The sequence below is a fragment of the Carassius auratus genome, chromosome 44, assembly GCF_003368295.1.
Source record: "Carassius auratus strain Wakin chromosome 44, ASM336829v1, whole genome shotgun sequence".
NCBI lineage: Eukaryota > Metazoa > Chordata > Actinopteri > Cypriniformes > Cyprinidae > Carassius > Carassius auratus.
Genome location: NC_039286.1, coordinates 1,479,100 through 1,767,457, shown reverse-complemented (window position 1 = coordinate 1,767,457; position 288,358 = coordinate 1,479,100). Strand labels below are relative to the sequence as shown.

General features: G+C 37.4%; 11 protein-coding genes and 1 long non-coding RNA gene across 20 annotated transcripts in view; 5 read left to right on the top strand and 7 right to left on the bottom strand.

Moving 5' to 3' along the window:
* LOC113062071 (triple functional domain protein-like) overlaps positions 1–81,437 on the top strand; it is an 88,808-nt gene extending 7,371 nt beyond the window's left edge. The window contains exons 2-59 of one of the 7 annotated variants that reach the window (XM_026231609.1): positions 10,587–10,640; positions 28,439–28,513; positions 30,884–30,998; positions 33,228–33,420; positions 39,278–39,820; positions 40,442–40,564; positions 41,511–41,702; positions 43,115–43,246; positions 43,476–43,706; positions 44,972–45,094; positions 45,507–45,698; positions 46,091–46,260; positions 50,021–50,195; positions 50,719–50,914; positions 51,520–51,686; positions 51,826–51,945; positions 53,798–53,989; positions 54,129–54,278; positions 54,736–54,850; positions 56,743–56,858; positions 57,437–57,559; positions 57,650–57,844; positions 58,389–58,504; positions 58,618–58,684; positions 58,862–58,971; positions 59,116–59,185; positions 59,268–59,357; positions 59,483–59,575; positions 59,657–59,768; positions 59,848–60,038; positions 60,114–60,215; positions 61,135–61,164; positions 61,281–61,432; positions 61,616–61,715; positions 62,546–62,789; positions 62,884–63,179; positions 63,317–63,487; positions 65,874–65,969; positions 66,242–66,390; positions 66,478–66,544; positions 66,634–66,737; positions 66,879–66,948; positions 67,040–67,129; positions 67,370–67,462; positions 67,571–67,621; positions 68,563–68,640; positions 68,745–68,936; positions 69,045–69,225; positions 72,620–73,365; positions 75,165–75,412; positions 75,541–75,667; positions 75,770–75,797; positions 75,900–76,062; positions 76,335–76,456; positions 76,549–76,627; positions 76,731–76,931; positions 77,022–77,160; positions 78,872–81,437. In XM_026231609.1, the coding sequence (XP_026087394.1) occupies positions 10,587–10,640; positions 28,439–28,513; positions 30,884–30,998; positions 33,228–33,420; positions 39,278–39,820; positions 40,442–40,564; positions 41,511–41,702; positions 43,115–43,246; positions 43,476–43,706; positions 44,972–45,094; positions 45,507–45,698; positions 46,091–46,260; positions 50,021–50,195; positions 50,719–50,914; positions 51,520–51,686; positions 51,826–51,945; positions 53,798–53,989; positions 54,129–54,278; positions 54,736–54,850; positions 56,743–56,858; positions 57,437–57,559; positions 57,650–57,844; positions 58,389–58,504; positions 58,618–58,684; positions 58,862–58,971; positions 59,116–59,185; positions 59,268–59,357; positions 59,483–59,575; positions 59,657–59,768; positions 59,848–60,038; positions 60,114–60,215; positions 61,135–61,164; positions 61,281–61,432; positions 61,616–61,715; positions 62,546–62,789; positions 62,884–63,179; positions 63,317–63,487; positions 65,874–65,969; positions 66,242–66,390; positions 66,478–66,544; positions 66,634–66,737; positions 66,879–66,948; positions 67,040–67,129; positions 67,370–67,462; positions 67,571–67,621; positions 68,563–68,640; positions 68,745–68,936; positions 69,045–69,225; positions 72,620–73,365; positions 75,165–75,412; positions 75,541–75,667; positions 75,770–75,797; positions 75,900–76,062; positions 76,335–76,456; positions 76,549–76,627; positions 76,731–76,931; positions 77,022–77,160; positions 78,872–79,417 (9,206 nt within the window). In that variant the 3' untranslated portion in view covers positions 79,418–81,437. Of the gene's footprint in view, positions 1–10,586; positions 10,641–28,438; positions 28,514–30,883; positions 30,999–33,227; positions 33,421–39,277; positions 39,821–40,441; positions 40,565–41,510; positions 41,703–43,114; positions 43,247–43,475; positions 43,707–44,971; positions 45,095–45,506; positions 45,699–46,090; positions 46,261–50,020; positions 50,196–50,718; positions 50,915–51,519; positions 51,687–51,825; positions 51,946–53,797; positions 53,990–54,128; positions 54,279–54,735; positions 54,851–56,742; positions 56,859–57,436; positions 57,560–57,649; positions 57,845–58,388; positions 58,505–58,617; positions 58,685–58,861; positions 58,972–59,115; positions 59,186–59,267; positions 59,358–59,482; positions 59,576–59,656; positions 59,769–59,847; positions 60,039–60,113; positions 60,216–61,134; positions 61,165–61,280; positions 61,433–61,615; positions 61,716–62,545; positions 62,790–62,883; positions 63,180–63,316; positions 63,488–65,873; positions 65,970–66,241; positions 66,391–66,477; positions 66,545–66,633; positions 66,738–66,878; positions 66,949–67,039; positions 67,130–67,369; positions 67,463–67,570; positions 67,622–68,562; positions 68,641–68,744; positions 68,937–69,044; positions 69,226–72,619; positions 73,366–75,164; positions 75,413–75,537; positions 75,680–75,769; positions 75,798–75,899; positions 76,063–76,334; positions 76,457–76,548; positions 76,628–76,730; positions 76,932–77,021; positions 77,161–78,871 lie in introns of those variants that run through there. The other 6 variants (XM_026231607.1, XM_026231608.1, XM_026231606.1 and 3 more) reach the window with 6 other exon arrangements.
* A 1,724-nt stretch (positions 81,438–83,161) lies between these two features.
* Positions 83,162–104,091, bottom strand: LOC113062072 (tubulointerstitial nephritis antigen-like). Of its 2 annotated transcripts, XM_026231614.1 has the most exons (12): positions 103,936–104,091; positions 99,973–100,289; positions 95,966–96,032; positions 92,609–92,701; positions 92,380–92,494; positions 89,320–89,443; positions 89,045–89,195; positions 88,676–88,862; positions 87,969–88,014; positions 86,851–86,974; positions 85,391–85,436; positions 85,131–85,295 (listed from the first exon to the last, which is right to left on the bottom strand). In XM_026231614.1, exons 2-12 carry the CDS (start codon positions 100,280–100,282, stop codon positions 85,131–85,133), a joined length of 1,428 nt encoding a protein of 475 aa, XP_026087399.1. In that variant the 5' UTR covers positions 100,283–100,289; positions 103,936–104,091. The 2 variants fall into 2 exon arrangements, with proteins under 2 accessions (XP_026087400.1, XP_026087399.1); XM_026231615.1 differs by lacking the exon at positions 103,936–104,091 and having other exon boundaries at positions 83,162–85,295; positions 99,973–100,282.
* A 16,136-nt stretch (positions 104,092–120,227) lies between these two features.
* Positions 120,228–159,437, bottom strand: LOC113062070 (transcriptional repressor p66-beta-like). The gene is made up of 11 exons (XM_026231605.1): positions 158,757–159,437; positions 135,104–135,463; positions 131,986–132,115; positions 131,741–131,872; positions 129,472–129,600; positions 128,941–129,111; positions 127,456–127,810; positions 126,951–127,153; positions 125,931–126,041; positions 125,553–125,754; positions 120,228–124,405 (listed from the first exon to the last, which is right to left on the bottom strand). The coding sequence occupies exons 2-11, from the start codon at positions 135,460–135,462 to the stop codon at positions 124,269–124,271; spliced, it is 1,929 nt and encodes a 642-aa protein (XP_026087390.1). The 5' UTR covers position 135,463; positions 158,757–159,437; the 3' UTR covers positions 120,228–124,268.
* Positions 159,438–169,383: 9,946 nt separating this feature from the next.
* Positions 169,384–180,244, top strand: gnrhr1 (gonadotropin releasing hormone receptor 1). Its single transcript, XM_026231603.1, has 4 exons — positions 169,384–169,889; positions 173,464–173,992; positions 178,352–178,559; positions 179,146–180,244. The coding sequence occupies exons 2-4, from the start codon at positions 173,465–173,467 to the stop codon at positions 179,550–179,552; spliced, it is 1,143 nt and encodes a 380-aa protein (XP_026087388.1). The 5' UTR covers positions 169,384–169,889; position 173,464; the 3' UTR covers positions 179,553–180,244.
* Positions 180,245–195,954: 15,710 nt separating this feature from the next.
* On the bottom strand, positions 195,955–218,542 carry LOC113062068 (immunoglobulin superfamily DCC subclass member 3-like). Its single transcript, XM_026231602.1, has 14 exons — positions 218,255–218,542; positions 211,374–211,685; positions 210,289–210,433; positions 210,060–210,190; positions 209,712–209,849; positions 209,460–209,618; positions 203,401–203,566; positions 202,756–203,006; positions 202,496–202,660; positions 201,992–202,180; positions 200,676–200,792; positions 200,461–200,587; positions 200,118–200,253; positions 195,955–199,749 (listed from the first exon to the last, which is right to left on the bottom strand). The coding sequence occupies exons 1-14, from the start codon at positions 218,298–218,300 to the stop codon at positions 199,669–199,671; spliced, it is 2,163 nt and encodes a 720-aa protein (XP_026087387.1). The 5' UTR covers positions 218,301–218,542; the 3' UTR covers positions 195,955–199,668.
* A 2,435-nt stretch (positions 218,543–220,977) lies between these two features.
* crtc2 (CREB regulated transcription coactivator 2) lies at positions 220,978–229,938 on the bottom strand. Its single transcript, XM_026231601.1, has 14 exons — positions 229,609–229,938; positions 228,369–228,470; positions 228,145–228,237; positions 227,712–227,773; positions 227,500–227,568; positions 227,239–227,339; positions 226,934–227,004; positions 226,792–226,835; positions 226,510–226,712; positions 225,348–225,799; positions 224,011–224,727; positions 223,875–223,931; positions 223,609–223,753; positions 220,978–221,910 (listed from the first exon to the last, which is right to left on the bottom strand). The coding sequence occupies exons 1-14, from the start codon at positions 229,786–229,788 to the stop codon at positions 221,807–221,809; spliced, it is 2,400 nt and encodes a 799-aa protein (XP_026087386.1). The 5' UTR covers positions 229,789–229,938; the 3' UTR covers positions 220,978–221,806.
* Positions 229,939–230,430: 492 nt separating this feature from the next.
* On the top strand, positions 230,431–231,813 carry chrac1 (chromatin accessibility complex subunit 1). The gene is made up of 3 exons (XM_026231600.1): positions 230,431–230,649; positions 230,906–231,032; positions 231,120–231,813. Exons 1-3 carry the CDS (start codon positions 230,497–230,499, stop codon positions 231,197–231,199), a joined length of 360 nt encoding a protein of 119 aa, XP_026087385.1. The 5' UTR covers positions 230,431–230,496; the 3' UTR covers positions 231,200–231,813.
* Positions 231,814–232,277: 464 nt separating this feature from the next.
* Positions 232,278–236,316, bottom strand: LOC113062064 (uncharacterized). Its single transcript, XM_026231599.1, has 3 exons — positions 235,940–236,316; positions 234,337–234,846; positions 232,278–232,731 (listed from the first exon to the last, which is right to left on the bottom strand). Exons 2-3 carry the CDS (start codon positions 234,843–234,845, stop codon positions 232,590–232,592), a joined length of 651 nt encoding a protein of 216 aa, XP_026087384.1. The 5' UTR covers position 234,846; positions 235,940–236,316; the 3' UTR covers positions 232,278–232,589.
* A 2,987-nt stretch (positions 236,317–239,303) lies between these two features.
* On the bottom strand, positions 239,304–256,640 carry ago2 (argonaute RISC catalytic component 2). 2 transcript variants are annotated; one of them, XM_026231597.1, is made up of 20 exons: positions 256,344–256,640; positions 254,699–254,746; positions 253,706–253,886; positions 253,506–253,626; positions 253,157–253,338; positions 252,915–253,051; positions 252,693–252,827; positions 252,522–252,609; positions 252,253–252,400; positions 252,050–252,169; positions 251,848–251,970; positions 251,605–251,738; positions 251,326–251,510; positions 251,077–251,236; positions 250,823–250,913; positions 247,961–248,155; positions 247,732–247,887; positions 247,526–247,627; positions 247,116–247,315; positions 239,304–246,832 (listed from the first exon to the last, which is right to left on the bottom strand). In XM_026231597.1, the coding sequence occupies exons 1-20, from the start codon at positions 256,366–256,368 to the stop codon at positions 246,724–246,726; spliced, it is 2,640 nt and encodes an 879-aa protein (XP_026087382.1). In that variant the 5' UTR covers positions 256,369–256,640; the 3' UTR covers positions 239,304–246,723. The 2 variants fall into 2 exon arrangements, with proteins under 2 accessions (XP_026087382.1, XP_026087383.1); XM_026231598.1 differs by having other exon boundaries at positions 247,732–247,866; positions 256,344–256,637.
* A 1,607-nt stretch (positions 256,641–258,247) lies between these two features.
* On the top strand, positions 258,248–260,562 carry dlx5a (distal-less homeobox 5a). Its single transcript, XM_026231596.1, has 3 exons — positions 258,248–258,782; positions 259,296–259,480; positions 259,769–260,562. Exons 1-3 carry the CDS (start codon positions 258,428–258,430, stop codon positions 260,078–260,080), a joined length of 852 nt encoding a protein of 283 aa, XP_026087381.1. The 5' UTR covers positions 258,248–258,427; the 3' UTR covers positions 260,081–260,562.
* Positions 260,563–262,931: 2,369 nt separating this feature from the next.
* LOC113062061 (uncharacterized) lies at positions 262,932–283,827 on the top strand. Its single transcript, XR_003278501.1, has 3 exons — positions 262,932–263,195; positions 278,705–278,827; positions 283,621–283,827. It is a non-coding gene; the product is annotated as an uncharacterized LOC113062061 (long non-coding RNA).
* dlx6a (distal-less homeobox 6a) lies at positions 263,416–270,118 on the bottom strand. The gene is made up of 3 exons (XM_026231595.1): positions 264,991–270,118; positions 264,342–264,535; positions 263,416–264,122 (listed from the first exon to the last, which is right to left on the bottom strand). The coding sequence occupies exons 1-3, from the start codon at positions 265,298–265,300 to the stop codon at positions 263,883–263,885; spliced, it is 744 nt and encodes a 247-aa protein (XP_026087380.1). The 5' UTR covers positions 265,301–270,118; the 3' UTR covers positions 263,416–263,882.
* Positions 283,828–288,358: the final 4,531 nt, after the last annotated feature.

Sequence of the window (288,358 nt, the reverse complement as noted above, 5' to 3'; positions counted from 1 at the left end):
TTTTTCCATATTTATCTTAGTTGCTTAAAACTGGTGTGTGTGATCTAATCTTTCTCAAGATTAAAATATTTCTCATTAGGTTAATGTGCAGAGACAACTACACGTCAGTCATTGGTAGGTTGATTTCCTGAGAAGTGTAAACACTTTTTTCATGTTTTTTTACATGAAAACTCTGTTTGTTTGAGCAGATTCACACAACAATGTTAGCTAAACCAATGGGTGTGTGCTTGGGGCGGGACTATTTGTATGGCTGAACAGTGGAAAAACAGGTGGGGATTCCTGTTTGGAAATTATTTTATCAAAATTTTTGCAGTACCATTTGGGACTGGTAGTGGTGCAGAAATGACACACTGCAGCTTTAAGCAGTTTAACTCTTCATGTTCTTTGTATTTTCACAAAGATGGAGAATGTCACCATGCGTCATGCCGTCTGTCTCCTAGCAGAACATATTTACTGCAGCTCTCCAGACCTCTGGATGCTGCTCCATGGAGACCTCCAGAATTAGTTCTGTGACGAACATCTGATTCAAGGGGGCCTGACCAGTTTTATTTGTGCAGTTTGTTGATTGATTGTTTCATTTGAGTGTTTTTTTTTTGTGAATGATTTTTAGTTTGATAGCCTCTGTTAGCCTATTAAATAACATTTAATAGTCTATTAAATAACATAACATTTCACATAGTATTTCATATTTCATTGTTTGTTTATTAACTCTTTTTTTGGTAAATTATTGATGAGTAGAAGTTATTTCAACCATAGCCGTTAGAGTTCCATAGAGCAAGTCTAAGATCAGTTGACCTATAACAAAGACAAATAATTCTTGATGAGCAATTCCGGCACATTTGATGTATACTAAACCATTATTTATACTATTTTAGGTCATATTATAGAAGAGAAATAAGATCCTCTGATGTATCTTAGTCCTTCATATACTGTCATTGACCAAAACTATATATTTTCATAATCGTGTAGTCGGTGAGTCATCTAAATGACTCTTCGGCTAAGCACTGATGGATGTGTTTCTTAGAGGGCATTCACATACGCCCCTTTCATACTGCGATTTAGGAAAATACACGGGTAATGTGTCCCAGCAATTGTTCCCGGGTCGCTAGGTTTCGCTAGAATCACTTTCACACTGCCAGTGATTACCTGGAATATGTGCATGCATTCACACACAACCCGTAAAGTAGGGATGTCCAGATCCGATCACGGGATCGGAAATCGGGCCCGATCACGTGATTTCAGACAAGATCGGAATCGGACGTTACCTCCCGATCAGGACTCGGATGTATATAATAAAGGTGTGAATAAATATAGATTTAAACTCAAAGAAACAGTGTAGTCTCTGCGCATGATCTGGTGTTTTATTCGGACCCAGAATAAGGCGAGATGTACATCACGGAGCGCTAAACACTCCTGCAGTGTGCGTTTCATTCATACTCGACACCAGAGGGTGCTCTCGCACGCAGAAAGTCATATCAGGAAATTCCTAATATGGACAAAAGCATACAGCTATCGCTTTATGAAAAGAGTTATTTTCACAGAAAACAGAAACTTTTGGAAACACTAAGACGATAACGACAATATATGTTTTTTCAATTCATCTACAGCAGGTGATAAATAAAGTATATGAACAATGCTGTGCTGATTGACATAGCAATATTTTTACTAGCCTATTTAATAGAGCCCGACCGATATATCGGCCGGCCGATATTATCGGCCGATATGAGCTTATTGCATTTAAATCGGCATCGGCGTTTATAACGGCCGATGGAACATGAGAAACGGAGTCTCATGCTTTACTCATGTTATGAGTGTTGCATAGTTTACCCACCAGAGGGAGCTCTGCAGCTCCAGAGTTGACAACAGCGCCAGAAATCCACTAGCGAAGAAAGCGATCAGCCAAGCCAGCCACGGAGATTTTTTTTCTGTTTTGAGTCGGTGAGTCTGTCGTTCTTCATGTGAAATGATTTAGTTCATACACTGTATATACAATGATGTGGTAGTTCTAGCTAACGGTCCTATCATTATCACTTATAAATATTCTGTAACATCACTTACAGCCGCTTAATGCATTGCTATATTAGAATCTATATATTAGATTAGCCACGGAGCTAATACCATGTTTATCAGTGGAAGAGTGCGAACGTTAATAAGATGTCAAACTATAACGTTATCGTTTAACTTATTCTAAATATATCTGCAGTGTTTCCCACATAATGACCGGGTAACTGTGGCAGGGGGGCAATGACTAGAAGTTATGTACAGCGTGCCTCGAAAAAACAACAGCTGTTATGTTATTGAATGAATTCATTAAAAATAGGTCATTGCACTTACATCAAATCACGATATTGACGAATATCTGTAAGTATTAAGACGGAATAGTCTGTTTAAATATGAATCCTGCATGTTCTGCGTGTCTCTGTTAATGAATGGTGCAGAAGCGCCTCTTCATTCATTAAACACACGTAAGCGCGCATTAAGCTCGCGGTGAATTCAGCGTCCGCTGTCTCACTAAATAATCACGTGAACACATGAACAACATCTCCAGAACTGCTCTGACAGTCACTTCATGAGCATTTGACCGTTTGATTTAAGTAAAAGCAGCATCACATCACACACACAGAACTGTAAATGTACGCCAACCCGTCAAAATAAAAGTCCAGTTAAAGGCTGTTGTTCAGCAGAATGTACAAAAGCCTATCATAGACTCGATTACTAAAATATTCGATATTTACAGCCTTATGTTATTCTAACGCTTATATAGCTTCCTTTTTAGCAGGCCCCTTAAATGCTTGCTATTAACGTGATTGAAGGTGGTTCTTCTCAAAATTGACAGCGGTGTGTTCATGACACTAACGTTAACCATTCAACTTCGAGTAGGTGGGTCAGAAATGATTAACCAGAGGGGACATGTAAATAAATGTGAGCTGAACAAGCGCTTTTTTTATTTTATTTATTTTTATTTTTTACAGATTGTTTCAAAGCAGCTTTAAAGACATAACAGGAAAATGTTGTAATATTGTTAAATAGAAGTAGGTAATAGGTAATACCTATTGGTTGACAAATAAAAAATATATATATTTCTCATTTTTGCCTATGTAGGAGATCCCTGTTTATTATAATTCTAATTCTAATGATGACACGAGTAATGATACATGGTGATATTATTAATACACATGCTTATTCTTTCTCTGTCTCTTTCTGCCCTACAGATGGCTGAAAAAGGTGAATGCTGTAGCAGCAAAGTGTCGGACTACTTCTGCAAATACTTTAACTTATTTACAGAACACACACAGACTGTTAAAACCAGCTTCAACTGGAAGAAAGTAAAAGTGTTAAATGTTTAAAATCAGACTGTTTTTTTGACCATTAAAAAATATATACTTTTGATGTGCAATTGTTTAGTCATTGAGACTATAATCTATTCTTTTTTACATAATCTCTTCTGGAAAATGGTTTATACAGCCCACATACATAGAACAGGCAGATATTTTGCTATTGAATGTTGTGTAAGTGCAGTATATAGGAAATGGGTCTAATATCCAGTTTATTTTCAAAATCAAAATATCGGCTTATAAATCGGCTCTTTTCGAGTTAATATCGGCATCGGCATCGGCCCCCAAAAATCCATATCGGTCGGGCTCTACTATTTAAAATAGTTGTTTTCTATTTGAATACACTTCAAAATGTAATTTATTGAAAATCCTGGATCTGTTTTTCGCTCTTTATTCTTTTTTAATGTATTATAGAAGTATCGGATCGGGACTCTGTATCGGTAGATACTCTATATCTAATGACTGGGACTCGGACTCGAGGGCAAAAATAACCTGATCAGGACATCCCTAATGTAAAGGTCCCGTAAAGACATGTGACATGAGGATGTGACGTGTAATGTACGAGTTGAAAACGCTAGGCATGTTAACTTTTACTTAAGCTGGCGAACGATCCCAGCTTCAGCGCAGATAGTGAGGAGCTAACTGATCTTTGCTCCATTACAGTTTGCACATATTTTTTTCGTCGCGCACGTTGATCTGCCTTCAAAACTCTTGGTAAAAGAAGTCGCGCGATAATGTAGGTCATCTCTACGACGCCCGGCAATGTTCCGACAATTTTCCGTGTTCAACATGCAGTGTGGAAGGGGCTATAGCATTCAAAAACATTTTTTTTAAGCAAATATATGGATGAATCTATTACTACAGTCTCCTATTACTACAGTCTCTCTACAGTAGTTTGATTATAGTAGTCATTATTCCATCTCATTTATGATGAAACATGATGTTTTTAAGTTGTTTATAAGTTGACCTGTTAAACATTTAAAAAAGGAAAAAATTACATTTGAATCTGTCAAATGTTCTGAAAAAATATAATCAAGTTATTATTTGCTGCTCAGCCCTTCAGAGCACCAACAAAAAGTTGTGGCAGGCTCAGGCCTAGCAGCCTAACTTTCAAAATATCTAGCGTCAACACATGAAAGCGCCTCAGATTTGGCGGTTGAGCTTAATCTAATTGCACCATGGGGAAATACCTCTTTTGTTGTGTGATAGGGATCAGAACGCTCTCTCTTGTGTTGGGATTGGCTCTGAACTGCTTTCCGTACAGCTCGGGAGTAAAAGCTCTGAAGCAGACTCATATATAGGACTTCTGCCTCAGCTTTGTTACACCCGATTAGGCCTGTATGAGCCAGATAGCAAGCATGTGGCAATGAGAGGTCCCTTTTCCTCAAACACATGATTCACGTATGAGTCTGATCGATGACTGTCTGCCTGCTGCTCTACAAAAGGAGGGTCTGATCACAATGACTGGGCTTGTGTGGTAAGAAATTGGCAGGGTCGTAGACACATGGGCTTGAATCACAGCAGCCCTCTCTGCTTTTGTTCTTGTTTGGCCTTGAGTGGAGGGGCTTTTGGATCTGACTAAAGTTGTAGACATGTAACAAACACATCTGACCTTATATCTTTGTATTGTGAGTCTCTTTATGTCACTAGCTCGTTTCCTGTCTGGTCAAACCAAAAGGAAAAGAGTGACCTCACAACAACCCTGTTATATGTGTATTGTTTTATTGTTGGCGTATGTTTTGCGGTTGTGTGAAATTCAAGTCTTAAAATCACTCTCAGCAACATGCAATGGGTCTTTTCTCTTCTGTGAGCTACTGAATAGTTTGTGGTTGCTGCCTGCAAATAAACGGCTCTTTGCTTTAATTTTTTCTCCCCAGGAGTGGACTTGAACCAGGCCTTTTCCACTGTCCGCTTAGCCTGTGTTTCCTTATTTGGACTGGAATAGTACACTTGATCTTATAACCGGCTGCCTTCAACGGTTTACTTTTGAGCACCGGGCTGTGCATGTTTGTGTGATTTTTGGCAAGTTTTTGTGTTTAATGAAATGAACAGTTCATCTTTACCACCTCATGATAAATCACCCATTCTTCTAGTCTGCTTTGCATTAAATGTCTTGGGCGTAAACATACTTGTCTGTAACATTTTTGAGAAGCGTTTTTGATTTACTGAAGGCTATGTTGTGTGGTCTCAGTACACATGTTAGAGAGGTGCATGTTAAGTGTCGCAGTTGTGAATAACTGTGTCAGGCATGCGCTTGGAATTGCAAGTATGTCTCACGTGTTTATATTTGGTCTCCGGTCTCGATTCATCTTCACTTTGATGTTCTACCCTACAGAAGGAAAACATCGCAAGTGGAGTTTGTAGAAAATGGAGTTATGATTTCTACCACATTTTGCTAACAAAAGTACCAGAAAGCACCTTAGTTGACTAGTGTTGTCTGTAGACTTTTTTGCGCACATACAAAAAAAAAGACTGGAGTAACGGCTGCTGAAAATGTAGCTTTTCCATCACTGGAATACACTTATATAATAAATATATATATTTTTGTGAATGTTTATATTTAACTACATGGTGTTACATTTACATACAGTGAGTCAGATGTCATTTCAGTAACTCAGTAATTTATTAGTCTGATTCATAACAGAGATGGCAGTCTAGAGGTTGTGAGTCGTTTTTCATGGAAAAGAACTGATTCACTTGTTCATGAATCAGACTAAACTGGTTGGGCTGTATGTTTTTGAATGTGGCCAGCAAAGATAATTTATGAACTACTTATTGTCTATTTATTATTATATATCTTGTATTTCTACTTTTTTGTATTACTATTCTCTATAAGCTCAAACTTAATTTATTTTGCCTGTGGAGCTGTATATACAGCAGTGCAGTGCTTAATTTGTAAATTACAAGGTCCTGGAACAAAGTGGGGTAACGGATCCGGCACACGATTACAGAAGTGAGAGGTAACAGAGCACTTGCGCAGTCACATGGGTGGAACAGTTTAAGTGATTAATAGCATGCAACAGTTGCTTTTAGGGTCTGTACGGTCATGAATTAAACCGCAATTATCAGGTCTGAAAATTTTTGAAAATGTTGTGTGATTTTATGTTATAAATCTCTATATATAGAGTTATATCTAATCAGGTCCGTGACTGTACTGAAACGCCGCCCCTGGAGATGGGGGATCTGCCAAAATGAGGTGCCGGATCGGATTTCGGAGGTGCCGGATCCGTTCTGGCTTGTTCTGACACAAATTAAGCCCTGCAGCAGTGGTATATAGGGTTTACCATTACCAATACCATTGTATTCTTTGAGAAGCTAATAATACCATGTTATACTTGAAAATACCATCAACCATGAGTTTGATACCATGACTATGCATGTGCCATATAATAAGTGTGTGGCCTTTAAGTAACACTTTTATCAGCTCAGTGTCTCACAGTAACACTCTGTGACATCAGAGAGATGCAGGTGGGATGTTGTGGTGTTTCTGATATAGAAAGAGGATCTGAGAGGAAGGGGGGGGGGGGTGTACTGTGCGTCGGATCCTGTGTCTGATTAGAGAGACCATTTTCTGTCAGCAAAGGGCCTTTTGCACCATGGGAACCTTTTTTATAGTAAAACCAATTGTGGAACTACCCACTTTTTGGTGTTTTCGCACTGGGTGCAATTTTAGTACCGGACTGGCTTTTTCAAGAAAAATCGGCTCCTACTCCAGAGCAGGGCCTAACCAGCACAACTGGTACAACCTGTGATGTTAAGTATACATTGATTGGCCCGAGGCGTTTGAAAACACCCTCACCCGCCATGATTTAAAACGCCATGTAAACATACTGTAAACATTGTCAACTTATTTCCCAAGTATGATGAACCGCGATAGATTGAAGGACACTGAAGTGCAGCCACTTGTAGCAAATGTAGCACTGTCAGTTGTCATTGGAGATTCTTAGTCCTTCTTTCCATTCTTTCAATCGCTTTACGTACATGTCGACATTCCATGTCCATTATTGTGAAACCCACTAGACACAACAAAAACACAGCTCTGATCATAGCATCCTCCATCCTCCTGTTGTTAATGTTGTTCTTCTTTAACGTTGATGAACACTGTGCACAAATGACACTGCTGTCGACCGGCTTACATCACTTCCTAGTTCACACTGTTCTGGAACTAAAGCCAGTGTTGCCAACTTCTTTCAATGGAAAGTAGCTAAACCCTGCCTGAAAAGTCGCTAAATGTCGCTAGATGACGTAATATGCTAATTAGCATATTCATGACGTAAGTGCGTCATATTATCTTGCCCTTTCTGTGCTCATGTACTGCATTTTAAGGCAGCCAAAATTCTCAATAAAAGTTTTATTATTATATTTGAATGTTTCTGCTGTTCAACAACTGAATTAATATTATAATGACTGAAACGCGCCTATTAAGAATACATAACCAGCTCTCAAAGATGTTAATCTCTGCACTAAAATCCTATTTACGACATTGTCTAATGAAATCACATACACATAAGACTAAGACTAAGACAATGGTTGTCCTGTGATTTCGGCTATACTTGTATGTAAAATAGACTTAGAAGCAACAGAATATATTTTTTTAACTGAAAGTGCTGCTCCTCTCTGCTCGTTGAACATAGCAGATGCAGAGAGAGTGAGGCGTGTGCGCACGCTGGGAGAAATAGAGAGAGAGAGCTCGTGCGGCAGTACCGGAGAGTCTCAGAGACTAAATAAGGTCTGTCAAAAAAAGTCGCTAGATTTGTCGCTAGTCGCTTTTTTGGAAAAAAGTCGCTATGGGGGTCTGAAAAGTCGCTAAATCTAGCGACAAAGTCGCTAAGTTGGCAACACTGACTAAAGCGGTGCGAAAGGCCCTCAAAAGTCTCTTGCTTTTCCCCTCCCCCAACCTGCCGGCCAGCCCAACACACCACACCTAAAGCACAGACCAACACACAACACACAAAGACTTTTCCAGGAAGAGCATGCTTAACATACCTGCTGAGAAATGTACTGGGAAGTCATATGTCCTCTGTGTAACGTTGCATGTAATTGCAGACAGTGTTAATTTGTGGTATGCTGTTCTTGTCACGTGACATGGCCTGACTGCAGTCGTATGATTGAATAATTTAATTTAAAAAAAAAAAATAATAATTTAGAATAATTTTTAAAAATGTGGAAAATCTGATTGGCTGCATATAACGTAAAAATAAACCAATATTTTGATGGTGTTGTTATTCATTAAATAAAATTAAAACTATACCTGTTTTCCATAATTGTTATAAAAAACTATTAGATGAAAAAGAGAAATTGTAGAAATGATAACTGAAAATATAAAAACTAATTCAAAATATTAATCGGTACCATATTACATAAATACTGCTAAAATAGTATTTGAGCTCAGTTTAGTGGAATTTGACACATCCTATTTTTCAACTTTTAATTACACGATAAATGTAATCATTCAAAAGTAGCTGCTTGTCAGGTGGCCATTTGTAATGCCTGTGCCAAAATATATCACATTATTACAATCTATATAAACAAAATAGTTTAGTTATCATTTTGTAGCAGTGGTAGCTCTACTACTAATTCAATTAGTATTTTTTCTAAATGCATCTTAATTATCATATTATAAATTACTTATCCATGATAAATCCATTTTTTATTCTTTTTTTTTTTGTTTTGTTAACATGTAATTTTTATGAACTTGTAATAACCTGACTTGTCTCTTGTGATATATGCAAGCTGCCTGACTTCACTTTTAAGCTGTGATGTAAGCAGCAGTAAATGACTGCTGCTGCTAAGAAAGCCAAGTCTGGCCTGAAGAAAGTACAGCATTTGCTTTTGAATCTTTTTGCACAAACTCCTCTTTCGTCCTGCCTCATATGCTCCATATTTTGCCCTTAAGCATGTGACTACATGCAACATGTGCCAGTAACTCTGCTTTTTGCATCTTTATAAAACAGAAGCTCCCATGATTCCCCACTGTGAGGCAGTTTATGTATGATTATAGAGGTCAGTACCTCTGCTGGATTAGTCCACTGACTGGTGCCCAGACTCAAAGCTTAACCTCAGTGCCAACATCAGCACATTTTAGGGTCACTGGGGCAGGTCAGCATGAAGCAAAGACAGTTTTTATGTTTCCAGAGGGTGTAGTGTTAATTCGCAAGTAAAGGAGAAGTTAAGCACATGGAGTTAAAACTGATGTTTGTCAAATCTCCTTCTTACCTGTAGGAGAATGAAAAAAAAATATCCACAGGCACCACAAGCACTGGAGATCTTAAAAGGCTTGAAGATGTAATTGAAGTTGTGTAAGTCAATAAGTTACATAGGCATCTGACTTTTGTGGCATCATCAGCTAACTATCATGAAACCTCAACTGAAAGTTTGTTCTTAGCATGTTGCTAAGCTAATAATAGCAGTGACACACAACACCCTCTTAAATATTGGGTAATATATTTATTTATTTATTTATTTTTAAATTGCATTACATAATTGTATTGAATTTTTTTTTTTTAATAATGAATGACATAAGTTCATAATCAGCATTTCTCTTGCTTCACCATCTTGATCCATCTTGTAATAGTATTGGTTTATATATTTATTTTTTTATAAAAAGAAAAAAAATCCTTATGAGTTGGGGTGGGTGATATACTGGTACATATTTTGGTCTGTCGTCCCTATCGCTGTTACATGCTTACGTGACGTTGCTTTGCTATGTGGTCATGAAAACGTATAGTTTGCATGTATTTTTAAGCATTGCGGTTTGAAAACAAGTGATTTTAAGCCTTTGAAGTGCAATCAGCAGCGAAAGAAAACTCATTTCGCTATATGCGTGCACTGTCTGAGTTGTTCTGAGATACATTTTCCGCTTTATATGCCTTGAACAGTAAAACACACATTTAATGCGTCAAAAATTCCTGTCAAACTAGTATCCTTGTTAACAGTAATTTAGGTCTTAAGTGAACAGCAGAGAAATAAAATGTGTAAAAGTATATTGGATTCGGGCAGCTCTTAAAGTGATAGCAGTGTCTGTTATTCATGTTAATAAATCAACAAAAGATCTAAAATCTCCCACTTCTCTTTACTAAATCAGTTTTGTAACTTTAATAATAAGAAATTAATAAATGTAATTTACACTGTGAAGTATATGCAGATTGTTTTTATACATTCTATTACTTTATACAATGTATAATGAAGCTGGTGTTTTACAGACTATCTTTAGATGCTCTAACTCATCTATTTTTGTTTTTTCCTCCATAGATTGTGTGCTTTCAAAATGTGAGCCCAAAGCCGACGTCTCCAATCAAATAACAGGTAAAGAACTTTAAAACCATTGATAGTTTATGTACCTGCTATATTCTCGAGTCTAATTGGCCAATAAACCTCAAGCTTCAACGCAACCTAAATAAACATCCAATTTTGCTATTTACTTTCACCTGGGTTTTTCTGCTCAGGAGTTTTTTTTTTTTTTTTTTGTACATTATCATGAAAGGAAAGACGTGTTTGAGGTGTCCGATGTTTTGACTGGATGTCTCTTTCTGCAAAGGAAGCACTGCAAAAATCATGTCTGCTGGATAAACATCAAACAACAGAAAGTGTTTGATGTTTTGTACACAGACAACCAATGAGTAGAATGAGGGAGGAAAGAGAACAGTTGTTTTATCCGCAACTTGAACCCTGACTCTGATCAGCCATTCGTCCATTAGTATAAACTTTTTTCCTTGTCCGTATCACTGTGAGCTGCGAACGGCTCGCTGGCCATGATCAGGAGCATATGTTGTGAATGATACACATTCTTTACATCTTTGACATGACTGCGTCAGGAAATCGCTGCTCCCAGAGCCACAGAAATGTTGACAGTTCACACTTGCAGGGTTAAAACGAACCACATGTGCGCACTAGGGAGGGATCTGTCAGTGTTTTCAGAGGGAGATGTCCAGCAGTTCTGTCATGAACAATTTTATGGCCTGTGCTTGCTGTGAGGAAGGTTTTGCTACCCGAAATTGTGCTTCTCCAAATAACCAGTCCATACTACGATAAAAGTAATAGTATCCAGCATTGGGGAAGTGAAACTGTAGCTTGCCAAGCTTCTCATATTTTAAAGTAGCTTAGATGGTCAAGCTAATCATTTGATAAAGTAGTTGGCTGATTTTAAAAAGTAGCTTCTATAATGCTATTTATCTTTTTAAATACATGACAATCAGATGAAATAATTTATTAACTATCAGAGCAATAATTATCTGGCACAATGACAGTTTCTAGTAGTGAGGATTTTGATTCACCTTAGCAGCTTGAATCTTTTGATTTTGTTTAACAACAACAAAGTTTTATTTTACACTTTATTTTACACTTTATTTTTTGTCCATTTTTATTTGACGTAAAACATACTCTTTTTGTGTGATTTAACAGCAGTGTTTAACTCAATATTTCTCTATGACAAGGGCTCAAAATAATTGGTGAATTGTTTTTGAACCGTTTGTGACTTTTGAGTGTTGAATTCAGTTGAATTGAGAGTATGATTATGATGAACCTGTTGCTATAAAAAAAACAATCACTGATATCATATTGCTATCAGTAGCATTTTTTTTTAAATATCATGAGATGGAATTTTATTAGTGCTGTGAAAACAAAGCTGAGAGTCTGATATGAATTTGCTCTATATAGAGTGTAACAAGATGCATAATTCACCCACCATCTGTTGCATTATTTCCTGCAAACATTTCTAAGCAACTAAAAATTTTCCATTCATTCTTTTTGTTTGAATACTTGTACAGTTCCTCAGCGCAAACTTGCAAATAGCACCTGAAAACAGCTGTGTTTGTGCCTTTGGCTATGTTTGAAATGGAATAGGTTATGTGAAACAGTATGCAATGACAAATATATCGCTGATAAAATGGATATTTCTTGTTCCGTTTCTTTCATCATATGCACTGTTCACATGGTCATTTGGGTATTTCGTGGCATGCATACAAAACATTGGCACACTGCACACAGTACTTACTGCGGAAATTGTAATATTATAGATTATATCTGCAGTTTAGCTCTAACCCCTGTCAAACACACCTGAACATGCTAGTCAATGTCTTCAGGATCATTAGATAATCACAGGTAGGTGAGTTTAATCAGGGTTGGAGCTAAACTTTGCAGTGCATTGGTCTGAAGGTTCCATATCCCTGCTGACCTCTGCTTGCTGCTGATTGGCTAATGGAGCACCTGTCTTTTTTATTATTGGGTGAAGCAGCAAGACTCAGCTGCTGTAATTTCTCACATTCTCACCTCGTTCTGTCAGCCAGTTTCTGAACATGAGCCCCCTGCAGGAAGCATTCATGACTCCGTGCCAAAGAATAACTGCTGTCACTAAATATTTAATCCAAAATGGCTTCCACTGAGAGACTGAACCTCTTGCAGCTCTTTTACCACAGTACAAAATACAGCTTTAGACAAACCCATATCATATCAGGCAATGCAATGTTATAAATGGAATATTTATTGCACAATATAGGCTACACATTCTCTCTCAAACATCCTGACACAGAAAAGTTGCTTGGGTCCCGCAGCTGTGCTTTCTATAAATAAATACCATGACCCACCCCATCAAAGACTCTTTGGCCCCTCTCAGTACCCACAAAGCACATGACCAACGGATACACAAACATGTGCTCAGAGGCAGTTCTGACATCACAGTCACAGGAGATCGCTGTCCAAACAAGATAGGCCTGGATCAGAACGTTAAAGTGCTCTATTGAGTCTGAATGTAGACTTACATCTCCACAACATTCACCAAAATTAAGCTAATTTTTTTAATTTTAACATTTCAATTTTTTTTAAAGCTACAAAATGAAATATCATATATTTGTGTAGTGCTTGTAACATTGGGGCAAACCAGGTTTGCACAAATGAAAATAAACACATTGCATAAGAATGCACACTTAAAGTGAAAAGTGGTTCTTTTGAGTATCTTGTTCGTTTACAAGATTTGAAGTTGTGTGTTGTCTGTCTTTTAAATTAAGAAAAGATGGTGGAAAGGAAGTGGGATAGTGAAGCAGAAGTATGTGAAATGGGTGGTCTAGAGAAGTAGAGCTGCAGCTCAGGTCCTGATCAGCTTTTGTGTTGTAGGTCAGGACCTCAAATTGCTCAGGTGGGCACATGGTTAAGATTGATGGACTTCTGAAACAAAAAGTGCTGCTCTGAGGGCCAGAAAAAGAATGAACCTGTAGCTAGTGAAATAACTGATATCGTTATTAATAAAACTGATAATTACATTTTTTGTTCCAGTGGTTAGAGATGTGCAAAACAAAACTGCACAGTTTCAAAAAGCAGCTAGTCTGTGGGTTGCCTGAATGTATGATCAATCAGATCAATCTTAAATGGATAGTTCCCCCAAAAATGAAAATTCATCATTTACTCAACCTCCAGTTTCTTTCTTCTGTTGAATGCAGAAGAAGATATTCTGAAGAATGCTGGGAACCAAGCAGTTGATGGTAGCCATTGACTTCTATAGTGTGGAAGAAAAAAATACTGTGGAAGTGAGTAGATGATGACAGACTTTTCATTTTTGGGTGAACTATCACTCCAAATAGATACCTGTCAGATATCTGTCAGAAAACACAAAGATAGTTGAGGGACATCTGCTGGCTCTCATGAGATGTTGAGGAAGAGATGTCTAATATTATTTCCCCCCACTCACAAGCACAGTGTCATTATTAGAAACATTTGTTTTGAATTATGACTGTATATTTCCAGTCTGTATTTTTGCTTTTTCAGTCTCTCCCTTTCAGAAAGATCTTCTGTGTGTTGCGTGAGCTTCTGGTTTTCTCTACCCTGTTATTAGGGGGCCTGACCTCGGAAAAGCTGGCAGGGAGCAGACAGATGAAAGAGCAACACCAAATGCTTTCTGGCAGTGAGAATGCACATGGTAAAAATAAGATGGATATGAAATGTAAAGATGTTTGCCCTCTTAAATGCACAGATATTAATGTGCACAACATTTGCAGTTGTACGTCTCAAGCAGGTTGTCCTACAAATACAAATTATGCTTCTCATTGGGTTGAAAATGTTCCATCGTGCTCTAATTTTATCCGTGAGTGAAAATTTTAAAATCTTTTATTAGTTCTCACAGTGTGAAGAAGGCAGTTATACATGTTTAGTGATCCGGTGACTCAATTTAATGAACATTATTGAACTGATGAATTATTCTGGAGGGCTGATTGGAATCTCTCATTTCTCCCCAAATCCTCAGTCACGTTTCTGGCTTTTTTTGCAGGGGTGCTTTAAAATGCAATTTTCTTATCTTTTTTTTTTTTACTTTTAATCCAGATGATCTTCCTTTAAAAGTAGATTTTTTTCTGAAGTAGCAGAAATACTTACTATATACTTTAATATTTTTTAAATTTGGAGGATGACTAATGAATGGTGGATAACTGACAATATCATGAGAAAATGAGAAAACGACAACAAACATATCAAATGAAGGAATTTGAGAAGAGCAAGATATCTAAGACGTGTGGGGAAGTGCTCATCATTTAGAAGAATCAGGTATGTCAAGCAAGCAGTAAACAGAGCACTGAAGTGAGAAAGAACAGACACATTTGAGTGAGAGTGAAAGATTGCAGGTAGTTTCTGAGGCCTGAAGGTCTGTCAGTGTCACGAATGTGATGGGCATCGGTGACAGCTGCATTCATCACTGTCAACTCACTGTCACCAGATGCTGGGCGATGATGTTTGTTTCTCGCTCTACCTGTCCATTACTGTGTCTCGGGTTCTACAGTCACATTAATTTTCATTTTTAACTTAATTGTCTTTTCAAACAAGGTCTTTTTTTTTCTTTTTTTACAGGTTTTGCTAGAATCACATAACATTTTTCTTTCACTATCTGATGTATTTATGAGTAAAACAGAACTATTCATTAAAGGGGACAATAGCACACACACCGTTTCAGCCAAGCACATGTTAATCTTGAGTACATTTATAGTAGTGTTGCATCCTACATATCACCAAAGAGTCTTTAGTTTTATCAGATTTATAAAAGAGAGATACAGCTTTACTATTCTGTCCAAAAACAGCTGAGCTCCTGGAGGCATGCTGTAGGAGAAGCAAGAGTTGCACACCAGTGACGATTGCAAACAAAACAAAGAATTTTGATGCAGTTTTACTTACTGCCTGCAGTTCCGACTCATGACCGACTATCCATCGAGATACTCATAACTGGTAGCTCAGACTCCGAGCTCCCCTCAGAAACATAACTGTGAGGTCGTTTTTTATGTTCTCACTGTCCAGCCACTTTTTGCATATTTTGCCGCGATGGCTCCCACATATACTTTGGTTATAAAAGGTTAACATGGGCAAGCAAGTGTTGGGCCATTCGTGGGACAGGGCATCTCACTGTTTCAAAAAGTAAATAGGGCAGTGAAAGTTGTCTACCTCTGCTTTCGCAAAGACAGGCCAAATCATCTGAACCATTCTGAGATGTAGTGAACATGAACTGCCCTTTTAAGGCCAGTAGAAAGGCTTTCAGGTCTAGAAAAACTGCCTTCATCTTGAGGCAGTTGATGTGCAAGCATTGCTCCAGGTTTGACCTGGAGCCGAAAACCAGTCAGCTCTGGTATAGTACTCCCCAACCCGAGTTGGCTGCATCTTTCATGACTACCTTCCTTCTAGAGGTCAGTCCAAACATTTTTTTTTTTTTTGGATAAACTATTTCATTTCCAACATAATCTCTCTTAAATACCTTATAGGGTTATGATAATCAAAACAGTCCTGAGCTAGATTCTCTGCAAACCAAACTATCACTTTAATGAAATATCGTTTTTCCCACTAATAAAAATATTTTATTATTAGCTAGCTCCACACTGGAGAGCTGCTTTATAATAGAAAGACCAGAGTTTTGGTTTTTCATGTCTAATACTGTAAAGCAGCCTGATTTAAGGTTATCTATTACCTAAAGTACTATATAAATAAAGGTGACGCGACTGGACTTTAGCTTGTGCAAACATCCACATCGCTGTAATTAGATGTGTTCTTAACTGCTGCTTTCTCACCGCTGTCAGTTGTTGTTATTTCGTTACTGCGTTTACTTTGAACTGATACACTGTGTCATCTTCTCTTGAATTGCATCCAGGAGGGCTGAATTACTGTCTTGCGGTACTAGGGCTGGGTACCGAACTTCGATTTCTGAAGATACTCGCAGTCGCACAACACAAGTGTAGTTGTTTTTTCTCAAAACATTTCCGTTTTACAATGTCAAAGAGGTCTAAAGTGTGGCTACACTTTATAAAAGTGAATACTGAGTCAGTAAAGTGCAACATATGCAATAAGAGTATTGCAACCAAAGCCGGCAATACAACAAATTTAATGAAGCATTTGTTTGGATGAGTGTTTTGCCCTCCCTCCCTGTTTAGTTTGGTCTACTCTATTGCGTATCTTGAAACACGCCCCCTTTCACGTCGTCTAAAAAAACAGAGAGAGAGAGAGATTTATCCGGTACAGCGAATTTCTGTAAGCAGCAGGCCACTGTATACGTTCACTTAAAACATAACCAACTGTGTAACAAGAATACTTGCAGAGAACATAATTTTGATATAATTGTGTGTGTATGTGTTCATTCAGAAGTTACGATACGCGAAAGATGAATTCATTCTCTTTACGCGCATTGTCTGAAATGCTGCTCGTAGCGCGTGCTTTGAATGAGTGAGCGCAAGCTCCGTACGCACGCAAATTGTTTAAAATGCTTGAAGAGGCAGTCACACTAGCCTTTGAACATGCAAAATTATTTCGGACGCCGCTGCGAATATGGGCGGGAGCAAGATATAACTGTTTTCCCTCAGTTATCACAACATGGATTAATCTGTTCTTTTACTGTGTCTTTTGCGACTGTGTCTGTGTCTAACGCTGCCTTCACACTGGCAGTTGAAATCAGCCCCGATACGGCTACGAAACGACCGGAAGTCATTCATTTCCTATGGAGATTCGCAGACCGCATGTGAATGGCTACGAACCGGGTCTGAACGAGTGCGGTGCGAAAAAAATCGTGTCTGTTGGTCATCCGGATGCGTTAAAAAATTTGAACTCTTGCGAAAGGCTACGGACGGTTCCTAGCCCTATACACCACTATATCACATTTAGCTGACCTGATATTCACATTCAGATACGGACAATATCAATCGTTCTAATCTCTCCGCCATTTTTGTTCTACTGGCTTCCGAAGCTTTCCGAGGCTTTTCGGCGGTGTAGTACGACGTCCAGTGGGGAGTATTGTGTATCACGGAGCGGATTTCAACTGCCAGTGTGAAGGCGGCGTAAAGAGTCTTATTATATTGTACTGTCTCTCTCTCTCTATAAATATATACACACTAAACAATAAAAAAATTATATAACGTGTCCTCATTCAAATTTACCATCTGCTCCTGTTTCCATTGACATTATTTGACATTTATTATCTTTTAAATATGTATTATATAAAATAGGATGCTGCGCTACATCTAAAATTAGCACTTCCTTCATTTTTTTATTTCTGTACAGAGAGGTCACGCAGTGATGTATCGATCATCTACTGATCACACGACTTCACGTGATGCGAATGAACTTTTGAACATAGCAAAATGCGAAATTTTTAATTCGCATGCGTATGAATGGAAGTCAATGGAACGAAAAGTGCAGTGTGACCGCCCCTTGAATCAGCAATATTTAGAAACAAGTGCAAACGATCAGCTACGGTCCGTTTCACCCCTTCAAGTGAGTGAACAATGCAAATCAAGTTAGGAGTTTTACATTACCATACACGATAGCCCATCGGACTGGAAAACAAAATAGCCCCGTGACGTGGGGCTAAGGATTTTACAAGCCTTGCACCTCAGATCTATCCAGTTTGTGAAACACTGATTTTCACACTGGTTTAGTTAAACAAAATAAATTATTATTTTAAAAGATTGACTCAAAAGAATCATCGGTTCACTAATCCGATCATGAACTTTTAATGTTTAACTTAAGCTTGAGGCTATTTTAAAGTCCCAGTGAATGGATGAACTGTGGTGCACTGTGCTCACCGCTGCTTCCTAAAGCAAGTGATTCATCAGAGATCTGAAGAAATTCTCACACTTCCTTTTCCTGAAATATCCCAGGAATGTAGTGTACAAGCCTATCACCATGGAAACAGAAGTGATTGCGTGTGTGTGTGTGTGTGTGTGGTCAGGATGAACAGTAATACAGCATGTGAGCATATGGGAGATCTGTGATTTTTATTTTGCTAGGTTTGAGCACAGTAAAAGAATACAACTAGAGTTGTTTTACGAGGTGATGATGTGTGTTGACAGATGCGGTTTTACAAGGAAAGGTGACATGTCCCAACAAATACATCCCATTTCTTTGTACATTATATTTTCTTTGTGTGTGGTTTTGCGGTACTTTGTGGAATGTAAACACAGAACTTTTGTTTTATTTGGACCTTTCTTGAATACTGTAACTGTATACTGCATAACAATTTATTTAATACTAAATATCTTTATTATTTTGAAAATAAATCTTGTCAGATTAGTGCTTTGACATACATTCCTTCCCAAATGGGTTCTGTTATACCTCATCTTTTTTTATCCAAGTTAATTTTTTCTGTCATGCAGGACAGAGATATAGGTCACTGTGCAAACATGATGCATTTGGCAGATATAAGTGGTTCATGTTGTTGTGACTCTGAAACTTTCAGCTCGTGTTGGGTACGGATGAGGGATTTCATTGAGATAAAACACAGTCACACACCAGGCGATGTTTAACCTCTTAATTTGCTTTAAAAGTCCAGTTTGTGTGCGAGCTCTGAACTGCTCCAGATAATTTCTTGAAGCAGAAGTGGACTTTGTGCTTTAAAGCCAGTGGTGTTCTCTCATATTCAATGGGTTCATTTCAGGATGAAGCATGCTCTAAAGCAGCAGTTCTCAAATCCAGTCCTTGCTGGTCCAAAGTGAGGTAAACTTCAACAGATTTCCCCTGCTCAGGGAGGAGCAATGAACACTGCCTAGGGACCATGTCAATGGGAACACAGTTCATGCACAGAGCTCACTTCTAAAGAGCTGATTATCTGAATTAGGTGCGTTAACAAAGAGAAAAAATAAATATATGCAGAAAAAATATTTAGAGATATTTTTACAAAATATGCAGAGCTGGGGGATGCGAGGACTGGAATTGAGAACCGCTGCTCTAAAGCAATGACCAGGGCACAGTGAGTCATGTTTCTCCCTGACACACACCCTTCTTGATGTCCAACTAAACTCATCTCAGCTCTTTTAGTTAAAGTCTGGAAGATTTAATTGTGTTGGGTGTTTTAATTAAATGGAAGTAGACATGGAAAACCTGATACGTTTGTTTAACAAGAAGAGACGTGCATGTAATACAAGTCACATTGTTCCTCTCTTTGTTTCTTCATGCTGGATGATAATGTTCTGCAATGGGCCTCAATGAGCTTCCTAATACAAGTCCTAGAAAATGTCATGCAAACATACATTTTTATTGATTTATTTAAATGGCTTTAAAGAATTGGGACTCTTTGTATAGTAGACACCTTGAAAGTATTTTGTTTAGCAGATTTGGTTAAGTGTATGTATGTTGTGTTTTTTTTTTCTCTCTCTGCAAGACGAACAGGCTGTTCTTGAATTCGACGACTTGCTTTCTCCACTTCCTCTATTTAATTTCAGAACTAGACTACACCCTTTACAATGCAGAATCAACACAATGAATCATTCATCATGCTGTTTTTTTTCTTTTACTGTATAGTGCTGTGATGCCTAAATTCACTTGCACCATTTAAAACAACTATTTTTGTTGTTGTTGTTTTTTTTTTTTTTTATATAAATAAATAATTTTGTATTTTTTTAATATAGAATTTTAATATTTAGTGATTATTGTCCACATCAGGCTTATCATTATCAGATAATATTGGTACATTTATATTTGTGTTGCAGTTTTAACCCTCAATCCTATAAATATTTGTTTGTGCAGTTTAATTAGTCGAATGTCATACATTATAACAGTTTTCACTGTCCAATAGTGTAGGTCTCTTCATTTATAATGGCCTTCTGTTGTCTGTTGTGGCCAGGCTTGAGGGAGGAGGCCTGAGGCGAGACTCGATCTAATCACTTTCTAAGCTGCTTCTGTGTAATCCTCTAGTGCGAGCAATCGTTTCAGCTCCATCAACAGATTCTGCGATTTCTTCATTTGTTTCACAATGAATTTTTTAGATTTATTATTCCTTAAGTTTTCTCTTTGTGTTTTTTTTTTCTCTTTCTAAACCATGTGTAGTTTCTGAATCAGAAAGAGAGTGTTTCTTTAGAGCCATGATTCAAATACTTTAAACATTGGAGTTGAGTGGTTATAGATTTTTGTGTTTTCAGTTTGTAGAAAGTCCTGCTGTGGTTTAAAAATGCTAAATGAATTTTTTGGGATATGTCAGCCCACACCTCTCCGTTCAGACTCACTCTGTTGAGTATTAAGATTAGTAACAGTCTTGGACAAAGCCTGTTCTCCTCTAAATCCAGGAGAGACAACTCTTAGCAGGGGCATACATACGCAGAGCGAAACTACCGCAAACTACATCTTGAGAGAGCATTTAGAGTTCGAAGAGGCTGAAGTTTTAGTCATGTACCTGCACTGTGGTGTTGTTGAGGATACGGATTCGCTGTCCGGCTGGTGGAACGGGAATGTGGTGTCACTTTTGGACAACCACAGGTGGCAGTACGCACAGACGGGCAACACGCTGATTCAGCTGCCAGGTAAAGCTTTGACACTCATGGGCACATCTAATACCAGCCCACCATCTGTGGATAACACCCTTCACTGGTGAAATAAGGGGTGTGACTTGGTTAAAACAGCTCATGTTAATAGCCTAACAGAATGACTAGCTGTTTTTATTGAGTTGCAGATTGGCTGTGACTTGTTTTGCAGGGCATATAGGAACAAAAAATTTAAAACTCTTTGATACAAATGTTATGCAAGTTTTTATTATTGAATTATTATTTATTATTATAAAATATTAAATTTTATTCAGTATTTTGATCATTCAAGAAACTTTTCAATTATGATACGTTATGTTGATGTTCCGGATTGTTTGGTTTATTTATTTGGAAAATCCTTGTACTGTATATAGTAATATAATATAATCTTAAATTATATTAATATTTAAAATCTGTGTTCATATTTATAATTGTATTGTTTTTTAAATACTAACTGAATAATAAATAGTATTTTTATACAATATATTTATATATTTTATGTAATATATATTTAATATATTGTAAAATAAGTTAGAAGTGATAATTCTGTGACCCTGCTTGATATAAAGATGGGCTTTATCTGTACATGACAGTCTTCATGTGTTATTACTATCTGTTTGTATCAAGGTATTGATTATTAGTATCGATACAGAGGTACCAGTGTATTAAAGCCAAAGTTTTGGGATTAAGCCAGCCTTTAATAACAGACACCCTGGTGTATAAAATCATATTTTGTCGGCAATATTTGTGGCAGGTCTAAAATTATTTTACATGTAAAGATTATATCGTCACAGTTCATACAGGTGTATATAGAGGTATTTTCATACTTCTGCTCTGTGCCAGTTATGGGATGCTACTTCTGTTCTAATATTTAAACTATATAGGGACCATTTAGACAAAAATGCCTGATTGATGAAGAATAATGGCATCTTTACTCCTCCACGTTGAGGTCGATCTTCTGTGTAGTCTCTAAATAGTCCTGCAGTGATTTGAACTGCTCCGCTTTTTATTTTTATCCTAATTGTTCTCTGTCTTTCTCATCTAAATATCACCTTTTGTTGTTCTAATCTCAGTACGGAGGGAGAGAAGCTGTCATCTCCTTTCTCAATTAGTTATCCAACAGCCAACTAGTCCATTGGGCCATTTCTGGGCCACATTTTGATTGATCACACACATTTGTCTGGATCAGTGAAGTGTTTTCTGATTATTTTTTTCTTCCTAAATGTGCACATGTGTGTCAATGTTTGCTATTGCATGTTCCTGCACTTGCATTTGCGATGACCTTTGCGTGTGGTTTCAGTGATCAGATCACAAAACTAAAAACATATTACTTTTTATTTTATTTAGAAAAGTAATCCGCAAGATCTATGATTTGAGGCATTATTCATATCCATAGCACAAACAGTGCAGGAATAACACAATGCTTGCCTTTTATTCTAAGCTTGCTGTATATAGAGAATAGGAAGTTCATACATCACAAGTTGAAAAAAAGAGATTGAAAAGGTGTGAGATGTGCAGACAGTCTTTGGAAAATGAGGGGAGGAGAGTAAAAAGGGCAGACAGACTGATGGAGAGGGAGGACGGAAATAGAAAGGCTGTGTCTTGAGGGTGCGACTCCCCTCTGTTTCGGTTTCTTTGTTGAAGTGGAGAGAGCAGGGCACCACACTGGACCTCTGTGGGATCCTACTAAATTAAGGCAGACCAAAAACAGACAACACAGGAACAATCAAGTATAATGCTAGTCAGAAGTTTGGATTAATATATATAACCACACACATACTTCGTATGTGCAGGTCGTACATTGTCACATACAAAAGCAAAGTATACTTTGAGTTAAACTGTAAAATAATATTACAATTTGAAAATATTTAATAAGTGTTATTATACTCTGCTGTTCAGTCTGAGTGAAGGTGTGTGTGTCTCAGTCTGCGGCATGGCATTTTCTCTTATACCAGTCTGCTGTGCTTCACTGTCCTGGGGAACAGAGGCGGGAAGTGCTCCTCACTCTTGATCGCATTACAGTTGGAAAAACAGGTTGTGTGTTCACGCTAACAGAATCTCTCTTTATGCATCACTCACAGTATTGACTGTAATGCAGCAGGCTGAATTGACCTTTTCATTCAGTTTGTCAACTGTAAGTACACTTCAGTCCTGCACGGTTCATGTTACCCTGTTTGGTAACATGCTTCATGACGTAAACCGTGTCAACATGATTGGCCAAATGAGAAGAGCTTGAGCTCTGTGAGCTGTGGATGTACATGAAAAATTAAAATACATTTAAGATGCATATAATATGAGATCCCATAAAATCAGAATTGGAGTTTGGTGGCTTTTAGTTCTGTTTTATTCATTTCAAAGCCGCCTGCCTGATGTTGTGCTCCTAGAACTAGACACAATTTGTTAACAGGTGTACATACATGTTTAAAATATACAGTCTTTCTCGTCCATTAAAATGTACCCTAAAACGTTGTCCAATCAGATGCTCTTTAAAAACATATACCTCCTACTTCTGATGAGCAATGCCAAGTTAATCATGGTTTCAGACTGATAATTAAACTAAACATTAAAAAACTGCATGTCTTCCGATTGAGCAGTAGACGTTTTGTTTTTCAGGTGTAGTCATTTTATTTTTATGAATTTTTTTTTTTTACCCCTAGTGTACCTTGGTCCTCTGCCTTTGAATCCCTGACATTCCCAGTGCTCCACCGGTGGTCTGTATGTAATATATTCACCAGCTCAAGTGTTGAGGTGGTGAATGGGTCAGGTCACGTGGGTCATCTTCTTGATATCTCGATCCTCTGGAGCACCTTAGGTTAATGGGCTAATTGCTTCGATTCAGATGCCAGCTAGACCCCAATAAGAAGCCAAGTCGACGGAAATGATTTGATCTGACCCAACTCTTGTGAGGTTACAGACTACAGGATTGAAAATGTAAAACCTTTTCGGATTCCTATATATGTCTGCCTTAAACATGACTGCATACATGCAGTTCCTATAGTTTGTGCTTTAAGGTTAACATCAAGCAAAACTATTAAATGATTTAATAGCTACCTTCATTTTTTTGTTCTTTCAGTGATGGATGTTATACACTGCAACAGGCTCAAATGGATTATTACCGAACGAATAGAAGCAAAATAATTTAACATCGGCTCAGTCCACTACAGCCGGAGATTCATTTGTCTTCTGTTCATTCAGCAGGACCAGTCGGAAATGAACGAATGAGTGGACTCATTAGTTGTGTGAGGCTGGTGTGGGACGGGGTGTGTTTGGGGGGGGGGGGGTCATTAATGTGCTCAGTAATGTGGCCGGCAGGATGAGTGATGCGATTAGCGGCTGCTACACACACGGGCACATACTCGTTTAACCTTTGACCCTTGTTTGCTTCAGTTTGAACGACAGTGAGGAAGTGTGATGGAGGAGGGGATATTTGAGAGCAGTCTGCACCCTCGTATGCTTGTATTTAATACATTCATGTATTTGTTCATAATTTAACTTGTAGTTATGAATGTACAATAGCACATTGCTGTGTATTGTTAATGAGTAATACATATATCTTGACAGGATATATATTTAGCTGATGTTTGGGTGAATTTCACTAATATATAAACATTTCAATCGAGAGTTAAAATAAATAATTATTAGGGTTGTAAGTAATTGTATTTTGAGATAAAGCTATTTTAGGGCAATTTTAGCATTTTGACATTTTCATGCAATCGGGCACATTTGAACGAAATTATCATTGTCATAATCGGCAATATAAGTTTATTATCATTGTAATTATCACTATAATCATTTAGAATTATTGTATATTAATTTATGCTTTAATGTTTGGGGTTGAGTTGTGTGTGTGTGTGTGTGTGTGTTTGGTCAAAAATACAATAAAAACTGTAATATAGCGAAATAATGGTACAATTTAAAATAACCGTTTTCTGTATAAAAAGCAGTAAAATAAGTACCTTGATAAGTATCTTGATGTTTAAATACTTTACATTACAAGCCATATAAGAGTGTCTTTCTTGGTCTTTCTTTCTCTTTCTTGTTAAAAAAAACCCAATCTCTTCTCATCCTCAATCCTTTCTTCCCTCTACATCCGTTACATCTCTCTTGTTCTCATCTCATCACTGTAGTGTTGATCCGTGTGGCCGCTCTGCTGCCATCTACCAGAAATCTGCTGCTGTGCTGTGTTTAGATGAAGAGAAAACTGTTGCCAGTAAATGTGAAGCGATGGCGGTTTCAGATCGTCTGAAGTTGCTGTTGTTATCTTAGGTCATTACTACTTCAGTATGGGGAAGATCAGGAACATATTACCTGGAAACAGTGAGGCTATGTTTTCAGACATGTTTTGCTCTCTGTTCTCTTCTGATACCTGATAAGCCCTGGAGAATAATCATCTGTGAGAGAGAGAAAGAAGGTTAGGCTTGGAGGAACCTGCTGATGCTCTGATACAGATTGATTCCATGGCTGTGTACATTCTTTCTACCTTTTAATCATTTGTTTTGAGTGACCTTAAAACTCACCCACGATTCACCTTCCTGTCACTAAAGAGCAGTCCATTGGTACCACAGTGTCCTTTTGAAGTGTCCCTTCTGCTCATGTTATTTATTCCCCCGATTCCTTAGTTCTTTTTCCACAGACTGTGAATTCCCAACCACATTAAGAGCTCTTCCAGCTCTGGGAGAAGAATAGCTGTCTGATTTTCTCCAAGCGTAATGTCTCTATTTGTTGAAGTGGTTTGTTGTATTTCTGTGGTTTGGATGCTGAAATGATAGGTTTTAAACGTTAGTGAAATATCCAGAGCTTGAAGGACAGTGGCACGGCTGTGAAATGAGACTCATTTTGGTGAGACGTTGGGAACGGTGATTGTCATCTGATGGACGAAGCACTTCAGATGCGAGATGGAGGTCAGTTCTTTGTCCTCTGTCATTGGTGAGGAAATGAGTAGATTAATGTAAAATCTTTATGCGATAATTGAAATTGTATGCCTTGCAGAAACCCCAATTTAAACCTAGAATGATTAGTTTTGTGCAGGTTGTAACCTTGTGTGTGTTATAAGATAGATATATATTAAGATATAGTTTAATCTAGAAGCTGAGATTTTTCAAATGAGGACACTCTGTTATTATTATTGTTAAATATACATTTTATTCTTAATATAAAAAATATATAGGATTTTAGAATGTGGGTTATAAATAAATGTATAATAAAAGTATAACATGTTTTCATTTAGCATGTTGTGTGTGTGTGTGTGTGTGTGTGTATTTTGTTTCTATGGACTACAAGGGAAGCGCATCTGTGTTTTCAGATGACTTCTGTCATTGGAGTCATATTGTGAACAGTTATTAAATGATTTCTCTCCTGTTTGACTGCAGTGGAGCTCACTTACACACACACACACACACACACACCATTACATCATCCAGCTGCAGAAGTGAGAACCTCATTTGCCCTACCACACTGCGACCCGTCTCTCTCAGACCCTGAGGGAAGAGTGTGGGCTCTCTTCCTCTCACACTAATGCATGCAAACAGATACCCAGATACGGAAGAGAACTTAAACCCTGGTCTTCCCAGTTGCTCAGCGGGGTTTAGAGAAAACCGCGCTGTTACTGAAACTCATCCCTTCTGACCGGTAGCACTGGCAGTTATTCTCCCAGCCTCCACATTTAACCATTACTGATAATTCTGTTTGGTTATCTTAACTGTTCTGTCCTGGAGAAAACTGCTCACAATTGCCTTGTCCTGTCTATTTTTCCACAGTATATTGCAAATTTTCCTATTGCAGTTGTTTTATTCCTGCAGTATTTAAAAAATAATAATAATATTTATTTAAATATAATTTTTAAAATAGGAATAAAATTCAATATTATATTATCATATAAATGTTTCCCTTTTTTGCATTATTTTGTTTAAACATTATTTTGTATGTTATGACTCTTATATGTAATTAATTAACTTATATGTAAATTATAAATGCTAACAAATTACTTATAAATTATTTATATATATATAAACATTGTGACAAATGTAAATATTAATTGTGATATAATATTACAACATAATGTTCATCTCTAACTCTATATAATCCCATATTACTACAAAAGAGGTTTAGGAGAACGTCTGTGCTGCTCTTTTCCATAAAATAAAAGTGGTTTGGGACTAGTGATTTTAAATGCATCATTAAAGTGGTCCACACAATTTATGCTTTGTATTCTAATACTTTTGAAGCCATTTGATAGATTTGTTAGTAACAGGTTTAAAAAAAATAAAAAATTGTTAATTGAAAACTTTTCTTAAATGTGAGCAGCTTGGACATTCTGCTGTAAATAACTAAATAAAGGTTTCAAAAGACATAAGATTGAATAATATGACATCTTATACATTTTTGGATGAGATATTCCTGTAATAATCTGCAGGAGCTTCCATATTTTCATTAGATCACATGGTCTGAAAAAACAAAGCTTCCAGAGGGATGTATGGAGAGGAAAAAAAAGAGAAGGGGAGGTGAAGAGGCAGAGTCACATAGAGAAAGGTGTTCATTTGTACAGCGAGTGGCGCTGAGACACCACAGGGAAGCATTGCAGGAAAATGGATAAATGACATCATCTCTATCTCTCAGCTGTGTGTGTCCGTGTAGGAGGGATCGGCTCCATCAACCATAGTTCATGCTTAATTAGCACCACTGGGATGCGTGGAATTAAAGACAGCGTGTCTCAGCTCAAGCATCCATGTCCGTAATGCTTTACTAGCAAGAAGTGTACCATACCTGAGGTTTCCAGCATTTGTCTTGCTCTGAAATGGATACTCGTAGAACACAAACTAATACCATATTTTCTATTTACCATATTTCTCCTGTATTTACACGATTTCCTTCAGTTACCCCAGGCAAGAAATGAGAGGGGAAAGGGTAAATTATGTAATCCAAGCTAAGTTATGTTTTCGAGATTGTGAGTCTAGGCGCTCCGAGAGACCAAAGTCAGTCTGGCTTTGCATGACTAACTCGCCAAACCTAGTCAACTAAAACCTGTGAATCATAAAAACAAGCGAACAGAAGTGATGCTTCATCCAGGTTGCTGCTGATCTCATACAAAGCGCTTGAACGAGGTCCAGTGCTCGAGGCTATATCTGCTCATGCCAAGAACAGAAGAACAAATGATGATGTTTCTGGACTGTCTTTACCTTCACTTAAATACATCTGAAAAGGAGAATGTGAACTTGATATTCATGGGACTTAAATGAATCGGCTGCAAACTCAAATTTCCCATTTGAGCACTTGAGCTCCCAGTATGCTGACCGCTAGACCGCAGCTCTGATGATCATATGCTTGCATGGACTCTAACTTCTGTTCTGTTGTTTTGTTCTTCAGGATTTCGCAGAAATGAAGAGATGAAGGCGATGGAAGTTTTGCCCATTCTAAAAGAAAAAGTGGCCTTCTTGTCAGGTGGGTTGTCCATTTGATTGTCTAGTATCATATCATATCATATCATATCATACTTTCTCAGATGGAAGTACTGTACATATGGTCAAAAGTTTGTAATGTTATGTGGTTTTGTCATTTGTTTTTAATACTTCTATTAAGCTTAATTTATTAATATTTTAGTTTGATAAATATTAGTCCTTCAATTTTATTAATTATTTTATTTCAGTTAGTTGCCAAAGCAACATTTATAATTTTAGTTTTTGTTAAGGTCAAGTTCTAAGTTATTATTTCAAATTATAACAACCCTTTATCACAAGACCATGTCCTTTTGACCCAAAATAACACTTACTGAATATTACTGTAACTTCCTAAAATATTTTTAGTTGGTGTGTCATCGTGGCCTGACAGAGACCATAAATTGACTTCGACTGAAAAGTCTCCTGAGCTTCTGTTTGGCTCTTTTCGTCGTAAGACTAACAGACCAGCACTTAAATGACTCAGAAACATAGGTTGTGTCTCCATTGGGATGAGTAACCATCACACACACGTCCCAAGATACAAGCAGCACAATCAACAGACATGAGATTGTGCTTAAAGCTGAAGAACTGAACCTGCAGAGAGCCCTAAAGTGTATTTATATTCCTGAACATCAGAGAGTAAGAAGGATTATCCTAATACAAACACACTCTGTTAGAGAGTTTCGGCACATTCGCTGGAGAAAATCCTCATGGATATCCCAGCCGCTCAGTGAGTTTGTTGTGCTGAAGTTGAAGCATTTTGACTTGAGATCACAACCTGGAGCCATGAGCGGAGCAGTGGGAGCAACACATTGATCACTTATTTCTCAATGCTAATGAACTTAGGTGTATCACTGTGACCTGGGTGATTCAAGGAATTGTTACTGGTAAAAGCATTGGATGAAGTTGAATTGTTATGTATGTAATGTCTACATTGTCTTTACTGTTGGTCCACAGTTGTTGTAAGAGTTACGATCCAATAATAAACAGTAAAGATAATGTAGATCTCCACAAATACATCAGAATACAATTTTAACCACTGCTTGTACCAATAAAAGTTCCTTGGATCTCCCAAGTCTTTGTCATTCACCAAATCTGAGTTCATTAGCGTTGAGCAATGACAAATGAGCACAGTCGCTTGAGAAATTAAGCCGGGCAGCACATTTATTTTATTGCGCACAACTTTCATAGTCCTCACAAGTGGTGTTTGATCAGCTTCAAAGGGCTAGTTCACACACACACACAAAAAATAAATTCTGTCATCATTTACTAACCTGTATGACTTTTTTCTTCTGTGGAACATAAAATCATTTTTGAAGATGATTTTTATTTTTTTATCCCTGCAATGAAAGTCAGTGGGGTTCAAAGTTGTTTGGACCTTGTTGATTTTCAATGTTTGGTCAAAATCTATTAAAAATATTTTATCCTGTTTTCCACAGATGAAATAAAAAACATAAATTTGAAATGATGTGAGTAAATGCAGGCAGTTTAATTAATTAAATTAATAACTGATTAGAAAAACAAACCTAGGTAAGCTAGTCAGCCTCACTAGTCTGCGGGTTGATCATGGCTGACTGCTAACCCACTGATCCCGACTCATTTGGATAAAACTAAATTGTACGTAAATGTAAAGATTTCTGAACTTAAATGTATATTTATTCAGTCCATTTTTTCCCTTAGCACTTTTACAAACTCAACACAAAAAAGTTCTTTCAGAGAGACTTATTTCAAGGTCTTATTTCACTTGAAAAGTGAACAGCAGCTGAGTCATTCAGAGAGATTTACAGAGCTGGTAAGTTATGATTTCAAATCATGACTCTCAAGGGTTAAATCATCTCACAGTTACAGTTACTGTCATTCAGTATTCTCTGAAGATACTGCGCTGAAGAACATTGACTTGATTTAACGGTGATGAGATTATTTTCGGGAATGAATGATTGCCAAGTGTCAACAAGCAGGCTTTGAATCTGACTCTCCAGTCTCTGCTTTTTACAGCGCCAGTAGTTTTCAGCCAGGGTCTTTTTTTTCTGGACTATAGGCTTTAGTCATTAGATGTAATGTAGAATGAAAACAAGGCTGTGTACAACATATTGAATGAACAGTACTTCCTGCCCTTTTAGATTAGTTTTTGTTTGTGCTATATGCTGTTTTGTATGCCGTCTTCTCTGACTAGAGTCTGATAATGACATAAAACACCAAATTGCCTATGTGACAGGTAAATGTGCACCAAAATACAAAGTGTGATTTGATGCAAAGCCTTTGATGTTGGGATTATGGGATGTAAGAAGCATTTTCATAAAGAAAAGCCTATTTGTTTTTCAGCCTGCTGATTTAATGTTTTTGTATTTTCCTTTCTGCAATGTTATTTCTCCAGGGGGCAGGGACAAGCGTGGCGGTCCAGTTTTAACATTCCCATCACGAACCAACCATGACCGAATACGACACGAGGATCTCCGCAGACTCATCGCCTACCTCGCCGGCATCCCTAGGTATTGACACACTTACTCAGCTAAAACGAGCTCTGCCCTCCGGGATCATATGAATGCCTTCAGTATGGCTTAAAAAAACATCCCAGAATACACCTGCTGGGCATTTGTTGACTGCGTTTCCTTCACTATCCGTTCAGACACATTTCCTTGAAAAGAACAGAATCAACTCGATTAGATCCGGTGAATTGTGCCAACTGTCCTGCTGCTTCCTGACATGTTTTTTCTTTTCCTCATAGTCGGGGAATTTGATCTGTGATTGACCTGTGAACTAGGGATGCTGTGTCTCTTCATATGTGATGTTTTTTTGTGCTTATAAAAAATTGAACTAGGCAGACCAAGTCTGCATATCAGTGCTCTATAAACATGTTTGTTTACGGAGCTTTCAACATTTATTAGTCAGAGTATGAGAATGGTAACTCTGGTACAGTGCAGCTACAGAGAGCAGAGCACACTGGGACCTTAATGGTTTCTTCAAGTGCTGGCACTTGTATTCATTGGGTTGATTTTTATTAATTTTATTTATTTTATATATAAGAAGTTTTTTTGTTAAATGAGGGTCACACTAAAACATTTGATAATTCCTTCATTTATTTTTGATAAATGCCTTGTACCTGTCAATTTTATTGTTTCACTCTTTTCCCAGAGCCAGATTGGAAATTAGAAAAAGCATACCTATCATATTAAAATATACCCTTTAAAAAAAAAGTTATATCCCCAAGTCAATATAAACATTTAAATATTTATTGTGTGAAAAACAATATTTATGATTTTGTGATCATTTCCACCATGATTAACAATTTTGTACCTAATATATATATATATATTAAAGATAGTGAACATTAAAGCTTTAGAAGATTTAGTGTACTTTGTTACCGAGCAGACATCCGTGGATCAGTGTTAAGTATTATTTATATACTATTGCAGTGTTTCGTAATATATTAGTTAGCTTTAATTTTATATATATATATATTTGTATTTTTTAGTTATTTTATGTAGATTTGTCATTTTAGTTTTTTTCTTATTTCTATTTAGCTTGAGTTTAGTTTTAGTAATTGTAGTACTTTAACTTATTTTTACATTTTATTTAAATTAGTTGCCAGTGCATTATTTCTCATTTTCATTTAAGTTTTTCCATCTAAGTTTAAATTATATTTGATTTCAGCTTTATTTCAATAAAAAGATATATTTTTTTTTCTTAACAATAGTTTTAGCCATTTATACTGCAATGAATTTAGTCGCTCAATACTTTTAACTGGTGGGAGGGGGATAGAAACCGAGATTTAGAGGGGGCACAATGGGAAGAGTGGTTGGTGGGAAAGGCAGCGTGGGCACCATCAAAAACCTGCCGCAGTTCAGCCACTGCCAACAGCTCTTCCTCCTCCTCATCATCCTCGCTCACAAACTCTGTCCCCTGCACCCACACAGTCACACCAGAGAAAGCAAAAGAGTGATTACTGTTACAAAGCAAATCCCCTGGAGATAAAAAAGAGAGACACACAGAAAGATGGGAAGTGATGTATCATGATAAAGAGGGAGAGAGAGAGAGAGAGAGAGAGAGAAGGAGCAGTCATCTTTAGAGATGGAGAGCGGGCGAGTGTGCAGTGAAAAAAATGGTAGGGCGAGCAAACCAGTGATCAAGAGAGGGAGGGAGAAAGAGAGAGAGAGAGAGAGAGGAAAACAGTGTCGCAGTCGCACACGGCTGTGTGCGCGTCTGCAGCTCCTCATTACCAACAGCTCCTCGATTAGACACTTTCTGATGTGAATTCGGCCAGGCAGATGTTTGACTAACAGCTGCGTGAGACACGCTCTGGATTTCAGAGTAATGGACTGATGCGGTCAGCAGTGCAGGTGGTGTCACAGAGCTTTTAAGACCGCTAGAACCCTGACAGATTGAGTACTGAAGGCCTGTCTGAAAGCAGGTTTTGCGCTCATTTGATAAATATTTTGCAGCTGTGCTTAATGGGTAAGCTCTGTCATGCATCTCTCTCTCCATGTATGTGCCTCCTGTTGTATGTGCATTGATGTATTTATTTATTTATTTATTTATTTATTTTTGATAAGGGAAATCATTTTCCCCCCTTTATGTTCAGTTCCTCCAGTTGCATTCGTGCAGCAGTTGCGTTTGTTTCTTTAACTAGGAGGATGCACCATAGATTATGTAACTCAAAGAGGATCAAAGCTCATATTTTGTTCTCTCTCCTCTCTTTTTTTTTTCCCCCCGTCATCCAGCGAGGACGTGTGCAAACATGGCTTCACGGTCATCGTGGACATGCGTGGCTCAAAATGGGATTCCATCAAGCCTCTGCTGAAGATCCTGCAGGAATCGTTTCCCTGCTGCATCCACGTCGCCCTCATCATCAAACCAGACAACTTCTGGCAAAAACAGAGGACCAACTTTGGCAGCTCCAAGTTTGAGTTTGAGGTATGGTCATCATTCAGTCTCTTACTTGTCAGGCTGTGTTGAGAGGCGTAGCTGGAGGTGGATGTTGTTGCTGTTAGAGCTCACTGTCCATCACTGCATTTTCACATTTTGAGAAACGTGTTGTTGTTGTTTTTTCTTTTGCTTTAATATACTATGATTAGTGTTGTTGTTTTTAACCTGGAAGATGAATATGAGCAGTGCTGCTTTTGGGATGTGGTCATGATTTTAATTTTGAAAGAGTTTAAGGCATTTCAGTGTTTGCAGATTAGTAATATTGTAGATAATTCCTGCAATCCTCTGAAATACCAGGTGAAATGGCTTCTCTGCTGCATTTTTTCATCTTATTAATTTATAATCTGTGGGTTTGTCTGTGATAACGGATCTGTGTTGGTGTGAGCGTGTGAAGGCAGCTCTGGTCATGTGGGAGTGTGTGGGTGTTGATGTTCTGTCGGTGTGTGTGTGTGTGTGTGGGTTGACTAGATGAATGTAAATGTGGATGCAGCAGAAATGCTTTTACAGCGTATTTCTCTGCATTTGTTCTATATTGAGCTGGCTCGATAGCATATTGGTGCAGCTTTGTTTTCACTCACAGATCCGTGGAAAGCTTTGTTTTTTTTGAGTGCAGTGGATTTTGTTTTTATTGGAGTAGAAGCTTTTGTGTGTTTGTTTATGTGTGCATGCATTCAGTTTGACAGTGAAAGAGCACATGTGGAAAACAATTGATGGCTTATGTTTCCTATGGCAAATTTCCTATGCAAGAGAATAATGTTTTAGATCCAAAGATAATTAGTTTCTCAAACCACCATGAATAAAACATGATAATGCATATATTTGATAAAGACCAGTCAGGATTTGGTATGTTACATGGACCACCTAATTCTGACATGCCATTAGGTGGTATGTCAGAATTACAGTGTAAAAAAAACAAAACACGTGAGATTCTGCTCTGAGCTTCACGTCACGTCTTTGGACTCAGAATTTGTTTCTATGGCAACGTTCATAACTCCAAAAAGATCAATGTGCGGCTGTGATGTGAATAACAGTAGATTCTTCACTACATCAGTTTTCTCATGTGAAATATTGAAGAAAAATAAAGGGCACCAGGTAACAGTGTCTGTAACAGTGTTTTTGTAACAGAAATAAGAAGAGTTAGCCAAGTAAATAGCTTTTAGGGTTTTACATGACTCCACAGCAGTCAGATGGGAGAAGTCAGAGCTTTCCAGTAAAGGAAAGTAGAATATTTTTGACATTTATATGAATTCAAAAAGCCCTGTTCCCTGTTCTCCATTTTATTTCTGCCGGAGAGAATGTTTGTATGTACACTTCATTATTTAATGAACAAGCTCTGCTATCTTCACTCGTACTGGTAGCCACCACTCGCCACATCACATTTGCATAAAGGTAAACTTTTCTCAGCAATCATTTTTAAATGTTATTATTATTGCATGAAAAACTGCAATAAAAGTGGGGTTGGCTCAGTGGATAAGACACATGCCTTTGGTGTGAGAGACCCGGGTTCGAATCCACTGTGAGACACCAATGTGTCCCTGAGCAAGACACAAGACACAAGACACAGTCGCTTTGGATAAAAGCATCAGCTAAATGAATAAATGTAAATAAATCTAAATGGAAATATTTTTTTAAGAATTACAATTAAATGACAAAACCACAGTTACAATTCAAATTAAAGCTGCAAGCAGCATTTTACCGGGGTTCAAGCAAATTAAGGCCTCTGAGGTGGTCAGAGCCAACCTGGATGCATGAATGACATTTAAACACATCCAAAATGGAGAACAGGCTAACAGACAGACACACACACTGAAAGTAAATGATTAGACTAATATATGTATACTCTATAAGCATATGCACACACACACACACACACATTTTGTTGCAGATATAGGTATTTGAAATAAGTGATAGGTGACAGTAAACTTAGTCTTCTCTTTTTTAGAGTTTAGATGTCATTTTCAGGTTAAACTTTAATCATAATGTGGCAAAATTGTTAAAACTGATACATCTGTATGAACAAAATGGAAAACATCAATTCAATGAGATTTAAAATGTTATAACAGTTAATTTATTAATGTTGTGGCATGAATTCATAAAAACAGTACTAGCTGAATGACCCCATTAGTGGTCTTCTGCTGCCATCTAGTGGTTATAAATTGCATTTACTCAAACAACACTGTGTTTTTAAACATAACTGTTATAGTGTTGTTATTTTTCTTTTGCCCAATCTCTCTTAAATGTTGCATGCTTGTTTAGAATGAAATTATGCATTATTTTACACAGTTTTGATAATTTGTGGGCTTTCTGATTGTATTAATAGGCCTTTGTGTGCACTATGAAAAGAACATATTATTGCAATTGTTCAACATGTTTTTGATAATTATTGACCTTCAGAGTCTAGAGAATTGTACTTCAGTGGTTTTATTGATTTTCATCTTAAACTGTATCACAAGTATGCCAAAGTAACTTTTTTAAATAATCTTGAATATTTAATTAACAGCTTTATTGACAACATTGGTCCCAGAGGCAAAGTTGTTCAGAATGAGGAGATCTATCATATGATATGAAGATTTAGTGTTTTTGAGTGAATATATGTGCATTTTCAAACAATTTGAGGCCATTTACCATATAAATCTTGTGTTTTGAGACATTTTCTACTGTTATAGCGCCACCTATGGTCCGATCTTCATGAAACTTTGCATGCTTGTTAAGAGTCACCTATTACATATTTTCACCGAGTTTCATAAAGTTTTGAGTTTTCGTTTAGGTTTTATAGGCTTTGGGGTATGTTTGGCCACACCCCTTTTCTAAATTACCCCTTTAAAGCTAACCAAAGTACAAAATTCAACATTTTTTTGATAATTATTGATCTAGAGAGTCCACAGAATATTACTGCAGTGGTTTGGTTCCGATCGGGCAAAATACCTAGGACTAGTTCGCAAAAGTAGGTTTTAAACATATTTGTGAATAACAATTGAACGATTTGATTGACAGCAATGGTTCTTGAGGCAAAGTTGTGCATTATGAGGAGATCTATCAAATGATATGCATATTTCGTTGATATGTGAAACACCACGTGATTACAGAGCCATAAAACTCGTTAGCGCCAACTAGTGGCCGATTTCTTTCAAAATTCTTACAGACCTTAAGGTTCATGAGTTGAACGTACCCAGCGAGTTTTGTTCCGATCAACATCCGTTAACCCTTTCAAATAGGTGCTTAAAATTGTTTGGCCAATGGCGACCATGTTTTTTTGAGATATGCAAATGTCCTCATAGGTACTTGTGCCGCTTCAGACCAAGACACTGCATACCAATTTTCAAGTCGATCGAGCCAACGGTTGCCTAGTTATAGCCATTTATGTGTTTTTTCTATCTTATAGCGCCCCCAAGTGGCAGAGATGCGCAATTTTTTTTGTTTGACCAAAGATTGAGCTCATACATATGTGTACCAAGTTTGGTGAAGATATCTCATTCCGTTCAAGAGTTATAAATAAAATAGCATTTGGCTAACGTTAGCATAGACGCTTTTTGGTGTACTGTTTCGCGTAAGAATTGAAATTTCAACTTTTTTTTGATAATTATTGATATTGAGTGTCCAGGGAATATTTCTGAAGTGGTTTGATTCCGATTGGTTAAAAATCCTAAGACTAGTTCGCAAAAGTATGTTTCGGATATAGCTCGATTTTGCGAGAAAACGGTGCGTCGTAGAGCAAAAAATGCAGCTGTGCACTTTTGTTCGGGCTAACCCAAGGATTGCAACGATGCCTTGTTTTTGAGTCTACGGCTAACGGTTTACGATCTGCGGCCAAAAATGTCCAAAATTTTAGTTTTTTGCGCTGTAGCGCCCCCGTTAGGCCGATTGGGCTAAGACTTTGATAAGTTCTCCCCAAAATGAGCTCTACGATCTGTCCAAATTTCAGCTCTCTAGGCCTTACGGTTTGGGCTGCACGTTCAGTTCTAGGGCGGAAGAATAATAATAATAATAAAAATCCTAACAATTACAAGAGGGTTTCAGCACTGCGTGCTTGAACCCCTAATAAAAACGTAAAATATAAAAATAAAAGCTAATTCTAAATATTAATATATATTATAAGAGTATAAATATAATACGAACATAACATTGTATTAGAAAGTCTTGAAGGATGTGAGGTGTTCCTATGATTCTGCTTTTTGGATACTTTGGCCAATCACAGTTCAGCATACCGGTGTCAGTTGCATATCTTCCCTTATTTGGCCTATTTGGCCGCTTTTGTGTGATATTGTGCCTGAATTACAGTGGGAGGATCTAAAGCACTCCCTGCCATCTGGTGGTCCGTGTAAGTCCAAACAAGTGTTGAGCAGAACACATGATGAAATGTTTCTGGTGGGCTGGGTCAAGGAATTTGTCATAGGAACGGCTGCATGCTCTCATCTCGCCCACTGCTCATGACATGCCACATTTCTCATAATCACCGAACAACAAATGAGCAGAAGGCAAAAGAAAGCAAATGCAGTCCATCACTCACATTATCCTCATTGCAGTTAATGGACTAATGGGCAGCGTGCTCATGTTGACGTGTGTCTGTGAAAGGCTGCAGATGCCTGTATGGCAGCAGGACTTGAATTGATGAATAGGTTTAGACTGCATTTAACTTGAATTCACAAGAGAGACCCACACCTCCGCTCTTTCCTCCTATTTCACGGCTTTGATGGAGCCCACTCGTGCACATTAGTTTTGTTTTTTCTGTCCTCCCATCTATTCATCTGTAGAACGAATAACACTATTTTTTTGTCCACTTAGAGCAGACTAACAAAATGTGTTCAAAAATAAATGAATGGAAGAGTGGAACTTTTCCCTCTTAATTTTGTTACCGAGTGAATTGATACACACTTGTGCTCACATCAGTATTATTAGCTAACTCTTAAATATAAAAAATATTGCTGAAATAAAATGTTTAAGCTACCTTCTCCATGTTTATTCTGTTGTTTTCTTTTTCAGTTATCGATGCAAATGCTGAAAACATTAACAGGCTGATGACAGAGCATTTTACAGATTGTTTCTGATCCCTTTTTTCACAAAGGACGGAGTAAACCGTATCGTAGTATTCTCTTACAGAACGTTTTTCTCAGCTGACGGACAATGAAAACATTTACAGCCAATCAGAATCCACTCGACTTTAAAGAGTTTCAGCAATTAATGTGGATGATGATGTAACTACAGCATGTGCTTTTAATAAAACAAAATGTTATTGTGTAATGATGTGGACCAGCATGTAATCTGATTGGTCAAAAAAACGTTAAACATCAGATATGTTCTGATTGGAAGTAGATGATTTGCCACAGTTTCACGTTCAGCATGAATTTGTTGCTAGACACTCAATGCATGCTTGGAGCATCGCGTAAGCCAAAGTTGATTATTTTAACAGTTTTACCAATTTTGTATATGCATATACATTTGTATACAGATTTACATACAACCCGAGGCTGTTTCCTGCTTTGGGTGGTTCAGAGCTGGTTTGTGTTACTGCAGTGCTGGTGGTGATGATATCTCCCTATTTGACGCCCTCAGGCTTCATGCTGGGAGTCTGTCTGTCTCTAGGTAGTTTGGACCTTAGGCAGTCCCAGAGTGCCTGTATGAAATTAGATTTGTGCCCCCGGTTAAAAATATCACTCCCGTCTTGCTGGTCATTAACAGATCCTGAAACGGCTGCATCAATCCACAATAGGAATTAGGGAATTGGAAGTCATATTGTGCATTCTAGTACTGTACATAATTGATTTTCAAATTTCATCCATCTTTTTTCCTCTCTACCCTTGCTGTCCTTTTTCTGTTCCTTCCATTCCTCCATCACGCCCACCTTCAGACCACCATGGTTTCCCTGGAGGGCTTATCGAAGATGGTGGACCCATCCCAGTTGACCCCCGACTTTGAGGGCAGCCTGGACTACAACCATGAAGAGTGGATCGAGATCCGCGTGGCCTTCGAAGACTTCACGGGCAATGCACGGCACCTGCTCGCTCGCCTGGAGGAGATGCAAGAAACGGTCACGCGTAAAGACTTCCCACAGGACTTAGAGGGAGCCCGGCGCATGATAGAGGAGCATGCAGCGCTGAAGAAGAGGGTGATGAAGGCTCCCGTGGAGGAGGTGGACAATGAGGGCCAAAGGCTGCTGCAAAGGATTCAAAGCAGCGAGAGCTACGCTAACAGAACTGTGCCAGTGCCGCCAGGGCAGAGGGAAGGGCAGGGCCAACCCAATGCTGACACCCAGGGCCTGGTGCCCCGTATTTCAGCCCTTCTGGAGAAACTGCACAGCACCAGGCAGAACCTGCACCAGGCATGGCACGTCCGCAAGCTGCAGTTGGATCAGTGTTTCCAACTCAGGCTTTTCGAGCAGGACGCGGAAAAGGTAGGATCCACACATGCTTACCCAAGAAACATAAAGCTGTTACGCTTTGCTTGTTAAGAATTATATATTGTATATTGTCAGGTTTCACTGTGTGTGCATTTTTACTGTATTTATGGAACAATGTTTTCCACCAGAAAAAAAATCTTGACTTTATCTTTCTTTTAGCATTTGAATTTAAATTATCTTAATTTATTAACTATTTATTATTTTGAATACATAATAATTCAAATAATTCAAATTCATTATTTTGAATACAAGTCATCCTGTGGCCCCCTTGGAAGTTTGTTGAGGCTCCCTAGTGGGCCACTGTCCCCCTGATTTGAGAACCACTGCTCTAAATTGAAGCAAACCCTGTGTTTCTCACTAATTCGTCTCAATGTTTTTCATAGCGGGTGGAAGATTTGCATGTTGCTAGGAAACCAGCAGCTATTCTTTGCTCTTGAAAAACGGGTCATTTTTATGATTTTCTATTTATATCCATTTCAGCTGTATTCATTACAATGCACATGCTGAAGCATGCTCCCCAAGGGATATCTTGCATTACAAGCACACACATGCATGCACTTAACCTGCTTCCAGTCAAATGCGTGCCTGATGTGTGTGATTGCTGTCTCTCTGCAGATGTTTGATTGGATCATGCACAACAAAGGGCTGTTTCTGGCTGGATACACTGAGATCGGCAACAACCACCCTCACGCCATGGAGCTGCAGACCCAGCACAACCACTTTGCCATGAACTGCATGGTAAGAAGATTTCAATTGAATTTTCACAAACAAGTACAAAAGTCACTACCTACATCCTGTTTCCTGTAATGCCCCCACAGCATAAAGCTAAGCGCACACATCCATTTCTTTTACTGACTGACTAGACTAGGATTTTTCTTCCATTTAAGCTGTGTAATGCCGTAATGGTTTTCATTTTTTCAATGCAAGAGCGGATTATTTAGTAATGGTGACTCATCATATAATCAGAGATGGAGCATAGAGGATGGTCCACCTAAGTGCTTCCTGTTTGGGTGGCTGCCCACCAGCTGTGGGCCCTGTTGGGGTGTTCTTTAAAAAGCCCCATTACTGTACAGAGAAGTATTGATCACTTCCTGTTTAAAGAGGCAGAAAGTGGGATGTAGGCAATTCTTCAGAAGTTTAATGGTAGCATTAATTTACTTTTTATGTTATAAGCCAATGTACGGTATTTTCCAGAACTATGTGGTTAAAGGGATCATATGATGCTTCTTCAAAATATCATTATTTGGTGTAACAGAATATGTTGACATGCTTAAATGTTCAAAAAACACATTCGTTGTAAAATATTGTACATTATTGTAGGTCCTCTATGCCCCGCCTCTCTTAAACGTGTCGTTTTCTACAAAGTCCCTCCTTCCGACAAGGGCAGTCTGCTCTGATTGGCCAACTGACCCAGTGATTTGTGATTGGCCGAACACCACAAGCACTCATCGGAAACAGTCTGTTCGAAAGCAGTTATTCAAAATGGGATATTGCGAAAGGACATACGTTTGAAATAATGTTGCATTTATAATAAAACTCTGGTTGATACCATGTAGCTGATAATTAGTTTTATGTTATAGACAACTCATTTCTACACTAGCTGTCTGAATAAATGAAAAATAAAACACTAGAAGCTTAATGATCAATCATTTTGTGTTTTTGTATTTTTTTCCGTCTCCCGCAGAATGTTTATGTAAATATAAACCGCATCATGACGGTGGGGAACCGTCTGCTGGAGGCGGGCCACTATGCGTCCCAGCAGATCAAACAGATCTCAGGTCAGCTGGAGCAGGAGTGGAAAGCCTTTGCTGCTGCGCTGGACGAGAGGAGCGCCCTGCTGGAGATGTCTGCGACTTTCCACCAGAAATGCGACCAGGTAAGAGCTAACACTTGCAATATCTTCTCATAATGATAACTGACACCAACAAGGACTCCGCAGAGAAATCACTGTATGTGTGATTTTTCCTAATTACTTCTGGTGCGAGAGAAAAGAGGAATGAATTTCACATGCTGTTAAAAGTGAGTGATTATCAGACTTTGGCTTTGATTTATTTAGAATACCAGATAAAGCATCAGCAAGAAATTCAAAGACCAGTCATAAGACGTAGTGGACTGCCTTCTAAGTTCATGAAACCTCATGAGTGGAAACTCGTAAGGCTTTAAATAGATGACAGCATCACATGCAAACTTGCAAAGCACTCTACACAGAATGGGTAATTGGTTTGAATGGAGTTTGACGGTAGCATGTTGCTAAGCTAACAGCACAATACTCGAATACTCATAAAATGCATAGAGTACATAAATATTGAGTGACGCAATTATAGTAAGCATATTATGTAAGGAAATTTAATAAGAGGTTGTTTTTAATCAATCCTTTTATTTGGATTGTCAATATTCACGGTGTCCTGAAAGTGAAATTACATTCTTTTGAAAATGTGGGAAACGCACGATATTTGAGAGACCGCAGTAAAGAGGACTGGTGAGGCTTTCTTTCCCTGATAAAATATTCCTCTCACACATGCAGTGTTTTCATTGAGATGCTATATCAACAACGATCTCTCTTCCAGAGATTTCTATTCCTTTAAGCATCATCACAACTGCCAATCACAAGGCAGTCTGGTTTCGGCTGTCCTCATGCATGAGATTCTGTTTGAGGAAGTTAAGAAACCAGACCCCATTGTGCTCTTCATCTGTGAGGAAGAGTGAGATGAGATGAGATGAAAGACGATTTGATTTGAATTGACATTGAGTGCGGCATATGAAGCTCCTCTCTCACCATGTCCTGCATTTGCCCTTATAATATTGAATTCATTCCATTTCTTTTGTCAGAGCTCTATATGGGCATAATATATTGGAATGTTCAATCAGATATGCAGAGATTGTACAAAATTGTGATGAGAGTTATGAGTAAATAACTTGCCTTTATTTTAAAGTGAATTTTTAAAGTGCATTCTGTTTTAAGGTCTCGGAATGAATTTTAAAGAATATTTGGGGGGAAATCTTGTTCTGAGGAGAAACTGATGTCAAGAAAACACTTTGTATGTCTAAGTACACTTTAGATTGAGAAAACAATCTTCCTCAGAGCTAGTGTAGAATGGTTACATAGCAAAGCTTTGAAAATTAAACCAAATAAGTAGGATTGGGTATTTTCTTAAAGTAGATGCGCGATCGTGGATTTGGATGTTCCCACTGGTCTTTACAGAGCTGATATTATTATTATTAAGAGATGATATTATTGTAATGTGTAAATATGTGTGTGTGTGTGTGTGTGTGTGTGTCTTTCTACAGTATATGAGTAATGTGGACTCGTGGTGTAAAGCCTGCGGGGAGGTGGATCTGCCCTCTGAGCTACAGGACCTGGAAGACGCCATCCATCATCACCAAGGCTTGTATGAGCAGATCACCGCTGCCTACTCTGAGGTACAGAATTATGCATCTCGAAATTACTAAATTGAAAAACCGTTTAAGGGAACTGATCTCAAAGTAAATGGCACTAGCACATTATAGCAATTACAGGCACAGCTAAAGTGGCAATTTTAGGTTATTATAAAATATAGTGCTATTAAGAGTGTAGTGCATATAACAGTACAACTTAATTTAGTCTAATAGGTTTGTGCAATTTTTTTCTCATCATCCCGCTCGTTTCCAGGTGAGCCAAGATGGAAAAGGCTTATTGGACAAACTTCAGCGCCCCTTGACCCCTGGCAGCACTGATTCGCTGACGGCTTCCGCCAATTACTCCAAGGCGGTGCACCATGTTTTGGACATTATCCATGAGGTTCTGCATCACCAGAGGCAGCTGGAGAACATCTGGCAGCACCGTAAGGTCCGGCTGCACCAACGTCTGCAGCTGTGTGTATTCCAGCAAGACGTTCAGCAGGTAAAAGGCACACACGTACACACATAGTACACATTCTCATTTACCTGAAAATACCCCACTAGATCCACGTGTGTGCTGGTGTGGTAGTGAGAACTGCACGTGGCTTTTCATAACACCCTTGGGGGATGATTTAAAAAGCATCAAGATGATACAGTGGGAGGAAATGATATGAGAGGGGACGACAAAAGAAAGGAAGTAGATTCTGCATGAATAGATGAAAAGACACCAAAGTAATTGTCTCTAACATAACATTTCAGTAGTTAATATCAGTGAGATTTCCAGATTTTTGAAATTATTTTCATTATCATTTTGGTAATGCTTACAAAGTGATTTTTTTTACTTTATATTAAATAAATGAATTATAATGGCATGTATCCTCAAGTTTTTTACAAAAGTAATAAAGATTTCCCATGTAATTATTCAGTAATTTAAAAAAAAATAATAATTCAAATCTCATAATAAAAATACATTCATTTTTCGAAAATAAAAATAATATAAAGATATAAAATACAAATATATATTTTTTAATTATATTAAAAAATATACTAAAATAAATATCAATAATTAAAAGAAATGAATTGATAAACAGTGAACAACAGGAAGACTAGTATAGTTCTTTCAATACTGACTTGGTACAGAAGTACTAGTACTTTTTATATCCCTCAGTGCACTGCAGTGTGCAGACTTTTTCTTTTTGAGATTTTCAAATTCATACTTCTGGGCAGGCTTTAGATTAGCATGTAATTACTGTTACCACTGCCTTTAATACAGGAGAGAAGACACCGCCGCAACATCTTGACTTCAATTCTCTGGGATTATAATTGTTTACACACAAACAGAAATAGTCATGCATAATTTAAAGTCAAGGATAAGCCGCTGCCATAATGTTAGACTAGGAATCTCTCTATTGTACAATGTGTTCAGAGGTTTAGGGCCAGTTTATTGGTGCAGAGATTGTGGTTTTCGACCGAGAGAATGCAGAACGGCTAATTCTGTGGCTGAGGGAGAGTGTTGCCATGGAAACCACTATTCAGGTGCTGGGGATGTGAAGAGAGGCAGAGAAGGGAGAGCTAGACTGTGAACGACACCTTGATGCAGATTCTTTTCTGTCTTGGACCCTGCAGTATCACCTGTCATTGTACCTCGATTTGACTCCCATTACTGTAAAAGTGATCTGACAGGACACATTCTCACCTAGAGCAGGGCTTTGTTCCACAAATTAATAAAAAAAAAATTCCCATTGTGTGCATTGTGTGTGTGAGTAGGTTCTTGACTGGATTGAAAACCACGGTGAGGCGTTTCTCAGCAAACACACAGGAGTGGGGAAATCTCTGCACCGCGCTCGAGCCCTGCAGAAACGCCATGAAGACTTTGAGGAAGTCGCACAGGTTCACCACCTCTAAAATCTCCCCTTCCCCTCACGTTTTATTTGAGCAAGCTTCTCTGTATTCTTCCATGCATAAATAAGTCTAAAGCATAATTGAAAACTGTGAAAACTGTGAACATAAATGATTAATATATTAAATAATTTTTTTTTTAGGTCATGATCATGTAAAGTATAAAAATAATTTTTGGAATCAGATTAAATAACGCAAATAGCATAAAATTAGTAAAACAGTGATATAACTAATCGCTGCTAGTAGTCTAGTCGACAGGATATTTTTAACCTTGTAAATGAATTTATTCAATTTTTTTCTGATTATGACTGGTACTTTTGGCAGAACTATTGTATTGAACTATAGGCAACTAGTCAGTGCCTATCATCAAAGTCATTGACCATATGTGTCTCCTCTTTATCAGAACACATACACAAATGCTGATAAATTGCTTGAAGCTGCGGAGCAGTTGGCTCAGACAGGCGAGTGTGACCCAGAGGAGATCTATCAGGCCGCCCATCAGCTGGAGGACCGCATCCAGGACTTTGTAAGGCGTGTGGAGCAGCGAAAAGTCTTGCTAGACATGTCAGTGGCTTTCCACACTCATGTTAAGGAGGTAAGTACTAGGGATGGTTAAGTAGTTTAGTCTAAAAACATTAAAAAATAGTAGTTGCATTTAGGGTTGAATCTAAATGCAACCTCTCGGGACAGTTTCAGCATATGTTAAACTGTCCGCATAGTAAAATCCTCTCAGAAAAGCTGAATTCTTTTTCAAATTCATGTCTTCAAAACACTTCTGGAGAGCATCTTCCCATCATCCATCAAAGCACCGCTTCAGTTACAAATAGTTTTCGTCTTTACGCAAGAACCGGATACATTAACACTCAATATCAGATCATTAGAAACTAAATTAAATATGAGATGAATGTGCAAATGAGCTATAGAGAATTATCTAGAGCTTTCTGAGCAAAGTATAAAGTGATTAAAGCATGTGTCTGTTGCAAATAGCTGTGGACGTGGCTGGAGGAGTTGCAGAAGGAGTTGTTGGACGATGTGTATGCCGAGTCGGTGGAGGCCGTTCAGGACCTGATCAAGCGTTTCGGGCAGCAGCAGCAGACCACACTGCAGTTCACTGTAAATGTCATTAAAGAGGGAGAGGATCTCATTCAACAACTCAGGTGCACAATCTTCTCATCTGTCCTTCCCTTTCATGTCTCCTCCTGCAACGAATCCTTGAAATTGCTTTCTTGTTTCGGCGTGTTTGATTCCAGTGAAGTGTCGGATTAGTGTGAAACCCGTCTTTTTTAATCTTAGCACACCACTAGGAAGCCTAGAGTAAAAGACCGGGTTCCACCAAATAATACACAGACAATAAATTAACTCTTTCTGTTGCGGCATCTTCAGCAGTTCCAGTGTAGCTCCACTTAGAAACAAATCAGTCAAAAATGCCCAGATATCAGTCAAACAACTAATTTCTTGAAGGACTTTCATTGTAAATATTAAAGCTACACATTTAGGACATTGTTTTTGTTGTAATAATGTTACTTCATTACCAAAATATTTGTTTAGATATATTTACGACCAATTAGTCTTTAAGTAATAGAATAATCCTTAATGGAATTGCTAAGTGGAATCAGAATTCTGTTCAGCAGTGTTTTTCTACTCGAGCAAACCATTAGCCGTTCTCACTTGAGCAAACCTTTGGATGGTTCAAGCACACATTTGTCCCCATCCATCTGCCAGCATCCACTTTGCATTTGGAGAGCTGTACTCTCTTTACATTACTGTAACTCGTTGAGTGACTGTGCAGCTGTGCTTGTGTTAACAGTCGGTCACATGTATAATCTGCATGTGGGAACGGCTGCAGCAGCAGAGGAACGTGAAGGATGAGTTTCAGTAAAGACAGATGCTTCAACAGAGAGTTAAGCAGGCGAAGGAGAAGGAGAGAGCACCAGAGGCTGTTTGGAGTGGAGTCTCTCAGCCCCCTCAGGGCAAACTGACTGCTCCGCTTCCAGTCCATCTCACGTGTTCAGCTCTGCCACATTTCATCAGTACAACTCTGAATCCCTGACTACCAGCACTACTGCAGTGGGCTACTGCACAACACTGCAGAATAACAAGATATTCAGGGCTTATGGAATGATTTGATGCATCCCATATGACTTATCTTTATTACATAATACGTGTAATTTTATAATTATGGATTTAGAGTTTTGAGGAAACCTTTAACATGTTTGGACATGTTAAAGGTGGTTTAAACATTGGACACCAAAAAGAAAAGATGTTTATATAATTTTATATTTCATTAATTATATTAAATCAAATGTACATTTTATTAAATATTCTATTTTTATCGTATATATGGAATTATATGAATTACTACTAATTTCATATAAAAACTGGTGCAATCAGTTGATCATAAAAAATTATAATTAAGTAATATTCTGACAAATAAACATTATTTTTTTAATGCAATTGCAATTATTTCAGATTATCAACATGTCACTTAATTAGATTTAATTTCAATGATTGAAATACACCAGTTATTAAAATAATAATGTATAATAAAAAATAATAATTTTACATATATGTGTGTGTGTGTGTGTGTGTATATTTGTGTGTGTGTATATATGTTTATAAATATATATATATATATATATATATATATATATATATATATATATATATATATATATATATATATATATATATATGTATATATATATATATATATGTATATATATATATATGTATATATATGTATATATATATATATATATATGTATATATATATATATATATATATGTATATATATATATATATATATATATATATATATATATATATAAACGTATAATAGTATTATGAAATATAATTTACAATGTAATAGCAATAGTATAATTTATATTATATGAATTATAATTAATATTATTATAATTTTGTATAAAACAGAATAAAGGAATATTTACAAAATATGATGTTTAACTTATAACTTATAAACCTGTAAGCATTGAAAAGGGGCTAATTGCAATTAATTGTATATATTGTATTGTTTTACGTTTTATATATGAAATTATAACACATTGCATATATTCAGTTGTTTTGTTTTTTGTATAATAACTGGTGCAGGATTTATTTTTTTGAGAGGAAAGCAGATTATGACATGGCTTAATTCTCTTCCTCCTCCGCTTGCAAATTGGTCTCTCTACGCATTTGAGTTTGAGGATGGCTATCCCTGCATGTGCACTTTCTCTCTCTCTCTCTCTCGCTCTATTATTCTCTCTTCCTCTAGTGTCTTACATAATCCTGCTTTCATAACCGCCCAGTTAATTATGCAGAGGTAATACTTAAACCCCTAGAGCCCAGAGGTACAAACAGAAAGGTCCCGAGCTCACACCAACACAGAATGCCCACACCGCAGAGACATTACGCACTAACACAAGCTCTTCCACTCACACACAGGAGATATCAGGATCTCAGCCTCGCACTCAGTTACTCACATTACAGACGGAAGACTGTCATCATAGTATCTCCGTCTAATCTAATCTCCAAACTCTTGTTGTGTTGAGGTTGTGGCTCGGTGATGAAAGTGTTAATTATTCTGTTATTCCGTATGAAGTCCAAGCCTTGCAGTATGATAAAAGCACATCACCATGGGAACAGACTCTCCGCAGCAAGCCAGCATTGTAGCATCAATTAAAGCAAGGGCCTTTATTACCCCGATAACTGTGATTTTACTTTATTATGCCATTAGTTTTTAATAAAGTTTAGTCAGAGTTAACCCGCTTGTAACCTTTGTGATGGGTCTTTCTTCTGTCCCTTATTACAGACTAATTGAAACTGGTTTTCTTACCCCAGCCTCCACTCTTTTGTACAATTCTTACTAAAGCTCTTCCTTATAATTAACCTTTTTAATGAAATAGGATAATGTTGCATATTTCACATGATATCTTTCCAATGGGCTTGTAATCCTCTCTCCCATTCGCACATAATGCTTTTAGGACCATATAATTTCACATTTTTAATGAATTTTTAATCTCATTAGTGCTGGCTTTTTATTTTATTACATTTATATTTCAAGCCTAAAGTCACAGCCTCTTTCAGGCCCCAATAGTGTCCGTTTTTTTTATTTGTTTTAGGTTCAGTATTCTGCTGATCATTTTCTTCTATTCCTCGGAGGTTAGAGCTGCACAATGAAACAAAAGTTGGCTTTTAAACCCCATTAGCCTCTTCTCCACCAGCAGTGTGCCAGAATCCATTCCACAAAATGCTAAAAATTGATTGTGGATGTGACAGAAAATAACTATTTACTGTAATTTGCATTATATTTGCCATTTGGAAACTTTTTAGTAAATCAGCAAAACAGTTGCATGAAACGTTTTCTCTATTCACTGAATATGATTTCATGTGCTAAAATAGTCTGAATTGGTAGCTGTGAAGTTTGGCTGATACTGAACCAAATGAGTTCACATGATGAAATAGCATCTCAAACGGTATAAATTTGCAGAAGTATAATCGAATCTAATGGATAATCTTCTTTTTTAATAAATCAGTCAAACAGATGAATCAGTGTTAATGCTCGTGAGGTATAACAACTGAAATCATGAGTACGCTGCAGGTCATTTTTGATCCTTCCCGATTCCTTGTTTTGATACCACTCAATCTATAAAAGAGTTCAGGGTCGGGAAATCCAAATAAATGCATTGTGTTTGTGTGCAAAAAGTACAAATAGAGAAAACAACAACAAATTCCTCAAATTCCATAAGACTTGGGCTTGAAAATTCCTAAAATTCCTTAAATGATACTATTTTTATTACAGCGTTGACTTTCCCAAAGGACATTATTGTAAGCAGTAAACATGTTTGTTCCTGTAGCTCGTGCACACGCCGGAACAAATGAACCTTTAGTGTAACGGCTCTTGCTCTGTCTTCCTGCAGAGATTCGGCCATCTCCAGCAATAAGACCCCTCACAACAGCTCCATCAACCACATCGAGAGCGTCCTGCAGCAGCTGGACGAGGCTCAGGCTCAGATGGAGGAGCTCTTCCAGGAGAGGAAGATCAAACTGGAGCTTTTCCTGCAGCTCAGGATCTTTGAGAGGGATGCCATTGATGTGAGTTCACTGTGTCCTTGAGCAGGTCTCTGTGGGGGGCAGTGTGAGTTTTATGAAAATAATTAAATGTAAATTCTGTCATCATTTACTCACCCCCTTGTCATTCCATATGATTTTCTTTCGTGGATGTTTAAATCCCTATTCATTTTTTCTGGTTCACAGAAGAAAAAGTCTTATGGGTTTGGAAATAATGAGAGTAAATAAATGCAGAGTCCTCATTTTGAGTGTACTGTGCTTTAAACTAGGGCAATATTCCCATCAGCACACAGTTTGCGACTCCCTGATGTATAATAGGATTTACTAGCAATTAATAAGAAGAAGGGTGATCTGCACCCAAAAGTGATTACTCCCTCTTTCCTGTTTGCACACTTACAGAAGCACACACAGTTTAGAAAGTGATGGAGGAAGTTACACACACATTGCCCTTAACATATAAGAGCAAGTCAGGACAGGTCACTTTGTTTCTTATCTTCAGTAACAATGACTCTCAGACTGCGCTCATATGTTGTATCTTATTTTCCAGATTATCTCAGATCTCGACTCCTGGAATGAGGAGCTGTCACAGCAGATGAATGACTTCGACACAGAAGATCTGACGCTAGCTGAACAGAGACTGCAGCACCACGCTGATAAAGCCCTGACCATGAACAACCTGGCCTTCCACGTCATCCACCAGGGCCAGGAACTGCTGCAGTACGTCAACGAGGTGCAGGCGTCTGGTGAGTCAAACATGCCACTAGAGGCTTTTTAGAATATATACATAAGAGCTGTTTGCACTTCAGGTACAAATTTGGGTTACTAAATCTTTTCTTTGAAAAGAAATTAATACTTTAATTCAGCAAGGACATGTAACATTTATTGAAGGCATTTATAATGTTACAAAACATTTTAATTTCATATAAATGGTGTTCTTTTGAACTTTACATTCATTAAAGAATCATGAAAAGAATGTTTCACATTTTCCACAAAATATTCAGCAGCACGACTTGATATTGATATTAATAGGAAATGTAGCTTGAACACAAAATCATTATGTTAGAATGATTTCTGAAGGATCATGTGACACTGAAGACTGGGGTAATGGTGACTAAAAAAATCTGCTTTACCATCACAGGAATAAATTACAGTTTAAAATATATTCAAATAAAAAAGTGATTTTTATATTGTAATAATATTTAGCAATATTACTCTTTATATACTTTTTTTTTTTACTTTTACAGTTTTGATTAGATTCAGCAACTTCTTTTAACTTCAGCTGTCCTATAACAAGACTTTTCATTTTGGAATAACTTGAGAGCTGAAATTTTTTTCCCATGTTTCCCAGGTGTCGAGTTGCTGTGTGACCGTGATGTGGACATGGCCACCCGTGTACATGATCTGCTGGAGTTTCTACACGAGAAACAACAAGAGCTGGATGTGGCCGCAGAGCAGCACCGCAGACACCTGGAGCAGTGTGTGCAACTGCGCCACCTGCAGGCAGAGGTCAAACAGGTAATGCACAAGCTAGTTCAGGAAGGAATACTAGCTTACTGCATACTGCTGAGTATATACTTTATACTGCCGGCTGTTTTTGCATATGTTATATTACACTGCACTGATTTGGGTTTGCTGATCTCTTCACTTGGTGTAGGTTCTGGGTTGGATCCGTAATGGCGAGTCAATGCTGAATGCAGGTCTGATTACGGCCAGTTCACTTCAAGAAGCCGAGCAGCTGCAGAGAGAGCATGAGCAGTTCCAGCATGCTATCGAGGTTAGTGCTCCTCATATTCAGGTTCAGACCTATTCATTCTTAAACTTTTCACCTCCCATTTTCCTCTTTTTCACCATTTCCTTGACTGTTTCTTACAATGGACTCATTACTGTAATTGTAATAGCAAAAACCATTATCGTCAACATGTATTAGCGCTCAAATGCCCCCACATATTCATACAGATGTTTCTTCATCTAAGGGCACTTTTTGACCTGTGGGCTGCAAACGAAAACTCAGTTTTCACTCCATTACTCTACATTACTTTATAATTTGTCCACTAATAATGGCCAACAATTTCTGTTTTTCTACACCAACACGTCATTACCACCACGCGACAATGTATGTACAGTATTATTTAACAGCATTCTTTGGTATAAATATTTTACACATTTCTGAAATAAAAGGACTGACTCTTGCTAAGGCTAATTTCATCCCTAGCATTTATACAATTAAAATATATTAAAAAAATTTTTTTTATAATTTGACAAAATTGTGGCTTGATTGGAAGTTAAACATGACAAAGAGATTCTGTGATATTTTAAGTGATTTTAACGTTTTTCTTTTTCTTTTTCTTTTTCTTTCACTGCTTTCACTCATACTATTGTGTCTTCATAAGTCCACAAACTCTTTTTCTTAGGTATATTATATGTCATTGTACACCACAAATGAGGGATGGTTGTAAATTATGTAAAATAAATAAATTGTTTATTTCACTCTTTGTTTGGATTGTCATATTTTGTAACATATATATATATATATATATATATATATATATTACTACTTTCTATAATTTTCATAGTTTTCATTTTTTTGGGGGGGTCTGGAACAATAGTTAAACAAAATCTATACACTATCCTTCAAAAGTTTGCCAATGGTATGATTTTTTTTTTTGAAAGAAATGAATATGTTTATGCAACAAGGACACATTAAAGTCAATAAAAATTTGAGTAGAAAATTTCTATTTCAAATAAATGCTTTTGAACTTTATATTCACTAGAGAATCCTGAAAAAAAGTATCATGGTTTCCATAAAAATATCAAGCAGCTGTTTTCATCATGTGACACTGAAGAATGGAGCAATGGCTGCTGAAAATCCAGCTTTGCCATCACAGTAATAAATTACATTTTAACATATAATAAAATAGAAACATTTTCAAATGTTTTTGCTTTATTTTTTATTTAAAAAATGTAGCCATTTTTAAAAGGCCTACTGACCCCATGCTTTTATAAATCGTAATAATAACTGCCAAGTTTCCATGAGAGATTTAATGTGACCTTAATATACAACGTTAAATCTTATTTAAGTAAAATCAGCCACATGAACCTAAAGTTGTAGTAGAAGAAACACACGCACACAGCAACATGAAACCTCATAATGTCTGAACATATTGATTGACGCTTTAGTCGGCCGTTTATCTGCATCGGGAGCTCACAGATGATCCTGACATGCCCTGAGCTCCTGCACACACAGTCTCTTTGCTCTCCACTTCCCCTCCTTTAATGAAGAACCAGGATAACATCAGATCCTCCGTCACTGTATCGCTTTTGGGAAACCAGAAGGCACAAAACTGCCTATCAAAGGAGCATTCTCATTTCCTCCTACCTTTAGACTCCCGTTCTTGCGCTTTCAGTACTGAATACTGAGGGATGCTCTGTTTCTCGAGATAGCATCTGTAAACCACACTTAGTGGACGAATAATGAACTATCAGTCGTATCTCACTGTCTGTTGTCTGAAGTCATCTGACTCCTGCCCCTCTATCTTTCTTTAATCTTCATTCATTCATTCAGGCCTGCCGTTTCAGTCCTTGTCTTTGTGTGTTTCATCTGACATGTTTTCTCTTTCTCTCAATAGAAAACCCATCAGAGCGCCCTACAGGTCCAGCAGAAAGCCGAGGCCCTGCTGCAGGCTAATCACTACGACATGGACATGATCCGAGACTGCGCCGAGAACGTGGCCTCCCACTGGCAGCAGCTCATGCTGAAGATGGAAGACCGGCTCAAGCTGGTCAACGCATCCGTGGCCTTCTACAAGACCTCCGAACAGGTCTGTAGAAGGGTTTGTGTGACTGATAATCTGTGCATTTGAGCATAGATTGAACATCATTCATTGACCAGTCCGCATCCAGGTCTTTTATAATTCATACTGTAATTGACGGCTCATCTCTCTGTCTATGCTGCTGTAGGTGTGCAGTGTGTTGGAGAGTCTGGAGCAGGAGTACAAGCGTGAGGAGGACTGGTGCGGTGGAGTAGACAAACTTGGGCCCAACTGTGAAACCGACCACGTCAGTCCCATGATCAGCAAGCATCTGGAGCAGAAAGAGGCCTTCCTCAAGGTAACTTATCCAAAACCAAAGGCCACATCCTTCTTTTGGGGCCAGATCAATTCAAATTCATTCTGACTGAAGTCAGGCAGTCAGTAAAACAAACAGAAGGTATCAAGATACTTAACACAGAATGCAAAAAGCACTGAATGAAGTAGATATTCACCTACGAAGAGAAGGCTACTTTTTCAGAGGTAACTTTGAGAAGATTCGGCTGCAGCTGTGTCATGTGAATAAGGCATTTTTCAGGCGTTTTCCCATGCAAGTTATTTTGTCGCTGTTTAAAACGTAAAAAAAAAAAAAAGGTAGTTTGGACTAAAGGATCTGAAGTCTTACAGAACTGTGTAATGTTTACATGGAAGTTAGACATACTCTAGCAAAATTCAAACTTCTCTTTTTAGCACATATTGAAATGAAGCGGTGTTTTGACAGTGTTTGGTTAATTCCTCTGTTGCACTCTGTGTTTCAGGCATGCACCTTGGCTAGACGGAATGCCGACGTGTTCCTAAAATACATGCACAGAAACAGTGTCAACATGCCGGGGATGCTGAGTCACGTCAAAGCACCAGAGCAGCAGGTCAAAAGTGAGTTGTGGCCCACCATTCTGTCAAAACAGATAATCCATCCGAAATACTGCATAAAGGTTAATGTACAGTCTGACTCTGTATTATCCTGCTTATGAATCAGCTATGTACTGAATATATTACCGTAATAAATGGACAGGATATATTGATTTTGTTCACTTATTTTGTGAGAAGTTCGAGGCCGTGAAGTGAAGAGACATCACTGGATAGCTGTCAGTTATACAGTTTACCAGACATTATGCAAAAATGTATGAACTGTAGAATACCACAGCTGACCATTCAGAATCGATCCTTCCAGAGAGACGTATAATAAACACATGGTGCGCCTCATATGTCCCTGTAGTATTTCAAATCCTGTTCCACTTTTCAAACCACAAGGCTACAGATGCTGCCTCTCTGCATGTTTTCCTCTTATTTACCAGTCTTCCCTCCGCTGGCTCTCTGGGGATATGACAAATCACAGCCTGTCTTCCCCATAGGGGTTGAGATCCAGTGCTTGTTGATTTTTTTTGTTTTGTTTTTTCTTTCCGTGAGCCATCTAAACTAGCCCTGGTCTGCCATCTAATGGCAGTGGAGTGTGCTGCACCCTCACTTGAGTTTTTAGCGGCTGGCCCACTTTGGCCCACTTTAGCCCAGTTTAGAATGCGTGCAGTGTTAATGTGGCCCTGTTCTGTTCTGAGTGTGCTTACAATGACTCAGATAAGGAAACCGTAAATGGGTCAGGCCTCCGCTGTACAGAGAGGGAAGCTTACTGCAAAATGGTAACAGCATTACTCCACTGGGGCTTGTCACTTTACCTTCATGCTTCACACACACACACACACACAAATCAATGTAAAGTACATGTGCTTGTATAACTGCTTTATCTTTAGTGCTGTTTATTTAACATTAGTTTAGTCAAATGAATTAATGTTTAATTTTGTACATGTAATTATCAAATAATAACATATCATAATAAAAATACTACTGTTAACAACGGATTTTCCATAGGACTGTCAAATTCAAATAAAGAAAAGTTTGTGTTTATGTAATTTATGTTTGTATTCAAATATATATGTATATATGAATACAGGCATAAATATGCATAAATGTGTATAACAAATGTATTAAACATATACATGCATGTCTTATACAAACACATTATTATTTTGGATGCAATTGATTGCGATTAATCGGTTTGACAGCCCAAATTTTCCTACATTTAGAAAGATTTGATCATTTATTACACATTTAATTGAAATGAATTACCTTTAAATTAACATTAATCTAAAATGATGCATTAATTTAATTATGCATTATTTTTATTAAATAATAGTAATAAGTTATTTCCTATCATCAAATCAATTCAAGCAAAAGCCATTCAAGCTTCAATGAACCATTCATTATTACATTTGATAAATTAAGTTTTATGTAAACGTATTTTACTAATAGATCGAATTAAATTTTATATAATACAATAATAATATTTTTATATAATAACTGGTCAATATATTGTTTATTTCTCTACTTATTTTTATTGCTTGAAATGCACGGATGGTAGAATAATAATAATGATGATAGTATTGTTTTTTTATCTTGCCATCAGTGCAATTTAAGCAATAAACAATATAATTCAAGAAATAAACAATAAAAAATAACTTATAAAACAACTTTTGTGATGTATAATAAGTGATTTGCACATGTGCCATAATTTTCTTTGAATTATCTTAATCTTGTTGTGTGTATCCACTCATTTCCAATGATTGAGAGCACTAGTTAAAATACATATATTGAATATGATTAGCATGATTTCAGTGGCTTACCCTAGTGGGTAAAGATCTGGGCTGGTGTTTAAATGTTATTTCAGAACTGCGTTGTACATCATGGTTAAGAATGATTGTGTAATTTTCTAGATATCCTGAATGAGTTGCTGCAAAGGGAGAACCGGGTCCTGCATTTCTGGACCATGAGGAAGAGACGGCTGGACCAGTGTCAGCAGTATGTGGTGTTTGAACGCAGTGCCAAACAGGTTTGATGTCCCTCTCTTCCTCCATCTGTTCCTTTGATGACTGATTATTCACTTTTTCTTGGCCCAAGGCTGAGACTGACAGACTCATGACTCACTGCCATGGCTCTAATTAAACCGCACAGAGACATTATAATTAAGTCATTTACCTTTTGCATCCTCTGTTTTTATGAGGAAGTGCGAGTCTTCATATGCCATAGCTTGTCTTCTCAGTCATGAGAATGTTGTTTAAAAACAATGTTTCTCATCTAGGTTTCATTTAGGAGCTGGATTATACATCTAGACATCAAATAAACTGACACAAGTGGAAAAAGTCAAGCAAAACGAAACATTGAAATTAATCAGTATTTCTTTATACTGCATAGGGAAACTGAAATCTTTTTTTTTTTTTTTTTTTTTACGTGAGTGTTTTGTTTTGGACATTTGTGCAATAGAGCTATAGAGTTTGCTTAGAGAATGGCATTAATAATTAATATATGGAAAAGGCCTATTGATTAAAATACCACACCCATGCACATGTATATGTTCAGTTGTGTTTTGCACTATCACACTATTTTAAAGTGTTTCTTCTCTCTGTCCAGGCTCTGGAGTGGATCCATGACACCGGTGAGTTCTATCTGTCCACACACACCTCCACTGGCTCCAGCATCCACCACACACAGGAGCTTCTGAAGGAGCACGAGGACTTCCACATCACAGCCAGGGTACAACTGCACCACAGCCCAGACAATCACCCGGACTGCACCTTTTCACTCTGCAGTTCCCTAAAGCTCTTTCTCTTCCTGTGTCCCCAGCAAACCAAAGAGCGGGTGAAGCTGCTGATACAGTTAGCGGATGGTTTCTGTGATAAGGGTCACGCCCATGCCGCAGAGATTAAGAAATGGGTCACGGCCGTGGACAAACGCTATCGAGACTTCTCCCTCCGCATGGACAAGTATCGCACGTCTCTAGAGAAAGCCCTCGGCATCTCCACAGACTCAAACAAAGCAGTATGTGTTTTCTTGCTCATAACAGTGTGATATCTGATCATTCCAGCGTTTCTCATGAGTTCACGTGGTTTAGAGTCATATTCTGTACAAACAGTTTGTGCTTTTGCCAGCAGGCTGTCAGCAGATTATATAAGATGAATATTTACAAAATGCATTAGCATCAATCGTTTTTACATACTCTTAATATTTCAAGTAAGTCTTCTCAAAGGGTTGTTCTACAAGATTTACAGCTATAAGAATATTCCTGTATGTAATCAGCATATTCAGAATACATTAAAACTTATTTCCTCTCTTCTATTGTCTTCTAGAAACACTTGAGGTGCAAGTTTTTGCTCTTGTTTTAATTGCAGCTGTACACAATAAATGAATAAACCATTATCGTTCTTGTCCATAACAATGACGCAAAAGTACGCAATTAATAGCAGATTATTATTAGTTTTATTTCTGCTATCAGAATATTTTTGTGCATGTAATCATAATCAGTGGGAAGAGTCCTGGAAAAGTTAGCAGTCTGCGAGAATAACAAGTTGTTTTTAACTTCCAGAGTAAAGACCTGCAGTTGGACATCATCCCAGCCAGTGCTCCAGGGTCAGAGGTCAAACTCCGAGATGCTGCCCACGAGCTTAACGAAGAGAAGCGCAAGTCTGCCCGCAGGAAGGAGTATGTCTTATTTACTGTTACTCATTGACTAAAGGGTCACTGAAATATTCAAACTAATTCTTGGTCTTTTAGACTTTTCTGATATAATGATTTTGTCTTTTCCATTTTTATAGATTCATCATGGCTGAGCTGATCCAGACCGAAAAAGCGTATGTACGAGACTTGAGAGAGTGCATGGATGTGAGTATTTTATTTTATATTATTGATGCGTTTTGGCTCAGTCATTAAAAAAAAAGGTTTTATTTGGATCTTTCGTCCGGAATTATGGAAGGTTCAAAGCAAATCACGATAAAATCCCCTTACTTAAGACTATAATGTAAATAAATCTATCAATTTGAATCTTTTCCTCTCATCCAGACATATCTGTGGGAGATGACCAGTGGCGTGGAGGAAATCCCGCCAGGGATCGTTAATAAAGAGCATATCATTTTTGGTAACATGCAGGACCTCTACGAGTTCCATCACAAGTGAGTTCATGCTAATGCTTTAAGCCTCGTCTCTTTTTTTTAAGAATAAATCCTCCCATCCAACATCCAATGAATTAGTTTCATGTTCTCTGTAAGTGACTCATATATATCACTCTCTCTTTTTTTTTCTCTGTGCATCATCAGTATATTCCTCAAAGAGCTGGAGAAGTATGAGCAGCTTCCTGAAGATGTGGGCCACTGTTTTGTGACTTGGGTGAGCGGAGTTAACAGTGTTTGAATACTAATCTGCTTCTTTCCGAATAAGGTTATTTAATGCGTCTCTCATCTTTCTGCAGGCCGACAAGTTCCAGATGTATGTGAACTACTGCAAGAACAAACCAGACTCCACTCAACTTATACTTGAGCATGCCGGAGGATATTTTGACGTGAGTTGAATGTCTCTGTTATGATTTAAGTGTTTCATTCAGTTTGAAGTTTCATCATGTCTGCCTGTCAGTGGTGAATTTGAAGCTCAGTGGTCAAAGTTGGTATATTGATATTGCTGGTACAGGAAATCCAACAGAGGCACCGCCTGGCCAACTCCATCTCATCATACCTCATCAAACCTGTTCAGAGAATAACCAAGTACCAGCTGCTCCTCAAGGTAAAAACATCTTGGATTCATCCTCAAACTTACAGACAGGTTTGTTTGAGAGTGCAGTGGTAAGTCGGTTTGCATTTGTAGGAGCTCCTGACTTGTTGCGAGGAAGGCAAAGGTGAAATCAAAGACGGCCTGGAGGTTATGCTCAGTGTTCCCAAGAGAGCCAACGACGCCATGCACTTGAGCATGCTGGAAGGTGAGCGGACGCACGCAGACACACAAAGACACACACGGGCTCAGATCAAACCGTTTCTGATGGCAGTGAATGTCTCCAGGGTTTGACGAGAACATTGAGTCCCAGGGAGAACTGATCCTGCAGGAGGCGTTCCAGGTGTGGGATCCCAAGACCCTGATCCGTAAAGGACGGGAACGGCACCTGTTCCTCTTTGAAATGTCACTGATCTTCAGCAAGGAGGTTAAAGATTCCAATGGCAGGAGCAAGTACATCTACAAGAGCAAGCTTTTTGTACGTTTCACAGCAAGGTTAAAAACTGAAAGCTCTTTATATGCAGTAGATCTGATTGCTTTGTTCTGACTGCAGACCTCTGAACTGGGTGTTACTGAGCATGTGGAAGGAGATCCGTGTAAATTTGCTCTCTGGATTGGCCGGACCCCAACTTCAGATAACAAGATTGTCCTCAAGGTAACCCTCTCTTTTACTCTCTCTATTGAAAAGCATGGCACTGTTTTGCTCCAGCTTTCTACGTTGCATCTCTGTGTAGCTTGTCTCGTCTGCACTTTAGCAAGTAAAAGCTTGAGTATTTTTAATAAAATCTACATATTTAGTGTGAAGACTCACATTTTTCACTTGTTTTTATAAACTAGTGGGATGAAATGTCAGTTGATTTCTGTAGTATTTTGATACGGAATATTACTTGGAAATAAAATACCTCAGGTTGATCCTAAAGACACTGTTAACAAAAACGTAACTTTTGTAAACAAAGAAACTAATTGGTATCAAATTGTGACATTGATTATATAGGAAGATATGAATACTTGCATCTTTAGTTCTGACTGCATGTTAATAAACTGCTCTGTTCAAAACTTTCTTCAGTCAAATGTGTCAAAATTATATCGTTATTTACTGTCCGTTTATACTGTATGTGGTTTACCTGTGCATCATATGAGCCAAAGAAAAATTATCTGCTTAAATCATTCAGTGTCATGTATCTTGTGTCAAAAAATACACACACACACACACACACACACACACCCAAATATGTATTTTATAGTTTATATATACTGTATATCTTTTTTAACAAAAACAAAATAAAATATATGTGAATTTACATGAAGACTGCAGTTTTATACACTTTAAGAAATAGTAAAAAAAGAACTGTGGAACACTTAATGATTAGAATTGAATTATTTACATCTTTAAATGACAGTGACTAATGTATAAACCATATATCTCAACACTTTGACAGATTTAGCTTTAAATTATCACAAAATATGTTTATTAATGTTGTCCCTATGTCTTACCGGCCACTGTCTCATGCAGTATGATATATGCCGTATTATAAAGCAGTAAAATCTTGTATATTTCTATATTTCGAATGAAGCTAAGTCAGGGATGCAAACATGGATCCATGGTGAGTACGGCCACACAGATAACTCACCCTTAGTTAACCATTGAACAGGAAATCAGTGTGTACTCTTACTCAACATCGCGCATTTCTGTTTTCTTTCTTCACACACACAAATGCAGGCGTCTAGTATTGAGAACAAGCAGGACTGGATTAAGCACATCCGTGAAGTGATTCAAGAGCGGACTGTGCATCTGAAGGGGGCTCTGAAGGAGCCCATTCACATCCCCAAACCTTCCACAGCCAAACACAAGGGTCGCAGATACACCCCCAGGCCAGTGAAACATCCTCTATTCTTACTTGAATATACTTACTTTTTCTTTTAGTTTTATTTTATTTATTTTTACCCTTCAGTTTCATTTTGCCGTTGCTGGATTTGTTCTTCCTTCAATTCTCTTAGTATGTGGAACCATGCTAAGACGAGGAGTTCATTTCTTGTGTGTGTTTATGTGTGCAGGGATGGAGAGGATCTGGACAGTCAGGGTGACGGCAGCAGTCAGCCGGACACCATCTCGCTGGCCTCCAGGACCTCACAGAACACACTGGACAGCGACAAGGTCTGTCAGTCAAATTACTGATGAAAATGTTCGCGGCATTATTTTAGTATTATTCATATGCTGTTATAGTATTATTATTATTTTTATTTATTTATTTATTTATTTATTTATTTTTATTTTTAATTTTCATTTAGTTTGAGAAATCATATATGTTTTGTAATTTTTATTATTGTTTATATTAGTGTTAATATTTCTATTTTAATTTCAGTTTTAGTATTTTTCAGTACTTCAACTTGTGTAGTTCACCAAAAATGAAAGCTGTCATCATTTACTCACCCTAAAATTGTTCCAAACCCATATGAGGCATTTTGATGAACGTTGGTGACCAAACAGTTGATTGTAGCCATTGACTTCTGTGGTATAGAAAAAAACACCATGGAAATCATTGACTTAGCTGCTATTCTAATCAGCATGTGTAACTTGAAGCCGTTTCCATGACAATACCTGATAAATAATGTAATAATTGAACAATCATGAATTCACAGCACAGTCATTTCTAAACAATAACTGCTCATTATATGTATTTCACCTGGGAGGTTTTCTCTTGAGACCATTTTTCTACTTTTTAATGAATGTTTATACTTTTTTCAAAATATTTTTTGATCTGGAATATATTAACTTTTTTTTATTATTATTATTATTGTCATTTTGCATATTAACTCAATTATTTTTTTACTTAATTTTTGTGTCATTACAAGCATAGTAAATTTGACCAAAATTAATAAATAAATAACGTATAAAATCAATTATTGAATAATTCATTTTTGACAAACACTATGACTAAAAAGCATGGCACTTTGCTTGGCTCTTTCTCTTTTTTTGTTCTTTAGTTGTCAGGTGGTTGTGAGCTCACAGTGGTCATCCATGACTTCATGGCTGGTAACAGTAATGAACTGACAGTGCGAAGGGGACAGACGGTGGAGGTACTAGAGAGGCTCCACGATAAGCCGGACTGGTGCTTGGTGCGGACCACTGACCGTTCCCCTGCCCTGGAGGGCCTGGTGCCCTGCGCCATGCTCTGTATTGCCCACTCCCGCAGCAGCATGGAAATGGAGGGAATCTTTAACCACAAAGGTGGGCAAATTTCTGAAACGCTTTCCAAAAATCATCCCAAGCCTGTGTCAGATAATCACCAAAAGCCTCTCTTTCTTTTTCTGTGTTTTTCTAGACACGCTCTCTGTGTGCAGTAACGATGCCATTTTGCCAGGCTCCTCTGCCACCCTGCAACCAGGTCATGTGATGGGCTCCCAGAGTTCCCCTGGGCCCAAACGCACTGGCAATACATTAAGGAAATGGCTGACCAGCCCTGTGAGGCGACTCAGCAGTGGTAAAGCTGACGGCCACGTGAAGAAGCTGGCGCACAAACACAAGAAGAACCGTGACGTCAGAAAGAGCGCAGACGCAGGCTCTCAGAAAGATTCGGACGACAGCGCCGCCACGCCACAGGATGAGACTCTGGAAGAGGTTTGTGCACTTTCTGTTTTTGCTTTCTTGTGTATCTCGCTAAATATCATTCATACTTTTTCAAAGCTGGTCTTACTGTTTTTTTTTTATTTTTTATATGTAGCCTAATTTGTGGTTTTGTCTCTGAACCTCCACAGAGGGTGCGTAACGAGGGTCTAAGCAGCGGGACCCTCTCCAAATCATCATCATCAGGTATGCAGAGCTGTGGAGAGGAAGAGGGAGAGGAAGGAGCTGATACTGTGCCACTTCCTCCACCCATGGCCATCCAGCAGCACAGCCTCCTCCAGCCGGACGCACAGGATGACAAGGTGAGCCGGCATTGGACAGAGGAGAGGAGGGGGGAGGGTACGAGTGACAGTCACTAGTTTAGATTTTCAGGTTTTGTTTTAGTTTTTTTCTCACTACCAACCTTTAAGCCTCAATCCAATCAGAGATCCTCAATCCGTTAAATTCTTCTGTGGGCCATTGTGTTAAATAATGTTTCCTCCTGGGATATGCAGTCTTTTCTTTCACTTTCAGTTGTCCAGTTCTAGCTCAGTGTTTCCAATTCATTCGTGACTACAATGCAAGCATTGTGAAACCATTTTAAAACCAAAATGGGAATCATATTGACCCTCCCCCCCCATCACTCCTGGCATTAACATGCGTCTTCTAATTTTGATTGGATCATTTGGAGATTGGATGAAGTCTTGGATGGATTATGATCACATTTGATAAGCTTGAAATGTGTTTCTTTGCAATTAATCAACAATTTAATATTATTTAGTGAAAATTAATTGTGGTTCATTAGTTCAATATGTCAACACTACCAGTTTTGCATCAGAAATGCTCGTAATATCCTAAATTGGAGGAAGGAAGTGTGGTGTTGGACAATGGGAGGTCTTAGTCAAAAAGGTTGAGAACCACAGGTCTGCATCCCAACACAAAATGCATGTTAATGCCAGCCTTAGAGATAGAGAGAGATGTTTCTTTAGAATGAATGTAATCATCCTGTAGTCTAGTCTCTTGTAGAATGGTCACAATAGGATGCAAAGCTTGAGTTCTAGCTGGTCTCATCACTGCTCAAGAACAGCTTGTGACACTAATTTGTTTTTCTCTTTTGTTTTGTTTGGGCTGTATTGTTTGCCATAGCATTACGTTGATTTGTGTCCTGTCTTTGTTTTATCTCAGTTCCCATACCTCTCCATCTGACTCCTCCCTTTCTGGCCTCCCTCCTTTCATATCATTTCTCATTGCTTTCTTTTCCCATAAACCCCCTGGCTTATCGAAAGACCCAAGACCCCCTTTCTTTCTACTACTTTTATTTGCTGTCCGACCACTTCCTGAGAATCCCACTTTGAAGTCGCGTTCTTTTAGAAGCCGATTCCTCACTTTGGGTTGATTCCGTTATTCCATTTTCATCTAGACAAGACTCTTTCTGTTGTTTAAATCTTTCGGATTTAAACTTAAGAGCCACAAAATGCCCTGTCTCATCCTTTTGCATTTTTTCCCCCTCTTCTAATATTTGATTTATTTTACGTTGTTGTTTTATATGTATGATTTGGTCCGGCCTTTAATTGACTGTCCTGCAATAACGTGCTGGTTTTTGATCGGACTGGGTTCCTCAGACACGTTCAAATACAGCTTCAGAGTATCAGGGCACGTGCGGTGTTAGACGTTTGTGTGCAGGGCTGTGCATATGTCAACATCAGGGAGCTGTGATTCGGTAGAAAGAGGGTCATGTGCCTTACACTGACTCTGAATCTCAGAGACAACCCTCACTCTTTACCCCTCTAACCAACCCTCCAAAATCCACCCATTCACACCCCTCCCCCCTTCCTTCTGTGCTGATCCCCTCATTATCCACTCTGCTGTCTGATTGGCCTGTAAAAGCTAAGCAGACCTGAGGCCACACCCAGACACAAATTGGAAAGTCTGGAAGGCACAGCAAGGGTGAGACTTTCTGCTGGATTTCCCTCTATTTCTATTTGATGAATGTTTTTGATTTGCCAGTTTTGGAAGCTAAAGTAAAGAAACCCACCGCCAGTCTCAGGTGTCGAGCATCAAACTATTGTCAACCTGAAGTCTTATGATTTTTGTAAACCCTCAAGTGGGATCGACCTTATGAATTTAAGACCCCATGAAATCCAGCAGGTTTCTTTCTTCTGTTGACATATTTCCTAGTTTGGATCTGTTTGGCTGCAAGAGAAATACTAAATTTGAAAAGTTTATATCTGCTAAAAGGGTATTTATATCAATGTTAAAATAAAGATGTCGAACGTGGGATTTTTTTTTTTTTTTTTGGCAATTTTAAAGCAGGCCATTTTGATTTCATGGGGCCTTTAAAGATAATTGGTACAGCTTTGATTGAAATCGAAATGTCTCCGTTATTTTTCACATTTTTTTAAACCAAGAAACTGCACCAGAGATTGCTTGCGAGTGCAGATTGTGAATGTTCACAATGGTGTGATGCCAGACACATCATAAAAATAATTGTTAGTTATACAGATGCATTCAACATAATACTGAGAAGCTATTGTGTGCTATAATTTTAAAAAAAAAAGCATAAATGTCCTTGAAGGCAAAGACAGTAAACTAGATCTTAAATCCATGCCTGAATGAATCCCAATTACAGATTAGCTTCACATGGCTTATATTTCCTCTGTATCATTCAGTCTGGCCTTTTCCCCTCTTTCACTCTCTTTGTCTCTGCAGACCTCTTCCCGTCTCTCTGTCCGACCCTCCAGTTCTGAAACGCCCAGCGCTGCAGAGCTAGTCAGTGCCATTGAGGAGCTGGTCAAAAGCAAGATGGTGAGAAGTGCACAGATGTATATATGATTTTTATGATATAATATTATATGATGAATTTTTATTGTTGGCATTTATTGCAAATTTAGTGTTCCAATTCTGATTAAAGCTGGCATTGTAATTAAGATCCTTAGTGAATTTGTGGCAAATACATATTTCCAAAAAAAAAAAAGTTTTATGTGAGAAGAGTAGCTTATAATCAGCCTGCATTTCAGTGTTGCTTTACCATTATATTATTTGGCTGGACTGATTTTGTCTGTCTCGTGTCCATACAGGCTCTGGAAGACAGACCCAGCTCTTTGTCTGTGGAGCAAGGGGACAGCAGCAGCCCCTCTTTCAACCCGTCTGATAACTCCCTTCTCTCCTCCTCCTCTCCGATCGATGAGATAGAGGAACGCAAGACCGGCCTTTTCAAGAGACGGCAGTATGTCATCATGCTCTTTTCTCGCTCTCTGTTATTATCCTCATTTATTGTCAGTGTCTATAAAACTTATCTCCCTTTTCCTTTTAGTTATCTTCTGCTGGAACTGATCGAGACGGAGAGGGACTATGTGAGAGATCTCAGTTTGGTCGTGGAGGTAAATTAACACTATTCACGGGATGCTGAGATGCAGGGAGTGATCATGTGACTAGATTGAAGCGCATACATGTGTTGTGTGTCTGGTAGGGCTACATGACCAGGATGAGGGAAGATGGAGTTCCAGATGATATGAAAGGAAAAGACAAAATAGTTTTTGGAAACATTCAGCAGATATACGACTGGCACAAAGAGTAAGTATCTGGTCTGTGAAGTATTATATTTTCAGTTATTTTTAAATGATGAACATTCATGAAATCTTAAAAAAAAAATGTTATGACAATTTTACAGACTTTTAAGAGAGATTAAACTAACTGTAATCCTTATTGTTTCAGTTTCTTCCTGGGAGAGCTTGAAAAGTGCCTTGAGGATCCTGACCGGCTGGGCCCTCTCTTCGTCAAACATGTACAATTTTTAAGCTTTTTTTTTTAACCAATCAAACTTTTTTTCTGTAATATGATATTGTGCATACTTATAAACTCATCATGCCTTTCAGGAGCGGAGACTGCACATGTACATTGTTTACTGCCAAAACAAACCTAAATCTGAGCACATTGTCTCGGAGTATATCGACACCTATTTTGAGGTGCGTAACTGAAGTCTTCAGTCAGATTTGAACATATTTTCTGCCCATTATAAAGTTTGCATTTCCTAATGAAATACATTTTCCACATGTCACGTCATTTTGCATTCATGTCGGTATACCACCAAATTGAAATCACATAGAACATAATGAAACATTAAAATGTTATATTAAATAGATGCATTAAGCATTTATATATATATATATATATATAAGCATCAAGGTCTTGACCCTCTCTTGTAGGATCTGAAGCAGCATCTGGGTCATAGGCTTCAGATCACTGATCTGCTCAATAAACCTGTGCAGAGAATCATGAAGTACCAACTACTGCTTAAGGTTTGTCCATCTGGCCCACTGCATCTCATTGTTTTAGCACTATTGACAGAGATAATCTAATCTAATCTCTAATCTTGAATCTAATGTCTGTTTTGTTTTTATTTCCAGGATTTCCTTAAATATTCCAAAAAAATGGGAATTGATTCAGTAGAATTGGAGGTTAGCTTTTTCTTTAACATATACTACAATTCAAAAGTTTGGGATCAATAAGATGTTTCGGGTCTGTTGTAATGCATCTTGCACTCAACATGTTTGCATTTATGTGATTAAAAAAATCCTGTAAAAACAGTAATATTATTGAAATTAAATTAACTGTTTTTCAGCAGCCATAATCATGTCATATGATCCTTCAGAAATCATTCTAATATGCCGATTTTAGAAACATTTCTTTTTATTATCAAATATCTCTTTTTTCTTTTCTTTCAGGATTTTTTTTTTATATAGAACGTTTAAAAATAGAAATATTTATCTTTGTTAACATAAGAAATATATTTTCTGTCACTTTAGATTAAGTTAATGTGTCCTTGTCAAATAAAAGTGTCTTTTAAAAAAATGTTACTGGCTCCAAACTTTTGTTCGTGTATATATGTGACGCTGGACCACAAAACCAGTCTCAAGTAGCTGGGGTGTATTTGTAACAATATAAAAAAAAAAAAAACATTGTTTGGGTCAAAATTATACATTTTTTCTTTTATGCCAAAAATCATTAGGATATTAAGTAAAGATCATGTTCCATGAAGATATTTTGTAAATTTCCTACTGTAAATATATAAAACCTTAATTTTTGATTAGCAATATGCATTGCTAAGAACTTCATTTGGACAACTTTAAAGGCGAATTTCTCAATGTTTAGATTTACTTGCACCCTCAGATTTCAGATTTTCAAATACAGTAGTTGTATCTCAGCCAAATATTGTCTTATCCTATGAAACTATACCTTATTTATTACTCTTTCAGATGATGAATAAATCTCAATTTCAAAAAATTGACCCTTATGACTGGTTTTGTAGTCTAGGGTAACATATATAGATAAACATATATCTATATATTGATTGGTTGTCATATGTATTTATACTGATGAAGTTACTGATTTGTTGTAGAGAGCGGTTGAGGTCATGTGCATTGTACCAAAAAGATGCAACGACATGATTAATGTTGGTCGAATCCAGGGATTTGATGTAAGATTGCTGTGACCTTTTTTATATGAGTAAATTATTATAAAAAATAATAGCTGTTTTACAAGTGAATTAATTAATCTGATCGGTCTTTCTGTCCTTCACAGGGAAAGATGATTGCTCAGGGGCGTCTCCTCCTGCACGACACCTTCATGGTGGCTGAACCGGATGGAGGCCTGCTGAACAGAATGAAGGAGAGAAGAGTCTTCCTCTTTGAACAGATTGTCATCTTCAGTGAACCTTTAGATAAAAAGAGGGGCTTCTCGATGCCTGGCTACCTGTACAAATACAGCATCAAGGTACAGGCGTCCTCATCAGTTTCGATTGGTATCTAACTGTGTCATGTCAGACTCTGTGATAAATATAAGACTGTATAAATTAATAATATTCTGTTTGTATGTGTGTAGGTGAGCTGTCTGGGGATTGAGGAATGTGTGGATGGAGACCCATGTAAATTTGCACTGACCTCCAGAACGTCTAATGGCAGCAAAGAGGCATTTATTCTGCACTCAAGCCATCCTGGAGTACGACAAGTCTGGATGCTGCAGATCAGCCAAATCCTGGAGAGTCAACACAATTTCCTCAATGGTACAGTATCCACCAATACTTAGGAGTATAGAAAACTTCATCTAGGAATTATCTTTTTAATGAACTTGAACTTGAAATGGTAAAAATGTATTTGCCAATTTAGAAATTATCATTAACCTAGAATAATAAAGTGTTACTACATACATGACAAGTTTGAGCTAATGAATTGATCCTCATTGTTAAGTTTTATCAAAGATTGCTTACAATATCTTTACGTTGGTTTGCAAGTCTTTCCTGTTAAGCCCAAAGTATACTTCGTTCTCTTTCTAACATTTCTTCGGTATCTCACATGGGAACACCCCAGGTGTGACAATGACACCACATCTGCCAATCACGGCAGACCAATCGCTGAAGTGATCAGGGAGTCCCACCTCCCTGTAAATAAACTGCAGCTATCTGCAGTTTCATCATTCTCACTCTCTTCCCCATTGAAGATTTCAGAAGCTGTCCTCAACAGACTTTTGGAATTATTGCTCTACAGTTTACCAACAAAGTCGGAGTTGGATAACTAAGTTTCTCAATAGTCTATGTTTTAATAGTGGTCATCAGGCACCAATAAGAGAGCTCACTACTCTATGCACAGCTCCGTACTAGTGTTCACACTGTGATGGACTTAACATGCAAAGAGAGTGCAGATGTTTTCAGGGCCATCTCAAAAGGGACAGAAATCCACAGAGTGAAAGGCCGTCCTCCACATCCTTGCGCCTGTGGAGCGTGGATTTCTGCCAATGAGTCTCTGCATCTCCTGCCCGGATGTTAAACATGCTTAGGCTGCATTATCCAAACCCAGTGGCTACACTCGCTGCTTGATTTTGTCTACTAAACCCAGAGAAAGGCTCTAAATGGTAGCTGCAGGAAAGTCAGACCCATGGAGTGTCCTAAGTGGTTGGTGGTTGTGGGAGAAAGATTGCTGTGGCTGAGCTTGTCTTGACTTTCTTAGAAAGAGAAAGTTGAGTTTTTGGATGCCCCCAGCAATCCAAAAGCTCTGTTCGGAGCAACTGTTACAGCGAAGCAGCACGACTGTGTTCTACAGAAGAGGCAGGGAGAGGCATTCAGAGTTTGTCTCCCTAGAATGCCAGTAGTTTGGCCTTATTATCCGAACCAGCCAAGTTTTAGATCCACGGGAAAAGGAGGTCAGTCTGAGATCAGCTGTCCAATCCCAACTGCACAGAAGAAACCCGGGTTTGTGAAACTGAAAACAGCAATGAAACTTTGTTTTGCAAACCCCCAGGGTAGCAAGAAGAGGTGGTCTACCTGAGACCTCTACCAGAGTTTATCTGTCCCATCCCTTCAGAACATTCCACATCTCCCTACTGCTGGAAAAAGAAGGAATTCAAATACAGAAATGTCCTTGCATACTGTTCAGTCAACTGTGTGCAGGAGTGTGGCCTGTGTTCCCCAGGTGCCCCCCAAAACAGTGTCTCCCACTCTACCCATTGGGTTTATTCTGAGGGAGGATGACCAAAAGTTCACAAGCATCCCAATACAAATAAAACGTTCTCTGCTGCATCCAGGCCAAGGGCGCAGAGTCTGATGAAAAACAAAAGAATCACAAACAATCAAACCAAACAAATATAACTCCTTCACTGGGGCAAAGTCACCGCCCTCCTGCCCCCGCCACTTGCTGCAACACTGATAGTGAGCAAAGATGGGAAAGGTCATCTCGCTGCTCAAATAATAAACTGGTGCATATCCGCAGTTCAGCCCCGGGTTTTAAACACTATAGACAGGGGTTACAGACTCCAGTTTATTGTAAAACCTCCTGTGTGCAATGGAGTGGTAATGTCAGTGGCCAAGGGGGAGTCAGCTCAAACTGTGCTAAGGAATACGGGAGTCAGTCTCATATAAATGATTTGCTTGTTTGTGTACTGTCCCGACCCAAGCAGAGCTTGATACAAATACATCGGTGACTCAACTGGAGAGATTAGGTTTCAAGGTAAACCTGGCAAAGAGCTGTCTGACTCCTTCACAGGAAATAATCTACCTGGGTCTTCAATGAAGTTTGCATCGAGGCATTTCACTGCTGCATCTCCCCTTCTCAATGAGGGAAAACAGTATCTCAGATTGTGCCTCTGGTTACTGGGTCTGATGACGTCAGCACTGTCCCTCTGGGTCTATTGCGAATGAGGGAATTCCACAATTAGGCAGCTTCACTGAGCTTAATTGAGCCTACATTGCTGAGGGTACGAGAACCCGGTCATTTGATTATTTTTAATAGCACCATACTGTGGGTAGTGGAGATTGCGCAGCTGCTGTACGACAAACCATGGCCACTAACAGCATGCAGGGACCTTCTCTCTCAAGTACAGGAGAAAATATTCCACCCCTGGTCTTAACCACACACTTTTGTGAGATACTGTATATTGGACATGACAGAACCTTCACTTGCCCTTTCGGTCCTGAAAGAGAGCAGACAAATTGTAGATTAAGCTCTTCGGTAACCCAATTTATTATAGTGTCAAAATGTTCAGACTATACTTATGAGTTTGGTCGAATAGGTTAATTCAGATCATATTCATCTTTAGTCTGCTTCGTCAGCATATTGGCAATAAGGTAGTTGTCTGTATCCTATAGTGAGATATCAAACTAATGGTAAAAAGAGAACTTTAGGTTACCAACGTAACCTCAGTTCTCTGATGACATGAAGTGAGGTATCTCACAGTTTTGCCCTCTTTGCCTGTTCCGCATAGAGAAGAGGTATGCAGAGAATGACAAAATTGCAGCTGCATTTTATGTACATGGAGGTGGGACTCCCAGATTGAAAGTGAAAAAGTGAAAAGTGAAAAATGTTGGTCGTACAGATTGCTGCAGTGGTTGGCCTGTCGTGATTGGCAGACGTGGTGTTACTGGTGCTTCTGCAATCGCTCATGCCTGGGGCATTCCCATAGTGAGATACTTCATGTTCATGTTAGTATGTGTACACTAGCATATGCGTACAGTCAAATATGTAGCCCTTTCAATGTATACTCCATTTAAAATTGGGCACGAAAGCCGACAGTCAACACTCTAGAAAGCTTCACCTTTGTCCAGCATCTGGTTTTCTCCAGAAATTATGAGTGATAAAAATGTCTTTGTACTCTTTTAACTTAAAGTTGCCGCTCCCTAATTACCCCCTCACACAAGCGTTTGTGTGCAGCCTTCTCTTGTAGCAGTCCCCACTATTTTGTGTTGTTACCTTTCTTAAGCTTAATTTTCTGCCACCTTGTGAAACAACTGATTAGTGCAAAACCAAGGCATTGCACGTGCGACCTGCACATAACCCCCCCCCCCCCCCCCCCCCAAAAAAAAAAAAACAAGTATACTTTGGCCTTTACACCCTTCTAAAATCTGGATAATCTGAGCTGTTGTACTCATGTGCAAATCATTCTCCTCACTAGATTTCTTTCTCCTGTAGCACAAAGATCTCCCATAGACCACCAGAGGAACCATGTCGAGGGGCATGGTGTCTCAGGCAGCAGTGTACAGGCTGGAAGTGGTGGGGGTCAGGTTATGGCCCCTGGAGGAGGTGGAGGGGCCCCGGCTGGGTTGGGTTCCCGCTCCCGTCCCTCCCGCATCCCCCAGCCCTCCCGCTTGCCTCAGCCACTCCGTCATCACTCCCCTGCCCTGGGGCCTGGAGCCCATGAGCCTGACGGCCCCGACAAAATATCAGGTATGTCCACAAGACCTCTCTCCAGGGTTCCCTCACCCTCTTGCACCACAGAGCCTGAGCCAAAGGTGAAGGTTCCTGCAAGCCCTCACCCAAAACAGATGGACTCCACAGAAAGCACTTCCAAAGATAGCAGGGATGGAGCCGGCACGGTCCAAATCCCTCGAGCCACTGTGGCCCCACTAACACTGGTCAGACCTGGAACGGTCTCGCCCATGGCCTCCCCATTAGCCACACCAGCTTTCAAAGACTCCATCCCCCCCTGCAGTCCTGGGCCAAAGACAGGCAGCAGCTCTACCTCGTGGAGCTCCGTTCCTGTGTCCCCTGCCAGCAGGCCTGGTTCTTTTACTTTCCCTGGGGAAGCATGTGACACACTGGGACGGCAAAATCAGAACCAAAGTCACCGGCATTCCACCCACAGTAAAGATGCAGACCGCATGAGTACCTGCTCTTCTGCCAGTGAGCAATCTGTCCAGTCCACTCAGAGCAATGGGGTAAGAGACACGTTTCTGCCCCGGTCGACCACAGTGCTTCAACTGCTCCTGTCTTACCTCATGAATGACTTTCTAACCCACCTGGATTCTGTCTGATTTCTGCCTCTCCTAACCTGGTTTCTACTCTGTGGACTTCCAACAGATCCTTTGCTCTGCATCTCAGAATTCTAACAAAGTTTTGCTTCTGGCCAGATACTAACTGTTTATTGAGTTGTAGATCAAGAACCAGGTTTTCCCTTCCTTAAAAAAAAAGCTCATAACTTCAATCTTTTTTGTGGTGTGTATAATAGAATCAGTTTTTCTTAAGGACTAAAAGTGTGGTCACGTTTACTATTTTTTACAATTAATGTTCTTGGGTGAAATACAGTCATTTCAACAGGAAACAATTCGAGTGGGAATTTAGCATGAGGGCGAAATATTTCTGCACACAGATTTCTTCAAATTCAAATTAGTCGCATTGATTTGCTACATTGACCAAAAGAAAGCTGCTTGATTTGAAGGTGACTTTTGTGTGAGCTTTGCTTCGTAAATCACTACACTATGAACAATAGACATTGGGGGGGTTTTTTACCACAAAATTTTGCTGATGTGACCGCATCTTAACACTGTTAATTATTATGAAACTAATGCAAGAAATATCTGTGGAGGTTTTTTGATTCTGTCTATCATGTGACGTAGTTCCGAATTTTAGATCTTTTTAGCAGGCTACTGTAACTACTATGAGTTCTCGTCTAACTTTCTTTGCTTTTCTGTTTCTTTTCTTTTCTTTGACTATTCTTGTTCATTAATGCATTTTCAATGCAGGGCACTTGCAGGGTTAATCAAAAGTTGTAAATATTATCACACACAAAAATAAAATAAAAAATCACAAAAAAAAAAATCACAAAAATTAAACAACCGAAAAACCGAAAAAGATTTATAAATTGACTTAAAAAGAATTTAAGATTTTACATAAAATATAGTGCAATCATTTCAGGTTGCATAAAATACAGTGCAATACGTAATACAGTCCAATCAGTTTGGACATTGCACAGGGCTTATTCAATAAATGCACAGCTAAACAGAAGAGTTTTGAGTCTAGATTAAAAAATGGCTAATGTTTTAGCACGTCTGATTTCTTCTGGAAGCTGAATTCAACTGCGTGTGGCATAATAACTAAAAGCAGACTGCCCTTGTTTTGTGTGAACCCTTGGTATTCCTAACTGACTCGATCCTAATGATCTGAGTGGTCTGTTAGGTTTATATTAGTTTATATAAGGGCTAGTTAATTTACTAGCCTGCATTTTCAGTTTATGGTCTGAGAGACCTCAAGGCTCTCTTTTGTTACCATTGAAGTATCAAGATGAAACCTTTCCTAATGAAATGAAAACTGATTTCAACTTAATAAAATACTTCAAATATCCTCCATAGTAACTATTGCAATATGTCTAATACATATAAACATTTATTTAACCATTAACTAAATACAAGATGTCAATAAGAAATTTCATTCATAATTTTCACATTGTTTACTTATACAATAAATGGTTGCTATTATTAAGCTTCAGTAATACTTACATATTCTGGGTTTTGAGTAGGTCACTAGAACATTTTACAAGAACATTTAAGGGGAAAACTTAATAGATTTTCAAACTTATTTTGTAGATATTTAAACAGAACATGAGGGTTGATAGATAAATGTGAAAATACTGTAATTTACCCCCAGGTAAACCTACAGTGTTATACACTACAGGCATTTGTGTTAAAGCTATAAAAGCTCTCAGATACTAATATCTATATCTGTGTCTGTTTGTCCACAGAGTGAAAGCAGCAGCAGCAGTAATATCTCCACCATGTTGGTGACTCAGGACTATGTGGCTCTGAAAGAGGATGAGATAAATGTAGGTCAGGGGGAAGTGGTGCAGATCCTGGCCTCCAATCAGCAGAACATGTTCTTGGTGTTTCGTGCCGCTACCGACCAATGCCCAGCCGCCGAGGGCTGGATCCCTGGATACGTGCTGGGCCACACCTCCGCCAATATCCCTGTTGTACCGGAGGGGTCCATTAAGTAAGAGCTCACCTCTAACCATTTACATAACACATTCTAAACAATAAATCTAGTAGTTCAGTAGTACATCTGTTCTTTATATTGGGTATTCAGTGTGTTATAATCATTATTTTTAACATCACCAGCAGGAAATCATCACCATGGCATACAACCCTCCGTATTAGTAAGAAGTCAGAGAAAAGAGAGAAGGAAAATAAAAAGGAGGCCAAGCTTGAAAATGGATACAGAAAATCCAGAGAGGGACTAACGAACAAGGTCTCTGTAAAGGTAACACTAAAGAAAACACGTACAAATCTTTGTCTTTAATTTTATTTTCCTTCAGAAAAATGTTTGCTCAAAACTTTTTCCATTTTGCAGCTTCTAAATCCCAACTATATCTATGATGGTAAGTTCAAAATGTTTATTAATGCATCATTCAGTTTGTTTAGAAATATAAAGAAGTCATAAACGTCTTAATAAGGGCTTGAACTAAATGTTTTTTCTCCAGTTCCCCCGGAGATCCTCATCCCGCTGAGTGATGTGACCTGTGATAAAGGGGAGTGTGTCACACTGACCTGTAAAGTGTGTGGCCGCCCCAAAGCCACAGTCACATGGAAGGGACCCGATCAGAAAATACTCACCAACAATGGCCACCTTAGCATAGCTTACAGGTGTGAACAGACCCAATTTTTTTTAAATGTGTATATATATGTGTATATTTGTTTTGCAGCTTTGGCATTGTATGTTTTTATTTGGATAATACAAGTTTATGTGTTGTTATTGTGTATTGCTTTTTAAAAAAAAAAAAATTAATTGGGGAAAAATGCTAATAAGGAAAATAAGTATATGTGATTTTTTTGTTGTTGTTGTTATTAAACTCAAGTTTTTGCTAATGTAATGGTTTTGGTTTCTGCATAAATCATTTCTTTCCACTGCGTTACAGTGAGGCTGGCGAGGCCACTCTGCGTATCGTAGGTGTGACCTCAGAGGATGATGGCATGTACACCTGCATTGCAACGAATGACATAGGCAGTGTGACATCATCAGCCAGTCTCCGAGTGTTGGGTAAGAATGTGTTGGCAATGCAAACAGTCCACCTGGGGTTTCAAAGATTTATTTGAACAGGGTTTTGAACTTAACTGAACTGTCTTTCACAGGAACTACTAGTGATGGTATCCGGGTCATGTGGAAAGACAACTTTGAGTCCTTCTACAGTGAGGTAGCAGAGCTGGGCAGGTGAGACTATGGGAATTTATGCACTTAATTTTGATATCATATGGATTCCTTTATTAAACCGAAGAAGCATTTCGATTGTGTTGATTTTGTTTCTCTCTTTTAGGGGAAGGTTCTCTGTAGTAAAACGCTGTGACCAGAGGGGATCAAAGTGCACCGTAGCGGTCAAGTTTGTGAATAAGAAACTCATGAAACGAGACCAGGTCACCCACGAGTATAGCGTCCTACAGAGACTCCAGCACCCTCACCTAGTCCGACTACTGGACACCTTTGAGACCTCCAGCAGCTATGCACTGGTCCTTGAGATGTGAGAGTCCACACACACACAAACACACACTTTCAAATCCAATAGACTGTTTCACACGTTCATGACCACGTGTATTGTGTGATTGCACAGGTCTGATCAGGGCCGTCTACTGGACTACATTGTGAGCTGGGGGAACCTCACTGAGGAAAAAGTGGCCTTTTACCTCCGAGACATTTTAGAAGCTTTGCAATACCTGCACAACTGCAGAATAGTTCATCTGGATTTAAAGGTCAGTGTTATTGTTTTATGCTATTGTCAATATGTAAATATTATATATTAGGGATCGGTCGATCATGTAATTTTTTTACTGATCGTATCAGCTCTCCTCGGCACAATCCTTTTTTTAAGTCAGCTGTCATGCTGTCATGCTGGTGTCATGCAATAGGTGGCAGTATGTACTATAAAACTATTAAAAGCTCAAACTCAAAAAGAAATCTATAGTAATTAGTGCTGGTCTAGTGCCTCTTACACTTACAAGCTTCTGTGTTCAGTGTATTTAATACACACTTTCGTAACGATCACTCATTAATTTATCCTTTATTTTTATCTGCCGTCAGACTATCTGAGAAGTCATAGTTATAACTTACTTCATATTTGACTGATAGACACAGTGAGCTTCATGTTTTCAAACCATATCTCCACATTGTTGCTATTATTCTGCTCACATATAAAATACAAGATGTTTTTGATATAAATCCCCTTTTAATATATTAATAGATAAAACAAAGTATTAATAAATACACACAATTAAATAATAAACATTGAATAAATATCTATAAAGAAAATTATATTTAATATACTGTATTTTGATGATGATGATGTGTAGCTCATCATTCTAAAAAAGCAAGGTGTGCTCTGATTGGCCAGCTGTCCCGTGCATTGTGATTGGCTGAATACCTCAAGCGTGTGATGGAAATGTTAAGTCACTTAAATAATTTGTGGATTACTGTGTACTGGAGACACAAACCATTGCAAACAAATCAGTTTGATTTGGTGAACTACTTAGACCAGTTCGCTAAGAAGATCCGGTTAAATAGAACGATTCGTTCGCGATCTGGACTTCACTAGACAAGACAAAACCAACAAAACCCATTAGAAACGAGGCAATTATTGCATCCAGTGGGGACATAATTACTGATTATATTGACTTATACTGTCTTTTTATGTGTTGCATATCGCCCTGTGTAAACATAAAACCAAGTTTGCATTTGTGAGCGGAGAAACAACCACATTTCTCAAAACATGCATTTGAATCATCAGTGGCAAACTATTTTAATATAAAATACATAACATTAAATACAGGCTGAGTCAGAAGCAGCAGACTGTCCTTAGAATGTTGGAACTGCCTCACTTTATAAAAACAGCCTTTGTGCCACAGACGCATTGTAGGCTACTGATTCAGGAAACAGTCCTCATCCTCCTTAAAATGCGCAGCACACATTTGGGTTGAACTGTTCTGGAACAGTGCTATAAATACAACTTTACCATTGATTTCTAATTGTGTCCTCTTTTGGAAGGCCAAACAAAGTAATTTTGCTTTCACAATGAAACACACAACGTCTTCACAACATGGCACCGACGGCAACATCGAGAATAAAAGTCATGCCTTCTTTCTTTGCGTGAATAATTGGGCATTATACAAATCTTTCAACATCGTGACATAGACATGTGGGTGCGTGTTAGAACGAGCCGTTTTAGGGGGGTGTGGACGAGTCGTAACTTTTATAAAGAATATCTCTTTGGATTTGAGACTTTAGTCTTTGCAACTTTACAGATCGTCTTTATGCACCCAGAGCTTTTAACACTCTAGAGAAAATGTAAACATTTAAATCGCGTCATGTGACCCCTTTAAAACCAGGTCATATGGGAAAAAAAGTTTCAAATGTTTCTTTACACATTCCTAATTACAAAGTGATTCTAATTTCCCATTTTCTGATCAGCCTGAAAACCTTGTGGTGGACCAGAGCCCCTCCCAGCCGATGGTGAAGCTGACTGATTTCGGCGATGCGGTGCAGCTGAACTCAACTCCCTATGTTCACCCACTGCTGGGTAGTCCAGAGTTTGCGGCCCCCGAGCTGGTTCTCGGGAATCCGGTCTCTCTCTCCTCTGACTTATGGAGTCTGGGTGTGGTGACGTATGTGATGCTGAGTGGTGCGTCTCCGTTCTTGGACGAGAGTGTGGAGGAGACATGCCTTAACATCTGCCGCCTAGACTTCAGCTTCCCCGAGGACTACTTCCATGGTGTGAGCCAGGCCGCACGTGATTTCGTGTGCCTGCTTCTCAGGACCGAACCTTCCAAACGGCCCCCGGCCGCCACCTGCCTGCAGGATCCCTGGCTGAGACCCGGAGGTGGCCCTCGCTCGGCTGAATGTATCGATACCTCTAGACTTATCTCTTTCATCGATCGGCGCAAACACCAGAACGACCTGCGACCTCTCGGAGGCATAAAGGCCTTCCTGCAAAGCAGGCTACAGCCCAGGATCTGACCGAGAAACATGATCTCACACTCTTTCTGATGCCAATAAAGAAGACCTCAGTCCTGAGCCTATCAAAATGTGGGCTAACGACCTGCCAATAGTCCTCTCCCAGTTTGCTGCTGCCTTGTTTCCAGTTTAATGAAGACTTTTACGCAGAGATTAAAACAATGAAATATAAATATATATATGTAATATTTCTCTATTTGCTGAATGATCAACAAATCTACATAAATGAAATAATATTTTGTGTAGAACAAATGTACCTGCACAAACGTGGCAGAGGTTTTTGAAGAAAGTGGTGTAAATGCGGTTTAGCGAGGAGAAGCCTTTCTGTTTTGCCTGAGCCAGAGAGCAAGCGGCTGTTTTTGTGCTTTTACAGTGTTCAACTCTGAACATTTATTAATGAACCTTTAGAGAAAAAAAGAACAGCGCATAATAATGATGACATTTTCAGGTACATCCTTCAATAAAATCAGTTACATCAGCTCAGTCTGGATGAGCGCAACACACAAATCGTGAGCAAATGAGTACGATGAAGCGTTTTAAGTGAAAGCTTGTTTTGGTCTCATAGTGTAATTTGTTGCTTATTTCAACAATGATGATTCTGCCACATTTAGCTGCGAAATTTTTAACAGCTGCAAGTCTTTTTTATTTATTTATGATGACTAGAACAAATTGTGTTGTGCAATCTACAGATGTATACGCCTTATTCTATACTATGTCTGCCCTCTCTCTTTCTTTCTTTCTTTCTTTCTTTCTTTAAATGCAGTGTCACAAGGGTGGAGAGCAGAACTCCAATGCGAGATAGCCATAGGGCGTCCAGACGTCTGAGCTCATCAGCTTCAGACTGGACAGCATTGAACAATGACTGAATACTGTAAATGCACTCACGCTGTATCCGGTCCTTATCCGTGCAATGTTGCAGCTTCGATTGTTTATGCAACTATTTATGAAGACACCCATTGTACCTTTTAATAAAAACGTAGAATAGCACGTACGCTGTACTGCAGTTCTGCTATTGTTTATTTAATCTGGTCTTTATCATTAAGTATTAAAGCCCTGTCATCCTACAGGGTTGTTGTCTACATGGCACTTTTCCTTTTGAAATATATATTGGTATGCCAAAGCTCTCCATACTATATGAGAATTAGTTTTTCTTTTTCTGTTTGTCCCCCAACCACAAATTGTACACCTTTACTGTAAGTTATATGCTTAATTAGCTATGACTGGTTGTTTACATGAGTTATTCATAGCTTTACATTCGGGAAGAATTGTTTTTCTTAGTTTATTTTACAGACGTTTCACTGATAATTACTGGAGTATTTCTGAAACGCTCCTTCCATTTAGACTAGGCAGTCCTTGACATGGAAATAATTTTGTCTTCACAAGATATCATGGACAAAAATGTGAAGCCTTTAAATTATGATAGTTATGTTTCATATAGAGAGTTTTAATACAAATGTAGGTCCTTTTAGTTTAAAGGCCTCTGATAGTTTTGGTGACAGGTTAGTCATAGGAAGCTCTCAACAGTTTCAATCATCGCTGGAGCGACATTGGTATGCAGTTTGTAACCATTGGCCTGTTGCTCCCAGTCCGTTGGTTTCTAGTGAGCCTCGCGTCATACATCAGTCAACCGTTATATTTGAGATTTTGAAGCATTATGAAATGTTTGAGTGGTGGACAGTGACTCTTTCCCGGTAGGAAGGAATACTGTTAATTCATCTGTATATACCCATATCATGTCCCCTAATTTATTTGTCATTGTAAAGTTGTACAGATGCCTTTACAGCGTGGGAACTTGGACTGGATACATTTTTAAAGTGTTTCATTGAATGTCTGATTTTAGTTCTGATCTCATTGTCTTTGAATGTATGTATTATCATTTTAGACTTGTTTTATTTGGATTATTTTCTACTTTTTGCATGTGTATATTTCTTTGTACAGGAACCCTAAGTGTTTATGCGATATGTGCTGTAAATATTTTCAGTTTTGTCATCAGTTATTTTGGAATTAAACCTATGGAACATTCTCATGGCTGCTGTGCTTTACTTTGTTAGGTTTTTCCGTTTTTAAGATGTGAGGGATTTTCTGAATGAAAACGATGCAGATTTGTTAAAACTGTTTGAAGGTTTGGGTTGGAAGCCAAGAACTGCTTTCATTTATTAACAAAAAACAAACTAAAATACTGGAACTTTTAGTTCCATTATCATTTTTTAAAGTAAATGAAGGGCCAAACTATTCCTAAAGTCCTATTCACAACAAGATTTTGATTATGAACAATTGAACATCATTGCATCCGTTTAATAACTAATATTTTGACACAACACATAATTAAATTAAAGGTGTGAATACATGAAGGATAAGTGTAAATGTGTATTTATAAGCTAAGCTATCAGGCTATTCTGGTAAAATAATCCTTAAGCCAAGACAAAGGGTTAGTTCACCCAAAAATAAAAATTCTGTCATTAATTACTCGCCCTCATATAGTTCCAAACCCGTCACCTCCGTTCATTATTGATTTACACAAATTAAGATTTTGGATGGATTCTGACTAGACTCTAGTCTCTGTTTTCTACGTTGTTTGTGCTTTGATTTAAACGAAAGTAACGTATCTGGTGGAACAACATATGCAGTTTGCTTTCAGTGGATACTCCCCAAAAATGACGCTAGTGTGACACGGAGGAGACAAATTGTTGAACGAAGTCGCCAAAAAGTAGCCTATTCTCGTAGCTTCGTAAAATGATGGTTGAACCCCTGATGTCACATGGATTATTTTACAGATCTCTTTGCTATGTTTCTGGAAGTTGATCATGTTAAGCCCGTTCACAACTAAGATAACTATAAACATATCGATATTAGCATTTCGTCAGTTTATTCTAAGTGCACACGCATCTGCCGCTTTAATTCTACAGCAGGATTGTTTCTGATTGGCTGTCAATATTTTTTGCGTTCATCCACTGAAAAAAAAAAAATGTTCCGAAAGTGATTCCAAGGATATAATTTCTATGTGTCTTTATCGTTAGAGCTATGGTGTGGATTCTTTAAAATTGAGAACAATTTGTACAACTATCTTTATCGTTACCTTCAAAAGTTATTGTTCTTGGTGTGAACGGCCTTTGTGATAATTGCGGTCTAAGGGAAGGTAACTTAATTTGGGAAACTTAAAGGGAAAATAACTTAATTTGGGGTCTTACGGGTTTGGAACGACATGAGGGTGAGTAATTAATGAATTTTTGGGTGAACTAACGCTTAAATATTAATATACATGGATGGTCATTATTTAACTGTTTAAATTAAAATCTGGCAACAAAGATGAATTTATTTGAACCAATGGGGTCCAGGCGGGTTTCGAGGGAGAACCCGATTTCTCTTGACACTGTGATGTGATTCCTGGATAAATGATTCTTAAGAGACTTATTTATTTGTGAATATAACATAACCGAAATAATTTAGAACATTCTTTATAAACACATTAAATGCAATGAACACAGTAAATGCAATAAAATGTACATTTCACCAAATATCTCTTTCTCCAAAAGAATTTCTAATTTAACCTGCATGATTAAGAAACCGGAATCAGAGGCGTAATCTTTAAATTCTGAATATGATTCTCATCTCCTCACACAATCAATGTCTAACGTTACTTATCTACAGCATAACATGTAAGAAAATATGCAGAAGAAAGCAGTGAGTTGTGTTGCACTGATGGTGAAACAGCTTTGATAATACAAAACATTAATGTGCACATGCATGTATAATGTATCAGGACTTTTATTGCGTCACAGGTGAACAGTGCATTGTGTATAGACAATACAAGGAACAACATAGTAACATTGCACATAAGTAACCAGCAATGCATTATTTACAGACAGACTTTGTTCTTAAATAACACAATACTCGTTCATAATTACAGAACTGGAAGACAGAACTGAAGAATTTCAAAATGAGATCAACCCAGCTTGGGGTCAAATCAGTGTATAATATGAATCGTAATGTAAAGTCTAGCAGTATTAAGACATTCAATATTTATGACACGAGACTCCATATAACTGCTTTATTTTAATAGAAACATCTTGTATGACTAAAAGAGAACACATTTCTCCGATTGTTAATGGACCGGTGGGGAGAATATCACATCAGTTTCTGGATTTATGCTGAAAGACCCTGTCTTTCTGTCTGTGATTGTGTATTGCTGAATCAAATACCAGTATAAGGATTCTCAATTAGTCATGTCACCATAATAATGACATTATCATTATCAAAGTCAGCAGATGGGTTTGCTCGGAGCTCTGGCGCATGCACGATATTATAGTCCGCAATGTTTTATGACACCAATATCTGTCTCACGCTTATTAACGCACACTAATCTACATAATGAGTAGATGGATATTTGAGAAGCAAACATGCTTTATGGTGTCTTGTAAACTGCTGTTTTGCCTGATTTAGATACACAAAGCAATAATTCAGCATTGAATCCAAACCCATGTGTATTTTGGCCCACTGTGGTATTAGTTCCTTTACACTTCTAAAATTTCATATTTAAGATGTTTTTCTTTTTTATGTAAAAGAATAGCAAAGAAAGATTTTTAAATACTAATGGCAATAGTAATCAATTAAATAATTCAACATCATAAACACAAGAACAAAAAAAAAAAGTATATCAATGTTTGTGTACAATCTCATTAGTCCACAGATAACAATAGTTTAAGACTTGCACAGATTTTATTCTTATAGGTGATATATATATATATATATATATATATTCTTTTTTTTATAATCGTTTCAACCAATGGTCCTGATGAACAGTCATCTTTGCCTTTGTATATTTGCCCTTAAGCACACTTTAAACTCTAGGTTGCATGACCAAACCACTTCCAGCCTTTTAATTCTTATGGATTTTAAAGGGTCATTCAAAATTGCAGTAACTGATGTCCATTTTTGGTCTCACAGCATGAAAAAACATTTCTTTTAGTTTGCTTCCTGTTATTCTAAAATTAGACCAAATAGAAGTTGTTTCAATTGTGAAGAAAGTGGCCTGTATCTGTACAATCTCTCTTAAACTTTATTTAACAGCCAAACTAACAGATTCTGACATTGAAAACAAGGCCTGGATTGGATTAAAATGCTTTAAAGCAATTTTAAACAACCTTAATCTCGACTAAATGCAGAGAACGGTCACAAACATATTCTAGGTTGTTTTTGGAATTAATTATCGGTCCTAAAACCTTCTTCTGCTTCCAATCCTGGTGTTCCTCCATCCCTCTATCATTTTAGCAGAATGTATGGATCACTGTCTGACTGTCTGCCTTGGTGTGTAATGATTCCCAAATGTAGGACACATCCTGATATATGACTATATTAGACATTTGAGACAGCTATACGTTGTGATGCTGAGCGCATGTGTACCTGTGAAGTGTGTCTTTGGAATAGAGTCCTGAGTGCATCTGAGTCCTGTGGCTGTTTGAGGTCCAGTCAAGGAGTGTAACAAGCTGGTTTCCACCACTAAGAGAATATTGGCCAAATATTCCAACCATAGACAGATTGTGTATTTGGACAGAGGGGGGCAGTGGACAGCACCTTTTTGCATGCATGCAGTGTGAACAAATATTCAAAAGGCACAGGGGTTTGGTCGGTATGGTGGAAATCAGACTCTAACAAACCAGCAAAAGACCTGATTGACATTGTGGTGTACATCATACAGTGAGGCGTACATTGCAGATCTCTACTTGCGGCGTCCGTGATGGTGGTGATGGTTGTGCATGTCTTCCATGGTGACTCTGCCCCACACACCGATCACAAACGTCTCGATCTCACACTCGTTTACACCACGAGCAATTCTGAAGTAACCATCCTCACCCCAGTTCTTCCCCCATGAGTTGGCTGCAATCTGTGGAGTGAAGGAGAGATTGTTTAAAATGTTTAAAATCTTCTGTTGAATAGAAAAGTCTTGTAGATGGATATCAGATGGATATAATTTATTACCCAGTATTTGTGTGTTCTGCCGTTGTAGTCTCTTTCCTCTCCCCATCTGGAAAAGTGCAATAAAAATCAATATGCTATTGTGCATTCACGAGACATTAGTATTCAATTTAGCCTTTTAAGAGAAGGCTCTAAAATCAGTGCAATCATTGATCAGATTTTATGAGAAAAAGGGAAACGAAAAGGTGTACATATTCAACTCTGGTTGGGTACAGATGCAGGAATAAAAAAAGAAAAACGATAAATCTGTGTAAAAATTGGAAATTTGAATACTTAGACTAAAAAAGGTGCTGTGTCCATTTCTCAGAGGAAGGACGTGAGCATCAGGAAGCATTTGAGTATTTTTTATATATTTTTGAGAGGAAGCCATTTACTCTTCAATGTCTATTTATGTGAGTTCAGAACATTTATTGTATATGATAAATATATACATATTTATTTGTATATGTGGAATGCCTGGAATAAATATATTTTAATCCACATCTATTCTAATGGAAGTTTTCCATTAGACTCAGGAACATATCATTCTGTTCCCAAATAATACTTATCTGCCTTCCATCTCCACAGGGGGCTCGGAGGGGCCTACAAAAGCAATGTGCCTCCATATAAAATACACGGGAGAGCTGGAGGGTCAGAACCAGTGGCTGTATGAAAAGTGTGGCTCAGAGTTCTGCTACGCTCTTATCTGACCATGTTTTCTGTCCTTGGCTTTGGACAATGACAGACATACCACTGCATCCAACCAGCCCCTGACCTGGGCTGGGTTTAGGCTTCTCTGTCTGCACTGAACAATGCCATTTCCATTACACTGGACATCAATGAGCTTTCTACAAACTTTCCCAGGCCCTGGGCTTAGCCGAATGCACCACGGTAGGATTTTCCCAGTAAAAACACTGCCCCTGCCCCGTTTGTGACTGGTAATTTATATCGCCGTCACCACTGAAGCATGTCACACTCACAGACACCAGCGGCAGGTGAGACATTTTCTTTTTTTTTTTATGACAGAGTAAAGTGAATCCTTACTAATTTACCTGATTGTTGATTTACAAGTGTTCTTTAAAAGCTGTTGGGTAAATTGGAAATTGATGAGCAAACTAATGTAGTAGTCTCTGTTGAGAAGCTGACTAAATGAGAATGTAGATGAGAATTAGATGTGTTATGTATGAGTGAGTATAGCAAAACCAGACAAATGCTTTGAGGGGTGTGTGTCTGGGGGTGGAACTGGAAGGCCAGTCATCCAGGTGTTTTGTCTGCGAGCAATAACATGTATCTGTCTACCTGTGTGTCTGTCTGCAACAGAAAATGACAAATGGTGTGAGAAAGAGAGCGAGAGAGAGAGAGAGAGAGAGAGAGAGAGAGAGAGACCTTTTGTTGTCTAAGAACTTTCTCTGAAACGTTGCCAGATACTCATTCCACTTGCTTCCACCATTAGAGATGAAGAGTTATGTAATGCTAGAGCTTACCCTGTTATTCTGACAGAGTGTGTTGCATGTTTGCGGTACTCCGACGGTTTGAGGTAATTGACGTCTGTGTGTCGGTAAATTCCACTCTTGTACACAAAGAAATCCTCATGGACCTCCATGATGGCTTAAAAGGGAAAGACAAACATAACACACATCCATTATGTATCTTTAAGCACACAATTATCTGAAAAATAATGCAAATTACAATAGTACAGTAATGAATAGAAGCCTTGAATTTATGTCCAAAATTTGATCTTTATTGTTTCATCAAATTGATCTTTGACATCATTGAATCAGTCATTGAATCAAAACCTCATTCCTATCAATCACAGTCATACTACAGGAAATGCTATGGTTGCTTTGAAAGCCAAATTATGTAATATCCCACAAGCTCACCCAAACATCTTGTTCCCTTGCAGATCAAAGTGAGAACAAAGTAACCGCTACTAATTGTATTAGAGTTCAAATAAGCTCAACTTCAAATGGCATAGAGACCCACTGCTTAAATCCACATGTTCCAGGACAAAACTTTTGTGGGCGGGTATCTGCAGCAAACTTCCTGAGGACATCCATGATGGCATGTCAAGTAAAATCAGTTGGAAATTTCCTGCACCCTCTCACACTTTGTGTTTTTCCAGATATTACATGGAAATCCTAAGCAGTGAACAGAGCCTAATGAACACACACACTCCTGCACACGAAGACTGTCTTTTTATCTCCTGTTTCTCAATATAAGCCAGAGGTTAGGCAGAATTTTTTGCAAAGATTAGAAGTGAAATCTGGCATAAATCCAGTGTTCTGGCCTGTCTAGAACAATACAACAGAACACTGCCAGTGGATCATGGAGACTCTCTGAACCATGCACGTACACACACCCTCTTCATATTACTGTAGGGGACTTTTCTCAAGAATTAACTGCATACTGTATATGATGAGTTGAGGCTTTTTGTCCAAAATATATTCCATATGGATGTCTAGAACATCCATGGTGACTAATACGATATATACTGATTGCTCATCTGATCATTAGGCATGTGCTTTTTACTATTCTTATACTCTGGCTCACAGTACTATGCAAATACAAACACACACACACAGGCTTCTGGAGAAATCCATACCTTGCACGGGGCCATTATCCATAATCTCTTTCATAATCTCATTCTCCTGTGAGTGGAAAAGCAACATGTCAGATTAGTTCAGTTAGTGAGCATGAACAGCATATTCCAGCCTGACGCAATTTTTACTCTGCAAATTCTGCATATACAGTATATTGCACCACGAAAAGATATGTGCATTAACAATGAAATTACTGAAATAATGCTATAAATGCACGTTTTACATGAGTAGTCTTAAGATGCATGGGTAAAAACATTTCCATATAATAACTTAACATATACTGTTTATTTGTTCACCACATTTCCTTGTCACATCTGTGAATGATATACGATCTAAAACATGCCTAGAGACATGTATATGACCTAGGTTATGCATTAGACAAGACAAATGCGTGGGAAGATATGGCTCAGGGAGAAAATATGTTCAGCCATGACATTACTACTAATATAATGCCTCTCCAGACATTTGTGAGTTATTCCTCCTTTTGGATTTGAGTTGTACATAATTCAATATAATTATATAATTGAATATAATTCAAACGTGTCAGAACATACGGGATGCCTGATTAAAAATGACACTTGTCCACTAAAACATCCTTTAAACAAGATAAAGTTACTTTAAAAACAGTATTATATAGTGTAATACGACTTATTGTCAATGCTAAAAGAAACAGATTTTCTGCTCGATTCGAAGGGCTCAGCTGACTTACATTGGAGGACAATCTGTACGGTGGGGTTGACTGGTAGATATCATTGTGGTAGCTATAGCTGTTGGGACAGTGTGCTGTGGCCTGCCTCTTTCCTCGACCCACCGCTCGACTTTGCATCATACAGCGAGCCACATCAGCAGGAGTTTGCTGGGGTGGAGAGAAAGGGTAGCACTCCTCTGTCACGACCCTGAGAGAAAAAGACAGATAATAAAATCAAAAAGATTGTCTGATATAATATTCTAATTATGTTAATGGTAGTATACATTGCAAAAATGATATGGTGTCAAAGTCAAAGTATTCTTTGTCAGATGTGCACCATTTAAAGATATTCACACCTTTGCTGTTATGCATAAAACCTAAGTGAATTACCCTCTTCTCCTTAGGTACCACCAGGCCCCATCGACACGTCCACCGGAGCAGCCGCCCTGATGACGTGTGTCACAGGAAATCAGATTCTGAGGTGACAGCTGAGGGGTCATGTGACCCATTGACTGAATAGAGATCCGGTCTGATGCAACGGCTAGAAGTGAGTCACATACAGTATAAGTGAAAGATCAGAACTGTTTTATATAGGCTACCACACACACAGTACTGTAGTCTGCAGTGTTCTTCTACTGTAGTCTGTCCTCTCTTTTCTGACTCACCTGAAGTTGAGAAAGCCCAGGATGCATTGCAGTTCCCCTGGTCCAAGGGCTCATGGATTTTCCCTGGCCATTTTTCTGCTGCATTAAAGTAACTTGGCAGATGATCGTTTCCATTCATATTCATCTGCAAAACATAAAGCAAGTTTGTGTGTTGCTTAATTGTCTGTGTTTGGCATTGAAGACCTGAATAACACAGAATGAAGATTTCCATAAATGTATCCATGGTGTGATTATAAGTGATTTTGGTGGCAAAATACAACATGTTCCATGCGTATTATTTTTCACAGGACCAGTGGATGGATGAGAGGTCCTTGTAATAAAGCCTTAGTGTGGTTATATAATGGTGATTTGTTAATTTTGTAGGTTTAAGAAGTACTCCAGTGGAAAATCCAGAAATCTTGAGTTTACAAGTTTTTACCTGTTCCATCAGTAATAATAATAATTTTAAAAAAAGAGAGTCAGAATTAGCTTTGCGCTTGTGATCTGATTAAACAAAATTGATGTAAATACCAGGTGTGAACATAAAACAATAAATCTAACCTCAACAAGGTCACATTAATGCATGCTTTACCCCTCCCAAATCTATAACTCTCCCCAGACCACTTTAAGTTATATTTTACACCCCAAGGTTTCATAAGTCCTGAATAAGGAATGTATTAGCACTTTCTCTCATAAAGGCTCCTGTGTGCCTCTCCCTCTTTGGTAATGCACAGCTGCTGGTTTCCGTCCTCCTACATTCCAGCCTGTGATATCCTCATGATTCTCCCTGACAAGTACCAGATATGATCCTGTGGAATGCAGGTGCTTGTCAAGTGTCCGGCACTGAAGCGGTGAATTGTGGTGGTTAAGGACCACTGAAGGGCCACGGCTTGTAGCAACACATGACCCAACAGGAAAGTGAGCACTCACACTGAGCAAAGACAAGGTAAATAGTGTGTGAGAGGGTTTGCTGCAATCAGACAACTCATTAGTGTATGTGCCAAGTTTAAGATTTTAGGCAGATAGGGTCTTCATAAACAACCCAGACTTGACTCTAGAGACCGGTGGAGACGTGTTGGAGGATGAAGGTAGGAGAGAAAAGAGGAAGGGGAGGAAGATACGGGTATGGGTCCCTATCTAGTGAGGGTATTTTGAGACTATGAATTGCACCCATCAACATCAACAGCATCAATCATTTCCAGCCTTCTAAATAATATTTTGAGAGTAGCTGCAGGCCACTGGGATTGATTTGAATATTGTTGAGTCCGAGCGGCCGCATCATATTACTGGGATGAGGAAGAGCCAGTTTTAAGGAAAAACAGCAGAAACAGCTTAATATCAAGAATATGATATTTATAAACAGACTGAACAGGAGCAACTTTTTATCTTAACATCAGCTCACACACCCAATCAACATTCGGTTGTAGCTCTCTTATTTCACACATTTTTTATTTTAACATACAAATAAATGTGGGATTATTAGCAGAAATCATGAAATGTGTCATAGGGGACAGTATGCATGGAAATAGTATTTCATATCTTCCATTACATTCGTTATTTGTAGTGCACCAGCCACCCAATAGCAATACGATTTGTGCTTTTGATAGACCTACTTTTAATGTCTCAGCTTTCGAAATCAGTTTTATAGTGAAACACAAATTATGTGTTTTAAAATTATTTGTTTTTTAAGCTCTTTAATGATCAGATTGTTGTATTTATGTGAAACAATTCATTAAATTAAACTGTTTTCTTTGTAAAAATTCCAAATATGTGAAAATTTATTCTCTTAATATTTCAACTTTATTCTCATAGTATTACGACTTTATTCTCGAAAGATTTGACTTTATATGCACAAGAACAAAAAATGTATAGCTGTATTTATGAACCACTTAATAATGCCAATTAAAGGAGTGCTATTATGCTTTTTCACTTTTTTAACTTTAGTTAGTCTGTAATGTTGATGTTTCAGCATAAAAAAGCTCTGCTATGGAATTACATTTGGTTCAATAATAATGAACGTAACTTTATAAAACTGAATGTAACTTTTTCAGAAACTATCAAACTTGTGCCATTACAAAATAAGAAAAACACAATGAAAATGAAAAAATTAACTCAGTCGCACAAATGTAACAAATATGCTTCATTCTTTGCTAATGTTTTTCAAAGATTCGTTTTCACTAATTGTGGATTCTGAATGCATTGCCACAGATTTCACTTTTGCTTCACAGTTTTTCGTTTGCAGTTTTGACACAAACCTCTCATGGGGGCGGGGTTAACAGTGATCTACTCTGATTGGATAGTGAGCTTTTGATGGACAGGTGCTCTCTGGCCGGGAAGTACAAAGTTACAAAGCTCAAAGTCCAATTCAAAGGAGATATTTTATTATTGTAATATTTCGACTTTATTATCGTAATTTCGACTTTATTCTCAAAATATTACAACTTTAATCTCATAATCTTAGATTTTTATTTTTTTAACGTGGCACTAAAACTCTGTCGTAGAAAACATATCTATTTTATTTTTTTATTTTTTTTTTCCATCCATTTTTTGGGGGGAGGGGGGGTCAATAAGGTTTTTTTTTATTACATAAATTAATACTTTTATCCAGAAAGATTCACATTAAAAAATGATCAAGACATTTATGATGTTACAAAAAGAATCCTGTATCAACTATTACATAAAAGTATAATGTTTTCCAACTATATTTACATTACTAAGAAATGTTCCTTGAGTGCCAAATACATTTTCACATCAAATTTCACAATATTAAAGTTTTTCTCTATTTCTGTTCAAATAAATACAGCAATGGAGAAAAAATAGAATGTAAAAAATGTACCAACCCAAACTTTTGAATGGTAGTGTAAACCTCACAGAATTTCAGTATACATACAGTGGTAAAACAAACCTGTGTGAAAACCTTAAGATATGTTCACTGAAATCAGGTTAGATATTATCATATGATTTGATATTTTAAGTGGAAAACAAGACCAAGTAAACCCTTCAGGGTTTACATATAGGTCCTGCAATAATAAATTATAATCCCTTAGTAACTGTCTGTTTGACATGCCAGATGACTCTCACCTGGATCTCATTCATGTTCATAATGGTCCGTGAGGGGCGCTGTGTTCCCAGACGATACTGCAGACCCTCGTCCAGAGTCATACCCCAGAACTGACTGTAGTTTGTGGCCCTCCAACTGAACAGGTAAAAAGATAAAGAGACTGAGCAGGAGAGAGGAATAGATTCATGCACTGGTTTATACATATTTAATACTAGTAATGGCAGACTAGAAGGGATTCCTGATGCTTACCCATAACCTCTCCTGTTGATTTCCTGGATCATGTCATCCTCTATCAGACAGGCATGTTGCTCACATTCCCAGCGTCCATTCTGACCACATGTACTGTGGGAGACAAATATAAACTGTTAGTGAGCACATCTGGAAAATGTAACAGTCCATACAATAAAAGTCCAAAATAAGGCCTGAACAAATACATGAAAAATATAGTGAGTGAAAGGAAGTGTTCTTCACAAATATTGCGTGTCAACCTCAAGATAAAAAAAGTTAATATTATATAATTTTCTGGTCATTTGATATGAGGTCAACTGTTTTTAATATCTAAATAAAATTAAAAAAATGCTCAAAGCCCTGATGTGTGCACTTAATGCAAAAGACTAAGGGAAAACACAAGTGTTTTACTATGAGTTTATCTGTTAACTACAGTTGAGTAACCTCTTGAGAGGTTACCATTTTAAGTGTGGAATATGTACATGTTTGTGTGTATAAAATTATTTAAAACATTTAATCATGTTTAATTTGATGTTAGGACCATATTTAAAACCCCCTCATTGTTCTTTCGTTAACAGTTCAGTTTCTGAGGAATGAAGTAAATTGTAGATTACCTTTTAGAATAATAAACTTCATGGTTTGTTTATATAACGGTTTTAAAACAGAAAGAGAAAATGTAGACAGACATCAGAACAAACCTTTAGAGAGGAACAATGAAGCAGTTCAGGCATATTCTACATGTGAGACACAAAACAAGCAAGAGAGAGAGAGATAGAGAGAGAGAGAGAGAATGAGAGGACTGTGAGCCTTTTAAGGCTGCAGCTCTTGAAGAAATATCTTTTCTTAGTCCATCTGTGCTATGGGGGAGGTTCAGAAGGCCTGATGTCTGAGAGGAACGTGGATTAAAAGAGGAAGAGCAGAGGTGCACTTCTACTGAGACATTACTAGAGAGCAGCGTTATGAGTCACAAAGAGGAGAATAGAATTAAACTTCAGCATGTTACCTGTCCAGCTCTTTTTTACTATGCACAGAATGATGCCTCAAATCGTGTGTGGCAAGGAGAGGTATGTTATTATTTTACATGCGGTTGTTTTTTATTTGGCCCAATATGCAACAACCTGGCAACCTCTCTGCACCTAAGCAACACTAGAACCAGAACACCTTCACAACCAAATAAACAACACCCTGGCAACCATCCAGAACACCCTAGCAACGTAGCTATGGGTTTTGCATTCACATTTTTCTTTTTAAAAATCTAGTTGCACATTGCAGATCTTGTAAGCTCTTCGTTCTGTTAAGTCCTAGTGTTCAACCTTCACACAGTAATTCAGACTGAGATATTAATTCACACACCAGCGCACACTTGCTGGTTGAAAGTTAGAAAAGGTCTTTAGAGTGCAAAGATGTCAAGTGACCTGTTGTAAGCAGGAAGCTGAGATTCTCCTTCTGTCACGCTTCACTGGGATGCTCAAATCAGCATCCTGAGACAAGAACTTGTAACCCAAAGGTATGTATGAGTCCCCATAGTTGGCCACATGTCACATCACTTTTCACTTTCAACATTTACACTAATAGTGCCAACAGAGACTCATGGGAGATTATAGCTAGTCGTATGTGAGAGAGAAAGTGCAAGAGCGAGATATTTATACTGAGACACCAGTAGTGCTCCTCACACCACTGACCGAGGATCAGATCCTGCGGCTGCTACATGCCAAACATACGGCCCAGTCCAGTGAGGCTTGAGCTCAGGAAATGTCAGCAGCCAGTATTTCATTAATCTCTGCCACCACAGAAAGCTGATTATATGAGAACTGAAGAGAGGGGAAATAATGTGGCAATGCCAGGACGTGCCAATCTTTTGGTTAGTGTGATGATAGAAAGCACTCTCGCATAACTAACAGATAAAATCACATCACATCAACAACAGACTGAGTCACACATACAAACAAAAACACATCTGCAGGCAGATCACACAACATGAGAAGCTTTGGGCACTTTTTTACATGCTAAGGCAGCTAAAATGAAAAAATCTTCACATTAAAATTCCTTCTTCGCAATGGTACAATTATCATCTCAAGATTCAGTTTAAGTTAAATACAGTATATCTTATTTCACAGGTTATATCTTCTTATCCCAACCCTTTGTACTAGCTTGTAGAATAGCCTTTCCCAGCACTAGGGCATTGCAAGGATTGACGGATCTCATATTTAGGTCTTAATGTTTTCAGAAACAAGTATAATTTTCCCTGTCACAAACATATGCAATATTTAACAACCATGTGCACACACTACACCAAAAACAAAAAATACTGGAGACGACGTCTCACCTTATTTCCAGAGACAATACCCGTATCACTGGTGTGTGAAAAAGCTTTGGCATTGAGGTAAGGAATTCCTGCTTTTCTATTTTGTCTAACCATCACTAGTTTCTCACAAGCAAAGCAAAATATAGTGAAAAAGCAATATTAGATTCTTTCAGAGCAATAAACGCTTATACCATCCAAACTGGATGAAAAGGTAGCATGGGAAATAAAATCTCAGAATCACAATTTTATTTCTTGCAATTGTAAAAAAATATTTCATTATTGCCATTGTCACAACATGCCTTCAAATGTAATTTCATTTAATTTTGCATGAATGTATAAATGTATAAATTCAAATTTAAAGCAAATAAAAAAATGTAATGCAAATTTAAATGTAAAGTTTGTTTAGTGGCTTTAATTAGTGAAAAGATTCCACATCTCTCCAGTTTCTCACAATTTTTACAGCCAATCTCAGCTGGAGGTTATGCAGCGCTCAATCAGCTAAAGTGCAAATAATTGCCTCTTCATGCAAAAACAAAAATACAGCAATCCATCACCAATATACAAACAGGACATATATTCCCACATACTGGTCATTAACTAAGGAGGTTTCTGTGTCCTCAAACAGCGAAAGGGAATGTGCTTCACCCGTGGCCAGTGCGATGGATTAGATTCTATGAGGAGAGCTAATCCTATTAGCGAGGGGGTTTATGTAAAGGGAGAGAGACACGTGGTAAATATTATGCATCTATATGTGCTGTACATCATCCTGCGGTGTGTTTGTACTGTTCACACAGTCGGGATCACAAGGGTGCTGAAGGTGAAGCATATGTATGGGAAGTCAGGAATGTGTGTAATCTTTTCAGGATCTGAGGAGTCCGCTGAAGCAGAGTCAAGACTCCCTCTCGGCCTGTGGATAAATCCTGCCAACATGTGTGCTGATCTAGCCAAACAATGCCCTTGGATTGAGAGATTCACTGTGCCCTTGACAAGGCGGTGTTGTCAGTGCTATGAAAATACTGTTCGTAGAAAGAAAGAAAGATTAAGGATTTGCTTTGAATAGATTTCAAACTCACCATAAATTACAGTTCTCTTTGTATGTTGCTCCTGAGTGAAATCTGTGGCCGTTCCTTTCACAAGAACCTGAAATCAACAAACATCAACAGATATAAATCAGTCTACAGTAGATTTAAAGAAGAACCACACACACATACTAAACTTGGATTAAAAGTTTGTCTGATGTAGTCTGTAGTGCCCACAGTGGAATGTTTTCTTGGCTTTCCATTGCTTTCCCAGAGACTCTGCTGTCGTCATGCCTTGATGAGCTTAATTAGAGATTGCCTGGCTGGAAATGGGCATGTCATCTTTCCTCTCCTCCTAATAAACTACGTGCAAACTACAGTGAGAATAAACTAAAGAGGAGTGGATGCGTATGTGGGATGGCAGCGTTAGAGACTATTAAAGACACACATAAAATCTTGTCATTAGCTTAATCATGTATATAAAGATAATTTAAATGTCAAAATGCATAATTTCTGCACCATTCATGGCACCAAATAGAATTACATAACAACACTGACTCAACCGAATGTTGGAAAATTGGAGAAGAGGAATGTTTGAAACTTATTTGGAAACGGTCACTGTTTGGCTGGTTAGTATGATTCAGTTGGCAACTGCTGGTACATATATGTATATGCCTATAGGCCCAAAATGTATCTTTCTCCATTAATGATCAATTAAAAGAAATTCTTAATTTGTGACCATGACATCTAGTGTCTCTCTCTCTCTCTCTCTCTCTCTCTCTCTCTCTCTCTCGCATATGCAGTTTCATATGTGGCCACAATTGACTAAATTATTAAAACAGTTCCCTTATTTAATAAATTATGAGAAAAAATTCTTAATTTTTGGTCACAATATATATATACAGTCTTGTTCAAAATAATAGCAGTACAATGTGACTAACCAGAATAATCAAGGTTTTTAGTATATTTTTTATTGCTACGTGGCAAACAAGTTACCAGTAGGTTCAGTAGATTGTCAGAAAACAAACAAGACCCAGCATTCATGATATGCACGCTCTTAAGGCTGTGCAATTGGGCAATTAGTTGAAAGGGGTGTGTTCAAAAAAATAGCAGTGTCTACCTTTGACTGTACAAACTCAAAACTATTTTGTACAAACATTTTTTTTCTGGGATTTAGCAATCCTGTGAATCACTAAACTAATATTTAGTTGTATGACCACAGTTTTTTAAAACTGCTTGACATCTGTGTGGCATGGAGTCAACCAACTTGTGGCACCTCTCAGCTGTTATTCCACTCCATGATTCTTTAACAACATTCCACAATTCATTCACATTTCTTGGTTTTGCTTCAGAAACAGCATTTTTGATATCACCCCACAAGTTCTCAATTGGATTAAGGTCTGGAGATTGGGCTGGCCACTCCATAACATTAATTTTGTTGGTTTGGAACCAAGACTTTGCCCGTTTACTAGTGTGTTTTGGGTCATTGTCTTGTTGAAACAACCATTTCAAGGGCATGTCCTCTTCAGCATAGGGCAACATGACCTCTTCAAGTATTTTAACATATGCAAACTGATCCATGATCCCTGGTATGCGATAAATAGGCCCAACACCATAGTAGGAGAAACATGCCCATATCATGATGCTTGCACCTCCATGCTTCACTGTCTTCACTGTGTACTGTGGCTTGAATTCAGAGTTTGGGGGTCGTCTCACAAACTGCCTGTGGCCCTTGGACCCAAAAAGAAAAATTTTACTCTCATCAGTCCACAAAATGTTCCTCCATTTCTCTTTAGGCCAGTTGATGTGTTCTTTGGCAAATTGTAACCTCTTCTGCACATGCCTTTTTTTTAACAGAGGGACTTTGCGGGGGATTCTTGAAAATAGCTTAGCTTCACACAGACGTCTTCTAACTGTCACAGTACTTACAGGTAACTCCAGACTGTCTTTGATCATCCTGGAGGTGATCATTGGCTGAGCCTTTGCCATTCTGGTTATTCTTCTATCCATTTTGATGGTTGTCTTCCGTTTTCTTCCACGTCTCTCTGGTTTTGCTCTCCATTTTAAGGCATTGGAGATCATTTTAGCTGAACAGCCTATCATTTTTTGCACCTCTTTATAGGTTTTCCCCTCTCTAATCAACTTTTTAATCAAAGTACGCTGTTCTTCTGAACAATGTCTTGAACGACCCATTTTCCTCAGCTTTCAAATGCATGTTCAACAAGTGTTGGCTTCATCCTTAAATAGGGGCCACCTGATTCACACCTGTTTCTTCACAAAATTGATGACCTCAGTGATTGAATGCCACACTGCTATTTTTTTGAACACACCCCTTTCAACTAATTCAACTAATTGCCCAATTGCACAGCCTTAAGAGCGTGCATATCATGAATGCTGGGTCTCATTTGTTTTCTGAGAATCTACTGAACCTACTGGTAACTTGTAGCCAGTAGCAATAAAAAAAATACGAAAAACCTTGATTATTCTGGTTAGTCACATTGTACTGCTATTATTTTGAACAAGACTGTATATTTTTTTTTTTCCTCCTGCTTTCTGCCTTTCAAATTCAGGAAAGGTCCAGGAAAGACACTGTGGATAAATTTACGACTGAATAGCATAATACATTTTCAGAATTAATTTGCCAATTTTTGGTGTTGCCATATGCACACTTCACTGTTAAGTACTTAAAATTGTATTTTTATTAAACTAAATTACCGGTAATTAGTTTTATAGGTAAGTTTCAAGTTTAAACATTAAAAAGTTATGCTTCAACTGCAATTGCTCAAAGATCTGTAAAAACAGAAAGCATGAACTATCAAATGCTTTTTTTTTTTTACTGTATATGAAACCCATACCTGCCACATAGACATGATTGTCCCTCCTTCAGCAAACACACATTGCGCACATACCTGTTGTGATTACTCCCTGCCCACAGTCGCCCTTTCCACCCCCTTCCCTCCTCGCACATTACAGACATTCTTTCTGCTGACCTCCATTCATTGCTCCCTGCCTTCCGCTCCACTGTTCTGCTCTTTTCATGGGAAGGCCACTGTTCTCTCACTGTTCTCTTATTAAGTCCGTGATTTAACATTTTATACCTCAGAGGTCCATGCAGCAAAAATGACAGGAAAACATTAACAGGGAAGAATGTGGACTTGGTTTTCCATTATGTTTCTAGAAAATAACTAGCCTTTTCGTAACGGCATAGACTTCAAACATTGGCTGTGGGCCAAAATTGTTACCTAGGCATACCAATGATTTGGCTTTCTATCTTGATCAAAAATGAATAAGCCCCAAGTAGGGATATTTTCTATAGGAGAACATGTTTATACTGTATGTTTCTTTTCATAGAGGAAGCTAAAACAGGACTGAAAATAATAAAAGTAGTCCATATGAATCATGCACCATATCTGAAGTCATAGAATATCTTTTTTTAAGGAACACCCTGAAAATTAAGTTGTTGTTGCATAGAAATATTTATACTGGCCCTAGATATGCTCAAGAGAGGAGTGGCAAATTCTGGATTGAAAACAAATCATTTTTAAGGTCAAATCTTAAAAAAAAAAAGTAATTCATTAGTTCAAAAAGGGTCTGAATGTTTTGCTTTATAAATTATATTGATCTGGTTCTCAAGTTACCTATCTTCAGCCATATTTGCAATGCCAGCAGCTACTTTGGGCATGCAAGACCAACTCCTGTCTGTTTGAGTGTGGAAATCTTTAAAACTGCTGACCAAAAAAATAAAAAATCGAATCAGCATTAACGTCTCACATAAACTGTCTCATGAATTCTGTTTCAGGTTAATTATCAGTCAATAATGGTTAGATTATCAGTGAATAATGACTTAAACTTTGAACTATTAATCACATGAAACTGTTGTTTGGACTTATTAAAAGACTTATTATGCCTTAGTCATATGCATTATTCTTATGTAAAATTGATGGTGCATTTGTGGATCGTTTTTGAAGTTTGAAAGACTTAGTCCCTATTCATTGTGCAGGCAATTACATGGAAAAGAGCGACCAGCACTCTTAGACTCTGTACTTTGTCATTTAACTCACTGGGAGGGTATGGAGGAGTTGTTCCCAGGCAGTGGCTCCAGAAGTCCGGACAACAGTCGGACACGGTGCGGTTGCAGAACAGGTCGCAGTAACAGATGGTGTCCAGGTAAGGGACAGTGCACTGGTCATCTCTCCCGGGGCAGCAGCCTCCTCTCCTCTGACAGTAGGAGCCAGAGGGGTCCCGGATCCCCCTGAGGTGCAGCGGGCTGGCCAGTTCTCTCTTAGTGCGGGACTGAGTCCTCGCTGACATTCCCCCTTCTGCCAGCAGGAGGAACGCTGTGATGATGGCCAGCATCAAGAGCTTCAACATTGCTTATCTTTCAGGAAGAAATCAATATAGCAAAACATCCGCCATTAGGATCAACTTTCAAATCGGAATTGAATCTAATGCACCAACATAAAATTATGCTCCATCATACTAAAAAAACAACAACAATAAATATGATTACACTAGAAATAACATTTTAGCATTTGATCGAAAACAGAAATGACAGAAAAAGTAAACGGAGTGTTAGGCAGAGCAATGCAATTCCTAACACCGATGGTTTGTTCTGCACTTTCCTGAAGCAGACTGAACTTGAGGCTATGAGCCAACAATCTGCAATATAAACATCACTGATAAACAGACGTTTCACTTGTTCTTATTTTAATAATGCACTCATCCTGCAAACACAATAAAAGCACAGCAAGAGCACAGTCAGAAGAGGTTAGAAGCGAATTCTGAGGAGAAACTGTAAGCACATTCTTGACTTTCGTCTATCAGTCTTTATTTACTTGTTAAACGGTCCAGGAAAGACTCTTACACTAGGCTCTTACTGTTCAGAGAAAGCAAGAAGGTCCAAATGAACAGTCATTGCCCACTGACTGCACTGTCTATATTTGATCTCTCTTGAGACATTTTGTCACATTTATAATATTTGAGATATAAGCAAACAGATATCCACTGTACAGCATGTCAGCAGACTTAGCACCATCATGGGTATCACATACTGAGCAATACAGAAAAAAAATGTCTGTGGAAACCCATAAATTAACCAACACGTTACGTAATCCACATTTAAACAGTTTACATTTAAACAGAATTCAAGAAATGTGCTTCATATTTCATTCAACATGCTCCAAAGCTGTATGTAACTGCTTAATTATGTTTTGCATTCATGATATTAATCCATTTAAAACCCAATGGTAAATACTATATCTTTTTTTATTCTTGTTTACTTAAAAATTGTGTTTGTGTTAAAATGTCAAGATAAGATGAATTTCCTTTTAAAATGTTTGATTTAAATAGGAAAATGGGCTTGTTTATCTTTTGTTTGCAGTCAAAACCAAGGCAGGCGCACAAACAGGGTGAGGATGTTTTATTAAGGCTTTCCATCTTTGATAAGAAAATAGAATATTTTTAAAATGTAGATTCATGCACAAAATGGCCCTCACAAGCATTTTTTAATTTAAATATAAATATTTTTTAGATGATATATATATATAGCTGGCCAAAAGTTTGGATTTGTATAGATATTTTAATGTTTTTGAAAGAAGTCTTTTATGCTCATCATGGCTATATTTTACTTTTTTTCTATTTAAATATATATATAAAATTTACTTTATTCCTTTGGTGGCACAGCTGAATTTTCAGCAGACTTTACTCCAGTCAGTGTCACATGATCCTACACAAAATATTCTAATATATTGATTTGCTGCTCGATTATGTATCATGGTTCTTATTATAAAAAAAAAAAAAATTCTGGTTAATATCCATGTAGAAAACATGATACATTTTTTCAGAATTATTCATTTATATTTTATATTTTTTATTATTTTTTTATATTTATATATTTTTGTTGTTGTTTTTAAAAAAAACATATGGCTTTAAAGTTATATAGCCTTTTAAAGGTCATTGTTTGGGATGGCCTTCCTCCTCTTTCTCCTCATTTAATTGGTTAAATTACTGCACCTCACTTTCACTGATCCTCCTCCCCGAGAACAATGTCTTGAGATCACACATAATTGCTCTCAAGCTGTCTGTTGCGGTCTCGGGTTAATAAGAAAACAGACTTGACAAAGACGAGGGGCCTGCGAGCAAATGACAGAAATGGCATCATTAATTACCCAATCAGCCCACCAGGCACAATGTCCCCCATACAGACAAAAGAACAGCCCCGGAAACAAAGGCCATTGCTGTGCAGTTTTCTGCATGACTGTGCCTTTAGATGACCAGAGCTCAGCCTCACACACACTGACACATATGGCGGCAGTGTCATGGAGGCCTTTCAAAGACACTCTCACTGAGCGAAAGAAATGCTTGTTTGACCCTGTTGTCATGGCGATCACTCGGGTAAACACCAATGATGATGTCGCTGCAGTAATGTGGATATTCTGGCTTTTGTGTGCTGCCTGATGTTCGCCTGATGTTCACGGGACTGTAGCATGTAGAGACGTGTTAACTTTTACATCACAAACAGCCTGTATGACGCCTGATGTGCAGCGGACTAAAACTGCTCCTACTGCACACGTCTCTGAATTAGAGTCTGCTGTCTGACAATTGATACAGCACTCCCTTTCATGAGGCATTTATATGACGCTTTAAAATAATAAAAGAAAACACAGCATTATGGTCATATCTCCAATCTGAGATACATGTACAGGTGGTTCAGCACAACATACTGATGCAAACACCACAATCATAACAGGCTGGAAATACAGTTACAGCCATCTCCTCTCAGTTTTTAACTTCACTTCACCAGTCTCTGAAAAAACATTTAAGGCTGATATTTAACATCTTTGTGACACTTAGAATGACTCTTGATGGACTTTGAGAGCAGGTCAGCTTCCATATACAGTATCAAATAACAGACAAATAGCAGACTAAGGAGACTTTCTAGCAGATTCCATGCATATCAATTATGACACAGGCTCTTGTGCTGTCAAAGGAGTATAACGCTTCAACCATTGCTTCAATCAGACACCACCTACTTCTGCTTTACATGTTTTGTAATACTGAAGGTGCACACACCTGAGTTTCACCCACTCTGATGACATGAAAGATATTTGATATCATACATAATCTTCCTGCAGTTATTTACACGACTGTTTAACTGTTCATGTAGTTTACATGGTTGCATAAGACATACTCGAGTTAATGCATCCATTAACCCTGTATCAACATATATTTTATATTCATGTCAAATAATCTGAATGTGATATTATTCAGAACTGAAGAGTTATGTAATAGATTTAGTGAATTAAACTTGTCAGAAAAATAACTATAGATTTTATCATAATGCTAAACAAAAAAACATCTAAAAAAACCTAAATGTTAAGCAGCTATCTCCAGTTAATGTTTGATTTCAAGCAAATGATGCATTAAAAAATACAACATTAAATTAAATCCAACCTAAAGTTCAGCTAGTTAAGTGTTTGGTTTTGTACACCAATAATTAATATTTTTTTGCTTTGTAATGTGAGTGTAATATTGAAGCATATAAATACATTAATATGGTATTAAACACAAAAAAGACTAAATAATAAAATGGTATTAATATAGGCAAGACTTTAAATGCAACTCTTAAATGGCTTGAAAATGGTTGAAGAATGATGTAGAATTTTCTAGAATATTCTAGATTCAATAACAGTTGAAATGAGAAATACTGCTTTTAATGTATATATATACTTTTAATGATAGGTAAAAATTGATAGCCTGAATGCACTGTAAGTCGCTTTGAATAAAAGCTAATCTAATTTAATTTAATTACATTTTTTATTTAATTTCATAACTTACACTATTTTACTTCAGGTACATGTAAAGAAGACAATGATTGTGGTATAGAGGTGTCCTGCCTGTCTGCTGCTCTTAACTACACACCTGTTTGACACACTTGCATTAGAACAGGGAGAGAGGAGGTTACAGGAGGTTACACAGAAAGCACGGGATTTAAATAGCTGAGAAAGGAAAAAAAAATCTCCCACCTTGTAAAGTGAAATCAAAGCCTTCCTCTGGTTATATCCAGTGAACAAAATGTGAGCTGGTCTGTTTCAGCTACAGGTCAAAGTACTGAACACAGTCTTCAGCCTCCTATCTGGCCCCTAGTCATATTAGGATTTTCCCTCTCTATATAGAGCCAGGACAAGCCCTCCGACCCACCCCTCCTGCTTTTGCCCTCCTTCTTATTACTTTCTGTACCTCTCTCCCTCCCACATATCCAGACACAACACTTACACACACAGACAGACAGACATGTGAGCTGCTTTAGGTTAAACCCCTTTCCTTGTTTTTTTATGGTTTGGGGAACTTCATCTTTCCATGCTTCACTTTTCCTGTTGGTTAATTGATTATGGATCCTTATGTTATCTGTCTCACACCATTGTACTTCTCTTTCTTATTTTTCTGTGTACACAAAGGTTATTTCAATGATACCACCTACTGGTCAGCCAGCCAACTACATTCACAATTCACATGACATCTCACTGCACAATCTGGCACATTTCTGCACATGTTGCAGTTCATTTTACAACACAAGCTGGCATTCCCTTTACAAGCTTTGAAAAAGGGGATATTTTGTAGTGCCGGTTCCACTTTATAATCAGCGGTTCTGTCTTCAGTTAACTTTTTCCCAGTTGAGTGTTGTCACAGTGTGTTTATCAGAAGGGTCTTCCTAAACTGGGCAGGATGTGAATATATGAATAAACAATATTATACTGCATGTGTTAGACAAACTATAACATCAGAATTTGCCTTGTATGGAACATACTTTGTCTTGTTCCAGAGGCTGGGAACTTTTTAACTGTATATAATTCAACTTATACAACAGACATAATTTATTGAACTGATATTCAATTCACTGTATAAAAAAGATTTTTAATTATTAATCATTTTAATTGGGAAAAGACTACTGCGTGATTTTGCACAATTATTTATTTTTTTCAAAAACATTTATCATATTAAATCATAATTTTATAATTTATAATATTTATAAAATATTTAGTAACTTGCCAAATTATATACATCTATATATCTATATATACCACCAGTCAAAAGATTTTGAACAGCAAGATTTTAAATGTTTTTTTTTTTTTTTTTTTTTTTTTTTTAACAGCAAAATAGAATATTAGAATGATTTTCGAAGGATCATGTGACATTGAAAACTAGGAGTTATGATGCTAAACAAATCAGCTTTGAAATAATGTGGAAAAATTACATTTTATATAATATATTAAAATAGAAAGCAGTTATTTTAAATAGTAAAAATAGTTCACAATAATACTGCTTTTGCTGTATTATAGATTAAATAAATGCAGGCTTGGTGAGCTGAAGAGAATTCTTAAAAAAAAAAAACATTACAAATCTAACAGTTTAAAAACTTTTGACTGGTGGTGTATATGACTGACATTTAATTTTAGCAACAACTTCAAACCTCATAATATGGACTGAAAACAGATTTTGAGGTTGATGACCAGCATTTTCTAAAGGTGAAACACTCTCTTTCACTGAACATGGCAGGGAAAAACTTCTAACCCTATTGATGGAAAGTGCCATAAGGTGTTGTGAAAACAAGCCTCCACATCACAAATCTGCATGCATGCTTCCTCTTGTGACTACTTGCATTGACCTGCATTGGTGGTATTGTTTGAATTGTTCATGTAAGTCAAGTACAGTAACCTCCCACATATATGAGTAACATCACATTAAAGCTGCTTGAGTGAATAAGTCAGATTGGGAGCCCACCACATCTTTTCATTTAGCCACAGATGTGAGCAAAGATGTATTCAACCGCATGGGCTGAGATAACTCTGAGTGTTCATATGAGCAACCCTATTCCTATTCAATAGCCTTTGATATGAGTTACTGTACATGCATGTGTGATTCAGAGACTACGCACAATGATTCACATAATGAACATGATAAAGATTTCACAAGGGAGTGTGGATATACAAGACCTGTGAGTCAGAAATTAGCCGATCCACTATATTAATTTCCGTTTTTCCATCAAGAATGACAAATCAGCTCCCAAAAACACTGCTGATAGTGCATGTGTCAAAGAAAATTGGCAAAAGGGTCTGACAAGTGGCCCAACCTAAAGTCATTCTGTAACAATCTGGCCCTGTCTCCTTGAAAACCCCCACAAAAGACCCTCAGAACAGATGCAATGTGTCAGCATGACGACAGGCGCTCAATACTCCCCTCTAACAACTGCTCTTGTGCATGTTTGTTGGCAAGTTCTAGTGTTCAGTAGCCTACGAGAGCCACAAATGAGTCAGAAATGACAGAAGCTTGTAGAGCGGTTTTAACTACAAACTAGTCCTGGTCAAAAGGACAAAGTGTCTCGAACCTTTCTCGTAGAAATATCCAAAATATGTATATTTGGCTTCAGTAAATGTGTCCCCGGGAACACCAACCCCCATAATTTTGTTGATCTTTATATTAACTAAATATGCTCTGTTGTTCTTCTCATTTTAAGTTAAAATACATTTTCAATAAAAATAAGAGCACACCATTTGTGTGTTTTTTTCCTTCGAAATGGTTAAACACTAAGGCTCTAGGCCGCTATCAAATCATTTCTCTATTTGTCATCCAAACCAATACAAAACTGCAACATCGACTAAACCAATGACTATCCATTTGTGTCACCACTTATGGGAGTGTTTGGGGAAACCTGTATGAAAACAGTCATTGATACTAATTCTGTGTGGTGACACAAAAATCACAGAGTTCACTTTTTACTGTGGGGAAGTCGTGGCCTAGTGGTTAGAGACTCCTAACCTTAAGGTTATGTGTTCGAGTCTCATGGATTCTGAGTATGGGCTGTATGTCACTTTACTAACTATGATAAAATGATCAGAACATGTATTAGCTGAGGTGCTGTTGTCACAGCTATGCTAACAACTTGGACTGCTTCTTTCCCACAATAAAACCATCTCAGCTTTGTTCAGAAAGACATCACATTTGTGGCCTATAGTCACATTTACAGCCACACCCTGAAGTATGTAAAAAAATTCTCAAAAAATACACCCTCAACCAAAAAGTACTTAAGCTACTGGTTTCAATTTATGAAAGATGTTCCTTTAACAGTCCTTTCGTAAAGCTTATATACAGTGTGAATTTAGGCTTGAACACCACAGTTGAGTATTCCATGATTTAAACATGACTGAGAAATATTATTATTGTAGAGCTGACAAAGTGCAGATGGTTTATAGGAATATATAATTAAAATCTGTATTATATCTGAAAAAACAAAACAAAACAAACAACACATGATAATTTCTGAGTCACTTCATCTAGCCCATCATTCAGCAGGTCGGGCCACAGACTCTACTTGTATGATTATTTCTACACACTCTCAGCAGGCCTCGACCTGCTCGCATCTCAGAGGTGTAAAATACTTGAGTAATTTTACTTGATTGCTGTACTTATGTATTATTTTGGGGGATTTGTACTTTACTCAACTACAGTTTAAACGGACTACTTTCCTTTTACTTGATTACATTTCTTAAGAAAAAACTGTACTTTTTACTCCTTACAATTTTAATTCATCTTGAAAAGTACATTATATTTTTATTTTATCTTATGCACATTAAATATGGTAAACAGAAGCACAAACGTGTGTGCCTGACATGAGAACTAATGATCATTGTTTTCATGCATGAAACACACACATTTCTACTTCAGTTATGACTTTCATCAGGTAAATGTCTGGCTTCATAAGTTCACCATCAAATCTGAGGAAGCATATTGAGGCCCCCAAAAGTTTATTCACTATTTGTTCTGTTTTGATAGAGCCATATGCAATATATTAGCTGAATGCACAAAATTGCGTGATGGGAATTTAAAATAAAATCAGTGATGGGAATTTAAATACAGTTCATATTTTTGTGGGATTTTTTTTTTATTAAATGTTAAAAATTTCCACAAAAAAAAGTGTTTAAATAAACATTATATGCTATATTAATTGTAATTCATGTTTAGTGATGTTCTTACCAGGTGGTGGTTAAGTTGTATTTACAATGTATCATTATATGAATAATTAAGTAAGAATTAGGACTGTCAGTTAATTTTTTTTTTATCTTAATAATTACATGCTTTACTCATTATTTTATCTAATTATCACAAATAATTATTTATCAATATTTGCTAAGAAAAAAACTCTAAATCTAAATAGACAACACAAATAAAGTGGCCTTTAAAAACATTAACGTTGTATTTTTTAATTCTATGACTCTCATCATTAATTCAACACATAAAATATTTCTAGCCTCTCCATCACATCTTGCTCTTCAAAGGGATAGTTCACCCAAAAATGAAAATTCTCTCACCATTTACTAAACCTCTGTCATCCCAGATGTTTATGACTTTCTTTCTTCACATGAACACAAGCAAAGATTTTTAGTCTGTATAATGCAAGGGGACAGGACCACTTCAGAAACCACACAAAGTCAACATGACGGTCAAGATTAAAATACTGGTATTTGTATCGTTTCACAGTGATTCATTAACAGGGGTTGCATGAGTCATATTCTCTTTGTGTATTGTTTTTGAAGTGTCATCTTTGGATGTCCCATACACTTTTTTTTTCTAAAACTCTTAGTTTGTGTTCATCTGATAAATGAAAGTCATATAGGATGGCATGAGGGTGGAAATGATGAGTGTTTACTTTAAATGCCTTTCCCTGTATTTTTATTCATTTTTTATTTTTATTTTTTATTCTTCTGTATTGTCTGTCAGAAAAAAAGTACTTCTACTTTTTTATATTTGAGTAAAATTTAAAGTTGTACTTTTTTACTTTTACTTAAGCATGATTTTGACCAGATACTTGTACTTTTAATTGAGTAAAATTTTGATTGAGTACTTGTACTTTCACTTGAGTAAAATTTTACACCTCTGTCGCATCCATCGTTTTCTAGTTTATAGCAGCTCTGCACCCTTAAGTTAACCTAACCTAAACTAATTTTTCATCTTTGTTGATGATTACTCAACATTCAAGCACAACTTAGGCATCTACTTTTGCACAACGTCTTCATTTATTTGTCTGCATTGCTTCAACAAGATTGAACATCAAAGCTAAAACATGCAGAGGCATAATGCCATTTCTAATGTCTACTGCAATTGTACCCCAAGTTAATTAACATCCTCTATTTCTTGTTCTCATTTAATAAAGTGAGAGTTCAGAATTCTGTCCTTGTTTACTCACCTGTTTGACTTTTGTGGAGCACAATAGGAGAATTTGTGAACAAAAACTAATTAAAAGAGCATAAGCTGGTTTGCTGGTCTTAGATAGTCTCTTAGCCTGGTCAAGGTGGTAAACTGGTTATTTTTCAAAGTGATTTTCCCCGTTTTTAGCTGATCAGGCAAGGAGACCAGCTGGCTGCTCGTCTAAACTAAATACCAGCTCAAATCAGGTTTGGAGACCATCTTAAACCAGCTAGGACTAGCTTAGGCTGGTTAAAACAGGTTGTTTTTTAAAAGAACTATGAAAACCAATAAATAAGCCCAGAGAGATCATAACTTTACAGAACTTTCCTTGTGATGTTACATTTATCTCCTCTTTCTGTTCAGTGTCTATAACATTTTTACTTCATCTGGACCAAATAATAATTACAAAACTTGAATGTTCTGTAGGTGGACATAATTCCTTTAAAGTCAAATGAAATCAGGAACGCAGATCTTCCTCAGTGGACCAAATGTTTCCTTAGGAGCAAAAAGTAGAATCTCACAAAAACAAATCCTCCACTTTTTAGCCAAAGCAAGCAAACCCCAGTTGGAGTCTCAGGTGGTCAGAGAGACACACAGGGACTGTCCCATATCCTGCTGTCCATCAGTGTGTAATCAATGTCTGCCACCCCAACCCAAACATCCCCCACCCCTGGAGGTCTTCCTTAATTCAATATTCTGGGTTTAATACAAGATAAGCTCAACTGTAAACGGAAATATGCTGTAATGTTGATTGTTACAAAAACAGTCATTTGTTTTCTTAACAAAAAAAATAAAAATAGGTGCTTGCCAATAATAAAGGGCCTCATTTTGGAGTTCAGAAATGCAAAGTTTATAATTTTATAAAAACACACACATACAGTCTTTGTTTAGATAAGGCCAGTACATGATTTTTGCACACTATAATCCAAATAAATAGTTGATGGTAGGCGTTGTATGAAAAAAACAAACATTATGGAAGTCAGTGGCAACTGTTTGGTTACCAATAGAAGAAAATCATACAGGTTTGGAACAAATTAAAGTTACAGTATGTTAACTATGACAATTTAAAGGGATTTGGATGTTTTCTTCCATGATCTAATATTCCGTTATGTTTTCATCTGATAAATCATACTTAAGATTTATGAAATTTTAAATAAGATTTACGTCAAGTCAATACTTGCTTTTTGTTCATATGGTTTTTCTATACTTTCCAAAAACTGCTTTTGGACACTAAGTGACAGGGGCGTAGATTACACGGGGGACGTGTGTCCCCCCCCCCCCCCACACACACTTTTAATATAATGGAAATTCTTCCCCCGCACTTTTTCACTCAAATGTGTTCGCATAGATGTTTTCAAGAGCTGGTGTGAATAAATATAGATTTAAACTCAAAGAGACAGGATAGTCTGCGCATGACCTGATATTTTATTCGGACCCAGAAGCACTAAACACTCCTGCAGTGTGTGTTTCATTCATCCTCGAAGTCGGAGTCATATCAGGAAACTCCTTATATGGGCAACAGCGTCCAGCTATCGCTATATGACAACAGTTATTTTGACAGAAGAACTGAAACTTTTGGAAACACGAAGACATTAATATACGATTGCGACAATATATGGTTTTTCAAGTAATCTCCAGCAAGTGATAAATACAGTATATCAACAAAACAGTGCTAATTGACATAGATTTATTACATTATAGAAACTATTCTGCCTTATTATGTGATAAATAAGTGTTTGTAGTATATTAAAAATATATATATTATTTGTTATTGTCAAGCAGTTATAGATATCTAAGCAAATTAAAGCTAGAAATTAGAGAATAATTAAAGTTGCCTATAGTATCCACTACCAGTCAAGTCTCTTCTGTTCACCAAGCCTGCATTTATTTGATCCAATTTAGCAAAACAGTAAACTGGAATATTTTTACTAGACTATTTAAAATATCTGTTTTCTATTTGAATATATTTAAAAATGTTATTTGTTGAGATTTTAAAGCTTGCTAAATAAAAGTATTCATATCTATAATTTCTTTTCCAAAACATCTATATTTTTGAATGATATACTGTATAATGTTGCAAAGGCTTTTTTTTCACATAAATGCTGATCTTTGGATCCTTCTATTCATCAAAGAATGCTGAAAAAAATGTACTCATGTTTTAAATATTGATAATCAGCAAATCAGCATATTAGAATGATTTGATTTCTTAAGGATGTGACACTAGAAAATAGAAAATAGTTATTTTAAATAGTAAAAACTTTTAAAACTTGTGCTGTGCTTTGGATCAAATAAATGCAGGCTTGGTGAACAGAAGAGACTTCTTTAAAAACATTAAAAATCTTACTGTACAAAAACTGTTGACTGATAGGCTATATATTACAGAAATGTTCTATTGTAATGTTTTATATTATATTGTAATGTGTGTATGTGTGTGTGTGTGTGTGTGTGTGTGTGTGTGTGTGTATATATATATATATATATATATATATATATATATATATATATATATATATTTATATATTTATTTATATATATATAATTTCTGTCCCCTTCACTTCTGAAAAGATGGCTACGCCCCTGCTAAGTGACATGTTTTTGTACCGAGAATACCAAGAGGAACCAAAACAACAAAAACAGAGCACTTTTACAAGGCTAAGAAGAAAACCTGTGGGGGCGGATGGAACAGTCGTCAGTACTTAAACATGAACCTCTCTTGTTATCTGCAGTAAATAACAGCAATTTATAGAGACTGAAAAGAAAGAGGAGATAACTGTAACATCACAAATGTAAAGCTATGATCTCTCTGGCCTCACATGAGCACATTTATGCATATGTTCTTTTGGCTATTCTGTTGTGTACACAGCAGGAAATCCTTTGATACTGGTGGATGACAGAAAGTAATGTGAAGACCCTTGTGCTCTGGACTCTGGTGGGTGGCTCGTTCAGTTTTTGTCTCAGAGCCAGCGCCGTCACACAGAGGGAATTGTCAGTTAGGCCTAGTTACATCTGGAACTACATTCTCCTATGGAATAAACAGTGTCAATGTTCCCTTTTTACAGTCACTGTGGAGCTGGAATGAAAAGTTTCAGAGAGAAACATCCTATTTTGTAGGAACATGTTACAGAATCACACCAACTAAATTAACCTCAGTCTAGTCAGGAAAGGTTTTTTATACGGCTATTCTTCAAGGAGGCAACTGATCAAAAGTGAGAAAAAATGCATGTATAAAATAACAAACAGTTTTTATTTCAGGTATTTTTATTTTCAAGTAAATGTTATTTCAGGTTAATGCTGTTCTTTTGAACTTAGAATAATAGAATCCTTTCTAAAACATTAAAAATCGAATAGACCTTTTGATGGATAGTTTGCATAAACAAATTGTATCACATATGTAATATAATTTAATAATATGCACTATTCATATTTGGTAACACTTTATTTTAAGGTGTCCTTGTTATATGTTACATGTACTTACTATTATAATAACAATTAATTATGCATAATTACATGCAAGTAACCCTAAGCCAAACCTAAATCCTAACCCTAATCATAAATTAAGTACATGTAGTTAATTAATATTACTCCATACTCTTATGTATAATTACACTGTAACAAGGACACCTTCAAATAAAATGTAACCTTATATTTTGACTGCTATTGTTAAAGAATTGTAAACTACATAATTAGTTTTTAATAAGGCCAATTTATAAAACAGAGGTTTACAAGTCTTTAGGCATAATGAACTCAGTGACACTATTTACTGTAAAGAGAAGGCATATAGGTTTGTAAAGCGGTACTATGATATAGTGTAAATAAGAGATGATATACTACATAAACTGCTTAGGACAACTTTACACAGTTTGCACAGAAATTTTATTTTCTGACTTGCGTGGTTATGTAATTACTCTGAACTGGTTAATGTCAGGAGAAAAGAGTGAAGTATGACTGTGTGTCATCCCAGGATCATCCCAGGAAGAAATGGGGCGTCTGGTCAGTCTTATCTTGACAGATGCACTCCAGCAGGAAGTCCACATTTCTACTGACATGAAGCTATTTAAATAATTATCAAACCCACTTCAAACACCACTTCTTCCCTTATATGCTGAAACTGTCAAGGGTACATATAAGCAGTAGACTCAGGAATGGTTTCTTCTCCACTGATGACAATTACTCCGTAATTCGCATAAACCTTCACTACTGACCTCTCACCCTCTTCCACTCTTCCATAATACTGCAATTTAGACATGTCCTTACTGCTTTGTTGCTTCATTTACTGCATTTTATATAAATTTACACACCATATACTATATATTTGGATGTAAAGTCTCCACAAATAATAGACTAATACTGAAATAACACATTGAAATGAACAAATTCAGCATGACCAGCATTTGGAATATCATCTACAAATGCTCACCTTCCACAGCAACAAACCCCACCAAGACAAGTTTTCACATGACCTTCCCAGTTCAAATCTTCAGAATTCTTCAGATGTGTTATCACCACGCTCAATGAAAATGAAAGAAATCGGGAAAACAACAGAAAGGACAGAGCAAAGACATAGACTCAACAATTTCAGAGTTGCGAGGATGGAGGCAAAAATTTACTTTGATAAAATCCTGGATTCACAAGAGAGCCTTCGAATAATCTTGTAAAAAAACAAAATGAAACACAAAAGCAGATTATTAATTACTTACAAATAATGAACAAGCCATTGTACATCAGTTTAATTTGTCCATTACAGAGCCATAATCAGATATGCAGCCTATAAAATAGAAATATCCATATTATACACTTTATCAAAACATCCTAAGGGCCCTATCTTGCACCCAGCGCAATTGACTTTGTACACCGACGCATGTGTCATTCCTATTTTGCACCCGCGCAAAGCGCGCTTTTCCCTCCACCGAAGCACGTCGCTAAACTAGTGAATGAACTTGCGCTCCCTGGGCGGTTCAGCGCAAAAAAGGAGGCGTGTTCCGGCGCAAACAATCCCTGGTGCTATTTTGCTGTTCCATTAAACAATTGCGCCACTGACCAGAAAAAACCTAGTCTAAAGTCAGTGGCGCGTTGCGCGTTGTTCATTATGCTATTTTAAGGGCGCATGCTTGACCATAATGTATAGCGTGCACAACGCGCATACACTTTGCTCATGTAATCTACACAGATGCAACAGTTATTTTTGCAAATCATAAACTGTTACACTAAAAAAAATATTAACACATGAGATGACGGAAATCATTGTGGTGTGCCACGAAGATGTGAAAAAATAGGCATAAATCTAGCTTACAAATTATTCAGGCTAATTGTAGTAATTAAGGATCAGACCTTTTGCCCAATAGTGGCAAGACATATAGGCTATGTAAGGACATCTGACAAATATGTTTGTCCGTCAAGAACCAGGAAAAAAATCGATGAAACAATTGTGGCTATTTCCTCCCACGCCTGTTTAACCGACGCAATTTTGGGTGGGTTTCTCCCATCCCCATACAACACAACTTCTCTGTCTTTCACTGCTCTTACAAGAACATCAGTCTCCTCGGCTGTGAACCGCTCCTGACGTGCGCCTGGTAAATACGCCATAATAATAGCAATCCATAATGGAACTTGCGCACCTGCTTTTAAAGGGAATGTTGGATGACGCTCTGATTGGTTTATTTCACGTTACGCCCAAACCACACCTATGAATAATGAAGCTACTTCAGACCAACCCATTTTAGATTTGCGCCGGGCGCAAGAGCCATTTATCCCGCCGGGAAAATAGCAACAGCGCCGAGACCTGCCCACAAAGTTACTTGCGCTTCGCGCTTTGACACTTGCGTTTCAGATCGTTTAAATAGGGCCCTAAATCTATTTCTTGTGAAATAGAATAAAACAGTTTTCAATGGATAAGTAAAATATGTATAAGTAAAAGATGTCATTTCTAAAAAGATAAGTAAAAGATGTCATTTCTAAAAAGATAAGTAAGAGATGTCATTTCTAAAAACAAAAGTTTTTTTCTTACACAATATTTGTTTATCATTTTAAGGCTGCCAAGATGTTTTTACTGGTAAACAAAAATAAAAATGAATGAATAAATAAAAACTAACAAACAAAAACTACTCATTAAGACTCATTAAGATTCCTGTATGCATTTGAAATTCATTTGAAATTCAGACTTCAAGCTAATTACATCTGGCTAATTACTTTTGCTTTTTTAAGTTTGACTGCTTGGACATATTGAAATATTGTGACACTGTGCATTAGTCATCTGATGAATTGAGAGGTGATATAAATTAAAAAGGCTGAAAGGAAACTGCAAACATTACAAATAACATTTAGGATGACCTTTTTGGTTACTTGTTCACTAATTTTTGGCCATGAGTGTGTAAAACAATCAGTGTAGGGCTACATACTGTGTAGAGATAAGACACAAGGCTGAGAGCCCACATTGTGCTTCCTTCACTATATAAACCTTCATTAGAAACCTTGTTGGGTTTCAGAGCCACTGACTGACAGAGGATCAATCTAAAGGAGAGTTAAAGGGATCTAGGGGTACATTGCAGTAGATAAATGCATATTTTACCTTCCTGAATTTGAAATTCATTTGAATATTTGATTTGAATAGAGGTGGATTCTAAACAAAGGACTGAATTTAATTTAAGGGAAATATACACCATGAAGAAAAGCTCCTGATTTAATCAACTTTCTGCCGTATGAAAATGTAATGCTCAAACAGTGTGATGAACATACATTTTGATTTTGTTGATTTCAAGGAGGACCTTACTGAGGGAGCACAAATGGACTGCCCATGGACATTGTGTACAAGCTCTGTTGCACTATATAAACTGTCCTGTTAATTGGAGTGAAAGGAAATCAATAGAGAGGCTCTTTAAAGTCTCTTAGCAGATGTCGGGCCCCCAGATCCCAATACAACAATCACAACTGTCATTACACACTGAGGTCCACCTGAACCCCACAAATACAAGCACTCTGCCTTAAATATGATGCTTTATTGATTTTATCTGAATCAGGACAGAATAAAACCTGCAGCACAGACATGCTGGTAGAATGTCAGAATCATGAGCAGGAAAATGTTGACAACTGCAAAGTAATGTTTTAGAACCACTTATTTTTAGTCATTATTTTAGTAACCACATTGCAAAACCACCCACAGTGCCCTAGCGGCTACATAGCTATGTGCTGCACTACTCAGAACCTTTTATAAACTGCATAGCAACAGTTTGGCAATGACCCACAATGCTTTAGCAATTGTGTAGTAACCCCTAGGTAACACCCCAAACTGCCTAGCAGCTGTATGGCAATGTGTGGCAAGAACCCTTTAATAACCACACAGCAACACCTTGGCAACCACCCACAACACAAAATAACATACTGTGGCAATACCTTAGCAACCACTCATAACTCCCTAGCAACTGCACAGCCACTCCAAACTCTTAAGTGACGATATCAACACCTTAACAACCACCCACACTGCTTTAGCATCATGGTAGTGATCTTTGCTTATGGACTGGACAAATCACATTTGATTTGAAATCACACATACAAGACTGAATATTTTCTCTGTCATTGATCTGCAACAGCAATGTTTCTAACCGAATGACAACACCAAGTGATGAATCACCTTGGATTTCACCTCAGAAATGAGAAAACCTTCATGCATTTCCCTTGACAGACTCAACAAGCTGCATTGAAGCTGTAAGAGAGAGGATGAATGGCTGTTTCTTTAATAACACATCATTGCCTTCATTCCCAGCCTTTTGCTTGGAGGAATTTGAGGGAGGTTTAAAAGTGAGACTTTCACACCAGACGTATGTTGACACCTGGAAAAGAGGCGGAAGTGAGAATGCTGACAGTCAAGGGGCTGTCTGTGCTACAGCTGTCACCTGTGAGCAATGTATCCTGACCTTCTCAAGGCCAGAGGATGAGAGCCGAATGAAAACCTCATCCACCCCCTGGACTGAGCCCTGTTATTATTATCTCAGCTGAAGCGGAGCGGTTCTGTCTACTGAGAAATAGTGAATTATTTTCAAAGGTCCTCACTCATCCCATATTACTGATTTAAACACATTACCACATTTTATTAAATTACTGTAAATGATGTACATTTAGTGAGTGGAAGAGTCTGGTGAGAATCTTTTATGGACTCCTTCATGCTTTGGATGATGGCTAATTAGCTAGACCATTAGTGATGATGTCATAGCGTACATGTTAAATAATACCAACAAACTTTTAATTATTATGTGTATAGCATCTCATTAGATGATTTGAACCACTGACTAGAAGTATTCAACTTTGACATAATTTGTACTACAGGGATGAATAATACCTCACAATGTGTGGCTTGTTGAGAAGAGGTATACTTTTACTTTTGAAAGCATTTTTTATATAATTTTCACTTTGAGGATCATAAAACAGGCTAAAACAATCTTATAGTTGCATTGAAGGAAAAACCCAAGAGGCTTGTGAATGGGGTCATTTGGTTTGGTCAAGTATTTAAAAACCGTTGCAATCACATAGTAATGTGCCAACAACTGCTTTGAACACCTAAACAACTGCGTAGCAACACCCTGGCAACCACCAACGAGCTTTGGATGGGAAAACATATTAATGTCACATATTTACTCCAGTTTCTTCAGAGCTCTTGATATTTAATCTCATTACATTACCATACTATTTCTGACCTGCGCACTATAAGGGTCCTTAAAGACCATTTGGAAACAAAGGGAAAATTCAAACCTATGCTAATGTTTTTTTAGATGTAAAATGAAAAAGGCAATGCACTAGGCTGACACAATGACATCACTTGTCAACATTTCAAAACCATAAGATAAAGGATGTCACTTTTTATTCAAAATAGTGTTGGCCTTACTCTGCACTATTTCTTTATATATAGGCTACTCTCAATGCTCTGTAACTTTATCCCTAACAGTTAACTTGCCATTGCTCCCACCTTCCCTAGTGACCTCCTCTGAGTCTCTGTATTATCATACCAACAAGACACAAAGCTTTCAATAAAAGCCCCACAGAACATCAAAAGCATTCTGCTATGGACATTAAAAGAAAATCATTTCTTTGTTGAAACTTCTTGCTTACATAATTAGTCCATGCACCCCGATTAGCATAAGGTACAACATTATACTGAGGTATTTATAATTTAACAACAATTGTATTCGCTCCTCATTACTTAAATGTAGAATGATATGAATTCTGCTCTCTCTCTCTGAAATCAAGAACCATCTCAGCTTTGGTGATATTTAAGAGGAGATTTGAATGTTCACATCAGTTTAACCCTTAAATGCATGGGTGTTTCACCAATCATTATTACATACTTGGGTCTTTAGCAACCTAGACCTATATTTCCAACACAGATGGATCTCTAACTGCTGCAATGGCATACAATTCTGATAAACAAAAAGATTTGGACACTTTCTGGTTGTCTTTAAATATTAGCTATAATGTGATGAACTGATTTTATATTTTACAGTCGATGCATCCAAATCATAAAATCAAGGTATCTGAAGATGAATAGGTCGGTGAGAATGTAACCACTGATGCAGCAGGACTTCACAAAGTAGGCGACTGCTCAACACTGCCCTCTATTGCTGGAGGGAGACTGAAAAATATTAAGAATCAGACAACATGATTCAATTACAGTAGATGCCAAAAAATCACCAGTAATCTATAACTATCAAATAAAACCAAAAGTGTGGATTAGGATTGGGTGAGCAGACTGCCTTCGAGAGGAACAGGTTTAACCTTGTCGGAGCCCTGCAGCTGGTCTGATGACAGGGATCTGAACCTCATTCCAAAGCAGTGACATCCACTAACCTGCAGCCTCTCCAGACAGCCTTCCTGATGACTAAGGAGATGTAATCGGGACAAGCTGTCTCTAAACAATGTGTGGGCAGGTGGAAATGACATGGAAATTACACTAATATTAATGACTAATCGTTTTCAGTTTGCAGTCACTGAATGTTTATGTAGTGGCCCGAGGGCTACATTCTTGGAAAGACTTGGAATTAACTGCTCAGTATTCCAGTGGGACGCTTTTCTGGCACATTTTATGCTAGGAGGATTTTAAATCTTTTCAACGCGAGCTCTTACCTGACCTTTGACCTACAGTCCAACATATTAACATATCACATATATGTGCCATATATGAGCATTAAAACGCATCCCAGAGAAAAAAAAAGCACAGTGTAACACAGGAAACATGTTTGTGGGTTGATTCCCAGGAAAAAAAACCCATTTGGACTGTGCAAAACTTTAAATGTGGATATTGCTTAATACAAGCAAGTCATGTCTGAACACAAAGCAAGCGATAATAAACTGTATGATCCGTGTCAGCAATGGTATTAGATATTAATTCACCTATTAATTCGTAAAATGGAGCATTAAGGATTGAAAAAATGTGATTCGGTCAATACAAATTCATGCAGAATATCAGAGTACTGGGGCACATGTCTTCTGATAAAAATGTGTGGCTATATTTTGATACTCTTTTGTTAATCGGTCGGGCATATTCAATTTAAGGCACCTGCCAATCGCTGTAATGTGTGACAAAAATAAAAATGAAATTCTTGTCTAATTGTCTTATTTCAGATGATCCCACCATGCACCTGAGTCAACTAACACTGGTTTAGTTGGAACAGAATAACAGACATCAGCCCTTAAGAGAGTACAGCCTTGAATCAGCTGGCAGGATACAGAGGAACAGTGATGCTGTGGAAAATAGCTAGAATTGTTGTGACCGGATAAATTCAAAGCCTAGTCAATTAGTCTGTAAATGATGGACAAGAGCTCAAGAGACCATATGAGTGCTGGCTGAAGTGTGAGAACTGGAAACATTGTTAATCAGCCACGGAAAAAGAAAAATACCTTTAGTATTGCTAAAGAAAGAAAGACAATGATATAGGTTTGAAAATCTAAATGAAAAATCTAAGTGTAAATAATATATAAAAATAAGAGATTTAAAAGGACAGAAATACTAAAGGACATTTTAAATGACAAAAGAAACGAACAAAGAACGTTTGAAATGAGTTCTAAACAAATGTTAACACACTCCGAGATAAACTGTTCCATCCTTTATTAAACATAGCTTGCAAGTGATAAATATTACAAAGTTATTTCCTCCAAAATTAGCTTATTTTTTTTTCAGTCAATGCATAATTGTTGTTAATCAACCGGCAGTAATCAAACAGCATTTTTTTTCCATCTCCATTTTAGACAGTTAAATATCAAGGATGTGCAAAAGGTCTGGATTAATGTTCTAAATGAAAATAAAAACGTGACAAAAAGCACTTCTGTTCCTTGACTAAAATCAATAATTGTCTAAGCCAATCTCTAATACTTTTTTACTGTACACATTTGAATTATTCATAGTCTTCTTTTATAAACGGATTTCAACATATTGCCATTTGCTTTAAAATTCAAACTGGGTAAATCTCAGCCAAGTCTTTTTTTAAAAATATTTAAGTTCAGATGAAATTTTGAAAAATCAAAAAGAAATGACGACCCAAAACCCTCTCTCCCTCTTCAAAAAACAACAACAAGACTTGTACTTGCAACAAATTAAAATCAGGGAGAGGAATTAAAAAAAAATGGCAGAGAAATAAAAGGAAAATAAAAAATTTAAGAGAGAAGTAAACCCCAGTGCTAGAACTCCAGGAAAGCTGATTGTCCAGTCAGAGAATTATGGACAGTGATACCATGACATGTAACTTGAAAAAGCATATCTAATAATGTCACAAACCTTAGAATCAAAACTTTGCAAATTGTGTTTTTTTTTTTTTTGTCATGATTTACAGGCTGAAGGCAATAATCATTGGAACAGTCAAAAACAAACATCTTCATCGTATACAATGTATACAATCTTCATGAACGAAAAAAAAAAGCATTGGGATTTTTTTTTCCCAAGAGATAGAAAAAAAAAAGGGGTATACTGAGGAAAGTCTGTCCTTTAAGCAACAGAGAGAAAATAAATGTACACAATCTCCCCTGTAGGGTTTTCTGCACCCAGTAATTTATCTAAAAGTAATGGCGTGCTTTGATTTTATATTTATGATGATCGCTTTGGATTTGGTCGAGTGAGGGGGTAATACTGTCAAATGTTTCATTCAGTCCATGTTCTGTAAGACCAACACTTTGTGTGGGACATTAGAGAAAGAAACTTATTCACTGAACATCTACCTTAACTTTTGAAATCAACAGTGGAAAAAACTAATAAAAGAAAGGTAACAAAAAAAAAGTAACATACGAGACTGTCCCATCATGTCTCAGTCCAAAGGCTACAGAATGGATCAAACGCTCCACCAGAGCAATGAACTGTTTTTTTCTTCTGCAAATACTACATACTACAAAAAACGTACAGCCGGGGAGAAAATGCATTTAAAGAGCTCATTCAAAAACAAGAGAAGTATAATCCCATACATTTTGCACATTTGTTACACAATAATACACAGTGATCACAAAACGAAATAACAAGCTTCACAATATTCATGGCTTTTTGTTTGCTTTTCTACACAATATACAACCATTTTAATTTCATTTCATTATTTTTAATTCAAGGGAGAGAAAAAAAGCTTATGTACAATAAGTCATTATTACTTCTGACCTAGCAAATATCGTGTCATCATCTGTTCATACTTTTTTGTTTTTTTGATTAAATTTGATTTTTTTCTCCTTTTCTTTTTTTTTTTTAAGAAACGGCTGAAATTAAACAACCAAACAAAAATGGAACTTAATTGAGGAGTCAAAAGGAAGTTAAACTTCAAAATCCAACTTTCTTGTAAATATATGAACACAGGTATATGGATGCATCTAATATAGTCTACAAGAGAGAGCAGGAGAGAGAAATGAGTTACTATAACACCCTACGTTCATTTCAAAAGAACAACAAAAACATTACAGATCATGAAATTGGAGCAAAGATCAAATCATCCCCTTAATATCAAAGACTGAACAGGATGACTAAAAGGGACTGATTTATCATCATTACCAGAAAGAGAAAAAAAAAGGTGTAAACATCCTATTATCTAATATTGCACCTGAAAATTTAATCCAAGGTATCTTCAAAACATTTTGTTCCAAAGTTGCATCGTTCCACCACAAATCAGTGGCATTATACAGGACAGTGAAAGAAAAAAAGAAAAATTCAAACTGCAAGGATTTGGACTACACACATGACAGAGAAATGCATGTGTATGGATTTATTTCCATTAATTCATCATCAAACACATAATAGCTTTGAGTTTTCTCAGCTATTAAACATGACCTGCATGACAGACCTCAAAGTCTGATTTCCAGAAGAACCATACGCGTCACAGGAAATGCTTAGCCCGGAGGGAAAAATGTTAAGTGCTCAACTTCTTCAACAAACAGATGTTAAACCCTTTGAAAGCCATTTGTGATCCACGTAACTGAAACATGGAGCACTACCTCAAAAACAGAACTAAATCTGACCATAAGTTTATCGTGTGTCCAACCAGAATGCAAAAATTCATCCTGCACAAAATCCCTAATACTGCATATTGACCAAACACTGCTTATATTGTTACCATCATTCAAATGCCTCCAGGTTATGTCTACTGAAACATAAACGCATGCACCAATAACATAAAAATCATTAATTCACCGTGGGTTTGAAAAGGCCGGATGCTTTCTAAAAGATGAAACGCAGTCCTTCTCCCGACTCTCTCTGAGACATCCGATGGCATCCATACCTTAAGATCCTGTGCGCTGAAACATTCTCGTCCTCTTTCGTTTAACCATTCTGTTTTTCAATTATTAAGAAGAAAAGTGCTCCTCCATAATGAGGCATCTCATGTGCATTGCTTTAACACGATGATTGATCCTTGTCAATGCCTTCTGTTAAAACTCACGTTAACAATCTACGCATAAACCGCTTTTCCAACAATTCCACCTATTTGCCATTTCAATGATTATCGTCTCCCTTGGCAGGTACCTTTAAGATACGTGGCCATTTCAGACGGAGACGCCGCTCGATTAGAATAAAAAGAACAAAACCGTAAAGACAGGGAAGGGGTGGGGGGTTAAAGAAATGATCACAAAACACCCAAGCAGAAACAAAAATAGCTTAGGAGGAGACAAAGTTCATGACGATGGAACTCTCTGGGGTCCTTCTTTGCAGTGCAGTGAAACGCACCGTCACCACAAAAGAAGCTGTATGACATCACTGCATCCTGCGATTGTGAAGGCATTGAGAGACACGGGAGAGATCCTGTTCATGGGCGCATATGCACAAGTAACGAGCCTCCAAAGTCTCTCTCTGTACATTCGACAGCAGGAGACTCATCCGTGCTAGTGCAGGTCCCATTTTCAGCTGTTAACGAATCTGTGTGGCCTTCTCAAGGCAGAAGCAACGATGACTAGATGAGCAGCGCTCTGCATAAGGATCAATCTGATCAATGTACATGAGTCTGTCTCGCTCTTTCTGAACCAGACGGTTCTTGGAGGACTTTGTAGTTTCCGAATGTTGTAACGCTACAAAGATTCTGCTCGCTCTCTATCTCAGGTAAGAACGCTTTAACCATTCCAACTCCGAAACTGAACATGTATGACATGAGAGAGAATGAGTCTAATTTTACAGGGTTGACTGAGGGAGGAAGCTTTCAAATGAACCAAAAAAAAAAAAAAAAAAGCTTTTAGATTTTTAAGTGACCCTGCAATCTGGCATCCTCCCTCTGTAAAGGAAAACATATGGGTAAGAACATAAAAAGATGCAAAAAAACACTAAACCTACTAATAAGTGTAATAAGAGTAACTGTAACAGAAGCAACAATAATACTAATAATAATAACTGTGATAATAATAGAAGTAGCAATAACAACAGCAATAATAAGTCGAGATAACAATAAAGAGCTTTGCTATAGTAGGAAACCGAAGTTTGAGATGCACGGACAGTCTGGTGTTTACAGTCTGACTGATTGAGCTGTTCTTATGGGTTAGTTGGGTAGGCACACGGACAGGCACTGCATGCGATGGGGTGATGGTGTGCATGTGTGTATGTGTTAAAGGGGGGGGGGGGGTGTTCTGATGTAGAACAGAGGGGTGGTGGGGCGTCCGAAAGGGGGATTTGCAGTCCCGTCAGGGCTCATTTCTGCCCGGTGATGGACTGGGATATGGAGCGTGGGGGAATCATGTCGAGCAGATACTCCCGCTGACGGTCCGCTAGGCTGGAGGCCTTGTGGCCCCCAATGGCTCCCGGATTTAGATAAGCAATATTCAGACCTGCGATGGAGGACAAAAATAGAGGGGGGGTTCAAGGAAATAAGAAAAGAAAGACAAAAAGTTGAAAGATGGTGTTCAACAAAATAAACTTCAAGAACATCAAAAACATATTCTAACTTCTTTTTCAAACTCCAACAATCAAGCCAGAACATAAAAATAAAATACAACAAAATAAGGAAGGAAAATGAATACAAATAAAATTATATAAAAATGTATTGATAAATACAATTAAAATAAGAAGAAAATTACATTAAATTGAATAAAAAATAAATATATATATATATATTTTTTATATAATTTGTATAGTCAATGGCTCCCAAACACTTTGACACTTTTGGATGCTAAAGTCAAAATTTTAATAATCGTACAAGTAGAAAAATAAATCAATATTAAAATTCGGGTTCTCAGGCAATTATCATTTCGAACCTAATTAGTTACACAATGTGGCATATTTGCACATAATTGCACATCACATTTGGCTCAGAAATCACTCCCAAAAGAAAATGTAAAGTCATTATTGTGTTAAATGAGAAAAGGTTCAAATAGATAAAAAAAAAAAAAAGTTGCTTTAGAAAGAAATTGTATTTTTTATTTTTTGGGGTGAACTATGCCTTTTATTATTTAAAAGGGGTGGGACGGGTGTGTTAATAATTTTAACATGTTTTCCATAACTAATTAACTAAATTGAAATAAATTTAAATAAATAACCGTTAAGTACATTGTAAAACAAGGGGAATCTTCAAAGAAAGGATGTTAGACATTCACTAACTTTTATTAAATTAACTTTATTAACTTTATTAATCCTTTTTTCATGATAATAAAACTCTATTAATCTCCAGCCATCGTTCAAATGAAGAGAGTGTTGAATTTCACTGCTCTATAATAATTCAACATCCTGAAATCTGCCTAGTGTTGACCCAATTTATCATAAAAAAATTTTTGTATATTACTTCTCTGGTAATTTTATTCTAATCAGTCTACTTGGGGTCCAATAGTATGTTAAGAACTGCATAATTAATGAGTTGAGTCTGGATTTCAGGTGTGGATGAATGTCAGTTTAACAAAATGTGATTTTCTTCACCGGGCTGCTTTAAAACCATGTAGTTAAGGTATGCTGTGCGCTCCTAATCAAACTGCATCATCTTACCAGGGATGTTGTAGATCTGCCTGCGGCTGTCATGCTGAGCCCGACTGCTGCTGCTGGAACTGCTGCTGCTGCCACAGCGCTTGCTTGTCATATCCAGCAGCCCACTGGCCACTGAGAGCTGGGAGGCCTGGGCGAAGTTAGAGAGGACACCTCGTGCTGAGCTGGACAAACCCCGCTGTAGAGCGGCCTGTGGCTGGGGAGTCTAAAAGAGAAAACGAGAAGAAAGAAAATCAGCGTTAAATTTCATGGCACCTCTTTGTGCCATTAAACTCATTAAAATCTGTGATTAGCTGAAGGGCCAGAATAAAACAGCCATTTCAAAATCCATAAAAATGGTCTCAAGAGATCCCATTATTTGTACACAATGAGAGTGTGCACCTGTCGGAGGGCATGGTGTCGGATCAAGGTCTCCGCTTTGCTCACGCTGGGGACAGTCTGGGCGGAGCTGGGGGACAGAGCGGCCTGCTGCTGCAACCTCTGCTCTATTTCCTGAATGGACAGAGACAGAGACAGAAAAATAAAGTCAACATTATAGCAATTACAGAAACTACAAGCTAGCAATATCAGTACCAAGTCAGTACTACTACTACTACCACATCTACTACTAATAATAGCCGTATCGATAGTCTCCGTATCGAAGCTGATTATTAGCCTGCTAGAACTGGTTTGGTTTTTGAGAGACTGACGCGGCTGTGCTTAATCCATTCATTTGTATCATATCGTAGCCAAAGGTTTAATGCATTGCCTTTTAAACATATACAAATAGAACGTGTATGATGTATTATTATAGGTGATATTACTGTTGCAAAGCTCCGATTTCTGAGAGATGCACGGAGAGACCACAGCAATGCGGTGTTTGATTTGCGCTCTTTTCACTCCAAGTTTACATTCATTCACTTCACACCTGTGACTTTAGAGGTCTCTGTATAATATTGCGCTGATCCCCTGGCTCACCTGTTATCTAGCAAACTCCGGACTGTGCCAGCTTCAGTCGAGTATTCAGGCAGAATTACTCTGAATTTATTTGTCTGTTATTCATTTTTGAAGCCATTATCCGTGCCATTCCGAATAAGGAATTCGGCTTCAGGCACACCCCTAATTATTACATTACATATTTTAATTTTACATGCAACATAGATAAGGTCATAGAAAATAACAGCTACACGCAATTTTGTAATCCTAAAATTAACGTCGTACTTGCAAACTCCTTGTACGCATTATGGTTGATGCATGCTCGACTAGTCGATTGTTTCCAACAGCGCCGCCTAGTGGTTGAAGTAGTCGATCACTCAACTAGTCTATGCAAGCCCTAGTATACAGAGAATCATCAAGCTTAATTTCATCACTCAAATTTTGCTATCCTGACAACTATCAGCAGTAAAATGAGAACTGACTGACCTGTTCTTGCTGCAGAGCCTTAACGAAAGCGTTCTTGAGCCTATTGGTGTGCTCAGCCTTCAAAGCCTTCTTCTGATTGGACGTCATGCACTGCTCACAGAGGATGCGACCACTTTTCTCCTGCTTCCAGTGAGGGGTGAAGTCAGTCCTGCACTGGGCACAGAAGAACGGCTCCATGTGTTGCAGTGACCCCCGCATTTTACCTGAGCAACAGTAAAAGCAGAAAACAGGAGTTTAATGATTGAGTAGAATTATATGTGAATTAGGTCTACAATATATCAATTGAAACTCCAATATGGACTTAAGTGATTATTAAACTACATTCATTTTAAGGTCAAGTTTGAATGGTTTCCACTTGTGTGTTTTGCCTTTTTGATATTTTTGTATTGATCTCAGCTGATTTTAGAACAGCAGACATAAACATCTTTAATGCAAATTGCTATATGTTTTTTTGGCCATACTGTCCAAGTTGTTTTGTGGTGTGGTTTGTTCCTCTTGCTCCTACCCTGACTATCAATGACGCTCTGCACGACCTCCTCCAGCCCCACCATGTAGATGAACTCAGAGTTGGCAGCAGAGGGCAGGAAGTGCAGCAGGGGCGCTGGAGGTTTAGGTGGAGGTATCTCCAGCAGGGTCTTCTCCAGCTGCTTGCGGAGGGCCAGTTTAGCGGCTGCTTGGCTGCTGGCCTGGTCGTTCAGAGAAGCGACGCTGGAGGAAAGGGTAGAGGGGCTGACAGCACCAACCCCACTCACTCCCACCCCGACACCAGCTGCTCCCGCTGCCTGCATGTGTGCCAGGTTCATGTAGATAGCCGAGGACGAGCCTGAACGCTGCGAGACCCCCACCTGCTGGCTGGCAGCCTGCATTACACAAAGCAAAAAGGCAAATCATCAGCGACAGACATAATCCATTTTTAGGAATGATTCATGTAGCGGCTGGGTGATATATTGAATACACCACATATTCAATATGATTTTGTTGGAGATATAAAACTAAACATCACAGTGAATTTTGCTGTGATTTAATGCACAATTTTTATTTGGCTAGTAAGTCAAAGGAACACTCCTTTTTTTTTCAGGCTCATTTTCCAACTCCCCTAGAGTTAAACACTTTTCCCATTTTGAATACATTCAGCCGATCTCCGGGTCTGGCGGAAGCACTTTTAGCTTAGCTTAGCATAGATCATTGAATCGGATTAGACCGTTAGCATCTCGCTCGAAAATTACCAAAGTGTTTCTATATTTTTCCTATATAAAACTTGACTCTTTTGTATAGTTACATCATGTACTAAGAACAATATGGCTAGGAACTCTAGGGGAGTTGGAAAATTAGCCTATTTGCAAAAAAAGTGGAGTGTTCCTTTAAGGCCTGTTCCAGTTGGCATGTTTTATGCACCATCCTAAAGAAGGGGTATTTAAAATGATTTAAATTATATTTTAACAATTTAAACCTCATAAAGAAAAAAAAAAAGGATCAACTTTTTCAAACTTTGAATTTGAAAAAAAAAAAAAAAAAAATACTAAAAAGTTACAAATTACTCAGATGTATGTGCATTGCTTGTCAAACACTTCAAAATGTTACAGTAAAGATTATACATTTTATAAAAAAAATATATATATAATAATATTTTATATATATATATATATATATATATATAAAATTGTAAAATATGTACAGTTTTAAAATTGTAATATATTTTTTATATATGATTTATTCCAGTGATGGCAAGCTATCCATCACTTAATTCTTCAGTAGAATATCTTTCTCTTTTTTTTTACCATTAAACAAACATTTTATCAAAAGATTGAAAACATATTTTGCTATCTAGCCTAGCACTAGTTCATGAATTCAGTCGTTTGAAATAAGCCAGTAATAAATGTATTAAACAAAGTATAAATGTGTCACGTGAACTTTAGAAAATAAATAAATAAATTGCAGCGAGAAAACCCACAAAACAATTTAGGACGGATGAGTTTGAACTTGACGGTACCTGCTGATAGCTGACTGTGTTCCCCAAACCACCTGTGGAGGAGCGGCCCATGCCAGGCTTGGAGGGCATTCTCTGACCCTGAAGCTGGGCAGGATTGGGTGCAATAACCCGCTGTGACATCATCATTGGGGGCAAAGAAGCATTGGCAGCAGACCTGATTACTGTGTGGCCCTGAGGTGGAGAAAGAAAAACACATACAGTTATTAATAACACTGCAATGCACTGTATGACCACTAGATGCCAGCAGAAACTGTATATCAGATTGCACACTGTGGACATCAAATGCTTTGTGTGCACTCAACAGATGGACCGTAAATAAAAATGGTAACTGGTACCAATCTATGCTGATCTTAAGGTGCTGCTCCCATGGCAACCAACAGCAGGCTCTAACATGTTCAGTCTAATATGTACAGCATAATAAGGAGAATCCATGTGCATTATGCTTGTTCATAAAATCCTCAATAATGCATTTAGAAAAAAACAATGATCTGTTCTCTGCCCATATTTAGAAAGGCATAAAACCCCATGTACCTGTGCAGTGCGCAGGCTCTGAGGCTCAGATGAGTGCATGCCAGGCCGCACGGGTAGTTTCCCGAGCCCCTGTGAACTGTGCATGGGTGACGGCTGCACTGATGACGGGGCATTCTGGACCACTGGCACCTGAAAAGAGAAATATGAGAGGTCAGAGTTCTTCTATCAAGAACTCATATTGTACAGAGCTTCAATATAACTTAAAACAACAACAATAACCCCCCACGATGTAGTAGAGGGACTCAAGCTCCATTTATGCATACAACATAGCAAACAAATGATAAGCCTATTCATCTATAGTGGAATTTTACATGGTAAGCCATTTTAAAGAACATAACACATGAATCAAATAAGAATTTTAAAAAGTGTCATTAATACTATGCATTTGCAAAAACAGTGATTTAACAGGTATAACAACAACAACGATAATAATAAAACTAAATTCTGTAGCCAATAATACTGTAATTAATAATATAATAATATAAATTAATGACTATATTAACACCATTACATTAATATATGCCTCTGTATTTTGTGGGACTTCTTGTCACCCAAAATTAAGCAAATCAAATTTTCATCTTCCAGCTTAAGAGTAAGCTAACATTATTCATGCAGAGTGGGACATCAAATGCAAGTGAGTGTTTATGGGTTGTTCCTGTTTCTAGACAAGACACTGAGTTGAGAAGCACTGATAAAACATCTCAATGCCACAGTACATGGACAAACATTACACAGAGCTGTGATATGGTATCTGTGAGGTTATGGCTGCCCGTCTCGCTCCCGGTTACCCTATTTCACCCCCGCTAGCACCTAACGTCCTTTCAACAATATAATGATTTACCTCGACAGTTTTCCCTGGCATTAATATAACACTCTGCTGGACACGAGGGGAGGTTATTTTGCTTGGTGCTAAAACAGTGAAGGTGAACATGCTATATACAAAAGGAGCTGCAGTGTAGATGTGGAGCACAAATACAGGCAGATTTACAGCATACAACACTGCAACATTCAGTCATTGCTGAATTTTATTTATGTTAAAGTGCTGTCTCCAGTTACAGCTAACATGCAGAGACAACTATGAGAAAGCCAATCACAGAAATTGGAAGTGAAAAAGAGTACAGTAAAATTCAAAACAGAGGATGCTAAAAGTACAAATACTTCACTTTAAGTTGATACCAAAATAAAACTAAATAAATGTGTTATAATACAAGTATTTCTACTGTGATGTGATTTTGTAATGATTAAACATAATATTAAGAAAGTTAACATTCATACTGCTTCATAATTTGCTTGGATCACCAAGTCATGTGACCTAATTAATATTAATAAGCCAGGCCTTCACTATAGTAGAATTTTAGTTGCTGTTTGAATTAAACTAACACACGCACACACACACACACACACACACACACACACACACACAAACTGTTGTTCGTGTTTTTTTTTTTTTTAAATGTTAATAGTTTTTTTTTTAATGCAATTTATTCCTGTGATGGCAAAGCAAATTTTTCAGCAGCCATTACTCCAGGCTTCAGTGTCACATATACATGTAAAATACTGATTTGGTGCTTAAGAAATATTAGTCTTAGTAATACAAATATTAGTTATATTATTATTATTACTATTATTATTATTATTGATAATGTTGAAAATGTTGTTCCACTTAATATTTTTTGTAGAAACCATGATAGATTTTTTTTTTCAGAATTCTTCATTGAATAGAAAGTGAAGAGAACAAAAATCTCAAAGGCATTGGATTAAAACTTACTCAGCTGTAGTCTAGATGACAATAAACAAGCCTGTGCAAATCTACACCAGAGAAGTACAAAATAAGATCCCTTCCATTAAAAAAAATAAACTAAGCTGTTTACAGAGGCAGCTTCAGCTGATGGACATCGCATTCTATTTCTGACACAATGCAGCTACTCCATCCACTTTATTTTGCCCATCCATCTGAAATAATATGATTTTATTTACAAAAGTCCTGTACATGATTTGATTACCATGCATTTTATATCCAAATAACTTCCTGTCAGTGATATGCCAGCTTGTGATCTGCTTTGAGCTACTGTAACTGCATACTACACTAAACGTGCACACTGGTATGGTAGGTATGAGGCTGATATGTTTTCTCAATTCCAAAAGGTCTCTAATATGCCTGTTTATCCAATAAATCGAATAAAAATTCCCAACTGACAGAGTGTAGAGTTACTGGCCCAGTTGGCATCATGTGTACAGGGAGGTACAGGACATTGTGTACGGTTCTGACCTTTTGCACCACGTTCTCCTTCTGCATCTGACTCTGTCTCAGTTTCTTCAGGAGCACCAGCTTGGCCTCCTCCAGCCTGAGCTCCTCTCGGAGAGCTTTGATCATCTGCTGCCGCTCGTCGCCAGTCTTCCCCTGCAGAACAAACACACACGCAAGAGGTCAGCAAACAGGTTCACGAGACTCACTGAAAGGGTTTAATGGTGGGTAACCAACAATAGATCTGATTCCTCCATGGTATACTGCACCTTAAACATCTCCAGGTTGGCCTGATGCTGTTTCTCCTCAGGGTGAGGCGTGCTCCGGGGGCTGGACGCCTCGTTGTCTGATAAAATGATAACGTCTGGCGATGGAGTGCACCGCTCCCGAACTATTTCACTATGATAAGCACAATTAAAGGAATTTTTAGGGGCACTTTAAATACTCATTTTTAAGGGAGTCGAGATGAAAAACAAGGCATAGAAACATCTGCAGGATAGAATAATAAAATTCAACACACACACAAAAAAAAAAATCATTCAGGGCTCCAGACCCCCCCAAAAAAAAGTCACTTAAGGAGCAATTTTGCAATTTTTTAAATACCTTAACATTTCAGACATACTGTCATGTATTTATGTGTCCCCTGCTTTTACAGCATCAGCATTTTAATCCATCATGTAGATGTGGATGTCCTGGGAACTAATGTTCACTTAAAGTTAGAACTAAACATCTTTTCCAGCTTCAGAACTATAAAGAATTGTTAATAAATAGAATCTGTGCAAATATCATTGAACCATAACTAGATCAGCATCACTTGGCCCTTGAGGATAGTTCTGGCTCCTCCACAGTGCATGCTATAAATGTTGTCATATATCCGGCACACATCCAGTCTGTTTTTCTTAAGTAACATGCAATTTTATCTTTAGCTCCTTGCATTATTTATTTTCATATAAACAGGTAAAGTAAAAATATGAATATGCAATAAAGTGCATATATTTAGCAAAATACTCCTTTTCGTAGTTATTTTTTCTAATAGGGATGAAACGATTAAACGAGAGCCAGTTGAAAATCGATTCAAATGTGACTATTCAAATCGGTTGAGATGCTAAACAAATCATGATACAATTGGAGTAGTTTATTTGAGTGCATCTCGGAAGAGCAATTGACTATCTTTAGAAAAGTTTACGTGGTATTTTCTTCTCATTTTGCCTCTGAACAATGCATATTAACAAAGACTATAGAATACCGCAGACGTGTCACTCGTTTAGTTTTGAATGGGGAAAAATGCAACGCTCAATATGGCCACTCAATCGCAGGAAGCTCCGCATTCTGAAAGAAAGATTGCTAATTGATAAAGTCAGCGTGTTACTGCAGCTGCCGTTAGAAGTCCCCACTGCTATAAACACAGCTAGCGTTTAGAGACGTGCGCCCAGGACTGCGCATGCGCACTGGCTGATCTTAAATGCTATTTGTGGAAAAGAAACAACATTTATTACACACTTGTCAGATTTCACTGGTGATTTCAAATCTGAAATTGAATCGTAAGCGTATAGTAAACAGTTTTGGAGAATTTTATGTTTCCTCGTACAAAGAGATAAGAGTTGCACGTTGTGATGCATTGTTTACAAGCTTTAAACATTGTGCGCAGTGTGAATGACCGATTACATGAGACAATTCAGTAAGTTGTACTGTAAGCACTCTTATAATATACTTTGTCATCCATTCATGTTTATTTCGAATTATAATAGTAAAGAGAAAGATATGATGGGTTCACGTGCCACTTAAAATAAGGTGCTAAAGCAATCGCTCATCCCTCATTAAAGGTTGCCAAAACAGTATTTATTGTTTGAATTTCGTTATGAATTTGGCAGAAATTTTTAACAGATTTTTTGCTAATTAAAAGGTAACAGAGCACAAAGCTTACTGTGTTTAGCTCAATTGGTAGAGCATTGCCTTATCAAGTTCAAGGCTGGGGGTTCGATTCCCCGGGAACATATGATACCCTGAATTCACTGTAAGTCGCGTTGGATAAAATCGTCTGCGAAAATGCATACATTTAAATTAGATTTTTTAATTTATTGGACAGCAAGTATACTACAAATAATATGAAGTTCTTGTTGTAACAGAACAGCATAAAGACTAAAGATATTGATAAGAAGAAGCCATATTAGTGTCGATTATAAACGTTAACGATATTGTTAATGTCCACACAGCAGACAGCTTTACCTGTTGTAGTTTGTTCAAGTCAATAGACACTGCTTTTCTGCACTTTTATGTCACTTGTCTCCTTCATTTTTGATTTCTCTCGTGCTGCACAACTGGAGCTGCTTTTAGCAGGAGTGCCATCAACGCTGGTGTTCGGCAGCGAAAAGACTGTTTTTCCACTTAAACGTTGATGCACATCGTTTCCATTTATTACGTGAACATAAAAGATGTGATCCCAAAACAATCAGGAACAAGTTATTACAAGTCATAATGTAAATTTATATAGTCACCAGTGGCGATCTCAGCAAAAATATCACTTGCAAATTAATATTTTTGGTCGGAAAGGCCGCAGTTTGGAGCCCTGCATTACTTGTTAACTGAAATAAAATATAAAAATGTTTTATTTCAGCTAGTTGCCAAGACCGTATTCTCATTTAAATTTAGTTTATCCTGAAGTACTAAAATAACTAAAACTGAAATAAAAATAAACTATATATATACTAAAAAATAAAAACTGAATAAAACTAAAAATTATTAAAACTTGAAAATTAAACGGTTAGTTCACCCGAGAATGAAAATTCGTCCATCTTCTACTCACCCTCGAAGCATCGTAGGTGTAATGGGTTTCCGCGTTCAGAATAATCACGTCTTCTGAACAGTTGGCAACAAACACTCACTTACACTCATTGAAAGGCTTGGAAGAGCAAGGACTGTTTTTAATATAACTTCGATTGGATTATTCTGAAAGAGGAAAGTCACATACACCTAGGATACTTCGAGGGCGAGTAGAAGATGGACGAATTTTCATTCTCGGGTGAACTAACCCTTTAAAATGACAATAAAAAATATAGAAATGAAAAATGATTTAAAACCTTAATGAAAACTACAAAAATATGTCAATAATACTAAAATAACACTGGTTCTTAATAACATTACATTAAAATGATTAGTTGCAGAGTTAGCAGAACCAAAATAAATTTTTATAGAGTGTATAATATTTGTAAATGTTTAGTTTTATTTGCCGGTATTTCTGAATGCGATAAAATCTGACTTACAAACAGATGCAGCATTTTTCTCTAAACGATGAGATTTTCACAGCTTATAGTCACGTGCAATTTATTTTCTGGAAAATGCGGTGCTCATTACAACAAACAGTTGTTAAACGCTTTGCCGTAACCTCACCTCCTTCTGGCACTCATGTCCACTGGCTCATCCACTATGTTTTCCTTCCCATTCTTACTGGGCCCTCCATGGCCCCCGACTCTCAAACTTCCATTCATCTTCTCCTCGTAGCCCACAGCTCCCATCAGCCCCTGGCTGCCCCCCGGGCCTTTGCCCTCTGCCATGGCCGCCGCAACCGCCGCCCCCTCCAAAGCGGCCAGATCCTTGCGTTTAAGGAGGGCAAGCATCTTAAGTCTCTCCATGGCCTCGTGACCCTCCATCTTCAGGCGCTTGGCCAGAGCCTCGTCCCGCTCGTCTTGTGCCTCCAGACCCCGCTTCAGCAGGTTCAGCCTCAACGCCTCCTCAGACATCCGCTCCATCCTATCAGCGACATGGAAAGAGAATATTTGTGAACAATTTTTTTTTTTAAATCATCCACAGGAGCAAAGTTAATTAATACAAAAAAAATAATTGAATTTTAAATAACTTGAGGCAATCTTTAAGAAAAAAATAATAAATAAAAATAAATGCATTGTGTTCATTTCGCAGCTGTATCAAGACATTTTACCGGTACTGGTTTCAAATACTGAAATTTTGGTATTGCGACCCTTATCTGTAGGAATCAGTACAAATTCCCCTCCTTGAGACCAATGCAAATCACTTAATTATTCTTTTACAGTGAAAGAGCAGAAAGCAAGTGAGAGAGAGTGAGAGAGATCTACTATGACTCCTCACACACCCACAGACTTAACAGAGCCATTAGTCTGCCTCGTGCTGAGGCTGTGGACTACAGTGCTCAAGAACCAAGGCCTCTCCAGGCTTAATTGATAAATTACATGATCATTACATACAAATCAGTGTAACTTTCATGGTTTGACTGAGGAAATTTGCTTGGCTTCTTGTAGAGAGGATCTCCCTACCTCACGTTCAGTGCCTGTTACGACGAGCCAATACTGAGCGCAGACACGCAGCTGAATGGAGCTTCCTAAAACGTCACAAAGCGGTCACTGAGAGGGGACTGACTTTGCCTGTTGTGGGATCATATTTCTGGCACCAGATTACTGACTGAAGATACAAGTCTTACTCAAGAACTAAAACTGAAGTGGAGTTTCCCAGAATCAACTGCAATGCTTTCAGCTGACAAATATATATTTTTCCCTGTTTTCAATGTGTGTGTGTATGTGTAATATTATATATATATATATATATATATATATATATATATATATATATATATATATATATAGATATAAAGTTGACTACAGACAACTAAATCAACTGAAAAAATAAAAACGTTGTGACACTAGCAGTATAGAAATAATTGTTCAGTTGTAATTTAAATTTTAATTAAAAACAATTGTGCTGTTTTGAAAAAAGAGAAAACAGGAAATTATGAGACAGAAAAGGTGTGAGCTGCATTCAGACCTGCAATTGAACTAAAAATATAATGAATTTTCAACAGAAAACATGTTTTGGAAATCTCGTTCACATTCATATATATAGGAGAACCTCATGAAAGATATCCACCTAATTCACAACTTGTATGATAGAACATGAATTGGTTCTTAACCTTGTTTTAATGAATTTAGAGTATTCTAAATGAGCAACCAAGTGCCAAAGGTTAGCAATTTGCATAAAACACACCCAAAACATCTCCATATAAGGTAATGTTTTGCCGTTCGTCACTAAGCAAACTTACAATGCTCTCCAGACACTCTCTTGTCTGCAAGTGAATAACAAGATCTTTGAGCATATATATATATATATATATATATATATATATATATATATATATACACACACACACACACACACACACACACACACACACACACAAAATATCCATGTATACTTTTATTAGTATACTCAAAGTGGCCGATTTTTGTAAACGTGGTTTCAGTTGTTCCTGCATTTTCCCACAAGTGTAAAATAAATACAAAAAATTCTTGATGAATCATGATTTGTTAATGACAATATTTGTGTGCAGATTTCATACAAATGTGTGTGTATGCATGGTTAGTGAATGAGACTCACTAACCAAATAGTGATGTTTAATTAGCACTTCTCTGCATTTTCGCCATTTAAGCATCTTATTTTACTGACACAGAGTGAATAGTGTACAACAGGTAAACATGTTAGCAAAATCTCAGCACAAGAGAAAATGTCAGATCAGTTTGCTCAGTTGAGATATTAAGAAGTTCAGTTGAAATATTAAGAAAAGGCTTATTACCAATCTTTTTTTTTTTTACTTCTATGCAACAGTTTTGTTGTCAGTTCTAGTTTAGAATCACAGAGAGTCGGTTTTGGGATACAGAGAGAGAAAACTGTAGTGCAGTAGATTGATAGAAAGCACAGTCTTGCTAAAGAGACCGAAATGCCTGGAAGACATCCTCTCAGTCAATGAGACAGAGCGTTGTCTCCTAAAACATCACTTGTGGTATGATGAGACACATCGGGACCACAAATACAGGTAACTCAAATAATGGCCTGCATAAAATAGTGTAGTATGCATGTTTGATTTTAACACACGGTTTAAACCAGCGTTACACTGAAGCACCTGATGAGCCAATCTCTACTACTGCATTCTTACAGTCAGCCATTAACTTCCTTTCTCCCCTCTGGACAAAAGCACAACACACCACATGGAAACCCAACAGTCAGTCTATAACGTGACTGAATCACTGTGTGTGTGGGTTCCCATTGCAAAGCGAACACATATACTGCAGGGTCATGCATGCTCAAGTGCAGATTATAAGACTCTGCCATACTCTGGACATGTGTCACATACTACAGATCTAAATGATCATATGTGTGTTTGCTCGTCTTTATTAGTTAGGCACGCTTGGCCGGCCCCTTCATGGCCAGAGGGCAGAGAGAGACTCTCCCCCCTCCCACACACACACGGGGAGTGTCCGGACAGTGAATGTGCAGGACTCTATGCAGGCTATTGTTTGTGCTGGAAGCTCTTTATCTGTCTGATGCATTTGTATTCTGCTCATAGCTTCAGTCTAAAGGTAGAACATTATCAGGTGCTGCCGCCTGCCCTGTATTAATTCTTTGGACCCCGTATAAAGTAACAGAGTAAACCTTTAATTATATATATATATATATATATATATATATATATATATATATATACATATATACATATATACATATATATACATATACATATACATATACATATACATATACATATACATATACATATACATATACATATACATATATATATACACGCTTGTAAATTAATCATAATCTTACAAAATTAAGATCTTGAGAATCAGAATTTAAATAAGATTCAAACCGAACAGATTGAATCATTATCTTAGGAATCAGAATCAAATAAGAGAAAGAAACTGATAACAATGAGAGCTAGTAAATGAATCAAACCAAATAATCCTATCAAATTAAGACCATGGGAATCAGACCCAAATCAAAATTAGGGTCTAATCGAATCGAGAGCTTAGGAATCAGAATCAAATCAAAATAATAAACAAATAATTACAAAAAGAGCCTGTAAGTAATCAAACCCTTTCAAATGGAGAGCTAAAGAATCAGAATCCAAAATCTTATTTGGGTTCTAACTGAATTAGGAACTTGTGAATCAGAATTTAATCTAGAAAACTATGCATGTACGTCCTGGAGTACGTTATAATCATATTGCCATGTAGGGGCAGCACCATTAAATATATGTTTGAATATGAATAAAAAGACAGAGTACACGGGTCAATTGAACACACTTTTATGAAGCAGAAAATAGAAACAGAATCTATTCACTTTTGAAAGGCGGCACATTCATCTCTGACACCTCTGAGCTCCCCTCTCTGTTTGAGGTCATACAGAATTCAAACATCTGCCCTAGGACTCCTTAACTTTGCTCATCTACAAGCGAGGGATTGTTTATAATGTGAAGCGCCGGAGCGAAGCTGGGATCAAAGATGTGTAGACACACATATCGGTCAAGAGAAAAGCAGCATGGTACTACCACCCTCCTGTACTAAGAGACCACATCGACAAGACATCGAAGGAGAGTTTCTCATCGATGGGCTGACAAATGACACCCTTTGTGATGTAAACGTCAAGTAGGTCCTGATACAAACACACAAGCAGCATATATGTTGCCTTAGTTCTTTTGTTTGGCTCTAATTAATATTAGTGAACATCCAGCTCCTGGAAAGCTCAGCTCTATTCATCCACTCCTAGAAGACGTGACTGATCGCAGGCAGTACTGTCTATGGCAGCCATGGTGACCTTGCCTAGCCATAATATTAAGAAAAAGGCTTTAGAAGTGTGTGTGTGTGTGTGTGTGTGTGTGTGTGTGTGTGTGCGCACGCTTGTGGGCGAGATGAATCTGTATTCACTAACTGGACATATGACACCTCCACATTTCTGGTTGCAGTAATCCAAGACCTCTGTGACCAATGACCAATTACTTTCTGACTTCTCTGATATAGTGATATACATTTGAAAACGTTTGCCGACTTCTATTCTGACAGTCTAGCAAGCTACATTTCTATGAATATTCAGCTAAAGTTGAAGATAAAACATGGCGGTTGCACAGCTTTAAGACCATCTAGATCAGGGATATCAAAGTCACGGCATGTGGAGGAGTTCAATGTGTCCTGCAGAATGATGTGAGGAACAACCTCTTAAAAGTACACGTTAAAACAACATGTAGATAACTGTTTTGTTGGTTTAACATATTCAAAAGATTCATGTTTTCCAGCTGATTTGGACAACTGTCCCAATCCAGATCGGTTCATTAATCCACTCTGAAATGTGTCACTTACAGCAAATAACGACAACACTGAAAGCCCCCCCCCCCAAAAAAGGAAGAAAAAAACTAATTCCAGGTCTCCACTGTAGGATTATTTATAAAATATATTAAAAAATCATTATAAAATAAACAATGGTCCAAAATAATCCAGAACAACACCTAAAAAGTTTGGTGTAAGTAAAATTTAAAAAAAAAAAAAATGTTTCTCTCTTATGCTCACCAAGACTGCATTTAGTTGATCAAATACACAACTTTAAAAGTTTTCTCTTCTTTAAAAATGATTTATTCCTGTTTTCCCCAAGCTGAATCTTCAGCTGCCCTGACTCCGGTCCTCAGTGTCACATGATCCTTTAGAAATCGTTGATATACTGAAAACAGACACACTGCTTAATATTTATGAGGAAAATCTAATACCTTTTTTCAGATTCTCTGACGAATGGAAAGTTTAAGAGAACTGCATTTATTTGAAATAAAAACTTTTGCAGTTCAATTTTGATCAATTTAATGCAGCCTTGCGGAATGTTTGACACCCAGGATAGTTTTATTTAATTTTTTATTTCTTAATTTTTTTTTACTGGCCAAATTACAAGTCTTCTGGCAAATCTAACACTACACACGGTTGACCTTACGGTCACGTTCATCTGTAGTTCTCATGAAACACAGTCCTGTAGTTATTCCTAAACCCAATTAAGCTCCCGAGACACACAAGCGACTGGTCTTAAAATGCTTTATTGTAGGGACATCCCCAATTACAAATTAAATTGAGCTGTAATTGGTCCCCTGATCACTTCATCATCTCTCTATCATCCCATTATTTCTCATGTCATCGTTCACTCTCATTCTTTTTCTGGCATAGTTTAATCATACATCCACCGTTGCATTGCATCGCAAAGTCTAACTTAAGAGATCGGCTTTAGCAAGCACAAAAACATCCAATGATCTCTCTAACAAAACTCTGCAAAAAATATTCCAGTACAGTTTTAAGAGAAAGCCACATAACGTCCTTTAATTAAACAACAATAACGGAAGAATTAAGAAGCAAGCACATAAAACACTGATATATAATTTTGTATCCTTACTACAAACCACCCACCTTTCACGAATGAGTGCGTAAGCGGGAAAAAGGCGGGTGGGGGGGGGGGGGGTTAAAGAGCGAGCGAGCGAGCGAGAGAGAGGGGAAAAAAGTGCCTGCGTGACTGAGACAGTAGAAAGAGTGAGGGAGTGCGTAAGCAATAAACGCACAAGCATACACATAACCACCAATGGCACCAGCCAGCAAATCAGAAGGTCCGTGCAGTGCACGTCAGTCTGACCCCCCCACACCATCACCCCCCACCCTTTACATAATATAATGACTGTCTCAGTCAGCTGCTACAAAAACCAGACTCTCTTTACTCAGCCCACTCCTTTATCTACCCCCCTTTTTGCATATCGACGCACACACACACACACACACACACACAAATATCCCAGCCACCCCCTTCATCATCCTCCTCCTCCTCCCCAGAAACCTGCACACGCGCACTCCACGACAGACTCACTGCTTTGGGCACTACGCCAGCCAACGCAGCAGCAGCAGCTCAGAGATGAAAAGAAAGAGAGAGCGAGAAAAAGAAAAACAGAGATAGAGAGTAAAATGGTGTGCGCGAGCACACCGCGGACGAGCCGTGTTGCTTCACTTCGGATGAGATTATCAGGTGATCTCGCCCTGCGACCCTCGCAACACCCTACACCACAACTTTCAAATCTCCATTCTATATAATCAAACTTCTGTCCCGACATACAGTCCCACTGATCCCTTTCGGATGGTCCCTGGATAGTTACTTGTGCAGGACTTCTTTGCAAGGTAGGGAAAAGGCCTAAAAACTAGGAACAATTTGAGTATGTGTGTTCGTGTGGTTTGATGGGCCATACCGACACAAGACTCACTTTGTGCCCTTCAGACCCACCATTCTAATACAGCTGTGCCACACACCACAAAGCAGAGCAAAAACTGACCCCTCCCTTCTCGCTCTTCACCCCTCCCCCCTTCCAAAAAAAGTATTCCTTTTTTTCCTCCCTGGGTTGTAAAAATAAACACACACGCTCACTTTCTGGGGGCCCCTTAAAGGTACGGATGACCACAAACTACTTTTCAGTTCTTATTCTTTTTTTTGTAAACCGATTGTAACATTCAGAAAGCACATTTGGGATCTTAATCGGTTCAGGTGGGGGGCAGAGTTGGGGGTTAGGGCAGACTGAAGATGAAGACGATGGAACAGATGAAGAAATGGAATGAAAAAAAAAAAAAAAAAAAGACAGCAGCACTCTCCTAACACGCTACCCTGTCATAATGCCAACCCTTAATTCCCCTCTGCCCATCCCCCACCGGCACACCATTTTCTTTATGCACACGCCACTGCTGCCTGTCGATCAGATCACTGCAAGCACAAAAATGTCCTCCTCCTTCTGCCCCCACTGCAAACGCCATCGCCCTCTGAACCCATACACACACGCAAAATCAAAGTCCCTTCCTCCCCTACAAAAGAGAACTGATTCGGAAAGTGTGTACAAAAATTATAAAAAAAAAAAAAAAAAAAAAATCACCAGCAAAAAGAAGTGATGATAATAATATGGCCAGTTGCAAGTGCACGAAGGAATCCGCAGCTCATTTCACGCATGATGTGCTTCATGACAATTCATTTGGCTGACGTAACCCCCTGCCCCACCTCCTAGACCAAAGCATCGGTGGCACTGCATCCCTCACCCAGAGAGGTACAAGGTGCCTTGTTTTAAACGTCACGCTAGTTCTGCCCCAGGACTGGTCTGATATCGAAACGCCCAGATTCCTTCATGCAAGAGTAGCGATGTATCCTCTTAATTTCCCCAAGTTTCGTCCTAAGGCACAACATTTATCGTGAAATAACAGGGGTTTGCACCCATCTTCGTTTGTCGCCCCCATCCCCCACCCTCGGAGCCTGGCCCATCTCCCAAATCTGCCTGTTCGCATGCAGCCCCTCTGATCACCCACCCGCTCAATTGGCTAGATTAAGCCTTTCCTGTTTGCAGCATCTGATGCTGAGCACGGAGACCTCAAAATGGCTGCTACACCATCGCTAAAGGTGTGTGTGCCCACACTGATGAATAAAAAAAACAAACAAAAAACCAATATGCATTGGGCAAGAGCAGGTCTGGCTGCTCGTTTTGTTCTTGGAAGTATCCATTTGGATGGAGCTGCAGTTCTTTGGGGTTTAAATATAAGGAGAGTGATTAATAGTGAAGGGCAGGCGTTGACGCAATAACCTAGTTAAAGCTGGAGCGAGCAGGCTTGGCATAGGGTCATATAGGGTGAGAGCCATGAACACTTGCGAAATGACTGATGTCTGGATGCAAACTTCACAGTAATGTTCAGAGAAATTGTTGGGAAATCATTTGGTTGGATTTTCAGCAGGAGCTAATTGATTTTTAATGTATCTGCAAAAGGTGCAACAGTATGGACGTAGTGGAAAGAAATAGAATATGAGTAAATGACAGAATTTTTATGACGTTCCAAACCTGTATGACTTACTTTCTTCTGTAGATATGCTGAAGAACATTTTTGTCCATAAAATTAGTCAGTAGTATGGTATAAAACAACATGTAAAGCCAATAAAAGCCACTGTATGGACAAAACAAAAAAACATAGATAACTTTCAAAATTTCTTATTTTGTGCTCCATGGAAGACAGTTAAGTCATACAGGTTTTGGGACAACATGAGGGTGAATAACTGAAGACTAATTTTTGGGTGTACTGTCCCTTTAAGCAGACATCTGTGGACTTTGGATTAGAGGAAGATGAAAAGACTTTATTTCTGTTTACTTTATTTGTGAAGAGGGGCTCGGATTTGACATTTATCATGTCAGAACTCTCGGTCCTGGATAAACACTTCATAAACATCCTCCGTACTTTCACCGCAACGAACAGAAGTGTGTAGACGTCAGGCGAAATATTCAACCATAAACAAGTGGACTTAAATATTTAAGCTAATGTACTAGAAAAATATAACCCTCTAAAATAAAGGCAAGGAATGAGAGAATAAAAAAACTAAAAAAAAAAACTGGCACCTTTAATATTCTATTAATCATACAAATAACTATGATAGGAAATGATGGATGACTTGGCTACAGTCACTTTTAAGGGGACCATGTAGTGACCACGTTTGCTGCCAAGCCTTTCTAAGAATGACCAGCGATTTTAAATGTCTAAAGGCTAGAATACACTAAAATCTTTTTAACAACGTTTGTTGTTAGGAGACACATGAAAAAAAAAAAAAAAAAAAACACTGGCTCTAAAATCAGCCCAAAATCAGGTCTATGCCCGTCATACACTACTTTATGTGAAATCAGTGTCAATTCTAAAAGCCCAAAATCTGCTAATTGGCTTTCGGCAACTCGCACCAACACGTTCAGACCACAAATCAGGGCAAAAGTCAAGTTAGTGTATTTCTGTCTTAAATTTGGAGAGCCTAGATTCCCGCTTCCAAAATTGCCGTACACCCAAGCCCTTCTGGCATGTTGCAAAAACGAAATGTCAACAAGGTGACGACCCTCCATTTGCCATTAGGAGGTTTATCTTCAGCTCCTCAGCAGCTGGCTGCCACTCCGTGAACTCGCTTTCACAAGCGACAAAGCACCAGCGAGAGTGTGACCTCCCTCAGGGCACGTAAAGCAGAAATATGACTTGAACAGCAGACCTGGGCCTCATGATCTCATGCAACCATTTCTTCAGCCATGACTCCAGTAGAGCCACAAAAACAGGTGACAACACCTGTTTGGTCAAGACCTGAGTGATTTCTCTCATTCAGCTGTCACTTTTGCTCTCACTCCTCCTTGCTCCGGTATCCCCCCCTGATGATCTGGGAATAGGTTTAACCAAAGAAAAACAGCCGAATAAGATGTAGGAACACAGCACACCTGACCACAAAACATGCACTTTGGACCATAGAGATGTTTTAGGGGCTAACTAGTTCAAAACAGTTACTTGTCACCTTTCTGTTTTCAAATTAAGTGTCCCGAGTGAGTTAGCCCTCTAATCAATATGGACTGGCAGAACACTTGGGCTTAAACGTGTGAAAGATGTCAACAGAAGAGCTCCCTAAACCCCTCATGAACATGAATCAAATGACTTTACAGAACACGACCTTAGATTAGAGAAGCTTTTTTGACTTTTCTGAAAGCTAGGCCAGGTTTAAGCAGGGCTTGATATGATTTTTCTGGTACTCCGGGACAAAACTGATCATCTGTAGAGATGCACCGATCGTGATTTTCTTGGCCGATTCAGATTTTTAGTTAGCGTGATCTGCCGATAATGATTTTTGCCAATTTAAATTTTTTTTCTTTATAGAAGCTATAATTGACAGCATATACACAACACAAAAATCTACTTTTCTTCAACGCAGTTTTATTTTCATAAAGTAAAAAAATCAGTAATAAAATAAAAACAAATAAAATAATTGCAAACAGCTCAAATAAATGCAATAGAAAAAAGAGAGCTATGAAACTAAGTTTGCAGGTTAAGTAAGTTTAAGTAAGGTAGTATTCCAGGTAAGGAATACTACCAAATGTAAATTATCACATTTTATTTCTGTAGTCTTCATTGTAAATTTTTTTTATAAATGCTTACCCTTATAAATCGTATTCAGTCAAGAGCAGAAATTTTCTTTATCTTTAGTTCTTTAATTGACATGACAGACAGCAGCAGGGATATTGGACTGTGGGCTGTTTAAGTTTATCCATGGACTCAATACACTGTAAAATAACACACGTTCTCTGTCAACTATTTAACGTTCCAAAACCTACTGTTTTACAAATTTGTATGTATTTGAATGTTTTGGCGCAGTAAGCCACTCATTTTGGTATTTGTGGCTCACAAGCTGTTTGAGATTGAGCTCGGGCCGGCTTGTGTGCCCCACTAATATAGATCAGTGGTGGTGCGCACACCTTTGGTGTCAGTGCAAAACATGCGGGAACAACTAAAATAATGTGCAATACAAGCTCTATTTAACCGGAGTAAATAAGATGTGTGTGAGAGAGCAGTCATCAGAAAGAAGAGTGCGAGAATGCATGGCTGACGTGACCTGGTTGCTTGTGCCACTGGTAACAAAACAAATCGGCTCGAAATCAGAAAGAAATGAGACTGATTGGCCGGTCGCTGATCATGAGGAAAGTCGGCCGTTTCCGATCCCTGGCTGATCGATTGCATGAATCGATCGGAGCATCTCTAATTATCTGCTTTTATAAAATGCTTTTTAGAACATAAACTTATTAGCAAAATGGCTCAAGGCATCTGAAATTAACTCAGACATCCAGTAATCCAGAATTTGGAGTAGTTTCCAGCAAAGATATTCCTCTTGTGTCGCTATAAAAACAAAGCGCTGCTCGTTTAAGCATCCTGACCAGCACAAAGCAACACACCATTGACTCATCCAAAGGCATGACTTTTGGGGTAGGACAATTTGGACAGTAAATGAGGAAAATGCTTAGGAACCCGTTTTTAAAAAATTACGTTATCCTTTTACTACACAGATATACAAATAAAGTGTATCTGGAGCATGATGTACAGTATAAGTGAACCGGATCAGCAGGAGTCAGAGCTACCTTGAACTGCACAAATTCTCAAATGTTGACTTGTGGTGATTGTAATGACAACAGTGTGTGTGATATTTACCGCACACTGGGTTTTGGGCTAGGTGATGTATACTCTGTTTTATATAGATGGAGTTGCAGTTTTTAATTTCTGCGGTTCCGTATGCAGCAAATCTGATAGACTGTAATATCAACATTAATTATTAGAACTGAAGATAAATTAAAGTACAACATACCAATGAATTTAGAGGGCAGTATATCATGTACAGATATAAGCACCAGTCATCATGTGAGATTAGTAACAGTGCATCTCTAAAAAAATCATAACCAATGAGAGTCCCAGAGATATATAGTTGGGCAGAATAGGAGGAGAAGCTTGCAAAATGTAATTTACGCATTTGGCAGACGCTTTAATCCAAAGCAACTACTTCATTCAAGGTACACATTTACTTTTTATCAGTTCTTGTTTTCCAGGAAATAAACACTACATTACTTTGAGTTTAAGCATTCACATATTATCAAGGAATAGCGAGACTTTTCACAAATCATCAACTTGGCAAAAATGGGTAACTAAAAAAAAAAGTAAACATTTTTTTACTTGTAAACTAATCTTAAGCCCCTTTCACACTGCACGTCGGACCCGCAATATTTCCAGAACATTGCCGGGTCGCCTTCTGTGTGAAAGCAACCACATCCCGGGATTGATTACCGCATTGAACCCGGGTCGAGGACCTAGTAACATTGCAGGGTTCGACCCGGGACGACCGCTGTGTGAACAAAAGCCAGATCTAATTCCGTGTCGAACCGGCTGTTTTAAAGGAAGATCAACGTTCGCAACGAAAACATCTGTGCAAACTGTAATGAAGCAGAGGTCAGTTAGTTCCTCACTTTTCGCGCTGACGCAGAGATCGTTTGCTTGCTTCAGTGAAAGTATAACGTGCCTAGCGTTTTCGACTCGTACATTACACATCACGCGCTGATGTCACGTGTCGTTACGGGATCTTCAAGGGTTGTGTGTGAAAGCATGCACATATCCCGGGTCATCACTGGCAGTGTGAAAGTGCCAGATCTAGAGACCCGGGAACAATTGCAGGAACACTTTACCCCTGTATTTGCCGGAATGGCAGTGTGAAAGGGGCTTTAGAATAGGAACGCTGCTGAAAAATGCTGTCAAATATATTATATATATATATATATATATATATATATATATATATATATATATACACAGCAATAAATAAAAGACAATTAAAAATGATAAAAAAAAAAATGTAAAACAACAAATGAAAGTGAATTAACAAACTATGTCTTCATAACAGAATGCTTACTATAAACAGGTCTGCATTTATAAAAATACAAGACTGCTTCTATATTTTAGTAAGGGAATCCCTAGCAAAGGGATAATACATTTGGGAGCCCACGGCCCCGAAAACTCCTGGATTAAAGACCTTCCTAAAACCAAGCAAACCCCATCAAATTACATTCAAAGAATCCCACTGGAGCTCTACAACAATTGAATTCATAAGATGCAAATGAAAATTCCAATAGTAAAAAAAAAAAAAGCTTGTTGACATATTTATCAGTATAAATAATTTCTCTCATCACACGCAATCCAGCTGCAATGTGATGCAAGCATAATTGAGATGTAAGTCAGCTGTGCTGTGATGTCACAGAAGTAGGTTGCTGAGGGGGAATTTCAGGAGAGGTGCATTAGCATACCGTCACCAAACGGCACATTATGCGCACGCTCCTATGCTGACAGGAATTTCAAAACCACTTCTGGGAGGCTGAGTCGAGTACAGTATCTAAAGCTTAATGGTTCATTCGCTAATTGGACCGTTGTCCTCACCAACGACCTACACAATGGCTAACTATTACTGTATATTACTCAGAAGAGAGATCTGCTGGGAATTTGACCAAACTTTGCATACGGCCCGTTTCTGACACTAATGAGGCCAATTAGGCTGATGGCACCCATGGCAACAGAGTTGTAATTGGTCGGCTTGATGCATACGGGACGTATGGGTAACAGGATGTGGGTTGAGTCAATAATGTGTTTTAGAGCTGCCAGTGCATGATGCATTTGATGCCTTACCTTATTGCACTTCTGCAGATTCAGTGAGCACCTGAGGGTAAAGCAACCAGGATGATACTGCGACAAAGCAGACTGGTAGTCGTACCTGCAAAGCTACACGTCAAGCACGTGCGCACGCACGCGCACAAAAACATTCACGACTATTTGCATACCGCACAATGCAAGGTTTTGACTGAAGGGGCGAGATCACTGCTAATATCTCCATCCCGGGGTCTGCGCACACCTAGCCAGAAATGGCGTCTCCCACTCACTGTACTGTTCAGCTACAACACTTAAAATCCCGGTCTTCATTAAACAAGACAACAGCTCATTGTGGCCGTTGCCATGACAACAGGCCCTTCTATTTTTAAGCCGTGCCACTAATCAATTCCTGTTCTGCTGTCGCCCGAGGGAGGGAGGGGCGGATCAGGAGGAGGGTGGGGGCAGTGGCAGGGGGCAAAGGGGAGGAAGTGTGTGGGGGAGTGAGGCTGAAGACAAAGAGACCAAATAAAGACATCAACAAGATCTTTAAGATACCGAAAGAGGTTGTAGACGCAAACAGCGGTTTAAACAGCATACAGTGTGGAAATGCGCCTCGAACGCAAACCAGGTTTCCTCAAACATGTGAGGAACAGTGCTAACCAGAGGCCCCGAGTTAGTAGCAAGTACAGAAACCACACTGAGCTGCAAACACGAGGAGGAAATACTGAATGAAACTGAACTTTCATTTTCAGTCAAAGCTCGACACTCGGATCCAGACTGCATTGACCAATAGGAACCGCCTCTTGACGGGCCCGGTTCCCTTTCTGCCACTGCCCTTCCTCAGAAATCCTCACATCCAAACTTCAGCTTTAATACGTAGAGGAATGAGAAAAACCCTCAACAGGAGGTTTTCTAACAGACTGTAGGGAGACGAATGGAGAGGATCTGAATAAAGCTGCAGACCTATTTATACAAGATACAGACAGACTTCAAGGTTAAGGAGAAACACAATATAACACTCTTGCCAGAAGAGAGAAAATTCACAAAGAGAAGAAACGTGAGGGAAAAAAAAGCAGCAATGGTGGAGATGAATCGCTCTGATATCCCTAAGAGGCTGAATGAATATTTAAAAATGGTTACAAAATAACAACGTAAACTAGTCAAAGCCATTATGAGAAAGAAACACACTATCCTTGATTTTATGCCAGTTAAGATAATCTGATTTAGGTGAATGGGGCTAGTTGTCACAATTTTCATATACATATTTTTAGTGCAGTGTTTATTTCTGAAGGTAGGCTAATTTTTAAAATACATTTCTGCAGACGTGGCATAAAAAAAATAAAAATAAAAATAAAACTTTTCATTTAATACTCACTGACTTTGAGTGAGATATATATATATTGATCATTAGATAAGATTGTTAATTAATAAATTGTATTCATGACATTTATAATATGACAACATGTCTACTCCAACCTGACATTAACAATACCTTTTGTCCTGATGACATGGTCCAATCCTTAAATGAAAACCTGCCTTCATTATATATCGGACTCTTGTCTGAATATATGTCAGTGTGCCGTCATGTTAATCTACATGTTTGAAACATATGTTGTAACTTGTCACAAAAAAAAGGAACGGACTTCTGTCTCAAACCTTATAGTTACAGAGATAAAGTCCTTGTGACAATTCCCTCGTGAAAATAAGCATTGGTCTCCACTGTACAATTGATAAAACCTTTTGCAACTGGAGAACGAATGTTCTAAAATAAAGGCTGCATTACTGTTACTAAGGTGCATAATTATGTAAAATAAAAAAATATTTCCAATAATCATAGAACAGAAGTCGTTGTGGTTTGCCTGGTCGTGCTTTTAGGGACATGAGCAATCCTTGTAGCTTTCATAAATGCACAACATGTTTGTTTAAAGCACTGCAGACTGAACTGATGTCATTCTCAGGGAAAATTAGTCTCCTGTTCCTTTAAAATAAAAAAACAACAACAAAAAAAAACAGGGAGTTACAATATCTTTTTTTTCACCCAGGGTACCCAGTGGAGTCAAAATGCGAGAGAGCCAGTCTAAGCCGGTTTGTAACCTCAGGGTATGGAATTATCTCTTAATATGTAGCCGTTAGTGGTCAAGACGTCACACGAACACAGAGAGAGAGAGAGAGAGAGAGAGAGAGAGAAAGAAAGACAGATTGAAAAAAAGACAAAAAGGAGGGGGCTAAAGGGGGCAGTAAGAGGAAAATGTACTTCTTACAAGACGCTGAATCTAAAACCTGGCACCTTGTCAAGACGGCTCATTGCGGAACTTCAGACCACAGGGTGGGGCATACGTTGTTTAAACAAAAAGAAGAGAGAAAAAAAAAAAAAAAAAGGAAAAATGCTGGAACGTGAGCCATCTGGAGAAAGCGAGGTAGCAAAATGATTTTAAAATGGGGCTCAATTGGGAAAGAGACAAAGGGGACAGTCAGGCAATAAAAATTAAAAAACCTGCCATCAAATCATATGCAAAATACAAATAAATAAATAAAATTACATAAATATCCCCAAATACACAATACGTGCACACTACCTTTACCCACATGACCAGTGCTTTATCAAGTTGTGATAAAATCTGCAGAGGCTCCCTTCTGGCGCTCAAAGTAATGGGCACACAGACATACACTCGGGGAAAACATGACTTCCACCAAGGAACCGGTGCTCTGGAAAAGCAGATAGGCTTGGAGAGATGGACTGCAAGGAGTGTGCACGGGACCAAAACTTCAAGAAAACCCAGATTTCTGCATTCGCACAAGCTCCATCCATACCGGCTGAAGAGAGATCACGCACCCTTTCTGATTCCAACAGAATGACCCGAGAAACAAAGGCCTGCGGCTGAATGGAGGGGTATGGAGAGGACGCTTAAATGTGCTAAGGTTCGATTTGTTAATCTGCTAAACACAGTAATAAGACAAAGAGGCATTTGTGCAGGGATTATGGGAATTGAATCTTGCGGTTGCGCATGTACAGAGAGTCAGCTATAATTCTTATCAAGGTTAACTACCACAGGTACGACAGCTTTCAGAGATTTCCTCACATGTACCAGCTGAATTATTTTTGCTTTCTGTTTATTTATACATTTTAGTTAGCCATTTCAGCCTACTCTACGGATCCAGCAATGTCATGTCAAAAGCAAACTTTAACCCTGTAAAGTGGTCCTAGATGATATGAGAGAACAAGCATCAAGTAAAACAAGGTCAGAGCAGGTGTTATTTAAGCAATATTTGTACTATTGTATCATTTATTATTTAAATTAAATCAGTTTTCATTTTAATTTTAGTTTAAATCTGAGTAATTTTGTAATGTACTTCTCTTTTTTATTACTTTTAGTTTTATAAATATTTCTATTTTCCTTATTTGTTTCAGATTTCGTCATTTTAGTTCTTTAATTTACATTTTTCCATTTCAGTTAGATGCTAAGACAAGTTTCCCAATTTTCTTAGCTATTTGTTTATTTCTATTTTAATTAACAAAAATGAATTTGCTGCAGTTTTTTTTATATACTTAAGGGGTTCATAGCAACCAGTTGAAAAGGTATAATTTACCCAAAAATGAAATTAAATAAAAAACTAATTGACTTTCTTTCTGTGGAACACAAATTTTGAACAATGTTGTAACCGTTATTGTCAATACAATGAAAGTCAATTGGGACTCCAATTTTAACGTATTAACCCTGTACATATTAAGTATTAACATATTGCATCACACCGGTTCTGAATAACATGACGTAGTACAAATGCTAAAAAAAATTTGTGTGAACCGTCCCATTAAGTGGTTGTTGCAACTGGACAGTGTCACAATAATAAAAGAGAAGTTTATGACTGCGCATAGTCAAAACAAAAACTTTTCGAAGACTACTTTAGCTTAAATAAATGATGCAACGCCATACACAATGTCAGGTCCATCAACTTTAATAGACAAACTAGCCCCCGGGCCATGAAAACTAAGATGGTTCCACAGAGAAATGCTTCGGATGGGTTCCGCTTACTCTTTCATATTGTACTGAAGTGTTCCAGCAGTCTTTTGATCAGCTCAACCCACCACACAGCTCTCTCGCTCCTGAAATGAGTTCAGCCGGAGAACCTCGCGCTACAAAAGCCACCCATCTGGGGACTATACGCCTATACCTCCCAGTGTAATCATAAAATGGGTCTATGCGCTTCACATTCACTCAAAGCTTCCGTCTCGCTACAATGTAACACATCGTGGAATGATGAAAACAGCTTGGCCTGAATCAATACTTCTGAATTTTTCAACCACAGCCAATACCTGGACCCGCTGCAATTAATGCGGTCCACACCTCATCTTCAGAGAAATCCCACTTGAGAGACGTCGAGCAAATTAACAACAATCCGGAGCTCTCGTGACGGCCAAGACTCCTGAAGCTTGAAAAACTCATCTATTTCACGATTGGGATGGTAAGACACCATCCACTGGGGAAAAAGACGACAACATTCCTAAACCTAAAAACATCTTCGTTTCCAGTCGGGCTTCTTGCACTTCACATACACACAATCTTCAACAATCAACGCAAGAGGCCCGTCATGTCGTTTCTTGCTGCTGTTTATCCAGCTAAAGCATCAGGGAGGCCCTCTAATTAAACTTCACAGGAAGCCATTCATCTGGGCTGATTGTTTCTGCGTGGGGTTTAATAAGCATTGCATGAGGCCCGCAGAACGCAGCCTCCCCATTCAGGTGTTAACAAGACCAGTGCACCAACATACAAGCGACGCTTTACAGTCGACTCAAACACTCCTCTCAGTACCTGCTCACTGTGCCCACCTAAGATCTCACAACTAAAATGGTGGGGAATAATTAATCAGCAACTGACAGAGCCGAGCGGAAAAAACTGAGGAGTCAAAGGCCTCTGTGCAACTGACAACCACCAGAGGGTTTCAGATACCTCTAAAACAGTGTGCTGAAAATGAGACACAGGCTGACATCTAGCACAAATTGCTTTACAAATCACTTATTTTAGCTTAGCCATATGCTTAACTTTCAGTGTAGAGGAAAAATCATGAAAGCCTGATCTGTAACATAGACTGCATCGAAGCAGATTCCTCCTTTTCAAGTTGTTCCAATTTGAAATAAATTTTCTTAAGTTTTAAAGCAATTGTTCATCCTAAAATGAAGAACCTAAAATCATTTACTCCCCTTCTTGTCATTCTGGACCATATTTGAATATTATTATATACTGTATACAAAATTTATTTTTCAGATTTTAGTCAATTTCAATTTTGGGGGGAAAGCACATCAATAACCTTATTCCAGCTACCTCAGTTATTTCAATCAACATTTCTAATTTTCACACATCTAATACTTATTTATTTCAGCTGCGCTTAAATGAATGAAAACAATGTTTAATAGTTTTGAATGAAAAGAAAACCCAGAGCTGTGGAACACAAAAGAAGATCTGAAGAATCATTTTGAGAGTCAATGGGGTCCAATGTTGTTTTGGACCCCACTGACTTTCCTTGTGTGGACAACACATCTATCTCTAAAATATCTTCTTTTGTGTTCTGCAGAAACAAAGAAAGAAAGTCACACAGGTTTGGAATGACATGAGGGTGAGTAAATAATGAGAGAATGTTCATTTTTGAGTTAACTATCCCTTAACCCTTTCTAAAACACTTCCTACTGTATACTACAGAACATAGACTGGTATCAGGCCCTAAAACAGTTTGACTTACTTTTCTCTTTATTTTTACTTCTTTCACTGGTCTAGATTTATCAATTCACATTCATTAACATCATCAATATCAAGCAACTGACAAGACTTCTCACCCTCAAAGGATTTTCGCTTGGGAACATTTTTAAATAAATGTAATGTTTCTGATTAAGGGGTAATTATCCTGATTTCTTTCTTTTCAAAACATTCCGGTCTCAATTTTACATAACTATGGGTCATGAAATGAGCACTGATTTGGAGTAGGTATCAATCAGACCTTCTCATATAGTGACGAAAAGACTTGATATACAGACTGATTTATCAAAGACAAATGACAAATAATTAGTATGAACACCACTTGAATACAAAACGATCTAGAAGGAAAGGACCGGAGTTCAAATACTGAATTAAAAAAAGGAATATGGCTAAATGATAAACTGCAGTGAAAATCAATTATTCAAAACTTAACCCTGTGACTAAACCTCAAACTGAAAAATAAAGTACAAATCAAAAACATTCCTGAGTATATGACAACTAATTTCTCGATGATGTCAATGGGAAGGTCTGAGGTAATGATGTTGTCCATTACACTGCTTTATAAAGCCAAAAGACATTTGATCATATTGTTTCCTCGACCAATAAGCCTTATCTGGAAAAAGGGCGTGCAACAGCCCCTAGCTTACCCAAGAGCCAATGAATCAAACTCTTTTGGACCTGACAGTTCAGTCCTGAGGGTCTTTTTTAAACCCACTATCACACAAAACCAAAAAAAAAACAACTACTGGACGTGACCATTTCCCTCTCATTCTAACCGGCTTTAAAACAACACTAACGACACTGAAGGTGTGTTGAAGGGTAGGAGATCAATGGGAGGACATCCGAGTGTCAATGCCCTGCTCTGGGCTCTCAGGATTGTCGCAGTGAGGGTTCGTTTTACAAAACTAGCACAACTTGGGTCCACATCGTTATTTTGCACTACCGTAAATCTCATGGCGCATGTTTACAGAGCAGGTCGTATTGTTGTGTCTACTCAATGCGATTGCCAAAGGGGCACTGCTAATTCTAAACACTACCTTTACTGACCATTCAGCAGTCCTGAAACCCATCCAAGTCAAGTACTCTTCCTGATCCAAGAGTCAATATCTAGTTCTAAATGTGATTTCCCTCTCAAATGTCTTCTTCAATGGCATGGTCTCCTCTTCAAGATGAACCCACGATTGAATCCAAGTTGAGTCAAGTGTTAAAATCCAAAATATGATCTAACACAGAATCAGTCTTTAGATTGTGAATAGTAATTCTGCACTTATAAATGCTTATAAAAAGGAATAGCTCACCCAAAAATTTAACTCTGGCATCATTTACTCACACTCATGTGAGCTTCATTCTTACAGAGAACACATAAGATGATATTTTCAAGAATGTTGATGTTGCTTTGGACCCCATTGACTCATTAACAATTTGCAATTCAAATTAAAGAATTAGATTTTTTTGAACCATCCTCAGCACACAACAAGAGGCTTAAGCAATTAATCACAAACCACTTAAAAATATGCATTAGGCTTATAGTATAGTGAAAATCCATGCATCCAGCATGGGAATGCCAATGTTGTGCTAAAGCACCAGTACTAACATGAGATCTGGTGTGAGGCTGGTCTAGGTAGAAAAGGTACTTGAACAGGTGCCTCTAAACCATGACAGATCTATGATGAAATCTACATTGATAACTTGAGCTTAGAGTCTTTGCTCATTTCAGTGTATTCCATCTTATCACCTCACACTGCACTTCACAGGTTTCGTGGGCTTAACAAAACCAGACAGTAACTAGCAATATAAGATGCCCATGCACCATGGAAATTAAAGAGAACAAACTGCATAAAATCCTTTCACAGGCGATGGCCATGAGCTCGGGTGCACCGACTAAAGTGATGAATAGCCCCAAAAAAAGGTAGAAAAATAAATACCGCACTGCCAAGTATCTTCCGCCTGAGAGGGAGGAGGGGGAACAGTCCACACAAAATGCCTTTGAGCAAAACAGTCAATAAGAACATTGTTTGGACCCCTCGAGGATGTAATACTAGTGGGGCGCCCCTCACAGTATGCAACAGCCTTTTTTCAAAATGAGCAGAAAACACTCAAATTGGCTCTTATTTAGATGTGCTACTTGCTAAAAAAAATATTTTTTCTTCATAGTTCTGATGTTTACACAGATTACTTACATCTGACGTTAGAATGATTTCACCAGGATAATTTCTAGAGAAGTACATGCTCAGTGACTTCTATGCAGACCTCTCTCTCCACACAATAAGTATAAATGACTTTAATAACAGTGGGTGGGGAGCTTTTACTCTGAGACATGTCAAAGTGGGAAACTTTTATATGCTATAAAAATATCTAGGAGCACATAAGTCTGTTAGTTTTTTTTTTTTTAATAATTCCTTTAACTTAAAAGGTGCACTCAAAAAGTTTGTGTTTAGATTCAGCTGGCTCATATTCAGTGGTTTTAAACTTTACCCTGACTTTACATACATCCATATAATAGCCACATTTAATTCAAACTCATTCTGTTTGTTAGGTTGCGACTATTTGTAGCTTAGCAGTTACTCTGTCACTTCTGCAGAAGCCTTGGTTCCAGAAGTATTTTTCCTCTTTGGACTTTTAAAGCCTTGGTTAAAACGTTATAAAGCCATGAACCAAACCAACTAGCTACAAGGTCAATTAAGACATTACTTTAAGTTAAAGAAAAATATAATTAGAAAGTCTGACAAACTTTCATAGCCACTTAACAACTTTGAATGCGGGAAAGAAATACAATCCCATGAAACACAAAATATATATGGTGAAATTAACTATGTTTATATGTATGTGAAACTATTTTTATGTATATAGAAACAACATTCTACATTTATTGCAAAATATGCATGTATATATATGAATATTTAGGTAGTGTGAAAGCAAAGACAGTGGGTGGATCCTAAACAGTTATTTTGATGTGATTTCCTTGATTTGACTGATTAGTGGAGATTTCTTTGCAGAATAAAGGGTAATATAGTTTTCACCAGGATTTCCACTGTCAAACATGATTATAACAAAAGTTGTAATAACTGATGTGTAAAGCATATACTGTTTATTACCAACCTTGTAGTTTATGTTAGGTCGTTTTTAAATGTGTACAAGTTACAGTTAAAAATAAATTCTCCTATGGATAAAATAAAAGGAATTTTTACTTTTGGAACCAGCCAATGCACTCTATTGCATGACAGGCAGGTCATGTGATCTCAACATGGCAGCACCCATGAGCAGGGAGACCCACTTGATGTAGTGCAGTTAAATCATTTAAATGTAAAACTTTTTTTAAAAAATCGGCAAAAATTACTGAGTGCATGTTTTAAAAACTTTGGTATGGTAGCAAAATAAGGATTTTCCTACTTTTTGCTTCTTAAAATGAAAAAAGAAAAAAAAAAAGTCTCCACAAACAAACTAAGGTACTGTCATCTAGCCACTAAATCATCCATGTGAAAGATTCTTGAGGGGTCAAACTCTGCAAATCAGACTGCTAGAGTTAGCCTCTGACTATATAAAGCCTATAAAGTAAACCCAGTCTCTCTTTAGACGTGTCTGCAGTGAACGACTAACAGAAAGCACATATCATTGATCAGAGTTTCTTTCTAAACGTCATCTCCCCCGATTATCAGTGGCTCCCTGTTGGCTTCGATCAATACCTGCATTCACGCTGGAATTAGATTTCACTCCTGCGTCTGTCAAGTGTTGGGCAGCCATTTGCGTGCATATGGAGCAAGTTGAGAGAACGTCCTCACTTACGTAAATGGCTGATGCATTTTCGACATCTTTTTTTTTCTAATTGTACAGGCTCACCGTACACCATCCGTGTGCCCTCGGCACTGAAGAGAGAAAGCCCGCACCCCTCAACAGCCCCAAAACACTCACTAAACAGCCCGTTTGAGTTGATAATCCTGGAATACGAGCGTTAAGATTATTTTGATGCCGTTGCATGTGTGTACATGTTGGGCTTTTTCATTGTGTCTGAGCTGCTACTGCACTACTGTAGCCACAGCCGGGAGGACGCGAGGCTTACTTCGCCAATCTGGGTTAACCCCTCGGGACACCAGATGAAACAATGAAAGCCGTTTCACGCATTTAAAATGCTGCTTTGGACCGTGAACTTGTCAAAGTTGCTTCTAAATATGACTGGCTTTTCGCGGAATCGCTCTTGAAATAGCCGCTCGACGTGTGATACGCCACAGCGCGATCCCTAGCTCATTTTAATAGTATTAGCCAGCTTTGAATTGCTGCGTGTAAGAGGCGCTTTGCTTCCACGCAAAATCCGCTATGCTATTGTCTGGCTGCTTAGCAGACTCCCTCAAAAACCCTTTTAACCGTTTAGTCAATTCATCTACACCAAATGACTGCCGAATCGCATGTGGATGCGTTTTTAAACCATCTCGCTCCCAAATTCCCCTATCCGATCCGATACCGGCTAGGCCGCGCGTGAATCCCCGGACTCACCTGACTCGCCTTTACCCCTTCAGGTTCCTCTGGCTCCGGGTTCACTCTCCGATCCTGAAGCGCTGCTGTAGCTCTTCACGACCAGTCCCCGGCACCGGCAGGCAACACAAAAGCGCTGATTGGGCCTCGGCGAGCGCTCATCCCCTTGGTCTCTGCCCAGACAGACGGGTTATTGGTCGGCGGCTGTGTCGGAGACGCGCCCCTATTAAGGTGTATGTTGTTGTCTGTGTCTGGAGGGGAGGGGACAAGAAGCTCTGAAATGATGGGAACTAAATGGGTTGTTATGCGCGTCGTGTCGGCAGCACAAGGCGAGCTTACTACACTGACAGATAAATTGTGGACAGCCATATTAACTCCGTCTTCTTTCCGATCGACCGGAGCATTTTGAGGAACATTATGGTGTGAAACCGCCGCGATTCCACACAACATTTGGACATTCTTCCAGCCGTTTTCAAAAACTTGGGAAGACGAACAAAACAGACAGTACTTTTTTCGCAATGATCAGTTTTAGATGGTTGATTTTAGGCCGCATTGTGGACTGTAGTGATTCACGTGAAATTAGATTTACTATTGTCTGAAGTACCAAGGGTTAGAAAATGACTTTTAATAGTAAAACCATGCTTATTTTTCAAATCTGGATTATGTTGCAGGGACTCAAATATATGAGCATGCTTTATTTCTACTCCAATGCAGATATAAATAAATAATAATCATTTTAAAATTAATTTATGATTTCTAATGTCTATTACTATGCAGGTTTGTTCTGTTCGTAATGATACATGTAATTATACATAGGGCCTATGAATTTGATTTAAGATATTGCATGAAAACTTAAAACATTTTATGCAAAATAATTGTATTAATTGTAAACCAGGGGTGATTTGAATTATAATTTTTATTTAAAATTATGTAAAATTCTTTTAACGTGATCAGAAAATGATCATGACTTGTGCCAAAAAGGGGGAAAAGGAAAAACTATCCACGCCAAAGCTGTGGTCATAGTAACTAAATGCATTAGATTTTTTTAAATAATTGTATGCTGCAATTAATAATAGTAATGTATGTGACACTGTAAAAAAACACATTACTACACTTGAGCATGGGACAGAGTCTAAAGGACTTATAGTTTCTTTTTGATGAGTGATTTTATATATGCACACACACATACAGGTGCAGCTCAATAAATTTGAATGTCGTGGAAAGTTCATTTATTTCAGTAATTCATCTCAAATTGTGAAACCCATGCATTTTAAAAATTCAATGCACACAGACTGAAATAGTTTAAGTCTTTGGTTATTTTAATTGTGATGATTTTGGCTCACATTTAACAAAAAAAACTACCAATTCGCTAGCTCAACAAATTAGAATACTTCATAACATCAATAAAAAAAAATTTATATATATATATATATATATATATATATATATATATATATATATATATATATATATATATATATATATATATATATAAAGTGAATTTTTTAGTGAATTGTTGGGCTTCTGGTGAGTGGCTTAACTAGAGGAATATGACAACCGTAGCCAAATTCCTTGACACGTCTGTGTGCCTTGACCCAAGCCTCAGTCCTTTCCTTTTGAAGTTCACTAAAATTCTTGATTCAAATTTGCTTGACAATCCTCTTAAAGTCTGCGGTTCTCTTGGTTGGTTGTGCATCTTTTTCTTACACACCTTTACCTTCAACTCAACTTTCTGTTATAATGCTTGGATACAGCACTCTGTGAACAGACAGCTGCTTTGGCATTGAATGTTTGTGGCTTACCCTCCTTGTAAAGAGTGGCAATGATTGTTTTCTGGACAACTGTCAGATCAGCAGTCTTCCCCATGGTGGTACCCTAGTGAACCAAACTGAGATACCATTTTGTAGGCTCAGAAAACCTTTGCAGGTGTTTTGAGTTGATTAGCTGATTGCCATGTCATCATATTCTAATTTGCTGAGATAGTTAATTGATGGGTTTTTGTTAAATGTGAGCCAAAATCATCATAATTAAAAGGACTGAAGAATTAAACTATTTCAGTCTGCATTTCAGTCTGTTCTTTTCCATGACATTCTAATTAATTGAAATGTACCTGTGTGTGTGTGTGTGTGTGTGTGTGTGTGTGTGTGTCAAAGTATTGAAATGTTTAAGTGCAAAATGGCAAACACAATTAATTAAAATAAATAAGGTAAAGGTCAAATCAAAGTAAAATCTTCAATGTCATATGACTTGTCACTTCTTAGATTTACTTTAAAACAGTCAAACTATTATTGGTGTAGTATAGCCTATTAATATGAATATAATTGAAATATGCCATGTTTCATAAGCTGTCGGACTTTAAATTTATTTATTTATTTTATTGTCAGAAAACAGCATGTGTGGTATTAGATAGGCAAGATTGCACAATTGCGGTGCACGTAAGGAAATACTGAAATAGTTTTTCTTTATTTGCTTTCATTTATTTTAATAGTCGACACACTGATGGAGCAGTATCACACGCTCACAGAACAATACGATTCTCTTGACCTACTTTCACATGCATGCATTGTCGGAGTCAGAATACTAGTGCAACAAAGGTGCGAAACTCTGTAACTAAAGGTTTCAGGAAGAAAAAAAATAGAGTCGGTTATCGTTTGCACGCGTATATACAGTAAAAACAGATCCCGTAAAATCATTGCAACATGCAGCGGTTTTTTTTTCATCCGGGTATTGTTTACACTCACTGTTGTGATACTGTATCTCGCTCGTCATATACTGTAGTCTAAATTGACCGCAGTGGCTTTGTCCAGTCAGTCGAGCGAGAAACTGCTCTGGTTAACTGAGCTGTCTTAGTGTTTAAGCAGAGAAGAATAGTGGCAAATCGCAACATTGGTCCACCATAAACCCACATAGCGTTTTAACCGAAGGTTGGTATGTATTGATGTTCACATAGAACTCTTTTATTGTTTGTCAACACTGAGGCTGAGACCTCTAGCGGCGGTTTGTGCTGTTTACGGCAGATTTACAACGCACGAGCTGAGTGAGTCACTGCACTACATTAATAACTCACTACTGTCTACACCTACAAGGCTCTGTGAAACTCCATGTCATATCTTAGAACTGAATTAAAAGGTTTTCGTCATAAAATACACAAAACACCATGGAACTTGTTTAGTTGATAAATTACAGGAATAGTTCACTCCAAAATAAAAATTGATATCATTTACTCACCGTTTATGACTTTTTATGTTCTGCAGAACCACAAAAGAAGATATTCTGAATAATTTCTTCATGCCTTTTGTCCATACAATGAAAATCCATGGTTTCAAATGTTGTTCTGGACCCTTTGACCTTCAGAAAGTCATATATGTTTGGAACAACATGAGAGTAAATTATGAGTTTTTTTTTTTTGTGAACTATCACTTTAAATTTAGAGCTAAGACATTCACCATAATGAACGGTTAAGAAATTCCCTTCTTCAATTTCAATAGGATTTCTATGAGTAATATGTTCAAAATAACCAAGAATTAAAGGAAGTTCCTTATCTGTCATTTGAATACCCTGTGTACAGAAAAAAAACTACCAATATACTGATGCTAGATGTTATTTAGATTCAAACAGAACTGAAACAAAGTAACAGTGACTTTTGTAATGTCTAAGTGGTGAAAACCAAGTGTGTGACGAATGTTTCATCAACCAACAGCATTATTTTAGCAGTTATTTGGAGTCAGGTGAGGGAGTAACTGTGATGGCATATCCACTGTGTTTCAAAGAAAAGATTTTATGTGTTTCTTATTTCAATGAGGAGGGCCTGTTGGATTTCAGAGCACAGATTAGTGCAAAATATTACATGCAGTGGTTCTCTGAGCTAATCCAGCATTCCCACCATGGATTGATCATTTGCATAGTCCAGTGAACACTAACACTCACTATTAGAAATATCAACAAAGTTTTTTTTTAGGTTCAGTGACTAAAACCATATTCCAGTCTCTCTCTCTCTCTCTCTCTCTCTCTCTCTCTCTCTCTCTCTCTCTCTCTCTCTCTCTCTCTCTCTCTCTCTCTCTGTTTTTCTGTTTGTATAGGGTCTTGCAGTCACATGGTGTCATGTGGCAAGTGTGAGTGCAAAGTCACATGTTAGGTATTGTAACTTCCGCACCAGGTTCACATTGAAACCTGTCATCTTAAACACTGTTTTTCCTTTGAGTATCCTGTCAGAGGTGTGTGATTATTAAATTGTGTGGTAAACAAAACACCAAAGATTCCGAAATGTGTAAACCAATATAACCTTTCTATGCATGATATTTATATTTAAATGGTGTAAAATGCCTTACTTAATGCCATCAGTGAATTTAGTCTTATAGGTTTTGCACCACTGTTACATGTGATGTTTCCTGTAATCACACATCAGAAATGTGGTAACAGGTTTATGTCTGTTTCATTATTTTACCATCACATTTTACCCACAATCTAACAGGGGGGCTGCATTAAAGACTAAAATTAAGCAGACTAAGCGGTTTAACTCCTGATTAAATACTTAAAACTCACAGAGAAAACAAAAACGGCAGCTACTTCCATGAGGCCATCAGTTTCTTAAGCTTTTAAAGAAATATTTAATAAACGTTGAGCTTAATTGATAGCATTTGTGGCATAAAAACAAAAGCACAAATCTGGGTTACAGTGGAAGTAAACTGGTCTCAAAACTGATGATTGATATGGTACTGCTATATCTTGGATCCCTGGAGGCCAATTTGTAAATTTTTAATTACTGTTTTAGTAGTATAGACACAAGACATGAATAAAAAAAAAATATTTGTGATATTATTGTGATCAAATCTTTTCTGTGTAAAGTTATATCAAACTTTACAGCTTCATCGACTAAAACAGATGGATTAATGTAAAAATATATTTGCTTCACATTTCTCCTCCAGAAATTGTTCCTATTGTAAGTGCTTAATAATAATCTTAGATTTTTTTTAAATCTAATAAATTTTTGTGATATTATGAACAGTGAAATTAATCAACTGAAATTAGTTAATTGCACTCAAATAATAATGAAAGTTCATTGGACTTAATTTAAATGTCTAACAGTACTGTACAATACTCTTTTTAGGGAGCTCATCTCCCATCTGGTGGTCATAATGTTAAATTACATCTAACTACCACAATTCTGAAAGATAAGACACAAGTCTTTATGTGATTCCTTCACATCAAGAGCATTTTCCATCTTTCAAGCACTGATTTGGTCTAGCGTATACAATAAATGCTTCGTAGAATCAAGTCTTTTGTTATGTTATTTTATTCAAACACTGTGCATTCTCATTCTAATATAGCATTAATTTTATTTTAATATTTGAAGACACATATACAGAGATTTCTATTTGTTGTAGTTTCATGCTTGATTTATTATCACTGATGTATAATTGTTCTTTGATCAAATGTTAGAGATTATATCTCATGGCTAATTAATGTTCAAAATTAAGAGGTAGGAAGACAGCAGACAGGGAGTAATTAAGCTTCATGTTAATGAGTTACGGCTGAGTAAGGTTTGAATAACATTAGTATTAGACGCAACTGAAGGAGGGCTTCCTCTGGCGTGTGAGCTGTCAGTTCATTCAAAAAACATTTAGATAGAGAACACTTCCAAATCCATATTCATCATCAAATTCAGCACATGAGAGGATTAACATCTTAATATAAGTATCATCAATATCAGATATGCCACATCAATATTAGAGACAGCATCAAATCCGTTCTCAAGCTCACAGACAGGAGAGATGTTATGTAAACACTCAAAGTGCATATTAAATAATCTCTTGAATGTTATGTAATCTGTTAACTAAAACTGCAGTGCGTGCACACACACACACACACACATACACACACTTGGGGGGTTAGCTAGTAATGCATACTAAAGTGAAGAGAGAGATTATATAAATAGGTCATTGTGTTCCAAACGACACAATCATTTAAAATATGTATAGGCCTAGCAGTAGTATATTTGATTTATCTTTAAATTAATATATTCATATTTACACACATTAGTTACAGTTTTTATTGGATATAACTTATTCTGGTTGGTTTAAAATGTAGATAGACACACAATCTTAGAGTGAATTCTTTAAAAATTAATTTACACTGAGACTGTCGGTTGGTTGTCACTGATAAAAAGACACTTGTGAAATAAAGAGATCTTCCCAGCAGAGGGCAGTACAACCTCAAAAGAGACTGTCGGTCAAAAACGCTGGCTCTGCAAACTATGTGAAAACGTGTTTAAATTCTGTAATTATTTTATATCAACGAATATGTTGTGTAATCACCTGAGCAAAATTAATTAAAAATGCAAATATTAATATCTATTTAAATATATATTATGTTATTATTTTTATTTGCATAGCTAGCTATTTTAATGTTGCAGAGGGAGGTGTCAGGCATTCACATAATACCTAGTACATTGAAGCAGATAAGCAGATTATAAGTGATCCTATGACCAATAAGGTTTCCCCATACATTTCATTCTGGCTCATGACTGACAATAAACAAAATATGTGAATATTAGGCCACACAAGTTATACACAAGTCAAAACTTACTAAATTGATTTCATTGATACTGTTGAGCAGTCTGTTAAATGGCTGAAATGTACAAATACTTGTAATTGTAAAACGTTGTAGATTCCATTATGTTCGGGAGGACCAAGAATAACATGAATGTCGTGGATACTTTGTACCATGTCCTTCAGCAGTGGCATTAGCAATTTAAAGACTCTTTATATTCACTCAGTACAAAAACTGGCTTTTAATTATTTAATTATAATTCTTAATTGATTTAATCAGCAGAGCAAAAAGAATGGAGTGAAATCCTCAACCTGCACAACATTAAATCTCGGAAACAGTTAACCTTGGAGAGATGTGACAGCAGAGATCAAACTGCAAATGGAATATGTTCATCGGCACATTCTTTGCAATTAAAATGCAACAGGATGCTACCGATTAAAATGCTACAGAAGTGGATTTATAAGGCTGCTGCATTTGAATGCCTCCATTAACGTGTGTGTAATACAAGAGGAGGTGAATAGAAATGAGTTTTAAGAAAACAGGCCCCTTTATAACATTTAACACAAGAAAAATTAGATCTAACCATCTATTGCAGTAAAACCAGTTTAGAAAGAGAATCCAATAATGATGTTAGAAGTAAATTGCTAGAGACTCCCTGTTGTTAGAAAGCCATGCTATGTCACAGAAAATGGGTTTTATTTCTCCCTTTATTTCTACCTTATTTTACAAACTACTTAAAAAATACTTAAATAAAAGCCTGTTTTGGTATATACGCTTAGAATGAAAGTCTATACACGTCTTTAAGTACATACAGTTACGATGTTACAGGTGTGTGGCATTTTAGTGACTGTATGATTTATATGTCATTAATCAAGCTGAAAAAAAATTAAACAACATGAAAGTTAACATGAACTTAAGATTTTCAAATATTTTTGTTACTGTAAACTATAATGATAACAATACAAGTGGTACAATGGAAGGACACATGGTGATTTGATGAATGTTAATCAAAATTCTGCATTGGAGAGTCTGTATGTCCTGACACATATGAACAGTTCAAGTAAGCCTACTTGCAGAACGCAATCTGTTTCATCTATCTAGGTTTATCTTGAATACTAGTGATAATGTGTATATAGACCTAATGAGGATATGGACACAGGTTATTGGCCATGTTGAATTTGAACGGATGATAAAAAGGCTGTGAGGGATAGACTTACAGTCTTGGCATGAACCGTATAAAGGTAACAGACTAATATCCCCCAACCCAAAAGATTGTTTTTTTTAAAGTTTTGGTCTGCTGAAAGTGCAATCCACAGAAAGCACTGTACTTCCATCCCTCACAGATTCATTTCAATTCCTGTCCTAAAATATGGCGTTACCCTGAATAAAGTATTTTGTTCGTATACTTATCGTATAGCCTATATAGGCCTGTTCATTCTCATATGGCACACGATAACAGAGTAAAAACATTTGTATACAGTATCGGGATTTTAAATGGAATTGTACACAATATCTATAACAAGACTATATAATAATAATAATAATAGGACTACTATTAATTAGTGCCAAGGACGACTTTCTGAAAAACAATGCAAGGGCCCAAACACTCCATCTGCTGAAGGTGAACTGAAAACAGCTGATAGCAGCTCTCAGTGATGTGTGTCGGGTCCCCGCTCTGATAGCAGCAACATTCACAATAGTTTACAGAACAAGCGGGAACCCACTGTGCCTGTAGCTTTCTCTATTTCTGTTTTATCACGTGATAGAAAGACTAAAGCCTTCCCAAGTGGTACGGCTGACTCATCTAATCTGCTGGCTATTATGCATCAAACCAAGATTGCTGTAAAGACACAAAGCAATGCTATTAAGTTAGGTTTAAGTTATTTTAAACATTCCATCACTAAAAAATAAATCATTTCTAATCAATGACTTAATAACCACAAACAACCTGGATTGTATGTTTCTAAAATAAACATGGCTAGAAGACAGCTGCAGTGCAACAGTCCTCAATGAAACAGCCCCTCCTAACTTTACTTTCATGAGTGTCTGCAGGACTGCTAGGAGAGGTGGAGGTGGAGCTGGAGCTGCTCTTACATTTACACATTTAGCAGACACTTTTATCCAGTGTGACTTTTATACAGTACATTCAAGCTATACTTTTTTTTACCAGTATTTAAATAAGCCTTTTAATGCAAGCAAGTGTCATTTGGTCAGTACTTGTCTTCTGAATATCTAGGGATTGTGCTGAAAGGTGCAGCACACATTCTGTTTATCATTATTTACAGTCCTCCAAAGTACTCTCCAGCCTTTGTTTAAGAGGTCACAGAAATGTTATCAATGATTTCCTCAGAGTTTGACTATTTTGCTATTGCAGGGGATTTTAATATTCAAATAGATAATGCAGAAAACAAAACTTCAACTGTTTTAAACACTTTTGACCTGATTCAACATGCGCATGTACACACACACAATCATGGTCATACTCTAGATTTAATCATTAGTAGGGGTCTAAACATTTTATCCATTGATATCTGATAATTTCTGTATTTTCGTTGATATATTGATCACTGCTACCACTGAATCTAGATTTGTCTCTGTCAATTAACATTAACGAGATTAACGAGAACACTACTGTGCTATTTATGGAGGCTATATCTTTAACGCCAAGCATTTTTGCAGACTCTGTTGATCTTCTCCTTGATTCCTTTAACTCAAAAGTTAAGAATGTTATTGATGATATTGCTCCTGTGAAGGTCAGCAAGATGACTGGCAGACAAAAATAAATAGGGCTGCTCCGATCATGATCGGCCGATCGTTATGCGCTTCTCGTCAGTAAAGCCAGTTCTCTAATCAGCTGTTAATTTGATCAGGCGCGTGATTTCACATAGAGCAGCTGTTACTACACAGAGCCGTTGTTAACTGAGAAGCAGCGCAAATCCACATTCATTTTCAGCGTTTATTTGCGCATCTTCTCAGTTAACAACGGCCTACAAGGAGAAAACTGAAGTCATTGCATTTGGAAACAAAGATGAAGTTATCAAGGTGAATGCATACCTTGACCAAACAATTAAAAATCAAGTCAAGAATCTGGTGTGATTCTGGAGACAGACTTTAGTTTCCATGAAAGCAGAACTAAATCAGCATACTGTCCTCTAAAAAACATTGCAAGAATAAGATGTTTTGTATCCAGTCAAGACTTGGAGAAACTTGTTCATACCTTTATCACCAGCAGGGTGGACTATTGTAATGGGCTCCTCACTGGCCTTCCCAAAAAGACATTTAGACAGCTGCAGCTTATCCAGAACGCTGCTGCCAGGATTCTGACTAGAACCAGAAAATCTGAGCTTATCACACCAGTCCTCAGTTCCTTACACTGGCTTCCAGTTTCATTTATCATTGATTTTAAAGTACTTTTACACATTTATAAATCACTCAATTGTCTAGGATCTAAATACATTGCAGATATGCTCACTGAATATAAGCCTAGCAGACCACTCAGATCATCAGGGTCGAGTTAGTTCGGAATACCAAGGGTTCACACAAAACAAGAGGAATCTGCTTTTAGCTATTTTGCTGCCTGCAGTTGGAATCAACTTCCAGAAGAGATCTGTGCATTTAAATGAATGAGCACTGTACGATGTCCGAACTGATAGCACTGCATTTTATATGTAGAATCATTTTATCTTCTTAAATTCATTTGAAATAAATTTTAAAATCAGCTTCAATTTTTTTTAATTCCTTGTTTTATTTGTATGATTATTTTACTGACTTTTATGTAAAGCATTTGCCTAAATTAACACAATAAGCATAAAATGAATAAAACACTCCAATATATCTACTAATAAACAAAAAGAAAAAGTAACCTACCTTTTAAATAAAATCTAAACATTCGCATATGGCTGGTTCGCATATTATATTTACCGTTACTTTACCGTAAAAATTGTACCGTAGGTTAGATCGAGTACTCCACTGTATATGGTAAGCTATATTTTACTGTAGCGTTTTTAATTGTTTTTCTGTTCAGATGACGATGACGCCGAGGTTTCCTCGTGTGCGGCTGTGTTGAGGAGGGGGTTGTGTATTTGATGAGTGTGTCTATGTGTGAAGCAACGCTGGCTGCTGTAGAGACAGTGAGGCAGTGAAGCTCTTGGCTTCCTCCGCTGAAGACCCTTCAGCACCTGGACAGCTCCGCTAGTCTCTTTAAACCTTCGTTGTTGTCGGTTTTTTGTAAAAAGTGCGACTAAAACAACGTGTAGCTTCTTAAAAAGTGCCCTACTATGCTAAATCGTTAAGCAACTAAACTTTCATAGCTGGAAATCATCGTTATCAGCCAGATAAGTGAATTACAGTTGACTGCGGCAAACTGTTCCCTAGGAGTCCATGATTCCGTCGAGCTTATGCGGGGATGGGAGGAGAGCGAGAGTCCTCGTGGATTTACCAGCGTATCAACACGACACTTATTCTGATCTGATAACGGACTTCTAAATGAATTGCATTTATTTTCTCGAGTGGAGCATGTCTAGATGCTAATAACTGTCCGCATATTAGTGGAAATGAGGTAAAAATTCATGGATTAATCTACAAATCACACATTGCAGCATACAGGTAAATCTGTTTCTGTTACTAACCAGTTGTGCATAAGAGTCATTAAGTACTGTAAAAACTGTTCTAAACAGCCCACACTGAAAGTATTTCTGGGCATCGCGTGCATTAATATCGGTTTTATGATCAAATGGAATCATTTGATGACAGAAATGCTTTCAATGTAAGTATATAGACAGCTGCTTACTATAGATCTGGAGAGACAAATAAAGGGTCTAAGTTTGGAATTGATTACAGATTCAGTTATGCTTTAAGAAACTAATGTAAATGAACAACATGACAAAAAAAAAAAAAAAAATGTCCTTGATGTATCCTGATTGTGTTTCAGCTTTTTCATGAAAGATTTTTGAGGTGAACCAAAGGAAACAGTTAACTGAAATAATTAAGAACAATATATTTTACACCAATATCTGACATAAATTAATTAGCTGCTAAACCCTGCAGAGGTGAAGCTTATGAAGCACATGCATTTTTTTTCTTTTCCTGCTATTAAATGTGCTTCATGACATGAAAATAAACACCCAACAATAATGTCCAATAGACATAATGTCCAATAGACAAAAAAAAAAAATAGTGGGTTTACAAAAAACTTTTCCTTTTAATTTCTTTCTTCTTTTTGTGAGTTAGAATAAAAATTCATAAGCTACAAAGTCTTATTTCAGGACACTTTGGTAAATATCATCCCACTCTAGCAAAAATTAGCCCACTCACAATCATTTGCCATGAAATCTTAATATTCTCATCACTCCTATCTTAATTAGCTGGCTCCAAGTCATTAGTCATGTGAGCAAGGATATGAATATAATTACGCAAATTCACAGGCAAAGTTTCTGAGATTATGATGACAATGATCACTAAAAGTCCTGGAATACTTTTGGTTTTCTGAACAGAATTGAATGACTGTTCAATGAATCCACCAAAGAAAACAACCCATTCCTCGTAAAAGAAAAAAGAAAGAAGTATAAAGTGCAATTCTGCATTTCTAACAGCATTTTAGTAAGATTTTCATCTTCATGACCACACTTGAGCTATATCACAAAGAGTTATGATGGCTGACATTCTTCTTTGCATATATTTGCATAATGTTTATCTATGTTAAGAGGCAGCAGTGCAAATCTGCCACATTTCCAGTGGGCAGATGTCCAGCAATCATTCAACCAATCTGTCATATAAACAGAATGACAGTGAAGTCAAAGACGTCATCTATATCTCTATCTATTACCTCCATGCTGTTTACCTGACTACAGCTATACAAAAGACCATATCACTTTGAGAGTGAAGGGAAATACTGACAACAGCCATTTGTCAGCATGATAGGACATTTATCTCTCAACCAGAGCTGGAGTGGGAACCCTTAACCATTAAAACATCTTTTGTCTTCCGGGCAGCAGAATGTTACAAGAATATAAACTCTTATCTTATCACAAGACATGTGCCGGTATTCGGTAATGTGATATATCACGGTAATGAATATGTACGATATTTGTTATGGTGGGTACTTCTAAATACCATGAATAATTATATATTACAAATTATTCAGAATTTGGAATGCATTTTAAGAATACTTTTCCAATCAACTGGTTAAAATGCACAACACCGCTGTATGCTGCTTGATAGAGTGTGCGCTCTGATGTAAATAAACACGCATGAGAGGAGGAACGTGTGAGGGACGCGCTGAATGAAAGCACATTCACTCTCTGACAGCAGATGGCGCTAAACTGCTACACTGGGAAAACCCATAAATAAAGCAGCTGAACTATTTTCTAAAACATATTTAAATAATTTTAAATAGCCATTCAGATTTGTGCATCCGATATGATGTCCATCACAGTGCCAAATACTTAAGTATATAGACTTTATAGGCTATTTATTTTCAAACTTTTTTTTTTTCATTTTAATCTGTACTACAACATGCCCTAGATATTGTTTAAAAGTTTTTTGCTTCTTTATTGTTCATTCACAATTTACATTAGGGGTTCATTAGTTAATTCATTAGCTAACATAAACTGCCAATGAAAAATTCTTCTGAACATTTATCAATCTTAGGTATTCCAATATTTAATTACATGTTGTTAAAATCTAAAGTTGCAAATGTATTATTTAATGAGCTAACATGTAATAAGACTTGTATTTTTTAACAAATATTAATAACTTCTGTAGCAAATGTAGCTATTGCTCATTGTAAAGGTAATGGTTAACTAATGAGGTCTTATGGAAAGTGGTACCTATGGGTCTTTATAGTTCTTTTGCACTTTAATCTGCGTAAAACGTTTTCTGTAAATTTTGCTGTATCTTTTTATTATATTTAAATGTTCAGTTATTTCTGTTATAAGAAAACATTTATGTAACCCGTTATACTATATTATGACCTCTTTTTTTTCAGTTCCAATGCCATGATATTACCGTATACTGTGATAAAAGCATGAGCAATTAATCGCAATAGGAAAATGTGATACCAGCATATCCCTAATCACAATTAGATCACCCATTTTTTTTCTTATCAAAGTTTATTTCATGAAGAGTCTCTTTAACCAAGTGGCTTAATAAAATATCAACAAGAATGATGAACAAGGCAGTTAGAACATCTGTACCACTGTATGCATGAATTAATAAATCATGAATATCAGTCTGCAGTCATAATCTCAGTGCTGATCTCTGATCGTTGTCTGGGAGGTTTATATATAGACCTTTAAAAAGATATAATCTATCTCCCTGCTGCTTAACCAAGGTCCCCCTATTTGAGATCCAGAGTGAAAAAAAATACCTGTGGCAAGAGATTCTTTTATTTATAGAAGCTGAGCTGGCAGATGGGTGCTATAAATGCAGAGGATATTACACTGTAGAGGAGATGGACGTTTGGGTGAAAACTCATAAGGGGTGACAAATGTCTCTGTGGTGACTGTAATGTAATGGTAATCAGACTTTCTAGGTGATGTGACCTGAATATTCATGTCATGGTGAACATTTTGCTGAATTGTAGAATTCATTTGTCAATGAAGTGCATGAAGGGATGCCAAGAACAGTTGAGAAAAAAGCAAAATTGATGAATTGGCTCTCTTTCAATTCACTATCTATCTATCTATCTGTCTGTCTGTCTGGCCTCTAAACCCTCAAACTTCAAGGTAGCAAATACATATGCAGAATTTCAATGTGAATTTGAAAGAAGAAGAATTAAGATATCACCCCCCCAAAAAAAATAAAAAAAATAAAAAATAAATAAATAAATAAATAAAATAAAATAATAATAAATCAGTGCAATAAGTGCAATTATTGAACATGAACAAAGCTAGAAAAGGAAGGTTTGTCAAGACAAATCAAACTGAATGATTCCTTGACAAAGCTTGATAGATGTGCATGAAATGTCACCTACAGTTTATACCATTGATAATAAGAAGAAATGTTTCTTGAGCATCAAATCAGCATATTAGACTGATTTCTCTAGGATCTTGTGACACTGAATACTGAAGTAATTAGTGTTAAAAATTCAGTTTTGCCATCACAGGAAGAAAATAATTTTAAAATATATATTAAAAGCTTTTATCATGTAACAAAACAAGTCATTTTTACCCTTTCACAGGATGTCAGGAAAAATGCCTCTTCTGTCAGTGAATCCCACAAGCATTTGGGAAAATTCTTCAGTGCTCAATGCCACCCCTCACTTTCCTTCTGATTGGGAGACGCCCACATTCACTGTGGCCGCCCACTTTCGTGTGGTGGCTACCCTGGTGCTCTTTGTCTTTGCAGCTATCAGTAACCTCTCAGTGCTCATCAGTGTTACCAGGGGAAGAGGACGTCACCTGGCCTCTCACCTGCGCCCTCTCATTGGCAGCCTGGCCTCCGCCGACCTGGTTATGACTTTTGTGGTGATGCCACTCGATGCTATATGGAATATCACAGTGCAGTGGTATGCTGGCAATGCCATGTGCAAGATCCTTTGCTTTCTCAAGCTTTTTGCCATGCATTCGGCAGCATTTATCCTGGTGGTTGTGAGTCTAGACAGGCACCATGCAATCCTGCATCCACTGGAAGCTCTGGACGCTGGCCGTAGGAACAGGAGGATGCTGCTGGCTGCCTGGATCCTCAGCATCCTGCTCGCCTCTCCACAGGTAAATGAAAGAGATGTGTTAAATTCAGAGATGTATAGTAACGAAGTAGAACTACTTCACTACTGTACTTAAGTACTAAAAGGCGGTATCTGTACTTTACTAGAGTATTATTTTTTTCTCCTACTTCCACTTTTACTTCGGTACATATTTTCGCTGAGTTTAATACTTTTACTCCGATATTTTTTTTATGTGCTGCATCGTTACTCGTTACAATTATAATAATGTTACGAATCATTCCATTACAAACCACTGCCAGAACTGTAGATGGCAGGTTTGATGAAGCTGGCACATCATTGAGCGAATCAAGCGAGACTGCGCGTGCTGACTGAACTGCTGTGAAGAGAGAGATGAACACCGAGCCGAGCCAGATAATGACTCGTTCACGAGTCAAGAACCGGTTGCATCGGTTTTCGGATGACCAGTAACGTTAGTTCTTTCTGACAGTTCGATTCAATAAACCAGTTGAAGAAAACAGTTCACCGATTATTTTGCGCTCGATGCAATGGCGTCATTGGCGTTGACTGCACATGGGCTCATAACATTAAGAATCAGTTCAGAATCAATCACCAAAAGAATCAGTTCAGTTCAGACGCTCTGTGTGTCGGTTTGCTTCACGCTAAATCACACATGCGCAGTATCATCAGCTCCTCGGTTCACGAATCGGACGCGTCTGACAGAAACGGTTCTTGACTCGTGAACGAGTCATTATCTGGCTCAGCTCGGTGTTAATCTTCAGTTCAGTCAGTGTGCTGTTTGAGTCAATGAATTACTCCAGGATATTGGTTTGTTTTAACTCAGAGGGAGTGTCAGACACATTAAACAAGTTAACAGCTTAATTCATCTGTGGATTAATGCGTATTGGAGACGCGAACTGTTTAAAACGATTCAGTTCGATTTGGTGAACTGTTTCAAAAAGATCCGGTTATATCGAATGATTCGTTCGCGAACCAGATATCACAAACTGCTTTGTTTTTAACTGTCTTACAACAGACACAGAAGAGAATAAAGTCGTAGTTTTTGCTATTTTTGGACCAAAATGTATTTTCGATGCTTCAAAAAATTCTAAATGACCCTCTGATGTCTTATGGGTTTCAAACAACATGAGGGTAAGTTATTAATGACATAATTTTGCAAATTGGGCTAACTAACCCTAGTAACCGTTTTTTGTTTACAAGAAGTTACAGTCAAAGGAATTGTGATTGTCCTTTAGGTTAATCATTTGAAATAGTAAAAACAATATGTTCAAACTTTTGACTATTTTCTTTAATAGCTACATAACACAATACTTCTACTTTTACTTTCAGTACTTGAGTAGTAAATTTTAAAATAGACTACTTGCAATACTTAAGTACAAAAAATGTTGAATACTTTAGTACTTCTACTTAAGTGTGGTGCTTAAAGAGCACTTCTACTTCTACTCAAGTCACTTTTTTGATAGAGCACTTGTACTTTTACTCAAGTATGGTTCTCTAGTACTTTATACATCTCTGGTTAAATTGGAGTTGTCATTTGAGCGACTTGTCTTATGAAACAGCACAAAACTGCCTCAGTTTTTATATATGGATGATAATGTTGGTGTTTGAAAACATGTTGAAGGTAATAGGTTCCTTTTTAAAAGAAGGAGACAACTATAAACAAATAATTACATCAATTTGATTGCGCTTGTTGATTTCCACAACTTTGTTTACCGTATTTTCCGGACTATAAGTTGCACTTTTTTTCATAGTTTGGCTCGTCCTGCGACTTATAGTCTGGTGCGACTAATTTATCCAAATTAATTTGACATGAACCGAGAGAAATGAACCAATAGAAAACATTACTGTCTACAGCCGCGAGAGGGCGCTCTATGCTCTATGCGACTTGCATATGTTTTTTTCCTCATCATGACATATTTTTGGACTGATGCAAATCATACTCAGGTGCGACTTATAGTCCGAAAAATACGATACTCCCAAAATATTTTTCCCCCAAAATATATTGCAGAGAAAGAAAAGTATTTTGGAAACCTGTTTGAAAACAGTTTTGCAATTTCATTTTATGCTAGTGGTGCAAAAATTAAATTTCTTTTGCTGTGTGCCAAAAGTGGCACACAGCAAAACGGAGTTTAGTTTCCAAGCTTCAAATTTACAGTGTTGTGAAAAAGTGTTGGCCCCCTTTCTGAAAATCCAAACTACATGGCCTTGTGTGAAAAAGTGTTTGCCCCTTAAACCTAATAACTGATTGGGCCACCCTTAGGCGTCCACTCATCTATGCAGAATTGTTGTAATTCTGCCACATTGGAGGGTTTTTTTAAGGTCATGCCACAGCATCTCAATAGGATGCAGGTCAGGACTTTGACTAGGCGACTCCAGTGTCTTCATTTTGTTTTTCTTCAGCCATTCAGAGGTGGACTTGCTGGTGTGTTTTGGATTATGGTCTTGCTGCAGAACCAAAGTTCGCTTCAGCTTGAGGTCGCAAACAGATGGCCGGACATTCTCCTTCAGGATTTTTTGGTAAACATCAGAATTCATGGTGCCATTTATCACAGCAAGTCTTCCAGGTCCTGGAGCAGCAAAACAGCCCCAGACCATCACACCACCACCATATTTTACTGCTGGTATGATGTTCTTTTTCTGAAATGCGGTGTTACATTTACGCCAGACGTAATTGGAAACACACCTTCCAAAAAGTTCAACTTTTGTCTCGTCAGTCCACAGAGTCTAATCCCAAAAGTCTTGGGGATCATCAAGAGGTTTCTGGCAAAACTGAGATGAACCTTTATGTTCTTTTTGCTCAACAGCGGTGTTCGCTTGGAACACTGCCATGCAGAACATTTTTTCCCGGTCTCTTTTTTAGAGTCATGAACACTGACCTTAACTGAGGCAAGTTAGTCCTGCAGCTCTTTAGATGTTGTTGTGGGGTCTCTTGGATGAGTCGTCGCTGTGCTCTAATTTTGGTTGACCAGCCACTCCTGGGAAGGTTCTCCTCTGTTCCATGTTTTTGCCATTTGTGAATAATGGCTCTCGCTGTGGTTGGCTGGAGTCCTAAAGCTTTAGAAATGGCTTTATAACCTTTTCCAGACTGATAGAGCTCAATTAATTTCCCAATTACAGCATGATCTTTTGGTCTACTTCACTTTTCTTGATTGTGAACAGGTGTGGCAGTAATCAGGCCTGGGTGTGGCTAGAGAAATTTAAATCAGTTGTGATAAGCCACAGTTTTAACAAGGGGGCATATACTTCTTTACACAAGGCCATGTAGTTTTGGATTTTGTTTTCCTTTAATAATAAAAACCTTCATTTAAAAACTGCATGTTGTGTTTACTTGTGTTATCTGTGACTAATATTTAAATTTGTTTGATGACCTGAAACATTCAAGTGTCAAATGTGCAAAAAAAATAAGAAATAAAGAAGGGGGCCAACACTTTTCACTCACGCATTTACTGATAGCAATCTAGCCATCTAAGCCTCAGCATTTCTTTTAAGTCATTAGTTGAGGCTTAAAGTTGTGCAATAACTGACCCTGCATCAGTGATTCTTCAGTGAGCGCATACTGCATTGATCATAGATCTTATTTGTCAAGCTACAATAGTCCTGGGGTATTTTCTGTAACCTCTTATATGTCTGACTGAATCTTGTCAGTTTGACTTGCCTATCTTTCCCTCTGATAGAACAGTTTCTTTTCACACGCTTAATTCCAGTCTTGTCATTTTTAGCAGCCTTTATATTTTATTTTATCTGAAAGCACATTAAATATCAAGAATTTACTTTCGATTCAGGTTCAACAGAGATAGCGAAATGTGCTTTTCCCCCATGCACCTCAAAGTTCCTTTTACATCCTACAGTGACTCAAAAATAGATTTGAAAAGTAAATATCTATAATAGAGCAACCGCCACACTGAGGAGCGTTTTGCAATCACAATGCATGTATTCATGAAATGAAAACCTTTTGGCTTGCAGTTACTCTATTTGCAGCTGTTGATGTTTAACATTTCTCATGGTGTAGTTATGTGTAGAAGATGTGTGAATATTTTTATGCAAAACAGCCACAAAAAGCTAATCAGTGGATTATGTCATTCTAAACCTGTAGAACTTTCTTTCTTCAGATGAACATAAAAGGTCAAATTTTGTGGTGGTTCTTTTCCATGCAATTTACAATAAATGAAGACTGGAGATTTCAAGTTTCTATAAAGGTCACATAAGCACCATAAAATATTTTTTAAGTGTTTCTTAATGCCATACAATAGCTTTGCAGGAGAAACAAAAGATTTCTCCTTTGTGTTCTGTAGGAGAAATAAGGCAAATGATAGATAACCAAAAAAAAAACAAAAACAAACTCTGTTTATTACTTTTCTTTATAAATTGCTTTTTATCGTTTCAGTTATTTATTTTCAGGGCAATTAAGGCTGAAGGAGTTGACTTTGTACAGTGTGTAACTCATGGAAGCTTCCGGCAGCGCTGGCAGGAAACAGCCTACAACATGTTCCACTTTGTCACCCTGTATGTGTTCCCTCTACTGGTAATGAGCTTCTGCTATACGCATATCCTCGTGGAAATCAACCGCCAGATGCCTCGTGGTAAAGGGAAGGGTAATTGACTCTTGATCTCTTCTGACATGGTCCCCGTCATTGATAAACAGCATGGCCGCATCCAGATTTCCATAGTGTACTGCAGGGATCCTCAAATCTGGCCCACAAGAGCCACTTTCCTGCAGACTTTAGCTCTAACCTTAATCAAACACACCTGAGCCTATTAATCAATGTCTTTGGGATCATTAGAAAATCACAGGTAGGTGAGTTTGATCAGGGTTGGAGCTGAACTCTGCAGTGCACTGGGCCTCCAGGACAAGATTTGAGGAACCCTGGTGTACTGAATTTTATATATTATGAATTTTATATTAGAATTTACTTCTCAAAAGTTCATTACACAGGTTCTAGGGCTGCCTTGTATTTTGACTTTTAATGTGTTCTTTTTGATAAATTATGTGTGTTATGACCGGTTGCTGTAGAGGCCTCAATTCAAACAGCAGTACGGCGTTTGAGTGTTATATCACTAGAAAGCAGAGATTTTCCTTTTAATACGCTGTATAAAACGATTTCTGGGTCAAAAAGATAAAACATGATGTCACACAGCACCATTCTCTAGGCTTCTTCTAACGTGTGTTGGGTTTTATAGGGGGGGAACCTTGTCTGAGACGCAGTGGTACCAACATGATTCCCAAAGCACGCATGAAGACCCTGAAGATGACGATCATCATTGTGGCATCATTTGTGGTGTGCTGGACGCCGTACTATCTGCTTGGCATCTGGTACTGGTTCCAGCCTCGTATGCTGCAGTCGATGCCAGAATACATCCACCATGCTCTCTTCGTCTTCGGCAACCTCAACACATGCTGCGATCCGGTCATCTATGGTTTCTTCACGCCCTCGTTCCGAGCGGACATAGCCAGCTGCTTCTGCAGAAGGAATCAAAACTCTTCTCTCAAATCACTGGACCGACTCTCCGTAAGGAGAGGGGGTGCAAGCAGAGAAGCCGAGTCGGACCTTGGAAGCGGTGACCAGCCCAGTGGACAACAAGCATAGGTCAAGACACCTCAAAGAGCTAGAGATACTATTTTGGGTGTGGATTTGCCCTGTAAACATGAAATACAGATCTTTCTTTCTTTGTCTAGACATCTACATGTGCTGCAGATGGTATTTATAGTATAAGCAAGTAACTGTTTGCTTAGCGGTTTGAATCCACTTGAACATGGAACAGCAACAGTATCACATTCTGGAAAGATGTAATTACAGGTAAATATTAATGTAAAGGTCCAAATGACAGCACAAAGCTTCAGGCAATAGCTTGAACATGAGATGTTTGTCTGTCTGGAGCAGGGTTATAAATATACAGTGCTTCATATAACAGCTGACGTGTTTGGAATCAGTTAACGAGGATCTCGAATTAATTATCTTCGAGTTCAGAGAGACAGCCCCAGCTAAAAGCTTCTCTGACACTTTGCTTATCTAACATTTCCACTCTGCACCCTGATTAGGAATGTCACTTAATGTTTTACAATGGCCTTAGCACATGAATCATCCATTTCAATGAAATGCTTTCATAAATGTTCAGGCTTTCACACTGTTTATCAGTGGAATCACCATAGATTCGATAGAGAGCAGAATTCATCCAGTCGTGTTTTCAGTGTACTGTGTGATGATGATCATATGCATGATTTGCCATCTTTGTGGTGTGTGCTTGTGTTTAAAAATTAATGTGGATGGACAATCCAGACTTAAAGGGATAGTTCATGTAAAAATAAAAATTTTGTTAAATTATCCGTATTGTTGCATTTGTATGCTATTACTTTTTCGGATTAATATATATAAAAAAATTTTTTAAATGAGTGACGTTTAAAGCTGCGGTAGGGAACTTTTGACGCTCTAGCGGTTAATAAACAGAACTGCTTGCGTCTTGCGGAAGAACATCGTAGCCGGAACTACTTCTCTCTGTTTATGTTTATGAAGAATCACAAAGGTACTGGGTTACTCCGCCGCGGTACCCCGAAGCAATCTAAAATAGTCAGAATATAAACACTTATTATAGGTGTACCCTAGTGATTCAGGACAAGCCAAAAACACGGTTTGGAAAATGGATTCATGGTGTACTCGCTTATTATATACATTTTTCTACATTTTGAACACAAACAAAGTTACGGACCGCAGCTCTGATTGGTTATTTTTTACCGGGAGCCATGGAGTTTCTGTAAATGGCAATAGGAGCACTGGGAGGAGCCAGAGGAGCTTGATTTTTTCACAGATTATCTGTCTCATATTCTACTGTCAGGACATAATGACAGGTTTCATAAATATGTAAAAAATATTTTTTTTACAAAAGTTCCCTACAGCACCTTTAAAAGGGCTCAGTCTTCAGATGTTGTGGCGATAACTCACAATTCATCTTAAGTTATGAAAACAAAATTATTTTGTGAAATAACACAATGGAAATATATATTTAATGATTACTCATTCATTAAACTCTCTTGTATTTCAGCTCTTTTAACGTTGCCACTCTGTCTAGTTACAGCTCTCCCCTGATTACTGTCCTCATGAATGAGCAAGAATGAGAAAACCTATCCAGTATAAACAGGTCTGCTATTTTTAAGCATTTTTCTAATTCTGACATGTAGAAGTGACAGCCAAGGGACATGCATCAATTTCAAACATTATTTGACACAAAAAAGGTCAAAATGGGTGCAATGCAATGGTGCTGTTTTTAGGTGTGCACATAAATCAGCGTGACTTGTGTTGCAGTGTGTGAGATATGTTCTCTCTGCTGACAGCTCAGACTGGTGGCTCTGCAGCCTAATCGCGTCACTACAGTGATCCCAGCCTTATCTCTGCAAGAGAGTCCTTCACGCTATTGTCTCTGTGAGAACGAGAGCACACATCAGTACATGTGCAATGCTCACATGTCACAGCTTTTGTGTCTGCCATGACCCACTGTTAAACAAAAAACAGATTGCATGTGTTCCTCAGAATGATTAGACAGTGTTTAAATGACTTTTAGAACTGAGCAAAGTGAAACTGGCCACTGCCCACACAGGCCGTTTCTTAAAGTTCACTTAATGAAAGTGATAAAAAGTACACTTGATGCAGGACACAGCCTTATTCAACAACATGATAACATTCTTATGTTATAATGACTTTATGTGCTACTTATGGCAATATATCGCTGGCTAATTACTGTAGATAACCTGTTAAAGCATACAGAATATGATTAACATCACCAGCTGTGACATTGCAGTAATTTATATTTAAAGTACAGCTACTTTAATGTGAGCCAGTCGGAAGCTGTACATACAGCATTTTTATAATTATTTTTATAATAATATTTATTATGCTTATTGAATGAATATGCACATATATTTATGTGTTTAGCATTCAGCATAAGGTTATAATTGCACTGGTAACATTATTAAGAAACAGGTGAACCAATTATTGCTAATAGAGAAACAGTCAAGAGTCTTTAAAAAAAATACAATATTCAGGGTAGTTTCTGTGTGGATTATTTAGTTGTTTGTGTATTAGAGTTTGAAAAAAGTGACTCATGGGCTCATAAGATCTGCTTGCTTTCTTAATCCTTCAGGGCTCTACCTTGACGAAAATCCAATTCTAATACCCAGAGAAAGAGTTCTCATGGGTCCTTTAATTAATTGTTTGTTTGGTAGCTTTATTTTTAATCACCCTGGTTTTAAAGAACACTATTCTCATTTTCTGTGAAATTAAAACAAGGACTAGCGTGTAGATCAGTTTAATTACTGCTGTAGCTGTCATAAGATGTCACGTGCCGTTTTGCCGAAGCTATGATGAAAATTAAACGCTACAGGCTTTTAAAAATGGACAAGCTCTTGGTCCTTATGTTTTCAGTCACATCTGCATCTGGGGTGAAGATAAATGAAACAGCCTTCAATGGAACACTGCAAATTCTGATTCCTTAAGATTTCCAATATCCAGATAATAAACCGTTGAAAGGCCTGACTAAGCCATTATCTGAATTCAGTAAACTGCAAGAGATTCACACACTAACATATTTCTCTAATGCAAAAATAGCACTCTTCCCTCAAGATATGTGCTAAATTCAGTTACAGTAGCTTGAGGAAAGACCTAGACAGCACCACAATAAGCTGCAGCCTCTATTAATAATTAATCGAAGTCTCTGAAAATCCCTATCTGTGGCCTAAAATGCATCAGTCTGAGGACTGCAGGTCTCTTAAAATCAGACGGCAAAATTAAATTTAAGTTTTACATTTGAATTGATTTTTTTGCATACAGGTGCATCTCAATAAATTAGCATGTCGTGGAAAAGTTCATTTATTTCAGTAATTCAATACAGTGCCGTACAGTGCCACAAACTGATCACCTCCATGCGACGCTGAACTGAGGCAGTAATTAAAGCAAAAGGAGCCCTTCAAAGTATTGATTACATGTACAGTAAATGAACATACTTTCCAGAAGGCCAACAATTCACTATTTTTTTTTTTTTTTTACTTTCTTATGAAGTATTCTAATATAAGTTGAGATAGTGAATTTTTGTGAGCCAAAATCATCACAATGAAAATAACCAAAGACTTAAACTACATCAGTCTGTGTGCATTGAAATGATTTAATACACAAGTTTCACAATTTGAGTTGAATTACTGAAATAAATAAACTTCTTCACAACATTCTAATTCATTGAGATGCACCTGTATTTATTCAAACACGATGGAAGGCAAGTAGCGATTAATGGTTAAAGATCTACGCTAATAGAATATTTGCAGGCTCAGTCCCACTCGCAATCACAATACTGCTTTATTACCTATGTGCCTTTGAGCAAGGCATTAAACCCCCAGAGGACCATCCCGGTAAATAGAGTACAAGATGCTTCAGATGAAATGGATTCCTTTTACCTAAGAATTGTTATAAGTGTTAAAGTGTTGAATTTTACAAGGAGAAGTCTAGGACATGTTTTACCCCACAAACCAAAGAAAAGGAAAGAAAAGAAATTGCATAAAGAAATGAAAGTCAGGTGTTTTTCACTGTGACTTGATTTTCAACTATTTTACCACACCGGTTCTCATTAAGCACAATTTTAAAATTTCATTACTGCAAATTTGGAATAATTATCAATAAAGAAATTAAATAAATGATCAACAATGATCAAAAACAAATAATCAAATAAAAAATTAAAATTAAGCTATTCCAATAATTAATAAAATCTTAAAACTAAAGGCATTATTACGGTATTATGGTTGAAAATAGATTGTACTGAAATAAAAAGAAGCATAATTAAAAAAATAAAACAATAGCAAATGCTTTACAGTACATTAGGTATGGGTAAAATAAATTTAGCTGCATAATGCAAAAACATTCTTTGGGTCCCAGCAAAATACTAGGCTACTAACCGTATAATAACCGTAAAATGTCTTTCTTATTTGTTTCTCTTGGTTTTGGTGTGAAATGTGATTTTTATTGAAAGGTTTGTGAGGAAAACATCAGAAAACATCTGTTCGGTGCCATATTGTCAGATATAATAACGTCAAATCACTGCAAAACTTTGGGTGCTGTACATGCAGTAAGTTTAGTTACACTTGTGTGCAGCACTGTTTTAAATGTGTTAGACTCCATGTGAGATTACATTTCAAGGTGAGAAAAAATAATGAAGAAAAAGTGAGAAAACTGGAGGTTTGCTCCTAATAGTACTTGCTCAAAGATGAGTCATTCCCTCATAGACCCCACACAACCCATTATTACTGACAGTGAACAAATTCACTGCTTACTGTGATGCTGACTTGTGCGTCATGGTGTGTGAAGATCATCTAATCATGCAATGAATGATCACTGAATGGCCTTAGTGTAAATGTGCGCATGTTTATTGGGATGTGAGATGCCATTCCCAGCTGCACCTGTCCTTCTCACTTCTATTCCTGCAGTGAGTCATTTATCGCTCCTCTTCTATAAATCTGTCTTAATAACTCTGGCGATGACACTATTGTTCATGGTAACAGCTCTAACACAAGCAACAAAGCCTCAAAGAACAATTTACTTTGACACATCTTCTCTACATTTTAATGAGGCGCAAAAGTCTTGCACAGTAAACCCAAAGCCCTATTTGTACAAAATGAACTTCAGTACGTTTAATTTTATAGCCACATAACTTGTGTTTTTGTAAAGTACAGGGAGTTGGCATTTTTTGGCAGTGAAACCTAAACCTAAGCTAAAAAAACTAAAGTTTGAGCTTACTTTCTAATCATTAAAGTATATATATATATATATATATAAAAAAAAAAAAACGTTTGAGAACATACAACATTTATAATCAATATTTAAATTAATGATAATGGAATGTTTCCTGGACACCAAATCATCATAATCATGTGACACTGAAAACCGGAGTAACTTAAATTTCAGTTTCGCCATTGCAGAAAATTTATATATATATTTATATTTATATAAAAAAGAAAACAAATATTTTAAATAGTAATAGTTCACAATACTGTATCAATGCTTTCACTGTAATTTGATCAATCAAGTTCATCCCTGGTGAGCATAATCTTTTGAAAAAAACGAAAAGTCATAAATAAATAGTGCGTAAACAGTAATTAATAACTGTGTGCATTTTTAAACCCACAAAGTTTAAACCCACAAAAAAAAAACAAAAAAAAACGCATGATTTAAGAAGAAACAATTTAGCTGATTTTCCTAATTTATTAAATAAAAAATATTTAGCTTAATTTCATTGTGTGTGCAATCTGCTTAAATATGTGAAACAGAAGTTTACTAAATCCATTTGTATTGGGTCTACATGAATAGTTTCTACAGGCAGGGATTTTTTAGTTCCCAGCATGCTTTACATGGACTGAATGGAATGAGTAATGAAGTGTCAAAGAGATTTTTGAATGTTGTTCTTTTTGACGGTGTCCCCTTTCATCAGTCTAATTTGATGGGGGACAACAAAGCAAGAGAAGAGCGTGGCTTTAGTTTCCTATGAGACAGGAGGGCAAGTATATTTCAAAGATAAAAAGCAAATAGAGTGAAATAGAATAAAAAAGAGAAAAAAATTATATACATTTTCAAATTAATTTTAACAAACTTGCACTGGAAAAAGGCTTGATGATTTACCTAATCGTGAGGTTTTGAATATATATATAATGCTTGTCTGATTTAGCAGTGTGTGATTACATCTGATTGCAGTTTTTCCTGCACTTTATAAATCACGGCTGATTGAATCATTTGCACTCACTCAAGACACTGTGGTCTTTCAGCATAAGCAGACAGACCAGAGTGTTCATCAGTCCCTGTTTGCCAAGACACGACCTTGAATGTAATGTCTTGATCTGAACAGAGTTCATGGCCTGAGGGGAAAAAAAGGAAAAGCAAGGTCACTCATGTCTATAGGGTTTGAAAATATATAGAAATCCTTTTATTGCTCCTTCAGAAGGAGAAACACGCAAAGCAAGCTTTCTTTTAAGTATTAGCAAACAAGTTTGAATGCTAAAGATGCAGTGAATAGACCAGAAAAGCTTGGTTACTTGTGCTGTTTTTCTCAGACTGGCCTATAAGGAAAACATACTTTTCGATCACACACACACACACACACACACACAACATATTTTAAAGTGGATAAAAATGTTCTTTTGATTTTTAAAATGTTCTGCACACTTACAAAATAATAGCTATTTGAAGGACTGTACATTGAAAGATTCGTAGGGAACCATCTTTGGCATCACTTTTGGAATCTTTGAGAGTATTAAAGACAAAAACTGACTACATTTATGACTTTTATGGTGCCTTTGTCATTTTTGTAGCCACAACAAAAAAACAATAAGCCTCTTCTGTGTCCCTCAAAAAGGAAAAAATAGAAAAGAAAAAAATGGAAATGAAAAGTAAACAAAAAAGGAATGCTATGACATTTTCCATTCATTTCATTTAAACCCCAACGGAATCCTCCAAAATACCCAAAACACAACAGCAGAGTGACACTGGAGGAAAATAAATAAATAATAGAAGAAGAATTATGTCTTTGTGGTGATAAATAAAAGGAATGACATTTCCTTATAAGTGTAAGTGTGTTGCTATAATCTATTAAATGTTTGCATTGTTATACAAGAGTTTGTTTGAGTATTTTATTTTTTGTCTCTAAATTATCAACAAACCAAATTATCAGTAATCATCAATACGCCATAAATAAGGCAGAATAAAATGAACCTTAAGGTTATTCTTTAGAAAGTGCCTATTCAATTCCCCTTCAGTCCATCTTCACATCTAAGATGGGCTTCCACAGATACACTGATAGTGGGCTTACATTTAACACAGATGTCAGAGTATCTGGGGAAGCTTTCAGAATTTGTGATCCTAATGTATTCAATCAGCTGCCTGCTCACAGACTGTTAGGAACAAAACTGATTATATGATTATTTGACATTATAACCAAACACGAGGGCAAATTACGTAAATGAGCTCAACTATAATATTAGTAGACAGCAATTAATCAAATCAGGAGTGAGTGCCTACACATTGTGTTTTAATTTGAGTTTTTTTGTGTGGATCCTGTGCTCGAAATAACAAAACTGAAATGCTACTGCTTTGAGCGGATTATTTGGTTTAATTTATGGGAAATACAAAGTAAGCAAATGTTTCACCAAATCAACTCATACAAGGACAATTTAAAAAAAAAATATCACTGGAAAAATACACCTCATTTATACAGTAAATCTATTCATAACATTAAAACAATGAGGATGTATAACATTAGGTATGAAGATAATCATTTACAGCATTTATTAATTTCTACATATATGTATATAAAGAAACAATGGATACATGCAGTGTATACAGATATTTAAACATTACTGTATTTTTTTATTATATATCTGTAATTTATAAATTAATACTAACCAAGTTTAATAAATGTTGATACAAAAACATGAGTTAACATATTAGGCATAATAAAATATTGTTTACCTTACTGTATAGTGTTAAGAAAATGAATCTATTGCAAATGTAGATGAAAAAATAAAAGAAAGTGCATTCCACTGAAAGATTTTCCACATGGTAGATTGTAACAGGCTGTGTGGAGCCTCCATGATTGATGAGTGAATGAATGCACCTCCACACTGGCTGCACATTCACACATGACTGACGGACTACTTACATACACAATATGGACTGGAAAGACACACCTGACTGACAGAAACCAGGCTACATGAGAAAGCAATAAGGCCAAGAATGCATTCTGCCAGAAGCATCCTATTTGGATTGGTGTTTTTCCCGCTTTCATTTCTATTCGGATCTGATTATCACTCTCCATTGATTCTGCACGTCATTCATTCTCACCATTTGTTCGCTCCAACCTCATAAAAATCCTCACTTCTCTCTTGCCCAGTCCATGCCATCCACACTTTTTCACTTTTCTCTCTATTTGTTCTGTTTTCCTCTCACTGTTCTCACAGATCTATTCTGGAGTTAAGGTGAAGAATATAAGAAGCTTTTAAGCATCACTCTCTTACATTAAAATATGCTCTGGTGACATGTATAGAAGTACGCAACCAACCATACATGTGTGTGTGTATGTGTGTGTGTGTGTGTCTGTAGATATACATACATACATATATATATATATATATATATATATATGAATACAAAATGAATATTAAAAATATATATATTAAAAAAATATGAAGAGTTCAGATGCAAAAGCCTCTAAATGCCACTTGAAATTTTGATCTAAAATAAGGATTTTTATTAGGTTCCTATATTTATATTCAGTTATTTCACTTTGATAGCCTGGAAAAGAACCTGCACATTCCCTTTAAAGTAAAATGACTCAATCTAAGCATAGGAGCTTGATAAAAATCCTAATTTTAGATGAAAATTTCAGATGGCACTTAGAGGCTTTTGCATCTGAACTCTTCATATATACATACATTTGAATAATAATTTGAATGTAAAATAATTCATGTTGTGCTATTGTGGAAGGAAAAGGATGATTATGGCATTATGGTTTTAAATAGATTCTATTTTAAATATTTTTAGCATGATGCAACATAATTACCTCATACTGATTGAATACAATTAGAAATATTCTCCCGAAGCAAAATGTGTTGAAGCTGCACAAATTACACAATTCATGTGAGACGTAGCGTCAAACTCGTCAGCTATTTCAAAGTGATTACATTCATTTAGCTGTGCAGTGTATCTCACAAATGTGTTTACATGCACATTATTGATAAACACACTGGCCTAAAGTTGATTGTGTGACAATCTAGTTTTGTTCTGCCAGGATATTAACAAACATGATTAAATGAAAAAAGGAGGCATGGGACATTAAGCAGCATTCAGCCATCCATTTAACAGCTCCGTTCAGTCAACAGGGGGCTCAAATTCAATTACCTGGGGGCCGCTAGTCAGGTGATTTTCTCCACTGGGGGCCAGTCGAGTTGTTACAGCAAATACACATTTTTACAACCATTGCCATGTCACACCACACATGTCCTGTGTAGAAACAAGCTGTGTCCAGTATTGCTGTCTATAATACACTATGTGACATTCAGTATATGGGAATATAAATGTAATATTGAATAAGTGCCACGCAAAAGTGATTAAACAAAGTCTCACACATGACTATCCTCACAAACAATCTTCACACATCAATGAGAAAGATAAGTTAGTGTTTCAACTCTCATGTGATGTTTACTGATATCCGGAGCCAGTGCATCAGATTTCTGAAGAAAGTGAAAACAGGTAGCTTATGAAGCCAGAGTAATTTAGTCATATTCAGAAATGTTTTTGGCTTTTAAAACCCCCCTTGAAGGTTAGCTGATAGCATAACCTTTTTCTTTTCTTTTTTTTTTTTTAAGTACAACAGTAACGCCAAGGTTAATTGTCTTGTCAATGTGGTATTCCACAGGGTTTAAGAGAAATCATTATTTTCTAAATTTAGCAGGCTTAGAGCTTAATTAGTGATTTATGATTAACTTTCCCACTGTAGAGAAAGCTGGAGGCTGGCAGTGGGGTTTTAGGTTGACAAATCTATAAGAATTCTACAAACTATGATTTAAAACAAAATAAAACGTATTTCCTCTAACTGTAGAGAACCTGCTGAAGCAAAAAAAAAAAAAGAAGAAGAAAAAAAAGAAAGAACTCAGCAGTTATCTTGACTGTCTTATATGCTCACTGCAGCAATGGGTCACCAGCACTAATGACACAACACAGCCTTTATTGATGACCTGAAGAGAAATATCTGCCGTTTCTGCTGAGCTCAAGGTTTTGGGAGAAATGCCAGACAGAAAATGAATCAGCCAGTGGCTACACTTTCGGATGATGCATATTTTTTCCCATGTGCCTTTGAAAGGCCACTAAACACATCTACATATAATTGGATCCATAAATAGTTCCTAATAGAGGCTGGGGGATGGCTAAAATGAACACGATGAGTCACAGCCCTGAGATTTTTTATGTGTGACGACAAGCCCCCCCACGCAGCATTGCCCTGATAACCTGCAGCTGAGAATAACAAGCAACATTGTGATGGATTTTAAGCAATATCACACAAGCAAGAGACTATGTGAATATAAGCAGATTGTGATTGGGCAATATGCATGAGGAGCAGCACGTAAAGTACAAATATTCATGGCACAGTTGATATTACTTTTAAACAACTGTTCATTCCATAAGAACCTAATATTGAGTAACTTACATTTTACACACAATATTGCCAGTTACTTATATATAATTATATAATTCCAAAATAAAATCAAAGATGAATTAACTGGTAGTTTCATTCTTAAATGATTTAGTGTGTTTGAATGAATCAGTTGAGTAAATGATTCATTGACTCACTAATAAAGATTTGCTTCTTTCTGAATTATGAGTGTAATTGGATGAATGTAAACATCAACAAATCACTCATAAAAGACTCATGAACTTGTTTAGCTGAGTGAATCAGTGTGTTTGAACAAATTGACCGAATGAAAGAATCAACAGCTCACTCATAAAGACAGTCACTTTTTGCCATCTACTGCAATATTCAGAAAGAGTCACTAAAAGAAAAGCATTTTACATCGCATTGTCTGTACATGTGAATCTGCCTTTTTTTATAATAACATAAAACTATGGATTTTGATTGTTTATGTTAATTTGTGAGTTAAATTGTTAGTATACTGTAGTGTAGTGTAGTGTGTAACTGCAGTCTAACACGGTTCTGCTGCATTAATCTGAGTCTATGGAGAGCATCAAGTATTGGCTCATGTATTCAAAAGACTTAAGAAGACACAAGGGAACTCCATAACCACAGATGTAAGCATGTGGTGGGAGTATCTGCAGTGGTCTGTGTACTTCAACATATCATATTACCCAGCTGCTGCTATTGCTCTAAAGAGAAGGGTCTCATTAGCAGAACAGCTTTATGACATGAGATTCATCTTCCTGAGATAAATACAGTCATTACATTTCAATCTTTGGATGCTCTAGGATAAAGCAGCTTTGGACATTTGGAGGAAGAGAGGATAACAAAGCCACACAAGCTCCGAGCTGTGTTAGCCCATGAAAGGAATACGGTGACATACCTGTACCTGACATACGGGTTTGTTTGTGCATTAGATTGTTTGGACAGGATCTTCACAGTACTACATGATGACTTTAAGCTGACATTGCTCATGTGAATAATGCTGCAAGCCGAGTGATTAGAACACAGTGCACATATCATAAATGCAAATACATACTGATAAACTACTGCAATCACAGCCATCCTTGATCCTTAAATTCAGAATATCTATCAAATCAGCTTCGGCTAAGCTACAATTAATTTAATTTAATAATTATTATTTTATTAATTCCCATAAATCTTATGCCTATCAGTGACACTGGCAGCACTGATCTGGCATGACATGTCTGGATGTGCCAATGTGTTTCGTTATATATAGCTTATATTAAAAATATATATTCAAACATAGCTCATCTAGATGTGGCCAATGCTGCAAAATGTGACTGCCTCTTATGTGTCTTGTAACTTTTGAAAATGCAAATGTTTTAATTTCACGAATGAAAGATTTGAGACACATGTGAGAGGAAGGGATGTTAAGTGTGTAGCAGTTAAATATTTGGTACTGTATTTACAGTGATTCATGAGTTATACAGGTTTGGAATGACATTAGAATAAACAAATGCTAACGGGAAGGGTGCTATGGGAGGTAAAAATGACATGTGATGGTAGAAGTAGGAGATACTGCAACTTTACAGAAAAAAAAAACAGTCCACATGATGGAATTTAGGGGAGGGGAGAGAAACTGTGTGCTGTGATAGACAGCATGAGTGCAAACAACAGCGAGAGAGTGATCACGCGGAGAAGGAGAGCTGATGGGATGCAAAAATGATAAAGCAGCAGCTTTGTAAATAATACAAAAGAATGACAACACTTGGCATTTTGCTGCATCTTAAGAGCAGAGCAGCTTGCCTTGGTCTGCCTGATCCTTGTATAAACATGAGTGTAATTACGGCTCAGGGGCTCATTATGAAGAAGGAAGGTGTGTCTCAGGGAGAGAGAGGATCATGTTAACAAACACAGCAGGACAGAATAGACGGCAGACGATGAGAAAGGGCAAAGGTACAAAGACAAAGACGCTGTGTATGAGGGGAGGATTTATAGTACCTAGGTAAGACACATGACAGCAGGACCAGAGATCTGTGCCAAATGTTGCTGGTCTGGAATAGGATAGTGAGAATTTAGTGGGAAAGTGCATGCATAATCAGACAAAATGCAAAAAGAAAAGCGCAGATGAACTGATGGAGGGATACATTAAAAAAAAGGGGTGCTGAAGGAGAGTAGCATGCCATATGCAAACTTCCCCTTCCTCTTCACACACAATACACTCCCAGACACACTTCATCAGCTTCAAATCTATGGTGTTTCTTGTTACTTATTGTGAGGTCTTCAAACTAAGGGTTAGAGAAGCATCCTTGATTTGAGCTGGCCGGATGGATCTTTGGGCTGGAGTGTTTTTCTCTGATACTGTATGTGGTTATCCTTATTGTAATACAACAAAACGTATCAGAGGCATCCAGTATAATGCAATAAAATTGTAGGCTTTATTCTTTTTTTTTTTACCTTTTAAACAGCAAAAAAAAAAAAAAAAAGGGTAAAGAAATTAAATGCGAAAAATTAACTTATTCAACACATTCAGGTTTCGCTATTTACAAAAAAAAAAATAATGTCACTTCATAATAATTATAGAAAATATTTATATGAGGCAGTCAGCATTAAAAATGGAAATTTTTTTACAGTTGTGTTGAAAAATAAATAATGTAAAAAAGAAGACAAATGTGAAAAAATATAACACAGTCAGGTTATATTATTTAGCAAAATGAATGCCACTTAATAATGATTACATAAATTATTTACAATTTATAACGCAAGCAGCATTTATTTGCCACTGGAAAATGATCTCAGCTGCACTGTCCTTGATCCTGTTCGTGAACAGTGTGAATTGTAGTGTATTCAATTAATCAGGTACAACAAAGAGAAGAAGACAAAAGAGCAGAAGGGGGTTATTATTGATTGGGGCAATGTACCTGTACAGCCAGCAATATATCAGGAGCCGAAGACCACCGATTCACCAGTTCAACACCAGAATGCCATGAAACGGAAATTAGAATCCAGTCAAATGTGACTACTGCATACGCACATTATGCCGCTTGTAACATTTGTGGTAAAGGCAATCCAGTAATGCACTGCAATGTGCTCTCTGAAATATGAAATAATTTACAATAATAATAATAATAATAAATTCTAATGATTTTATTTTATTTGTAAATGTTTACACCGTTAACTCGGCTCTAGGTTTTGGTACAGAGCTCCACACAAACTTATATTATCTGCCAGTGACAAATGCTATGCAGGTGTGCTCATGTGTTCAGTGCAGTACAACAGTCACAATGGACTTTCCAAAAGAACAGAAAACTGCAGAAAATAACATACAGATCTCCTCAGTTCTACCTGTGACAATGGCACTGTTTAGGTTTGCCTGCCAGTTATTAAAAATGACATCTGCGCTTTCATAAAATCCAAAACTATTTCTCTCCCTCTCTCAGACACATGCAGAGAAAATGGGACCCTTGAGATGAAATTGTATATTAAAAAAGCTACTTGACTTCCAGAAGAAGTGAAAGAAATGAATGAAAACTCGTCAAGGCTGGAAGCGCCTGTAAAAATGCAACTAACAAGGACACTATACTTGTATGAGTTGAGTTTTTGATTCATAAATTTGCCAAGTATGGAACGGTCAGAAACATATTGTGTTGAAAAAGTGAAAGAAAATGAAAGCTTGAACTGACTTTACAGAAGTCAAAATAAAGAAGTATTTATTAAAACACATAAATAATATATTTCTATTGTGAAAATATATTAGTAACTTTTACATTTATATCTTGTATCATGATACAGTTAATATATTTAGATACATTTTAAAATGTTATATGTTCCTATAATATAAAGTATGTATATATAGTATAAGGAGGCAGTCATGGCCTAATGGTTAGAGAGTAACTCTAAGGTCCCGGCAGAGATTGTGGGGGGAGTTGATGACCAGTGCACCCCCCTCCCCAATACTACGACTGAGGTGAGACCATTGAGCACCGAATCCCCAACTCCTCCCCGGGCAATATATTTCAAAATGTAGAAATATTTTTAGATTTTTATGTCAAATATTTATTCATATTCTGAAATATCTGAAAAAATATGTATATATATTTTTTAAAGAATAAAAGCAGTTTAGTAATGCTGTGATACTAACATATCTTTTGCTCTAACTTATGCTTTAGAAGCCAAGCCGCTATAAATGATCTGATAAGATGTTAATTTGGTCTTGGTTAAATTACCATTAATCTAATCTTCTCTAGATGCTCTATTGCTCTGAATCAGACTCACTGTGTGAACATCAAAAGCCTCTAAACGGTTTGAGTTGGCATTTGCATCACACAATCAATCAAAGTGAACTCTAACACATGCCCTTTATCTACATGTGAGATCAGAGCCATGTAAAAGTGCCTAAAAGTACCATGTTTCTGATTAAATTAAACGCAGGTTTGTGCTTTTGATTCTCACTGGCTTGACGTTGCAACTGCGTCTCACGGCTGCAGGAATATGTTGTTCGTCATTCAATTGTGGCTCTATAACTGTACAGGGTTAAACACACCAATCACAGACAGTGTTGACCAGGCAGACGAGAGAGAAGGCACAAACTGTTGCAAAGATACCAAAATAGACACTGGTTTCGCAAACACTGGCAGCAATATTAAAGCAAAATAAAATAATGTCAATAAAGCAGTCATAAATGTCTTATGAATGTATGAGTCACAGAGCAAACCACTAAATGATTTGTTGTTTCAATTTAAGATCTTGGAAATGATGAGTCGTTGCCCTTTATATCATTACATATCAAAAAAATAAACTACTTATAAGAGGTAAATCTTCTCTTAATAGGCCTTTTGGCAGGACTAAAACATGCGGTGTCACATCAAAAAACACCTCTAGGGTGAAGGAGGAAGGGTTTGCAGGGTGAGGTTTCCATGGTAACAGTAAAGAGTCGAGGCTTTGTATGAGTGTGTGTGTGTGTGTGTGTGTGTGTGTACAGGCAGGTTCAAAAGAACGTGACATTGTATCGATCATTCAGTCTTTAAAAGAAGAGTAAAACAGTCATACAAGAGCGAGCGAGAGAAATATGGACGAGAAAATGAGCGTAAAAATGTTGTTGAAAAACTTGGCTCTGTTGTGTCAACTTATTCTACGTGAATTCAAAGTCAGAAAGGGGCACAGCACTAAAGACCTGAGGATCATTAACTTTTCCCCAGCTTTTCCCTCCATTTAATCCTGAGTAAGTGATTTGTACATTTATCTGCAGGCATGTCCTTCAGGTTCTCTCTGGGCATGTTGGGGCATTTGGCAAGTCTTTGGTGATTTGCTGTAATGTGTGAGGCTCTGGGATTTGGATAAATGGGTGTCAGATTCTTCTGTGAGGTTCTGCATCTTTCTCCACCATTATAATATTCCCTAAATAATAAGGACATTTGTTAAGGAAACCTAAATTAATTTATGGATTCTATACAAAGAGACGCATACTGTTTTTGTTCTGATATACAACAGATGTTTGTCATGCAGGAAACCATCCAGATTGATCTATGCCTGCAGCAAAATATGGAAGATTACTGGCTGAGGAATGGCTGCATTTCCTTTTATTTTTGAGGGACAGTGCAGTGAATGATCGGGTATTTCGGCATCGTGATTCGGGAAGTTTCGATTCCATTGGCCGGTTAGTGTAACATGATTTCAGAAACATGAATGTCTTTCAGTCAGTTGTCTATTGTGTTAACTTGTGTGTGTGACTATTTCATAGATCAATAAAAGCAATATTTTACAGTCAACTCTATGTCATTATACATCCAGTTGAAAAGTAACCAGACCAAACAAATCTTCTTGTTCTTTGTTTTTATTTGGTTTCAGGCGCCCTGGAATTTGAACAAATTAGGAAAAGCAGAGACCAGAGACTGTGCTATTACAACAGTCACCTAAATCAAGAGCGAGCTCAGCAATGAAATCTTGGGGCATTTCTAAAGACATTCCCATTGGTTGCTAGGTAATGGCAGACATCATTATCTCTTCGAAACAGGAAAGGAATTCATCAAAACCCATTCTTGAGAACTTGTCACTTTACAAGTTAATGATGCAATACAGGAGTATGTTGAGGAATCTTGACATTTTTGTTTTGAGATCTGGTAAAGACCTACAAGTCAATTAGAGAAATCCTGCACAATCTACATAGCAACATGATAAATGTGAATCGCAAGCTTCATTGCGCTAACAGATCAATTCAGAGACTACAGCCTGTATATTAAGCCATTATAAAACAATTCAACAACCGTGGTTCAATTATTACCCTTTGTGCATTCATTGTCTGGTCCCTTTGCTCTGTATTTGTCCATTCACTAGACACCAACCCCTCGCTTTAATATTTTTGGTTGGAGACATCACAGTCTCAAAGTGTTTAAAGCTTTTGGGTTTTTAGGTTCAAATAAGGAAGTACATGTTAAAGCATTTTTCTCATTGGTTCTAGCCCTCAAACTCTAGTTCTCAACTTTTTTTTCTTTTTTTTTATCATTGGGTCATAATCCAAACAGATGGGGGATTCACTCATTTATGTGTGCTATTTAGCTGTTTGAAACCTTTGTAAAACTGCACTTGGTATCTGCACGTCAACATAGGAGCCATTTACCCAAATTGAAGTGTAGAATATAAATGCAAACAAACATCATGAATCCCAAATCACAGCCTGCTTCATATGACCCACTGTTTTTTAGGTTCCTAACAAACACTTTCACATTCTCCTTCATCTGCTACAGAGAAATGAAAAATGAAAACAGGCATACATCAAAATGGACATAGAAAAAAATAGCAATAGCAATAATTAAAATATTATTAATAATAACATTACTAAAATGAACATCAAAATGCCATCTTTCCAAACCAAGGTAGGTACCATGACAACTTTGTGAAAGAGAATAGAAAAAAAGTTCTACAAAAAGAACCAAATATTGTTTAAAATATGAATAAACGTCCAAATATTGTTTAAAATATGAATAAACGTACTTTCCAGATCACGCTATACAGCTAAAAATCTAAAATCCTCCCTTTATTCTTTCTCGAAACATTTCAGTTCTTTCAAATGAACACAAGGATGGGAGTTTTAGTCTACGAAGGGGCTGTTTGAAATGCAGCGATTGTGGGTAAATGTTTTTAACACTCATTATGTTCAGAAGGTCAACCTGGAGTGGAGTAGAACGTCTTCAGGTAAATAGATCATCATAGCAAGAGGACGCTTTGCTTTCTTGATACATATCACTTTAAAAAAAAAATCAAGTTCTTTGGTTCCATTCATATGTTACTGTATACACATCGCTCAGTTGACTTTTTTTTTCTTTGACCACTACTGACTCCAGGTTTGACCTGCTGTTAGCCAATCACAAAACACACATTTATGCATGATACATACTGTACATATACCGTAACTCATGCATGCTCATGTGCTTGGCTAACGAAGTGTTACAAAAGTTAAAGGGTATGAATGTTAAATGTGAAAGAGGTATTTGGCATTATTATTATTCTACTATTTGGCACGTACAACTCTTTTATTATAAAGATGATACAAATATTCCTTCTCTTGTATCAGCATATAAAATCTCCTTGAAAATATATCCCATTTTCATTTGGCTATAATTTAAATGTTAAAAGGTTTTCAAATAAAAAACTGGCAGGTCAATATCAAAAGAGGGAAGATGGAAAATGTTTGACTATTAAAGCATATTATTGTTGTGTGATTGGGTTTGTTATTGAATCCATTTTATTGCAGCTTCCCCTTTTAACATGACCTGCAAAAACATTAACACAATGGCTTCAGTTCATCTAAAGAGCAAATAGATATAAAGACAAATGAAGACCTACATTTTTTTTTACATCTTTGGATATCATAAAGCTTGGTTTTCATATCTCACACATATTTTTGGATAATCTGCTGCCATGCCTGTTTGTTTGTTTGGGGAAAGAGAGAACGCAGCAGTTTCTCAGTAAACCCAAAGTCAACCATCATCTCGCAGCTCCGTCAAGTTCCCATGGCAACCGATTTGGCATCTGAAGAAAAGACCAGTTGGTTTGACTAAAAAAAATCTCTTTGGATAAACATCGTCTCGATGCCATCACATATTCCTTGGTGGAAAGCAAAATATCCCAAGTGTTTGGTTTCACAGGTTTTTGTGGAATCCACATGGAAAGGCCCCAAAATATCCCAGTACAATTCTCAAGGGTCCACACATCCCATGTGGAATTATCAGATCACATTCTCCGAAAACAAAATGAATCCCCTTCTGTTCCTGCTATTTCATCTTTTTCTTTGGAGTTTAGCAGCATCAGAAAGGAATCCTTTGATCGGCTTGGAAGGATCCTAATTGTGGATGGATGGACGTCTTAAATGGCTCTGTAAAACATTTCTGGACGATGAGTTAGGGAGGGGTTCCCAGACAGCTTTAGTCTGCTAAGGCAATATTTGGATCCAGAGGATGGGCAGCCACGGTCACAGTCTCCATGGCAGTCGACCAGATGGGCACCTGAATGCAGGTTCTGGAGGCAGCTGGCACAGGCACTGACAGGGGGAAGAGTAGCGGGTATCTGCTATTTTTAGGCTGAGGTAGGCAAGTTTTATTAGCAGGTGGCTAATGTCAGCCCAGCATAACATTCTGAGGTAGCTATCTTTGGAGGTATACAGCTTTTGGCGGGGGTTATAAAGAATAGGAAAGAGGGAAAGGTGGTAAGATCCATCAACTTTATGGTTCCTCTGGGGTAGAGCCTGCCTCGAGGCATGTACGGTGAAACATATAACAATCAATTCATTTGAACTCACACAACCACAAGCGAAGGCAAAAGCAAGGCCACGTTATTCATCTTGGTATATCCGAGCTAAGGCTAACAAATGAAACAAACCTCTGTTCCCTGAAATCATTTCCACTGAGAGTATGGCTAGTTGTAGCTTGTTTTGTAAATCATGTAGGTCACTAAATCGTATATAAGAGTTTGACTGAAGAGAAATATTGAGATTATTTCAGTGGCTGGTCTTTATATTATGTGGCAGTTACACAAAGTAAGGCTAATTTTATTACCGGAGGACACATTGCAAAATGAATTTTTGGTTTTAGCAGAAAGCCCTTTGATAATAAAATATAAAGCGGTTTTGGTATAAATTTTGTTTTGTTTTGCTTCTATTGTGTATTTATGCTCCGAAAGAGTGCAGTAACTATTTGTAACTTAGCATGCTAGCATAAAAAATGTCTACAATATATCCTAAGGCTATCATTTGGTGTTCTTGTGCGGACACATCAACATTAAGATCTCAAAGGAGTCAAGTTTCGGTTCTATAGGCAGGGAGTAAAAGCAACAAACGGGTACAGACTAACTTAAACCAGCTCAGTTAGCCTCAATTAGCAAAACTTTTGTAGTTAAAACAGGCCCATTTACACCTTTAAACAGTAGCAGCAGTTTCGGTGACAAACAGGGCATGATAAATATGGACTAAACGGGACTTTGTGGTGGGCAGGCTAGGCAGAGGAACCACAAGGAGGTAGATCACAGAGGCAGTGCTAGCTAAGTGCCTGTGCCTGGCAGACTGGATGAGTGCTGCTCTATAAGAACCTGGCATTGGGCCTGCTGATCTATGTTATGATCCTGAAACAGAGAAAACAACCATTAGTATCATAAGTTACCTTTATACGAAACCCTGACAATCAGAGACTGTTGATATACTTTGTTAGCAGACAAAAAAAAAAGCTCTGAGAAAAATTACTATTGAGTAAAACAACAATCCTGCAGAGCAAATTCATAAGCTGTAACTAAAGTGACACAACTGCGGTAAGATATGCTACTCATATACAGATGAAATGACAATCAAGAGTAGAATATATCTATTCACTAACTGCATGAGATGAGATTTTGCAGCATCTATGGTCAAGAGAAAAAAATGAAGGTGGCTACATTTGCTAAAGATGGCTTATTCACAGTTATAATGTGCTGAGAATCTTGACTGTAAGTCTTACTTGTGGAGCCAGTTCAATGCCTTGAGCAGGCCGTGCCATTCCCGCTTTTGGGATGCCATTGTTCTGAGGATGGTGCCCTCCATCTTCACCCTGTGGTACAGACCAGCTGTCCTGAGTCCCCTTCCTACAGAGAAAACTGAGACAAAATGCAATGTATTTATTATAGTTACACTATTACATATGTAGATATATAAATAAACAATAAACAATTATATATTACTATATAATGTAATTAATATTATTCTTATATTGTAAATTTATAACATATTTCATGTTTGTGAGTCCAGTTAGTAGAATTCGCACATACAGTTTCATGATGTTATCTAACCAAAAGGTCCATTACCTGCGCCGATATCCAAACATGAGGAAGAGCACACAGAAAATGATGCAGGCCATGCCAATGTGGATGCCAACCACAATGCTGCTCACCGAGCTCTCTACACCCCTGCAGTTACATTCAGTCTCCTCTCCTGCAACAAGGAACATGATTATTATACAGTGCACTTATTTAATAAATGATAAATGTAATTACGCATGCCAACACAAATGCTAATTTACTTGATCTGGTTTTAGCACTAGTCCCGCCCTCAGCCAGTGACACGAGTTTCTTTGAAGTCTCACTCTCTCCATTGCCATTGTAGGCTACCAGTTTGACTTCATACACAGCACCAGGGTCTTAGGGGGAAAAAAAGAAAAGAAAGAAAACTGTCAGTATCACACACACTGATAATAAATCAAAGCTACTCATGCATTTGTCTCACACATACCGAATCTAATACATATACATTGAGCTGGTTTTGTTGACTTTGCAGTCACAGTAGGACTATTGATCAGCTGAGTCACTGTGATTGAGGTCCAGTGTAAAACCTGCCGGCTATTATGGTCCTTCTTTTCCTTGGGCTATTTTCTTTTTATGGGTTGCAGGGTCTGTTTTTGTCAATGTCTCAATTTTCACACTCTTCAGAGTTCTTTGAATTCATTTGTCAAATAACAATACTAGGAAATACTTAGAGGAGTGTTTGTTCTCTGATGCTCATGATACACATCAGGTCTGCTCTTCAGGTGAGTGAAGGAACATTTCAACCTTCACTGTACAAACATAATGGCTTTTTGAGACCTGCTGTAACAGACCATGTAGGCAGAATATGGAAATTATAGAGTTTATAGCATAATACATTAAAATAAGCAGGGCTGGAAGGAATCTAATGGCTATTTGTGTGCTGGCATGTTTTTTTTTTTTTTTTGCTAAATCCAATAACCCCACAATTAGAGTAGTTTTATATGCAGGAAGGAAAAAACATGAAGAGAAACATTTTCAGATTGATTTGTATTGCACTTTTCACACTAAACCTCTTTGCAAAGCAGATTTAAGATTAACTGACACATTTAACATTTAAAACATAGTCAGACTCCTTCTCCATTTCATACATTATCACAGTTCATTCGCTATAGTTTAGAAAGTGGTAATTAAATATGACAAGAACTCAGAGTTAAACTGTGTCAGACAGATTCATCTTGATAATGGCAGATAACACTTAAGCAAAACATGGTCAGGTCTAAGTGTCAGAATCATTTTTGGTCCTAAATTTTTTTCGCGGTTTTACTGGTAGTCCACTGTATGAAGATTTGGGTATAATACTTAGGGTTAACAGTTAACAGTGTCACAGTTCACTTTATTTTGCTATCATCACTTACATAAATGAACTATAGTGTCCTGCACCCACTAGTAAAATATTTTTTGGTTTGACTGTATTTGGTTACATATACAACTATCTGCGCCCATTATAAAAAAACAACTTTCTTCTGCATATATGTGTTACATATTGTTGCATCAATAGTTTCATATAGTTCACACAAACAAAAAACCCCTTTACCAAGATGAGTAATGGTGTGAGCATTAACATGGCATGGGAACTGAACCGGTCCCTGGATCTCTCCGTGTGGGACCCTGCGGTACGACAGTCGGAAACCCTCAGTTTTCCCAGGCTTATTGGGCAGCTCCCACAGGACCTGGACTGCAGTGGTGTTTATTGCTTTGGTGAAAAATGTAGGTGGACTGGGCACTAGATAGGGTACAAAAACAGAAAGACTTTTATAATGAGCTCAGAGGAACAAGGAACAGAGCTCATTCTGTTTAAGCAAAAAACATAAGGTGGATAGATAAAAGAGAGACCATTGAAAAAAATGAAACAAGTGCTGTGAAAAAAGCAGGTTCAATCAGTGGGAAGGATGATATTAAACAGAGGGAGCCAAAAATACTGATGTGGGCCAGAGAAGAGACAGTGAGGGAGAGAGGGGAGAGTTTGAAATTGTAGTGACCTAAGCAAAACATAAAAGGAAATAGCATGCGATGTGTTTATCTGTGTGCAGGTACATACCGCCCCCTAGTGTTGTGGAAACAACAGTACTGGAGTGTTCACTAGCACCCAGTGGAGAGTAAGCCTTCAGGTAGATGGAGTAGGTGGTCCCAGGTTCAAGGTTAGTGAGGTCATGCTGAAATGTTGTTTTACTCACAGCCTCCTGTAGTTCTTTGCTTTCAGGCTCTAAAAACAAAAGTGCACCAATTACAAAATATTATTCCAAAAATATCAGTAGAGAGCGAAATATGTTCCAGCATCTGAACTCCAGAGACACTCACCGCCATATTTGCGGATATGCAGAACGTATCCGATGATTCCGTCTGTGATTTCGGCTGGTGGCTGGGTCCAGGAGAGCTGCAGGGTGGTTTTAGAGAGAGCCGTGGCTTTCAGGCCCTGAGGGGCATCGGGCAGCTCTTTGGCCAGAGACACAGCCAGACGAGCGCTGGCCTGGTTTGTGCCAGCAGAGTTTTCAGCGATGCACTGGTATATGGCCTCATCCTCTGATGTGATGCGAGTTACGGCCAGGGTGCTAAAAACATTGGTTATATTATTATTTTAAATCTATACTCTGGATTTAATGTTACCCTGCTAACATTCACAGAAATGACACATCTCACAATTTGGATGACGTAACATAAAACAGGTGAACACTGACATCTAGTGGACGGTTGGTAAAGTTGGTGGCGTCTCCATACAACAATAAACAAATAAACAAATAATAATTATAATAAATGTAAAAATATAAAAATCTATAAAAATCTAAATAGGTATATAAACAAATAATTTTGTATTTCTATTTGTCAATTTGTCTGTTTACAATACATGCCTAAGTATTGCTTGAGGTTCTATGGTCTATGTATTTTAGCTCTACGTTTGTATATTCCTGTTGATACTTGTGAGTCTCATATGATTTAAGTGTGTACCTGTTATTGTTAGTGAGCTTTACATTATCGCCAGGCGTGAGAATCTTTCCATTCTTCAGCCAAATGATATGAGGCTCAGGAACACCCTGAGCTACACATGTGAAGACAGCACTGCCCCCTGCTGGTTTAGACACAGACTGCGGCCACTGAATGAACTCTGGAGGAGCTGAGAAGAGAAAGAGAGCGAACAGGGGGAGACCATGGTTATTATAGTTAACTAAAATTACAACTAAAACACAAGCAAACTATTTTTCTTTGACTGAAATAACTGTTTTGTTAATAAATATATATATATATATATATATATATATATATATATATATATATATATATATATATATATATATATATATATATTACTAAAAACAACTATAAATAGAACTGAAAAAAACTATATAGCATATAAAAAAACTAACAAAAATGACAAAAGCAGACAACAAAAATACTAAAAATTAAAATAAAATTGCTAAATATAAAAATTCAAACTAATTTAAACTATTCGAAACTAAAATATTGGTCCCTCACTGATAATATAATAACACTGGATGAGACACAAATAACACACATTATTTATTTAACCGATTTAATAATGTAATTACTGTATATCAAAACCAACTGAATAATATTAATAATTAATGTGTCTCCTATTTCGATCTCCCAAAATAAAAACTTCGGTAACACTTTAGATTATGGTACAGACAGTATGACCCACAGGCAAAGCCAAATTTTCTGCCAAATGAGAACCAGGTATACATTTGTTTAACGGCAAGACATGTTAATATTTATACATAATGAATTAATATGATTTAAATATTTCATTTTTGCAACACTCTCATTTACACTAACACTAAGATCAGTTATAGAACTTAAACTCTTTTTATAACTGCTCTGTATTTTCCTAAATGAACCCTGCAGCCCCTCCTCTGTCTCAACAGCACAGATGCAGCTTCACCTTTCCACTTGACACCCCTTCAACGTCCACACAATGGCCATGCATATACGGACTGTGCATCTCATTGATCTACTGACACCCACCACAACCAGACACCCCCAGAAGAGCCCCCTTTCCCTGGGAAGAGGGTCTGAAGTGGTCTGTGGTGGTGTGGAAGGTCATAGGTCAAAGGCAACCCTATTTCAATGGACAGCTATCAATAAATGCCGGCACAGATCTTTAAAACAACGCAGCTTCCCCTTCAAATGAGGTCAAAATTTTTACAACGGTTGGACAAAAATATAGATTTGCCAAATCAATATGAGCCACAGAGAAGCTGTTTAATTGGGTTTCACAGCTGATAGTTCTGTTTCTCATCAGTGTCCTGAATAATATCTCTAAACAGAATTAAAAATGAAGATTCAAAAAAAAAAAAAAAAATTCTGAATCAATTTGTATTCAAAATGAATTTAGTCCCAAAAAAATGAAACATATAACTTGAGGTTATAATACCATGACAAGACATTAAGTATCACTTTACACAAAATTCATCATATCTGTGCACATAGGTCTGGAATGAAGAATACAGCTTTTAAAAACACTTCAGTGGGTTCTGCTCAGGCTTTAGGGTCAAAGTGAAAAGTGGGAGGGGCTGGAGGGGTGTGAATATAATGAAACTATAGCAGGGCACAATAGGACAAAGGTCAGACCTCCATAGTCAAGCTGGTGTGTGTGTGTGTGCGTGTGCGGAGTGGGGTGTCATTCATCAGCCACGTCATTGTGGTTCTCTTCTCTCCCAAAAAGCATTTCACACTCGAACCGGTGTAGAACTATTGATGAATAGAATCCCCTCGAATAGAAATGTTTTGAACTGGGGAAGGACTAAATAAAAGCCCTGAGAGAGTGCTGGTACTGTGTATGCTGTATCTGTCTGGCTGACATACACATCCATGAACATTAAAGTTTTTTATGCTTTTGAAAGAAGTCTCTATAATTTGGTACTCAAATATGAATAATATTATTAATAAAATATTAGCAATGTTGAAAACAGGTTTTTTTATTTTTGTGCAAACCATGGCACTTTTGATAAATCATTAATGCATCCTTGTTGAATAAATGTAATATTTTCTTTAAAAATTAAAATAATAAAAATTTAATTAAAAAAAATTAAAACTATCCAAAACTTTTGAATGGTAAAAAATATTATGCAGCACAACTATTTTCAACATTCAACACTGAGGACTGGAGTAATGACATTAATTATGAATTACATTTAAAAAAAACATTCAAATAGAAAACAGTTTTACATTTTACATGGTAATAAAATTTCACAATATTACTGCTATTAATGCATTTTCTAATAAAGTAGGTGAGCATAAGAGACTTATTTTCCAAGCATTAAAAAAATAAATAAAAAAATCTTAATCTTGACTGGTGGTGTATTACTATACTACAGAACATTTAATCAATTGATAATTAATATTAACCCTGATTTCCCAAAAATTATGTGATGAACTTTGTACCATGTTTTTATAAACATGATCAGCTATCATATAAACATGCATTTTAAAACAGTTTAAAAAGACCAGTTCTAGTCCAACTTAAATTGAACTTCTTAAGTACATGTAAACGCAGTGAAATTCAGCTATAAATACAAGCACACGTAAAACACTCATGCACATGTTGATCTGTGACTGATTCAGATGGATTCATAACTTCATAACGTAATTTCCCATGCCTGCAAACAGGAAGCAATCAGAGTACAATTAAATAACAGCCTCAGCTTAGGGGGGATCTGTTTTCCACTCTAACAACTAACCAGCTGTGTCTTCTTTACAACCAGGATCAGAGTCCAATCCATCTCGTGTATTGATCAGTTATTCTTTTATCAGGGTCTCAGATCCTGACCTTGAGTCTGATCAGGTGGCTATTTCTCATTCGTTTATTTCTGGTGTGTGACTTATGCAAACAGGTAATATTATTTAAAAACATGGCTGCCTCCTCATGAACTGGTTTCAAGTCACATGTAATGACGTATATCAATGAGCCTCATGTTTAATATGAAATGCTATCTGGCATCTGCTATGATATAGGCATACATTTTCAGATAAAGTAAATGTTACTTAAGGAAACCCTTTAGCTCAACCAGAGGACTATATCCTTTTATTTTTCATATTGAAAATATCCCAGGGTGAAAATAAAGGAAGTAGTTCCCTCAACACAAACTGTTATACCGTCACAATCCCCCCTTGAACTTTGTCATCCACTGCCTGACCACCAGCTGGGACAAGCATAATGCTATGAATACTGTGTGCGAGGGGGGGGGGGGGGGGGGCTTGGGTCATCCATTCTGCCGGCCCCTCCCTCTCTGCTTCATCACCTGTCTGTCAGAGGAGGCTCCGCCCCCTCTGCTGCCCACTCTTGTAAAAGAGCATTCTAGGCCAATGTCAAAGGTGAGAAGTGAGAGGGCAGAGGTGAGAGGGGATACCTCGCCCCTCCCAAAACATACACACTAGGACAACTGCTCTTAGCCTGTTTTTGTCTGTCTTTCTTTTTGTTCTCTGTTGTCCATATCCTGGCTCAGCATCTGTCCGGACCTTCATGACTGTGTGAAAGTGCAGACCTCACATCCACATGAGCAGTCTGGAGGACCATAACCTGACATAAGCAAACCCCTAAGCTTTGAACCTGACTAGGATGTGCTGATTTGACCTTTGTGACTGTTAAGTTATCAAATGTTCACACAACAGGACTAAAATATCAAAATTTCCCTTTCTGCTTCATCTTCATCATTTCAGTGCTTGTCTATGAAGTTACCATTATTTAAAATAATATTGAAAATAATTATTTCTGTGATGGCAAAGCTGAATTTTCAGCAGCCATTACTCCAGTCTTCATTGTCACATGGTACTTTAGAAATAATATACTTTTTTTATTTTTGGTGCTCAATAAACATTTTGTATTATCATTAATGTTAAAAACAGTTGTTCTGCTTAATATCTTTTGTGTAAAAATATATATATATTGTAACATTATAACTGTCTTTACTGTCACTTTTGATTATTTATAATAGTTTTAATATCTTTTTAAAAATATATCTCACATCCCTATATTAATATGTTATAATTTCAAGTTATATAAATGAACATAATTCATAATACATGAACTAATGAACAATATGATGCTTACATGGTAAATCAACATAAAAACTAGGTATTGTTATGGTATTTCATGTTACTGAATGTGTTAACTAATGTTAAATGTCATATATTGTGTATTACTAATCAAATATATTCTTGCCCAATTCCTTAATCGTGAATTTCAGCTCTGTGACACTCTGTGTTACTCTAAAATGTTGTTTTGCTCCACTGATCTGAATTACATAATGAGACTTTTCTCAGGGTTCGTTGGGAAGGTTTCTGCTTTCTTTTATGAAGAAATAACCTAACCTAATCTCTTTGTTACCATCTTACACAAAAAGTGAATCAATAAATGAATCAATACATTCAAAATTACCTCCACCAAATGGCTTCACTGCCAATTCTTTTGTAAAGAGACTGATAGGGGTGACTATTGATTGATCAGACATAAGCTGCACATTTGGGACAGTGACCAAGAAAGCACACCTGGGTGCAATTTCAGCAACAATTTAATAAATGAATGAATGCATAAAGCTAAGTGACAAGAGGATAGTCTTCATTATCACAGCAGATATTCAGCATGTGTTGAAATAAATATCTACCTCCTGGCCATCACTTGTACTGTTTAAGATGTTAAAAGATATTTATTAGGATCATGCTTACGTTATGTTCAGATGAATAAAAAGCTTAGTCGTTTACAGATACTACTACCAACTGTGATATTAAATATGACTTTTGTACTACACCTCTGATGGATGTTTACCCATTTGTTCTCATGTTGTTCTTTCCTAAAGACCCCCAGTGTGCAGCTACTTTAAAGAAAGGAAGGATCAAATATACCTCAGGGATATATGATCATGTTGAATGTACGGACAGTAGCAGGGTGATGGATGAGTTGTGTCATTGGGTAGTTGAAGGGGGGATATCTCCTAACAGCTGACTTCATTACCCAAGCTTTTCTTCTCAAGCCCAGCTGGACAGCACCAGCAGACCTCAATTACCATAATGGTAGTCAGAGTCCCACACCATCACACCCAGTAACAGAGTGAGAAAAAAAACCAAGAAGGGCAAAGGTGAGAGAAGGGAGGGCCTGAATATTGGCTTCTCCTGCTGTGCTGACCAGTCAGCTTCCATGGGTCATGTTCAAAACCAGTGCTGCTTGATGTCCGGTCATCATAACAGCTAAAAAAGACTTAATTCATTCAATACATACACTGCAACAATCACACACACTAAAATTAGGCTTGCACTGTTGTGCTCAGTGAAGTGTGCTAATAGTAAAATTACTGTAATAGCGAAGCTTTGTGAACTTCTGTCACAAAAAAAAATCAGGATTGAGTGGTGCGGGGCCAGCTATTATTTGCTACTTGGGTTAGGACCATTAACAAAATACTGAAGCTAAGATATCTACCTTCTGATTCAATACCCTACGTTTAACAGTTTGGGGTCAGTAACCAGTTTTTTGAATTTTTTTTAATGTTCTAAAATATTTCTGTTTCAAATAAATGCTGTTATTTTGAACTTTCTATTAACCAAAGAATCGGGAAAAAAATTCATAGTTTCCACAAAAAAAAAAAAAATATTAGGCAGCAACTGATAATGATAAGAAATGTTTCTTGATCAGGCAATAATAGAATAATTTCTTCAACATCGCCACCAAAGGAATACATTGCATTTTTAAAATATATTTAAATAGCAAACAGTTATTTTAAATAATTCTTAAAATATTTCAGAATATTACTGTTTTGACTGTTTTTTGATTGAAAAAAATAGCAGCCTTTGTGAACTTTGAGGATTTTTTTTTTTTTTTTTTTACATTTAAAAAATTGTACCAATTTTTGAAGAGTACTATATATCACAAAACACTGTTGATGATTTTTTTTTAGCTCAGACAAATGGCCAAAATGAGGAGAAATTAGAGGAAATAATTTTCAAACTTGAGTGGAAAATCAAATCAAATATCTTCAGTACAAATCAAAGAAGTTTACCTTGAACTACCAGCCTGCCCAATGCAGTACGCCTCATCCTGGTGCCAGGCCGGTTGGCAGCACACACATAAACTCCAGAATGCTGAAGGGAGACATCTGAGATCATCAGATTCCCTGTCCCAAGCACTTGTATGCCCTCCACTCCGATAGATCTGCCGTCTGATGGAAAAATAATGATGAGAAGGAATTAAGTTATGAGAAATCCAGAACATTAAGTTATCTTTGGTCAGTTTAAGTATTAAGGATTCATACCAAGTCTACTCCAAGACACAATCGGACGAGGGTTTCCAGTGGCGATACACTCCAGAATGGCGGTCTGATGGACGGTGATGGTGAGGTTCTGTGGGCCGGACAGGATGACTGGCTCCTTATAGATGCGAGGAACACCTCCTGAGAGTAGAAGGGCAAATACAGAGATGATGAAACTGGAGCTAAATGACAAATCACTAATATAAGGAAGGAAGACGTTTGAGCAAATCAATGTTCTGGTTCTTCAATGCATAATTGAGCACATTGTTTATTTACTGGATGCATAGAGTTTTAGGTTAAGGGTTGTACATGCAGTCTGGGGTGTTTGTCAGATCAAGGGTGGCTACTGACCGGTTACGTTCAGATAGGCCTCGTGGCTGTAGCGGGTGTTTGCCATATTGGTGGCAACACAGCGATAGACACCAGCGTCTGATTTCTTAACTCCTGTAATCTGCAGAATACCCTTTGGGAGAAGTGTGTACCTGTGAAGAAAGAGTAACATGAACGAACAATTCTGGAGGAGTTTGAGAGGAAGATTATAAAGAAAAACAGTAAGAACTGTCAGCGAGGACTGTGTTACCGGTCATCAGATGTTCCAAGCACAACACGGTCTTTCTCCCAAGTAATGTTGGCCTCAGGAATACCATTGACCTGACACTGGAAACGTGCAACACCTCCCTCATCTACTGACATGGGCTCAGGGTGAGTGTGGAATTTAGGAAGAGCTGTGGAACAAAGACAACTGACACAATTAATAGTTATTTATACACAAAATATAATAATAGTTTATGAAGGATCATGTGACACTGAAGACTGGAGTAATGGTTGCTGTTATTCAGCTTTGCCATCACAAGTATAAAGAAGATTTTAAAAACGGAATAATAAAAAAGAATAATAATTAAAATCTCACTATTATTTTTTTTTACTGTATCGAGCAGATGCAGTCTGTGCAATCATAAGAAACTTCCTTAAAAACGATTAAATACATTTTTATCAATATATAAATGTATCAAAACTTAGTGAGGCTTAGTTTAATTTTAAGATTATTTCAAGAAATATTCTTTAAATGGTTTTGCATGTCAAATAAATGTAACCTGTTTTGAGTATGTTAAGATATTTGGATATAACATTATATTGTTTTCCAAATATTTTCTAGATACAGAAACAAAATAGAAGCATGTCTTTTTGCAGTGAGGACTCAATGTGTATTCTTACTTTCTCTTATGTGAATTTACTGTGATAACTTGATATCGACATCTAAAATGGGAATTTTCATTGGGGCTGTAGGATGAGGTGCCAAGAGTATGGTGGTCTAAATAGCCTGGTCTTTTATATAATCAATAGGTAGGAGTGTTAGAAGGGGGCTCCCAATGAGAGTTCATTGTCATGGTGACATAGAACCTTCAGGGGAAGCATGCAGTGACAACAATAATTCTGGAGGATTATCACCCACCCTACTGCTTTTATTGGACCAAAGGGAAAACCAGAGGAAGATTGGAAAGGACAAAGTACCAGATAGTAAACAGACATGGGTACCTCCACTATATCAGGGTATTTACCACATAAACAATTAAGTGATCATAGGCAAAGCATACGATTTCAAATCCTAGAGAAAAACTATCCACTGTCACCCATGTTTGAAATGCTTTCTCCTCAGTCACTCACATGCAAGCTGCACACGGGCCTTGCGGCTGACCAGCATGCCGTAGTGGTTCTGTGCAGCACAGTAATACTCTCCAACATCGGTAGAATCTCCATCCCGTCTCTTCTGGAAGCTACGGATCAGGAGCGTGCCGTTGGATAGGACCTTCGCACGACTGCCTACTCCCAGAAGCACCGGAGCTCCATTCTTATGCCACGTCACCGTAATGGGGCCCTCGCCTTCCACCCTGCAGTCCAGCATCAACGGCCTGTCCCGTACTGCGGTAACATCACTGGGCTCCGTAAGGAAAGCCAGCTCGGATCCATTACACAAACCTGAAAGTGAGAGAGAAATGGAAGATGGGTCAGAACACAACTGAAACAAACCCTACAGTTAAAGTCTGTATGTAAAATGAATGGTGTGTATGCAAAATGAACATTGATGAAGTTCTATTGGGTTTAACAGACACTTAATATTCCATAATATTATTTATTTGTCTGCACTGATGCTATTGAAGGAGAACAAAACTGGATAATGGCTTTAATCTTTTGTCAAGCTTCTTTATAGCTGAATGGGGAAGTCGTGGCCTAATGGCCTAATGGCCTAATGGTCTAATGGTTAGAGGGTTGGACTCCCAATCAAAGGGTTGTGGGTTCTAGTCCCGGGCCGGACGGAATTGTGGGTGGGGGGAGTGCATGTACAGTTCTCTCTCCACCTTCAATACCACGACTTAGGTGCCCTTGAGCAAGGCATCGAACCCCCAACTGCTCCCCGGGCGCCGCAGCATAAATGGCTGCCCACTGCTCCGGGTGTGTGCTCACAGTGTGTGTGTGTGTGTTCACTGCTCTGTGTGTGTGCATTTCGGATGGGTTAAATGCAGAGCACAAATTCTGAGTATGGGTCACCATACTTGGCTGAATGTCACTTCACTTATGAGTTGACGACACTTTTCTTGTTTATTACAGTGAAGCTGATTTTGAAACATTCTGTTTTGTATAAAGCACTATATGTAAATGGGACTTCTAAAGACTTTTCTTGAAATATTTTTGGTCTCATCCCCAAGACTCAAACAAAAGGGAAAATAAATGCACCTAAAATAAAAGTAATAAAAATAAAAGCTCTGAGGTCAAACTTCCCATATCCACAAAACTGCATGTGTGTCTCATTACTGATGTCACTGTGAGCTTTAAGCATATCTGCCTGTTTACTCAGTATCACCAAACCAAACCTGGTCGTCACAATAGAGACAAACGCAATGCAGCCAGTGAACCATAGAGGGCTGTGACAAAGACGGAGTAGAAGGGATGGAGAATAAGGGTGAGTTATGGGGTCAAGTTAGAGGAATCTCTTTTGAGTAAACGCACCCTGATGACAATAGCCCTGTGATGACACCCCTTTCCCCAAAACAACTCCCAGCAACCACCAGGAGCCTTCTGCACCCCTCTCAGTCTGGACCATCTGCCCCCCCACACTTATACAAACCCCCACCATTCCAAAGCCCCAGTGGTCACATTCTCCTTTCAGTCTGATTCCAGGGTGACTTTCCCATGCCACTGGTTCACCCCGGTCCTCTCTCATTGTCAACTTGCTACATGGCCATTCCATACATCTTCTGTGTTTTTATATGGAGAACTCCAGACCTAAAGCCACCCTTAATGTGACCTCTCGAGATGGCCAGTGTCTCTGGCAGCTGTTATGTTAAGAAGCACAAGTCTGCTCTTGAACTTGCGCTGGATGAGATATGTACCTGGAGCATCTGTTCGGTAAACATAACCTACCCCACTTTCAATATGCACTTCTGTTCCCCTGCTTGCTAAAATATACTCATTTTGGACTTCTGGGGTCCTCAAAGACCACCTGCACTTGATCGTGACAGCTTTAATATGAAAGTCATAAGTGAATAAGAGTCTTAAAGGGATAGCTCACCAAAAAATGAGCTACTGTGCTATTATTTACAAATTAAGATATTTGTACACATGTTTCAGTATGTTTTTATCCATAGAATGAAAGTCAAAGGCTTCAGTGTTGTTTTGACATCCGTTGTGTTAATAATTTTTTTTTATAAAATAAAAGTTGCAACATCCTTTAAAATATCTGCAGTTGTTTGTATAAAGTCACACAGAAGATATTTTACACATAAAGGTACTGTTATGCCAAAATTGGGCATTTTTACATTTAGATAACCTTTACCATTACCTAATGCTGAATTAAATAACATTTTAAAAAAATTATCTTTAGCAAATCTCAAAATTAATATATATATATATATATATATATATATATATATATATATATATATATATATATATATATTTTTTTTTTTTTTTTTTTTTTTTTTTTTTTTGTAGTGTACATTATAATTATTATGGGTTAAATAATTTAGCTGTAACTTTTTTTTTTAATTATTGATTTTAGATATTATTTTAAATTCTAATTACATTTTAGACTTCCACTGAAGAGAATATCTGGGATGCACCTTTTGCTCCCAGTTAGGTCACACACTGAGCAGATGTAGATGGGATGAGTCTGTCTCTGCCGTTTTCAGTTTTATGAGGGCTAGCTTACATCTGACCCTTCCCTGACTTACTCCACCCGAGTGTTAATGAAATTCAGAGGTCCCAGGGGAAAGGGGGGTTATGTCACACAAGCTGGGTTCAGAAATACAGAGAATAACACATGGGCCTAAGCAATATAGGCATGTATGTACAAATACAATCTTAGTTTGTGCTTGATAAATCCAATTAAATAATGTACTGTAGTAGCATGGATATAAATGGACTGGATTTAACACTAACCATCTTAGAGAACAATTACTATGCTGTTTTCTAAGGTAGAGGTTTTCTGTTTCTGCCCACCTCACAATGGAAAACTGTGTTCCATGTTCGTCCCATTGGAGAAGTTTGTCATCATACCTCAAACTCCAGGATTTAAGATCTCCATAGTTGCTGCAATGATGATGTTGCATTAAGTATGTTTTTTATAAAGTCTATGCTAATAACCCATTCCAGCCTGCATGAGACCCAAGTAGAAGTGTGATTAAGAGCTCAATTATCTGGGGATAATTCTGATAATTCAGATGAGAGGTGGATAGAAATGGGGTTTTGGGGGATTGTAGATGGTCTTCTGGGCAGCAGGAGACCCTCACCCATCCCCACCCCTTGAGCTATGACCTCTGTCCCTAAAGGGTCATGAGAGAGTCTGTGAAGGGTGGATGAACAACGTGGGGCTTAAGGCAGACAGCCTGTGTCCAGTCACACACACAGTCCCAGCCCCCAGTTTGGTCCATTGTCCCCAGTCTAATGTTGGACCTGAACTTCACAAAACTATTGTTGGAAGCCAGACATCATTCAAATGACCTTCATCTCCAACCAGAGTCTCTAAAGAGTCAATGTGGCAAAGATCTGCAACCCCCCCCCACCCATTACTTTACCTCACTTAAATATATAGAGTCTCTGCAAGCATGCATTTGATCAAAAAATTGAGAAAAACATCCACATTGTAAAATATTATTACAATTTATAACGGTTTTCTATTTTAGCATATTTTAAAATGTAATTTAGTCCTGTGATGGCAAACCTGAAGCTGTGACCAAAACATGATTTTTTTTCTGTATTCTTCGATAAATAAAAAGTTCAAAAAAACAAAATTTATTTTTAGAAGAAATCTTTTGTAAGATTATAAATATCTGAATTGTCACTTTTGATCAGTTCAGTGCATCCTTGCTGAATAAAAGTATTTTGTATTTTTGAAAAGACTTATGAATGGTAGTGTACATATATATATAGAACTGCAATTTTATTTTCAATTTGTTTATGATTATTTTACTTTCTTTTATGTAAAGCACTTTGAATTACCATTGTGTACGAAAAGTGTTATATAAATAAACTTTCCTTGCAATGATGACTAATCGTAGGAGGAAAGAAAATTTAATGTCCAGGATTTAGAATTGAAACTTCAGAGCTATAAGACAAATGTTCTCATTTTAATGCTCATTATAATTTATATATGGGCCTCTCTATTGTCCAGAAAAGATTTTAGCATCACTGAAACTGGCCTTCCACTTTGAAAAAGTAATATAAGCTTTTGAAAGAAATTCTAAATGCATATGAACATTCCCAAATTCCTCTCGCTTTCTTTTTCTCCCATTATATCCATGGCAGCAGCAGGAGATCTAACATAAACAATAGCTGAATGCAAACTTGGGGGAGGAATTGTAAAGAACCTGGGTGGAAAGGGGGGATCACGCTGCTCCGGGTGGGCTTCTTTTGACTCCATAATGGGAGTTGAATTCTTCCTGAGTACAACAGCCACAAGCCGACTACACAAAAACTCCTTTTGTGTTGGTCATTTGAGGCTAAGTTGTCTTTTGTTTAAACACTGATTGTCATTAGGTGGCATAATATGCCAAGTTCAAAGTCATGCAAACCCACTTGCATTTCCTCTTTAAGAGAGGAAACAATCCCCTGCAGATTCACTCCACCCTCCTCATTAACCAATTACCACTCACTAATCAGCTCTTTCGGGCTTTACTTTTGATCTATCTGTATCAGACTTTTTAAAGGATGTTTTAGGATGCTATTTTCAGGAATATAATGGTGCTTAGTAAAATATATGTGTTTCTATTAATTATATCATGTCTGTAGGTCAACAGCTTTTTATGAAAAGGTCTTTGCCAGAAATAAAACCTTTGGGTAAAATCAATAAGCAATATGATCCCATTGGAGGGGGAGGACACCCCATCACTATGGCCTCAGGTCTTTAATTATTTGGATAAGGACCAGAAGGAAGTCCAGGGCTTTCATTAAGCCAATCTCATTAATGGAGCAACCAAGGGTTAAAATGTCCCTCTGCTGCAACATGTTAGTTTTTATACCACTGTAAATTCGTCTTTGGCTTTATGAACCCTGATGACTTTCTTCAACGGAATCACTGGAACTATACATTTTTTAAGACCTCTATAAACAAAGTAATTTTGTGGCCGATTAGCCAGTACCCTGTATTACAGTTTATTACGACACCGTCATTACAGTGAGGAAAATGCGTATTGCTTCAATTAGAGAACTGAAGTGGCTCCACCTTGATAGCATCAAGAAAACACAACTTTTTGTGGTGATATACTTAACATTTACAGGAGCTTATTATTATTTATAGTTATTTTTGATGGATTGGAAATTGGAAATGTATCACGGTTCCCACAAGAATATTAAGAAACCCAAAAGTTCTTAACATTGATAATAAGAAAAAGGCATCAAATTTGCATATTTGAATGATTTCTGAAGAAATATGTGACACTGGAGAGTGGAGTAATGGCTGATGAAAATTCACATTAAATATAAAACTCACTCTTCATATAGATATATATAGATTTATATCATTTTGGTCAAATTTCCTAGGTTTCTCAACAGGAAGGAGATCCATGCAGTGATTGAGACATTGGCCACCCACTGTAGCCTGTGCCCTATGTGGATTAGCTAGATGGGTGTCTTGTCAGGATCACCTACATCTCCCTTCTGGTGTGAGAACTTTCCACACATGAGGAGTCTGTGGAGGGATTACTCCAGCATAAACATATTCAGGCATGCACTCCAACAGCTTTAAGATGATTTCAGATTTTCCATGGCTCCCAAATAAGGCTGGAGCAGTGTTATGGAGATCAGGGTGTTGGGTCAGGTCAAAGGGGGTGGGGAGAGGTGGCCACTTTTGTCTCCCTGGCTATCTTTTTGCTCCACCCGCTTTTGACTGCTCTGCTGTCCAGGAGGGGGACCCCAAAGGTTAATACTGCCCAAGGTCAACGCAGCCCCTCTGTCTATAAGGTCATCTGTTCCTACCCCCTCCTCCCTGAGACTCACCATCTCCTTCTGTTCAACTTTACGACAATGTTTATTTATTATTCCACTCGAGATTTATTCTAAAGAATACACACGATCCAAACTAAAGGCCATAATATCTGGTTGGAAAACAAACTGTTTTGATCCCAAGTCAAATATAAGAATTATTGAGAAGAAGGAAAAAAAATTTAGAGGAAAAATTATAATTTTATGCAGGGTAGTCTGATTCCATTATATATGCTCTACCCTGATAACTTATATTTATATATATGTTCTTCATAAATTGAGAAGGGGAGAATAAATTAATAAGTTATAAAGTAGATGTATAAATAGAAATTTAATTTTAAAACTACACAAACGTTTTTTTAACATTATAGCAACACTTTTTTCACGTCCATTTAACTTTCTTTTTTTTTTATGTCATATATATATATATATATATATATATATATATATATATAGATAGATAGATAGATAGAGAGATAGTCAAATGTTACAAATTAATATAATATAATTATATTATTTCTAATAATATAGTTATATTATATTATATTATTTCCAATAATATAATATAATATAATTAGCCTTTAGCAAAGACTGGATGAAAGTGAATAGTAACACCTGGAACGACTTTATTTAACTTTTAACGTCCAAGACACAACATCTTTGTGCACCAATAGCTTGCCCTGCATCAGAGTAAAGAAATTCTAAGAGTATTTGATGTAGCTAAAGGAAAAGCAGTAATATATAAGTAAATATTAATATTTTAATTAGTTCTGAAGCCATACTTTCTTATTCAACGCACTGCTGAGGACATAATAACTCGAAATAACAATCAGGCAGTTTGCAGTATGTAGCCTATAGTCCTAGTCACATTACAAACAGTTATTATTTTGATGCAGAACATCTCAAAATATGATCTTTAAATCTTTCTAATCAAATGCTTCTGTAGAAACATACTTTTTAAAAAGAAACTGCGTGGAAAGCAAAGTGTACATAAGTGAATAGTAGGCTTAAATAAAATGACTAAAAGTATATCATATATAATGTATATGTATATAAAAGTGTTTACTCACATGAACCAATAAACGTCAGGAAGGATAGTAAAATCCGTGTCTTCATTTTTGCCGTGCAAGTCCTTTTTAAAAATCGAAACAGGTAGGCTACTACTTATTTGGGGTAAAAAAAAGTTTAAAAAGTGAAATAACAAAAAACGTTACTTAACTAGTGCAATTGTCTTTCTTTTGGAATACAATTTCCAAACGGAGTAAACCTACAATAACATCGTTACTTCCACACATTCACGGCGCTCCAGCTGGGCGCTTCTGTTCACGTCCACGGACACTTTGAGACTAACCCGTGAGGGGTATTCAGCACAGCGCTGAGGGCAGCGATCAGTCATTCATTATTCATGATGTTGTTGTTGTTGTCGCCGCTGACACGCGCGGTCACCACACAGACGTGGACGCGCGCGCTCTCGCCATCAGTGACAGGTGGCTCTGCGATGAATCAATCGTTAAACGAACGAACTGCTGCCTTTGGGTAGGATTCGTTATGACTGACATTACATTTCAAAACAATCTCACCCTGTGTGCTCAGATCCATTAACACCAGGAAAACACCCAACAAACTGATTCAATTAGCATGCAGCGATTAGCATATGAAGCGGCATGAATGGATCTGCATGCTAAATAAAGTGAGTTGCCTGCCTGCCCAGGGACCTATCCCCTCCCATTATCAGATACTAATTGAAGAAACGTTTGAACAGGAAAAAGAACAATAAATTATAATACTGTTCAGGCACACGATAAAATAATTTATTAAGTCATTTATTAAGTCACATAACAAACTGTCGTTTTATATAAATCCAGTTAAGTTATTTACTAAAATGGAAAATCATCAAATCTGTATTATGCATGTAAAAGAGCCCATTAAAATGATAAATAGCACATTAACAATGTTACAAGAACGAGGTCATGCTGTTAAGCAATTTAAAAAAAATTTTTTTATTATGTTTAGAATTACATTTTTATAATGTCATTTACATTTTACAAACCCAAAAAGGGGAAAATAAAATAATTTGTTACATATATATATGTATATGATTTAACATTAAAATTCTATATAGCATTTTATAGTCATGCTGTTAATTCACCAATTACAAATATTCTTCGTAATTCAGTGTACAGTCCAAGAGTAGAAGTCCAGGCTTTTAAGACTACAAGATAAAATGCTTAAATTCAGCATTTTTATAATTTAATACAATTATTTTCATTACAAATAATAATATCAGCATAAAGTCTCGAGTGATGATGACTGAATTCTTACATTATCATATTCCCCTTCCATTTTTTGTTTAAATGAATTATTAATTTATAATTTTTTTTTGTTTATTTCCAAGTTTGAAAGCAATTTTGAAACCCATATATTTTCAGTATAAGTTTTTTGGGCCCAACTCTATATTGTTTTCTTACACAATATAATAGGTAGATATATGCAGATGTGAAAAGGCACTTTTAATAAAATGGCATTACCAAAATAGCAAAGCGTCTCGCATTGTATAATGTGTAACAGCATAATGCTCAGCACATCTCATTATGTAATCTAATTATGTTCAAGACATTAGGACCAAGGACCTTTAACATTATTTATCAACATGAAGGCATAAAAGCACCAACATCTATATAAAAATTTAGAAAAAGAGCAGCAAAGAAGTTTTTGTGAACCTCATTATACTGTATCTGTTTTGTTTTACAGGATTGGCCGTCCTCAGGTCAGAGGAAGAGATCAGCGAGTGGAGCAGAGAAAAGGAATCAGACAGGCATCACCTACCGTTCTGCTTGTTCCTTATCCTATTAGGTGCTTTATGGCTGCCCAGTTAACCATGGATACAGGCACAGGGATAATCCACCCTAACACTTAGGAACCCATTCACTGCTCTCTCCATGCCTCTTATATGTTGTTAACTCTATTATGCACAGGCAAAGAAGAAAGAATCAGAGAGGAGAAGAATCACAAGACACATACAGGCTTTGATAGACTGATTAGTCCAGTCCTGAACATGTTTTTTCTTCTCTCTCTCTCTCTCTCTCTATATATATATATGTACTGTTTATATTTATGATGTACATATGTAACGAGATTAGCTAGATTTGAAGTCTTATTATTACCCAGCTGAGCGCCACATTTAACATTAATTTTATACTAAAACAAATACATATACATTTATATCATTAATTCAATAATTCAAATATAATATAATAAATATAAAGTTAGGAGTATAGTAAAATGGCAAATCTTACCTTCATCTTACACAACATCTCTGGGATGTTTTGAAAGACTTCAAGAAAATTCCATAGGCTATCAAACAGCACAATCATAAAAAACCACGCAGACAGTTCTACACATATCCAGTGGTAAAGAGCATGCCTTAATAAACCAGTGCCAAAAACATAAGGGTATTTGGGAAAATATGAAACATCTGCATTTCATTCACATACCAAATGCACAATTCTTATCCTCACGTACATTGAATATAGTGTGTACTCTTACGATTAATGTGGGCGAATTAATTAATTATGACGAATTCTGGAATATATACATTTGATCTGAAAATCTACAAAGAAACTGGGCTTTAATTATATGATCCAAGGACTCTGTATGAGGTAAACAGGCACAGAATGCAAATGTCTAGATAAAGACATAATAAATATGGCTTTTTTTTAATGTGAAGCCGAGTCTGGTGTAAACTGGTAAATCAGTCCTAAACCTAATATGTACAATACTTGACAAAGTACAGTTAGAGGTATTAGTCCACTTTTTAATTGTAATACTTCTGAAATTTACAGATGGTGTTTCTGTACATATGTTATTAATTCTGTCAAAAATGTAAATGTATTCCGATACGCATATTTTGAAAATATCTCAGATTTTACATTGAAGACAAATACTGAAAAACAACATGACCTCTACCAGAGAGTGAAAAAGCAAAATGAATATCAAAATATAATAAAACTGCATTATGAAACATTATGAAAGATGAAACTGCAACAAATGAAGATATGGAAATTAAAAGTCAAGCGTCAGCAGTCAGTTAGAAGTCACAAAAATGACCCCAGTCACACTATAACAATATAAGATTATAACATGCAAACAGATGGATATGAAATCTGAAAGTCTTGAGTTCTACGTAATTATCTAAATGTTAAAGAGTAAAATCTTAATTTTACCATCAAGAAGTTAAGGCCCTAAACTAGCCAAATTTTCTTACATTTTTGTACATTTCCACAGATATTCTATGCTATGAAATGTGAAAAACATACACTTCCTAAACAACTCGTACATGAATTCGCCTCATGTATCCGTACATAATCTATTATAATAAAATATAACCCAAAATGCATATTAAGGCACATAGACCTGCTATTTAGGACCTCTGTGTGCAAAAACTATTTATTAAAATACAATTTTTATGTTAGTTCCCTTAAAGAACCTTTCAAGCCAATGTATAGTTAACATTACATATAGTTGACTCTAAGGACTATATTTCAATTCCATTGCCAAAAAGAATATATTTTCTTAAAAGGGTACTTTTTTGAATAAATGTTATGTAAACTTTTATAATACATTCATGGCCAACCTAAGTTAGTGTCCAGGTTAAACGTTTCTAGATCAAACTCCAAAACAGAGTCGGACAGACTTGATAAGTCCTGGTCCAGCCAGGATGATGGGTCTGAAAACATGGAGAAACAATAATTAGTGAGAAGTGTAAGTGAATGATAGGAGAATCTAAAATGAAATATGATGAGACATATAGGCTATATAAACTACAATTTAGTCTATGAAACATATATAGTGAAGACTTATATTTACAGTCATATGAAAAAGTTAGAACACCATATTGAATTCAATGGTTTTCTGTATCAGGACATAATAAAAAAGTATCTGGTCCTTGCTAGGTCTTAAAATGTAGAAAATGAAGCCTCAGATGAACAACGACAAGACATCACACCGTGTCATTGTTCATTTAAAAAAAATAAAATAAAGACAAGATGGAAAAGCCATGTGTGACAAAGTTAGGACACCCTATGATTCAACTGCCTCTAGATGCACTTTTAGCAGCAATAACTTTCCGTATGACTTTAGTCAAGTCAAGTCAAGTCTGTTTTATTGTCAGTTCTTCCACATGTACAGTACTGACATTCAGAGAATCGAAATTGCGTTTCTCTCAGACCCCCGGTGCATACAGATAACATTAACAGTAGAGCCTAGAAGTCTAGATCAAATATAAAATATAAGATAAAACTATACAATAAGGGAACGTAAAAAAAGACATTTAATAATAAAGTACAAAAAAAAATCCTTTATCAGTCTCTCACATCGTTCTGGAGGAGTTCTGGCTCACTCTTCTTTACAATTTCAGCATTTCAGTCAGAATGAGCTCTGGAATTTGACTGGACTGCTGCAACAACTTAATACTTTTCTTTCCAGCCGTTCCATTGTAGATATGCTGGTGTGCTTGGGATATTAAGCTGTCGGAGGGATGGCCTCGAATTTGACTCTAGAATACTTTGGTATACAGAGTTCATGGTTGACTCAATGACTGTGAGGTGCCCAGTTCCTGTTGCTTCAAGACAAGGCCAATATCATCAGCACTGAACTTTAGCATCTAGCATGTTAACTGAGTTCTGTAGAGTCTGCGGTGAAGTTCTTAGGTGGTCTGCCATTTCTCTGAGTGTTACACAGTCTGTTCGTCGGGTGAATTTCCTGGGACGTCCACTTCTGGGAGAATTGGTGTCTGTTTTGAATGTCTTAATACACTTCCTCACTGTAGAATGATGCACTTCAAACTGTTTGGAAATGGCCATATTACTCTTGTCAGATTAATGGCAGCAACAGTTGCTTTATCATCGCTGACATTTCCTTCTTTCCTCTTTGGCATTGTGTTAACACACACCTGATGGAAACTGCCAAAACTTCTGCTTTTATAGAGGTGCTCACACTTGATGATGATCAGTTAATCAAAAGGTATTTGATTAGCAGTGCCTGACCGTTACTTACCCTCTTAATTCCATTTTTGTTTATTTTTGTGCATTTATTTTTGTTAAATAAACAATGACATGTCATGTGTTGTTGTTCATTTGAGGTTACATTTTCCTAAATTTAAGACCTGCCAAGGACCAGATATTTTTTATTAAACCCTGATACAGAAACCATGGAACTCAATAACATGGCCTAACTTTTTCACATGACTGTATATGAATTTCATGTAGTCTGCTATATGTAGTCTGTTTCAATTTCAAGTAGTTATATGATATGAGTCTGATGAATCAAAAAAACAAATTTGTTCCAATTAAAAAAAAACTTTTCAGACTATTGTTTCATATGTCAGGCTTCACATGGTTAAACTGGCTGCAGATACATATCTTACCAGAAACGTTAATGTTGAACACATTTTGTGTCTCTCCAGCACTGTTGCTTTGATTCTGCAGCAGCTGCTCCTTGCTTTCTGCACCTTCACAGTTAAGATCTGACACTCTACTGTCACCTAGAGGCTCTTTCTGAAGCACTCCGAGCTGCACAGAGGACAAACATCATCAAAGTCAGTCATAAATGCAGAGGCTCTGCACAGCATCAGACCATATGGCCAACACATGTGTAAATTTAAACTGATGACTCATGACACAAACAATGTACCTGCTGGGAAAGGGCCTTTTCCTGACTAGGGGTAAGATGTAAGCCAACATATGATTCCTGCAACAAAAAAGGTGTTTATTATCATGATTATAATTATTGCGTTTGGCTTACATAAAGGAATGCAAACAGGCCTCACCTTGTTCAGTTCAAAACCTTTATCCTGTAAACCTGGATTTGCTACAGTTACTTCAATTTCCTTATAATGAGGGACCTTGGATCCCTTTCCTTGACTCTCGTGGATAGCAACCTTAGATAGTGGTTTTGGTTCTTCTGGCGTCTGCATACTGTGTCTACGTTTCATTTGTGCATGTTGCAAGCCATGTGGGCCTGTTGCATGTTGCCAGTTTTTCTCTTGACCTGGAGAGGGGAAAGTTATAGGTTGATGTAGCTGTTGGTTTTGGTACTGGCCCTCTTGGCATGGCATCTGCCACTGGCCCGGACACTGGTACTGCTCCTCAGGTATCTGATGAGGCTGGAACTGTGTGTACACTTGATGTTGTTGTGGCTGCTGCTGCTGTTGGGTAAGCGCTTGCATCGAGATGTGTGGTTGGTGAGTCTGGCAATGATACAGTAACTGCTGATGATATTTAGAGTGTGGTTGTGAATGATGCTGCAGGGGCCGACTGTGTTTGTGAACATGGTGTTGTTGAGTCTGATTGTGCGTTTGTTGATGTTGTGACTGGTGTTCATCTTGACTCCATTGTTCCATCTCTGGGATTGACTGATGCTGTGCCTCTGGCTGGAAATACTGCCGCATTGACTGATGGGAGAGTGGAGGAGCGGATCTGAGGTGCTGAGTGCAGGGATACGCTGGCGGCTTTGTCTCCTTCAGAACTTTGTTGAGGAGAGCACCCTGTGTGAAATATTCAGTGCACATTAAAACCTGAATAATGTCGAACAAGTAATACAATCAGAAATTATGACCAGCACGATGGAAGTTTCTTTGGTCTTTCTAAAAGTTTGCAGTTGATTCGGAGTATATGCATGATCGATGAAATGAAATGCACGACCTTATGAACCAATCAAAATCTTATTGACAGACTGCAGGGTTTAAAGCAGTGTTATTAACTAAAACTAAAAATATTAAAAATCACATTTAGTGACTTAAGGCTAAAATGAAAAAAAAAAAGATTAGATGAATAATAAGAAAATAAATATTAGATAAAATCAGAGGAAATTAGAAATGTTGCTAACTGAATAAGTACTAAGTTAATAAGACTGTTTTTTATGAAAATAAAATTGTATTATTCAAATAAAATAAAAATATTTACAATAATTATTTAGATATTTTATGTATATTTTCTGCCTTGGTTTGACTCATTTTATATGACTCATGGCTCATTATATATAGTAAATTTAGTTTTAAACCGTTAAACTCCTTTATTTAAATTAGTAATTGGATTTATGACATTTTTGATGTACCTGCAGAAACCCTGTGAGCAAACATGATTATCAAAAATGTGTATATCTTGCCTGGGATACAGAGGACATGGTTGGAGACACTGTGGGTGAGAACTGCTTTGGATGCTGCCAGCGGGACTCTCCTCCACCGGGCACGATGAGTGGGCTGAGCTGGGCTCTCTTTCGTGATGTGGCGGCATGGGTGTGGCCAGTCACACGTGGAGAACCAGAGAGAGAAGAGGAGGAGCAGGAGCGAGATCCGCCCATTCCACTGCTGTGGCTGCAGCGGCTGGCGGATGATTGGACGGACTGGTTGCTCAGTGAAGAGCTACTGAGGGACGACTGCAGGGACTGGTTGCTGAGCGATGACTGCAGGGAAGAGTTGCTCAGTGACAGGCGCAAAGAAGTGGAGCTGAGAGAGCTGGGCAGGGAGTGGCTGCTCAGACAGCTCTGGATGTTGGGATTGCTGAGTGAAGACTGGAGCAAAGGATTACTTAAAGATGCCTGAAGAGACGAGGACAGACCTAAAAAGACAAAATTGTATGGAAACTTTAATATTACTAATTTATTTGCATCATAATGTCTTTTAAAATGCCAAGTTTCAATTATATTTTGAATTCCAGATTTTCAATGCGGTCTCAGACATTAAGAGTACACTAACACAAATATTGGCTGATTTATTGGCCTGGCCCATTTATCAGAAATGTACCAATTTGAGTATTCAAACTGGGGTCCAGGGCAGTGTTATTTTAGTATTTTTAATATACTATTATATATTATTTATTAACCTTTTTTTTACTTTGATATAGAAATGCACTTGTCATTTTATTCGTTTTTTTATTCATTTATTAGGTTTCATTTTTTTGAAGTTAAAGCTTTTATGTAATAATTATATTTTAATTCAATTGATCTCATTTGAATTTTTAGTTATTTTATATTCAATTTACAACAATGTTTTAGTTTGAGTAAACAATAACAACGCTGGTCCAGAGACTAAAAACGTCATATTCAAATTTGCATCTAGATTGTGCAAAAAATATAATGTGTTATGTATTATATTATTTTAAAACGCTACGGAAATAAATCTTTATACATTAAAATACACAGCTGCTTTTATATTTTAGGAAGGAAAGTCCACTGGAAAGTGATTATCATATTTGGGGGTACTAGGCATCAAAAAGTGAAAACCTTCTGCATTAATGTCATTCAAACATGGCCAGACCCTGAAACATACCAGGTAAGTTAAAGTCAGCCATTGTGCCAGGGTGCGTGGATGCGTTGCTCAATTGTTCCGCACCACTGTGGGGCTCTGAATCCTGGCCTACAGGAAGAGGAGAAGGCAGGTGGAGGCTGGATAGGTCTGGAAGAGAGCCACTCATACTGAGGGCTGATGGGACAGGGAGGGACGATGCTTGCTGATCGGCCAATGGGAAGTTGCTGGAGAGACAGCAAACAAAGACTGTTTAAAGAAGAAAAACTGAGATAGCTCAGTGACTAAGACTGAAAAGGAACTTACTAAACAACAGGTGTTTCATATCCTGAAGATGCTATTGAGGATAACTGCGAAAGAAGACGCAGATGAGATAATGAGCCTTGCTTTTTCAAATTAAGTGTTTAACAACAATTTATCAGTGTGATATGGATGAGTATACAAATACCTTCTTTAGTTTGGGAGATTGTGTCTCCTCTTGAATATTTTCTTCTATTAGTGGAGCCGGATGTGCAAACCCTTAAAGAATCAGTTTAATTTAAAATAAGCATGTAATTTAAGACAAAATACCAATATTTCCATGCTACGTTCAAATATTAAAATCTTTCATAACTTATTTGCAGGTACATTAACTCTTTGCCTGCACTGTACAAAATACAGCACAAACTGTAATATTTTTACTTTTGAAACATATTTTAAAATGCAATTTTTTACCCATTTATGAAAAGTCAGCATCGAAACAGTTCAACTCACCAAAGTGTCTTGACTGTTGGTTCAGGTTTTGGACAGATTTGGGGTGGCCATGCAGCTGGGTGTTTCGCACACTGGTATGGAGGGCGGAGTCAGAGTTGGTTCTGTGAGGATGAACAGAATTAAAACAGGGTAATGTGGGACTCAATCGCACTCTCTAAATCTTCCGGAATAAGAATGTCCCTCCCCAATTAGGGAGATCAACTGGTTCAAGGAATAAAATGATCGAATGTGCACAAGAGCTGATCTCGGAGCTCCGTTTACCTATTAAGAGCTGTCAGAGGAAGAAAGACCATCTGGCTCTTCTCAGTGGCAGAACAATTAGACCAGTTTCTGCTTGGACACAAGCAACACTTCATTAAACTCAGAGAGTTCATCATTACATCTGATGGTGACTTCATTATGGAATTGACATGATTGTTTAGCACCTAAATGTAATGTGGTGGCAGATCTGTGAACACTTTTTATAATCGTACCTTCTCCAGGAAGGACCTCTAGGAGGAGAGAGGTGGGTAGAGAGATAGGGAGCGCTATCAAACTGTAAAATGAAGTTAAGAATTCTGGCTTCAACCAACACATTCTCATCAGTTCTACAACTGTTCATGATTACGGTGCAAGCATTTTAAAATTCAATTATTAGATTATTCCAGTCTTCAGTGTCACATGATCCTTTAGAAATCATTCTATGTTGATTTGGTGTACATGAAACATTTCTTTTTAGTGTCAACAGTCATCAGTATCAAAAGTTGTGCTGCTTAATACTTTTGTGGAAACTGGAGGACACTTTTTTTTTTTAGGATTCTATCCAATTCAATTATAAAGATTAGAGTTGTGGAGTTGCAGTTTTCATTTCATACTACTATAAACCTGAATCTGTAAGACTATCAGCCATTTTTAAAGTGCGGATACATGTCTCCTGTGCAGTCTGCCAAGGGGACTGGGCTGGACGTCTCTGTACTCTTCATCTGCCTCTAGGAGCTGCTGGGTGAGATAACTTGGGTGCTGTAAATAGAAGAAACGCAAATCAAATCCAATTAACTCAAACAAAAAGACCTGACATTGAATTAGGTTTCTACTCTCTTCTACTTTATTTAAAAGGATAGGATAATAAAATTGAAATTAAAATCCCACACCTGGGTCTCTGTGGAGCAGCTTGAAATCTGATTGACATTTGGCAACGATCCTCCATAGTACGGGACCAAGTCTCTGGTTTGCCGGATTCTCTCAGCCTGAACCTGAGGAGGGAATGCAACCTTAACAATAGCAACAATAAAAGACACCCAACACAGAGTTAAACACAAACCTGTCCCACTCTCTCCCAGACCGCTTTACCCTCAGGGGAACAAATGCCTGTTGCATCATTATTTAAAACAGACATTGTACTTGGGATTTACAGAGCCCTCAGTCTGCAACACTGAAGACAAACAGACCCTAGATGAGTGACTGGCAAAGCTATTTATGTGCATTGACATAATCCATGTGGACCTGCTGAATCACAATCCCATATACAGATAATAAAAAACTTCCTAAATCCAATTTAATCCCAACACATTTGTCTTGTACTTCTGATTTTAGAAGGGTCTAAACATATGAAAGTTTATACGGTCTTATTTTCATGTGAAGATCTTTTGAAACAGTTGTTGTAAAGACTTACATGGGCAGAACTGTTTAATTCAGATGTCTGTGTCCAAGCTCCATAAGACATTATAATTCAGTTACAACTACCATATTTACTACATATAATATTTCAGGTGTCTATGTAAACAGAGCCCTATTTTTAATAAGCAACTAATTGATTCACATTATACAACTGCAGAGTTTGAAGTAACATGACATCAAACAGAGTAAATGTACAAAGAGTTAAACATTTAAATATGGATTATTATTTATTTCCCCAAACAACAGCATAATGTAATTGTTACTTTATTGTTTTGAACTTTCTCTTGGATCGTGTGGACCAAGCGAGTATTTGGTCATACAGTTCAAATTCAGTGCAGGAATAAAATACACAATTTTATTGTTAATAATATTTTTTAAAAGCAAAACACGTGTGAATACATCTGCTCATTTAGCTTGGAAAAACAAAGTTAACGGGTAAAAAGAGAGTGTTTACAATTGTTGTTGTTGTTTTGTTTTTTAAACTTTCTTATTGGTTTTTGTTTCTGAAATCGCACTTCCCAAGAAAAGCCAATAGCTTTAACTAAAGCTGTCCAGTTGTCAGGAATCAATAAAACAGACACTAGTAAGGCACATGACATTTGAAAGTTGAAGCACTCCCTTCCGCTTCAAACACTTTATAACAGAATAATACAGAATTCAGGTCAAGAACTGTAGTAAAGGAGCCTGACATGTCCTGTATTGAGTTAGACTCACCCTGATGGAAGTAACGTCCATCATAACCTCCCGGAAAGCGGCTGTGTCTTCAGCCTGTCGCTGGTTGTGAAGGGCGATTTTCTCGCTGAATTTACGCGGATTGCAGCTTCCAGGCGCCGATCCTGCTCCGGGGCCCTGCCCGTGCCCTAATTCCGCGAGTCCTGCGCCTGACAAATGCATTATTCCGTCAAATAAGAGAAAGTAAGCTGGATGACACGGCAAGAGTTCGGTAAGTGACCCAAGAGAGCAAGACTTTTGACAACGGTGGGCAGTGCATTGTGGGTAACGTAGTCCTGAAGACTGTAGTAAACATCGTAGCCAAGCTCATTCGTTATCTGTAAAGCGCACACGCCCAGCTGCCGAGAAGGACAAAAACAACTCTGTTTTTTTGGGAAATGTAGTTCATGATAATTTAACAACTACTATGAGGACAGATTGTATTTTTGTCGCATAATAAAAGCTATTTAAAATTACTTTTGAAACATAAGTATTGAAATACTTTTAAACAGTTGTAATAATTATATAATTTAGTTTAATATTCAGTTGTTTGAATTGATATTCTCTGCTTTTCAGCAGATATGTTTGACATGTATAGGTTAAATCTGCAGTTGACTTTTACTAATAAACCTATAAAATGAAAAGAAAAAAAAAAACATTGTCACTTTTTATAACAAACACGTAGATATGATATTCTCAGATGAAAAAAAAAATGTATTCGCGATTTCAAACTGCTTTATAAATATTGAAGAAAGATGCTTTGGAAGGAAGTACTACAAACGTAGTCATAAAACTACAATTCCCATGTGATCGTCGTCCAATGACGTCTCTTTACTTCCGTTGCGCTTCAGCGGCTGCTGCTTTTACTGTCTATGCTGCTGCTATCAGAACATGTCTGAAAAAAACATGGAAGAGAAAGTTGAGCAAGCTACAAACAGTAAAAATGTATCTCTGCCGATGTCGAGGGTGCGATTAATCATGAAAAGTTCTCCCGATGTGTCCTGTATCAACCAGGACGCTCTTTTCTTGACAACAAAAGCTACGGTAATTTGATGTGTTATTGATCAATGGTCAGTTGCCAGCTTTTAGTTTAAATACGCATTCCCAGCGAGAATAGCAAACCGTATGTGCATAGTTCTAATGGATTCCCAGCGAGAATAGCAAACCGTATGTGCATAGTTCTAATAGTTGTATTTATTTAACACTCACACAGGAGTACGATAGAACGGCTCCGACAGTATTATTGCATATCATTGCCTAATGTTTATGTTAATATGACATCTTCGCAATTCCCTCATAGGAGCTTTTTGTCAAGCACTTGGCCCTGTCCTCGTATAAAAATGGTTCGGGTAAAGAGACGAACACGCTGTCATACAGTGATCTGGCCAATGCAGCGGAGGAAACGGAAACATTTCAGTTTTTAACTGGTGAGTCCTGTCCATTTGGGATGATGGCAAACACTATTCAGACTAAATCAACTGGTGTGTAAACAGTTTTGTCTCTTCTATATTTAGATATCCTTCCTAAGAAAATCCTGGCCAGAGACTATCTAAAGTCACTGGAAGAAATGAAAAAAGATGATGACAACCTGTGATGTGATGTATGGCAAGTTGGAAAAAATCACTGTGAACTCATCCTGACCACTTCCTCACTAAAACAGTAGATAAAATCATAGGACATTGTCTTACAAATCAGTACTTTTTACCCAAAGAGTTTTACTTTTGAACCTCTGTTGTTTTAGAGAGGTAATATACATGTTTTACTTAATGAAGTCAGTATGTTTTAGCACCCACTTACACTTTGCTGTGTGTCAAAATGTCTGTACCACTCTAGATTTACAACTGAACCACTGTGAGTACTGCAAACCAGGATATATGGTGCTTTGTCATGGATCATTGGTGTTTAATTACTGCTTGATACCAATATTTTATGTTTCGAGAAGATCCAAACATCTATACATTCAATTCAATTCAGTGTAAAATCTTATTGAAAATGTTTTTCTCAGGGTTTAAAATGTAGTTTAGAGGTATATTTCATGCCCATACATTAACATTTTCATCACTGAGGATAAAAATGCATTTGATTCATACTTGACTTTGGACTGCAGCTGAAGATTTATGTAGTGTACTGTATAGTTTTTAAATGCTTTTTGCTTTTCATGCAGTTTGATTTTTGTATTTGAATAAATAAATTTGCTGATTGTGTTCACCATAATCTTATTTTATAATGCAATGAGTCAGAATCTATATCCCTTTTCACATATGCATTCTTTACTGATAAATTACCTTTTCAAAAATACCGGTAAATTCATTCTGGCAATTTACTGGTATGAGAAGTTGTAACATTACAAGTAAATTATTGGTAATGTGCTCTTTGTGAATACAGAGCGTGATTACTGATCACATACGAATTCAGAACGCGCTGATGTAAGATATCTAACATTTGACACACACACAAAAACACTAACCGCCTATACCCCTCCATGTTTACAAAAACACAATGGGGTGTAGCTGTTTAGAGGTCACATCTGGGTAATGATGTCACATATGTACAAGTATTTTAAAGTGATGTGTTAATGGTGCTTTACCAGTAAAAAGATGAAATGTTGTCTGTGTAAACAGCACATTTTTGTATTTACCGGTAAAGTCATTACAGTAATTAGGCTTATGACATGCAAAGCATGTTGTGCATGTATTTATTTTTTTAATCACAGACAAATTAAGCTTAATACAATTGTACTTTACATTTTTAGGTAACAGTCTATAGTCTGGGGGTATAAAAATAGATTTTATTGCCAGTAATTAATATTAATCCCATTTACTTAATGGAGTGGAAAAACAAGAGGAAGATGGTTAACAAAAGAGAAATACAGGGTGCTGTTGGCATGCAGTATATGGTGATACAAGTCTTATTTGTTTGATAAAATGTAATAAACATGCATTATATTATTTTCCACACGTGTAGGTTGTGTTGCTCAAATTAAATTACTGGGGTAGTAGTTTGGCCAGTCGAAGTTGCATAGTGTTCAAAGACCTCTCCAGATTGGTCAGATGTTTCTCTAGAAGTGCGGCTACTTGCTCCTTTTTAGCAATGGAGTCTTTCGTGTTTTCAGTTTGCTCCTTTAGACTGAGAGAGAGAAAAAAAATGAAATAATTAATTTTCTGAATTTTGATTCAGAAGAAATCAACCTGTGTTGACATTTTGTAAATAATGTGCTGCCTTTCCACTATCTCTGCTACAATCAGATTCTTTTATGTAAAGTACATTTTCTCAACAGAGAAATTAATTTTTAATGATATCTTGTAAGCCTTTAAAGACCCACAGTGTCAGCTGCGAAGGTTGTTAACGGATGGTTTATGCTTTTGTTGAAGCCAGCAGCCTGCATTATTTCAACTTATTTTTTAAACAATCATGTTTAAAAGTGGAACTCTTGGCAGGAAAACATTACCCATGATTGGTTACTCTTTAGTGTCTTACTTCCAATAAGTCAATTTATATATTGGAATCATAATAAAATAAACACACACATATACACTTGATGTGTATATATGTACACATTAAAACATATATAGTTTTAGGAATTGAAGTTAAAGATATTAATTGCATAGTCTTGTATCTTATCTTTTCTGTCTGATTTCCAATCAAAGATTTTAGTGATGATAACTAAAATGAGTGAGAAAAATACTTTACTATAAAAAGACCACTGAAAAAGTGAGTATAAGAAACTTTCAATTTAGTCATGAATCAGCAGTTACTCTGCTTTTTCACCATGGTAAAATGAATAATGAATATCTAGATATATCCACACAAAACAAATGACTGACAAATACGTTTAAATCATTAAGAACTGTTTTTAAAGTTTGACGTTCTAATGTGAAAATATTGGTAATTCTCACCTTGCGCTCATCATTTTAAGTAGACAATACATTAAAACCTGTCAGACGGTCATATACCGACTAGTCACAAAAGTTCAAATATTTCAATGCACCTAAAGCTCAAATGGGTCTGAAAACACTGTATATATAGTACAGACCAAAAGTTTGGACACACCTTCTCATTCAAAGAGTTTTCTTTATTTCATGACTATGAAAATTGTAGAGTCACACTGAAGGCATCAAGGGCTATTTGACCAAGAAGGAGAGTGATGGAGTGCTGCGCCAGATGACCTGTCCTCCACAGTCACTGGACCTGAACCCAATCGAGATGGTTTAGGGGTGAGCTGGACCGCAGACAGAAGGCAAAAGGTACAACAAGTGCTGAGCATCTCTCGGGGAACTCCTTCAAGACTGTTGGAAGACCATTTCAGTTGACTACCTCTTGAAGCTCATCAAGAGAACGCCAAGAGTGTGCAAAGCAGTAATCAAAGCAAAAGGTGGCTACTTTGAAGAACCTACAATATGACATATTTTCATTTGTTTCACACTTTTTTGTTATGTATATAATTCCATATATAATTCCACATGTGTTAATTCATAGTTTTGATGCCTTCAGTGTGAATCTACAATTTTCATAGTCATGAAAATAAAGAAAACTCTTTGAATGAGAAGGTGTATCCAAACTTTTGGTCTGTACTATATGTTCAGAAGTGCATGCAGCTCACATACTATTCGCCATCAGAAATGTTGTTTTTTGGAGATAGTGAAAAGGCGACTTTATAGTAAAATTCTGCTTAATGTTTTAAATCACAGCCAAACACATCTTCGATGAAAGCATTAAAAATGACTCCGTTACCTTGAGAAGGTATAATGTTTTTCCCCCTCCTTCCTCTTCTCATCCAAATCCGTGAACACATTCTGCATTGTATTGGCGGTCTGGGCCACAGCGAGATGGTCATCCAGGACGCCCTGCATGTTCTCCTTGGCCTGTTGATCAAAGGATGCAGCCCCGTCCTCAAGACCACTAGATGTTGATACTGCCTGCAGTGCTGCCCTGTTCTGCAGAACGAGAAGGCGGGACTTCTCAAACTCCTCTGGGCCCGCTATATCATCCCAGCACACAGGGGAGGAAGGAGGAAGCCAGAAGCGCTGAGAGCAGTTGGCTGGCTTGCCAGGTGTCTCTCTGACAAATGGACTATCAGCTGGAAAGCTGTTTAGGAGTTCGTGTAATCCAGAACCCCAGTCCTGGTCCGAACCCTCCAGCTCAAGATCCGTCATAATGCTGCCCGCTGGGTACCAGACAAACATCAGGAAAAGGCACCAGGACAAACAAGTCCTTCTCATTATGTCCTGGAGCAACAGCATACTGGTGATATTGCACAAACAGTAAACAGGATTGAAAAGATGACACTTTGGTTAACTGTCCTTGCTCCACGTGAGCTTAGTGTATTAAACCCATGTTTAATTCACTATAATGCATATCAAAGGATCTCAATAAGACAGGATGACTATGAAAAAAATAATCAACCAAATTTTGGGGACACACTACATCCTTAAGGTTATTTTAATATCTTTTTCTAGCATCCTGCACGATGAGGAGGCTGCACATATGAAAAAAACAGCATTTCCACCTTCTAAAAAGTAAAAAATTTGTTAGTTTACGAAAACCGTCTGAAGTTATTTTGTATGTGTAGCAGTTAAAATTATTTAAATGTTATTATTTTAATCTTAATTATAATGTCAAACAGCAGGTGTTGTAAAATCTATTAGAATAATATTGTAGTACAAGGTGATTAACTTTGTTCTTCTTGATGTTTTAGTATTCTGACATCTGCTAAATGTGCTGTATAAAGTTTCCACCAAAAAACATGAGTGATTACTTATAATGTTTCTGATTATAGTGATTAATTGCAAAATAATGATTACTTTCGAATACATTTCTTCAACATTCCTCCATGCGGTTGATCAGACAAACTGGTGGGTCGAAGCATTTTTATAATGTTGAGCTGCTGGGGGTGCTCAAAACAGTCATTTTGGTAGTGCCTCAGAATATACGCTTATCTAGGGAATCGGATAAAACTGCCATGACGCTGTTACAATCGAAAGTATCATTGAAACAAAGGTGTAGCTACATCACATATGCATCGTTCTATTAGTTTACTGTTCTCCCTCGAGACCGACCTAAAGTTAGCTCTATATGAGGAAACATAAAATAAAATACATACAAATAGAATAATCCCATCTCACACGTTGGAAATTCTAAAAAAAGTTTTTAATTTATGAATTAAACAAGTAACGGTTTTCAAACTTCGTCGAATTCTGTCGCCGTCTGCGTTGAAACGTTCTATGAGGAAAATGTCTCTAATAAACGTTTTTGCGTTTACGTTTACAACTAACAAACGATGCAAAAGGATTTGACACCTTAACACGTTAAACTACTCCGTTTCAGATAAACTTACCTTCCAGACTGCTGCAGCAGACCAGCAGAGGAGACAGAAAACGAGCTGGAAAATCTGACTCACTCTTCACAGCTTGACTCAGAGCTCCTCACAACTCATGTGTCTACTTACTTACGACAAGGAAATACTTTTCTTTTTTATAAACACAACAATAATACTCTAAATAAACACTGGACGTTACACATAAGTTTCAAGAGTGGAGTAAAACAAAACGTACTTTTCCAGTCAGTTTTGGTCAGCTGGAAGAGTCTCAATTCCCAGTGAGCTGCCTATCTAGACAGCATTTTAGACATCATTTGGACGCGGAATAAAATACTCTCTATTAACACTGAGCAGACATGCACTAGGTTTTGAGTCGCGGCCATTGTAGACTTTTTAAGGAGGATTTCCCCGTCTGTAAAAATGATTTTTTTCCTTTCGCTGTTGATTTGGGAAGGACAGACAGAGCTTGAGTCACGGCGTTTGTAAGAAAGTCTGAGGCAGTCAATTTATTTTTAAGAGATATACAAGGATTGTCCTTAAAAACCCTTACTTATTTGAGCTAAACTGTGCAATATAAAGCTTCGTTTTAGACTGTAGTGTGAGAAGAGAAAGTAAACACGAGCGCTGGCCTCAGGCAACATTGTTTTAGGGTTTGCAAGAATCCACACAATCTGCGTTTACTTACAAGATGGGTGTTTGGCGATCTAGAAAAATATACGTGTTGAAGGATTTTAAAGGCCAATGTGTATGGGGCGCCGTTTGTAAAGCGGCTCACGCTGAAAATAACAGCAACATTTTGTCACATTTAGCTTCAAACAATGTTTAAAAAAACTGGTATGAATTTTTGACGGTCACTTTTTAGCACATTTACAACAATATTTGTGAACTTAAATAGCCACAAATACCAAACAATATTTGTGATATTTTAAGTAGTTAGGCTACATATAAATATTAAATGTTACCCCTAAATGTTACATCTAAATGCTAAATCTAAATGTTAAATCTAAATATAAACGTTTAAATGTAAAATATAAATCTAAATGTTAAATATAAATCTAAATGTTAAATCTAAATGTTTCTTTTTGAAACTAAATATTTAGCTAATGTGGAAATTAAAAATGCCAATAACCGGAAGTGACAAAATAAAAGCTCGGTGAGGTCAGTGTGTGTTTATAGCATCATGTCAAATAAGTAACGAATAAAAACCATCTCATCTGAGGAAATTGACTCTTGGACGTGGACTATCGTGATAATGACTACCTAAAATAATAAACACGTTTGGAGAAACTGTATTTGAGGAGTAGGCTAGTGTCACTTTTATGAAAATGTTCGCATACTTTTCATCACTGGACCCCCTCCAGTTTGCTTACCGAGCAAACAGGTCCGTGGATGATGTAATCAACATGGGATTGTACTTCATCCTGCAACATCTGGACAAAACAGGGACTTATGTGAGGATCCTATTTGTGGACTTTAGTTTGGCATTCAACACCATCATCCCAACAGCTCTCTGGTCCTAGCTCTATCTGTCAGTGGATCACCAGCTTTCTGACAGATAGGCAACAGTTAGTGAGACTGGGGAAATTCACATCAAACAGCTGCTCCACCAACACTGGTGCCCCTCAGGGATGTGTTCTCTCCCCTCTGCTCTTCTCCCTGTACACCAACGACTGCACCTCTAAAGACCCCTCTGTCAAGCTCCTAAAGTTTGCAGTCGACACTACAGTCATCGGCGTCATCCAGGACCGTGATGAGTCTGCTTACAGACAAGAGGTTGAGCAGATGACTGTCTGGTGCAGTCTTAACAACCTGGAGCTGAACACGCTCAAAACAGTGGAGATGATCGTGGACTTTAGGAGAAACCCACCTGCACATTCCCAACTCACCATCATGAACAGCACTGTGACTGCAGTGGAATCATTCAGATTCCTGGGAACCACCATCTCTCAGGACCTGAAGTGGGACAATCACATTGACATCATTGTTAAAAAGGCCCAGCAAAGGTTGTATTTCCTTCGCCAGCTGAGGAAGTTTAACCTGCCACAGGAGCTGCTAAAATAGTTCTACTCGGCCGTATTTGAGTCTGTCCTCTGTACTTCAATAACTGTCTGGTTTGGTTCAGCAACAAAATCAGACATCAGAAGACAGAGAACTGTTCGGACTGCTGAAAGGATTATTGGTGCTCCCCTGCCCACCCTTCAAGAACTGTATACATCCAGAGTGAGGAAAAGGGCTCAGAAAATCACTCTGGATCCCTCACATCTAAGTCACCCCATCTTTGAACTTTTGCCATCTGGCCGGCGCCTCAGAGCCGCAAATACCAGAACAGCAAGGCACAAGAACAGTTTCTTCCCCCAGGCAATCTACCTCATGAACAGTTAAATGTTCCCTACTTATGCTTATAAACGTGCAATATCCTTATATTTATTTGTTAACCCTCCATCCTAGAACATTCCTGCATCTCACTCAATCCTATTCCATTGTCATTTATAGCACAATTTTTTTTTTTTCTGTGTTGTTGTCGTCTCTGTGTACTGGAAGCTTATGTCACTAAAACAAATTCCTTGTATGCGTAAGCATACTTGGCAATAAAGCTCTTTCTGATTCTGATACTTAAACGCCAACAAGAGCCTATGCTCTCGGCTAACGCCGATTCATTGGACATTTTGAACTACAGTAGCATAAATAGTTACCGTACCTGGTCAGGGGCGGGTGGGGAAATAGGCTTATAGGACATAACATTCAGTCAAAGTGAGACTCCTCGTGGCTGGCTATTATGGCTACAGGTCATCATAAGTCCCACATTTTTCATTACAGTGACAATAGCCTACTCTTCAAATACAGTTTCTCCAAACGTGTTTATTATTTTAGGTAGTCATTATCACGATAATCTAGGTCCAAGAGTCAGTTTCCTCGGATGAGATGCTTTTTATTCGTTACTTATTTGACACGATGCACACACACTGACCTCATCGAGCTTTTATTTTGGAACTTCCGGCATTTTGAATTTGCATATTAGCTAAATATTTAGTTTCACCCAAAACATTTAGATTCAACATTTAGATTTAAATGTAACATTTATATATATTTAACATTTAGATTTAACATTTAGGTGTAACATTTAATATTTATATTTAACTATTTAAAGAAAGTTTTTTTAAACATTGTTTGAAGCTAAATGTGACAAAATGTTGCTGTTATTTTCAGCGTGGGTGGCTTTACAAACGGCACCCCATAAATATGATCTCAGCAAACAGGAATGGAACAAAGCTGGCAAAAGCAGCAGACACAACCAGACATTAGCAGAGGCCAGCACTTCCAAATAAAACCAGAGCTTTATGTTTAAAATCCAGCACAAAAAACCCTTGAAAACACAAGACAAGACAGTCAGAGGAAATTGTTTAATAAATGATGCAATACAGAGTCAAGCGAAAGTGAGCTATATTAAATGATACATTTTCACATTATGTCTTAGCAGGGTTTACAGCATATCTTGGTTTGTAATCTTATAAGTTTGTTTAAAAAAAAAAAAAACTCACACTTTACATTATCAAGAAACAACAAGTAGATTAGCAGTGAATGCAAACATGAATCAGAAATTAAAGAATTTGTGACAGGAATGACAGCAAATTATTTGGCATGATATAAAGGAGCACACACAAGGTTAAATGAAAGATAAATTGCTGATGTGAGAGGGAAGTTTGACGCCACAACACTGTACAAGAAAGCCTTCGTATTGAAACTTTGGTCGCTTGACTTTTCCATCACTAGCATGGACATGATTTAAAAATAAATAAATCAACTAGAGTTTTCCTGGAATTTCAACGGTTTTTAATTTACATGGGGGGGTATGGGATCGAAAAGAAAAAAAAAAATTGAGTGTCAACTTACACCGTACAAATTGGAAGGGGAAAATAAAAAAAGCCATCTGTCAGTTCCAGGATACTCCTACATTCTCAGGAGGTAGTTTTATGGCACAAACGTATGGCCTGATTTGTAGCGACTTGCATGTTGTGGTTAAATAGTGCATATTTTAAGGCCAGATAGTATTTATTATGTTCCATCCATAAATGCAGTTCTAAGGCTACATTAAGACACAGGTGAGGGGACTGAGGACGAGAGGCAATAGCAGATACAGCCCTTAATGGCAATACCGGAGTCAACTGTAACTTTTGACTGCAGGACGTCACTACATCTAATAGTCGTAATCCACGGAGCAATGCTCAAGCTAGAGGCTCTATAATATTGTATATCATGTCAGTGAATATGACTAAATCTGTCTATCAAATTGCATTTGATGTCTCTGGTCAATCACAGAATTCTGAAGGTGCTTGCACAGCTTGTGGGCATCAAACCTCCCTGTAGGGGAAAATGTTTGAAATGAGGTTCACAAAAGAACAATAAATGAAGTTTATGCAGCATTTATCAGGCTTATGAGGTACTTCACATCTATACACTTTATTTTCGAAAAGACCAACAAGTCATATTGTTCCTTAGAATTCCTATTGTAGCAGAAAATACCTCGTCTTAAATAGTCTGTGCGCCCAATTACCACAGGGCATCCTTTAAAACTGCTTAGAAAGTGCAAAATACAAATACTGATCATTCTATGCAGCATTCACTCAAGGTTGCATGATAAATGTACAAATTATCCAATGTGGTGCTGAGTATCAAATGAAAAGGATAGTGACTCGATCAGGTGTGGGAGAGATTTTATAAAGGCACACATACACGACCAAAACACGCTGGACGTTTTTAAGCTCACAGATAAAAAAAAAAAAAAAAAAGATTCTGGATGACTTTTCATACAACCTTTTTGTACCTTAATATTTAGTTCTCAAAAACTCAAATGCCAGTGTATTAGGATGTTTAATGCATCCTCAATCAGAGTCTGAGAGAAATCAGATCCAAATTGAATTCCCTTCATAAAATGCAGCATAGTAAATACATGTCAATTGCATTGAATAGCACTCTGGAGTCATACGTGACAATATTAAAATACAAATAGCTTATCGCAGACTCGTCATGGAACGTCCGTCAAACAGATCAGGATCTACTGAGTGCGAAACATATTTATTGCAATACTGGATCTAAATCAAGTAGAAGAATCAAGTAGAGTGCTAGCACTCCAAAGACAGTAAAGCTCAATGATGATTAGTTTGCCATTTGACAGGTTGACAAGCTGCTTCACAAGCAAATGTTGTCGGTTTCCCTAAAGATCCATTAAACACAGCAATGGTCATTGAACGTATCTTGTCCAGTATGTTATCCACAATATGGCACAATGCTAGAATGGAATATGGAACAATGCCAGAAATGAATTACACCAACTCGACCACCATGTTTTGGCAATTATCTTGGCCTGAATTTTTGATTTGTTCACCATAGATACAACCAGAGGATCTGAGAACAGCTCCATTTCCGCTCAAAAGCTACAGTGGAAAATTATTTTAATCAACCTCTAAAAGCTGATGAGTATTTATCACTACATTTTAAAAAGGGAAACTTTCAAATCATATTTATTTTGGTCCCCTGCAATTTTGTTACATGCCGAAACATCCCTCATATGTTGATCCACCATACATTTTTTGTAAATGGCTTAAAAAACAAAAAAAGAGTGAAAGACAACTAAACACTTAATACACAGTATAGGCTTGTGTTGTTTGGTCACAATTATTGTTCTTTGTCATGACCACGTACATAGACGTATAAGGGATATTTTAATGTTAGCACCTGACACTATTGAGGTAGTTTTTCAAAGTTGGTTTAAAAAGCCAGGTTATAATGAAGCTCTCAATTATTCCAATAAATCAGTCTCAAGACCCCATTTTCATCTTACATGCATGCTCATATTGGAATAAATAACATGTTAGCACGTAATTAACTAATGGAACTATGCTCTTTTTTTTAAGATTTTTTTTATCCCTCACAACAAGGGATTGGGGGGGGGGCGTGGTTGCTAAAAAGTTTTTTGAAACACTTGTATGCCATCATACCCCAATAAAACAACTAGCTGAATGGCAACTGTCCTGATGAAACGGAGTAGAGGTTTAATTTGTGCACACAATGAACGGAGGCTCAGCAAGTACCACTGTCATGATTATGGGACCACCAAAGAGTGTTGCTGGTAAAGCAAAAGGGCTTCAACAAAAGTACATTTGGCTTATTGGGTTAATTTATGAACATGGGAGTTATTATATAGCTCAAAAACCCTTTGGATGAAACTTGGAAGTATATAAGCAGTACATGGCAAAAAAAAACACGAAACACCAAAACATTGCCATATGTACAGTTTTTACAGTACAGCACCACAAACATCAGCGATTTAAGGATCTTTGTGAATCTTTTCTGAATAAACTGCCCATTATCTGTTAATTTTGTTCATCACAACCATGAATGGTGTGATACAGTTGGAAATATGCATGGATATAAGCCCAATGATTCAATGCTGCTTTTAAATGTGCATGGATAAAACAAAGTGGAGCAAACGGATGAAAATAATGTGGATGTTCTTAACCAGTATGCAGGTGTATGGAGTACATTCAAGCCATTTGTTTGTATCCTAATGGTTTTAGCAGGTCATAAAGGTTGCATCTTTGAAACTTGCCAGTAAAGTACAGTAAAAAAAACTACCATGGTATGTAGGCTTACATTTCTGCTTCAGAACACTATAGTGCAAAAGTTCTAATGCAAACACATTAGCAATAGATCTGGTTAAAATACCACCTCTGATCACATAGCTAGGGGGAAAAATTATTTTGGTTAGACTGTCATTTTTGTCTGCTTAACAAAAAAAAGTTTCTGAAATTAAAATCTGAAAGTAATCGGGGCACCACCTAAGAATCAAACTTAGTTGACTAGTTTAATTCAAACCACAAGGTGTAAAGCAAAAAGGCATGTGGACACTGTAACCCCACACAGACCTGGAAAGATACTTCGCCAAGCAATATACAAGCTTCACTCAAGCAGCAAAAGACAATACTCTAAAAATGATGATGCAAGAGACATGCATAATGTTAATAACAGAACATTGATAAATAAATCAAAAGAAACTGAGGCACCATTTCAATTTTCAGTTAACACCGTCTGTACCTCTTAAGAGTTGAAACGGAGATGCTGCAGCAAAGATTAACGTGATGATCTCAAAACCAGCACCGTACTTCATTCTCCTCCATTAATTCTTGGCCCCCATGACATTTGCATTCATGGATATTTGAATGGACATATTTTAAACAAAAATTTGCATCAGATTCCTTATGACCTTATTTAAAAAAATTATAAATCAGCTGATTACAGAAGGAGGAAAAAAAAGAAAAAAAAAAGTCCCTAGCTCAATTTGGTATGCATGACAGATTTCAGACAAAATCAGACAATCTGAACCCTATATACAAACAGTGACGGAGTGGAAATTAGTTTTTGCATAGTCTAACTCAAGACCTTCTTACATCTGTCAACTTTTAAAAGATTAGTGCTAATATGATGGTATATGAAAAAATGTTCAAGACTACTATTGATGGTTCCTCTCTATAACCTTACAATCTGTCCACCAGTATGCAAATTAGTAACACCTCTTCTGATATAGTGCAAAACATCTCATATTTCACACTTGAGAAATTGCATATGTTGAAGACCTTTGACTAAGGTGCTGATTTCAAAAAGCTTAAAATACTAAAAACTCAGTAACTTCTAAAAATCATCCAACTGAAGCAAGTCATGAGGATGAAAATAGTATATAAAAAAAAATAAATAAAAAAAAAATAAAAAATTCTAAGTAGTTTGAGCAATGATTTCACCTCATGTTTCTGATGTTAAATGGTAAATGCTATTCTTCTAACTTAATGTTAAGAAAAACAGGAAAACTATGTAACACATTCAAACAAGTATGGATAAAGCGACAATGCTCTGCAATTAAAAAAATAACAGAAAATGATAAAAGTGGAATATAATATACATGAATGAACATTTTTATAGCTTGCCGGGCACATTTAAAGCATTAAGCCACTTATTCACGGAAAGCATTTAATAATCTTTTGGATTCATGTCTGACTTGTGAAGCATCAAATGTTTGACATCTTAAACTTGCAGCACTCAATTCTAGCTTTCAATACATAGCTTAAAACTACCATAATAAAACAACAGCAATGCTAAATCCTCTAGGCTAAATGGCAGCAGGCTTGGCCACTGAACAAATGAATTAAAGATGCCATTTTAGAGCAAGTGTTCAAAATTTCTGTGACATCTACCACTTTCACTGGGACGAAAAGATGACATTTCCTATCAGTGCAATTATGAGGAAATGACCAGTGCGGTAATGTTACCATAACACAAGTAACAGGTAACAAGAGGTAGGACATCTAGTCATTTCCACACAACTGCACCCAGATAACATACTCCTGATCCAGACAAGCACCGGAACTAGAGAACTCTGTCCATTGCTCTTCAAAGTGCATCTACTGTCACAAGTTACAAGATCAGCGCCAAATAACAACATAACTCTAGTCAAGTATTTGAAGATAAATTAAAATGCCCCTTATACACAGTCTTTTGGGTTTAGAAAATGAGGGTCAGGGTTTCAGGATCAAAAGTCAGATTTCACCAGATCAAAAACCAAACATTGCCATTAAGCTCTCTGACCAGTCTGTGATTCTTGTTTAAAAGCTGAAGTTAAACAAGATAATAAAAAATGGTTGTCTCAAGAATAAACTCTAGCACCTACAATTATAATGTCCTATTGTGCTTCAGTTATAGTAGGACATTAACTACAAGTACGCATGTAATCTTGTTCGGCTAAAAGGAATAATTGAGAGCCATATAAAGAACATCCAATTGCTGATAATAAAAATAGAGTATTTTGTAAGCTAATACTGCTACAGCGGGTACAGGGTTTGTACTATTTACACTACTAAAAGTACCCAGCATGAAAACGACTACGTTACAAATGTTCTATATTTATAATTCATATACACAAACATACCACTAAAATCTCTTGGTAAACAATGCATAGTTAGAAAAGGATGATTAAAAATTCCCAAGAATTTCAAGTTAAAATTGAAGAATTATTTGGGGAAGCGATCTTACAGTTAATTAACTAACAAGACTCAATCAATCGCTACACATCCTGATATGCTTTAGAAGGGATAAGACTGTTTACATGAAAACAGTTTACCTATACATATACAATGTATTGCCCTTCAATTTGAACTAAGTTTGGATTCAAACTAAATAAATGTTTCTATTTGGTTAAGCAATTAAAAAGCTAACAACCACTCACATAATGGCCCAACCCTGTTACTCTACAAAAGGTTTCTAAAAGAAAAACTAGATTTAACAAGGTTTTAGGTTTATATATAAAGAAAAAAGTATCTTGGGTGTTAAAAAAGGGATTTGTAATATTCTCATGGAAATTAAGTTATAAACAAGAGATTCTTGGTTATAAAAAAAGAAAAGAAAAAAATATTAAGGTGCATTTGAAATTTGTATGAAATTTTCACTCTGATTTTGTGTCAATGCAATTGTGTGTATTATTCTTAAAAAAAAAAAAAGTCTTGACTGGCTGTATGCCAGCTGGAGTGCAGCCAGCATAGTAGTCAAACTTCACTGTTGGAAACAGAGCACAGAACCAAGCAAATCACAGGCCTGCAAGATTCCCCGATATTCAGCATAAAACTGCCTTTGTCTTTCAATGTGGACAAGATTTTTGACAATATCAAAATGAAAATTTCAGAACAGGTGCTTAAAGTAAAAAGTGATGGTATTTTTTTTGTCATGGGGAGTTTTTGAAACTTAACTCATAAACCCAACCCACTGGAACCTTAGGTTACAATCACAGAGAACATTAAAAGAGAAACGCTCATGGAATTTAGAATTTACACACAAGATAATCTCATCATCTAAATGCTAAGAGCCCCAAGATATTAGTACTTTTCAGGACAATTATCCATATTACAGAGCTGTTTCTGCACAGAGAACCCTGGCACAGGTAAACGGAGAGCGTCACTGATGAGAACCAGTCTCATATGAGCGGCAGATCACCAGAAAACTGATTGTCAGAACAATTCCTACATTCTCACTTCCAAATGCATTCTTGATTCTGCACATATTGTGTTCAAATTTCATGATACAAGCACATGATAGTGCTTGGTCAGACTCATACAGTAGGATGACTGAGCCCAGGACTGAACAGTAAATGACAACACGATTATTAAAAAAAAAAAAAAAAGTCACATTAGCACAAATATATGAAACAAAACAGGATAAGTACTTTTGTCCTGAAGTCCCCCATCTGGTCAGTGCACTTGCTTTTGCTGATAAATAATTTAGCTGTGGAAACTGCATCTCTACAACCCCTAAACCTGATCTGTGTTGTCCTAAACTAACCCGAACCCATTGTTTTGATGAGTTTGTAAAAACTACTGTTCAACAGTCTCCATCACCAGCCTTGGTGATAGTACTGAATCAAGCAAACGTAACTTTCAGTGTAAAAAATAGTTTGAATTTTTGGATTGACTATGTAAACATGTTAACCTCTAATCTGACATGCATATATACAACAGAGACACATAACCATGCCCACTAAACCAAAAAAAAAAAAAAAAGAATCACATTACAGTTCTAAAATCATGGATATTTAGGATGTATGGAAATTGACTTCATGGGCAAATGGAAACCTAACAACATGGCGATTCTTGTTTTTTCCCCCCATTATAGGATCTCATTTATACAATTGAGGCAAACACACAAAAATGCACACAGACACACACACCGTGCTGTTTCCAGGATGTAGGGCTTGTTTCTGGCTATGTTCAGGCAAAGTACATGGTGCGCATTGTGTCCTGGTGGATCTGCACAGCTTTGGCCAGGGCTTGTTGGTCTCTGCCATTACTCTGACCTGATGTGTGACTGCCTTCAGCACTGCCGGCAAAAAATTACAACACACACATAAAATCAGATCTGTTGGGATAACAATGAATAAGGTCTTGCATTATATAAATAAATAAATAAAAAAAGTCACATCCAGTTGTGTGAGAAAATAAAAGTGAATTTTGAATTAGTTGTAAGCATTAAGGACTTATTTTAGCATCCTTTATAGAGCAGAGACAGGATGTTGCAACCCAAAGAAAACAGTTTCTTCTTTTTAGTGTCTCTGTAATAAAACAGTGTCATTTACTCGGTCCAAGTTAGTAAGACTTGGTACCTGTCGTGTTCTTTGTCAACCAAGTGGTAGCGAGCACGGAACGCCACCAGGTGGGCATAATAGGCTGGTGCAGGAATGGAGACCGAGCGGGTGCAGCGCACGTAGGTGTGGCACAGCTGGTAGGTGAGGACCTGCAGCTCATCAGAGGTGAAATGGTTGTCATCCCACAGCACGTGGTAGTGGGACGGCCTGCTGGTTCCCTGTGGAGATTCAGCAATTATAAAGAACTGAAATCACACACTCTTAGACAAGCATAATGTTCACCAACACTAAAGCCAATTAAGCTCCACACTTTTAGGTACCCGATAACTAGGACTAAAGCATTCATATGCACTCACTTTATATATAACAAGTCTATGACTTCTTTATTGATCTTTCATTGCTATTCTATTTGAAATATTCAATGGTACCTGAATTCCGGCATGACTGCAAAGATAAAAGTCAAACTCAGATGGATGAGTAATTTTGGTGTCAACTGTGGTGCCAGCAGGGATGTTGCCACTCTTTCCAACCTTGGATATAAACAGCAAATTTGAAAAGCAAGTTTAAAAGACATTAACTCCTGGGACTATAGAGGAACTCCTGTATAGAGATAAAATCCTGTGCATTAACCAACCCGCTCATTCCTGTCCATGCAGAAGAGCCTGGTGTGGTGTCTCTTCTGCACTACTACGAAGGTGATGCCTGGTTGATAATCTTTCTCCAGCTTGATACAGGCCTCACGAATAGCCAGCAGTTCATGCTGCAGAACCTGCATAGACAAAGCCGGAGACTGAAGATTAAATGAAATGTGTTAGGACCAATCAGCTAGTGTTGGCAAAGAAAAGTGCAGGCCCGCAATCTACCTGGTTGAACTGGCCCTCTGAAATGCCGTCTCGGTAGTAGATGATGCGCGTTGGTTTAAAGCGTGTGGATTTGTAGAACTGGATCAGCAGCTCTCTCACCATGGTGGCCAGATCCTGAATGATGTCCTGACGGTGCTGCTGCACCCGCACCGTAGCACAGTATCGACTCGGGTGGGCATCCATACTGCCAACAACCTAAATATTTTATTTTAAAAATAAATAAATAAAATGTGTTATTATCAAGCAGGGATGTAACGATTGATGTAACCGTTTTGATGATAAATCATTTTACAATTCCCCACGGTTAGTATTAGTTTCATGTTTAAATTATTAAACCTGTATTAGATTAACTCGATTTGAACAACTCACAATAAATAAATACGGTCCAGCATAAAGCACCATTTTAAGAAACAGTATCACAGGAGCACAGCATGCAGAGTAGTTTCGTTTTGAGTGAAAACTGGGCGGAATAGCCCGGAAGGTTTTAAAAGAGTGCTAAGGGAATTATACAAATAAATAAATGAATTATATGAATGTACCTCTGAAGGTTCTGACTGTCTTCAGAAACATTTCAATGGTATTTTGTTTTCATCTTCACTCAACGTTATACCTAAAGAATGTGTTCTTACTTGCAACTGCTTTGTCCACAGAGGTTACGGGAAATGGCTCTAATTGATCTTTTCCATAAACGCCACCTGCTGTCAGCGAGTGGATTTACAGAGATTATATTTACATCCAGTCTGTGTGCAGTTTCTGTCTGGGCAAAAACGCACCAGATTTCATGCCCTGCTGTAAGTTTTGACCAGTTGATGAAAAACAAGCTCATGTGGACTCTACACTTTTAAAAAAATTCTGTCAAGTTATCTAGAATTATTTATGGAGCAGATAAAATACATATAATAATTTATTAATCAATTATTGTCAATTATCATCAATTATATATACAATCATTTTAACTTAACCATTTTCTTTATTTAAAGGCTCAAATGTGAGGCTTACCTTTTTATGAAACTTTTTCAAAGGTTTATTTGAACATTTATATTAGATATTTGAACATCCTATTGTTGTCAGTCAAAGTTGTCATTTAAAATCCTAACATCATTGGTAATGTTATTGTTTGGGATTATGCAAACAAAAAGTCATTTTATTTTATGTTTGTTGGTGAAGTGATTTGTTTGTCTGTATTTTCTGAACATCTCCAGCACATTTTAATAATACTGTGCTAATACTAATAACCATGATAATTTTGGTCACTATGATTGTTATAAGAAATGTTCATACCGTTACATCCCTATTAGGGCTGGGTATCGATTCAGATGTCCCGATTCGATTCAATTTCGATTCTCAATGCTCTCGTTTCAAATCGATTCTCAATTTTTTTTTTTATTACATTCAGCAAAAATATATTTTTTTAAAATGCTATTGTTATTTATGAAAAAAAAAGAAAGAAATTGAACGGTAAAGATCAGTTTACAAATAAATTAATAAAAAAAAAAACTTAAGAACATCAAGTATCTTAAACCTATTCTTTTTTTTGTATAGGGTCCTTTTTGAACAATAATAGGGCCATATAAAATGTTCTTATTTTTTCTAGTAATCAGATGAAGGCATAAAACACTAAATTTATCCTAATCAAATAAATACTTAACACTTACTTTTTTGGCAAATAAAGTGCTGCACAACAGAGGTTTACTGGTAAAATTAAAAAAGAAAACAAATGTGATTATTCCTTTAAAAATAAAGATGTATTAATATGTATTAGCAGTAGTAGCATTAAGTCTTAAGAATGCTAAATAGTAATGTATTCAGACGTTTTTTAATGTTAAACTATACTTTTATTATGACTGGTTGCCGTGAGGAACTTGCAGCTGCTGTATATATATATTTGATATGATGGTAGTTTTCTCAAATGAAATGGTAAAATGCTAATGAAGTGAATCACAGAGCAGCTGGAGATGTATTCTACTAATAAAAAGTGAAACAGAAGCTGAAAACACTGCAAGCGTCATCCACGCTTTAGTATGTGTGTAAGTTACATTAGTACAAAAACAATGTGTGCCCGGCCTTTCATTCATTGATTACAGAAATCATGACACCTTATGCGTGATATCAAATGCTTCTGCAGATTTATAGTATTCCTATAGCATTTCACCTGAGCATTGCGAATCAGGCGTATGGCTTTGTTCTTATTTCTAATAACCAGTATCTCTGCCATGGTGAGCAATGAATGAATGACAGGCTTTCCGTTGTAACATCACGCAAGGTAAATAAAGGTGACATCTAGTGGAGAAGAGTAATGATTCATGTGAATCAGATCTGGTTTTAAATGTGTGCTGAAATAAATACCAGAAAATATTGATTTGTGGCTTTTGAGAATCAATATCAAATCGACGTTATTTAAAAAAAATTTTTTTTTTGCTCAGCCCTAATCCCTTTTGTCAAGTCAAGTGACCTTAATTGACATTCTGCTATATGTGGAGACAGATGAAAGAAAATGTCGTGCCCCACAGCGGTGCTACTCATGTAAACGTATGTGAACAAACATGGACATGTACACAAAACATAAAAAGGTATCTAAACATTATAAACCTATAAAGATCAACATCAACTATATGTTATGCCATATAAGTATATAGCTTTACAACTTATATAAACACACATTAACTAACATAAATATTATTATTATTTAGAAGGCCCCTTAACTCTGAGATGTCAAAAGCCTTATTAAAGACTTTTGAGATTATATGACATGGCTTAAAATTGTGTACAAGTAGTAGATTGGTAACACTTGTGGTATTAGTGCTACTTGGCACTATGCAATTAACATAATCAACCTTAAAATATCAGTCTTGTCAGGCTTACGGCAGCAATTGAGGGTTTCTTGCCATCTCCAGCTGGTGGATGAGTCACATCTGCACCCAGAAAGATGACTGGTTGCTGAAACACCAAGGGCCTAAAGACAAAAACAGTTATAAAGCAATGCAGAAAAGTGTAGAGATCACTGTACTTTCCGGTCAAATTTCATTGGAAAGCACCCCAGGCATTACCAAATCTGCATTAGAAAAAGTGCCTTAAGCTTTATGCATGCCAAAGGCTTTTGAAAAAGCTGCCCTCACCTGCCCTGTGGAAGAAGAATGTTATTGACTCCACCCAGTTTGACATTAATCTTCAGGCAGAGGTTGGAAAGGGTCTGAGGTGTGGTCTTCTGCACATTCTTCACCTGGACACACTGCGTGGCCATGCCAAGAACAGTGTCTCCAACACGCTTCACCTCAGCTATGAGAATTGACAGTGTTTAGAACATTACAACTTTACAAACACACTGAAAATCAAAATACTAAAGAAACTTAGAGGTGTTAAATTACCATAAACGGGGGTCTTCCCAGGTAGGATGACAACCACCAGCTGTAAGCCTTGGTAAGTGTACTTGAGGTGTTTGAACATGGGCTCCACACTGTCTGCTCCCTGGGCATATTTGCAAAAGCACGGCTGGCCCTGAATGGGCATGCCAGCATCACGTGATATCTTACGGAGCTGGTCAGTAAATGCCCTAGAAAACAAACAAACAAAGGATTCGACCATGTAAGGGTCTGAACATTGATTCAACCAAATACTTCTCCAGATCCAGGTCAAAGCTGGCTTACTTCAGAAGAAGTTCTGTACACTGCCTCTGTGGGGCAAAGCAGGCGATAGCCCACACTTTGATCTCAATTCCTGTGTGGAACTGCTTGTTCCTCATGTCCCACACACCCTGGACTGGGGTTGCTATTGCTTTGTTCTGAAAAAGAGACATAGAGACATGACCAAATTAGGAAGACACATCCAGATTGGAATTCAATGACAAGGTTGGCAAGATAAATGTCAAGTTGACCAGGACAGGTTCCTACCCTTCCTCCATAAAGAATTGAAGGTGCCTGAAGGACCCGACCATTGACCTCAGTCATCTCGTCTCTTACCATAACTCCAAACTCACGCACATAAGGATCGGTGTTGAAGTTGGCACTTCTCATCTGTCACAACCAAATGAAATCCATCATGAGGTGTGGATGAGATTTAGAAGACTGAAAAAGGACAGAGAGCTGCACATACCAGTTTGCTGATCTCATCCTGACGGTCAGGTGCAGACCTGGCTGTGGCACGTATCATAGTGGAGGTCTGATTGTCTGTCAGTTTCTTGATGCATCTCTGTCCGGCTACTATATTACAGACCTGCATTCATAAAAAAACAAGGAAAATGACATTCAGAGAAAGAAATGAGAGAGAAATAGGTGGAAAAAGCAAGCATGACCAACCTCCAGCGGAAGGTAGGTGTGTTTCTGTTCCTGACCAACTTGTAAACATGGGAGATGTGGATATAGCAGCACTAGTTTGTACTTATCCTTGAAGTACTGGGCAACAGTGCATTCAATGGTCTGACCATTCTCTTGTTGCAAAGGAAACCTAGACACAAGCAAAATACATTTTTAAAGCATTGACTTTTAACGCTGCATCATCCAAATGAGGAATATAAAATACATTGGCATTCATACAGATTGAGCTCTAGCCATTTAAAACATCTTACGTTTGATGGCTGGCTGGTCTTCTAGTCACATTACAAACCCTGTATTTTCTCTTCATCTGTCCACAGTGAGTGATTTCAACCTTCAGACCTGATAGTTAAAAAAAATTCAATGTTCAAAAATTCAATCAATAAAAAACATTAGGGATATCATTAATTACTCTAATAAATCACCTTTGATTTCCTTGGTAAACTTCACTCTCTGGGAATCTGTTAAGGGCTTCTGTTGCTCTTCAATGCTTTTAAAATCCAAAACCTCGCACATGAACTCAATCACAGGTTGAGCTTTGTAGAACGCAGTGGCAGACACTAAAGATAAATATTACAAAACAAAGATTCATATAAGAAAGGTTCAAGAAACATTTATTAATGCAGATGATGTCAGTGCACACTGACCATCAATGTTGAGCATCATCTTCCAGAGGGATGGTCGAACAGACTGATGGAAGCCAAACCAGACTTCTCTTCCTCCACCGAGGGGGTTGGAGCAGCCCTCAGAGGGAGTGAAGAATGAACGTCCAACTGGGGTGTACCTGCAGACACAGTTTTAACGTGTTTAAACAGCAGAGTGTGCAGAAGGATGAAGTCCCCTAATAGTGATGTATGGAAAACCGAGTCGACAAAACACAGCCATTAACCTCATAGAGGGCAAATGTCTCATGACAACATCCAGAGCCTGAATAGTCTCAAAGGGGATGTTTGGTAGCCGTCCAGTCAGTGCTTCATGTAGAGCTTGCAGACTCACACAGGACACCCATTTTATAGCTACTTTAAAGCTCCTGTCTTTTCCCTCGCCTGGAATTGTGACCTCCAGCTCCACCTAAAAGAACAGTTTGGGACATCAGTATGATGTGACACTCCATAAAATGTAAAAAGCCTTCAATGTAGAATTTTGTGTAGATACAGAATAAAACATTTCAGTTACTACTTTATCAAACAAGAAAATAAAGCCAACACAGACTTTATCGTGACTTTACTACTGCATACTTTGTCTCTTCCAATGGGTAAAGGCATGGCAGTGTAGAGATTCTTTCTTCCATCATACACAGGCTTTCGATCTCCAAAGATCTGTGTCTTAAAGTGCTGGACCATGTGCTCAACAATTTCACTACAAAAAAAAAAAGGTAGTATAAATTTCCTTCCATACAATCAGCTGAAATTTTCAAGTTTTCGTCAAAAGCTGTTACCGGTTAACTCTCCGTGGGCATTTCTCAGGCTTGATGTCTATGTCGTAATGGTACACCTCCAGCTTGGGTATTTCCATTTCAAAGAAGTTGGCCTGAAGCTTGATTGTCCTACCCATTGTGCCAAAGTCTGGCCGTTGAGGTGGTTTGAAGACATACTCTTGTGCTGGAGGAGACAGGGGAGCTATGGGACAAACACAAACAATTGTATTTATTTATAACATTAATAAGAAACATTACCTTTTTTTTTGGACCAGGTCCATTATTTTAAGCTAGAAAAGTCCATTTTTAGTTCAGAGGAGCTCTGAGAAGCTTAATCCTATTAATTAGGCCCACACAAACATTTAGGTAAGACTATTAGAGCTCTGCTGTGCCACAAACTCAAGCACCACACATTACAGAACTTCTTTATTTTCCTATATAGAAACTAACTGGTCAACTTTAGTTTGAAAAGTAACTTACTTGCTATCAACTTCATTTTAGTTTAACTGTATCGAAAAGCAATATCTCACAGTGTTGAACTGAATATTAAACCAGAATAATAACAGCCATGTGCTCATGCACTGTTTAAAAATGTTAAAGGTGCTAATTTTCTTCCAGGACATGATCCATTAACTTTTACGAACATTTCTGTTAACCCTTAAACACAAAAAATTATTGTAAAAATAATTGCAAAAATGTTTAATACAACTAACACCCATTAAAAAAAAACACACACACAAATTTCTGTAAATGCAGTGTATTATGACCTATTTTTTCACAGTGTGTGATACTGTAAGTAATTAACCTCATTTACTACTGTACTAACTTACCCAATCAGAAACTAGAAAATGAAAAATACTGAGCAATACTGAAGGTTTTAGAGTGAAAACACTCAACAGTAAATGAAGTTGCTATGGTTTAAAGCTTTAATTAAACATTTCAAGAAACTTGATAAACAGTACTGAAAATATGTGCTAGGCTTTTCAACAGGCCAGCTTAGTCTGGGCTGCTTACCAGAAACATCTGACCCTGAAGACTGCTGTCCCTGACACAGCTCAGCAGCTATAAAAGACATAATAACTGGTTTATTTCAAACAAACCTCTACATTAGTGATCATGTGCAGAAACATATGTACAATCACAAAAATACAGCCATTTAACTTGAAAACTGAAAAATTTTGAAAACTGATTTAATATCCAACAGATTTAGTTGATTACAAATGTTGAGCATACAATAAAACAGGGACACACATGGTTTGTTGATTTGGGGGGAAAAACAGGTCAAGTTAATACAACAGTGTTAAATGTATGAAAAACATTCAATCTACAAGGAGGCTTGTGGGTATCTGAAGTCTTTCGCTGACAGATTCCATGAACTGTCTCACCCCATCTTATCAACCCTAAAAACACGGCAGGAAGATACTAGGGACATGAACCCATCCCACTGGGCAACAGGCCTTTTACCTCCTTATCACAAACACCACACAAGCAACTCAACAACCTGCCAAACTCTCCCACACACTCAAGTACCAGGATGTATTTTCTTTACATCACTATTTGCATGATACATATATATCAACATGGCTCTAAGCATATAAAACAACAAACTCATAATTGTTATGAAACCTAAGTGATAGCACTTTACCATAAGCACCCATTCATTAAAATCTGCTAACATTAACTAACAGCTAAGTATTTTTACAGCATTTCTTAAAGTTTATTCATAAAACACAATGTGATAACTAATGTAAACAAATTCAAACTTTTGATTGTAAAACTATTAGGACGTTGAAATTAACATCAAAGAATAATAATAAATGCTGTAGAAGCTGTGTTCAGTTTAAGCTCACGTTTACTAATGCAGTAAACTAATGTTAACTAATGCAGTAAACTAATGTTAACTAATGGTTTCTTCATGTAAGTTTGTGACTTGAACAAAAACTAGTTTTACCGCCTTTCTTAAAATGTGTGATACTTCTTTAGCACTTCAATACTTTAATTCTTTAAAACGTATTTCTTACATGTAATGAGGGTACATAATACATGACATCATTAACTATAACAATAATTACAACAACAATTTTGCATTCATAATTTGGGTAACGTTACACACACACTCAACTTTAGCTGAACATCGCGACTGTGCAAATATATAACAAATAGACCAGAAACTTTGCTAATTTTGAAAGCATAATAAATAATTTATCAACTAGAACTTTAGTTAGTAACTTTCAGTAATGGCTAGCTGGAAGAAAGTCAAACTGGTGCCAAAGTATCAATGACAAAACATAGAGCAATTAGACCGAAACCGTTAAACTACGCTAATATCTCCAAAACTAAAATAGTCAACTTAGAGAGTATGAGCTGTTATCGTTTTAACATCGACGCGCACATGACTTTAACAAGCGGCTGTAAATTCAACAGCCAGCAGGTCAACAAGCTTAGCTAGCAGGCTAACAACAATGGGCCTACACAACAAACCATCGACAGAGACGGGAAATATGACTTCAGTGCTATAAGCTAAATCTAAAATAATACTTGAACGTTGATGTCATGTGCAGCTGAACTCCATTAAACTACATTTTTGTCTTTAACAAAATCACCAGACTTATTCAGTTAGCATCCCGTCGGTAGCACGCTCGCTAATCATAATACTCACCACCAGCTGCTCCAATAGGATACATTTTAGACGCTTTCTGCAACACAATTCAATCGCAGACCGATAGTTTTTGTTTTTCAGATGCCACGTAACACATGCGGTAACGGGAAATATTAATTTTATTTTAAAACAGCATCAATATAAAGGACAAAAGTGAGAATAATGAGCGCGCTTAGTTCGTGGAGCACGAGAGCTCTGAGTGGCCCCATCCCATCCCCCTCACGCGAGCGCGCGCCTCTTTACGCCACTCTCGCTGCTTCAAAGCGCGAGCACAGACACTAACATGGTATCTCCGCCTTGGATAATATTTTATTTATGGTATTTATTCAAATGTACCAAAAGCAGTTTCAAAATAAATCGTTACGTTTCATTTAACAAAGTCTAAATAAGACTGGTGTTTATGGTACGTCATTTCCGGCTTTGTTTAGCGACTAAAAATTATATAGTGCATGAATATAAAACGATGAGGCTATATTTATTTTGTTATATTTATTGTGTATATTTTTATCGTAGTTAATTCTCGCAGTTGTGTTTTTCTGTTGTATCACAATGTAATTTGTGGATTTAAACATTTTTATGGATAACCTCATTATCATATTTTATTAATAGGGCTGGGCAGTGTCAGAAACCCTGTTTTTTTTCATCTACATTTTAAACAGGGGAAAATAGTTTCACAGGGTGGGTTTTATCATTTGATTAAGCAGTCAAATATTATTTTAAATATATTATTAAAAATATACTTTATACATAAGGTATACTTAATTTATTATGGAGACCTATTGAGTTTGGAAACATTTGCTTTAGACAAATTAATTTTAAATGTGTAAATTGGATTTATTAACTTGTTTAATTTGTTGTTGAATGTAACATACTGCTTCAAACTGTTTTTGTTCATACATTTTTTTAGTCAAACATAATTCATTACATTGTAGCTTACAGAACCCCTTAGGCGTTTATTTTAATGATAGGATTATACAAACCTAGGGTACAACTACTAATCACTGATTTATTACACTACTAGACTGTCAATTTGTCAGGTTAGGCATTTTCGTTATCATTTAGGCCTATGACTAGTCAACACCTGCATTAATGCACTGTTACAGTGATCATGCATTGTCTTGTTTGAAGATGGCTTGCAGATGTTAAAGAAATTCAGGCTACCATGAGTTTATTGACTTATCTCCACTTGGTGGCACCATTTCACCACTATTGCTGACTACCTCATTGAGCGCTTGCTAGATAATTATTCTCTTTAAACATTAAAGGAACAACAATAGTACAAACTGGCAAAATTTTGAATCGTTATTATATTATATTGCACAGATTTGTGTCATCATCATAAAATCAAGCACACTCAACAATTTAATGTTTATGCATTGCTGCCATAAATAATTCTCAAGCACCCGCTGATGACAAAGACGGACATATAGATCAAATCATAATGATTTGATCTAGTGTTTAATGGTAAATTATTCTAATCTGAAAAATAATGAGAATTTTCTAGTTACAAATATGCAAAGTAATATGTAGCTTAACAGACGAATAGCCTAAGCCTATACAAACACACAGACACACAAACACACACAAATCCTGTTAATTCTGTAGAACTTCTGAGAGGATATAAGTAAACAAAACAATATCTGTAGGATATATGTAATTATATCTGCCTTTAAAGTAATGTGTTTAAGGAATCAGACATTTATGCTGCATGGTGAGAGACAGATTTACATGGAATAGATCAGCAGCCTTCTTCGTTCCGTTCAGCTGAAGGATTTATATCAAATAATAATCAATTCCCCTTACAATTTGTTTGTAAACACACCATAAATACCTCTATTAAGTTTTTTTGTTTTTCTGAAACTGGTTGAACGAGTCGGGGAGTAACTGCCGTCTGCTATGCTCCTTGGCCAATGGCACTAGATCCTCCCTGCAGTGCGTAACAGCGCAATTTAGGATTTAACCAAGTCTTTGCTGCGGGGCTTAAAGCAGTCTTCAAGAGAGACGCTTGCACACACAATGTTAGTGTAGACTCTGTGGACCCCTATAGAGTTAGTCTGCCTTTTTTACGTTGTCTTATCCAAACTATGACTGGAGTATTCGACAGAAGGATTCCGAGTATTAAACCTGCAGATTTTCAAAACGCTTTGCAGCTCTCTACGATGCATCATCCGTCTCAGGAATCTCCAACCCTACCGGAGTCGACAGCCACGGATTCTGGCTATTACAGCCCTGCTGGAGGAGTTCATCATGGCTATTGTTCACCGAACTCGGGCACGTATGGGAAACCTCTTAATGCCTATCAGTACCAATACCACGGAGTCAATGGAACTTCTGGAAATTACCCTGCAAAATCCTACCCTGATTACGGCTCCTACTCCACAGCATATCACCAATATGCCGGAACATATAATAGGGTGCAGTCACAACCGAGCCCACCCGGTCAGTTATTATATAATATATTAAATAATTATTGTTGTTATTATTATAATTATGATTGTTTATTATTATTGTTGTTATAGGCTTGCATAATAAACATTATCATGGTTGAGCATTATTGTTGAACATATTGTAGGCTATAACCAGGGTATTACAGTTGTTTTTATTATAAGGTCTGAATTTCGTAGTCTTACTAATTTGGAGGAAATTTTAAGCTAAATGTTAAATAATTCGAAGCGGGTTCTTTAACGATTTATTGTGTTTTATGTAGCCTAAGTATACAAAACACTGCATGCGTAAAAAGATAGATTAGGCTATAGAAAATAAGAGCATGTAAAATGCGTAAAGAGCCTATTTAAGAAATGATTCTCTGACAGTCAGATGTCTCAATGACTTTATGCGAGTAGCAATTTGAAAGCACTGCAGCACTTGACATAAATCACTGCAAGAATTACAAACAATCAAGGGAGTGCTTTTTATCCCCATGTATTTATCTAATATTTGTTCACCCGTTAGAAAAAGAAACAGCCGAGCCCGAAGTGAGGATGGTCAACGGTAAACCCAAGAAAGTCCGGAAGCCCCGCACCATCTACTCCAGTTTCCAGCTCGCTGCTCTACAGAGGAGGTTTCAGAACACGCAGTACCTCGCGCTTCCAGAGAGAGCCGAGCTCGCCGCGTCGCTGGGGCTCACACAGACACAGGTTCGACTATTATATTGTAATGCATTTTATGTTATACTCAAATAATAATAGGCCTATATATTTGAAATTAAAATATTGATATGAACTTGCGACAACGGTGGGAGTCACACAAACGCTTGTTTAACATTTAATGATCAAAGGCTGTTCAAATAATAGGCCTAAGGGATGTTAACGACATAATAAAAATATTTGTTTTTATTTTTAAGGAGTATAAATTTGCCAGAAACCTCTATTGTGCTTTATTGAATTCTCCCTCAGAATCTCATAAAACCTTTTGTTTCTTCACAGGTGAAAATTTGGTTCCAGAACAAGAGATCAAAACTAAAGAAGATCATGAAAAACGGCGAGCTGCCTCCAGAACACAGTCCGAGCACCAGTGACCCGATGGCGTGTAATTCACCGCAGTCTCCCGCGGTCTGGGACTCACAGGGTCCTCAGAGACCTCACCATCAGCCGCAAAATATTATCACACCGACATCCCCGTTTCTGGAAAGCGCCAGCTCTTCCTGGTATTCCTCCACCGGGGCAATGAATTCTCACATTCAGGCACCCGGCACGTTACAGCACTCGTTGGGACTCGGATCAGGAACGTTGTACTGAAATTGGTTTATTATTTTATTGTATATTGGACTGTTGTTCTTTTTTTTTTTTTTTTTTTTTTTTTTTTTGAGGAATATGCAATGTATCGATATGGCAGTCCTAGAAGAACGTGTATAATGTGTAAATTGTGTGCATGTTTGTAATTTATTGCATTTTGAAGAATTATTAAATGTTTTAAATGGACAATGGACCCAAACATTCTGAATGGTGCCTTGAATTTTGACCTCAACGCGTACATCCGACGATGTGCCAAAACATTAAGGACAACCCCAAAATAAATGTGTTTTTCTTTAATTAGCAAACATTTTGTCTTCTTTAAGTTAATTTATAAATCAAAACACATCGATGCACCGAGCACTTTGTTTGGCTTTAGAGCCTTTGTGAAATGCTGTTTGCTCGACTTTTCTGTGTTTGGTAAAGGGACTTGTAAAGGGACAGAAATTTTAAATGGAATTTGAGTAAATTATATTGTATTAACATTTTGAGCTCGTGTGTTGGCTGAGTCTCTATTTTATGGTGAAGAAAAAGATAAAATGTCTACAGTCTAATTAAAAAAAAAACAATAAAAATAGGATTTGGTCTTCAGTTAATAATTAAATTTAATATTTAAAAGCAGTGTATTTGGTGGTTATTACTCTTAGCTAATTCCAATTAAATACATTTGTTTTTAGATTGTTTTTTTTTTTACGTTAAGATCGGTTACTTGATCTTCATCTTGATTAAAACCACCCCTGACGAACGAAAATTTAGTCTGGCAAACAGTGTGCTCTGCCTTGCTGTCTTTGTGTTCCTTACAATTAGCAGCTTTGAACTGTAGTGAGGAGGCGAAGGGACGGCGCGGAGATCTGAGGCAGTCCGCATGCCTGTGGGGGCAACCCGGCTCCAGCGACCACAACCCAGCCCTGACAGATCCTCCTCCTGGAAAAATGCTGAACATCTCATTAAAACCAGTGCTAGTATTTCTACATCTGACTGCCACGATCATTTAAAGGGCCACCGGGGCATGGATTCATTTGAGATTTTAATTAGAGTTGACTATGGGGATAATATTATTGTGATACCAAATTAATAATAATAAAAAATCGGTTCAGCGAAATACTTCGTGGCTATTTATTATAGGCTACTGACAAATGGCGATCGTTTCAGTAGGCTATTCAAAATAGCCTACACATCCTTGAAATATATGACTTATGTCCGATTTTTTGATGACAGCAGAATAAAAGTAGTCATAGCCTACTTGCTATGTTTGGAATAGCCTAATAAAATGATGGTTTACATAGGTTACCTAAAACAAAAAGTAGAAATCCCTAGGCTAAAGGCCAATACGCTGTACTGGGCCTATTGTTTATGGTTTTATAACCACCGAGTCATTGTGACGAATACCCAATAGAAAGCCATGACTAATTATGAGAATATCGTAGTAGCCTATGTTAATAGGCTTATGCATGTTGTTTATAGAGTTTATCTCCCACCCCCCTCCCAAGCAGACGTTGCGTTCACGCTCAAAACACACAGGCCATCAACTTTAACTTTGCCTCTCTTTCTATTTCACGTACACAAACACGCTACATCCCATGCCATTATATCGAGAGCCTTGATAAATTCCAACTGAATATTTTCCACTCTACGAATTCACTGCAAACCGTGTATACATAATGACAGTTAGCTTTACTGGACACCCTCAACTGTAACACTCAACAATAATTATACTTCCACCAGGATTAGCTCCATTATCATAATCTGGACATTTACAATTATCTATAATTTGCAAAGATGCGCCTGGTTCTTGATTGCAGAAGGTTTTTTCCCTAGCTCACCATCACTAAACAGTGACAGTAATAACGGCTAATTTTGCAGGCAATATATAAGAGGTGTCGGGGTGTGCAAACACTTCCACACCTGGATTTGCTTACTCAACCCAAGCTGTACACAGGAGCGTCCGCGTTCACAACGGTATCTCCATTGAAACATTGAAACCAGAGATTCTGATCTATGCCAAACAATAAATTTATCGAAGGTAAGTGTTTTATTACCATGCTGTTTTGTTGTTGGCTGATCTGAGTGTCGATGATTGGTGGGCATTGCAATGATCTGCAGTTCGATTTGTTGGGAAAGCCATGCTATTTTAGGAAAACGTGTGACCAACGAACGCGTAAACCGTAAATCGTAAACCGGTCATGATTTTTATTGGCAATAATTAACATATATCTCTTTAACATATGTACAAACATAGCTATTCTTGTATACCAGTGCTTTCTCATAATTCTTAGGTTGCAGTGTATGTCTGTCCGTGTCTGTCAGGGCCCCTCTATGTGTAGAGGCCTTAACTCTCAAGAACACATTTTGTTTTTATGATTATGCGTAATCAGTTTTGACTGAACCAAAATAAAATTCAACTGTAGTATTTTAGGTTGCAAAAATCTCATGGTATATTTTAAAATACATTACTTGTGTAAAACTGTGTTCCTATTTCAGCATAATGTGATGTTCCTATAGACAGAGCAAGCATTTAAATGAGCCATCCCAATCCGTTGATGAGGGAACCTTTTTAGAAAATCAAGCACCATTCTCTGCGGCTGGGGCATCCACGATCTGACAGCTGCAGGGGCTTCTCGTCTCCCTATTCAACATTGTAATTTTAGATAATATCCCAATCGTTCGCTCTCCTCGGCAATTTGTACATGAATAACCGAATAATTTCATCTTTTGTTTCGTCTTTGCCACTTCAAATCCAAATAAAGATGCCTTTTAGTATTAAAAGTGGTAGAAAATTACAGGTAATTATCTTTGACGGTAAAAACGCTGTAATCAGCGGGCTACATCAAAAATTACCCTAATTATGTCTGCATTTATGAGAATGAAAAAAAAAACTCTCTCTTGGATAAAACCCATAAATTGTCCCAAATATCTCCTTCATATTGAACGAGACTGCAGCTGGATGCTTTGTTCAGGATCGATCCTGTGGCGAAAGGCATTCAGCGTCTAGCAGATCAAGGCAGAGAGAAAGGGGGAACACATTTTGTCAATACCTTAATAATTGAGCTAGAGATAGACAAGATGGACAAGATGCAGCTCTATTCGGTGGGAAAAACACTTTGAGAAACCACCAACTCGGGTAAGCTATTTTGTTATTGCTTCAGATAGCTTTCCAGCACGAGAAAAATTTAATAATCTGGTGACAATTATTTACATTTTACTGTGCACGTTGTGTATATGTCCTACTTTTATATGTTTTATAAAGACATTATTTATTCAGTGCAGATTATTCAAATATTCAAATTCATAACTGATTCTAAAAAGCCTGTTTCATATTGTCTCTAAAAGAAAAAAAAAGGCACAACACGTAGCTTGAAGTCATGTTTACTCCATTTATGACAAAACATAAAAAGTTTTTGACAACTAAAATCGGACAATATATTTACAATCAGATATTTGCATGACCAGAAACATCTTATGCAAGAGGTTTGAGTTCGTTTTCAAATGCGACTCAAGCGCGTGAGATATGACAACGTTTCGCTTCCTGTTCCAATTTCACGTTTGCGATGAGTGTGTTTGATTACAGTCAAACGTAAGAACAGATTTTTAATAAATCCGTTTATGATGCTACTGACAGTTAGTTCCATTGTCGACCTTCGCCACATCAGATGTCTTCATTCTTCAAAAGAAATAGTCCCCTTAATAGGCTACAACATGTCTCTATTAAGGATGTTAAACCGATGACACTGTGCGTCCTAGCGCATGTAAACTGGGCGAAGACAGGATGTCAACAACAAGGCCTCTGGCCTAAAAAAGGGCTAGTTGTTTATCTCTGCATGGCGTCCTGATGAGGCGACGAGTACCAGTGTGAGTAACCGGGCATGTAGCTGTTAGCAGACATGTTTACTCCTTTAGAGGAGGCTGAGACGTCCCAGATAGGAGGAATGGCTGGAGAGCGCGGGGACAGGGCGATGGAGCCGGGCAAAGGGTCACACTCATGAGGGTTACCGCCTTGTTTCAACAACTTCTTGAACTTGGACCTTTTGTTTTGAAACCATATCTTTACCTGGAAAAAAAAAATAGGTTGCTAAATTGTTAAGTGAAGGTGGGATCTAATTTAGTGTAACGTGATATTTTATTTTTGTCAGGGGAAAAGAAATGTAGGCCTATTATCTACTTCCAAAATACCATTATTCCAACATCACTAATAACAACAATCAGATATAATACATAAAATTAATGAAAAGCACAGATCACTGATAATGCAAATGAGGCCACATCTCACCTGTGTCTGTGTGAGCCCGAGAGAGGCAGCCAGCTCCGCGCGCTCTGGTAGCGCCAGGTACTGAGTCTGCTGGAAACGGTGATTTAGTGCCTGGAGCTGCAAACTGGAATAAATCGTCCTCGGTTTTCTGATCTTTTTGCCTTTTCCGTTGAAACGTATTTCTCCATTTTCAATCACTGTCGTTTTCTGCTGTTCTGAAAAGGGTGAATATTGTGGAATGATTCCCGCACATAAATATGTATAAGTCTGTATAGAATTTTTAAGCCGATTTTTTTTTTGTTGTTGAAAAAACACAAATAGTCTGTAAATGTTCTTTCAAGCACTCTATAGCATAATTACATTGTCTGTCATATTTAGGAAATTGCATGTAGTGACATGTCGAGACGGAGACAATTAGATGCTAATTATACTTTGCAATGGTGGGTAGAATCACTGGCGGAACGCAATAAATAATTTTAGGAGTAGAACACCGTTATCGCTGACATAGGACGGGCAAAACTAGGATACAACAACAAAAAAAGAACGGTAAGGTCTTTTAACAAAGAACTTAAAATGCTTGTCCATGTTACATTTAATCGAAGCACAGCTTTCCTCGATTAGGTTAGAAATGAAAACGGATTTGTATGTTTACGCATGTAAATACGCTTACCTGTGGCGTCTAACCTGGTCTGTGTTCCGCTGGCGTTACTGTGGTAGGACGGCAGGTATGGACTGTGGTGGGGATGGCTTACATAGGAGTAAGGTAGCGACCTGTTATAGGAGTTCGAGCCGGAGTACGGAGAGCTGTCGTGCTGATGATGATGATGAGATCCGGAATGGAGACAGTGGAGCGGATAATGGCTGGCGGCCATCGAAGGGGAGCTCTGTTGTGAGTGCGATTGCTGTCCAAACTCCATGAAAGCAGATTTTGACGAGTCTTGAGCCTCCAGACCGTCAGCCATCGCAGTCATGGTCATCATCAAATTTTCTGCTTTGAGAGCACTATCTCTGAAGTCCAAATGAGTCCTTTCGTTGTGTTCGTTTCTTTCTCTCCTTGGTTAGGAGATATTGCGTTATTATCTCAAAAATGTATCCTTTTTTTTGTCCTGTAATTCTCACGCAGTATGGTGGAAGGTGGGCTTGAGTAAAGGCAGAGATTTTAAGGTGGATTCTGTTAAATTTGAGTCCTTGCTTCCAGACTTGATGCAGCCACTACAAGTAAAATGGTTTGTCTTCAAAGGGCAGCGCCTTCCGATTGGTCATTCAACCTAACGTCATCAGTTCTCTGCTTTAGCTGAGACTTCACAGCGAGTTAACCTACCTTAACAGCTCCCACCGTAGACATAACCATGTGGAGAAAAATAATGCTGGGATATCCCTCGGATATTCACTAAATTCCCACTCAGATGTCGCGCGCTGCCATCGAAGTAATTAATCGCGCTGTTCGCAACTGCGACTGAGGTGCCAAATAACGCTATAAACCGCGCTTGTACTGCATGAATCGAACTCATTTAGGTAGAACAGAATATTTTCGACAGCGACTTTATTGACTTGTGTGCAACTACAAAGTGACTTTTATATGAACCTTAATCTCTAAATGCATTTACAAAACAGCAGAATCTACAATAGTAAAATAATAACACAACACAAATAAAACGACACAGTGATTTACAGTAGCTAGCTATAGAAAATATACATTAGGTGAAAATGCGCGATATCAAAATAGAAAAAGCGTAGGTTTAAACGTCTTCAGAGAGGATTCACGTAACTACTAAACGCGCCAGATATGGTAGTCACTGAAAAGGCCCGGGTTAGTGACAGCCTTTCCTCGTAGTAATCACGAGCCAGTCACAGATGAAAATATATGCAAATTACGAGTACAGTTTGTGGCTTGGCAAATGGCGATCACATTATAAACCACGATGTAAATATACCCTACGGCATGCAAAGCTTTCTTCATTCTCATCTCACTCAATTTTTATTTTATAGACAACGAGTTTCCTCATGATATGCAATAAATTTACTTTAAAGGGTAATGAAAAGGCAATTATGGTCGCAATCAGTTATATCCCAATCTTCTGTGATTATCCGTTGCACTGTATTCAGACTGGCGCTATAAAATTAAGAACAATTCGTCTGTAATGATTATGGACCTTGTTTATTTGGGAGGTGGATTAAAAGTGGATATAGCATAAATTATCCGCTAATTATACACCAGTGTCGCCTCAATTATCCTCTTATCAAAAATTGTAGCCCTAAATGCAGCATTTAGTTTCAATTTTCTCCCTTTCTGTAATAAGAACTTCGTACCTTGCTATTATTACCAGGGATGTTATTTACTTTGCCGGATTTAAGAACGCACAAGCGGCGTAGATAACCATTTTCCATGCTGGACTGAACTTGGGAGAGACAGAAAGGCAGCTGGTCGCTCTGAAAGCTTCTGGATTTCTTCTTTTAGTCAAGATATCATATATTTAGAGTTCAAAAGGAATTGTGCCAGGTAAGAGGAAACGTGGAACATTAGATCATTCGTTTGAACAATTTAATATTTACTCGCATGTGCATGTTTTTGTTTCTTCTGAACATTCTAAATATCTGACATAATTTGCTTAAATGCAACTGTCAAATGATTTAACGGTTGTCATCAGGAATTTGATTAAATATTGCTGTTGTATGACCAGTGTGAAAATGTTTGTCAAGCATGTGAGAGCGAAAGCAGAGACATATATCCTTGGCATGGTACAAACAAATCTTGCAATTATGCTTTGTTGCAAGTATTTTAAGTGCTTAATTGATCGAGACTTCATGGTTTGGTACCTTTAAAATGGCTCCCTTTACCTGCGTTGACAGTTTATCTTTGACAACTGAGGAATCTAGAAAGGCTCTATTAGCCAGGGACTGATCTTTTAAACTGCAAATGGACAAAATTCTGCAATAGAATGTTTCCGCGTATATAGCCTATTGTACAAAGTCTGCTTATATCAATTAAAACTCGTAAGGATTTATTTACGTGCTCCTGCACTATGGTAAAGGGCGTTGTGTAGGAAAGAAATTGCATTCCAGCTATGTAAGCAGGAAAATGTAAAATTGCGCAGAAATAGAAAAATGAAAATATAAAAGAAAATAGTGAAAATATTTGAGTTTGAGAACACCTTAACCGTTTTGCTACAACTTAAAATTTACGCAACAATATTTAGCTGGACACAAAACCTGCACAATAATATATTTTAATTTAAAATGTTTAATTTCTGTATTATAAATGCGAAATCGAACTCTTAGGCCTATAGCAAAATTTTAAATGTAATTTTTTAAATATGTTTTTAAAAAAAGTGACTTTTTAAAGTGATTGTTAACTTTGTTGCATTAGTATTATTATTGTTGTTGTGGTTGAGAAAATAATAATACCAAAGCATGCATTTAACCCATAAGCATCATATTACAAATCTGCTAAAAAGAAAGAGAAAGAGAGAGGATCTGTGTGGACACGCCGGCGCTCGAGTGCATCCATCCAGCCTTATCTGAGCTTTAACACAAAAGTTTGAAATGGAATCTTCTTCATTCCGGAAGCGCGCAAGATCTCGTTGTCGTCCGTCCGAACAGACATAGGCTTATTTGACCGGCTCGGATGGAGAGACTTGTCAGTCCAGCAGAGGCGGCTGAACGGGTCTGCTCTCTCCCGAACTCAAACCCAACAGCTGTACACAGACTCGCAGGCGTCGACGGATTTCCATGACTGCTGAGCAGAGGAAGTGGCGAGGCATGGCGAAAACAGACGGAGAGCACGCGCGGTTGTCGGTATTCTGCGCGAGATCACTACAATAGAAATCAAGAGAGTATAGACCAAATACCACCAGACCCCTCCCCGCCATTAAGGCTCATATTAAATCATGTCTTTTATTTCAGGACTTTTCTCTAAATATTTAACGAAGTCGGTAAACTTATTCGGATGATTGGAAGCCGGTGTTAGAAAAATAAAGACGAACAAAAAAGAGACAAAAATATGTAGGCCAAATCGGCTACCTGTTAAATATAGCCATCAATTCGATTATACATTTAGATTGATAAAGGGCAAACATTTAATTAATAAAAAAATACAAGAACTGTATATGAATAGCCTAAAGCAAGAGGCTATTAAATATAAGGCGTATTGTGTTTTTTGAGCTGTTAATTCTCGCATCATCCTCTTGCTGAGAGCCACTCCTGATTGACTGCTGTGTTGATTAAGGTAACCTTACACTAAAAGTGGTCACGGTTTGGTGGTTTGGTGACCACTGCCTAAAGATCATAACATAACGGTCCATTTTTGATGGCCACATCTTATGACGAGCGAGGCCTTATGTCCCAGATAGCATTAGCTTTGCGCCTCTGTGCATTATATGGCATACTGCATTGGATTTTTCATCCCAATGTGCCACAAAGAAGTTTGTTTCTCTCTGGATATTAGATAAGAAAATAGGACTGTGTAGTACACAGTCAGGATACTTAAATGTTCAATGCAAAATTACAGGCAAAACAGAAGCGCACGTCGCCTCTTATGAGCATTAATTTTCAGTTCATCGAAATGAAGGAGGCTCGGCTGAAATATCTTTTATCTTTTGAGAATGTTGCACAATTGAGAACAGTGGGATTTCTCGGGGTTCTTTTTCGACTTAATAGAAGACATTATTAGCTCTGACAGCACACGGCTCAGGTCTGGGGGAGAGGATTTTCTAGAGAGATGACAGACAGGAAGGCCAGCAATCACAGGCTTTTTTATCCGAATGTACTGTTCGATGCCGTTTATCCCTGATGATAGAAAATTGCTCTGTTGCCAGGACGCGGCTGCTGAAATAGAGGGCAAGAGCAACATTTCCATTTTCCAGTTTGAAAGCCATTGAAATGAATTAGTAAAATGAAAAAAATCCAACGGTAAACAAAGAGGGGCAAACAAAGATGCACTTTCTTCCTTGCGCCGAGCCCCCTTTCATTTAGTACATTTTCGGTAGCTGCTTTTCTGAGGCTTTGAATTCAACACTTGCAAATAAAATGGGCTCCTGATGTGCACCGGAGATGATTACTCATTTTCAATACATTCTTAATGTAAAACAAAGTGAGTATAATTTGTTTCTGTTTGCATTTCAGTGCAATATTTGTTATTACTGTTTACAATAGCACTATTTTAAGTGTTAAGAAATATTGAAGGTCAACTGAAATATTTGTACATTCATCATATTCGCACAATAATAAAATAAATAAATGAATAAGAAATTATTAGGCCTATTATTTTTCATCATTTTAACAAGTAGCTTGTCATTCGCCTCGCATTGATTATATTTCTCAACTTGTAATCCATAAAAGTCTCTGGAAGTAGTTTGTCAGAATATTACTTGTTATGACAGTTTGAAAACACACTCAACGAATAGTGGGTTTACGTGTCATGACAGACACATGCTTTAATGTTATTTGGGCGCGCAGTGGCCGACCACGACATGCGCGTTTGGTAAACAAGCGCGCGGAAGACGGATCTTGTTCAAGATACACGAATAACCTACACACCTTGTCCATACACAGGTGAAAACAGCCAAGTTTACAAGACCAGCTACAAGACAACCATATAATCAGTTGTCATCGCTCGCAAAAACTGGAAAACTCGTAAATATTATAAGCAGGAGATCGGCATGGCAGTTATCATTTACAGTTTTCCATTGTGACAGTACAAAAATAAATAAATAAATACAATAAACAACGAAATATAGAATATGATAGACTAATAGCCTATTTTATAAATGTGTGTGTGTGTGTGTGTGTGTGTGTGTGTGTGTGCGTGTGTGTGAGAGAGAGAAAGAATAACATAAAATTCTAATTTGGTATTTTTCTGATTCTGATTATCATGATACTGATACTCTTGTTGGTGATAGCCTATAGAAATACAGCTTAACTGTGGTTAACAACTGATGCATGCTGTTGCTTTACAAAATAATCCCGAAATGTTAGAATTAAAATGAAGTGCCTGAGAAATTTATCAGAACATCGTACATTCATTTCTTTATTCACATTCACGGCAGATCCACTGATTTCTCTTCGATCTTAAAAAGCGGGTGAAATCAATGGCTATATTAATATTTACGTGATAAGGAGATCACGTGGCCTTTGGAAGGATAATATTTTGCATATGAATCTTTGCATGGGCAGGTGGTTTGCCTCGACGGTGTCTGCTCAATGTCGTGAACTAATGCATGTAAAATATTTCTCCAGTTATACAGTATGTATTTGCCTTGAATTCGTGCCCGCATTGTCTGAACGGAATTGGAGAGCCTATATCTCGAGTGCATTTGCCTGAGCTATTTATCCACCCATAGCCATTATTTATAATCATTGCTATTAGCTGGCTCTGATAGATTTTGATCTTTGATTGAAGCTGGTCCAGCTAATCTAATTCGAGGGACCATGTTTACGGTTTCTTTGTGTGTTAATCATGTATCCATACAACCAATCGTGCTTAATATTTATTTATGATATTTATGATATTTAGATTTTTGTTTTATTTAGTAAATTTTTTTTTGGATACAGCTGTGAATATTACAGTGTCGACACAAAAAGCAACAAATAATATTATTTTAAAGGTAATATTAAGTTTATTCAAATAATACTGTAGCATTTGGTGGGATGATATTGCGTGTGATTTAAGGAGAAGTTTCCATGATCTGAATTTCCTGAGGTCAGGTGAGGAAGTGGCACAAACAATGAAGCACGGCTAATAATTGTTTGCCTGAAACTCAAGAACAGTGAGTTTGATGAGGCGTAAAATCAGCAGAGAGAAAAAAAAAAAGTCACACCTGGAGAACCGCCTTGTGTCTACCACATTCATTCTCCTGCCATGGTTCCCGTGAAAACCACCAGTCTGCAGAGGCTGTGTGTGTTTCTCAAGCTCCTGCTTATGGCTTAATAATCACAAATACAAAGACTAGCTGAAACTACAATCTCCCACATTCTAGGTGACGAAGAACATTTGAAATTCACGCACAAAAAAAGTTCTGCGGGAGCTGTAAAGACTGCACAGTAACACCAATGTAGCTGTAAAGCCAAAGAATGGCTTGCCGCCCAAAATTCATGCTTAAAAACACAAGTTGGTTAATTTAGTTATTAGTATTTAAAGGTGGCAGATTACTGAAAAACTTGCAGAGAATTACATTTTAAGTATGAAGCAGCAAGCAAGTTTATTATCCATCAAGTCATAAGGGAGGACTCATGTATATTTTATCAGACACTACTCGGTGTGTGCAAGTAAAAATGAGTGTATGGCACAAAAACATTAGTCTAAGGGTTTTTGGCTGTTTTTGCATAGTAATGATGGATTAATGGCTGTAAGGTTAATGGAAGACAGTATTTATTTAAAGTTAAATGCTGCATATATTATCATACACTCTCAGAAATAAAGATAAAAAAGCTATCGCTGAGGAGGTACATTTTCAAAAGGTACACTTTAGTTCCTATTAGGTTCTAATATGTACACTTTAAGTACTAATATGTACCTTTAAGGTACCAAAATGGTACCCTTTAGGTACAAACACGTACCGTTTGAAAAGGTACCGCCCCAGTGACAGCTTTCTAACTTTCTAAGCATTAACCAAACTATTAATCTATAGGCCTTTTGTGCAGTAACATTAAATACACAAGTGTACAAATAGTGCGGTAAATCATCTCCATATAGAGCAGCAAAGATGAAGGACAGTGGGAACGTTGTTCGTGTTTGGATCTGGGTCAAAATGGATCCGATCACACCAGACTCGGGACATGTGGCGGTTTAAATGGCATGGCAGGGGTGGTGAACCGTCAATCACAAGATCCCATGCTTGCCTCAACTGCTTTCCTTCATTTCCGAAAGCCAGCAGACCAACGTAGGCAGAAGGCGAGTGTTTGTGGAGTCTCTTGAATATTCACGCAAAACCCATATTGTTTGATGCTTCACAGCTGTGGCCTTCAATAAACATTTCTTTCAGAGTAAAATTTTTGCTTTAAACTAAGACATATTATATTAAAATATCTGTGTGGATTTGATGGCACACAAGCCACTCTTTTGTTTCAACCGCACAAAAAAAAAATGCATCTTTTCAGGTGGGTGTAAAAATGCTCTTCCCAAATAATGGAAACCTGGACGAAACAATGTTATTGTGTTGTTTGACAGAGTGAGCTTTAGAATAATTTTGACTGAATATGAAAGACCTCATCCACACATTCTGTCGTCTCTCTCAGTCACCCATGTTCGGCTTCTACAGCTGCAGTGAGTGAGATATGACCAGAGAATTGGCCTCTGGGAGAGCAGCAAGCCATCCTGGTGCTATTAGGCTCGTGGCTAATAATAGGTGTTTCAGTCCAGGGGAAGATCAATCAGGGGGAATCAAGGGGAATGTTCTGAGGAGCGCTTTTACACATCTGTCCAGATGGATGAAATTACACTTGTCTGTTTTTAGTTGCATTACTCCTAAATTGGCTGTCTACTTTTTCTCTCTTTCTCTCACTCTCCCCTCATTCATGTGTCAGTGGTCTACTAAAAGGATTCGGCACTAAACTCCCTGTTATTTTTCATCTTTCCTCGTTCGCTCTGCCCTCTCTCCTCGGTCACGCTTTACGTTCTTGCATTCATTAAGTTGTATGTTAAAATTATGTCGAATCTGCACAAAGTTAGTACTTATACCAAGTAATTTGTAGTAGAATTGTATCACCATTTATGTCATTAATAATAAAAGATCAAAGCTGAGAGATAATGCTAATTACTGCAGCTGCTGAAAATTATATTCAGCAAAAATTATGACACTCGGTCTTAAAGTTTTTCAAACAAAAAAAAATAAATAGAAATTACATCATCATCTACAAAGTGGGTTCCTGAAGTATTAGACCAAATAAAAAAATAAGAGCTATAAAAATAAATAATAAAATTAGATCTTATAGAAATAAGCAGATTCGAATGTTTAAAAAGATACAAGCAGGGTTATTACAGTTAACTAAAACTAAAACAAACTAAAACCTCCACATTTTCAGTTCAGTTTAATAAACAAGACATTAACTGCAATAAAAATATAAATTAAAATAAAAATACACATAAAACACTAAAACTAACGAAACTTTAAATACAAATCAGAAAATGCAGAAATAGAAACAAATTCAAAATATTAAGAAAAACTCTGAGTAATTTCTCAATGAAACTAAAATAACACCTGGTTATGAGGAAAAATTGACAAATATTTAACATTTCTGGACCAGCTATAACACTATTATTCAAGAGTTAAAACTTCCTTTATGCTGAAAATATAATTTGCAATTAAAAATGTTCTCAGACTGTTGGACCCCCACCATGTTTGTCATCAGCTCTGCAATCTCTTCTCTAGAATTTAAAATATATAATTACATGCATTTGTATTGTGCAGCTGCAATCACAAATCCCCAAGTTTCCCATCCAAAACAATGATATTTGCGTACAACAATTGCATTAAGTCATTAGAAAAGGAAAAATCATCATTGACAATGCTTATGTAAGCAAAGATCCCCTAAAAAAATGTTTTTGGGCCCATATCCTAAGAAACACAGAGATTGCAAGAGAAAGGACACATGAGAATGTGTGAAAGTGAGGCATTGGAATCCTGAGCTGCAGTAACCCTTGAACAGCTGAGGAGGTAACCACATGCAGCACTGACAGTTATCTAGCACAATGTGTCAGTCAGAGAGTGGGGCATAGAGACTGAGAGGGGGCATTTGCAGACTACGAAACCGCTGTATGCATCTTCGTTTCCCAACCAAGACGGGCTGACAGCTTGAAATATTTGATACTTGAAAGTGGCTGTCTGACTAGTTGTACGGCTGTATGGCAAGTTGTATTACGCCCTCCTGAGTTCTTACACAGTCTATCAAATCTTAGAGACTGATTTGCTTGTGGCGTGAATTTGTGTAAGTATCTCCGCCGTAGCCATAACAGGTTCATGCACACAATACAGGCACTCTGAGAAATTACCTCTCAAGAAAGACACAGCGGGATACTTTTTATCAGTGAGAATGAATACTGTACATCATTGTTGATTCTAAGCCTGATTTGAGATGTTCTCCTATTTTTGATTGCCCAACATTGAGAGATATTTCAAACACTGAGCAAGCTCGACGCAAGCTCGATGACCAGAGGAAGAAAATCAAGGCTCCCCCAATGTGTTACCCCTGGCAACAAGGGAAAATTAGCATTGACACACGAGCGAGGCTACAGAAAGGCCTCTAGGTATTTTACGGCTTGGAAAATGACAGTCAAAGTAGATGTAAAGATATCCTCCCTCTGTTCTATTTATATTGAAATGAGCTTCTTTGATATTTCCCGAAAAGCGCCAAACTTATAATGCATGTATTTAGTTCGTTTTACCGTGCTGCACATCGTGCCTGAGATGCCCGGGCTCTCGTGTTCGCCCCCCGCTGCGGTAAACAGAATGAGACTCTCATAGCAGATGCATTTCAGGCCACTCACAACATGCTAGTGAGGCTGACATGGCCTCCCTCATTTTCCGCCACAAAATTCAGCTCTCGTGATTGCCAACACACATAATGATAGCGTCTCCCAGAGTCACTGAGGTGTCCCACTGACACGGCAATATTCTCTCTGTCATACTGCAGGAAATTCAGCCGCGACTACCCTGGAGAACCTGCCTTCTACATGCATCAGAAGTTATTTTGCTAATCGAAATACAGGGTCGGATTGTTTGATCCAAGGCACGGAGCGGCTCGCTGTTTCCTCTCATTACAAGATGGCCTTACCAGCGAGGAGGAATATGCATGAATACATTAAAAGGTAATGAGGAAGCTGTCAGGAGAGGGTCGTTCGGGGCAGCGCTTGGCATTGGAGAGCTTTCAGAGCAAGACGTGATGGACTTGTCATCTCGGCATGAGAAGCCAAAGAGGTGGAGATCAACGGCGTTACTAATGGCAGCTGTTGCCAGGTCTTCCTTCGTGCTGGTAATGTAGGCGCAGAAGCATCTCACCTTGTATTTTTAGAATGTGAATGTGCTAATGTGTTGTATTTTAAAGCCTAAATTAAATATTTCAGTTCTTAAACTACGAATTCTGTCATTTCTCAAGTATGAATGAAAATTTATGCTGACGCAAATTCAAAAGATAAGAAAGACCCAAGGGTATATCATCATTCGCAATCATATTTTGGAATATTCACATCTACGATTTGATCAAGGCGACGTGGGATCACATAATGGAATGTCATGGCAACAAACCCTGGCAACAGTTTATCCAAGTCCTCATGCCACGCCCCCAAACGTAAAGCGCTGGAACATTATTTCTGTGAGACAGAAAGACCTATGAACAAATAATGGGTGAGCGCCAGTTTAAATAAAGTATGGTTTATGACTTGTGGTCAGGACCGTCTCTCTTTTTTACAAAGTGTGCTGTATAAAAACCGCTGCCAACGTTTTTTTCCCTCATACAGTTATAATACAAAGTGTTTTTTCCCCCTTCCTCGCAGTGAGAGATTCAGTCTATAAAGGACCGGCAGTAGACCAGTAGTCTGCAGCCACAGGAGAATGGAACAAACCACACACGCCAAAACAAACTGGTGCTCCTTTGCGATTTTTCAGTTCGGGCATTTTAATAAAACATTTACAATCCTTCTGTGCGGGGTAAATGCTTTGCGAGCATGCCCGGTTTCACTTTTGATATGAATCAACAAAAGACTGGAGGGATTAATTTCCTTCACCTACAAAATAAAGGTCCAGGTGTTTTGGTCTAATTTTACAAACAATCCGGCTGTTGCATATCAAACCAATTACCCAAATGAATTGTACAATACCGAGAAACAGACACAGCAATTTTCTACTTCCATTTATATTTGCCACTGCAATTATAGATCATCAGAAACTGTCATTAAGCAACACTAGGCTTGTATTAAGACCATACAGACTGTAGTCACTGTCTTGCAACTACAAAAAGGCGGCGGCCGTTAACACGCTACGCTTTGTAATAGTCACTGACCTTTAAACGACGATGACAACAACGAGAAAAAGCAACACTGGGTATTTTTTTGTATACATCAACAAAACAGCTATCAAACACTTCCATTGGAGCCTGTGATTACTGGTTTGGTAGAAATTATGCCTTGGTCAAACAAAGCTCCATATGTCTGGAAACCGCTACAGTCACCTTTTTGTACATATTAAGCAACTGCAGCTCTGAGAAAGTGAGAACTGTGCTAATTCATTTTAAAAGTGAGACACGCTAATAAGTAAGGTTTCATGAATCATATTTTAGACCCTACTGGGAATTGGGTTTTATGGATATCTTTTAAGCTTGGTGACCAACACAGCAAAGCACTTAAGAAGAATTATTTTTTTTCCAGCACTCTAATGTCTCCACTGAGCTATACAGCTATCCCCAAAGTCCTCGTGCTGAATTAAAACTGCTTTAGGTGGGAGAATTAAAGTGGCGAGTTAAAAATGAGCTGAGGTACATTATACACTGGCTCATAAAGTAGAGAAAGTCATTCATTTTAATACACCGATCAAGCTGTTACCGTGATGACATCTCTCTGCAATGACAGACAGCTTGGAGCACTGCTCTGCGCATTTAACTCAGTAGACAGACAGTGTAGTTTACTTTAGTACCACTAAAACTGCTAAAAAGACATGTATACAAAACTATTCATGTTTAAGATTATATATGGTTAGGTAACCTTCAAAAGCTTGCATGTGAGCTTGTTAAAAAAGAAAGTACATAGCTCAACTCTGTGACAGTGCACATGCCAGGAAACAATGAACGCAAGGCATCCTTTCTATATACAGAAGTGCCTGCAAAAGAACAATTAACAGGGCTCAACAATATGTTTTTGTTACCATTAACATTAACAGTTGGCCCCCACTGTATAGTTGGGAAACAGAAAACAAATGTACAAATAGAAAACAAATACATAATTCTACATTTTAAATTGATTGATTATATAGCTGATGAATAATTAATAATCAAATATCTTCATATACATAATAAATAAACATACGTGACCCAGGACCAGTCTTAAGTGTCAATTTTTCAAAAGGAATAAATAAGCTTTCCATTGATCTATGGTTTAGTAGTATTGAATAATATTTGGTCGAGATACAACTATTTGAAAATATGGAATCTGAGGGTGCCGAAAAATCTAAATACTGAGAAAATCACCTTTAAAATTGTCCAAATGAATTATTAGCCATGTATATTACTAATCAAAAATTATGTTTTGACATATTTACGGCAGGAAATTTACAAAAATCTTCATGGAACCTGATCTATACTTAATATCCTAATGATTTTGGGCATAAAATTAAAATCTATAATTTTGACACACATTGTTTTTTTTTTTGGCAATTGCTAAAAATATACCCCAGCGACTTAAGACTTTTTTTTTTGTGGTCCAGGGTTACACACACACACACACACACACACACAATTTTTATACAGTTTTTATACTGTACAAACTGCATATTCTATCACACTTCACCAACCCTACACCTAACCCTAACCCTCACAGGAAACTTTGTGCATTTTTACTTTCTCAAAAAACTAGTTTTGTATGGTTTAGAAGCGTTTTGAAAAATGGGGACATGGGTAATGTCCTCATAAGTCACCCTCTCCTTGTAATACCTGTGTCATACCCATGTCATTATACAGAGTTGTGTCCTGATATGTCACAAAAACAAGAGCACACACACACAATATTTTTTTACTTTTTTTTAAATTTGTATCCAATCTTATACATTTTTTATCCATTCTAATCAATGCTTCAATGCATTCTACAAAACCAGATTGATACAAGCTTTGTTTTTTTTACCTAGTAGACAAGCAGAAATTGAAAACATGTCACAGAAAACCAAATGTTTAGGTTTGCAAGGCATAAAATTATTTAAAAAGACTAAATCATACAGCGCTAGCCCGATATGCCAAATGACAGTTCTATCAGCTGTCTAGAAACTTGCCATGAATTGGGACTCAACATGATGCATTAAATCAAGACTTTGCCTGGAAACGGTTCAGTGACAAATTGTTTAAAGACTTCTCAGTGGTAGTGTGTTTATTCTAGTGGGTCATAAATGGCCTTATGAAAATAACAGTAGTGGCAGGTAAGTCTGACATCAGTACTGGAACATGCACCGCCATCAATGTATATGATCCCAGGTGAACATATATTAATATCGCTTCTTTGACCTTGGTTTAAGCTAGCAGTTAGACTGTGAAAAAGGATAAACCCCCTAAACAGGGGCTGACTGTGCATGTCAGGTAGAGGGGCTGTCAGGGTTAAAGTCTGAGCCAGGAGCTCCTGCCAGGACTGTGTGGTAGAAAGCTGTTAATGAGCATTGTAAAGGACTTAAGCATAATGATCTGAACTTCTCTCCTAGTGCTTATGTCTATCACATGCCCAAACCCTTCAGCCTGGCTGCAGCGTGTGTCCAGGATGAGACGAACAAGAAGGATGACCTGGAGGATGGAAACAGTGGACAGAAGGAGACAGAGAGTGTGGAGTATGTGCAAGTTGTAGCTTGGTATTAAGGTCTGTGATGTGATGCTCATTTTTGTCTAGGTCCATTCATTTATTCTAACAAGTCTTAAAAACGGACTTAAATAAACCTGAAATATGTTTTGGTTCAAAACATTGAAAGTAATAATTCAGAAATGCACACTCACATGTATTCAATGGGTAGGAAAAATATGAACTTACTTTTTTTTTTTAAATGGTGTATGGTTAAAAAAAACAATTAATACAAATGGTTCATTTCTAAGAGCATAGCACTAAAATCTTAAACTAAATTGTTAAATGATTTTTTCCTTTTTTTATAGATATCTTATTTGTCACTGATTTTGTGTTAACTCATATACTTCAAAAATATGCATGCAGGTTATAAGAAAAAAAATATATGGGGTAGTGAGCTCCTTTTGTCAATCTAATGCATAAACGGGAGCTTTAGAGCACCGTGAGATTGGGATTTATTGGCTCTCAGCTGAAAATCAAACAACCTGACACTTGCATAAGCATCTAAAATAGCCTAATAAATTATCACACATTAGTGAACGCTCTAAGTGCAGCGCGTTTCCTTTTAGAGACTGGCTGAATGGCAAACACCAAGGGACAAACACCACTCTGTCCTCTTGATTATATCAAATAAATAAATACAACACATGATGGAGGAGGAAAACTCTTTTGTGTGAACACTTCTGGCCATGAATCAGAGCGCTGACATTTTAAGGCCCCACTGTTGGTTCTGCCGCTGACTTGCTTTCACACAGTTTGTTGCAGAGGCTCAACACGTGTTCGTGACAAGCAGCACTAGAAGAGCACTAATAAATATCTTGCGCTTTATTCCTGCTTTGAGGTAGACTAATTAACCGTGTGCTGCACGCTCTCCCTGATGACATACATCCCGAAGAGAGCCAAAAATAACATGACTGTGAGAACACAAGAAGGGAGGGGAGAGTGTGTGTTAGACAAGTACAGGTTTGGGGTGTATTTAAGCACACTGAATCTGCATTAAGGGCTGAGCTGATTCCACCACAGAGGTGTTTTAGAGAAGCCTGGCCTGAGGCACGAGAGAGAGGGTTCGCTCCGCTACAGCACAGTGAAGGACACAAGACAGAGCCACCTGTGGCGGGAAACTAATCTCACATGTGAGCCCTGACAGGGCATCCGTCAACAGGACCAGAGCAGCGTTGAGCTGATCCATTAACATTAACAATTGGCCCCTGCCGTGTAGTGAGGAAACAGGCAATGAGTTAGCATGGAGGATCTGGTTTTAAGGTGGCCTTCACAGGGCAACATAATCAAGCCTTTAGGCCCAATCTATACTCTGTGCAAGAAGGCAAGCTTCCAACTATGCAACACGTGCATGACTGCATCCCGAAATGTGGCAGGACGCGGATCATAAAACATGGGACACTATTGCAGAAGTTAATGTAAATTGTCTACCATACATCTATAAGAGCCTCTACAAGGATATCGTGATAGAAAAAAATATGAGATGCTTTTGTGATCTCTTTCAAATATTCTGAATTCCCTGAAAAAATTGTGCATTCACTTACAAAATGTTTGAGTTTGTTGTGAGAGAATTAGTGGTCGACCCATATATCACCAAGGCCGATATATCTGCCGATATTTGGCGATACGTTTTTCTGCTTGGCCAATGTGTTCGAGGCGGGACATTTATTTTAACAGCGCTGCGAAAGGCTGCGCCTGAGCCCACACAGGTCACATTCTCCCTCTTGTTTACTGTCGTTGTTAACAGTTTGGTCTAATATGGATAGAAGTCTGTATAATAATCAGACTAAACAAACAAAGGAATTAATGCATAGAAAAGTATTATAACGATTGCTTTTATATTATTAGTAACAGAAAGTTAATTAAACTTTTTAAACTCTTAATTTCAAATTATGCTGTGCTTTATGCATTTGCCCACTGTCATATTCATGTCATGTGCTACCCTGGCTTATATGATTCCCAATGCACACAGACTTCCCAGAATACTTTGTGTCCTGTTAATTACAGTGTTTACTTCCTTTATAATTATATTTTTATGAAATATTTATTTACTTTGTCATCTAAAGTATGTTTATTTTACATTTATATTTTTTAATCTATTATCAAACGATGTATATATATATCGGCTTTATATCCGCTATCGGCCCCCTGCTTTCCAAGATATCGGCATCGACTTAAAAAAAAAAAACAATATCGGTTGACCACTAGAGTGAATGACAAGTTTCTTGGGGGAAATGAAAGGATTTTGCAAGCAAAAACAAATGTTTTGTTAGGAAATACACACAGGTTTTGTGACGATAACCAAGAGTTTTGCAACGGTTTCTTTAACTGCCAATTTGTCACCATCGGTAGACCTGGGAACATGGTGCTGCACTACTAGAAATAGTTACTGAAAGTCTGACCATTAACTGCACTGCAGCTCAATTCTACTGCAAATTTGAAATGTATTTTTCCATGCATCACTTTTTTGTATGCCTATGTATGTGGGCAGAAACAAGTCATACAGAATAGAGAAATTATTTACTCCTCCATCATTGCTCGACCACAATATCTGACAGTAGGTGGACCACATGAGCGTCACAGTCTTCCCAACAATCAGTAGTTGCTGCATCATGTCACTGCTTATTTGCTTAAACTTGAACTCTGCTTTCATTTGCATAAAGTTGAACTTTATTGTGGTGTCGGGCACACCCACATCGCATCGTCCCGCTCACCTCAAATCACCAACTTTTATTTAAACGGAATGACTTTCATACACTTTGTCCCTGCAAATTGTGGTCAAAGTGGACGTAACTTCAGAAAACATACTGGCCTCTAAAATCTTGTCGAAACTCGTTTGATTCAGGTTTGATATTGGAAGTCTCTTTTCTATGTTGAATAGAACCAAGAATTTTTCTTTAGAAAATCTTAACACAAAATGCAGTTGCTATTGCATCTTTCTTGGAAATGCAGTGTAACTGTTACCACACTAACACCCGAACCACAAAATGTACCTCAATAAATCTTTTCAGTATTTGATTTTTGCTTTTTTAAACGGGAGAAAAAAGTAATGATTGGTGCTGACTGAATGTGAATATGCCTGCCATGTCGGAGCAGTGAGAGCGCTGGAGCTGAAGGCATGATGGAAGACAATGGATGAAAAGAAGCTGTCAGAGTGAACAGGAGAAAAAAAAGAGAGAAGTGCCATGGGAGCGAAGCACAGGGATGGGATGACAAAGCAGGCAGGTGACAGAGGAAGAGGCGGGGTGGGGGGGAGGGGGGGGGAGTTGCGAGGGGGACACAAGGTGAATATGAGAGGCATCAGAGAGCAGACGTCAGCTCACTCTTGACCTCTCTTAGTTTGAGAAGCCCAAGATCTGAAAATGACATCAGATAGGGGACGTTTGACTCTCTTTCATTCTTTCATGTCTCTCTTTCATGATGCCTGCACTACTCTTACTTGCATGAAAGGACAATACATTCAAAACACCCGACATTTCCTGCTTGGGTATCAGACATCCGTTGTTTTGCTTAGAAGGCAGATTTTATAGGTCTTCATATGTCTACTCTCCCTCTCTCTCTCGAATTCATAAGTCACAATCTATCTATATATCTGTCCACCTATCTAAGACAGACAGATTAATCTGTCTTTCTTTCCATCCATCCATCTGGTGCAACACAATGCGTCATTGTAATCAGTAATTATGCCCCGACTGGATGCAACAAATGGCTGGTTTGTAATGGGTTTTAATGTTTTTGTCTTGTCGTGCAGATAGATAGATAGATAGATATTCGCAGTGTTAAAAACACATGGACTTTCATTGATGAAACTAGACTAAAAGCCAAATACCGAACAGCAGCAAACATCATGAAGCGTATAATGTCACCCAGCTTGAACAAGCAGTGAATATGCAAAGCAGAGAAATGTCAACAAATCCTGCAGACAGCTGTTTGGGGTTTCTGTACCATTGCTCAGATTTTGGACTATTCCTTGTCTCCCACACCACTACTGCTATAATCCTAAACAGATCTGCTCCAACCACCAGAAAAGCCAGAGTCTGGGCGTCTCTGCAGCGTTCTCCACAGAGAACATTAATAGGCTGCATGTGCTGATAAATCATGGAATGGATTAGACACAACGTATGTGGTCCTCTGCCGTAACTACTGGTGGCATTTAGGGACACATTTTAACAAGAACAGAAATTGATCCATGCTGTTCTCACATCCACACTCGTGGACTGAGTTTTGTCAGTTGACCAAGAGCAATGACATAACCAGAGGTCTCTTTAGTTTTTTTTTTTTACTGAAAACACAAAATTGTACAATTCACACAAAATATTAAAAAGGCATTAATAGAAAAATCTCCAAAAACATCTACAGAACTGGAGACCTTGAAAATGTACACCCCTTTTCCTGCCATATAATAACGCTGTATGCTATAACCTGTAATACATATGTCATTTCTATACATGTCTGCATTTATGTATGAATGTGTGTCTGTCTGTGGCTGTACTCGTTCATTTGTGTGGGGGGTCAGGGTTCAGACATGGACTCTCCACATGTGCACGAGTTGCGCTCTCTTTCACTCTCAGTGCTGGAAGGGACTGCCCGTAGTGCAACCAGAGGAAAGACTGATCACAATTATCCAAGACTCTGAAGGGGCAGTCTTGTCTAGGACAGCAGGGTGAAAATTGCACACGTGCACACATGCCTAGACTAAATAGAGCCAGGGTCAGAGGTGTCCGGATCTCAGCGCATGTGGAGATCATGCAGCCTGTGATTTTTGCTATCTCTCTTTTTCTGTAGGAGGGGTAAACAGGAAGTGAAGACGGGGGATTGGCGGGTTGTAAACAATGAGGGTGCTCAACGGATGCCAATCTAATGTGCCCGAGGCTAGAGAGACATCAGCACGCCAACACTCCAGACAGAGGAGGCCGAACAGTCATCTATTAAAAAAAAAAACAAGCACACCAACCATTTACAAGTGCTAATAAAGATAATTAATAGAAAAACTTGTAAACACAAAGACCTATTAAGAAACTAGTCTTTTTTTCTTCTTCTAATTGTTCATTTCTCATATAGGTCAATGACATGATGCACTTTTTTTCCCCTTCAATTCCATGTTGTTCTGAAAAATGCCATTCACACGCCCTGTGATTCAAGTTTTTATATATATATATATATATATATATATATATATATATAAATTTTTTTTACATTGTTCACCCTCTTTAACAAATGCTAGGTTTCACGTCTTACATTAATTTAGAGTGCTGATGACAGCAAAATCATCTTTCAGACCAAAACTATCAAACGAATAACGTTAGCACAACTGTACACCAACCATACTGTTGACTGTTGCTTTCACAAATTCCTATAAAAAACTAACATTAGCACACTTGTATCGTAAGCTTCTACTTCATGTAGGCCTATAAATGCTTGACACTCCTAGTACAATCAACTACCTCAGAAGTTGGCATTAGCTAACAATAACCAAAAGAAACAATTAAAAAAAAAATTATATATATATATATATATATCCATCCTCTAAATGCAATTTCAATGTGATTCCACCTTTGTATTGGCCGAGGTTTGAAAAGCAGTATGGCAAAAAATGTTTTGCACACACAAGCAAGTTTTTGCCCATTATTTCTGGGACATTCCCTTCATATATAAAATAAAGCCATTTTGCTTTGGTTTCATCTGAAACCGGGATTCTGTGTAAGGATACCTGTGAGCCAGTACATCCGAACACAGAGCATGTTGCATGCCAGGATCCTTCATTGTTCGTTAGCCGCTTCAGGGAAAAAGTGGTGGCAAGAGGCGATCATATTCAAATAACTAGCGAGTTGAGTCAAAACCAACACCAAATTGAAACAGGCCACTGGATGATACTTTTTTTTTTTTTTTTTTTATCTGACAGTTTATAACAAACTGGCTGCATGTTTTCTTTTCAGTTTTCCTAAGCTGGTAGACATAGCAGAAACCTAAATAAATACAAAAAATATATAAATATACAAAAGACAAAATTTCATCCAATGTCCTTTAAAAATATTACATTTTTTAAAATAATGATTGTACACTCACTCACATGTATTAAAATTTATTGATGGATTGACACCACAATTTAGTCATGAAATAGATTTTTTCTTAAAAACAGTATTGGCACAAATGAATCTAAAAAGTAGCCATTTCTTTGTGGTTGATTTCTATGTCTTGGACATTTTTATATGACACTGACCTGTTAACCTATTGACAAAATAAAACAATATGCTTGTTACATTAAATACAGGCATTAAGCAGTGTTTCATGACTAAAGGGACACTGTTTTGTGTTGTATCAAATGAAGCACCACAATGTTATGGCTGTCATGGCCGCACAGTGCAGGAGCACAGAGGTTCTTGTCAGTGTGTTTTGAACAAGCTATTAAACGTCAGCATTACACAGCCCTTTTTAGTGCATGTCAAACGTTAGGACACTGGTGTAGCCCCATAGCGTATTTAAAATGACATATTCCTGGGTTTCATTCTAAAGTACACACTAAAACAGTTGGGTTTTATTTAATTACACAGATCTCCAGCCTCTTAATGCTGCTTTTCGTGTAGTGTATGGTTTGACTTCCTGGCCCTTCTGAAAAATGCCCATTATTCTCGATGGTGAGTTGGCCGTAATAGACAAGCACAGGCATTTAACTGCAGGGTCAAAACTAAGTTTAATCATTTCAAACTCTTTATAGTCTCTTCAACAGTGTTGAAAGCCCATGAAATACCTGCATACTACAGTACAAGTGGTCATTTCTGTCTCCCAAACCGATCATCCTGGTAATGGCCCACAAATATGAGGTGGGCATTACATTTTTCAAATTAATTGCTTTCTATTTTACTCCCTCCCTCTCTCACACACATTTGTCCCCTTCATTTTCTATCACAATATGGGATTTGAAATTTCAGTTATTCAAAGCCATTCAGAGGTGAGTGTGTGTATTCAATCTAATACTATAAAAATAAAATACAAGATCTCTTAAAGGAATAGTTCACTCAAAAATGTTAAATTGCTGACAGTTTTCTCAACCTCAGGTCCAAGAGTTTATTTCTTCATGGAAAGAGATTTGGAGCAATTTGGCACTACATCACTTGTTCACCAGTGGATCCTCTTCAGTGAATGGGTGCCGTCAGAATGAGAGTCCAAAGAGCTGTTAAAAACATCATAAGTAATCCACACAACTGCAGTCCATCAATTACCATCTTGGGAAGTGAAAATCTGTGTGTTTGATAAAAAAAATAATAATAACAATCCATCACTGAGATGTTTTTAACATCAAACCATTAAAAATACATCTAAACCACAGATTTTAGTGCAAGAGCACAACAGGGGATGTACTTTTTTCTACGGAGAAAGTATCACTATGGATTATGACCAGAAGTGACAAGTTGAAAAGCCTTAATGATGGATTTGTTTATTACAAACTCACAGCTTCTCACACTCAAAAAAATGATTTTTTACATTTGTTCACTTTACCTGAACAATTCATGTTGAATTAATGCCATTTTGGCTATTTTTCAGTTCAACATGATTGTGTCATGTTAAACTGACTTAAAACTGTGACTCGTTGGTTTAACATAAAGTTTTCATTTTGAAAGAACATGTTTCAATCAAGTACCTCAAAATAAGTTTTACACTTCCCATCATGCTTTGCACAGGACTGGATATGGGGAGAGAAAATGTTGAAATAAAGTGTTATTTTATGCAGTTTTTAGTAAAATGTGATAATAAGGAGACTTTTTCATGTCTAATGCTCTATTATATGGGCATTTTAAAAGACTTTATATTGGTGTATTTTGTGCGAGTTACCGTTGTGGTGAAGTGTGGAGCTTGTGGTTGGGTTGAGGACCTGCCAAGTTAGCTAAAATTATAAAAATAGGGAAGTTGCGGCCCAATGGTTCGAGTTGAACTGGCAATCGAAAAGTTGTGAGTTCGAGTCCCGGGCCTGCAGGAATTGTGGGTGGGGGGAGTGCATGTACAGTGCTCTCTCCACCTTCAATACCACGACTTAGGTGCCCTTGAGCAAGGCATCAAACCCCCAACTGCCACCCCGGGTACCGCAGCATAAATGGCTGCCCACTGCTCCGAGTGTGTGTTCACAGTGTGTGTGTGTGTGTGTGTGTGTGCTCACAGTGTGTGTGTGTGTGTGTGTTCACTGCTCTGTGTGTGTGCACTTCGGATGGGTTAAATGCAGAGCACAAATTCTGAGTATGGGTCACCATACTTGGCTGAATGTCACTTCACTTTTGTCACTTTCAATTACAACAATAAAGGTTTGAAAATGTAACATGTTTTGTCCATTTATTCAATAGAATTAAGAAAATGTAAGGTGCTTATATAAAGCAAGTAACAATAAGTTATTGAAAATGAGTAAAGTTTATGTATTATACAAGCTTAAATCACAGTTCATCAGTTTTCATAAAATGTATTTAATTCATATACGTTAACTGAACATGAAAAGGTGAAGCTTAAACAAATATTAACTTTTGCGTTGGATTTATGTGATTACATTGGATGGAAAATTGACATCTAATTGAATTAAATAAGTTTTAACTTTTGGGGTTAAATATTTTTTTGAGTGCACGTCCCAAGCTGTTAATAGATAGACTGGAGTCTTGTTGATTACCTGTGGATTATTGTGATGTTTTTACCAACTGTTTGAACTCATTTTGACGGCACCCATTCACTGCAGAGGATCCTTTGGTGAACAAGTCTTGTAATGCTCAATTTCTCCAAATGTGTTCCGATAAAGAAACAAACTCATCTGCATCACGGATGACCTGAGGGTGACCACATTTTCAGCAAATTTTGACTTTTTGGTGAAGTATTCCTTTAACATGCACTTATCAGCACTAAGACCTACCACTGAAAATATATATTTCATACTTGCCGGTAATCAACATAAAAAAAATTGCCATAATGCTGCAAAATCCCAGACGATCTTAGTGATCAAAGAACACTTATAAATATGGTCTTAAAGAGGCTCCCCAAACAATTAGTAAGCTGAGAGGTCTTTTTTGTTCAGCCCAGATGCAGCGTCTCGCCTTTGAGGACAAGTGTGTGGCTTTGACCTCCATTCGGCAGTAATGATGCAGTCTGACCCCTGAAATACTTCTCCACATTAGAATCACTATTCACATCCTTTGCTAGCAATGTGCTTTCGCAAGCCTCCAGCTGACATTCGGGATCCAATGCATTGTAGTGTTCTTGGAACGTTCCACCTCCCCCTCTTCCTGCTATCTAGAGAACTAATCTAAAACCCTGCTATTATGATTCGTGTACTTGGCGTATCTGAGGCCAATTTAGAACATCAACACCATCAATCACAAGACAGAGGGGCCAACACTGCTGTCCTGCAGGTTTTCTTGTCATCCAGGTCACGTCCTCTTCCTACAGAAGACTTGTTCGCTCTCAGGACTCTGACTGAACCCACTCAAACCGCTGTCTGTGTTATTGCGCATTGCAACGAACTTTCGCTGACCAGGTGATGCAAGTTTATCTA

Coding starts and splice junctions, on each gene's coding strand:
- ago2 (XM_026231597.1), bottom strand. CDS start 256,368: ATGTATCCTATTGGAGCAGCTGGTG. Junction 252,828..252,914: donor GATGATGCTCAACATTGATG/GTCAGTGTGCAC, acceptor ATTTATCTTTAG/TGTCTGCCACTGCGTTCTAC. Junction 247,316..247,525: donor GCAGTCATGCCGGAATTCAG/GTACCATTGAAT, acceptor GAATCTCCACAG/GGAACCAGCAGGCCGTCCCA.
- LOC113062064 (XM_026231599.1), bottom strand. CDS start 234,845: ATGCTGTTGCTCCAGGACATAATGAGAAGGACTTGTTTGTCCTGGTGC. Junction 232,732..234,336: donor AAACATTATACCTTCTCAAG/GTAACGGAGTCA, acceptor TCTCTCTCTCAG/TCTAAAGGAGCAAACTGAAA.
- dlx6a (XM_026231595.1), bottom strand. CDS start 265,300: ATGATGACCATGACTGCGATGGCTGACGGTCTGGAGGCTCAAGACTCG. Junction 264,536..264,990: donor GACCAGGTTAGACGCCACAG/GTAAGCGTATTT, acceptor CACCCTTTTCAG/AACAGCAGAAAACGACAGTG. Junction 264,123..264,341: donor TCGGGCTCACACAGACACAG/GTGAGATGTGGC, acceptor TTTTTTTTCCAG/GTAAAGATATGGTTTCAAAA.
- chrac1 (XM_026231600.1), top strand. CDS start 230,497: ATGTCTGAAAAAAACATGGAAGAGAAAGTTGAGCAAGCTACAAACAGT. Junction 230,650..230,905: donor TCTTGACAACAAAAGCTACG/GTAATTTGATGT, acceptor ATTCCCTCATAG/GAGCTTTTTGTCAAGCACTT. Junction 231,033..231,119: donor AACATTTCAGTTTTTAACTG/GTGAGTCCTGTC, acceptor TTCTATATTTAG/ATATCCTTCCTAAGAAAATC.
- dlx5a (XM_026231596.1), top strand. CDS start 258,428: ATGACTGGAGTATTCGACAGAAGGATTCCGAGTATTAAACCTGCAGAT. Junction 258,783..259,295: donor GTCACAACCGAGCCCACCCG/GTCAGTTATTAT, acceptor TTCACCCGTTAG/AAAAAGAAACAGCCGAGCCC. Junction 259,481..259,768: donor TGGGGCTCACACAGACACAG/GTTCGACTATTA, acceptor GTTTCTTCACAG/GTGAAAATTTGGTTCCAGAA.
- crtc2 (XM_026231601.1), bottom strand. CDS start 229,788: ATGCATTTGTCAGGCGCAGGACTCGCGGAATTAGGGCACGGGCAGGGC. Junction 225,800..226,509: donor GGCTGACTTTAACTTACCTG/GTATGTTTCAGG, acceptor TTGTCTTTTTAG/GTCTGTCCTCGTCTCTTCAG. Junction 221,911..223,608: donor GTTCAACATTAACGTTTCTG/GTAAGATATGTA, acceptor CCATGTTTTCAG/ACCCATCATCCTGGCTGGAC.
- LOC113062072 (XM_026231614.1), bottom strand. CDS start 100,282: ATGTTGAAGCTCTTGATGCTGGCCATCATCACAGCGTTCCTCCTGCTG. Junction 89,444..92,379: donor TGAACATGAATGAGATCCAG/GTGAGAGTCATC, acceptor TATGTTTTGCAG/ATGAATATGAATGGAAACGA. Junction 89,196..89,319: donor CTGGGCTTTCTCAACTTCAG/GTGAGTCAGAAA, acceptor ACTCACTTCTAG/CCGTTGCATCAGACCGGATC.
- LOC113062068 (XM_026231602.1), bottom strand. CDS start 218,300: ATGAAGACACGGATTTTACTATCCTTCCTGACGTTTATTGGTTCAT. Junction 211,686..218,254: donor CCTGACGTTTATTGGTTCAT/GTGAGTAAACAC, acceptor TCTCACTTTCAG/GTTTGTGTAATGGATCCGAG. Junction 200,588..200,675: donor TAGTGCTAAAACCAGATCAA/GTAAATTAGCAT, acceptor TCCTTGTTGCAG/GAGAGGAGACTGAATGTAAC.
- gnrhr1 (XM_026231603.1), top strand. CDS start 173,465: ATGTCAGGAAAAATGCCTCTTCTGTCAGTGAATCCCACAAGCATTTGG. Junction 173,993..178,351: donor TCCTGCTCGCCTCTCCACAG/GTAAATGAAAGA, acceptor TTATCGTTTCAG/TTATTTATTTTCAGGGCAAT. Junction 178,560..179,145: donor GCCTCGTGGTAAAGGGAAGG/GTAATTGACTCT, acceptor TGGGTTTTATAG/GGGGGGAACCTTGTCTGAGA.
- LOC113062070 (XM_026231605.1), bottom strand. CDS start 135,462: ATGGAGCGGATGTCTGAGGAGGCGTTGAGGCTGAACCTGCTGAAGCGG. Junction 132,116..135,103: donor GACATGAGTGCCAGAAGGAG/GTGAGGTTACGG, acceptor TGCTTATCATAG/TGAAATAGTTCGGGAGCGGT. Junction 127,811..128,940: donor ACACAGTCAGCTATCAGCAG/GTACCGTCAAGT, acceptor TGTGTAATGCAG/GCTGCCAGCCAGCAGGTGGG.